The sequence below is a fragment of the Solanum lycopersicum genome, chromosome 1, assembly GCF_036512215.1.
Source record: "Solanum lycopersicum chromosome 1, SLM_r2.1".
Taxonomy (NCBI): domain Eukaryota; kingdom Viridiplantae; phylum Streptophyta; class Magnoliopsida; order Solanales; family Solanaceae; genus Solanum; species Solanum lycopersicum.
In genome coordinates, this window is record NC_090800.1 from 75,745,573 (window position 1) to 75,997,238 (window position 251,666).

Genomic DNA, 251,666 nt, shown 5'->3' on the forward strand with positions numbered 1-251,666 from the left:
CTTCAAGTAAATCTTCCACCTTCTAACAATCATATGTATTGTCATTAAAAAATATGTTTTTGTCATTAAAGTAAGGTCTCTTTTTGATAATCTTCAAAGTTCAAATCCTAAAAAATTGCATTTGGTTCCCTATTATTGTCTAGCATGGCATGCATGTTCATTTATTTAATTAAAAATTTTAACAAGACACACTACCTAATTAATGTATTTTTTTTAAAAAGTTTAAATAAAAAATCTATATATGACTAGGAATCTAGCTAGTGATATATATTCTAGTATTGCATCAAATTAGTTCATTTTTTATTTAATCTTCGTACGTATACTATCTTTCTATTTTTTCCAAAGTTGAATATTTTGGTAATAACTAACAACTAGGTGAAGTAAAATGTAATAACAATAACTAATATTATCAAATAGCCAAAATGTAACGCATGCAAAATTGTGAGTAATATATCTTACATAAGGTCAAAATTGATATAAAATGCTTTCTCCATCAGTGAAGTTTGCATATATACCGGAAAATTTATATATATATATATATAAATAGATAGATAGATAGATAGATAGATAGAGAGAGAAACGAGTTTCCTAATGCGTGGACTTTGGAAAATGATAATCTAAATCTATAAACCTCATAACTATACCGTCGGAGCTAGGAAGGGCTCATGTGAATTCATTCTAAACTCTGTTCAGTGAAAAATTACATTGTTTATATATAGTAATTAAAAAAAAAATTCGTGTATACATAGTAGATGTTCAATATAATCTCCTTTGACTTCTTCGAGCGTTTACTTTCTCATTTTTTAATCTCTTTAGTGAAAATTCTAATATAACATGTTCATATATTGTGCTCTTTCACAAAATTAATGTCCAAACTACATGTTTGAAGAGACTAATTAGATTCTTTGATCAAACATGCGAGAAGAGAAAAAAATTAAACATAAGTCCGGTAATCTTAAAAGTTATTATATTATGACCTTAATTTGTTGGTTGGTGTTAATTAAAAATTTTGAAGATTAATTAAGGGTTGGACTTTGAAGATTAAGATTGAAAGTGATCTATGAACTAATCTTCTTTGCTCATGCCTAATCCAAATTCCTACCCTCCAATTAAAATTAAAGAAGTGGTGGGCACCACTCATGCACAAAAATTATGCGCATGAAATAGTTGCACTCACAAAATGCTTCTCCCTAGTGCTCAAATAACTTTTGTTATGGGTAATGTTCCGGTCAACTTGTACGTGCTTCGATTTTATATTACTTTAATAGTCTCTTGCTATTGTATTATATTATATTGTTAGTTTAAATATAAATATTTATTTTAATCGTTATTTAATTTTTATTATATTGTATCATTTGGTAATCGTGTAAAGCCAGTGGTGGAGTCATGAATTTAACAAAGGATATCTAAAAATAGCAAGTTGTTATGTTAAGAATGTCTAAAATATGTTATTTAATAATTTCACATATGATTTTATTTATATATATGATATTTTTTCCGATGAAGGGTGTCCAATTGTACACCCTTACCACTATGTGACTACGCTACTGTGTAAGACTGATTTGATATGATCGCGTCGTACCTAAATATTTTTTTTCATTTTGTCTTTGCTTATTATTTAATAATCTTATTTTATCATTTATCCTACCTTTTAATGCACTAAAACAATACATTATGAAACAATATATAATAGCGGTGCGACCAGAGAGACAGAAGTGTATATATGTACAAATATACTTAGCTAGGCCGTCAGTGTACATTTTAAGATGGATATGGAAACTTTGCGCGTGCAAGCATGTCTGGCGGCTAAAGTCACTTGTAACCCTCTCCCAACTCATGTAATTGTCTCCCTATATATTAACCCTATGGTCCCTAGTGGGGACTCATGTTTCCCATTTTACACAAAGTTTGGAGAGTTTATATATACTTATACCTTTAAGTGGGGTCTTTTGGTGTCTTGTTTGTATGACAAGTGCTTAGATTATGTAAGTTCATGTGGGGTAATGCTATGTAACAACACAATCCCTTAGAGTAGGTCCTAATCGTGGCTTTGGTAGATATGATCATTTTTAGTGAAAAAGGGGGATATACAAACTCAAATATTTGGGTCCATTAAAAGAGAGGTTTTGGTGTCTTTCTATGCTTACCTCTCTTTTGAAAGCTTATTGGTTTTTGTACTACAAATTCAAACCCCCCCACCTTTGAAACTCAATCCCTCATTCCTCAAGGGGGTGGGGGTACTTTGGTTGACTTGTACTTTTCATGTAAAGAGTTATAATATATGGGGTTTCTTAAAACTTGGTTTTTGAGACTTTTCAAGAAAGATTGAGATTTGGTTCAGTATACGAAGTCTAACTTTCCCTTTCTTCATGATTTGAGTTGAAAGAACTTTAATTATATTTTTTATTGCTTCAAGCATTTGGTGTTCGAAACTCACTAATTCATTCAACTAGTCTCTATCTGCGTCAGAGTTTTAGTTCTTTCTATCAAAGAAAACTCTATTATATGTATGCTCAATAATTTATTAAACTATAAAGTTAGACAATAGTAATATCGTAACTATGCGATCGATTTTGCACATTAATTAGATAACACACACACACATATATATATCTTAAAATTTGAATAATTTGGTTAAGCTCAATATCAAATATAAAATGATAATACATGATATTTCAACTTTTTTTTTCTTTTTTAATATGGAAATGGAAAGAGGATTATAACGTGAGGAATTAAACCCTAGCCAACAGAAGTTCAGATAGTTGATATCAACTGCGCTACTAAGATTTCCTATGAAATTTCAACTTTCCTTATGTATAAAACAAAAAAAAAGATCTACTTATCAATTCAAAAGATTTACATACTATATGTGTATGGGTGATAGGCATACATCTATTAGAGGGAGCTAAGGGGGGTGGGTTGGTGGTTGGCGTGCAGCACATAGAGGAAGAGATATGTGGTCATAATTTGAGTGTGCCATCCACCATATAAGAATATTGTTGATGAAGCATACACAACTCAAAATCATTTCTATCTATCCTCTCTTAATACCTTTCTTGATTTATGTAAAACTCACCATTGACCATCATTATCTTTCTCTACTCCAATCCTTCCCCATAACTCTTCTTTCTTTTATATATATATATTTTTTCACTTTAGCTAGCTCATACACATACATTAATATTTAAATATATTACTACGTACTTACTCTATACTATGATTGAGGTATAAGTCTTGTAAGGTGAAATAAACATCTAAAGTAACTTAAAAGCAAAGGGGAGAACAAAATTCTTTTTTGCTATTTATGATGAGTAGATACTACATTACCTTCCTAAAGATGTGTAATAATCTTCACAATCTTACTAGAATTAGAACAAATTATTAACTAAGTTTCACCTTCTTTAGAAGCACAGACAACTTATACTTGATGTTATCATGCAAATGCATTGTCTATCTAACTAATTCTCACATTCTTGATAAGTTTTTTTTTTTTTGGTTAAAAAAGTACTTTGTTCTTCTTTTTATTCATTGTAATTTGTATGGTTAAAGTGAAACTGATCAAAACAGAACTTGAAACCTCTTGCTAATTGTTGTTTATTGAAAGACATTGAAGAGTAGACAAGGAATGATTTGACAGAGTTTAAGCAAAGCCAAACCTATTAGGGTGTGTTTGGTAGGAAAGGAAAACGTTTATCGAGAAAAAAATTTCTTGGAAAACAAATTGATTTCTAACTTATTTTCTCATGTTTGGTTGGTGAGTGGACGATATTTTCTAGTGTTTGGTTAGTGAATGAAAACATTTTCCAGAAAATATCTTTTATTCTTGGCTAGAGAGTAAAAAATACTTTTTTGAAAAATAATTTATAATCCAAAAACCAACCCCATCAGCTGATCCAAGACCCGACCCGAACCCGTCACCCGATTGGGACACGACCCCAATGACTGATCTAGAATCTGATTGAGGACTTAACCTAGACTCCCGACCCATAACTCGACAATCGAACTAGGACTAGACCCCGTCATTCGAATCGAGACACACCCAGACAATTGATCTAGTATCCAATCTCGAGACCCGACCTAAGACCTGATCCTGACTCTGAACCTAAGACACAATATTCAAACTAGGACCCGACTCTAGGGTTGGGCATAAAATACCGAAAATCGAATTACTGAACCGAATTGAACCAAATTTTTTGGTAATTTATTTGGTATTTGGTATGGGATATGCGAGTAAAATTTTAAAATTATGGTATTCGGGTTTGGGATGAGACATTAGCACCATTTGTTATTCGGTATTTCCCGAATACCATATTATTTACTTAATGAAGGTCATATATCAACATATCCATTACTCATTAATACAAGTTTCTTTATAGAATAAGCATGAACAATCCAAATTAATACATGTCTTTCGGTTGTATCTATTTGCTTTTCTTGATGTCTTCTTACTTATTGATCTTATATTATATTATGCCTCTACATACAAAAAATAGAAATAATTGGAGAAATAGTATTAATTTTGTGATACAATCGGCTATAACTTCAACATGGTATTAACGAATAACGTACCGAATTAAAGTTTAATTTACCGTTTCTTGACCAAACTAAATTTTAAAATTTTGGTATTTGGTACTTACTTTGAACTATCAATTACCGAATTACCAAACTCGAAATTTATGAAACCTGAATTGAATACCAAATACACATCCCTACCCGACCCCAACAACTAAACCTTGATACGATCTCAACGACCGATTTGGAATTCAACCCTAACACCTAGCTTGGGACCTGACTTCGACACCTAACTCGAAACTCGACATTTGACCTTAACCCCGACACAAACACCTAACCCAGATGAATGATTTAGAACGCGATACCCCAACCAAGACTCGACACCCAAAATAGGATCTACCACCTGAACTACAATTTGACTCTGAATAGAACTTGATTTCAACACCCGATGCAAGACCTGACTTCTAATTCGAGATCTGACCTTGAATCTCGATCTAGTGCTCGACTTCCAAATTGAGACCCAACTTGACTTTGGATCCAGTGCCCAACTTTCAAATTGAGATCCGTCCTCGACACTCGATCTTGACAACTAATTCAGGACCCAAACTCACACGTGATCTTAACGATCGATTTGGGACCCAAGCTCGACAGTTGATTTGGGACTAGACCTCGACTCTCAATTCAAACCTGACACCCATCTTAGAAACCCACCTTGACACTTGATTTGAGATTTGACCTCGAGAATCGACATGGAATTCAACCTCGAATTCTAACATGAGACTTGACATCCAAATTGAGATTCATCCCAATCTAACCTGAAAGTTGGGTCTCGATTGAGATCGAGAGTCGTGTCCCAAAAAAAATCAAAAGCTTGGTCCCGGATTAATATCGAAAATTGGTACCCAAGACTTGAGTTAGCGTGAAAGCTGAGGTGTGAGATTGAAACATAATTTTGGAAAATGTTTGAGGTAAGTCATTTTCCTTAAATTTGAAAAAAATAAATTGATTTAGAAATATTTTTAAAAATATTTAAGCTAACCAAACATGAAAAACTTGAAAACATTTTCTAGAAAAATATTTTCATTCGTGCCAAACACACTCGGGGCTACAATTTTCCTGATTGTTGTTCTTCAAAAATATTGAAAATGGTTCCTAGAGGTTAGTTAAGGGTCGAAACTAGAGTTTGTGAGGTCACGTGTTCAAGCCCTACTCCATGCAAATTACATTTGAAACTCAAACGGAAAGGGCGTAGATGGACAAATCCATTATCGGTAATTAAGTTTTAGAGGTTTGAGTTTCACCTAAAGGATTGTCCATATAGATACTTTTATCATCATTTTATAAAGGAAAAATTACGCGATCAAGCAAACTTATATTACTTAATTACTCATTATAGCTATAGTTTGTTGTAATTACCACTTGCTACTAACATTATACATTAATTACGTGGACTAACTTCAAGTTTGTATATGTAGAATTCTTCAGAAAATACAAATAAATATGTATAATATAAAATTATCTAACTGATATACATATACAATTCACCTCTCTCCCACTCTTTGCCCTCTCTCACTTGCCTCTCTCCTATCTGTCCTAATCTCGCTCGCCTCTCGCCTCCCTCTCCCAATCTCGCTTTCCATATATACAATTGTATATGTATGATATACAATAATATAGCCGATATACATATACAATTTATCTCTCTCCTACTCTTTGCCCTGTCTCGCTCGCCTCTCTCCTCCCTCTTCCAATCTCTTTTGCCATATATACGAAAACATATCTATGATATACAATTATCAAGCCAATATACATATACAATTCAGCTTTGTCCTACTCTTTTACCTTTCTCGCTCGCCTCTCTCCTCTCTCCCTCTCCCACTCTTTTCCCTCTCTCGCTCGCCTCTCTCCTCTCTCTCTCCCACTCTTTTCCATCTCTCGCTCGCCTCTCTCCTCTCTATCCCAATCTCGCTCGTCTCTCTCCTCTCTATTCCAATCTCGCTCGCCTCTCTCCTCTCTATAACATGTAGGTACAAATTGTAATCATCAAACTATAGCTATAGAGAGTAATTAATTTATTTTTGAGCGACTATATGTGAAAGATCCTCATTTATAAAATATTCGAATAGCCTGAAAGTTCATTCATATTCAATATTTATATTGCGCTGATAAATACATTATTTGTTTGGACATAAGTATTTAATATTTAATCATGGATAATTAATATACATCCTCACCATATTAAATTAGTTAGTTGTACTAATTTTTTATGCCTTTGATATAAATATGTGATGGTGGTAAACAATTACAGAGTGTATTCTCTGAGTTATATATATACTTAAATAAAAGAAAAAAGAAATGAGGTGATAATACACTGAATTGCCTTGTATTTTTATCTAAGGACCCCATCTTAATGCATTGAATATTATAATTATATTTAGTTGCCACGCTTGATACTTACTGTTTTAATATATGCATATTGGAAATACACAATTGATTATATTTTGGCACGTCTATTAAACTTTATTTTCAAAAGATAATGGTGTCCTTTTCAAAACCAGTTCAATTTAGTCTCATGCCCCTCCAATTTCCCATTTAAGCCATTTTTTGCTTTGCCAAAATAGACTAGTGCCTTATTAGGGCTTATACAAAAAACAATCTTTTTTCTTCAAACATATTATTCATTTTCTTAATAATATATTTTGTAAATTCATGTGTGTTTCAAAGTTTTTTAATTTAATAAGATCTTGCATTAGTTCTGCAAGAAAATGAATGCGCTAAAGCACAAATTCATCGATTTGGCGAAAAACATATAAAAAATAAATATAGCTAGGTGGTCTAATATATAAAAATTGATTTTTTATTTTTTTTTATGGCTTTGTGTGTGATGTGTCCACTTGAGAATTATGTATATAAGGGAAGAGATATATAAATATAAGAAGATTATTGGAGAAAGCTTGCATGCCTCCTCGTAGCAAACTCTAATAATTGATGTCATGCATTCAAGCATCTTGTTTATAATTGTGTCTCTATTTTCTTAAGCTGCCATGTGATTTACTAGGGTACCTTTGGTCTCTCATATTTTCAACCTATATATACATATACACTTATTACTAGCATATATATATATATATATATCCTAAAAAGTTTCGTAGTCGTGGAACTACGGATGGTAACAGAACAGTGTGAATGCAACGCGATCCTTTGTCAAGGAGAAATTTAGAATTAAGCGATAAAAAGGCTTTTAAGAAGAAAAAAATATATTATTAGGACGGTACCAATGCAGGGTGAGAAACTCAAAAAGTCACAAAAACTTTTTCAAGAAAAATAATAATATTATTTATAAATTCAAAGTACAAATTTCCTTACTCTAAGACTATTTAATCGCGATATGTTTGTCCCCCCCTTATAAAGTCAATTTGCTTTGATATACGTTAAATTATTTGATATTGGATAAACACTAGTATTTGATAATTGTCATAATGAATCAAAAGCTCTTTTATTTGAAAGTTAAATTAATACCTCAAATAAATCATCTCTATTGTTACATAATTTGACTCTTAAGGAGCACAAAATAAATTATTACCTCAAATAAAGCATCTCTATTGTTACATAATTTGACTCTTAAGGAGCACAAAATAAGATTTTTACAGAAATAAAGAAATCAGGGGCACACCAATTACAATGTTTTAATTCTTAACATAATAGTGGTTAATAAGAAAGAATGACATTAACTCATTAGCAGTGGTTAAAAGATTGAATTAGAATCTGTAATATAACATTTCTGATTGTGATCTCTTGCCTCTTGACCATTTAGCTAACTTAATCATCACATCAACAAATGCAAGATTATGTTTTATGACTATTATATTTTTGATTTATTTTTACTCTAATATCAAGTGCCAATAAGCATATACCCTGGATTGAGCTAGTGTAAAAAAAAATTAGACAAATTTGATGTATTCTTGCGTTAATATCAAGTGTCAATAAGCATTTACCCGGACAAAGCTAATGTAGAGCTTATAGATTCATCTAATCCAATATAACATTAGTCTAAACTCTAAACCTTATATTTCTTTTTGAAAAAACAACTACTAAACATGATCGATGAATAAATTATTTAGTTTATAACCCAATCATTAAAAGAACTAGAATCCTCAACACATAGTTACATTGACCTGAGGGTTCAGGGTGGTTAGTAGAACACGCTTAGTCAAAAAAATAAAATATATATATTGTGCATATCAAGTTCCAATAAGCATTTATCTCGGACTAAGCTAATTTAGAGCTTATAGATTCATCCAATCCAATATAACATTAGTCCAAACTCTAAACCTTATATTTTTTATTAACAATAAACATGATGTATAAACTATTTAGTTTAGACCCAATAATTAAAAGAACCATAATCCCCAACCCCAACAAAGCTACATTGACCGGAGGGTCCGAGGTGGTCAGTTGAACACCCCTAGTCGAAATATATAATATATTGCATAGATAAGTAAAAAACAAGAGATATATACAGAAAATTTTGAACAAGTTAATAACAAAATTCTAAGCTTCGTCACGGCTAAACCAATTGATTATTTTGAAGGTACGAGTGTAGAAATAGAGTGAATAGTACTCAAATAATATATAAAAAAACAAGAATTGCGCGTGGATTTATTTTGTTTGTCACAACAAAATCTTTGTATCATACAAACAAAAAAAACTTAATACATCATCTTGTATTCATTATGCTTACGAACTTATAATTATTACTATTTATTCTTTAATTTTCTTCTCTCACTCACTCACTCGCCTCGCATGCCCTCTTCCCTTTTTCTCACTATATATACTCACTTCCCTGTTCCTAACTCTTCCCACCTCCAATCTCTTCTATTTCTCATTTCATCGAATTGAACATATCCATGGCTGTTTCTGGTTTCGAAGGATTCGAAAAGAGACTTGAACTACACTTCTCCGGTGATGATCCAATCATCCGGATGGGTGGTCTTCGTCAATTGGATTTCGAATCAATCGAAGAAATACTAAATGCAGTGCAATGTACTGTAGTATCAGCTGTTGGAAATCAATACTTTGATTCTTATGTGTTATCGGAATCAAGCCTCTTTGTTTACTCAACTAAAATTATAATCAAAACATGTGGAACTACGCAGTTATTGAAATCAATTCTTCCGTTGATTCAGTTTACGTCCGAACTGGGATTCATGATGAGTGAATGTAGGTATACCAGAGGAAATTTCATTTTCCCCAAATCTCAACCTTACCCACACACTAATTTCAACGATGAGATATTCTATTTACAACAACAGTTACCCATTCATCTCTGTTATAGAAAAGCCTCTGTTATGCCTTCAAAATTCATTTCTCATTCATGGCATGTATTCACTGCTTGTAACGAAGAATCGAACAACGATCTCTTCACTGTGGAAGTTTGTATGACGGAGCTCGATCGGGTACTTGCTAGGAAGTTTTTTAAGCATCCAAATATGGCGTCAAATGAAATGACGGAAGTAACTGGAATTTCAGATATCAATCCAAATGCTTTGATTTGTGATTTTGTTTTCGATCCTTGTGGATATTCTATGAATGGCATTGACGGAGATCGTTATTCAACCATTCATGTTACCCCTGAAGATGGATTTAGTTATGCAAGTTATGAATGTGTTGGATCAATTTACGATGATCCCAATGACATTATTAATATATTGAAGAAAGTGGTGCAAGTTTTCCGGCCGGGGACTATGTCGATTTCGACTACCTCAACGACCAATGAGGTCTGGACGAGAATTGCTAAAGCTGTTGAACCATTAGGGATGAAATGCCGGAGCTGCACAATGGATGATTTTCCGTCAACCGGAAGTGTGGTGTTTCAGACTTTTACATCTTGCCGGAAGTAGGTGGCGGTGCTGCGGCGGCGGTGATGGTAGGAAGGTGGCAATATGGTGGTACTTGCACCTTCTGTGATGGTAGATATATGGTTTTGAGAAGTAAAGGGAGGAAGTAGGGGACTTTTTTTTTTCTTCTTGTTTTTTTTTTTTTTGTATTTTTCTTTTCTTTTTTTTTATCTTATCTTAATTTTGTTAGTTTTTTTAGTTGAAAATTTTTTAATTAAAAAGAAGTAGAAAAATATTGATGCATGAGTTGGAATGGATGGTAGATGATCTTGATGATCATCAATGTAAGCTTTGACTTGTGTAGAGTGATGCAAGTAAATTTTTCACCATAAGGTTATCGTAAGAGTTTTTTATTAAAAAAATATTTATTACTGATATATATTCAATCTAAAATTTCTAATTAAGACTTTTGACTCAAAAAAATTACGATATAAGTTTGTCTCTCAAATAAGAAGGAGGTCAATTTCGATATTTATGTAGCGAAAACTGTTCATCTCTCGACTTTTAAACTCATAAGGTTAATAATCGATTTGTATAAAGATTTGGAAGGGGAAGATAGTGGGCTTAGGTTAATATATCATGATAATGCACCCCACTTTATGTTTGTCACGCCTAGAGAAATTTGTTTGAGGTTACATGTTTATGTGTTGTTAGTAGTGGGGGATGTTAAAAAGTGGATGAATCTTTTTGTTGCTAAGTTTTCATTTTGTCTTCCTTCTCATCTATTTGTCTCCAATGAGAACTTGCATGGGCTTGTCATGGTTTTTTTTCTCCATGATTAAGCATGCATATTAATTAGTTGTATATGGTGATTATGAGTGGATTAAAATTATATGGTTATGTAAGCTATCAACACAACAAGGTGCAAAAAAAATTAAAATGAAAGCATAATTATAAGTAAATAGGACAATCTATCTATCTAGTTTTCTGCCTTCTATGTGTTTTCGATGTTGTTTTGCTAAATAATAGTAATATATCATTCGCTATTTAATATCAATCAGTACTTAGATGCTAGATTGTTTTTTGTTATATTAATAATAATAAACTCAGTATAATCCACGTGTGAGGTTCGGGAGGATATGGAGTTGGCAGACTTTATTTCTATTTAAAAAGATAGAGATTTTATTTTTAATAGACCATCGATAGTCGGGTCATGAATATGTTCTCTTTACATTGCTGACATGAAAAGTGCTACTTGATTAGACAACAATAACTAAGAGATGATTAAATAGAACTCGTGAAATTTGAACTAAATTATGTTATTTTGGTCATTAAACTGTCTAGCACAAACTTAAACACTTTTCAAAAAGTGTGTATTCACCCATAATGGTGCACCGATATGAACTTATGATCTTCTTTGAGGCCACTCTTTAAAATATGTTTCCTTTAGTTAATTGGATTAAATTTCACCTTTAAAATAGTAGGACAATTATTTACTTGTGTATTTATTTTGGAAACGATGTCCACCCCAACCCCAACCCCAACCCCACCCCCACCCCCAGACCATGATGATAAAATTTAAAGGGGAACTTTCACATATATCCACTAAAAAATAGCCTAAATACTCTCCATATTTATAGTTTAATAATTACAATTTGTAGTTACATGTTATAAGAAGGAGAGACGCGAGCAAGACTGGGAGAGAGAGGAGAGAGCGAGAGAGATGGCAAAAAGTGGGAGAGAGTTTAATTGCATATGTATATTGGTTAGATAATTGTATGTTGTACATATGTATTTGTATATATGGCAAGCAAAATTGGGAGACAGAGGAGAGAGGCGAGCGATATTGAGAGAGAGGCGAGCGAGAGAGGACAGAGAGGTGAATTGTATATGTATATTGGTTAGATAATTGTACATTATACATATGCATTTGTATAAAAAGCAAGCGAGATTAAGAGAGAGAGGAGAGAGGCGAGCGAGATCGGGAGAGAGAGGAGAGAGGCAAGGGAGAGAGGGTATAAAGTGGGAAAGAGGTGAATTCTATATATATATATATATTGATTAGATAATTGTATATTATACATATGTATTTGTATATTCTAGCAAATTATATATATACAAATGTGGCTAATTATACAAACTCAAAGTCAACCCACATATTTTAATGTATAATGTTAGTCGTGGGTGAAAATTATAGAAACTATAGTTCTGATAAGTAATTAAATAATATAAGTTTGTTTAACCGCGCAATTTTCCCAAATTTAAATAGTAGTCTCAAGAAAGAGAATTTGTACAAATTCCCAACAATGAAGGACTAAAATGTATAGACTACTATTTTTCAAGGCCCATAATAAATCAAAGCTGGAGTGGGCTCTAAATCTGCAAAAGAAATTGAAAAACCCAATATGCATTATGGGCCTTATATAGGAGCCAATTCATGTGTTTGGATACTACAATAAAAAGAGAAATTTAAGTAAATTTCACTAGTTTAGGAGTTAATTACTTAGATATACTTTGGGTTTTTACTTACCTACTATAGAGTTATAACCGATGTCATCACGGTTCAATTTGGAATCATGGGCTAAGAAAAGTCATCTAACACCAAAGTAACAAATGTACATCAAATTTTACCGATTATACATGAGCCTACGTTAGATTTAACACCTAGAATCTAAAAAATCATGAATTAAAAGGTACAAATTGTTGAAAAAGTTTTCTAAGCTTAAAAGAGGGCAAATTGAGAATTCATATACTGATTTAAGGTTTGATTTAAAATCTAGTTATTAATTTGGACTAGTATGATTATGGTAACCAAAACATAGTAATTTATCACGAACATATGGCTACATTTTGTGATTGCATTCATATTTTAAAAATTCTAGACTCTTGGTCTAAACGACAATAAAAATAAAAAAATACAAGGACTCCTCTTGCAAATTTTTAGTATTATATTCATTATTCCTCACACTTTCACTCTTGACATGTCTGTATGGATAATTACAATGTCACGAGTTTGAATATTAATGATTTCTTTCTTCTAGTTCCTTCTTTATTATTATGTAAAAAAAAAAAAATAGCACACCAACCTTACATCCAACACGAAAAAATTAACATAATATAAAGAAATCAACTCTAATCTAGCTATAACAATCATTCTTTATAATAACATTTCATTATAACAGTCATATTTTTTTTTAGTGAAATCAATCTTTCATTTTTATGTTATATGTTTTTTTTTCTATTAAATCATTGTACTATAGCAATTGAAAAATATCGAAACAAACTATATTATTATAAAGAATTGTGACCATACTATAAATGTAGCACGAAATAAAAAAGAAAAGTAGGAACAATAAACTTACATATAGAACAAAAATGAAGAGCTGGTTATTTACTCTGTATTCAAATCCTCAATTACCAAAACAAAGTACTTAAGCTTATGAAGTCACTTCATTAGCTTTAAAATTAAATATAACAATTGGCATATTAATCAAAGATTTTTTTTTACCGTGGATGAGGGAACATATAATTGGTCAAAATAAAAGTACTAATCTAAAATTAACGTGTGGCAATTGTTATAAATGATAAGTGGGAATGAAACTACCTTTTAGTAACATCAAATGATTAAACATGAATTTTTTATAGTTTAATTAAGTGATTAGTTATTGGCTAACACGTATTAATTTTCTATTGAAAGAGCTTTGGCATGCGTTTAAATACACAAGAAAGTTAGTAAATGTCACTTTTTATTTAATTATTTTTTATATTAAACAGAAAAGGATCAAAAAATAATCCTAATTTATTGAGAATGCCTTTAAAATATTCTCTTTCAACCTTTTAGTCTAAAAATAATTTATATATTTATTTATAGTTCAAAGATACCTCTTTTTTCACCTTTGATCTAAAAATATCTCCAATCCAAATTTAATTTAATTAAATTCCCTTGCTAATTTGTTAATTCTTTATTTGTTCTAAATGATAATTTTTTATTTATTTAAATTCTTAATATTAGCTCATATTCAAATATCCCAAACTCTTTTTCTTTTAGTAATAGAGAGTAAAGAAAAAGGACAAAAATTTGATTGATTAATAATTTAATCTATTTATAGACTTAAAGATTTATCCTGAACACTAAAATAAAAACTTATTTACTGGTCCAAATTTTAAGTAGAAAATTCTCTAATAAAATATCTATAATTTTTCTGGAAAAAAATTGCATTGGAGATCCTTTTCTACGATTACTTCATTGTAATAAGGATAACCAAACTTTCCAAAAATATAAAGGGAAAATGCATAAGTACCCTCAATCTATGTTCGAAATTCTAGAGACGCACTTATACTATACTAAGGTCTTATTACCCTCCTGAACTTATTTTATAAGTAATTTTCTATCCCTTTTTAGTTTACGTGACACTAGTTTGAAAAAAAAAGTCAACCATCGTTGGACCCACAAGATAGTGCCACGTAGGTCGAAAAGGGGTAAAAAATTCTTAATAAAATAAGTTCAGGGGGTAATAGGACCTTAGTATAGTATAAGTGTGTCTCTGAGATTTCAGCCATAGGTTGAGGGGGTACTTGGGCGTTATCCCAAATATAAATAATAGTACTAAATAAAAAGCGATAAACATAATTCGAGATTTTACTAACATAATGACATTTGATGCATCATATATTGATCTCAAAAAAATTTATCTGTATTGAATGTTTATATTAAATAAATGTAGTAATTTTTATTACTATGTAATTCATTTAAGGTTAAGTAAAATAAACAATAAATTTAAACACATGGCATACATATATTGAATTAATATAAATACCCGATGCGAGTAGGTTTTATGATCTCTTACTTATTTGTTGGCTTCTGATAACGTTAATGATATGTCCTTGTATTGATTATTTTTTAATTATAAATAAATTTTAAAAAAAATGACAAAATTTAATAAACTAATTAGAATGTGAGTTGTGTTAAAATATGTTATTAGAGCTAGGAAATATTAACTAAATTTAAGAGAACATTTGGCAATCCGACTACTAATATTTTTTACATGAGCATATTTAATAAAAGATTTCAACCACAAACAATTAAAAGAAAAAAGAATTAAAATTTTATTTAGTTAAATAACAAAATGTGAATTGTTATTGAATAAAAATTTAATCAATATTAAAATTCTAAATATAAAATAGATAGATATATAGATAGATAACAAAGATTAAAAATATTTCCAGATTAAAAATATTTTTTCAGACATAAAAAATGGATAGAGAGATATTTTTTGATCAAATACGAAATAAAAGATATATCTTAATCAAAAAATAAGAAAAAAAATATTTTTAAATTATTAACAATAAATTATGAATATTCTTGGTCCTTCACCGTATATTAAAAGATTGGTGGGGGTATTGCATTTGCGTTGGTCTTTTCAGACTTATATATGATCATGATGATTGTATTTCAATTTTTTTAAGTGTTTTGATTCCAAAAAAAGTTCCTAAAGTCATGTTGTAATGATTAACGACATTTTGCTTTCTTCTTTTTGTTATTTTTTAAAGATTATATAGTGTGGGAGAATGGTACATGTGTCAAGATGAATCAAAACACTTTTGATTAAAAAAAAAAAATAATTACGATTCTTATAATTTCTAAGTAGTTTGTAAGTCTTTTTTAATTTAGTTTTCTAGAGACTGATTATGACTCTTCCTGCTTTAGGCGGTAAGATATTGCTCTTATTGTTCTTTTTAATTTTGGTGAAGTGCTTATAAGCCTTAACTTTCCATTAAACTCTAGCTCCTCAATCTACTTGTAGCTTATATTTTCATGTCTTATTTCACTTTGGCAGAAGTCATCGGTGACCTCCTAAACATGGTACAATCTTTCACTTAGATACTTCAACTGGAGGGTTTTCATTTTAAATACCTAACGTAGGGTTCCTATGTGTTACTTAATTTTTTTTTCACAAACATCTGTAGACCATAGGCACGTGCAACACAATTCGTTATACGTGCATTAACTTGCAAATTATATTATGCCAACTGTTAAACCTATTTACACGTAATTTTTATTCAAATTATTAGACAAATTAAATCGGATAAAAGAAAAAGGAAAAATCGATTCATCTTTCCAATTTCTTCTTTCAACTTTCTTCGTATGTTTTCCCTTCTTCTCCGACCAAAATCTTAGATGTCTCTTCCTTCACATGTATTGCGTTGTTTTTCCTTCAATTCATTGTTAGTAATAACCATTGTTATATTTTGTTTCACCATTTGCATGCTTAAGGTTGTATCGGGCTGTGCAACGTGAAGTTGACGAGGTATTGGGTTGTCACCATTTTGTTTTCTACCTCTGTTTTTTCCTTTGTTTTCTTGCAGAAGGTGTATTTTATTGTTGATTCTGCTTTTTTTTTTTTTCATTTTTAATCTAGGTTTTGATCTCAGTGGTGCTGATAAAGTAAGGGGCTTTTTGGGTATTCCTTTTGTTGGGGGTGGGTCTCCTTGTTGGGATATGGACAACTATATTTTAACATGTTTTCATCATGGAGGGTGTGTTGTTTTTAAACCCTAAACCTACTTACCAAAGAGAAGTAGACGTATATGGTGTCGCCGTAGATAAAGATCATTTTAGTCTTGTCGAGTTTCTTTCCTACACTAAAGAACTTGGGTACACAAATGTTAAGGCATTTTGCTGTGAAGATGGTGATGAATTAGTTCAAGTTACTTCTGATACTCAACTGTTAGAATTTGCGAAAGACTTGGTAGATAGTGATGAGTTTCATGTGTATGTGGTCCATGAAGTTGATGAATTAGAAGAAGAATTACCTGCTCCATCTTCTCTTTTACCATGTTCTGACACTGTTGATGAATCTGTGGGTATTAATGCTGAGGGGACTGTGGATAATGATTTAAATTTGAATGGAGGTGATACAAATCATAATGAATCTAAATCAGATCTGCTTAGTACTGACTCAAATGTAGATGATATTCCAGTGAAGATGATTCAGATGCCGATGAAAAACTGAGATCCCTTAGGACTGAAAGGAGAAACAAAAGAAATCCTAATCTTAGGAAGAAAAAAATAGTAACTGAAGAAGTACCAATAGGTGAGGCAGGTGTGGACAGAGGCTTAGAAGATATTGGAGTAAATAAGAAGGATAGATATGTTGGCCAATTGGGAGGGGATGTGAAGTACATTGATAGCTCAGAATGTGATAGTGATGATAGCACTGATATCCTAGATGCAGAAGCTGTTGGAGGTGTTGATCTACCAGGAAGAAGAAAGAGCAAAAAGGTCAGGTATGATGATGAATATAGTGTTGCTATTTGGAACTTGGAATAATTTCTGAGAATGCTAAGGAATTTAGAAGTGTATGATGATGAATATAGTGTTGCTATTTTGAACTTGGAATAATTTCTGAGAATGCTAAGGAATTTAGAAATGCTTAAGCTAAATATACTGTTGAAAAAATTTATCAGATTAAGTTAAGGCCTAATGAAGCTCATAGAGTGAGCTAAATGTAAATTCCAAGAAAAATGCAAATGGTTGTGCTATGATGTTATTGATAGGGAATCTGGTAACTTAATCATTAAGAATTATCATCCTATACACAAATATTTACCATCTAATAAGAACAAAATGTGTACAACTAAGTTCTTATCAAGTAGATTCAAGGATGAAATAACTAAACAACCATCTTTGAGGATTTGGGAAATACAAAAATTGTGTATGGAGGAGTTATGACTGCATGTGGATAGAACAATTTGTTACAAGGCAAAGATGATGATTCTTAGAGAAAACATGGGTGACTGGAATATGGAATTTGCAAGGCTATGTGATTATGTTGAAGTTATACAACAAACCAATCCTGATAGTTCTGTTCGGGTAAAAATGGATAGAGGAACCGTAGCAGGAAAGAATTTGTTTGTATACTTCTATGTATGCTTGGACGCATTGAAGAAGGGGTGGAAATAAGGATGTAGAACAATAATAGGATTTGATGGATGTTTCTTAAAGGGTGATTGTAACGGTGAACTTCTTGTAGCAGCTGGCAGGAATGGAAACAATCAGATGTTTCCTATAGCTTGGACAGTTATGGACAAGGAGACTAAACTCAGCTAGAGCTTCTATATCAACTACTTGAAAGATGACTTGCAATTGGGTACTGGACATGGTCTTACTGAATGTCAGATATGCAGAAGGTAATTAATTGTCTATTACTTTGATAATTGTAGATTTGTAAAATGTGTTTTCTTTCTTGAATTGTATTTTATTGTAGGGTTTTCAAGGAGCTATTGTTGAACTGCTATCAAATGCTGAAGTTAGAATGTGTGCTAGACACATCTGGTCTAACTGGAGTAAAATATGGGAAGGAGAGGAAAGGAGAAAACAATTTTGGAGATGTTCCAAGGCAACTTTTGAAGTGAAGTACAATGAAGAGCTTTACAAAATGAGCAAACTTAGTAATGAAAATATTAATGAAGATTTATTACATTATCCAAAATTGTCATGGGTTAGATCATTCTTTCAAGAGCACTCTAAATGTGATGCAGTTGAAAATAACATGTCTGAAATTTTTAACTCATGGATATTATCTTGTAGACAAATCTATAATAACCATGTTTGATGAAATTAGGATAAAATTAATGACTAGAACTGTGGATATGGTTAAGTTTGCCGACACATGAATATGTGATATTGAACCTATGGCTAGACTTATGTTGGAGGCAAATAAGAAAAATTCTAGGGCATGCAAGGTGATTTGGAATATTGATGTTGGGTTTGAGATTGGAGAAAGGCAGTATAGGCATACAGTCAACTTGACTAATAGAGTTTGTAGCTGTAGAACTTGGCAGTTGAGAGGCATTCCATGCCAACATGCTATTTCTACTTTGTACTACATAGGACAGGAACCTGAACCACTTGTGGAGCATTGGTATAGGAAGGATACCTTCTTAAAGGCTTATAGTCATTTCATTCAACCAATTTCAAATATGAAGATGTGGCCTGAAACTAATAATTCAGGATTGAGCCTCCTGAGCCTAAACAAATGCCTTGTAGACCTCTAAGAAATAGAAGGTTGGTGTCCATACTTCACAACCAGCGAGCCATAATTCACAATTTACTGCTGGTCAAAGTTCACAAGGAAGTAGCCACCCTGAACAAACAAGCTCCTACCAACCTGGGGCAATAACAACAAACAATCGTGTTTCTTTAACAACAATTTGTGGTAATACCAGTAGAGTTAAAACGGTAAAGGAAACTGCAAAAACAAATCAACCACCTCCAGTTGGGGATACAAGTATTCCTGTTACAAGAGGAATAACCAGTCAACTACCTTCAAGGACAAGACAAACTGCTGGACAAAAAAAAGAAAATGTTAGAACTGGAGAAGATTATGCAAGAGGAGCAACAAAGAGGCAAACTAAAGGTGGAGCAAGTAATGTTGAATTTGGCATCTACACAAGTGCAAGTGGAACCGAAATATTAAACGTAAGTTTGTCTAATTGTCTCTTAAATGAATGAAAGTTTATATTTTAAATTTAATTTGTTCTTCAAAAAACAGCCTGGGACTTTAAGTCAAAAAATTCTACTAACAGGTTTAAGTTACAAGGATGCAAGTTTAACGGGTATAGACAGTGGCATTAAGCCTAGAGGCTTAAGATGGAAAAACAAGGCTGATGTCACCTCTTCCCAATTGCAGCAAATGGCAAACAAAAAGAAGAAGTAACACCAACAAGGATAGGTTGATTTTGGTCCCTTAATATGTTGTCGTATGTCATTGGAGTATGCTATTCTTGGATTGGTACTAGTAAACACTTTTGTAAAGGTTGTATGTAACTTTTGTTTATGCTAGCTTTATTTTGGGACCTTATTTTGGTACACTTTTTTGGGTTGTAGCCTTGAATATTATATAGCATAATGCTACCTTTGAGCTCATTATGGAGCATTCACTATAACTGTTTAAGTATTGTGTATTTGGAAGTTACATTTTGACGAATACGATAATTGTTTATAGCATGGGCATTTTCTTTTGATACTACTTTATATGGTAGCCAAAAGTAAATTTTACAGTAATAACAACATCAAAATACTACTAGAACTTAGAATTTCATTAAATTAGAAAGCACAATTACATCAAAAATTCACAGCAACAACAACATCTAAATACTACTATATCGAATGTTGTTTGGCTCATCAAAATAGTACTAGACCGAACACCTTAAGAACATCTCAAGAACACTAACAATTAGGCTTCAATTTCCATATTCCAAACATAAGCAATCCAATAGGAACAAAACCAACAATAAATATATTTCTTGCTCGCTTTAACTTTTCATCAAAAGCATTGACTTGCTTCAACAATCCCCACATTACCTTGTTTGCTTGTGGAAGATGTCGATCTTCATACCAAAGAAAATAGTCACAACCACCCATTTTCTATAAAACCAATCAAAAAGAATTTGACACAAACGAATTAATCATCTAATTGACCTGACAAAAGTAAGGGAAACAAGAATTTTACCTTTGAAATTCTAAAAGTAAAAAATCTACGCCCTGAATTTAATTGGGTTTCATGAAGTCTTTAATAATGTGTCATCACAACACCTACAATATCGACCTTCATCCATGGAAGAATTGGAGAAGCTTCACATGAAAGGCTGAAGAAGAGAGAAATCGAAAAAGAAGGAAGAAATTGGAAAAAAAGAGAGAAATTGGGATTTGAATTAGGGTATAATTGGAATAAAATCATGAATAGATGATGTGAGTAATATTACCGTTGGGGACTCCACATCAGACAAAATTTTCATGTTTACGCTCCTAGTATCAGTGAAACTCACGCGGCACTCCAGCTGTGCAAAAAGTGTTTTTAAGTGACACATAGGGACCCTACGTTAGGTGTTTAAAATGAAAACCCTCCACTTGAGGTGTCTAAGTGAAAGATTTGTGCCAAGTTTAGGAGGCCATCGATGGGTTACCCCTTTCACTTTCGAGGGTTCTTTACTACTTCACCTTATAATATTGTCCTTATAAACTTGTACGGGATTTCACATTCTCCACGTTATTCGGATCGATGATTACTAATGAAATGTCACCATAGCCCTCCAAAAATTGATTTTAATTTTTTTGTCTTTTTAAAGAAACTTTAACTTTTACGTGTAAGAGAATTGAAAAGATTATTTTCTTTCATTCAATGTTTCAGTGATCATAAAAGATTATTTTGTCATATGAAGTTGGTTCTCCCTAGAGAGTCCAAAACCTAAACGAGGAAAAACAAACGTTGTAATAGAATAAAAAATGTGAAAAGTAGATTGTATCGAATCAATCCATTACACATAAAATACACAAAATACCCTTGTCAAATCTACAAAATCCCACTATATGTTATAAATAATTACATAATCTCTCAACATCCCTTCCCCTTTCTCTAGTTGACTCTCTCCCTCTATCCTCTTTCTCTCTCTCTCTTTTTTCTGCTCGGTGATGATGTATATTGTTGTGAATTGTAATATCATATACATGTGACAAGCGTTTATTTGAGTAGTAGTTACATTTTCTAATTTTACATTTTGTTTTGTGTTTGTGTCTCTTTCAGGTAAGTTCACTTGTGTATGCCAAACACTGGAAGTAAAGGAGCCACATTGCTTCCTTATGATCCCGAATTTGAGAAAACTATCTATGAATACACTAATGAATGTATTAATGTATATTTTGATACTAGATACATGTGTATATATATATATGTGTGTGTGTGTGTGTGTGAGAGAGAGAGAGAGAGAGAGAGAGAAAGAGGAGTGAGAGATAGGCTAGTCATAGAGGAGAGAAACAAGATATAGAGTTAGTGTATTGTAAATACTTGTGAATCACGTCTGGATAAAATATATCTAGAACAAATTACATCTATTTTGACTTGTGTATACCTACCACACGTGTATCTATTCCATCATATACATACACATGTATCCATTTTGTCTCTTTACACAAAATGGATGGTGTAAACAAAGAATTCTATTATGGGATACAAACAAGTCACTAGAATACATTTGTTGGCTGGGATATATATATATATATATATATATATATATATATATATATATATATATATATATATATATTTGTCTCTTTACACAAAATGGAATGGTGTAAACAAAGAATTCTATCATGGGATACAAACAAGTCACTAGAATACATTTGTTGGCTGGGAATACCAAAATATTGGCCACACATCATAAACCTAAATTCTATTATTTCATATTACAGCTACTAGGTGTCGTTAGTCAAGTTTGGGACTTTCTTGTAACCATCAAATAATTATCTAATTTCTACAGCATTATTAATACTTCCTCCGTCTTATTTTATATGTTATCATTTTCTATAAATAGTTGGTTGATAATATTTGTCATATTGTAGAATCAATGTATAAATTATTATATTGTTTCTTTTTCACCCTTATGAATTATTAGCCTTGAAAATATGCATTTGACCACGTTAGAAAAGATAAGTAAATGATTCATGTTCATTGGTTAAATTAATTAGTCAAAATAAATTAATTCATATTCATTGATTGAAAACTAGAGTTCCAAAAAAAATTAAATAAGGGTAAAAGGATAAGGTTATATCATTTCTTAATACAAGTGCAAAGTAAAAATGGGACAGAGAGAGTAATTGCTAGGAAAAATCTTTTTGATCAGAATGATATATCATCTATGTTATTTTATATTTTAAAATATTTTTACTCTTTTAATTTTAATACAAAAATAAAAAATTAAAAAAATCAGTTTACTAAAATAAAAAAAATATTATAATTTTTTAACTAAATTTTCTGACCATTTAGCCTTATTACTTCTTCTAATTTTTTTGTAAATTTCCTTGTTCCAAATAACAACTCAATTATGAGCCTAGCCATGACAGTGAAGTAACAACACAGACTTTTTGAAGAAAAAAAGATAGCAGTGGATTTATGAAAAAACTATGATGAATATTGGTACACTAGGAATTTAATATTATTAACAAAATGGAACATTGCCTGCGTAAGAATCTTTGTTTTTTTATGATTAGATTATGTCGGAATTAATTATTTTAGAATTATTATTTTATTTTTGATACGAGATATAAATAACATTATAATTTAGAAAATTATAATTTAGAAATAACTATGAGCAAGATAAGTTATCATGTAATGCTATTCGATATATTTATTTTTAAATTGATTTCGAAATCAATGATTTTTTATCCTTCTATAACACTTTGTTTGGTTTTGCTTTTTTAATTTATGTATAACTAATATAAAATTAAATACTCTATTTGTTAGGATTTTATCCTGATTTTCTTATCATAATTTAAGATTTATTTTTCCTTAAAGAAAAGACAAATTATCATCATAAATATTTTTACTTTTTTTGAAAGGAAAATATAATATTTTCTCATATTTGATTTATTTTTTCTTTTTAGGAAAATATTTTGGAGTAGGGAAATGTTTTAGAATAAATATTTCTTTTCTAATAGGAAAGATTTTAGTACTTTATAAATATAAGCAATAGAACAATAGAATCCACAATATAGTCGCTTAAGAGTTATGAGAGATTTTTCTCTCTACAATTTCGATGTTTTTCTTTATATTAGTTTTGATATAATAATATTTTGATTTTTAGTATTAATTTTGTCGTTGTATTTATCAATCATATAATTTACAATTTATAAGCTTTTGATATTTACCCCTTTATATCTCCAACACTGTTTGGTATCATTATATGTATAACTAATACTTGAAAAATTATAGTATTAGGAAATCAAAGATTCTTAATGCATAGCTATTACAGAAACATAATGCCTTTTTTTTCACGTCCTTTTCAATATATTTATGAGAATATTTCTATAAACAAATAATTTTTTTAAAAAAAGATTATACAATACATATTATTTTTATTCTCCCAATTAAATAATGTATAAAAAATAATTTAAATATAATTGATATCAATATTATTAATATCGATATAATTTATTTACTCTGTTTAACTTTATTTTCATACACATTATCAAACGATCCGATCCCTGTTAGGTATTTAATAACTTTCTTAGCCATGAAGCACTTGGACCTAGCTAGCTGGTTTTGCTTGTTTATTTCAAGCAAAATTAATAGCAAAGGAAGAAGATGTGGACCAGTGTATTAATTTTTCTAACACATTATTATTTATTAGTGATCAAATATTAATTGCCTAAAGAGCTGATTTGACATGTAAAAATGACTAACATGCACAATGTCTCAATCTAATTAAAACACTACTAAATCGAAAATGAAGATCGTTATTATAATATATTTTTTATAATCTTATTGAATTTATTTTCGACGCTTTTATACTTACTGTAGTTGACTCCCACGTTTTTCATATTCAAATATAATTCTTATGTATTTAATGTATAAATTATGACACTACCTTATAGTGTTTTAGTATAGGGTGTAATTAAATGTACGTGGCATTTACTATCTCTGTTCCATTTTATGGAGTAATTTGTCATTGCACTGTTAATGTATGTGCTTTTTTTTTTTTTTTTTGTGATTTACACTTTTTTTTTGTGATTTACACTTTATTCATATGTAAATCACAAATTATTTGATAATATTATCTACTCATTTTTTTCAAATGTTTTTTAAGAAGTAGAAACAGTCAGTGCGTTAAGATTTTTAAAATTACAGAGATCTAATAGTATTAAAAGCTAATTACATTATATTTTTATTTTTTTTGAATTACAAATATCGTTAAATTTATAGTTCTCGAATGCATCAGTAAATGTGTGGATTCATAGCTCACGAATAGTGAGTGATAGATTACTTAATGAGAGGGAAGTATTCAAGAGGGGTGATGTATCTGAAAGGGGAGAGATGTATCCGATAAATAATAGAAATGTATTCGAGAGTGAAGGAATGTATCCGAGAGAAAATAAGAATGCATTAGAGAGAGATTTTTATAATTATTTTAAATGATAAAAATTTTTAGTCTTTTCGAAATTATGACAAAATAAAATATGTATTTATGAAATTTTTTGTTTTTTTCTTTACAAAATTTTTAGCGAGAAAAGTAAATTTGAAGTTGTACCCATCTATTTGTAAAATTTTTAAGAAGGTTTTTTAAAGGATGAATTAGTTAAAATATTTTTTTATTTATAATTTCTTAATAAGCGTATAAAGATAAAAAAACAATCAATTTTAAGAAATTCATTTATTTTAGATAAAAAAAAATGCTAAATTCACTTATTTGAATGGAAGAGAATAATATCTAACTTTTCTTATCCTCACGTGCAAGTTATTCCCATTAAGTAAAATTGCCTTTTGACAGAATAAGACAGTTTCCAAGCTTATATATTTAACAAATCAAGAATAGAGATTTTTTTTCCTTTCATATTTTATCTTTAATATTAATTACTTATACCCCTCAAATTATTTGCTAGGATATAAGATTTTATATATATATATATATATATATATATATATCAATTAATATAGATACTATAATAAAATATTTATTAATCGTACAAAATATTAAGTGCCGAATAAAAATAAGAATAAATGATAGAAATTCCATCTTGAAGTTTTCTTATTACCATTATCTCATATTAGTTTTATAAATTTTCAAATTTCTTATTTTCACGCATCAGATTAATATATCTCACGTATCAGATTAGTGTATCATATATAAAATGTACATCAGATTAGTGTATGATGTATAAAATTAATATATCTTACTTAACGATCAGATTAATATATCAACAATTATATTTTTATATCAATATAAAAGATTTATGTAATTATAAACTTATATGTGATTTTTATCGTTTGCCTAGAGAAAGGGGGACAAATGAGAGAAAAGAAATTATTATCACCAATAAAATCATCATTTATGGTGGTGGACAAAATCATCCTATGATAATGAGATAAAAGATATAAGAAAAATGTTGAACAATTATATTTGTTACCTAATTTTTCATTGGTTGGGGGATTAAATACAGACTAGATAAGGAAATTTGTTTTAAAGGCTAAATTTTATAAATTGAGTAATTCTGCTAAGAATGTGCAAATACTTTTGAAATGTTAACACAATTATATATACCCTAAAATATATCACTCAAATTTATTTTTACTTGAAGGTTCTATATCTAATCTAACGAGACTACTTAGAAATAAATGTATATTTTATTCAACTACAATTTTTTTTAGGCCAAATACAAAAGTAATATCATATAAAATCAAAAATTGACATACTAAAAGTTTTCAGTATAAAAGAACAGTTAAACGATTAAATAAACATTATTTAACTATAATGTTTTGAAATATTTAAATATCATAATAAATGCAAATTTTATTCATTTTATAGTGTTATTCACATATAAAGTTTAATGATATAAAGTTTGTATCGACACTTTAGATTTTGATTCAATTCTTATTATTCAAAAAATTTATTTTTATTATGAAGAAAAACAAAGAAAGAATACGAGAATGTATTTTAGAGTACGTAACAAGTCGAACTGTATTAAAGTTAATATTTTACATATATATTTACTAATTAAAAAGGCAATAAACAGAGAAGTTGCTTGTCCTATTTACTACACTTTCACCATATTTTTTTTTACTAAAAAGAAGGGTTCATTTTTTTTCTTTGAAAATAAATCACCAAATTGTATGTAAGTTCATATCCAGATTTTATTTTATAAATTATTCAAGAAAAAGAAATGAAATGTAAATCCTTATGATTACAAACAAAAAATTCAAATTTTATCGATCAGACAAAAAATAAACGAATATTATAGAGTCGTGTCTCGATAATATTTATAGGCATCAGATATAACCACATTAGCTTTGCCTATTTTGTTGCATCATAATTGAATCACTTTAGGACAGTTCAACTAACTTGGAGGAGCACAAGGCATTCTCACCAGCATCAGAGATTTGGTCGGTAGAAACTTGATAAGCTGCAATTCGAGATTTATGCCTTGTACTCCTCCAAGTTGAACTGTCCTAAAGTGATTCAATGACATATCTGAGAAATTTATGACAACTTCCTTAATTTTTTATGATAAATAATAATACCTCCATTTCAATATCTTGTATGTATGGGACTGGAAAAATCAGCTAATCCACATAGATTTATGTTAAAACGTTTAAGAGGAGAGGGACTTCAGCTGCACCTGTAACCATGAACTGGTCACTTCCATTTGCCAAGTAGAGGAAATCACATTTTTGTGATCCTCAAAGAGAACACTCCTTAAAAAAATATACTTTATGTAGCCTGTGAAGTCAAAGAAATATATATACCTTCGATAAGATGCTTGTCATCACAGCATGTTATGGCATTCTATCAATAGGTAACTTTTGACTACCACTCTTTCTTCTCTCATAAAATGCCAATGGGAATCTTCCATAAAATACTTCATGTATAAATCAAGGAACAAGATTACTGAAGGGTACCCTTGAATTTATTTATCTTTTATATAGAGAGAGAAAGAGGAGAAGAAGAAGAATTAAAGATATAAGATTACAAAAAAAAAAAAAAAAGTATTTATACACATATAATATTTTTTTTAATTTCAGGTCAATTCAAATATCCTCTAAATAAAAAATTTATCAAGTGTCATTTATTTTGAAAATACAGAGACTACATATAATATCAAAAGTTACGTTAAAAAAATATTATAAATTACAATAATTAACTACTTTAACTATCTAAAAATTATATTAAAAAATGATTGACTTTTCAAATTATGTGTATATGACATAAAAAATAACTATAAGTTACAATAATTAACAACTTTAAATATCTAAAAAATCATGCAAAATAATTGATTGTCTCTTTAAATTCTATCTATATCACATAAATTGATATTGAAAAATAACGTATGTTGGGTCCGTGCTAGCACAAAATCTTGTTACTAGTATTTCTATAAGAGTGAGTTATTAGTAATATTTATTTGGGAAAAATATATATAATAGCAAACAATTAATTTAAAGCAAATGCTATGATCATAGTTTTGATTTAATTGTACCCCATAACAAACTGTTGTTATTTCGTCTCTCTCCTGGTGAATCTCGCTCGCCACTCTCGTTCTCTCCCTCATCTCTCTCGCTTTTATAAAAATGCAAATGTATAAAATGTGTTTGTGTTTGTATAAAGCGAGAGAAAATGTATATATACATATATTTTCGTTTCCCTCTCTCCCATCTCCCAAATCTTGCTCTCTACTCTCACATATCTCGCTCGCTCACTCGTCTCTCTCACTTTATACAAAAATACAAATATATAAAATATGTTTGTGTTTGTATAAAGCGAGAGAAAATTATATATGTACATATTCTTTTGTTTCCCTCTCTCTCCTTTCCCAGATCTCGCTCGCCACTCTCCCATATCTCGCTTGCTCACTCGCCTGTCTCACTTTATACAAACCATATGTATACATTGTGTTTGTGTTTGTATAAAACGAGAGAGAAATGTATATACAATACAAATGCATATATTTTCTTCCAATATACTTATGATTATACAATCACGATCTTCCCCTATCCATTTTTCTCTTGTCTCTCTCTTTCTCGCTTTCTACAAACTCAACTTATACAATTGGTCTTTTGTATATGGATACCAAAGCAGATCATACAACTGCTTTATTTTATATATGTATAACAAAATTATATAATTATTTTCTTTTGTATATATATAGTGAAATATACATATTTTTTTATGGAGCGCAATTATGCAAACAATACCTGTAACATACAAATATGACTTTTATGTTTGATATATATGAAAGTTACTCTATTAATTTTGCGGTTAAATTTTGTTTGTTCTCTATATTTATATTACTAAAATTTTAATAATTTATTGCTGAATGATACATTATAATTGAAATATGTATTCATTAGTTATGATTTAATAACAACAATTATATATATATCATATAAATATCAGATTGATGTAAATAATAGATGTGATGTGAGATTCTGAGTTTTTTTCTTTCTTTTTTACCTTATTCCAACAAGATTATGAGTACTAAATCATTGCTCATAAAAGTTTAGGAACAAAATATTTTTTGGGTCAAGTTTATTCTAACTTATGTATTTTTCCTAAACAAGTATCTACACTATGGACCTTCAAATATTTACTATAAGATTAAGTATGGAAATTGATAATCAGAAATTTTTAATAGCTAAATTAATTGATTATATGATATTTTACTTTATTTATGAGGATCAATTCAATTCCTGACTTTGCTATATATGAGAATGTAAGTCTAGTTTGCTAGTAATTTTACATATAGGAAGTACTAATGCAATGTACTAAAGATTCTGGTAATAAAATATCTTTACTTACCAAAAAAAATATAAATGAAATCTATGAATTTATTTGAATTCCCTAATATTTGATTCAATTAGATTTGACTTGATTTGGTTCGATTGATTATAAGGAAAGTACTTTTGACAGCCTCAACCAAACAGGCTATTCAAGTACACTTTTTTATCAGAAATGAATAAGGTTGTGTACACACCATTCTTTTTAAATCTCATTCAGGATTGTTTAATAAAGTGTATAAAATTAATGCTAAATATGATATATTAATATTATTAGTATTTGTTATATTTATATTAATTATGCTGAAATTATTCCTTATGCAGTACTTGATTTGATATATTAAAAATAACATACATTACATGATTTCTAGAAAAAGGTAATTTATTTACAAATATGATGTAAATGATGTCAATAATGTTTTGAAGGACAATTGTATCTTTAATCATGTTAAAACATGCATTAAAATCCTTTGCATTACTAATACAATCAATTATATACACACATTAATATCAAAAGAAGGGATCGTTTGATAAACTGTATAAAAATAATGCTAAATATATTGTATTAGTTATTCTTGTATTAATTGCACATAGATTATTTTATGCTTTCTTTTATTTGGTGCATTCATAATAACATGTATTGTATAAAAAAATGTTTTACCTTAACCCTCCACAATTATAGTGTAAAAGATTAAAAAAGATATTTTGAGGGATAATCGAGTCTTTAATCATACTAATACATGCAGTAAACCTATTGCATTACATACTAATACGTAAAAATCAATGATATTAGTAACACACCCCTTAATACACGATACAATATATAAGCATTAGTTATACATAGATTGAAAAAGAGCACCAAACAATGTACTAGACTGCTAGTAATACATTCATTATTTTTTCTAATAAACTCTATCAAGCGATCCAGAAGTGCATAACTAATGCAAGGTTGAAAAACTGTATCATACAACGTATCTATAATTTAAAATTTTCAAATCATGATTTTTAAAAAATTTAAGATTTCATCTCATAATAACAGAGTGCGATTTCATGCTGATTTAATCCACTAATAATAATACATAAAATTAATATATAATCTATTTTTTTCAAAAATACTCAACCAAATTAGGAATATTAAAAAAAAAGATGAAAAAGGGACGTGGTATTATTATAATAATGGGATTTGGTGACATTTGTATCTTGGTTTGTCTCAATCTGTTGTCGCATGCTCGCATTTCAGTGTTTTGCATGTCATTTCTTGAAAGGTAAAAAGAGACACAATGCACAACCCCACATACTATAATCCCAAATGCCTATCTCTGTATTAATCAACCATTTTACTCTCTCATCTTTTTCTGGGTTATCTTCATTTTCAATTTGATTATATTCCCCCAAAAATTACATCTTTTTTTCTATCAACAAATCTTCTTTTTCTTGGAAATTATGTTTGATTTTTTCTTCTTCACAGACCCCACAAACAACACATCTTCTTAATCTTTCTTTTACATAAAAAGTCATTCTTTGATCACCCCTTAAAGTTTTCTTTTTTCTTTTGCTTCTTCTTTGGGGGTTCCCTTCTTGTATTGCAATCTTTCTTTATCGTTTCTTCTTCATTGGGTTTTGGGGTTGTTCCAATCTTGGTTTCTTTATAAGTTTTTTCTTTTCTTTTCTGACAACCCCCCAAATTCTATTCCTAGACCAAAATCCTTGTTTGGGTGTCTTGGTATTAGGGTTTGTTTTTTCTTGTTGGCTTTTATGTATCACAGGTTTGAATAAAAAAAAACCCATTTTTGGAAAAAACAATGCTGTAAATGGGTTATGCAGATTTGGTTTTATTAAGTTTTTAGACCTGGTTGAGTAATTTTTACAAATAATTGGTGTGCAGCTTTGTTTGGATTGAGATATGGGGTGTGTTCATGGGAAGTGTTGTTGTAGATATCCAAGATCTTCAGATGGTGATAATAGGGAAGATTTGGGTAGATATGCTCAGGTTCAAACACATATTCTTGCTGGAAGGTCTGTTGAAAGTGCTCAAGTTCCTTCCCATAACTTCAGGTTAGAGTATTCGGTGCTTACGCAGCGCGGGTTTTATCCTGAATCACCTGAGAAAGAAAATCAGGATAGTTATTGTATAAGAACACAGCTTCAGGGTAATCCAAATGTTCATTTCTTTGGGGTGTTTGATGGGCATGGACAGTTTGGTACTGAATGTTCTGTGTTTGTTAGGGATAGGCTTGTTGAGATTTTATCAAATGATTCTACATTGTTAGATGACCCTGTTAAGGCTTACAATTCTGCATTTTCAATAACAAATGAAGAACTTCATGATAGTGAGATTGATGATTCCATGAGTGGGACAACTGCTATAACTGCTCTTCTTGTTGGAGACATGTTGTATGTGGCTAATGTAGGTGATTCAAGAGCAGTGATGGCTGTTAAAGAAGGAAATAGAGTTGTTGCCAAAGATTTGTCTTCTGATCAGACACCATTTAGGAAAGATGAATGTGAAAGAGTGAAAAGCTGTGGGGCAAGAGTTCTTAGTGTTGATCAAGTGGAAGGTCTAAAGGATCCTGATATTCAATCATGGGGGGACGAGGAAACAGAAGGAGGTGATCCACCTAGATTGTGGGTTCAAAATGGGATGTATCCAGGGACTGCGTTTACACGGAGTGTTGGAGATAGTACAGCTGAAAGCATTGGTGTAGTTGCTGTTCCAGAGGTGACAACAGTACATCTTACAGCTCATCATCCTTTCTTCGTAGTTGCAAGCGATGGTGTCTTTGAGTTCCTCTCCAGCCAAACTGTGGTGGACATGGTAAGGGTTACTTTATTTGATGCTAAAATCTGTAGAAATTTATTTATTCTTGTTTTTGTTCATCTTCATTGTTTTTTGCTTGGCACATCTGCATTGTTAGGAATCGGCATAATACATAAATGTGCCCATTAACTTCGCTTCGCTTCATTTCACATTTGTCCTCCAACTTTGAATGTGCACAAGTAAACACACATCTTACGTGCATGCGCAATACAAATTGCCATGTTGGATGCCACATAGGATATGTATGTCTATTTGTTCAACTACACAAGTTTAAGTGTCTACTTGTGCTCACCAAAGTTGGAGAGCATAAATGTGAGCCGAGACCAAGTTAAAGGGCATATGTATGTATTATGCCAAATGTCACTGGTGGTGCGTCTCTCTGCAGTTTTGATATCAGAATTCATGTATAAAGGCTCTGTTACAGCAAGATATTCGACATTATTCATGTCAAACCATTATGCTATGTTGTCTATTTCTATTTATGTGTTACTGTGTCAGTATGTGTGTATTAAATATTGAAGTAAATCTTGATGATATTTTCGCTATTGGAGGTCTGCTACATTAAGCCAAGATTCTTCTAAATTCTTTGCCTTCGATAGGTCTCAAATAAGATGCTTGGCATAAAACTGCATTGAGTCTGGATAATGGATCCAATGGAAAAGAAATGTAATTAAAAAACAAGGAAGAAAATGTCGAAGAGATGAATGTCATACTTTAGGTAGCCATTAAAAGTCAAACTGGAAGGATAACACATTAAATTCTGAACTTTGTCTCTGATAAATCATTTTGGTGACACTATGAAGTAGTGATTCCTTAGTATTGAACATTATCTAAGAATAGTCATAGCTTATAAGCTAAAAGCCATAAGTTGGTCATACCCAACTTTTGGCTTTTAGCTTATTGTTGTACTTTTTGGCCTAAAAGTATGTGCTTAAAAGCACTTTTTTTGTCTTTTTCAAACACCTCCAAAATTTTAAAAAAAAAGAGCTTAAAAGCCAAAAGCTACTTGAAATAAGCAAATCCAAACACCCTCGTGTTCTGTAATTGGAATTAGTGTACTTTTTCTGGCATATCTTCTTTGTTTGGATCGACTGTCAAGGAATGGCCTTTGTATCATGGCCCTTTTTGTGCTCTCAACTCTGATGATACTAAAAGTGAATTCAGCATATGGGTTTACTGTTGGAATGTTAAGTAGCATTTTCTTGACTAGTTGAGGGCGAACTTGGCACATTGATAGAGTTGCTCCTTTGGTTACTTATAGGTCACACATTCATGATTAAAAATAATATTTTTTAGGTCAGGGTGTTGAAGCAGCCTCTTTGTGAAAATGTGAGGATAAGGCTACATACTGTATACACATTCTCTTTACCCCACTAGTTGGGGAGCATTTTGTTTAGGGTAACCCATTTTAATTTATTGAGTTGTTGGTAACTCCATTTAGTTAAGCTGAAGTCTTAAGACAAGTTAAAGTTAGTATCTAATGAGAAAACATAGAAACTACTATTACTGCACCTCATCCTTAAACTAGTTGACCCAAGTGATATGAATCCTCATCCATCCCATTATAATTTGGCCCAATTTTATGCAAATATTTGATAGTTTGTCCTTAAAGACATTAATTATGGTACTAAGAAGCAGGATATTATTTACATTTTGCACTTATCCCTACATTGAGAAAATCTGAAAACACTATATTCCTGGCAAAAGACAGGATCTGGACTAAGTTTTGATCTCAACCAGTTGGTATGGCCTCCATGGACTTTTTACCTACATTTGGTTTTTTTCTTTGTTAACTTCGGTTGAATTCAAGGGGTTATCAGTCTTCTGAAATAAAATTTCCATGTGATTTTAGGCCTACACCTTGAATCATCGCTATGTTGCACCTATAAACTGGGTGTAGTTGGAGGTCTATGTAGCATGGTCAAACAAATTTAGGCGGTGTCCTCGCATTTTATCCTCTATGGCTGCTATTTGTATCTTCTATCTGATTTTTAATTTTTAATTTTGTTGTACACCTACTTAATATCTGCATACGAACACTTTTTGTGGATATCTCTACTATAACATTAGTGGTCTCATTTATTCAATTGTTCTTTGACTTCAAAGTTCTCCATTTTTAGAGGTTGAACTCGAGACCTTTGGTTAAGAGTGGAGGCATCCCATATATTCCATTGTATCCCTTGGTGGTAGGAGGAAGTTCTTGAATAGATAACCACATATGAAAATTTGCCTTTCTTTTCCTTCCTCTTCTTTCTCTGTAGATATTCTGAAATGTTCTTTTCCGGTGATCATCTCGTCCTTGTCTAACTTATGTGGCATTTAGTGTTTTTAAAGGCTCGCTTGAGGTGCATTGCAAGCTGTTTTGTTTTTCTCTGGTTCATGCAATACTCTAATGCAAGCACAAAGGTGATATGATGTGTCCAACTTCCTCATAGGCATTGTTTCTAAAGAGAAGAACTAAATAATATTGAGTGAATATGTTAATAATTAAAGTTAGGTAATAAAAATACAGTAATAAGAAAACTAGCTAAATCTCTTGATTAAAAAACAGCAAAAGCTAAAATTAAAAACTAAAATTGTACTATTTACATCTGAATGTGAAATATAAAACAGTTCCTGTACTTGATCTACACGATTTTGACTTCATATATTTCAATTTATTGACAATTTTTCTGCTGTTTAGTTTGTCTGAATAGATACTTTTCGTACATAATGTGTGTCAGTGTGTTGCTGCATGTCTGTATATAATATGCGTTCATCATTTGTTCCTTCCTTAGCTAAAATTTCTCAAGTTCATGCATTAATTGTGCTATAGGCTTAAAGCCACTGCAGACCCTTGATCCTTTTATTCAACACACTCAATGCTTTGACAACACTGGTGGCACTTCGTATATTGACGATTAGTGGTAGTTATGCCAATAAATTATTCGAACAATGCCAAAAAAGAAGTTAAATAGAAAAGCCGGATCATGCTTTTGTGACATTAGTTAAGATCAATATGATCTATCTTCATGTAAATGAGCAAATTCCTTTTACTTGATCTCAGCCACCATTTGTTTCAGTCATTGTCGACATTTTCTGCCTTGTTTCTTATTCCCTTCTTGTGTAGGTAAATAGAGCTGCGGATCCTAGGGATGCAAGTTCAGCCATTGCTGGAGAGTCTTACAAACTGTGGCTAGATCATGAAAATCGGACAGATGATATAACAATCATCATTGTACATATTAAAGCCTTATCCAATGTATGAACCATTTGATTCTTATTTGTTGATTTTGTTGTTTCTTTTCTAATTCTCTGGATATATATAAATTCACATTATTTTTCCTATGGTTAGAAATAAGTAGTAACAATTTGATCGATGGACTCTAGGAGCATCTGTTGCTAATATTACTGGACTAAGTTCTTTCTTCATTGTGGATTTTGTCTATTAACTTATTTAAAATAGGATCAAAACAACATAGTCACCACATGCATGCCTGCAATTTCTTGCCTTTGGTATTCCACGATTCAAGATTACTTCATGTTTCTGTTTACTTTTGGATTAACTAATATACTCTGAAGTTGGGATAGTCAGGTGGTGGTGCCACAGCCAAGAGAAATGGAGGAAGAACAACGAACACAGAGAAAGAAACATCGGAGATATATTTCACTCCGTCTGCTTCGGAAGGTTATCGGTCAGTAAGGAGTGAGTTGTCTGAAGTGAGCTGTTGTCAAACTGTTCCGTCATCAGACCAGAGCTCCAGAGTAGTAGTTTCATCTAGCTTGTGAGTTTCACTCTTTCCCAACTTCTCTCTTTTTCTTTTTCTTTATCTGTATATTGTTCTACAAGTGACCGCTTGCACCTACTTCTCTTGTAGGGATTGAACAAAGAAAAGACTTCCAAGGGTTTCCACGCATTTCCACATATTTTAGATGTGCCTGAAACGGTAACATCCTTCATTCCTTAGTCATTGATAATTATAAACGTATATAACAATCGATGCATAAGTAGATGCACGAACTGATAGTGGTTTACTATACCTTTCTACACATTGAATATGACAGATAGCAGGACCTGAGCAGCATTCACTTAGCAGTTGAACCTATGTCCTTTCCTTGTAAAAGAATCTAGCAGTTTATGGATCTATTGCCCTCTGACTTCAACTGGTTACACTACTCACTTCAGTTTCTTCACACTTTACGTTCTTGTGCATAGCTCATCAATCAAGTTAACCTGAGTTGTTCTGGAGACTTCTTTGCTGGGGCGTTGCTTCTGTCAAAAAGCTTAACACTGATTCACATGTACATGGGTTAGTCAATAGTTGCAGCTTCTTGCAACAAGTAAGAGCAAACTTTGTACTGTATTCCATCTAAACTTGTCAGTTTTAGAATGACAATATTTCGTATCATATCATTTCGACTTGGCTGTGGAAGAACTTATTGTTGTATGAAGTAGTATCAAACAAGTATACCACGCATGAAAGTTGGTTAAATTTGTATATACAATGATCGTCGTACTAGAGATTAGGCAGCTCACTTGTGTGGGTGGACTTGCTACCTTTTTATGAGTCCTTGTGCTGTGTTGTAGGGAAAAATAAGTTTCCTTACTAACGTAATCCAAATAATTCACCTCCCTTGTCGACCAGACAAAGGAGATATGAATTCCATTTAGGTGAATTAGGTCATGAGCTTTGTTTTCTTGGGTCGAAGGCGAGAACTTGGAAGTAACTCATCATAGCCCCACACCCTATATTCATGAACTTGAAAGTGAGTCATTGGGGAGCTCGCTTAAGGAGTAGTAGATTTAATTATTTTTATTTAGGAGAACAATAGTGATTTTAGTATCACTAGTTAACTTGATCGCGCTTGGCATAGTAATGATACATACATGTCACTAACATTTTAAAATACTAAAATCTATGAAATATTTCATAAGAACAAAAATGAAACTTTGAATATTCTTATTTTTTCTAGGTGAAATGAATTGGGATTTTCTTTTTATATTTTTGTGTGCATGCGTTAATAAATTTGAGAACTGTTACTTACGTTGTACATTCGATATCTGTACATTTGTGATACGTATAAAATTTTTCCATTGTTAGAGAAATATTTTAAGGGTGAGTTCGGTACAAAGGAGAATACTATTACCCAAGTGGGTTTCTTACTTTTTTTTTTCTTAAGGTTAGATAAAAATGATGAAAGGTAGGGGTGGGGTGGTAGATTGCAGAGGCGGAAGTGAAAATGAGGTGTGGTAGAGGCAGGTAAGGATAAATATACAAAATTAAGTATAATAGAATGGAAGCATAACATTTTCTTTTAAGAGCAATGGACAAATCTGATCATCTTTTTAGGAGCCCTTTTATTTTTAATTTGAAAGAGCGTGCTTTTACTCATTTAGGGAGATAAATAAAGGAATCAGTGGACTTTATGATCGGAGAAAGATTGGTGGGGGGACTCGTAAGAAGGGAAGATGACCCACCAAATTTATATTAAAAATTGTCAATGTGAACACAAATAAAATCTTGAATTGCGTATAGATAGAAAACGAACTACTTTCTATTCTCGAAATTGAAATATATGAACTAGTCCCTTTCTTCATGACCCAAATGTTTGGTGACTCAATATTTATATCGGTTTATCATCCATTTGAAGAATTTTTATAACTTCAATACAAAATTGTGAAAAGAGGTTAAAGGCAAGATCTTTTCTAAAAAAAAAAAGAAAAGGAATTCATGCTCATGTTCAGAGTGCAGAGATTGTTTGTACAATATGAAATACTACTATTTACTAGATTTTTTAAAAATAAAATTACGTGCAAGTTTATAATCACGCACATTTATTTATAAAAGAAACATGATAATATTCAATTTATCAATGCGGCAATATTTTGCTCTAACAACTATAATTTATCCACACCGAGTGTTTACACCAAATTAGTACATGTGTTTAAATTTATAATTCACTTTACTTAACTATAATTAATTAACATATGATTTGATTTAAACCGCGATGCAGCTATATTTTCCTGTTAAGTAACATTGTAAAAAATTTATAACACATTTTTTTTACCACTACAATTTCATGTTTACAAATAAATAAATATTATATTTTTTTAAAATTAAATAAATTACGTATCTAAACAAAACTTTAGTTTCGAATAAATCTGTGATATTCCAAATCTCAATAGATTTCGAGCAAATCAATATTCCTTTTAAGTCTATTTTTCCGTCCAGATTCATTGTTTAAACAAATTATATAATAGGAGAAGTTGTTCACAGGAGTTAACAATGGCAGTTGAGAAATCTGAGGAAGAATGGCGTGCTATTCTATCTCCTGAGCAGTTTCGAATCCTCCGTCAGAAAGGAACTGAGTAATTTCTTTATTCTCTTTATCTTCTTTTTTTTTTTTTTTGGCGTAAGCAAAAAAATATTTGATTGATGTATGTATTATTCGATGAAACAACTTTGCTGAGAGAGATTAGTATTTTACAGGCTAAAGGGAAGTGGTGAATATGACAAGTTTTTTGATGAAGGAATTTATAACTGTGCTGGTTGTGGAACTCCATTGTATAAATCCTCAACCAAATTTGACTCTGGCTGTGGTTGGCCTGCTTTCTTTGAGGGTCTTCCGGGGACGATAAATCGCTCTGTGAGTATGCATGCTCTTTCGTCGTAAAATTGCACTGGTGAAAATTCTAACTCCGCTATTTGTTTCTACTTGCAGCCAGATCCAGATGGAAGGAGGACGGAGATTACATGTGCTGCTTGTGGTGGACATCTTGGTCATGTTTTCAAAGGAGAAGGTCACAACACACCCACAGATGAACGACACTGTGTCAACAGCGTTTCTGTCAAGTTTATCCCTGCAAATACCTCATCTGTTCTACTCTGAAAATGGTGTCGTTTTCACCTTACCTTAAGACTTGGCAAATGGTAGAGGGCTGAAGCAACTGTTTGTGAACATGTTTATGTTTAGTCTTGAATGAATAATAGAGATTCATAGAACCGATAGTAAACTATTTCAAGACTGAAGTATTTTTGATTTATTGATATATATGTTGGTGGCTATTCAAAGTCTATAAACACAACCTATATCAACCATTGTGGTTCGAGTTAGGAACCACTCAACAAATTGCTTCTTTGGGTACTTCTCCTTAGCTTTGTAAAACTTTTGGGTGCTAGATTTATTCACTGCATACCCGCGCATCAACTTTCTTTCCTTTCTGTCTTTGGGCTGTTTGGTTGGCACGACATAATAAATATATCTTCGAGGGAAAACCTTTCTTAGTAACATGTATGTCATGTTACTAAGAAACCAGTCTGCTAATTCTAACATTATGCTTATTATGGATAGTGGTTGTGATTCAGTTTCAGGCTTATTTACCGCAGGGGGTGTTTTTAGAAATAGTGTCAGAGATTGGATACTTGGATTTACAGGGACTTGTCCTACTTCTAAGCCTCTTGAGATGGAAATGTGAGCTATGTTGGTAGGACCTACTTTAGCTCTGCAATATGGGATGATGCATCTGGAAAGAAACATGGACTCACTACAGTTGTTGCACCTACTAAACTCACCGCTATTTCATGACTCTCACGTTTACAAGGAACAAAATGAACTAGCGGATGTTTTAGTTGTTGTCACCATAACTACTACTTTGATGGATGATAACACTCTGCTGTTTTGGAACTCTCCAGCATCCTTGACGAATATTTTGCAGGCTGACAAGAATGGGGAGTTGTATAGTAGAAGAGTGCAGTCTATATCCTACTCCAATAGGTCTTCTATGTTTAATACTAGTTCCACTAGGCAAGTTGTACATACATCATCTGCTAGTTTGGTTGTTTCTGTAGTGCCACAGCCACAACTTATGACCCTGTAAACTTTTTGCTATACAAAAAAAAAGAGATGATTATTGATGAGCTAAAGAAGGAAGCTTCACGGATAGCAAGAGAACAAGGGAAAAACACACCGAACGAAGTCAACGATTGATTTTGTCCAAAAAAAAAACAGCATAATAATCATAGAGATAGAATACACAAAGAAAATAGCATGTTTTTGTCATAACTCATCTCAGTTTATTAATTCCAACAACAGGTAATAGTTAGTCATCATTGTGTATCTTTTTAAGAAAAATCAGCAGAAAAAGTTAACTGTAAGCCTCCAAATTCGAAAAATTTCTCAACTCCTCTTGTCTTTCTGTCTTCTATCGTTACATGCCTTGAGAGCCTGAACTTCTGCAACCAGCACATAGTTTTTGGAATAAACTAAAAAGTAGTCAACAATCAAGCACTAGTGTGGTATGCATTCTTTTTTATTCTGTGGCCGCGTTAATACAATTGATATTATAAACAAGAGAATCTCAGTACGCACACATCTGAACATGAAAGTGTGCATTTCTACCCCTTTTTTGATGCTGCATCACATGCCAGCTGAAAACTAGCACATGTAGATCCCCCGGTATACTATGTTTCTACCCATCAGAGCTATATGTTATCTCAATCTCCGTTCTGCTTTGATTGGAATACTATACTAAAATATATAGGTTTCATACAACAACATACTTCATTATCAAGCTGGACCGGCTATATCACTAATTTTCATTGTTCAAACAAAAAATATCATAATGACTAACTTTCATATCGATTATGTTCTTGATATCTAGTCAGCTAATAGTGGTCAGTTGATCGCAAATAACTAATTTAGATTTCTAATTGGAATGATAACACTTATTTTCCCTCTTTCTAAATGAGGATACAAAATTCATATTCGCTAAAAGAAATAAAAATAACAAAATGTGAAGCAAACTAAGATAGAAGATACCTTTTTGACAAGATTTCCAATTCCGGTTAGAATTGATCAGACAATCCTGCATATGTAAACTTGTGATCAGTTCCAATTTGGGGTTTAGGGTTTAAGAATTGAATAAGATACCTGTAATGATAAGTAGACAGAAGAGCACTCGTTGAGCTGCTTTACAGTTTCGTCTTCTTCGTCGGCGTCATCCTGATGTACCGTTGGCCGCATCGGCGGCGGAAGCAGTGGCGCGTTCGGAGTTTGTTGATGGTCCATTATATGTTCGTCTTCTACTTTATTTGCAAATTGTTTTTACAGTAATTGAGTCATTCCCCCAAATAAATACAATAATATTCTTCCATTTTTGTCCTTGATATTTTAGAAAAAAGTGCTAGTACCAAATAAATCCAAATTAAAAATAATTTTCTCAACTTGTCTTGTTATATAAATTGAGATAAAAAGACGTGTTAAAATAAAACACTTCTTAGTTGATATTAGGGATTTCATTTAGTCTAAATCTTAATTATTTAAATTTAATATATTACTAGTTGATTTATTTCTTTTTCAGAAAAATCTATTTAGCAATAAATTTCAAAAATATACATGTTGTGATTCTTAATTTATTATTCTAAAGAGTCTATTAAATACTCCTCTCGTTTTATATTAGTTAAATTGTTGAAGTATTTTTTATTTTTAAAATTAAGCTGATTGAAGCATAAATAGTTATAGCGGCTTCATACTCATGAACTTCTCTTTATTTAGTAGTTAATTAAAAAGTAAATATGTTTAGTCAAATAATAGAAAAATTACAATTAATTTGGGTTCTAAAACTACTATTTCTCCTATTGTTTTATCTTAATATTTTTTGAATTTTTATTGCAATAATTTTTTGGGTGTGTTGATATTTATTAAGAACTCAAGAATTCTAAGTAGAAATATACTCATTACTCGTACAACAACAAGCATATACTTGAGGTCTCTTTAACAATTTATTTTAAGGCACCAACTTTATTAAATCTCTTTGATCATCAAATATGCTTATATGATCAAATTTACTTATAAGATTATGACAATAAAGGTCTCTATATCTGAATAATAATAAATGATTAAGATTATTTATTTTAATATTTAAATATGCATATGAAATTAAACATTATAAAGTTTTCATTTCAATTAAAAAAATATTAATTTTGGATTAAAATAATATTTTAATGTCTACAGTTGATTATAAAAATTAATTACATGCAGTTTAAATTACGTATCAATAAAAATTTTATTTTGATGTTGAACCATTTTTTTTTTATAAAAAGATGTATGTTGAATTCTTAAAAAAAATATGTATATTTATAGTTTTAACAACAATAATATATCTAGTGTTTACTTACCAGTGAATTTAATCATACAAATAAGTTGGATAATTAAGAAAATATCAATCAAATAGTAGTATAAAACAAAATTTTAATAAGAGACCTCAAGTATGTATAATACATAATTATTATTTTGATCATGGCGGAAACCTTTGAGAGTTCTTGATAAATATCATTAATGTACCCAAAAATATTATTACAATAAGAATTCTGACAAATATCAATACACACTAAAAAATTGTTCGTATTAAAAAAATACTAAACAAAAATATTTGAAAAGAATGGTACAAACTTATTAGTTTAAGATAAAAATTGATGTTTGATTGATATAACTGAGAAAAAAAGTTGGTAGCGAGAGAGGCAAAAATGTGCAAAGAGAAAAAAGGAGGTGGACAACGTGATTATTTTGTAATTTATTCAATAAGTCTGAATGTTGTTAAGACTCTCTTATATATAAGAGTTTGTTCAGATTTTTTCAGATTCATTGAAAAATTATTTAAAAAAGAAACAAATAAACATAATAATTTAAATTTGAATAATTAAGATTTAAACTTAAAAATCAAACACACATAATTTGCTAAATTTGAATAATTACAATTCAAACATTTATTAAATATTAAAAAAAATATTAGTAGGATTTTTTAATAAAATCATAAGCCGAACGACCCCATAAGACTAACAATAAAACAGAAGAAAGCTTTGAATGGTATTCAATGTATTGAGTACCAAAGGCAAAGTCAACATTTTGCTAAAAAAAAGATCTTTTCACATATCACAAGAGACATTTAATTCTATATATTTTTTGCCAACCACAGGCAAGTTCTTTTATTTTTCCTCTTTGATTGCTATTTTATTTACAAGTAAAAATACACGATTTGTGATAAAATAAGATTCCTCAATTACTTATTTAGCTATCCAGTATTAAGTAAACATCCGTGGCAAAATTTGCAATATTAGTAAGAAAATGGAAAAAAATTGATTTCGTTCGTAAGTTAGCTTCCTTTTTTTTTAAAAAAAAAAACCTATATAATATAGACATTCATGTTGGGTTCAAAAGAATTACGATATTATACGGAAGCTTATAATTGTAAATTATAATACTAAATTAGATGATAAAGAAATACTAAAAAAAACTACTTTATAAGATCGATTCAGTCAATTGGCCTACATATGATAATGAGAGAATAAATTTTCCTATAAACAAAATTCTTTTAATGGCTAATGATATAATGTTATGGTATGAGCAATAGTCTTCGATTTATAGAGTTCCAAACTTTTCTTTCAAGGAAGGAATAAATCAAATATTGAAAGAAAATTATATTTTTCCTTTCAGTAATAGTTAAAAATAGTTATGATAATAATTTGACTTTTTTAAAAGAGAAAAATAATGTCCAAATAAAGTAAGAAAATCATAAAAAAATTCCACTTTCGACTTGACTTTTCTGATAAAATACTCTTCATCCTTTTTCTTCACAAAAGTCATTATTGTTTACCATGATTTAAAAACTTATATGAGTTAAAAAGTGAATTTTTGTGCATTAAAGTAAACACGGGTTGATGAATTGAAGTCTTGTATTAAAAGTTATATGAACAAAATTGACAGTAGAGCTCATGTTTTAAAAGTAATACGTATGAGTTGAAATATGGAGTCCATGCCTTAAAAGTTAGCTCGGGTTGAAAGTTTGAGCTCATGCATGAAAATAAGCATGAGTTTGAAAATTGATTTTGGTTTTAAAAGGAGCAACATTGTTGAAAAGGCAAAATTAATGAAATACACGTCTTATATATATTTTCATTATTTCTAATATCCCATTATATTTCTAAAATCCCTTATTTCTTTAATGTATTCGACTTACATATTAATATATTCGAACTACATATCATGTATTCGGTTTATTTTATAATTTATTTGAATTAGTTTTTAATGTATCCAAGCTACATAATTATGCATTCGAGCTACATTATGTATTCAATTTATGTTATAATGTATCCGAGCTACATACTAATGTGTCCGCTTTGTGTTACTTTTTATTGGATTAATGTAATTACAAACTAAAGAGTGATAAATTGTTATTTCATATTAAAACTATGTGATTCCTAAAATTTATCCTATTGAAAATATGGTTCAAATTTCTTTTCCACGTGTAGTTGAACGAAAATCTTTATTATTATCAAATTTATTGCAAATTGCTTTGAAACTGCCTTGAACATGTTTTCAACTTCATTCATATACATTGAATCATTGAACCATTTGCATTGATATCACTTGTTGAGTTAAAAAAATCTAGATATCATGTTAAAGCTTACGATTGCAAATCATAATATCGATAAATCAGACAACATATAAAACTATACTAAAATAAATACAATATTATTATGTTATTTGACCAATTTGCTTACTTATTTTTAAAAAAATGCATAAAATTATAGAGAGAAATTATCTCCATCAGTAAAATTCTTAAGTGACTAAATTATGAATGTTATATTGTGTTCCAGTATGAGAATAGGAGTCTTCAATTGATAGATTTTTAAATTCTCTCAAAGGAAAAAATAATTCAACTATGAAAGAAAATTATATTTTTCCTTCTAGGAATAGTTAAAACATTAATAGACTATGGTAATAATTTGATTTCCCTTCAAAAGAAAATTAGAACTAAAATAAAGTAAGAAAGTCATGTTAAGTTTTAAACGATTTACTATAATACATAATGTTTATAATACTCCCCTTAATGTCTAAAAGATATTTTATGTGCCTCATTAAAATTTTATTAGAAAAAAAAAAGTAATAATTTTTTTAAAAAAAAATAAATATATCTAATAATAGGCATTTTGAAATTAATTATCTAGTAGGTAAGATTTATAAAAACTATATGTAATCTTGAACAACATCTGTTGTAAAACTAAAAGTATGCAAATTCAAATGCATCACTCTTTCTTCCAAGCAACTATTACCAATATTAAAGCAAAAATGGCACCCATAACTTCTAAAAGAAATTTCGAAAAAGGGCCTAAAATATCTTTAAAGTATTGAAAATGGTATAAAATTACCCTTCATCCACCTATTGGCTCCAAAATGCCCTTTTCATCCACCTATTGACTCCAAAATACTCTTGTCATCCACCTTTGGATTCAAAATTGACCACTTTTTTAATTGTTTTAAAATTAAACTCTTTAAATACTTTTTAAAATACTTGACGTTCAACTATTGGTTATAATTTAATTTATTAATATAATTTATAAATCAACTCACTACCCACTAATTACTAACTAAATCTCACCCAATTAATAATTCAATTATAATATCAGAATCATCATAAACACTACTAAAACATGATGAAATTATAGATTCCTGAAAATAACATTCAAAATTATTCGAGTCCGAATCGAAGATCCAATTAAATTTAGGTTGAGCCGCTTATTTAGGAGGACACTTTCTTTCAAGATTGAATGAGAAATTTATGATTAGAGGTAAAGAAGTAATACATCCCAAATTAATTCATGCATTTTTTTAAAATATAATTTTATAAATATTTATTATTTGTTGTAAAACCTTTAATATATTATTTTTTAAAAAAGTTACCTATGAAGTAACATCACATAATTGAGATGTAAGAATAATTAAGATAAACATAGTCAGACTTTTAAGTTTATCGGTAATTTTATTTAGACATTTGAATGTATGATAATTTACTTCTTTAGATATTTTTATCTCAAATTTTTAAAAACACTCAATTGGTAGTAGCTAATCTGTTGTTGCATTAATAATATGACGGATTTATTAATTTAGAGGGGTTTAATTAGTAATGGGTGGATAGTGGATTGATTTATAAATTATATTAATAAGTTAAATTATAACAAATAGTTGAGCACCAGGTATTTAAAAAAATATTTAAATAGTTTAAATATAAAACTGTTAAATAAGTGGTCAATTTTGAACAAAAAGGTGGATGACAAGAGTATTTTGGACCCAATTAGTGGATAATAAGGATATTTTGGAGTCAATAGGTGGATGAAGGATAATTTTATACCATTTTCAATATTTAAACGGTATTTTAGACCCTTTTACTGCATGATGTCATGTTTGTATCATTTAATTGTGGATTACGGGGCTCTTATTTTTTCTTAATTATTCTCAATTTTCTCGTAAATTTTAACTAATCTCCATCCTCAAGAGGTCGAACTTATATTTTAGTAGTACTTGTGTTTTTTTATTTAATTTGGTCTTAAAATTCGTATTAAAGCTTGCTTCAATTAAATTTAGATTGCACACTACAAGCTCAATTTAAGAATAACACTTCCAAATAAGATTTTTTTATATTCAAGGTTCAAACTTGAGATCTTCGATTAAGGGTGAAATAGTCTCCCTATTGCAGCACAACTCATGTACATAATAATTTGCATTTTTAACTAAAAGATTTTTTTTTTCCAGGTGGATATCATATTATACAGAATATCTTAGCAATAGTTACATACAATTTTATAAAACGTGTAAAGGCAGGATGCTTGTAACGTGTATGGTTATGAAAAAACCAACATTTTGATTAATAGTAAAAAATATGAAATTAGGTGAAAGACAAGTGAATTAAAATGGATCACATTTATTATCTTTCGATCAAATTTTTGAAGGAGAAAGCAAATACAATAGTATAAATTGCTCAAAGGAATAGATAAGGTACAAGAAAGGGGAAGGACAAGAGCCTTCTCCTATTGAAGCTCTACGAAAAAAGAAGATAAATGGACTCTAAAAATGCTTGTTAGCAGCACTTGTCTGTGCTTTATAGGTTGAACTCAAGATTAATCGGACATAAATATCATTGATCTATTCGAATGTCAGTTTAAGATATATACAAGTCACGCAAAGGAAGATCTATCCAAAATTTTTCATGCCAAAATGGAAGCAACATTCCTCCAGTCTTGACTCAATCACTTGTCATGATCTAATTCACTATTTTAGTAAATGTAAATGTTAGGTTATTGACATTTTAATATTAATATTTAACATATTAAATTGCTTTATTTTGGAGTTATAAGAACGACTATTGGTAGGCATTTGTATTTTAAACTATTAGTTTAATCATGTTATTCATCTTTGACTAGATAGTCATGTAATGCCATTACTTTTGGCTTTATTGGTTGAATTCATTGAGAGATAAAAACATTCCAATAAACATTGGAATGGTTAACTTCTACATCATCCATTAGCATTGATTGTCTATCACTTTATTTCATTCTTAATTCCTCCATTACTCTTTGTAAACTATGTAACTCCTATTGTAACCTATGAAACTCCTAAGACCATTATCTTCACTATTTAGAGCCTGTTTGGCTCAGCTTAAAAGCTGGTCAAACTGACTTAAAAGCTGGTTTTTGACTTATTTAGTTGTTTGGCTATACTCAAAACAACTTATTTTAAGTTAAAAAAACTTATTTTAAGCCAAAAGTTAAAAACTGGGGTAGGAGTGCTTTTTTTTCCAGCCTATAAACTGTTTTAAGTTGACCACATTTTTACCTTTTTGCTCTTACTATTTTTATACAATCTCCAAATTACCCACATAACTCTAACATCTCTTTCTTCTATTACTAATGAATTAAAATAAAATAAATCTTAAATCTTTCAAGTGATCTATTCAAATTATATATTATTAAAATGTAAAATAAGTTGCACATATAACTTAAATAAAAATTTATATTCCTCTTATAAATAATTTGTGATAATAAAGAAATATGTGAATGATAGACAATTATTATTACGTATAGATGAAACTAAAATAAAATCTTAAATCGTTCTTTAATCTATTCAAATTATATATCTTTAAAATCTATAATAAGTTTATATTCTTCTTATAAATAATTTATGATGAGAAAGAAATATGTGAATGATATCAAAATATAATTATTTATGGCTGTAAAATATAAATTAATTAATTTTTATTATGTTAACAACTTTTAAGGGTATTTCAGACATTTTGATTTAAAAAACTGTTTATCAGCACTTATTTGCCAAACACATCAACAACTTTTTTTTTTAACTTCAGCACTTTTATCCAAACGCATAACTGCTTATTTTAAAAATAAGTTTCAGCACTTTCAAAAGTACTTTTTTAAAGCTGCTTTTATTAAGCCCATCCAAACGGCCCTTACTACCTCCATTATCTTCCTATTCATTGCTAGGAAGACTTCTTGTAGTATAAATAGTGGTGGTCTTCATTTGGTTTGGGATACACAAAAATCACAAGAGAAAAACAAAAAGTGAAAGAGTTAGTCTAAAAGAGAGTTCTTATTAGTTGAAGGGAGGTTTTCTTTTTTGTTGAGCTTTGGACTCAACTCTTGTCCAGAGTTGTTGAGTTATACTTTGTGAATGTTGTTGTATCTTGGAGGGGACAAGTCAAAGAGGACTACTGCTGGACCGGTGAAAACATTTGCTGCAATGGACTTGAATCTTCTTAAAGAGAGCGAGATATCCGTGCATCAGCCTGAAGAGATTAATTTCTTCATTTTATTTTCAATTGTAATTTTGCAATTTTATTATCTTGTAAGTTTTTCACTAACAGTAAATATTCTTGCATGTGTATATATCGAATAACCCAATCTGTTATTGAGTTTTGTTTTGCAAACAAGACAAATATATTTTCCACGATACGAAGCTCACACATATTTTATAGTAACTGAGAAATCTCCTCTGATATGTAAAGTTCTTAAGTTAATAGGAGTCGAACCGTATTTCTCATCACACAATAAACTTGTGTAGATATATATATATATATATATATATATATTTTATTTACCACCAGTGGTATCAATGTTAAAGTCCAACTATTTCAAATTCACATCAGTAGAACCCTATTCATCAAAGATTTTTCCATCTCTAAAACTCAAACTCTAGATTTTGATTAGCGAAGGAGCAAGCTGCTTTTTCCTTTTTTTCTCTCCTTCTAAATCTCTTTATGTAATAACTATTTTTTTTATAAAAAAAATTAAAAAAAAACAAACTATCCACGTGGGGGTGGGGGTAGCTTGAGTCTTGTTTGTTTGGTTTGGTACAATATTAACCATAACTAAGCCAAAAAAAACCCTATGATGACTCCTCCTAACCATATCTAGTTTGATTACATGTGTACACCATTGGTTAAGTTAACCTAAATACAAAAATAGAAAATAGGAAACAGAAAAAATAGAAACAAAAAAAAAAATTAAAAAAAATGTAATTTCACCCCCCAAAATTTAGAGAAGAGACAGGGAAAGAGAAAGAGAGAGAGGCTTTCAATGTATTAAAGCTAGAAAATAAAAATTAAAAAAAAAAAAGAGAAACAAAAACTAAAAAAGGATCTTCTCTACTCTTTCTCTAATCTCCATGCTCTTAGATTTATCCTACCTTTGATTTGCTCAAAACTTTTTAGCTCTAAATCTGGTACGTAATTCATCGGATTAATCTTTAAAATATCAAAAATTCTCACTCTCTTGTATCGATCTTATCTAAAAATGGAATCTTTTTTATTTAATTTCTGGAATTTTCTGAATTTTTTTTGGCTGTTTTTGTGTTCTGGTCTGATTTTGATCGATGATTTGAATTGGGTTTGATCGGAACTTAAATGGGTGTGATTTAAATCCGTTCAGTATTGAGAGTTTGTATCTGGGTAATTGATGTTTCATCGTTTATCGGTGTTGTCTTGATGTAACTTTTACTTGTTTAATTCATATGGGTTCTGTTAATTTTGTGAAATTTGATTAGATTATGAGATTTTTGGACTTACCCAGAAATTGATGATCATGTTTTGATATAGTTTTTGTTAAATGCACTTTCATCTGGAACAGCTGATGTTATCTCTGATGTTATGTGACACTATAAGAACTTGGTTTGAGTGTTTTTATTATAGCTATATGCATTGATATGAGGTCAACAATTTTTTTTTTTTTTTTTGGTTTGTAAAATTTGTAAGTTTGTTATGTGGATTGAATGTTTCTAAAGGGGAATAAATGTGTTTGGCAGCTAAGTAATGGCATCAATGGTTGCAAAGGCATGTGCTACGCCATCGGCTCAATATACACCGGCTGTGACAGTCTTGGAAAAAGGAAGTAGGAATAAGAGGAAATTCAGAGCGGATCCACCTCTAGTTGATCCAAATAAAATGATCTCTTCACCTCAGTTTGAGTGCACGAGTTTTGAATTCTCAGCGGATAAATTTGGAATGATCCCTACTCATGAATTGTCGAATGGTTGTGATATGTGTAGCCTGAAGCAAGACAGCTCAGAGAGTTTGAAACTTGACCTCGGATTGTCTTGCAGTGTAGGATCGTCGGAAGTAGGTCCAAGTGAGCCAAGAGAGGTAGTTGAAACAACTGAACAGTTCCATGATGCTGATTGGAGTGATTTTACAGAAGCCCAGCTAGAAGAGCTTGTCTTGAACAACTTGGATACAATTTTCAGGAGTGCAATTAAGAGAATAATGGCATTTGGTTACAGTGAAGAGATTGCCACAAAGGCTGTTTTAAGGTCTGGTATTTGCTATGGTTGTAAGGACATTGTATCAAACATAGTGGAGAATACATTGGTTTTTCTTCGTAGCGGCCATGACATTGACTCATCCGGGGAGCATTATTTTGAGGATTTGCTGCAAATGGAAAAGTATGTGTTGGCGGAATTGGTCTGTGTTCTGCGGGAAGTTAGGCCTTTCTTTAGCACTGGTGATGCAATGTGGTGCTTGCTAATATGTGATATGAATGTATCTCATGCTTGTGCAATGGAAAGTGATCCTTTGAGTAGTTTGGTTGTTGACAGCAGTGAAAACTCCTCTGCTTCTCTGCAGCCTCATTTGCAATCCGAGGCCAAAAGTTCTGAATCCATCACTAGAATTCCCTGTAAGCCAAATCCTTCAGTTGCTTGTGCACATTGTTCGACTGATACTTCCAATGTCTCTTCTGCTATTTCTGGGCATAGCTTTCAGTTGGAGGCATCCAATATGCCAGGAGTCCATGAGATCAAACCTAAGCCTTCATTTGCTCTGACTGGAATTATCCCAGAGAAAGATTCTTCAAGTTCTCTGTTTGACACTGTTGATAAAACCTTTACGGCCACAGGAGCACCCAATCCTCCAATCGTTGAGGAGGAGTTTGTGGGTACTAGAAAGGTATCTGGCATCACCAAAAGGGAGTATATACTTAGGCAAAAGTCCCTACATCTGGAGAAACATTACCGCACTTATGGTTCAAAAGGGGTCAGTAGGAAATTCAATGGTTTTAGTGGTTTAGTATTAGATAATAAACTTAAGTCCATGGCAGACTCTGCTGGCATGAATATAAAGAACGCTTCATTGAAGGTCAACAAGATCTCTGTTGCCGGGAGAAATGATAATGTACACCATAGTATCTCAACAAATAATGGATTTTCTTCAACATCAGTTTTTGGGTCCAATAATGGCAATGGACCTGTTCCATTACCTAATACAAATATCCCTTCTTCATCACCGCAAGTCAGTACTTCACCTGCACTGCCTGCTGCTGATACTGAGCTATCACTCTCATTCCCTGCCAGCAACATGACCCCAATGCCTCTTAGTTATAACGCTGGGGCCGGTGTTTGTGCTTTTAATATGATTCCTAATGAAAAATCTATTGCTCAATGGGTTCCTCAAGACAAGAAAGATGAAATGATTCTAAAGTTAGTTCCAAGGGTTCACGAATTGCAAGGTCAGCTCCAAGAGTGGACAGAATGGGCCAATCAGAAGGTTATGCAAGCCGCTCGTAGACTGAGTAAAGACAAAGCTGAGCTTAAGACACTTCGGCAAGAAAAAGAAGAAGTGGAGAGGCTGAAGAAAGAGAAGCAGAGTTTGGAGGAAAATACCATGAAAAAGCTAGCCGAGATGGAGAATGCCTTGTTTAAGGCTAAGGGACAATTCGAACGAGCTAATGCTGCTGTTCGTAGGCTTGAGATCGAGAAGGATTTACTAAAGAGGGATATGGAAGCTGCCAAATTGCGTGCAGCAGAGTTAGCTGGAAGCTGTCAGGAAGTTTCAAAGAGGGAAAATAAGACACTCATGAAGTTCCAGTCATGGGAGAAGCAGAAAGCTATATTACAGGATGAACTGGCAGCTGAAAGACGGAAGCTGGTGGAACTGCAACAACAACTGGAGCAAGCTAAAGATGTTCTGAACCAGCTCGAGGTATGTTTACTGGGAGAATAAGATCATAACTTCTTCACAAGATGCTCCTTGTCAAAGAAAACTTAGGTTTCAACCAAGTTAAAAAGGCTTTATTATCTAGCTAGGTACTGTGACCTTCAGCCATTCATGCTAATAGAATAAAAAGGATAAAATTAACCAGAAGAACTGCAGAACTTAGGTAAGAAGATACTATATTTTACAAGCTTTATGCTAGTATATATGTTGAAAGGTTATATAAGAGACTTGATAAAAAATTGTGAATAACTGGTGTGGTGGTTCTCTGGCTCTCCACTGACGTACCTCCGCATCAGTCATTGACAAGCCGACATCTCTGTGATAAAAGCTTCATGCAATATGAACTTCTGTGATGGGAACTTGCGACCTTTTTACTATTTGTGAGATAAATCTAAGATAATGAATATGAATGAACCTTTTGTATGTGTTTGCTTTAAAAATGACTTGACGTGGTTTTTAAACGTCTCTCTCTCCCTCTCCAACTTGGTTCTCCCAAGAGAAGGTTGTGGTGACTGGTATATGCAATTATTTTATTTTATGTGTTCTTCCAGATACAATCACCTGATTTCTATAATATGCATATTAGGAATATATCTTCCAACTTATGTATTTGAGAATTTGAAAAATGAACATGAGAATTTTTGTGCTGGATTTCTTTATCTGAGAATGACTAGACTCTCGTCCGCAAAATTTCTCTGGGTATAAGCAAGTATGGATTAGCATCTAAATGATGCAAGGATATTCCCGTCTTCTTTTTGCATTGTTCTATTAGTACGGGTGCATAGCATATTTTTTCAGTGCTATTTTCCTCACTTTGTTATAGCGTTTTTGAAGTGGATAGCTTGTTGTTCAAAGTCAAATATCCTGAGAATGGGAATGAGGTATATCCACCTTCCATGGTGTCTTGTTGCGTTTTATTCTTCTTATAAGAGAATGTCTTGATGCATTTAATCTGTTGAATTCAATTTGCTTTGACATTGATGTCTGATATACATAATTTTGCAGAACACGTCTCTTGGTATATCTTGAAGGGGTCTTTGGTAGGGTGTATTAGAATAATGTTGAATAGGGTTTGTATTAGTAATGTTGGTAATAGTTATTCTGAGATTATTTCTTATGCACTGTTTGGTTTGGTGTATTAAAAATAACAAGCATTGCGTAATTGCTAAAATAGATTGTGTTGTTGCAAGGTCTGCTTACACTTTACCATCCTCAGACCACACTTAGTGTGATTTCACTGGGTTGTTATTGTTGTTTACAAAAATACCCTCCTAAAATACAGTGGGAAGGATGTGCAGAAGTTTTTGAGTGACTATTTTGAGTGACTATTGTGTCTTCCCGTCTTTTTAACTATGCTAATGCATGCATTAAAAATCCTTGGATTGCTATATACTTGTTTGCCATGTAATAGTTATATATAACATAATACCAAATAGAGTGTATTAGTTATACATAGATTGAAAAAGTGTACCAAACAAGGTATTAGAAATACACAAAGTTAATGCATGCATATATTTTTTCTAATGCATCCTATGAAACGACCCTGAAGTGTTTAACCTTAAAGAAGTTTCTCAAATGGATCTCAATATGTAGAATTATAAGAGTAGGTTGTTGGCACTGGCCTCTTAAATGCATCGCTGCGGTTGAGAGCTCTGAAAATGACTTCAGATTGCAGATCCAAAGAAGCTTGAACAGATTGATTTTTATTTCTTGCTTCACTTGAGACTACATCTTCCATCATCATAAACTCTTAACATGACATTCGAGTTTGTTTTACCCTTACCTAAGTATTGGTAATAACTGTACAACATCAGAAAGAATAGTTTCTCAATGAAGCATATTTGTCAAGTTTGACAAGGGAGGGATAGTCTAGTGGAAAGGACCCTCTTCCTTCAACCATGAGTCCAGTAGGAGAGAGAGTTGTTACCGTCATCAATGATTCTCATCGGACACTTCTCCTTTTTGCCTTTTAGTATTTGAAATTGCTAAATGCAAACATATCAAGGGGAGTGATTATTAGGTTGCAGGTCTCTTTCATAGTACAGAGACCTTTGTACTTTGAACCAATGTTCTTATGCTAATTTATGTTCTCCCAATGAGACAAGTGAATGATCTTACCGACAAAGCCAATGTCTTGCAGGGTAGATGGAAGCAGGAAAAGAATGCCACGGAAGATTTACTTAGGCAGGCTAGTTCATTAAGGAAAGAGAGAGAACAGATTGAAACTTCAGCCAAATCCAAGGAGGATATGACCAAATTAAAAGCTGAAAGTAGTTTACAAAAGTATAAAGATGATATTGAAAGGCTAGAAAAGGAAATATCCCAGCTCAGACTAAAGACTGATTCTTCAAAGATAGCTGCTCTTAAAAGAGGCATAGATGGAAGCTATGCAAGCAAACTGACCGACTTTAGAAATGCTCCATTACCAAAAGACACTCAAATACCTTATATCTCCACATTTGTGACAGATTTTGAGGAATATTCTCAGGATGGAGGGGTGAAACGAGAACGCGAGTGTGTCATGTGCTTGTCCGAGGAGATGTCTGTGGTTTTTCTGCCATGTGCTCATCAAGTGGTATGCACGACATGCAACGAACTTCATGAGAAGCAAGGGATGAAAGAATGTCCTTCTTGTAGGAGCCTGATCCAGCAGCGGATTTGTGCGCGCTATAATCATACTTAGAGTTGCTTCAGAGAATGAGTGAAGCTGTCAAAATACTGATTCATGAAACTTTATAATGAATAATGCATTTGTGTTTCCTTTTTCAAATGTATGGACAATTATGCTTGCAATATGTGACTCTTTTCAAGAACGAAAAGTAACAGAAAAAAAAAAGAAAAAAAGAAGAAGAGTGTTTAGTGTGGCCTTTGTAAATCATATGTCTCTTTTAAATAAAACTTTGAGTTTTCCTTTTTGTGTTGTTTTATGTATCTTATCGACTATATGTTTTGGTCATTATTTTGTTAGCTATTTATAAGAATAGATATCACGCTTAATCTTTAGCCAAAATGCTGCGTAAGACATCTAAATAATACTGACTATTCCTTTAATCTTCTCTGATTTCGTGCCTAAGGAGGTTACTTCATCTTGGTGTATCATATAACATTTGCACATACTTGACACTTCAGTTTCTAATGACATAAAATGCTTGGCTTTAGATAGCGTTATCGGATACATGTTAGTTGAAGTGCGAGAAATAAAGAAAGATCAATGGTAATGTAGGCAGAGTGGGAAGTGACAGGTAATCGGTGGAATAGTTGAGTTGCAGAAAGATCAAAGTTGTAATGAGTAACCTACCCTTGGCACACTATGTAGCAGCAATTGTAGAACCCTAATGATGTGTTTAACTTCAATACTAGTGTAGAACCTGTCAACTTTTTTTTTTTGGGGTGTGGGGGTTGGGGCATGTTAATTAGTCTTAACAAATATCATCCTTACGAAAGCACTTTTTATTTCTAGTTATCATTGTATTGCAGCTTGCACATTTGACTAAATAAGAATTAATAGGTCTCAAACTTTTGGCTTTTATATTATAGATGACGACTGACATAGACGGCACAAACATACTCTATATTCCGGCGAGTCACCTAGTGGTGTGGTACATAGTGTGTTTAGTATATCACGCCCAAACAAGAGGCTTCAAAACAAATAAAAGGTTTGTGTCACACTCATAATTAAGCAAGGAAAATCATAATTAGCAATAAAATGGCCCCTCGTACCATATCCGGCTTGGAAAAAAATTAAAAAGATTTTGGGCATACGTTCTTTACTTTATTACGTTATTCTTCAAAGCATACTTGATCGCGCTTCGTGCGGTTATGAAAAAATTAAAATAAAGTTTTATACTAAATCATAGAAGATAATGTATGAAAAATCAATTAAATATGTCTATATTTTGTAACAGTTGTTATTCCAAGTCATCTATAATGTACATACTCTTTAATTGAAATTATTAGTTTTTTAATATCAATATTTTTTTTAATTCGGACTTTTTCCTCCTCATTGTTATAACTTCATCACTACTTACTTTCTAATATTCGTTTGTTCACCAACCTAAAGAGTTATCATATCAAAATCACTAAAAAAAAATTAATTAAAATTGAAAAACAAAATAAGGTACGAAAGAAAATACATTTAAAATACAAAATTAAAAAAAAATGAATTAGCTATGCAGAAAAAATTTTAAAAAAAAATTGGCAGACACAAATTCCTAATTCTTTTAGTTTTGCTTCGCTTATATACAAAAATATTAAAGAGTATATTCCATATTTCAAATAAATACTACATTCAATATACAACTTCCTAAGAACGAAGAGTCATTATAATTATGTAACGACTTGTTTAGTCGTTTTGGGCAGCATACTTCAATTCTGAAAAAAAAAACTGGCAGAAGCGACGGACCCCACGACGGACCGTCATGGGCACGACGGACCGTCGCAGGATCTCGTTTCAAAACACTTAGAAAATCTGAAATTGGGTACTGAAAATCGACTCTCTGAACTTCGTAACGGAATGGCAGGACGGACCGTCACAGGTGTGACGGACCGTCACAGACTCTTCAGAGAAATTGAGTCTCTGAACTCTGTGACGGGGCAGCAGGACGGACCGTCGCAGGCGCGACGGGCCGTCACAGACTGCGTAATCCCAGTCTGGGTCGGATTTCTTTATACGTTTTAAGGGACGTTTTTGACTATTCCTGCTTTAATTATAAAGTTAGTGGGTTAATGTTAATAAGTCTAATTACTTGGGGGTTAAAAGAGGTAACCTTAAGTTAATTAGTGGGTTATTATTGCCATCTTTTATTCTCAATTATATATTAATTATGGTAAAAGAAAGAGGGTTTGAATAAAGAAAATAGAAAGAACAAAGAGAGAGAGAGGATCGAACAGGGAGAGAAGAAGAACAAAGCTTTGGGAATTTGCTTGCTTGATTTCTAATCTTCGGTGGAGGTAGGTTATGGTTTTCATGCTATTCGTAGTAAACTCTTAATAGCGAATGATATGTGTTAGTAGTATTGTAAACCCTTCTATATGCTTAATTGTATGCTTGCATGAATGATGTGATTATGTAATTATGAATAAATAAGCATGATGAAGCTATTGAATCTCAAATCTTGAACAGAAACCCTAATCTACTTTGTTAATGATGATGCCTTGGTATAAAAGAAGGCTTGATGAACGAAAGTAGTGAGATTAGGGGATCGGGTGCCACGTTCCGGTACCAGGATAGAATATGGATCGGGTGCCACGTTTCGGTACCAGGATAGTATATGAGGATCGGAGTGTCACGTTCCGACACCAGGATAGAATATGGATCGGCTGCCACGTTCCGGTACCAGGATAGTATATGAGGATCGGAGTGTCACGTTCCGACACCAGGATAGTATATGGATCGGGTGCCACGTTCCGGTACCAGGATAGAATATATGGATCGGGTGTCACGTTCCGACACCAGGATAGAATGAGGATCGGAGTGTCACGTTCCGACACCAGGATAGTATATTGAGGAGCGGAGTGTCACGTACCGACACGAGGGGAATAAAGATAATGAATCTTGAAAAATGTTAATATATTCAATCTAATGAACTGAATTCCCAAATGAGTATGATGAGGAGGCGTGAGTCCTCATTGATGTGCTTGGTGTTGTAACCAAGGGTTATGGTAACTGTAAATGCTGCATGCTAAGGATATTAGTTGATTTTATGATATTGCTTAATATATATTGTTTTCTATTTTGAGTTGGCCGATGATATCTACTCAGTACCCGTGTTTGTACTGACCCCCTACTTTTATGTTTTCTTCTTTGTTATTTGTGGAGTGCAGCAAACGTGCTGTCGTCTTCAACTCAACAGTAATTCAAGCCAGTCTTTACTACACCGGAAATTCAGGGTGAGCTAATGCTTCTAGCTTGGACTGGACCTTCTTCTTCAAGTCTTGATGCCTTGAACTTCCGGCATGGACTAGCTTCTTATGTATTTTTAGCTTCTTAGAATACTCTTAGTTTAGTAATTTGATCATAGATGTTCTTGTGGTGATGACTTCCAGATTTTGGGGATAATAATAGTTATTGAATTGGTTTTTATTAATGAGTTTAAGTCTTCCGCATTATTTTATGATGATATTACATTGAAATGTTAAGGTTTAGATTGGTTGGTTCGCTCACATAGGAGGGTAAATGTGGGTGCCAGTCGCGGCCCAATTTTGGGTCTTGACAAACTTGGTATCAGAGCATTAGGTTCGTTGGTCTCATCACACAAGAACGAGTCTAGTAGAGTCTTAAGGAACGGTAGGGGGACGCCTTTACTTTTCTTTGAGAGGCTATAAGACTTTAGGAAAATTCCATTCTTTCTTTCTTCTTTCGTGCTATTACTTGGGTCCAATTGGTATCTAGGTGATACAAATTGGTATCTGACCATCTTCACTCTATTTCGCAGATGGTTAGAACTAGAGCAACGACTACGCCAACACCAACACCAGCACCAGCAGGATAGGGTGCGTCTGAGCCAGCCACTGGGGCTGTAGCTCGAGGAAGAGCAGCGGCAAGAGGCCGTGGTAGAGGTCGTGGGAGGACGTCCTCTAGGGGAAGAGGACGAGCACCTGGTCCATCTGATACTAGGGCAGTGACTCCTCCACTGACTGAGGAAGTAGTAAGAGAGGGTGAGGAAGGGGAAAATGAACAAGTGCAGAATGAGGGATTGCCACCCCAACCTACCCCAGAGATGATCAATCAGGTTCTCGCCTATCTCAGTGGGTTGTCTAATCAAGGTCAGGCACCTCCAGTGTTTTCTGCACCAACACCTCCGATTTCAGAGGTACAACATGCAGCCACTATGGCTCATCGTATGGATGCCTCATTGGACATAGGCACGTTTCCACGTCTGACTACTGGGCCTATAATGACAAATGATCAGCATGAACTTTTCAGTAAGTTCTTGAAATTGAAACCTCCAGTCTTCAAGGGTGCGGAATCTGAGGATGCTTACGATTTTCTAGTTGACTGTCATGAGCTACTACACAAGATGGGTATAGTAGAACGGTTTGGTGTTGAGTTCGTGAGTTATCAGTTTCAAGGGAACGCCAAAATGTGGTGGCGGTCGCATGTTGAATGTCAACCAACAGAGGCACCACCTATGACTTGGGCCTCGTTCTCTAGCTTGTTTATGGAGAAGTATATCCCCCGAACTTTGAGGGATAGGAAAAGGGATGAGTTCTTGAGCCTAGAGCAAGGTAGGATGTCGGTCAATGCATATGAGGCTACGTTTCGTGCACTATCCCGGTATGCCACCCAACTATGTTTCAGTCCACAAGAGCGGATTCGCCGTTTTGTGAAGGGGTTGAGATCAGAGTTGCGGATTTCAGCTTTACAGGTAGCGGCTACAGCGAAATCTTTTCAAAAAGTGGTAGACGTCGTAATAGAGGTAGAGGGAGTGAAGCCAGATGACTTCACCATGGCAACTACATCAAAAAGGTTTCGAAAGGGAGGTGAGTTTAATGGTTCTTACTCTAGAGGACAAGGTTCTGGAGGTTACTCAGTCCGACCAATTCAGTCTTCACTACAGACTGTAGTTGGGGGTCCACCTCCGACCGGTCAACACTTCTCTGAGAGACCTATGCATGAACCCAGAGAGTGCTATGGATGTGGGGAGATTGGACATATTAAGAGATATTGTCCAAAACAGAGTACAGACCTCCAAATGTTAGAGGTAGAGGTAGTCATGGTAGAGGCCGTTATTCTAGAGGACGTGGTGGTCGAGGTAATGGTGGTGACCAGAACGGCCGAGGTGATGGGCAACCTGTAACCACTACATCACAACATGGTAGGGGCAACGGACAGACGGGTGAGAGGGCCCATTGCTACGCTTTCCCTAGGAGATCTGAAGCGGAGGCATCTGATGCTGTCATCACAGGTAATCTTCTGGTTTGTGATTGCATGGCTTCTGTATTGTTTGATCCTGGATCCACATTTTCTTATGTATCTTCCTCATTTGCTAGTGGTCTAAATTTACATTGTGAATTACTTGATATGCCTATTCGTGTTTCTACTCCGGTGGGTGAGTCTGTGGTAGTTGAAAAGGTATATAGGTCTTGTTTGGTGAACTTTGTGGGGAGCAACACTTATGTAGATTTGGTTATCTTAGAAATGGATGATTTTGATGTAATTCTGGGTATGACTTGGCTTTCTCTGCAATTTGCGATCTTGGATTGTAATGCTAAAACGGTGACGTTAGCCAAGCCTGGGACAGATCCGTTAGTGTGGGAGGGTGACTACACTTCCAATCCGGTGCATATCATCTCCTTTCTTCGTGCTAAGAAAATGGTTAGTAAAGGGTGTTTAGCTTTCTTGGCACATCTCAAGGATGACACTACCCAAGTACCTTCGATTGAGTCGGTTTCGGTGGTCCGTGAGTTTCTGGATGTGTTCCCTGCAGATCTTCCTGGTATGCCACCAGATAGGGATATTGACTTCTGTATTGACCTTGAACCGGGTACTCACCCCATTTCTATACCCCCTTATAGAATGGCTCCCGCGGAGTTACGAGAGTTAAAAGCCCAACTTCAAGAGTTGTTGAACAAAGGCTTCATTAGAACAAGTGTATCTCCTTGGGGTGCTCCGGTTTTGTTTGTAAAGAAGAAGGATGGGAGTTTTCGGATGTGCATAGACTACCGACAGTTGAACAAGGTAACCATAAAGAACAAGTATCCTCTTCCTCGCATTGATGACTTGTTCGATCAGTTACAAGGTGCTTGTGTCTTCTCTAAGATTGACTTGAGATCTGGTTATCATCAATTGAAAATACGGGCAACGGATGTGCCAAAGACTGCTTTTCGAACGAGGTATGGGCATTACGAATTTGTAGTGATGTCCTTTGGTCTTACGAATGCCCCTACCGCGTTCATGAGTTTGATGAACGGGATATTTAAGCCATATTTGGATCTCTTTGTGATCGTATTCATTGATGATATACTGATATACTCTAAAAGTAAGGAGGAACATGAGGAGCATTTGAGAATGGTATTGGAAATGTTGAGGGAGAAAAAGCTTTATGCCAAGTTCACTAAGTGTGAGTTTTGGCTAGATGCAGTGTCCTTCTTAGGGCACGTGGTTTCCAAGGATGGAGTGATGGTGGATCCTTCTAAGATTGAGACAGTGAAGAATTGGGTAAGACCTACTAATGTGTCAGAAATAAGGAGTTTTTTTGGTTTAGCTAGCTATTACCGCCGATTTGTCAAGGGATTCTCTTCCATTGCTTCCCAACTGACGAACTTGACTAAGCAAAATGTTCCATTTGTATGGTCGGATGAGTGTGAGGAAAGCTTTCAGAAGCTCAAGACTTTGTTGACTACCGCACCCATTCTCACCTTGCCCGTAGAGGGTAAGAACTTCATTGTTTATTGTGATGCATCCTATTCTGGTTTGGGTGCTGTGCTAATGCAAGAGAAGAATGTGATTGCTTATGCTTCGAGGCAATTAAAAGTGCATGAACGTAACTATCCAACTCATGATTTGGAATTGGCTGCGGTAGTGTTTGCATTAAAGCAATGGAGACACTATTTATATGGGGTTAAGTGTGAGGTCTACACCGATCATCGTAGCCTTCAGTATGTCTTTGCTCAGAAAGATTTGAACTTGAGACAGAGGAGATGGATGGAGCTACTAAAGGACTATGATATCACTATTTTGTATCATCCGGGGAAGGCGAATGTTGTAGCGTATGCTTTAAGTAGAAAGGCGGGAAGCATGGGAAGTCTAGCTCACTTGCAAGCTTCTAGACGCCCATTGTCTAGAGAAGTTCAAATTCTGGCTAACGACCTTATGAGACTAGAAGTAAATGAGAAGGGAGGATTTTTAGCTTGTGTGGAGGCAAGATCCTCCTTCCTTGACAAGATTAAGGGAAAGCAGTTTAATGATGAGAAATTGATTCGGATCCGAGATAAAGTGTTGCAAGGAGAGGCTAAAGAAGCGACAATCGATGAGGAAGGTGTTTTGAGGATTAAGGGAAGGGTATGTGTACCCCGCGTCGATGATTTGATCAACACTATTCTGATAGAGGCTCATAGTTCAAGGTATTCGATACATCCGGGTGCAACCAAGATGTACCGTGACCTAAAGCAACACTTTTAGTGGAGTAGAATGAAGCGTGATATTGTGGATTTTATTGCCAAATGTCCAAACTGTCAACAAGTAAAGTATGAACACCAATGGCCCGGAGGAACACTTCAGAGAATGCCCATTCCTGAATGGAAGTGGGAAAGGATTGCAATGGATTTCGTGGTTGGTCTTCCAAAGACATTGGGAAAATTTGATTCTATTTGGGTAATTGTTGATAGGTTAACTAAGTTTTCTCACTTCATTCCGGTTAAGGTGACTTACAATGCAGAGAAGTTAGCCAAACTTTACATCTCGGAAGTGGTGCGATTGCATGGGGTTCCACTCTCCATTATATTTGATAGAGGTACGCAGTTTACTTCTAAGTTTTGGAAAACATTGCATGCGGAATTAGGTAGTAGGTTGGACCTTAGTACTGCGTTCCATCCTCAGACCGATGGTCAGTCTGAGCGAACGATTCAAGTGTTGGAGGATATGCTTCGTGCATGTGTGATAGAATTTGGTGGCCATTGGGATAGCTTCTTACCCTTAGCAGAGTTCTCCTACAACAATAGCTATCACTCAAGTATTGATATGGCTCCATTTGAAGCATTGTATGGTAGGAGATGTAGGTCCCCCATTGGTTGGTTTGATGCGTTCGAGGTTAGACCTTGGGGTACTGATCTCTTGAGGGATTCGATGGAGAAGGTGAAATATATTCAAGAAAAGCTTCTAGCGGCGCAAAGTAGACAAAAAGAATATGCAGATCGAAAGGTTAGAGACTTAGAGTTCATAGAGGGAGAACAAGTCTTGCTGAAGGTTTCGCCCATGAAAGGGGTGATGCGGTTTGGTAAAAGAGGCAAGCTAAGCCCAAGGTACATTGGTCCCTTTGAAGTACTTAAGCGAGTAGGGGAGGTGGCTTATGAGTTAGCCTTGCCTCCAGGGCTGTCCGGAGTGCATCCGGTATTTCATGTGTCGATGTTGAAAAAAGATATCATGGGGATGGAAACTACATTATCCGTTGGGATTCAATTTTGCTTGATGAGAACTTGTCTTTTGAGGAGGAACCTGTTGCCATTCTAGATAGAGAAATTCACAAGTTGAGATCAAGGGAGATTGCATCCATCAAAGTTCAATGGAAGAATCGACCCATTGAAGAAGCCACTTGGAAGAAGGAGGCGGATATGCGAGAAAAATACCCACATCTGTTTACAGATTCAGGTACTCCTTTTTGCCCTTGTTTTTCCTTCTTGTGATCGTTCGGGGATGAACGATGGGTAAATTGGTATATATTGTAACGACCTGTTTAGTCGTTTTAGGCAGCAGACTTCAATTCTGGAAAAAAAAGCTGGCAGAAGCGACGGACCCCACGACGGACCGTCATGGGCACGACGGACCGTCGCAGGGTCTCATTTCAAAACACTTAGAAAATCTAAAATTGGGTACTGAAAATCGACTCTCTGAACTTCGTAACGGAATGGCAGGACGGACCGTCACAGGTGTGACGGACCGTTACAGACTCTTCAGAGAAATTGAGTCTCTGAACTCTGTGACGGGGCAGCAGGACGGACCGTCGCAGGCGCGACGGGCCGTCACAGACTGCGTAATCCCAGTCTGGGTCGGATTTCTTTATACGTTTTAAGGGACGTTTTTGACTATTCCTGCTTTAATTATAAAGTTAGTGGGTTAATGTTAATAATTCTAATTACTTGGGGGTTAAAAGAGGTAACCTTAAGTTAATTAGTGGGTTATTATTGCCATCTTTTATTCTCAATTATATACTAATTATGGTAAAAGAAAGAGGGTTTGAATAAAGAAAATAGAAAGAACAAAGAGAGAGAGAGGATCGAACAGGGAGAGAAGAAGAACAAAGCTTTGGGAATTTGCTTACTTGATTTCTAATCTTCGGTGGAGGTAGGTTATGGTTTTCATGCTATTCGTAGTAAACTCTTAATAGCGAATGATATGTGTTAGTAGTATTGTAAACCCTTCTATATGCTTAATTGTATGCTTGCATGAATGATGTGATTATGTAATTATGAATAAATAAGCATGATGAAGCTATTGAATCTCAAATCTTGAACAGAAACCCTAATCTACTTTGTTAATGATGATGCTTTGGTATAAAAGAAGGCTTGATGAACGAAAGTAGTGAGATTAGGGGATCGGGTGCCACATTTCGGTACCAGGATAGAATATGGATCGGGTGCCACGTTTCGGTACTAGGATAGTATATGAGAATCGGAGTGTCACGTTCCGACACCAGGATAGAATATGGATCGGCTGCCACGTTCCGGTACCAGGATAGTATATGAGGATCGGAGTGTCACGTTCCGACACCAGGATAGTATATGGATCGGGTGCCACGTTCCGGTACCAGGATAGAATAGATGGATCGGGTGTCACGTTCCGACACCAGGATAGAATGAGGATCGGAGTGTCACGTTCCGACACCAGGATAGTATATTGAGGATCGGAGTGTCACGTTTCGACACCAGGATAGTATATTGAGGAGCGGAGTGTCACGTACCGACACGAGGGGAATAAAGATAATGAATCTTGAAAAATGTTAATATATTCAATCTAATGAACTGAATTCCCAAATGAGTATGATGAGGAGGCGTGAGTCCTCATTGATGTGCTTGGTGTTGTAACCAAGGGTTATGGTAACTGTAAATGCTGCATGCTAAGGATATTAGTTGATTTTATGATATTGCTTAATATATATTGTTTTCTATTTTGAGTTGGCCGATGATATCTACTCAGTACCCGTGTTTGTACTGACCCCCTACTTTTATGTTTTCTTCTTTGTTATTTGTGGAGTGCAGCAAACGTGCTGTCGTCTTCAACTCAACAGTAATTCAAGCCAGTCTTTACTACACCGGAAATTCAGGGTGAGCTAATGCTTCTAGCTTGGACTGGACCTTCTTCTTCAAGTCTTGATGCCTTGAACTTTTGGCATGGACTAGCTTCTTATGTATTTTTAGCTTCTTAGAATACTCTTAGTTTAGTAATTTGATCATAGATGTTCTTGTGGTGATGACTTCCAGATTTTGGGGATAATAATAGTTATTGAATTGGTTTTTATTAATGAGTTTAAGTCTTCCGCATTATTTTATGATGATATTACATTGAAATGTTAAGGTTTAGATTGGTTGGTTCGCTCACATAGGAGGGTAAATGTGGGTGTCAGTCGCGGCCCGATTTTGGATCGTGACAAATTATGTATCGTGTTTGTTGGCTTCTTGTTAATACATTAGCAGCTTTTTTGAATATAGTAGTTAGTAGTTACCAAATTTGCTAGCTGAACTAATATTTGTCGCAGAAATGAATTTAAAGGATGTAAATGCACACGTGACGGCTATCATCTGAATAGTCTCTAGACGCAGAGGAAGATGGAAGTAAACGCACATTATATTTATTTCACTATAGCTTATTTTTCAGCTTGCTAGATCCACTTATTGATACACATTTTCTTATCTCTCTCATGATTATTAGATTGTATTTAGTTACTTTTGTTTTGATTGATTCTAACTTTGAATACTTAGATTAACTTAATTAAATGAAAAAAACTATATAGGTTTCAGGTGAAGCTTGACAAGAAAAAAACTAAAACCTCGTAGAGTTACACGAGGTGCAAAGAGAAGATCAAGATCTACTCTTGTTTGATTTTTTGAATACTTGTATATTATTCTTTTTAATAGAAGGACAAGAAGAAACATTAATAGAAACGTACCTTTTGTTTAATATTTTTATACTTGTATTTTATTTTTTTCTATAGGAGAAATAAGAATACACTATAGAACAAATATATTACTCTTGTTTGATTTTTTGAACACTTGTATTTTGTTCTTTAGATTTTGAATATTAGGTAAAACAGTTCATTAATTAGTTTATTTATATGAATATTTAGGGTGGGGTATAGGTGTATGGAGTTGTGTAGGGGGGAGGGGGTCCTCGGGGCATGACATCTTGGGGATGTGGGTAAGGTAGGGTAAGGGGTCCTCGAGGCATGGTGCCTCGGGGACTCGGTTGGTGGGTAGGGTAAAGGAGGGTGGTCCTCGAGGCACGACGCGTCAGGGACAGGGGGTAGGGTAGGGTAGTCTTCAAGGAACGGCACCTCAGGGACAGGGTGGTAGGGTAGGGGTCCTCTGGGCACGACGCCTCAGGGACGGGAGGGTAGGGTAAGGTAGGGGCTTCTCGGGGATGGAGGGTAGGGTAGGGTAAGGGAGTCCTTGAGGCACACCGCCTCAGGGACGGGAGGGTAGGGCAGGGCAGGGGAGTCCTCGAGGCACGGTGCCTTGGGGACGGAGGGGGGTAGGGAAGGGGGTTCTTGGGGCAAGGCGCCTCAGGTAAAGGGGGTAAGGTAGGGTAGGGCAGTCATCCGAGCTCAGCGCCTCTGGAAGGAGGGTTAGGGTAGATGGGTCCTCGGGGATGAAGGGATAGGGTAAGGGGGCATCCTCTGGGCACTTCACCTCAGGGACAGGGAGTAGGGTAGGGCGGGTCCTCGAGGCATGACACCTCGGGAACAAGGGGGCAGGGTAAGGGGGTCCTCAGGGCACGACACCTCGGGGACAGGGGGGTATGGTAAGGGGATCCTCGGGGTATGATACCTCGGGACAGGGGGTAAGGTAAGGGTCCTCGGGGCACGGCGCCTCGAGGACAAGGGGGTAGGGTAGGGGGTCCTCGGGGCACGGTGCTTCGGGGACAAAGGGTAGAGTAGAGTAGGGGGATCATCGGGGCACGATGCCTCCGGGATAGGGGGTAAGGTAGGTGAAGTCCTTAGGGACAGAGGGATACAGTAGGGGGGTACTTGGGGCACGACGCCTCGTGGATGGGGAGAGACAGGTAGAGGGGGTAGGGTAGGGAGGTCCTCGGAGCATGGTGCCTTAGGAATAGAGGGTAGGGTAGGGTAAGAGGGTTCTCGGGGACGAGGGGTAGGGTAGGGGGTCCTCGGGGCACGGCACCTTAGGGATAGGGGGTCCTCTGGGTACAACGCCTCGAGGACGGGGGCTAGGTTAAGGGGGGGATCCTCGGGGACGGGTGGGGGTTCTTCGGGGTAGGACGCCTCAAGGACGAGGGGTGAGGAAAGATAGGGGTTTCTCGGGGACGGGGGGTGGAGAGTGGGTCGTTGGGGCATCGTGCTTGCTAGGCTGCTTACTCTCTTCTTTATTCATTCAGCATTCAGGTATGGGAGAAAGCCTTTAGGCTTTAGCAACATGGCAGTCATCTATGCTAAGAAACAAAAACAAATCCTTTGACATCTTTGCTAAAAAATCATTTATGCCCTCTTTATTTTTATTAAATACATGATGAAACTCTTAACACTTTATCGTATTCCCTCTTTATTTTTATTCACACCGAAAAACTGTTTTGAAAAACACTGACTATACCGAATCGAAGTAGAAAAATCGAACCGAACCGATCTAGTTTGGTATAAACTATGGTGCACACTTTTCTAAAATCGAAGAACCGAATCGAAATTTGATTAAACCGAACGAAGAACCAAAAGCCCACACCTAGAAAAAAGTTGAGGAGTCTGGTGAGGAGCTGTCCTTTCTAAACAGGAAAGAAAAGAAGACGGCAAAAGAAAGCCCGTAGGGAATCGAAGAAAGAAGCCAGAGAAGAAAAAAACATTTGCGCAACAACAACGAGATGGGCAAAGTCTTTTTGTTTGGGGAGAGGATGGTGAACAACCTGCCATTTTAGCTATTAGAATAAATGGAGGTAGACTCTGTTTTTGTCTAAAATATTGTGAAATGTATGTTTGTGTTTCTGATGGAATTTTGAAGTGTGTGAAGAAGGTTGTGCAACAACTTTTTTTTTTTGTGTGTGTAAGAAATGAGGACCTCAATATGAAATTTGACAATTTATGATTAGAGAATGTATTCTCTAACCATCAATCTTATAAACAATAATAGGGCATTGTTGATTTATTTCTTTATATATTTTAGCAATGGAAATAAAGAACTTTTTTAATAGAGTATATATTCTGAATTATTCATTAACAATGTATTATTCTCGTTAAATAGATATTAAAGTTGATAAGTTCCATCATGTATCCTCATTTCAAATAAAAAGATAATGATATGCTCAAATAATATAATCATACAATTGATTCAAAAGAAAAAAAAAACCTGACACCTATCTATTAATCCTCGCGCGAAGCACGGATACAATCCTAAAGAAAAGAAATATGAATTTTTTTATACCACATTGTATCTTCTAAATCTCTCATTCAAATAAATTATATAAAACCAAAAAAAAAAATACTATTTAATAACAAATATACGGACCTTGCATGTTGATGAAATTTTTTAAAGAAAATAATCTAGAAATAGTGTTTCAGAGATAATCATCTTTATTAGATTATGTGCTTTGATTTTGTGTTTCATGAAAATTTTGCCCCCACAAAGAAACAAAATATGCAAAGGTAAACCAACAAAAACATATGAATCAGAAAATACAGTTTTCCTTGAAAATTATGTACTTCATGAAGATCAGTATAATAATAATTTGCTTTTCCAATAATTAATAATATACATAAACAAAATCTCATACTGAAAGAGGAATAAAGAAATGTAGGAAGATGACGATTTACAAATACGAATAAATACGAATGGAGGTTGATGAAAAACTATCAAAATGAAATGATCATTTTTGTCAAATTCAAACTTGAAATGAAATGATCTCTCAATAAAATGTAAGATATATGTGTCCCAATCTCTTGGATATACTAAAAGAAAAAGAACATTGAGGCATAAAGTTCTATCTAGTCCTACTAGAAAATACAGTTCTCTGTAAAAATAAAATCTTATAGGATACACAATATCCCTATGAGAATCAGCTTTGTTAGGCTGAATATGTGTCTTGAAGAAGTTTGAGCCATATTCTCCACTTCTCAATCACTACAATTTCTTCTAAATTTTACTAACCAGACTTGATTGCTTCTACATTGACTGTTACCCTGCTGTTTTCTGCAAAACTAAAGAGAACGTGAACCAGTCTCGTGGAGGAGTATTCCTTCCCCACCCAATCTCATACCAGAAACATATTCTTTTCCCATCTTCTAGCTTTAACTGTATTGGTTTTTCTTTCCTACTCCGACGAAATGCTTCTTATAGTATGACAGGACCAAGAAATAAGCATGCATCATAGTTGGAAACCTCCTGTATTGTATTCCAAGTACTTGCCAAATATGTGACTAATGATATGATTAATCACATGGGCATTATACTAGGAAGATTGGCCTAACAGGACACTATGTGTTTTGTATCTGGTACACTTCCAGATTGGATAAGCTACTAACCAGGTTTTGTGGGGGAGCAGCAATCATCTTCCACAGTGTATTGCTGCAAAGTTAAAGAACATGATACACGGTCCATCAGACAAATGCTGAATAAATAGAAATAATAATGATTAAGCACGTTTTAAATGGACTTGAATGACGGAATCATGTCGACCCACAAGGCATGACCAGTTCACGCTGACATTGCATAAGCCAAGACCACTTCGAGACAAGCACCAGTAAGTTTCTTTTTATTTGTCAAGCTGAATTATATCCCTTAGATAAAGAAGATCCCAATACTGCAGTACATAGTAGACATTATCTTACTTTTTGCATGTAACAGCTAAGTTTTGGAAAAGCCCCTAGTCTAACAATAAGGGTGGCTAAAACATTTAGAGTATGCTATAAAATAACCATAATATTCTATATTCATTAAGTCTGTCAAAGGTTTTCCGATGGAGAGATTTACTTCAGGCTCCAACTAGAAAGGCAACTTGGTATGTTCCACCTGCAATAATTCACAGAGACTGACCTCACAGACTGACAGTCCAAGCTTTACAAGAGTAACAGACAGACAAGAGCATTCAGTTAGGTGAATTCAGTACCTCCATCTTGGCTCATATCCTCCACTTGTTGGAGCAACAAGAACAGTCTGCCGAGCCCCAGGGTTCACAAGATCTTTTTCAACACCATTTCGCAAATAACACAAGCAAAGGATTATAGTATCACTCAGCTTTTAGCTAACCAATCTGCATGAGAGAATGAGTTAATCGAAATCTTTGAAATCAAGTTTTACCGAGGTAACATAATACATACCACATCTCATGAATTCCTTTTGCTGTATTATCACTTCAGGCACTCTTCCATGGTTCAATACCTCCTCCTACACAACATTAAAGGAAAGGTGTCATTCCTATACCACAGCCCCAAGAGCATCTAAGTTCAAAATATAGTCTATTCTTTAAGGCATTAACCAAGAGTCTATAAGAAAAATCAGCCTGGTAATATAAATCCAGCTTTACAGAAAATGTAAATACTTTACAAGAGATCTCCAAATTACTGGTGTGGCTATCAAAATCATGAGCATCAACATGCTTCCAGATTCCAAGTTACAGTATCAGGGCCTACAAATTTTATATCTCCAGTGCTTTCACCAGATATCTATCAGTTCAACTCATGTCACCGGTAAATTTTACAGTTGAGAATTACAGTAAACAGACAGTCAGATGGAGTAAATTCGAGAATCACTTCAGGATATCAGAAAATGCATGACACAATCACCAGACACTAACTTTTTTAACACCAATGCATAACAAGGAAGCATTACCAAAATGAAGTTTCAAATTTTTTATGTATTGACCTTTTTCAATGTAGTAATGACACTGCATACAGACCAAACAGCGACAAACTTCTAAGCTCATAAATGATGTCATTCTTAAACCAACACCTATGACTAAAAAATTTGCTCATACGTAATCTATAGAGAATAGAATCAACAGCATCAGTGAGACAACCTAGTTTAGTATTGTGTCTATTGGCAATTCTTTTAATCTTGGTTTCATAAGCTCCCTCTAAAGCACATTTGTTTACTTATACAGAACATGATCCCCCCAAACCCCCAAATTCTATAAACAGTGACCACTCATTTAGGACAAAATCAGCTGACCCCAAAGAGGGGAAAAAGTAAAAAACGTTGTAAAGAAAACAAATGGCTAAAACAAGTTGCATGATAGAAGAGCAGTATATTTGAAAACATTTGTTAGTTATTTGGAGTTTGGATGGTACCTTTAGGGAATCAATTCACTCTTAAGATCATATGATCATCTTACAGTTTCCGAGCGAGAGTAAGGTCAGATTCTTGATTGAACTCAACTACAGAACTTCGCCATAGACAGAATAAGCTGTCAAGTCAAATCATCTCAACCAACTGAAACAGCCACCTCCAGGATTTCATCTGAGCTGGATGAGCCAAAATCAACGCTAGTAGACCTGCCTGTGTGCACATTGCTGATGTTTACCTGATGAACTATCTCATCAATCAATTCTGCATATGCTTCCCTTGAAAGGATTCCAGAAGTTGAAACATCAGTCAATAGAGTAAAGAGTGAAGCAGAATGGCGGGATTTATACAGGAGATTCTTCATAAACCTCAGACTTAAATGGTCAACTTCAACGCTAGCATTAACCATTTCAAGTAAGATCTCTTCAACCATGCTAAAATCACTTCTTTTACAGAAATCCGAGAGAATCAGATTATAGGTCTGTTTACTTGGGGCTAGACCAACCTCCTTCATTTGGCGGAACAAAGCATAAGCTTCTCTAACTTCACCACCAGTAAGAAGTCCACTAATCGCAATAGTGTAAGAAACATCATCTAGTTGGGACTTCCCTGAAGCGGCTTTCCTGATTAAACTAATAGCTTTGTGAAACTTACCAGATTTTATCAGCCCATTTATTATCACAGTAATTATGTGAGAATCAAGCCCAACGTGACTTCTAACAAGTCCATGGTACACCTTGACTGCCTCGGCTATCCTACCTGACCTGCATAATCCAGTCAATAATCCGGCAAAGGTATACTTATCTGCTTCAAAACCTCTATCTATCATGTCATTGTAAAATTCAATGGCACCAGCAGGATAACCAGCTTTACAGAAATAGCTAAGGAAAGAGTTACAAGCAACTAAATCAGGTTGGATCTTGAAGCCAGTTATGAGCAAAGGTAGTTCAACGAATTGCTTAGAGAGGCAAACGGTTGTAATCAAAGAACAAAGAGTATAAGAATCAGGTGATAGTCTTTGCTCCCGCAAAAGAAAGAAAGCATTAATTGCATCTTCATACCTCCCCATTTTAGAGAGGCAGTGTATTAACACATTACAAAGAACCAAATCAGGGGAGCATCCTTTTGATTCCATGGTATTCAAGATCCCAAATGCCTTGCTTGGCATCTGGGACTCAAAAAATCCCTTGATCAATGATGTGCAAGTTACAACGTTTGGTGAATACCCACTCTCTACCATCTTCTTAAGTAAATGGCTCGCAGCATCCATGTTCCCAGCTTTACAGTGAACATCAATTAATATACTCCAAATTCTCTCACATATAGGAACACCCAAAACTATCATCAGACCCAATATCTGTATTGCCTCTGCTATGCAACCTCCTTTACAATAACAATGCAAAATCACAAAAAATGTTTCCTCATTAGGATAATACCTTTTCCTCAACATTACTGTAAGTACATCCTGAAGATTAACCAAATCATTGAGCTTACACAAGTTACACACAGCAATGCTATACGACAAAAAATTTGGAACCTCGGTTTCTTTCAAAACTCTAAGTGCCACTTCGACACGCTCAATCTTGAACAATACATCCATTACAATATTCCTAGAAAAAGTATTTGGTGTATAACCATATCTAAGTATTTCCTCAAATGCCTCGAAAACTCTATCATACATTCCACCAAACCAGTAAATTCTCAATAAAAACAACAAAGTTTGTGGCTTTATTACACAACCAACCTCCTCTAATCCCTTAATAATCCCTTTCACTGTTCTATACCTCTTCATCAACCGAGACACGATACTAACTATAAGGGTCAATGTGCCCCTATCATGAAAGTAATTGGGTTGCCTTGCACACCACAAGAAAAAAGAAAAAGCAAGAATGTCAGAATGGCAATTTGATATAGTTGTATGTACAATTGTAGGGGTTAATATGATTCTGGAATTTTCAGGAATTTTCTGGTAATGGCTACAAGAAAAAGAACCTTGTGGGGTATCAGCAAAACATTGAATCTGTGAGCATAGACTTCGAAATGAGGCCAAAGATTCCATTTTGAGCAATCGATGTGAAGCAATTCTTCCAATGGAGAACCATTTCCATAACATTTCCAGTATATAATACCAAGAAATCTAAAAAAGAACAGCATACAAAGAGAATAAGAGAGAGACTCAGCAGAAACTTTTTATACATTGATGAGTTTTTCTTTTGAAGATGGAGCTTGGAAGTTGGTCATGTGCTGGTAAAACCCTGCAGACCAACAAAACCCTAGAAGACGATTGACCCGACTGAATCCAAAACCCGGATCCGACTTGAAAATGTTGGTTTGGGGAAAATTTGTCTTATCAAGAGTAGTTAGATTCAATATATTATATATATTATGAGCATGTTTTAGTTTATATAGTGAATATATAATTGATATTTTTTTTAAATTTATTATAAGTATCATATGTGATTTCAAATATTTAAGTGTTATTTAAATTATTTGTGTTATATTTGTTTTGAAATGAAAACTATAGAATTTATCATTAATGTGTAATATTGAATTTTGAATTGTATTGCAATTAATTGTTTATATTTAATATGATTTTAATAACTTTTTAAAATATCACATCTTCTTATTCGATTAATCACAATTGTCATCGTCGAACTATCAAGAACTCCAATATACTTAAATATAAACCATCATGCAATCCACGAAATAGCGGGAATTCTTCAAATCTTCAATCACTGTCGACATCAACATAAATTTAAAGTTACCTCATGATAGAATCAAATCAGGACTGAGGTGCGGAAAAAAAAAAGAACACGAAGAAAGATTTTAAAAATAATTCCAGTCGCAGACTCATAGAATACATATAATCAACAGCTCTCTTTGAATTGTTATATGCAACATGCACAATTATATTCATATCCCAAATTTCATCATCCGTATCAAAGAAGTTGGCTATACTAGAAATGAGTCATTATAGAAAAGAGATTTTTCAGTCAGATGTAAACATAAACGAAGTTTTAACCTAGAACTAAAATAAAAATTAATCGTAAAAGAAAAAAATGAAGACTAGACATCCCCCACCTCCTACCTTCCACCAACCTATCCCTAAAAAATTTTTTGTCTTTCAAAGACAATAAAAAATCTATTTTTTCAAAAAAAAAAATTACCCCCTTCCCGGCCCTCCCCCCCCCCCCCCCCGCCCCATTAACCGACCCTTAAATTTTTTTGTTTTCCAAAAACAAAAAAGAAATTGTTTCATTTTTCACTTATATGGGTTGAATATAATTTTTTATTTTAACCTATTTTATTCATATTTTAATTTTAAGTATTAATACGAAAATCACACCACCAATATTTGTTTGTCTTATTGTTTTAATCAATTTATTAAAAAAAAATTTACATAGATAGATGTGCTCAAATTTGATAATTTTATAGCATTAAAGATTATTAAATTAATTATTTGTTGGAATTACTTGTTTTATAAGGAGACAATAATAGAATTTAGAGAGAATTTTTTAAGTTCTATTTTTAGTAAAGGAAACATAGTAACGTATGATCTTTAAATAGCTAACAATAATTTTGTCTATCTTAGCGTGTTAAATCACTTCACTATATTTTTCATTACTCTACAATTATGTAATTATCCTCCCATGTGCTAGCATAGGAATGATGTTTGCAATAACAAGTCTTGTAAATTCAATTGTGTCATTTACGCTCATAAGAAATTTGTTGACGTTATATAGCTTCTTATGTCATTATTACTATCTTAAAGTTATTATTATCATGCCTTCTATTATTAATCTGTATTTTAAATATAATAAATGATCATGATCATCAAAATAAAAATCTAAAAGAATAAAGAAACTAAGTGAGACAATATGTATATTGATGGGTGGCAGCCAAGACAAATGCTTAGCATGGGTCGATTCCAATTGATATAGAAGGGTGGGAGTTCAGGACCGAAATCTTAGCATTGGTCGATATCAATATGTGTAATTATGAGAACATCATTCCATGGAGTAAAATGGCTAGCATGGGTTATCCTCTTCTCCCGCTGATCAGCTGGTCATTTGTATCATATGTCTTATAAAAGATTATAACACACATAATTTTTTAAAAAAAAAGTGTAACATACACGATTCCACAAGTATAAGCAAATGTGATCTCTAATCCTTGTCTATTTGTATTTGGTTTCACTTGAGCTCTCATTTTACATATGGTTGTATTATGTCATACATTTTCAGTACATTCTTTCGTACTGACGTCCGTTATTGGGAACGCTGCATTTCATGCCGCAAGTATGGTTGCTCAACTAGTAGATCTCCGATAGAAACACATGATACTCATCGGTTGTTGGTGATCTCCAGATTAATTTATTGTTTTATCGAGTCTTTACTAAGCATATTTTGATAGCTGTACAATCATTGATTCTAGTAGAGACTATGTAGACATTGTAAAGCCATCATATACATTCATAGTTTTACTTGTTACATGTATCAATTCAACTAGTCAACATATGTTGTATATGTAGCTTCTAATTAAATCTATCTGCATAGTAGTTCATTTTCTCATCATATGTCACTTGTAAAGTATGTGCTCATATGTTACTTGTCCACCTCACCTAGGATTAAAGTGTGACAGTTTAACTTGAATTAAGTACGGAAAAAAACTTATTTGAATAATGATGATCAAGGGAATGACTTGAGGTTAAAATACATTTTTTCTTTTTTTTTTAAACACACTTTTAGAAAGATCTAGACTAGGATAGTAAAGTATATATTTATTTCTCTATCATATTCAGGTTCAATTTATAGTGGTTCTTGAAATTTTGTTTCATAAATTGAACTCAGCCTCATGCCCTTTTTTTTCCCCTTCATTATCTCATATTGAACTGTTATATCTGAAAATAAAAGCCCCCAAATTATGTTTTATAAATATCCAAACAAAAAAAAAAATCTTCCTCATTCAGGAGAACCCAATGGCATAAAGGAAAATACAAAGATTTAATTATGTGTTGGGAGACATGCCACGTGGCATAAGTTTTTTGGTGATTTTTTTTTTGGTGAAAAGTATATTCCAATATGTCTGGAACACTTTTTGATTTTGCTTGGTTGCTATTTTTCATTTCTTTAAAGTCACCATCATCATATTTTGGTTATATGTGTTCCTTATTTTAAACAGGGAAAAAATAAAAATATATTTACGAATTATTATAATGATATTAAATACCATTTATCATATTTTTGGGATATTATGTGTCTGTCATTCAAAAATTAAAATATATATACCTTTTATACTAACGGATATACACGTGTCATAATCTTAGCTATTGACCTGTTATTTATTAAATATCGAATTGACAAATAAAATTGTGTCACCTATACCTATTTAGTCTTCTGTTAAAGTGAATGGCATATATACTCTAGTTTTTTGACGTATATCTATTCTTTTTTCCTTTTAAAAATAGTTTTTCACTTCAAAAAAGCTTAATCTTAGTTATCTGTTTTATTCTTAATATTGATTACTCTATCACCTAACTCACTTTCTAAGATAAAAGAATATACATTAATTGATTCAAGAATTCTGATAAAGTACTTATATTAATCCTTTTTTTTTTCTAAATTTTTTTATAAAATTTAACGTGAACAAGTAAAAGGAAATGAAAGAAAAACTGTGTCATGAGAAAACTTCCAAGCAATAATATGGAATTGATATGTGTGCCATGCCATAAAGTGGCCCATACATAAACAACTCAACTTGCATATTAGAAGGGTAAATTTGGAATTTCCTTAAAATATCACCAATGTATTTTTCCCTCCTAATTAGTCAAAATCATAGTTAACCATCTTGCAAAAAGACTTGCACCATTATTGATCATACCACTCTAATATTGTCCACATATAATTCTTCTAATTATTTTTCTCTATTCATTCATATTTTCATATATACTAAAAATATTTTTCCTTTACATAACTCAACAGCCAATTTTCCATTTTGATGTCACAAATTCTTTGAACTTTTTCAGTTCTTCTAAAACATAGGTATGCAATTTTTTTTTGATCATATATTTAGTCTTTAATTAGTTGTATGTTTTTTCCCCCTTATTATTATATATATTCTATGAATCTTGATATTTAAGTTGCAGGTTATGTTGGATTATTATTCTGTTTGTTATGATACTCATTTGTTGTATATATAAATTCTTTTCATAGTATGCAAATTTTGCTATTCTTTTTTCTAAGTTTAATGTGTAGCTGTGTGTTCTCAGTTCATGTTTGATCTTGAAAATGTTAAAAGTTATAATTCATATTACAATTAAGTCTTTTCCGTAACGGTCATTCTCTATAACAATATTTTACGATAATAGTCAAAAGTTTCTTTTAACCCCTATGTTTTCATTTTTATTCTGTTTAAAAGAAAGTATATATTTTCTTTTTGACAAATCTTTGCACACATTTTTTTTTGAGACTGCAAAATTAAGTTATCTATCATTAATTTAAGACCACAAGACATGTCAAGTCAAAATTAGATGAACAAATTGAAATAGAAGGAGTATTTTATATTCTTTCAATATTTTTTTATAGCAATTTAACAAATTCAGACAAACGACATCGATACAGAGAGATTTGACTATAGTTATCCTTTTCTTTTCTTGTTATAACAGGGGACTTTTTAAGGACTTGAAGAAGAAAGATGAGTTCAACCATGAAGGGGTTGTTGCTAAAGCCCAATACAAATAATATGTACATGACAAAATTACTAAAACACAAGTATGCAGAAGAGCAATTTCTAGCAAAGTACTCTTCTTTTGGCATTCATATGAATTGTTCAAAATGGAGTAGTAAAGTCATTAGATGTCATCAACAAGAACCTAATGGCTTTTCAAATTCCCCAGTAACTCCAATAAGAAAGCAAACCCCTCCACCTCAGGCAATTTTGAGTCCTGTTTCAGAAACTACATCAACTGCAAAAAAGGTACTCTTTCTTGGCCTTATACATGAAGTTTTGGATTCAATCATATTTTAAGCGGTTAGCTTATCTAGTACTCTTTCGGTTTCCTAAAAAGTGATCTAGTTTAACTTGATACATAGTTTAAGAAAATAAAGAAGATTTCTGAATTTTGTGATTTTAAATTAAAATTTTGTCAAATGTACAAAATTGTTCTTTAATATTGTGATTTTAACCATGTCACGTGAAAAGTTAAAAGTCAAATTTTACTTTTTATGTCATCAATTACTTTCTTAATAGGTATGCCAATTTAAAAGTGGACTAGTAATTAGCGACCAAGGGAGTAATTGATAATGTCTAAAAAAATATTTTATTACTCCCTCCGTCCACTATTGTTTATCATGATTTTTATTTATATTATCAAACTATAATAACTTTAACTAACATTTGAAAATGTATTTTTTAATCATATTGATATACAAAAAATTGCAATTTATAGTACTTTTCATATAGTTTTTGAATATCTAATTTTTTTGTTTAAAATATCGAATTAATATAATCTAATTTAACTTTAAAAATTAGTCAAATTAACTTTTGAAAAGCGCGACATGACAAATAAAAGTGAACGAAAAAAATACATATACAAGTGGTTAATCGGATCATGTTTTAATCCAGCTTTCGCCCATTTATTTTATACAAAAGTAAATTCATTTGCCTATGATATTCTTACCACACCAGTATCGAAATAAAATTTATTGCAAAAATTTAGAGGTGTTAGTTAATGATTAGCAACCAAGTGCAGTCGAATGAAAAAATTTGACTTCCAACAGAATGATAGTCTACACGTGCTCTGCTGAATTTATTATTCAGTAAACTAAAACTTGACACCTATATATAATACTACTGACACGTTTTGCCTGTATTTATATAAATTTTGTTATATTTCAATCTTTTTTCTGCAATGGTTATCAAGATTTCTCTTTGAATTCTATCAGAAAAAACACTGTTTTTGGTTCATAAGTAATCATGCAGGTCACGATTTGATCAATTGGTCTTGTCTCTTTCATATCTTATTTTGTCTGGAGATCTATTAATCTGAATTTGCATCGTATAGGCCTTTTAATTTGTTACTCCTAATAATAGGAAAAATTTCAAAATATGTAACTTATAGGGGACTTTTATAATTGTGTTAGTTGAATTTCAATTAGTTTAAAATTTTCTGTTTTGTGTACAGAGAGTTTATACTTTTGGAAAAGGAAGAAGTGAAGGAAACAAGGGCATGAAGTCCTTGGTAAGTTTTTTTTTTTAAAAATCTTTTTTATATATACTATGAGTGTAGTTTAACCTGTAGTAGCCTTAATTTCACTTATTAAAAATCAGGGGAGCTAGTAAAACCACCTTTATTGTTTATACTTGATGTTAAACGTTTTTAGCGAAAATTCTAGCTCTGCCACTCATAACGTTTGGTGATGTTGTTTTTTTTAGGTGGCCTGAAAGTGTAAATCTTTTATATGAACTTGTATGTTTTGATAGTTTGAAGAATGAGCTCATTGTGCACATTTGTATATGTGTTGTAGTTGGGAGGTAAAGGAGCAAACCTTGCTGAAATGGCAAGCATTGGATTGTCCGTGCCGCCGGGGCTTACTATATCAACAGAAGCATGCCAGGAGTATCAGATTGCTAAAAAGCTTCCACAAGGATTGTGGGAGGAGATACTACAAGGATTGGAAGTTGTGGAGAAAGATATGGGGGCTTTCCTTGGGAACCCCTCCAAGCCCCTCCTTCTTTCGGTTCGATCTGGTGCTGCTGTAAGTCTGTACTACTAGCTAATATCTCAGTACTTTTTATAAGAAGTTATTTTCAGAATAGTCACCCAATTTATGCATTTTGTGATATATCGATAATTGTCGAGCTAGTTTGTTGAAAATCATATAAGTGATGCATATTTTGAGTTCTCAAGAGGCACCTCTTTAGTGAAGCTGTCTATAGTCTAAACATCTTTTGCACAAAATGCAGTAAGAAATCTCTTGATTGATTGTAAATAGTTTTAATCTTTCTAGTTGGCCAATTTGTGAATGATTGTAAGTTCAAGCTACGTTGTTAGATTACTATAACGGTAGTGGATCGAGTACATGGTCTCCTTATATGATATTCGACAGTCCTCATCTCTTGAATTAGCTTTTTGGGATTGAATTAGGTCTATTTGACGATGATTATGTAGTTCAGTTAATTTTTATATCATACTAATGCTGAGTTTTCTTGATCTATGTATAGATTTCTATGCCTGGGATGATGGATACTGTCTTGAACCTTGGACTCAATGATGAAGTGGTTACTGGTTTGGCTGCCAAAAGTGGAGAGAGGTTTGCTTATGACTCGTACAGACGATTTCTTGACATGTTTGGTGATGTGGTGAGTATATACTCATTAATGTTTTTTTTTTCTCTTTCTAATTTTTCAAATTTTCCTACATATCTTGAAAATGAAACAGAATGCTGGTTAAAGTCTTGTCGTAGATTTTATCTCCTGTGGTTCTAACAGTGGTCTGTTTGAAGGTAATGGGCATCTCACATTCATTATTTGCGGAGAAGTTAGAGAAGTTGAAGGATGCCAAAGGAGTGAAGCTTGACACCGAGCTCACAGCATCTGATCTTAAACAGCTGGTGGAGCAGTACAAAAATGTCTACGTTGAAGCTAAGGGTGAAAAGTTTCCTTCAGGTAATGTAATCTTTCACTGATGGCCTGCATCCGAAGAAGGTCACGAAACCTTGCTCTGTCAACTTTTTGGTTTTAACCACATTCCAAAGGTTATGAGTATTAAATTAACTTTGTGGATATATATGGCTCTGTATACAGATCCCAAAAGACAGTTGGAGTTGGCTATCAAAGCAGTTTTTGATTCTTGGGACAGTCCAAGAGCCAACAAATATCGGAGCATTAATCAGATAACAGGACTTAAAGGAACTGCAGTAAACATTCAATGCATGGTGTTCGGGAACATGGGTAACACTTCAGGAACAGGTGTTCTCTTTACTAGGAATCCGAGCACTGGCGAGAAGAAGCTCTATGGAGAGTTTCTAATCAATGCTCAGGTCTAGTATAAGCTACTTTGGTTCATTTTATGGTGCATTTGAGTTTTAAGATTTTCTCATTGTTTTTGTCAAGAAAAGCTGATAAAACTGCATTAGTCAGGGAGAGGATGTTGTCGCTGGAATTAGAACACCTCAGGACTTGGAAACAATGAAGGAGTGTATGCCTGAAGCATACAAGGAGCTTGTTGAGAACTGTGAGATTTTAGAGCGACATTATAAAGATATGATGGTAAACCTCTGGCATTATACTGGACTAAAGCTTGTTTGTTTGTTTCACCTTCCCGTTTTCAGATTGGTTTACAAATTTATACATCTCCAATAAATAGAAAAATCAGACCATTATTATGAATCTTTCTGTTTATGTCTTTGACGAATGGCAGGATATCGAATTCACTGTTCAAGAAAATAGACTGTGGATGCTACAATGCCGAACAGGGAAGCGTACGGGTAAAGGAGCTGTAAAGATAGCACTTGACATGGCGAATGAGGGACTTGTTGACAAGCATGCAGCTGTAAAGATGGTGGAGCCACAGCATTTAGACCAACTTCTTCACCCCCAGGTCCAGATATCTTTTTTGAATGTTGCATGATGTATGATGTAGCACTGAGGTAGTAATTATTGGAAATGTAAAGATAAATACTTATTTTGTTCTTTTTCTTGTGTCATAGTTTGAAAATCCATTGGCTTATAAAGACAAGGTGATTGCTAAGGGCCTTCCTGCTTCTCCAGGGGCAGCAGTGGGACAGGTCGTGTTCAGCGCTGAAGATGCTGAAGAATGGCATGCACAAGGGAAGAGTGTTATTTTGGTATTTTCCTCACCTCATCCTATATCTACTAATAATGGTGATAGGTATGCTACCGCACTATGGTATCTTTGTTTACGTGCATTATCCTTTCTTTATTTTCTGTTGTATTGTTCCCATGGATGGAGGGGAGTGTTTCTGAGTAAGACATTGCTTATTGAAATCTTTTTATCAACCATTTATGGATACAATGTCAGTGTTTCATCTTCTTAGAGTTTATTCAAAGTTCTTGGATGTTGGTTGGAAATCTTAGAAGCAGCACCACAACATTCTTGCCTTGTAATTAACAGTTTGTCTATTCTTAAAATTAATTTTTTCCATTATGGCATATAAAGGTGAGAACTGAAACAAGTCCAGAGGATGTTGGAGGCATGAATGCTGCTGCTGGGATCTTAACCGCAAGAGGTGGCATGACATCTCATGCAGCTGTTGTAGCCCGTGGATGGGGTAAATGTTGCGTGTCCGGATGTGCTGATATTCGTGTTAATGAGTCGGATAAGGTATGACTATACTCAAAATGAAACACAATTGTTGACATTAAGGAACTTGGAAGAATTCATTTGACCAGTTTAATGCAGGTTCTCATCATTGAAGACAAAGTGATTCATGAAGGAGAGTGGATTTCATTGAACGGATCAACAGGTGAAGTAATCTTGGGAAAGCAACCACTATCACCTCCAGCTATGACTGGTGATTTGGAGATCTTCATGGCTTTGGCTGATAAGATCAGGCGCATCAAGGTGCCGCAGGATATACAGTAGTATTATGTTGCATAAGTAAAGTTTTATACTTTAAACTGATCATGAATATTGCCGAATGCCGATGGATTAGGTTATGGCAAATGCCGACACACCAGAAGATGCACTAGCAGCAAGGAACAATGGTGCTGAAGGGATTGGTCTATGCAGGACAGAACACATGGTGCTTTTTTCTTTTTTTACTACGTACTGTCTTGTTGTAATACATCTTGCAACATATTACAACAGTACTGTCTCAAGAGAAGTGCCGCATCTTTTAATTATGAAATTCATTTTTATTCGATGTGAGCTGATGCACATTTCTCTTTCAGTTCTTTGCATCAGATGAAAGGATAAAAGCTGTGAGAAGGATGATAATGGCAGTTACTCTTGAGCAGAGGAAGGAAGCGCTCGACTCATTGTTGCCTTACCAGAGATCTGACTTTGAAGGCATTTTCCGTGCAATGGATGGTAACTTCAATAGCAACTAACATTATTACCTTTTCATACTGAGCGTCTATGTTGCACAGACTCTCAAAAAATGCAGCCACCCTCGTGTCAGATCCTCTAAATATGCACTAGTTTTGAAGGACGCGATGATAAAACTTCATTTCAATGTTCATAAGAACACAACCATAACTGCGATTTAGATTGTGCTAGTGGAAAGTTGACATAAACTCCCAAAGTCAATATGACAGATGTTCTAAGTTTCCTATTTTTTCAGGTCTTCCGGTGACAATTCGACTGTTAGACCCACCACTTCATGAATTTTTGCCAGAAGGGAACCTGGAAGAGATTGTGAGTGAACTAACAACACATACAGGCATGCGCGAGGAAGATGTCTATTCTAGGATTGAGAAATTGTCAGAAGTCAATCCCATGCTCGGATTTCGAGGCTGCAGGTTTGAATATTTCTTGTATCACAAACAATTGATCAACTTTTACTGCATTATGTTGTAAGGACTAAGGGATGCTGTATAAAAGAGAGAAATTTTTAGTAAGTTCCCAGTTTCTTGAGAGATAGATCCTTAAAATATATATATTTCAGAGGTGCATATGTTATATACAGGATCCACTATCAATGTATAACGTGGTCTTGGTAGTGCTTATCTGAATTCTGATTTGAGCAATGCAGTATTTCTTTTCGTCTCACAATCCGGAACCAGACTTTCTTATAATGGTCTGCTTATTCTCGGAGAGTAATCTCTGTGTTTTATCTTTTACAGGCTCGGTATATCCTACCCGGAACTGACAGAAATGCAGGCTCGTGCGATCTTTCAAGCTGCTATAACTATGAACAACCAGGGTATTTCAGTATTTCCAGAGATAATGGTTCCCCTTGTTGGAACACCTCAGGTATGTTTTCTTGTGGTTTGTATAAAATAAGTTCCCCTATTCTTACATCTTGAATATTATCAATGTATCAAGAATGAAGATATATAACCACCCTTTTCGTTTTATGAATTGTATACAAAGGGGTTTGATGAGTAACAGTGCATCTTTAATTTACAGGAATTAGGTCATCAAGTTGATTTAATCCGTGATGTTGCCAAAAAGGTTTTCGCGGAGATGGGTACCTCGTTGAATTATAAGGTGGGAACCATGATAGAGATTCCTAGAGCTGCTTTGATTGCAGATGAGGTATGTCTTTTGAAGCAACTTATTAACGATAGTTACAAAGAGTTAAGACTATGCATGATCTTACTTAACTAGTGAAACATTTTCAATCACGTAAGGCATACATTTTATTATATTGATTTGCTTATGCTCGATATTTGACTGGAAATCGGTGATAGATTGCTAAAGAAGCAGAGTTCTTTTCCTTCGGAACCAATGACCTCACACAAATGACATTTGGATATAGTAGAGACGATGTAGGCAAGTTCCTTCCTATATACCTCGCGAAAGGCATCCTCCAACACGATCCATTCGAGGTTAGCTTGACATATCTCAAACTACTATATATCCATGTGAAATGCTGGAAACTAGCATGTTGATGGTTAAAGATTTAATATCTCTCAGGTTCTTGATCAAAAGGGTGTTGGCCAGCTCATCAAGATGGCTACGGAAAAAGGTCGGGCTGCAAGGCCAAACTTGAAGGTCAGTTATGACTTTGAATAAGAGATTTAACTTATATACACAGACAGTGTAAATAACTTTTTATACTAGGAGTAACATTTTTCATTATTTAACTCGTATACAATGACGCTGACATATAAACAGGTTGGAATTTGTGGAGAACATGGTGGGGAGCCTTCTTCAGTTGCATTTTTTGCTGAGGCTGGATTGGACTATGTTTCTTGCTCTCCATTCAGGTCTTTGAACTTTCAAACAAAAAAAAAAACATTGTGTTTGGTGATTTAATTATATTAATCGACGATTGGCTAATGATTTTTGTATAATTTATAACAGGGTGCCTATTGCAAGGCTAGCTGCAGCACAAGTTGTAGTTTGAAGGCAAAGGTTCAAGGAATTGAAGAAGCAAAGATCAAGTTGATTTTTAGCAGATGTAAATAAATAAATACAATTAGTAAGAAGAAAAAGTTGTTTAGGAAAAGAAGATATATTACTCTCTTTTTCATAAACATGAAACAAGTGTTTATATGTTGATAAATAACCAAAAAAAAAGAAGGATTTGTTTCTTCTTATCACATCTTTATTCTTGTTTGTTTTACAGTTTGATACAATACAAAACACTGTAAAGCTTGTCACACCACACTGCTGGAAACAGCCTCTTTAGGGTCTATGAATTCTTACTGGAATAAGACATAAGTATCCTTAGACCGTAATTGAAAGCCAAGAGATTTACCTTAACTTTAAATTGAGCGAATAGAAATAGAATATAAATTACACTAACTCTTGTTGTGTTGTGCATAGTCTTCCTTTGGCAATAGAGTACTGGGGTGCACATGGTCGAGTTGGTTCAATTTTTTTTTTTTTTGGAATTAACTCAATTTACAATTTGTTTTGATTTTTGACCATTAAAAACTAGTACTGTTTTTGTTTTACATGTAGATGGTAAACTATCGGAAGAAAAGGGAACTATTAATACCCAACAAGCAAAGATAATAAATAAAAGTTTAATTAAGAAAATTTTTTTGTAAAATAAGATAAGAATTTTAACTTTTTTTTCTATGCTATTCTCAATATGAACTAACTATTAATACTAGTCAAACTTATAATTTCAAAAAATCATTAATAAAATTAGTTAAAATAATTATTATACAAATATAATGTACCGTTAATGTCTGTATAAAGAGAGAGCTTTGATATGCAAATATAATATTTTAACTTGATTTAATTGTATACAAATTCAAATTTTACGCAGATATACAAATACAATCATATATACATATACATAATAGTTACATATATACAATTATCTAACTTATATACATATAAATTCACCCAACTCCACTATCTGCTCTATCTTGCTCGGCTCTCGCCTCTCTCCTTTCCCTCCTAATCTCGCTTGCTACTCTAGCCTAACACAAAGAAATATACATATTAATTTTCATAGACATAGACGTCGAATTTATACAAATCGATATGATTTATACAAATCAAATGCTTTATTTGCTATGAAACACAAATAGCAAAATTGCAGATATAGAGCTATAATATGATTTATTTATATTTGCTATTCCTTAAATTTAGTCTATAGTTAATGAAAAAAAGAGACATCAGTTAATTAAAGTAGTGATAGGTAAAACTTACATAAATATACAACATCAAGAAAATATTTACTATTTATAACAATAACATTTTTTTTCATTTGATAACTTTTAATACATTTATAATACAATTTTAATACATATTACAAAGAACAATTTATTATTCACATATAATATAAGTTATATTGATGAATAATACATTTATCACATATTTTAATACACTTATAATATAATGTATGTGTCAATTTCTTACCATACAAGCATAATATATTTTAAAAAAACAAATATAATACATATATACATACTACATACAAAATTCACTTTTACTACATATTGCAGCTTTAACATAGTATTGATAAAAATGATAATAAATAAAAAAACATCGCTAAAATTAGTAATTATTTATTTAAAGGTATCATTCCAAGTAATTTTTTCATTTTCTTATTGTAATTTTAATTGAAGAAAAGAATAATACTATGATAGTATTTAAGATGCAAGTTGGCGTTATAATTAGTCTATACATCACTCGATAATTGCTGATTTGATATCATACCAATCGGTTCTTATTTGTTGGCTAATTGATTAATGCATTTAAAGATCGATATCCAGAATATTAAATCATCAAACATAATTATCCATCTAATCATATATTATTATAAGCATGAAGCTCAAAACTTAAAAGTTGAAATACCATTTTGCTCCTCTAATAAATTAAAACTAATATAATATATATATATAATCTTCTTATTCTCATTTCATAATCTTGACCTTTCAAATTTCAAAATATAAATGTAAAATAAAACAAAAATGAGTAATTATCAAGAAATTAAAGTAGATTCATGTATCTTTAAAATTAAATTTCATCTCTATCTTTTTTATATTTATTTTAACAATAATTCATGTGACTTTTCATGTTTCCATAATTTTGCTCTATAAATTTAATTTTTTCAAGAAGAACTTTTATTTACCACTCCTACAATTCTTGTATGTAGGAACTCTAAACATGTGCAATAATGTCACAATTTGAGGTGAAAGTTGTGAGATTCCCTTATGCAGTTACGAGAATAGATAAGAATTCTATTACTGAAGCATCGGAGCTTGATGTGTTAGTTTTATACTTATTTGTAGTAAGAATTATAATAAGACTTTTTTGTCTTTTCATATAGTTGAATTCTTGTTTTATTAGCAAGTTGCTCTAAATTCAAATTTGTATTTTGTATGCCCAAATGTTCAATTTCACTATAGAGACAAACAAAATGAAATGCCTAATTATCTTGCTCATGTGTACCTTTTTTTTTTCTCTTCTCCGTGCTTATAATTTTTTACATATACATTAATTTTCATCTTTAAGAATGAATGTGATAAAATAGGATGTTTACTCTTTTCTTTTCTTTTTATGAAAAAAAAAGGTGAAACATATAATATTAGATTAATGGTGGATAAGTTATACATGACAGAATTTATTTTATATAAAAATAGTAGTTATTCATAAAATATCCTGATTTTTAAAATATAAATGATAAAACTTTTTACATCTTAGTTTTAAATATTTATAGTTAACTAATTAGTTTAAAGTGTTTGTGGATAAAAATTTAATACAATACTTAAAACACATTCATTAATAAAGTTGAAAGGTTTTGTTTTCCTTCACTCAAAGTTAATCTTACACTATCTAGCATTATTCTACCAATAAAACGGAACTATCAAGAAATTTAATTTAGATAGTTGTTATTTTTCCTTTTAGCTTTGCAAACTTATTTTTTAATTACAAACAAAGTTTATTTTATTAATTTCTCATATTATTATCTCGATGCATTCACTTGGAGGTCAGAAAATGGGAGTGTCACAATTAGTAGTAAAACAAAGTAAGAAATCTCAATTAGATATATTTTATTATTTAGTAATATTATCTTTTAAGAAATAATACACTCATGGGTTACACGCGCAAAGCGCGTGCTCGGAAACTAGTCTATCTGATAAACAAACATGCTTTTAATAATCTCTATATTATCATGTGACTCCCACACACCTAAAAAAAATTTCAATAACAATTTTTCTAAGATATAAACATGGGAAAATTGTATATAATAGCAAACTAATAACCTAAATTAAATGAAATAGCTAGGTTTTGATTTAATTGTGCTCCATAGCAAACATTAGCTAAAATTTGCCAGCGTCTCTCTCCCAAAAATCTCGCTCGCCACTCTCCATTCTCGCTCGCCTCTCTCGCTTTATACATAGAAGTGTATAATTCTGTTTCTGTTTTGTATAAAGCGAGAAAAAATTGTATATACACATGCAAAAATGTATATCTTCGTGTTATACACTTAATTATACAATTTACAAACATTTTACTTCAAATATTGCAGAGAAAAAGGCCAACAAATTATACAATTGCAGCGGAATACAATTTTCTCTAGCTTTATACAACAGAAGTGTATATATTGTGTTTCTGTTTTTGTATAAAGCGAGAAAAACATATATCTTCTTGCTATACACTTATAATTATGCAATATACATACATTTTAATTCGATTCAACTGTATGCAAAACAAATTATACAATTGCAGCGAAATAGGCCAGCGAATTATACAATTTAGGTCAGCAAATTATACAATTTAGGTCAGCGAATTATACAATTTAGGCCAGCGAATTATACAATTGTATATGTATAACAAATTATACAGTTTTATGTTTGCTATGGAGTGCTATTATGCAAAGTTTGCTATAGCATACAAATATAAATTTTTTGTTAGCTATATGTGAAAGTTGCCCGAAGAACATAGCCCAAATTAAACTCAAGGAAATTTTACACTGGCTTTCTTTATCACTTCATTGAAGTTTTAGATTCAATTCAAATAAATATTGAAAATTATTAAATTTTTGACCTATTGCTATAATTATGGGACTATTTATGTCATTTTCTCTATAAAAATGCACTACTTAAAACTTTGGGGACACTAAGTGTAATTTAATGAAAGTTAGTGTCCACAGTCCATACATATACTGGGCCAGGAATCTCCGTCGGCCCAATTCACTTCCCGGTCAAACCCCGCCGTCAAAGACTTCTCATTCAGCCGAGCACGGCGGCAACGGGCAGCAGCCAGCTCAGTTGGTGGTGTTTTTCCAGCGGTAATATAGGGAAGAGATGGAAAATGAGAAGAAACTAGAGAGCTTCGTGCTGGTACATAATATAGCAAAGAGACACAACGTCGGAACCTTAGCTCGTAGCGCCACGGCGTTCGGCGTCTCGGAGATGATACTCGTCGGCCGTAGAGATTTCAACGCTTTCGGTAGCCACGGCTCCACTTCTCACGTCCGTTTCCGCCACTTCCACTCCCTTGCCGATGCTAAAACCTTCCTCAAGGTATGCAAAGTTCCAAAAACAAAATTCGCTTATGTACTTTTGTAAGTGTTGGATTTGTAATATACAGAGAACTTGAGGCTGATCATTTATGGTTGCTTATGAATTTTACTGAACAGGAAAGAGATTGTGATATATGTGGAGTTGAAATTACAGAAAATGCGGTTGCTGTAAATGAACATCCTTTTAAGAGAAGTACTGCTTTCCTGCTGGGCAATGAGGTTCGAACCATAATATGTTTTGGCTTCTTTTTGTTATAAATTTTGAGATGATCCATATTAGATACATACTAACTAACTGGAAATTAGGAGTGATCTGTTATTATAGCTACACTAAGTTTGATTAGAGACATTAATCTCAATTTTCTTTATAAGAAAAAATACTTTTTTAGTAGAAGTGAGGATTCATATAACCGTCCATCTAGTTTGGGACTGAGGGGTTCATTGTTGCTAAGTGTATTTTCATCACAACGATGCACTTTACTCAACCGAAATATCTTATGGTAGAACTCTATTAGCGATTTCTGGGAGTTTTGCTTAGAGGTGTTAGCAATTACTTGTTCTTTATTATGGATGGGAAATATGATTTCTTGATGGTTTGTGAATGTCATTTGTTCTGAAAAACAAATGCTAGGGTAGGATAACGATTGGCCTGTTGACCATAATATGAATAAATTGATGTTGTAGGGTACTGGACTTTCTGCAAAAGAGTGTGAGATATGTGATTTCTTTGTATATATTCCACAATATGGGTGTGGTACTGCTTCATTGAATGTGACTGTTGCTGCTTCCATTGTTCTACATCAATTTGGAGGTAATTTTATTGATAATCACTACTATTTCTATCTTATTCGTTCTATTCTGTTATTTGGTGACTTTTTCCATGCTACATACTGGACAGAAACATTTTGTGTCTTATACCTGATAATGTTAGCTATATTGCTCTATCGTTCTAGAAGTAGGACCACATCTTTTTATGTGACTTCTTCCTCCATCTAGTGTTTTACCTTTTGTTATTACTACTTGTAGCCCCCAAGGCCTAGCTCGAGTGGCAAAAAGATGGAGGATTTGTGGCTTGTGGAGAAGGGTAGAGGGGCAGGTCACAGGCAGATTTTTCGGTTATCAAAAAAAAAAAAATAATAATAATAATAAAATACTACTTGTGAAATAAGAAAAAGCTAAATTAGGTTCTAGTTCTCTCTTTATTTTGGATCAGTGGTGCTCGGGCCAGCTTGCAGTTCTCATTCTATTTCTTAATTATAAATATATGGTAAACCCCACCACGAAACTCTTCTATCTAGGAGCCAACAGTGTCATTTTTCAGTTTGCTCTCCGCCTCTGTGTTGGTTACTCGAACCCCCTTACCTCACAGTTGGAAGTGGAGAGTCCTTACCTCTAGACTATCCCTTCCTTGTTGTGTAGTTATGCTCAGCATACTTGTTCTGTTGTACATTGAATTTCCTTCATACGACTAGATATTGCTCTTACCTTCTCCATTCATACCTAAATTATCTGAATTTCTAGCCTTTGTTTTCATGTGGTCGAAGTGTTGCTCTTTGACATTTACATTTTCTTAGAGTTGCTTTTCTTTAGTATTAAAATGAATTAGTATGGTATTTGTACAACCGAGAATCGAAAATACCGAAACCGGAATCTTTCAAAACATACCAAACTGAATGGTGAACTCCCCTAGGTTATATGTGTAATTACTGATCGACAGAAGGGCAAGAAAGTTTCATTTTGTTTATTTGGTTTTCCAGCACCATAGTGTTGCCAACAAGCTGTTTTTGCTTCAAATAATCTCGAGGATTTCACGGCCAAAGGAAGGTAGAGAACTAGAGGCTGCTAGCGTGCTTAGCACTTTTTCTTGTACTTCAATTAGGAAAATTTTCTTCTGGTATGACACCTGAAAATGTGGAATAGCTAGCTGGATTGATAGCTCAGTATTTGAGAGGATTACCTTTTTAAAAAATATACCTAGCTTTTTCAATGCTAAAACTAATAGCTTCTTTTCTCTAGTTATCAAATGAAACATAGTTTAAGAAGACTGTGGCTCTTGTATGCTTCAGCACGCGTACTTTGATGCTTGAATTGTTGTGCAGCTATAACAAATGGAGGGCCTTTTTTACGCTAAAATGCCAAGAAATGGAGAAACAAATCTTCTTTCAAAAGAGTATAATTAAGTATAATCTTTTCCTCGATACAACACTGGAACTTAACTGTAAGCTTTAAACCCACAATCGAGTTTAAATCAACTCTGCCATTCTTTATGGTCTGTTAATGTCTTGCTGGTGATCATTTGTTGTTAGATCAGTGCAATCTCGCCAATCCAGTGGCTACTGAGATGACTGTACCATGTGTAGCTGTAATGAAATTGAAATCACTGACTGCTGCTGCTGAGAGCTAAATTTAAAACTATTTTAATGGCTCTGGTTTTAATATGATCATTTGGTATATCTAGTATAGTTCTCTATTTGTTGAATGCCACTTGTATATTTGATTCTTTTCCATTTGAATACACTTATTACCTTATATATGATCATGTGAGGGTTAAATTTTACTTCATTTTAATGGCTCTGGTTTTAATATTATCATTTGGTATATCTGGTCTAGTTCTTCTCTATTTGTTGTATGCCACTTGTATATGTGATTTTTTCCCAACATTTGAATACACTTATTACCTTATATGATCATGTAGTTTTAGCTATATTGTGGACTGAAATTTAAAATGTAAATCTTCTCAGTTTGGGCTGGATTCTCCGAGAGAACACGTGAAGGGAACAAGTTCATTGTGGCTGAAAGACATTTCAAACAGGCAAAGAAAAATTACTGCATGGAATCATCTGAATCTGTTGCTGAGGAGCGAAGACTGAAGAGGGAAAATCTTTCAAATGGGTTCTTTGAAGATGCTGGAAAAGAGGAATCTCCTTCAAATCTTTTAGATACCTTGTTCGATGACTAGTGCCAGGGAGAAGAGAAAACTACCGAAATTATGCTTCCTTCAGCCTCATCCTCAAAGTTGTGCTGATGATTTACTTCTATAGAAACAAAGCAAATCAAAGGGGGATTTAAGTTATTGATGGAATGAACTGTGGAAGAGTTGGAATTAGGAATCCTAAGCAGTTGCGCTAACCAGCCACCACCATGGAATAGCATATTCACAGGAACTTTGTATTTGCAAGTTCAGTAAGGGATTTCATGTTTAGAATGTTAAGTCTTCTTAAACTGCTAACACTACATAAAACTAGATCAGACATGTGCATGTGCCATTGTTAGTCAAGGATTAATCATGTTCTTTGTACACTTGAGCTGGCTCTTAAGATGGCCATTTCTTAAATATAATATAATTTCAGACTAGCCAAATGATTGCAGTTTGTGCTTTAATGTTACTCAGCAAATGATTGAAGTTGTACATAAGGTCCATCCTATCTTCTCTTTTTTTTTTTCCCCAATCAGTGTTCTACTTACACGTATTGCCAAAAGTGTTAGGTAACACCTAGAGATTGAGGCTTGATTGGCTCACCTCCACATTTCCACCCCCTATTTCACTTGAGTGTAGTAGGCCAGAATGTAAACATTTTGATTGTACCAAAGCACTGAAATGCCTAACATAAATGATGTCATGAGTTGTATTTGCATCTGCCAGAAGAGAATTGATCACTATGTCCTGTACAACAACAACAATATACCTAGTATAATTCCACAAGCAGACCTTAATTTTACCTTTGCAGGGTAGAGAGACTGTTTCCGAATTGATCACTCTATTCTGTGAAGACTGAAAATGACTTGTAAAAGTTATTTCAAAAAGCCTATTAATATCATAAGCCTATCCCACCTTTATCTTCTAAATATTGGACTAGCTGGTGCGTGTGTCATATGGCACCTTAACTGTTATCTCTTATTTTAAAAAACTTTATGTCACAAGACTAACAAACTGCTCCATAGTTAGATAATTTCTTGGTTTTAGACCTCTTTTCATTGACTAATATGGAAAAAGTTTAAGTAGATGAAGGTCATATATCTATTATAATATATCAATCAAGAATAGAAAAAACTGAGGATTTCTTTATCTTTACAGTTGTTTAAGTTTCTAAGAGAAAGAAAGTCTTTGTTCACAGGTATGAGTTAGGTATTGTTTGTTGTCACAAGACAAGAAGCTCAACCATTATATGTCACCAATGTCAAATATTCAAACCCCACCTCATTTCTTGGAGCAGTTGGGATGTGTTTTTGTCTCTTTATCTACTTTTAACTTGCCCTACTCAGACTTTCACCAGTAAGACACAATATCCTTTTCAATGATAAGTAGTATAAATGTGGTGTCAATCCTAGTACCATTTTCATACCTTCAATCAAGGCTTAGTTTAAGAAATTTGACTAACCTTAAATTCATTAATATTCCATCTAGTTTAGCTAAAACTAAGTTGCAGAAGAACTCCTATGCAGTCAACAGAGGTTCCAGTGCAGCTTTCATGCAGGAAACAGTTTTCCTGCATGTTTCATGTCTTCAGACGGAGAATTCACCGGCTTTGCTCGAGGATCCGATGGCTGATGTGGCATCGTCCGAGGACGAAGGTGGTGATCAAGAGGTTTGGGAAGCTGAGTTCAAGAGGAAGTCATGGTCAGCTCAAAGAAAAACTAAGTTTCAAATCATCATCAACTCATCCAAACGGACAGAGTGGGACTATTCGACTAGCTACTTTTAATGCTGCATTGTTTTCCCTTGCACCTGCTGTGCCTAAGGCTGAAAAACCATCCCTCTTTTCTCATGACGATGACAATGATGACGGTTTCAAATTTCAAAACCAGGTTAAGTCCGAGAATAATCGTCCAAAGAGCATATTGAAGCATTCCCCTCTTCATCCAATATTAGCAAATGGAGCAAAACCAAAGCAAAAAGTTTCAATCAACCTTCCTGAGAATGAGATTTCATTAGCTCAGAATAGGGTACTTGGAATCTTGGAAGATGATTCCACTAAGATTTTGAGTTTAAACAACAACAACCTAGGCCCTGTGAGGTCTCCAATATGCTTCCCCGCGATGGCTAATTGGATGATTAACGATTATGGAGGCTTCTGCTTGAGTGGAACAAGGACCATTCTTGATGTACTGAAAGAAGTGGATGCTGATATATTGGCTTTACAAGATGTGAAGGCTGAGGAAGAGAAAGATATGAGCCCTTTATCTGATTTGGCTCGTGCTCTTGGAATGAACTATGTGTTTGCTGAAAGCTGGGCTCCTGAATATGGTAATGCTATTTTATCCAAATGGCCTATTAAGAAATGGAGAATCCAGAAAATCTATGATGATAAAGATTTCAGGTGCCTCCTTATGTTGACTATATCTATGTTCATAGAATCGTATGCGCTATGTTATCTAAACGTTTAAATTATTAGAAACAGAAAACACTTCTATTTGGTAAAGCTTTTAACTTGAAACATGCTCCTTATATAACTGGTGTTTTGGTTTGATGCAGGAATGTGCTTAAGGCTACGGTTGATGTACCCCGGATGGGAGAGTTGAACTTCTGTTGTACTCAACTTGATCATTTAGATGAAAATTGGAGAATGAAGCAAATAAATGCAATAATACAATCGAATGACAGTCCTCATATTTTAGCAGGAGGGGTAAATTCTCTTCAAGCCTCAGATTACTCATTAGAGAGATGGAATGATATCGTTAAGGTAAGAAGAAAGCCGAGTCTTATAAGTACAACTTTTTCTTGGATTACTAGTATCCTTTTTTATCAATTTCTTGATCACACGATGTCATCGTGGCAGTATTATGAGGAGATAGGAAAGCCAACTCCAAGAGTTGAAGTAATGAACTTTTTGAAACAGAAAGAGTACAATGATGCAAAAGAGTTTGCAGGGGAATGCGAGTCAGTTGTTATCATTGCTAAAGGCCAAAGTATGATTCTTTATCTCAAAATTTCCTATGAAATATCTCCCAATATTACTTGTAACCATTGTATGTGTTTCTAACAACATTCTCAATCATGTTCTTTCTCATTATGGCATAGATGTGCAAGGAACATGTAAATATGGAACTCGAGTTGATTATATTTTGGGATCGCAAGGCCTGCCTTATGCATTTGTACCTGGATCATACTCGGTTGTTTCATCAAAAGGCACGTCCGATCACCATATAGTTAAGGTGGACATCATGAAAGCAGCAAGCAGAGGTAGGAAGAATAGTAGGAAACAGAAGAAAGTAAAACAGAAAGTTGAGAAGATGACAAGTTCTTGTTCTTCAAGAGGGATTTGGCAAGTGAGCACTTAGCAACTATATATGTTTATTAGTTCATTTTCTTCCTTGTGGTGGTGTATACATTATTTTGTTCCTTTCTTGTGACTAATTATAACACTTTTATTACATGTAGAGTTTAAAATTGTGAGGAAGAAACATGAGATATTGCAGATATATGTTATCTCTTTTTGTTAGAACTAGTTGTTAGGATCAAATGTTTACCATTGTGTCAAAAGCTAGTTGATAGCTGGCTCTGATACCGCTTGTTAGATCAAGTGCTTAGCATTATGGAGAAAACTATCAAAATGGTCCTTAATGTGTAAGGGTCGTTAAAATTACTTTGGTCCTCTCTCTATATATTATCTTATCTAAATAGTCTTTAATGTATAAAAAAAAATGTGTTCCTCCCTCCGTTTCAAAAAGGATAGCTAGTTTGACTTGGAACGGAGTTTAAAAAAAGAAAGAAGACTTTTTTATCTTTTGGTTCTAAATTAAAGTTATGTCAAATGTACCAAAACACCCTTAATCTTGTGGTTTTAGACAAGACACATGGAAAGTTAAAGTTAAAGTGTTGCCAAAAAAGAAAAGGGGACATTCTTTCTGAAACAAACTAAAAAGGAAATATGGATATTCTTTTTTAAACGGAGGGAGTATAAAATAACTAGCCAACAAACTAATATAAATAAATTAAATTAAAAATAAGAACAAACAAAGAGAGAGTTTAATAATATATTCCAAACTTTTCTTATATCTTTGTATCTATCTTTGTGAAGAAAACAATGACTATTTATAATCAATAGAAAATATAAACTAAACACTTGGCCATTGATAAGCTGTTCATTTGGCCAAGTGATTACACCTCAAACATGGGTGGCCCAAATGTCATCATATTAATATAGCAAATGATGACTCTTAAAAGATGACCCACATGACATCCATTTAGTTTTACAACACTCTCCCAGTGGGACAAAACCTAGACTAAGGAAAAAAAGAGTGCAACACGTATTTCACTCCTTCTGATAAGGACCATGATCAGATGCTTAAGTCTTCACATTCCAATCTTTTGCACCATTTTCTCAAGAGTTGAGGCTGGTGAAGATTTGTTGAATAAATCTGTTGGATTATCACTTGAATGGATTTCTTGTACATCAATATCATCATTATTTTGGAGATTATGTGCAAAGAATAATTTCGGTGAAATATGTTTCTTTCTATTTCCTTTTATGAAGTCTTCTCTTAATTGAGCTATGCATGCAAAATTGTCTTCAAAGAGCATCGTAGGTACCTTGACATCACACTTCAAACCATATCTTTCCTTGATGAAATGTATCATTGATCTCAATCATACACATTTTCTACTTGTTTCATGAATGACTATTATCTCAACGTGATTTGAAGAAGTAGCGACTATGGACTGCTTCGTAGATCGCCATGATATAACAGTACCTCTGTATGTGAACAGATAGTCTGTTTGAGATCAAGCTTTATGTGGGTCAAATAAATAACCTGCATCTGCATGACCAACAAGATCTGAACTATTTTTGTTAGTAAAAGACCGACTCATATCACTAGTCCCTTTTAGATATCACAATATATGTTTAACTCCATTCCAATGTCTTCATGTAGGAGAAGAACAAAATCTTACTAATTAAAATTATTAGAAAATGTTATGTCAGGTCTCGTAGAATTAGCAAGATACACAAGTGCGTCAATTGCGCTACGATAAGGTACTTCAGGACAAAGAGGTTCCTCATTCTCTTCTTAAGGTCGGAATGGATCTTTACTCACTTCAAGCGATCGTACAACCATTGGAGTACTTAATGGATGTGCTTTGTCCATGTAAAACAGATTGATGGATGAAGACCCCGTCTGCTAAATGTTCAATTTATAGACCAAGACAAAGTTTTGTCTTTCCAAGGTCTTTTATCTCAAATTTTTTCTTTAGATATTCAATTGCCTTTTGGACCTCTTCTGGAGTTACAATGAGATTAATGTCATCAACATAAACAACAAGAATAACAAACTCTGACGTTGTTTTCTTAATAAAAATGCAAGGACAGATGACATCATTTATAAAATCTTGTTTTATCAAGTACTCAATGAGGCGATTATACCACATGCGTCCTGATTGTTTTAAGCCATATAATGACTTTTGTAATATGATTGAACACATTTCTCGAAGTTTTGAACTATATTATTCAGGCATTTTAAGTCCTTCTGAAATTTTGATATAAATTATTATCAAGTGTACGTAAAGATAAGTCATAACCACATCCATCATATGTATTTTTAAGATTTTCATGAACAACTAAATTGATAAAGCATCCATAACTGGTGAATATGTTTATTCATAGTTGACACTAGGTCATTGAGAGAATCTTTGCACAACAAGGAGTGTCTTGTATCTTAGAGTTTCATTTCACTTTCGCACAAAACTCATTTATAGCCAATCGATTTTACACCATTTGGGGTTTGAACTACAGGTTCAAAAATTCATGTTTAGCAAGTGAATCTAATTCTGATTAAATTGCCTGTTGCCATTTTGGACAATCACATTCTCGTCAACATTCTTCGACAGATAAGGGTTCAAGATCCTCATTGTCTTGCATAACATTTTCTGCAACATTATATACGGAAACATTATCAATTATGATTTTCAATCGATCTAAACTTATCTTATAACCCATAGAACTTATTGAAAGTTCTTTATTCAGTTGAGTCTCTGATTCACTGATTTCTTCAGAAATATTAGGATTAATCAGATCTTGAATCTCTTTGTGAGATTCTTTTATAGTGTCATTTTTCTTACTTTTTTTTTAGGATTCTTATCTTTGAACTCAATGGTCTTCCACGCTTCAAGTGTGTTAGTGATTCAGAAGTCATAACACTTATACATGGTCCTTTTGAGATGTCAATTCGGATGGACACATTTACTGCAGGAGTATTTGACTTTGTTATTCTTTTCAAATCAGTAAATGCGTCTGACATTTGATTTGCTATGTTTTGCAATTGGATGATCTTCTGGACTTCATGTTCACACATGGGGGAACATGGATTAAAGTGAGATAATGATGAAACTTTCCATGCAATTTCACTTTTAAGTTTCTTTTTCTTTCCCCCTAATTGCAGAAAATTATTTCATTAAATCGACAATCTACAAATCTTACAGTAAATAAATCTCCGTCATTGGCTCAAGTTAGCGAATTATAAAGGGTGAATCAAACCCAACATATATGTCTAACCTTCTTTGGGGGCCCATCTTAGTGCACTGAGGTGGTGCTACTGGCACAACACATCCAAAAATTCGTAGATGAGCAATATTTGGTTCATAACCAAATACTAATTGTGACGGAGAATATTAATTATAATAAGTTGATCTGAGATGCACAAGTGATGTTGCATGTAAGAAAGCATGGCCCCAAACAGTAGTGGGTCACTTACTTTTCATAAGTAGCGGTTTTGCTATCAATTGTAAGCACTTAATAAATGACTCAACAAGGCCATTTTTAGTATGAATATGAGCGACATGATGTTCAACTTTTATCCCTATTGATAAGTAATAACCATTAAGCGCTTGCGATGTGAATTCTCCAGCATTATCAAGACGAATTGACTTAATGAGATACTTTAAAAATTGTGTTCTTAATCATATCATTTGTGCCAATAATTTTACAAATGTCATTAAAAATTGTGTTCTTAATCATATCATTTGTGCCAATAATTTTGCAAATGGCAGGTTGCGAGATGATAAAATGCACACATGAGAGCATCTTGAAGATGCATCTATTAGGACCGTAAAATATCTAAACAACCCACTAGATGAGTGAATAGGTCCACATGTATCCCCATGTATACGTTCTAAAAATTGAGGGATTCAATGTTAACCTTCATTGATAATGACCTAGTAATCAATTTTCCTTGATAACAAGCAGCACATGAAATTTCATCACCACATAAGAATCTTTAGATTCTTTAATGGATGTCCATTTGAATTTTCAATGATTCTTCTCATCATTATTGATCGAGGATGACTTATTCGGTCATGCCAAAGCAAAAAAAATTTTAAGTCAGTAAACTTCTGGTTTACGATAGAATGTGTTTTAACTGTACTTATTTTTGCATAATATAAGTCAGAAGATAAAGTTGACAATTTCTCCAACGCATATTTTTGATTTGAGACAACCTTGGTAATGCCAAGGTATATTCAACATTCATTTCATTTATTGTCTCAATATGATATTCATTTCGGCAAATATCTTTAAAACTTAACAAGTTTCTTGGGGATTTAGAAAAGAACAATGCGTCTTCTATAACAAGTTTTGTCCTCTTAGGTAAGAACATAGTAGCTCTTCCAGAGCCTTCTATTAAGTTCAAATTACTAGAAATTGTAGCAACATTTCCTTTTCTTCTAAGCGATTTCTCATATTTAAATATGGTGTGCATTGTTCCACTATCAATTACACAATATCTTCATGATTGATCATTGATCCAAACTAAATTTGGGGCATATCCATATTATTTATTCAAAATGGCTCAAGATGGCTGAGTCTCGTACTAATAACATGTTATAAAATAACTAGCCAACAAACTACTATTAATAAGCTAAATTAAAAATAAGAATAAACTAATATATAAAATCAAGTACTTCATATTAAAGAGAGGGGTAAATAGAAGGTGGGGTGGAGGAGTGAGAAGAAAGGAGAGGTCGAAAAGACATAAAACCTACAAATATATTTTTTTAAAATTCCTTATATAAATATTACATGACATACCTCACACAACATAAAAATTTTCCAAGGAGGAGAAGAAATGGTGGAAAAAGATGATGGAGGAAGAAGGTCCACCAAGTGTGAGACCCACAGTTAAGTTTAACAAATTTTTAATTTTTGCATTATTAGTTTTTAGGTTAAGAATAATTCAACACCTATACATGAGGGACTAATTTAATCATAAAGTTATAGCTATAGCAAAGACACAATTTTATTTTTTAACTAAATCTATCAAGCAAGCGTCATGTTCGATCATAACTTCAACCCAGACCATTTAGCTTCGACATTGTCATAGACATGATGTTGACATTAATTCTCTTAATAAGTTAGAATACCTAATTGGCTTTAAAAGACTTGTTATTTGGTACTTAACTAGAGTTTGCAATTGAACGAATATTAGTCCAAACATATGGTTTGACTAGAACTGACAATTTTGAGCCCATATTTATATTATATCAACCAATTTAATCCATATTTTATTAAGTTAGATAATTTATATTTTAATTGGGTAAATATAATTAAGCTTTCACCCAAATTTTAACCCATGAAAATATGGACAAAAATGGATAAATTTCATAAAGTATGCTAATCAATTGATAGTTTCAATAATTACATATCAGAAGCTAATTAGGTCAAATATCTGAGATTATGTTAAACATCATCTTCCATTTCTTTGCTTTACTCTTTAAAATTTCTGGGGCATGAGAAAGAAATATCCACAACATACAACATTATTTTACACGTAATGAAACAATTAATTTTGAGTCCATTAGAAACTCTAATTTAATTAGATGATACAATTTGAAGAATGATACATTCAAATATTAGTCTATAATTTAATTATTTTTTCTCTGGTGTCCAGTATCTATATTGGAGTCTTACTAAATTTAAATTCGTGCTAGAAAATCCTATATTAAAGAATAAAATACTCTCTAATAAAGCTAACTTCGTACCAAAAGAAAATCGAACATAAAACTTATAACATAAGAATGAACATATACCAACCTTATAGGTAAATATTAGTCTATAATTAATCATAGGTGCAACTACTAGAAAAAAAGTTATTGGTATCACGTACAAGTAATGTGGTGTGGTTCCTAAAATTGTGTCACGGTTGCACTAAATTAGATCATGCTGATGCTACAAAATGTTTACTAAAGTCAGAAAATTATTTCAACAACTAAAAAGTAGCTCTCGATGTTTACTTCCAATTATATCATAATATATTGTATTATATTGTTTCACATTACGTCATTCTAATAAATAATTTAGATAGATTGTATATTTCTGTGTTGTTATATAATGTCACGTATCATTATAATAAATCTATGAAAAAAAATAAGATATGGCCATATATGATAGAACTACTATAAAAAAGATAGAGAGTAATACGAATAAAATAGGCTCAAAAAAAAATATGATAAAAATGTGATCATACCAAATTGATCGTTATATTGAAATTTTTCGTTATCTATGATAATATATTGTTACTTTAATTACGGTGAAGGGAAGCAATAGCTTACTCTTGCTTCCAGGTATCTCTATTCCCATTTCCTTTTTTTTTTTCCTTCAAATAATTAATTATCCGTTTCAATAACATATACTAAAGTTCATTGTTATTCATACGTGACAAATTAATTGTGGAAATATGCATATACATATTCTATACAATACGTAATATTTAAATCTAAGTTTATATCAACAGTACTATAAGAACATGATATTGAAAAGTTATTATATGAAAGATGGAATCGCGATCATGTAGAAATTACGAACTTCTTTATATATATGTGCATAAGCTTATGGTTGATTTTTTTTTTTTTTAAAAAAAACAAATTCATTTGTATTTTCTAAGAGATACACAACTTAGTATTTTACTTTGTTAGTGTTCTTATAATAACCTGTATTTATAAGGTTAATCAATGAACAGAAACAGAAATAAGATGAAGCAGAAAATACACAAAATACAAGAATTAATCCGAGTCCACAGAAACTATTGTATGTCCTTAAGAAATTTAATCCCCTCACTGTACCCAACGTTATAGATTAATTTCTCCCAAGATAAAACGAATTAAACCTGTTAAAGAAATAGCAGTACAGACTCAGTCGATCGACACTTTGATTTTATTTGAGAGAAAAATAAATTCAGAGAAAGAAAAATTTTCAGTATTTGAAAAATTCAAAAATTGACTTCCTTTTATAGCCATTTTCAGCAAGGAACGTGTCTGTTCAGTGAAATCTGTTCAGACCCATTTTATCCAGAAAGTTGTGTCTTTTAAAAAATATAACAACTTTTCAAAAATTGTGACTGTTAGGAAAATAACGACTTTTTGGAAAGTAACGACAGGATTTATTTGATTTAACAAAAACCGATTAAATAAATTTTGTCCAAAAATTTATCAATCAAATCATTTGTCGAGGCCGAGCGAGCGACGACGATGGCGCGAGGGGCATCTTCTTCTAGCTCTTTAAGAAGTAATGGAAGTTTTTCCTTCTATAAAGACAACAATTTCCCTTTCTTTTGCCGATATGGGAGAAATGACTTTTGAAAGTAGTTCCCTCACTTTTCATAATCTCTCTTTTCTTTTCCCATTCACACTTGCTAAAACCCAATAGTTAGTCAGTTAGAGAGATAGTTAATTATTTCGTTAAAGTAAACTTAAGCTTTAAGCTACTTTCTCCGTTTTATATTACTCGATGAAATAGTCAAAAATGTGATGTATGATTTTTACTAGAATATAGCACTATTATACATTTTTAAAAAATAACTCAAAACACTTCCAAGATAAACAAGCTCATTGTATAACCAACAAAGTAATAAATTTAAAACCCCAAATGTTATAAAAATTCATTTCATGTGATTAACATCATATACACACACCATAGCATAAAATAAAATAAATCAACCAACACAAATGAACCTTTCTCAAAACACAAAACTCAATCAAATCATTAATTAGTGTAAAATATTTTAAAACTCAAGAATAACTCCATTTTTAGTTATCTTGGCTATTAATTAGTTGGAAGGGTACCCTATACCGTGACGTTTATTAGGAAACACCATAAACACAACACTAGAAATTGCACCAACAACCGGTGGCAACACCATAATCAACGTCTTTTCCGTCGACTCGAACGCCGGAAAGAAACAATCCACCGTATTCCTATCCAAAATAGTCACAACACCAAAAACAACCATAGTAAAAAATGCATGCACAAAGTCACCTACACCTATTTTGTATGAACTTGTGTCCATTGATTTAGATGTTGGCCAAAGCCCCTTCATTGTAGCTATGCCATAGTGGGTTGAGCCCTCGTTATCGGTGTAGCTATCGGTGAAACAAGAAAATCCACAAGATAAACCACAAAGGGCAATGAGGATGCCTGATAGGTACTTGTTGATGATAGTGCAATGACCATCGTTTGTGAGTATAGGGTTTAGTAATTGGTATATGAAGACTGTTCCTGTTGGGAGGAGTCTTATGAGATTGCCTAGGCCATTTAAGGTTTTGTCCTTCAAGGTATAATTAGGTTTTGCCATTTTCTAGGGGAGAGAGAGCGAGCGAGCGAGTTACAAGCACCTGAACCTGTCAAAATGAAAAGCAGCAAGCGCAACTTGAACTTGAAATAACTAAGTTGTTTATTGTTTTGTAATTGTAGGGATTATGATTTTGGGAAGTGCATGGATTTTGTAGAATTTATAGATGGAAAGAGTGTGTTGTTGCTTCTAAGTAACATATATTGATGAGCTTTGAATATAAGAAGTAGGGTTTGTTTATTTTGCTTTTACTCTTTGGGGAAATGGACATAACTTCAAGTAATGCAAATGATAGTGGAGTTATAAATATGCTTAGATTATTTTGTGAGTTCAAAATTTTATCACCCCACACGTAAAAAAGACTACAAGAAAGAGATCATTAAATAATTGGGATTAGTAAATTGAAAAAAAAAATAATAATCAATTAACGTTTTTTTAAGAAGATTTAGAAAAGAGTAAAATAAGGAGATTTGTTTGCTAAAATGACGATCAAGGAATGTTTTTGTAACTTATGAAGATTTAGAAAAGAAAAAAAAATATAGAAGTTTGTGTTATAAATAAAATTTAAAGGGATAGCGTACTCTATGAAGATTTAAAAAGGAGAAAAATAGGAAATTGTGTTCCCTACAATGACAATTAGAAAATGTAGTACCTTATAAAAATTTAGAAAGGATAAATATAAGATATTTCATGCCCTAAATAGAAATTAACTAAGGAATCCATTTGAAAATGAGAAAAATGGGGAGTTTTTGTTTGTTAGAAATAACAATATTAGGTGATGTCATACCCTTTGAAGATTTAAAAAAGAAAAAGAATTAAGAATATCATGCCCTAATTAAATCTAAGGGATGTGCCTTAATTAAATAAAAAAAGGTTGTGCCTTAATTAAATCTAAAGGATGTTACGAAGATTTAGAAAGGAGAAAAATAAAGAAATTTTGTTCCTTAGATAGTAATTAAAGGTTATAGTGCGATGTTAATTAATTAAGAATGGAAAGTACCAATCAAAATTAAGGCTCCAACGATATATGCCCATATTACTAAGGTTTAAAATGTAACATCTCATAATCCTAAATAGCTAGGATTAAACTAAGAATAGTTATTTTTGGAAAGAACAGAAAAAATTTAGAAAATTTTCTAAGTTTAGAAGTGAGTTTTGTCCATTTTCAAATGGCCGTAACTTCTAGCTCAGGAGGAGTTAGGAAAAGTTCTTTATATGGTTGGAAATCCCTTGAGAATATCTTTCCAACGGAGTCGAGTTTGCACATTTTCAATGTTGTGTGAGGGAGATACACCTTTCGAAAGTTGGATTGTTGAACTGAGAAAAGTCTAATCCGGATTTTAGTGAGGGTAAAGTAGTCTTTTCACCATAGTATTTCCTAATTCGTTTTAAGGGTTTATTAGGGGTAAAACCAAGTTCTAATTCAGTTTTAGAAAAGTTGAGAACACTTAGGGCTTGGGTAGAAGAAAGAGGAAGATGAAGAATTCTTCAAGAACGCTAAGGTTTCGCTAGTGGAATTCGTAGGAGGTGATCCTATCGAGGGTATGTGGGATCTTTCTGTGTGGGTTTGTTCATCCACACACCAATATGTTTATTTCAACAAGTTTTGTATTGATTGAATGATGAATCTTGAAGTTCTTGATGAACAATTGTTGAAACCTTGTTGGTAGAGTTGTAGTGTACCTTTATTGGTTTTGATTCGTGTTTCCGGGTTGTTTTACGAGCCTAAACTAGTGAGTATTGAGGATACTAGTGATCTTAAGTGTTTGGGGGGAGATCCATAAAAGTTAGAGGGGTTTATGGTTGAAAATAGAAGAAGAAAAGTTGAAAAATCCGTCTGACAAGCCTTGGGGCGCCGCGCCTACCAGAGCCCCTCAGGACAGACGTTGTCTGTCATGCTCTGGGGCGCCGCGCCATCCAGAGTGCCTGAGGACAGTGTCTGTCCGTCAGGCTCTTGCGCCCCGTGCCTCTCAAAGCGTCAGGGTCACCTGGAGTTTCCATTTCTACACCATATTTTCGTACTAGTTCCTAAGTGATGTACCTATCATTCCGAGTTGATTCCAACACTCTAAAGTACATCTAAACATCATGAAATCATCCATAGACATGAGATCATGATCCTTGAATCCATAATCCAATTCAAGGAAAGTCAAGATCAAAGTCAAAAAAGTTAAGGGTCAAGTCTAAAAGTTAAGAAGCAAGTCAAAGTGAGCTTTTAAAGTTTTTAAGAGTTTCTAACAAATCTTTTTCAACTTTGTTTGAAGACTCAAGTTACAAGTTACGAGTTAAGTAAGAGTAAAGAGTTGAGTTCATCCTCAAAGAAGAATAAGGGGACTAAGTAATCCCTAAGAGTTACAAATATTTTCACATTTAAACAAATAAAGAGCCTTCAGGCTAGTTTTCAGACAGAAGTAATAGCTTTATAAAACGAAGCAAGCAGGGAAACTATGATTTCGAAGAGAGCTTTTAAAGCTAAGTTTTGAGCACTAATCTCAAACCACAGAATCATTGTGTTTCTAAAACATAAGAGCCAGTATATTTTTGGGAGTAGTATTGAGCATCGATTTGGAGATGTGAGTTTCAGATTAACTCAAGTCTCCATGAAAATCATGTTATCATTATGGGTAGAAAAGGGTCATACTTTTTAGATGAATCTTTTTCACAGTTTACTAGTAATCCATTAGGCAGTTCAGGTCATATACTCTGGCAATGTTAGGATGGCCGGGTAGCATGGGTCGAGTACGTTGTATCATCACTATAGCTCTTAAGTGATGGTTGTCGGTTAGAGAAGCTCCCACAGAAGTATTGTATTTTCATATACATTAGTTATTTGTATTTTTATGTATACATAAAATATTATTTGTATACTTGTATACATTTAGAGTTCACAACATTTTTTACTCAGTTTTGCTTTATATTGCATTTACCTTTAAATTGCATATATTGAATATGAGTTAGTAAATCATGAGTTGAGTAGAGCCATGATAAGCGTTCTTTCTTACTCCTTTTCAAGCTTAAGTGTCGTTTAGCATTCCAACTCGCATACTCTTACATTCAATGTACTGATGCCAGTTGGCCTGCATCGTATCATGATGTAAACGGAGGTAACGATGATCGACATCCAACACACCGTTGATCCAGTTAAGCATCCCAGAGTCAGTTGGTGAGCCTCTTTGCATTCCGGAGGACATCTTTTATTGTTTTCTAGTTAGTTCAATAGAATGTTATGGGGTTTGTCTCAACAATTATCACAGTCAAGTTAGAGGCTTCATAGACAGTTAGTGCTTCAGTAGTCTTTACATTTTCATTCTTCAGTTAATTTCTTTTATCCTTATAAGTGTAATTGTTATCTTCCGCTGAACTAAGTAAGTCAGGCCAAGGGTTTGCTCGAGATCAGCAATGGTCACCGAGTGCCAGTCCCGCCAAAAGTGTAGGCTCGTGGTGACATAAAATCCCTAAAAAAATCTCTTCAATATAGAAAAGGGGAAAGTAGAATTGTATTTAACAAACATAATTCTTAAGTGACAGGGAGTTTGTGGGTGAAAACTCAACCAAAATCAAGTAAGAATTGAGTGTTAAATTTCAGTTTGTAGGGAAAATCACCACTTTTGAAATCTTTGATTTTGGAGAATTTAGAAAACAAATTTGGTAAGAAGTGATTTAAAATTGAATTAGGAACTTACCCACATGAATTCCCACAAGAAATCTCTTCCAAAATCTTTCTCCCAAGCTTTCGAAGTTTTGAAAATAGGAAAACTTCTGATGATAAACATAGCTATCAACGAAATAACACGTCAAGAAAAACATCAATGGTAAGAGAGCTTGATTTGATCCTTTAATTTGGAAATTTTTACGCATAATTCAATAGTCTAAATCGATTATAAAACATGTTTCGAGATCAATCGAATCATCGAATTTTTGAAAGAAGATATTTTACCCAAAATTACACCTTGAGGCTTCTTTTAAGAATATTCTACACAATATAATCTCAGGACCCGAGCTAATACACCATACTAGCTTGGACTCGGCCTTTTCGAACTAATAAAATTGGTAGAATAATCATTCAAGTCCAGATCTCAAATGTTGACCAAAGTCAAACTCTCTCGATATAAATCACCTCAAATAGTTTCCAAACCACTAAAATATATCCAAAGTATTTGAAAGTAAGGAAGTTTGAACTCTAATGTTTTTTTGCTTTTTAATAAAGAAATTCTAAGATTTTTTGAAACCGGGGACTTTAAAATTCTTTCTGAATTATATATTTTAATGAAATTTCTTTTTTTTAAAAAAAAAAATAGACCCAATTTCAATTTTTGGAGGATATACATGAAAATTTCTTCCTATGAAACTGAGCCCCATTGTGGGACTACGTACATATCCTATCATAACAAGAACTACGGAAAACCTAGTTCATGATGAACGATAAAAAAATATTATCTTGATTTATGTATTTTATGAAAGAAATTTATTTTATTTTGTTTTTATGAAACATTGAAAAATAATTGTAAATATTTATTCGTGGTGAAATATATATTGGGAACACGTACTGGTCAAATATCTTTTCAGAAGGTGAATTTGTGTGAATGACACTACTAAAAATCCGTCAAAGAACGATAGAAAAAGACGATGGTGTGTGTCCCTTTTTTTGGAAAAGCGACGTAGGCAATCTCGTCGCTTTTCAAAAAAGACGAACTCTGTCCTTTATATATATCTTTTAATTTATTTTTAATAATGCGACGTCATTCGTTGCTTTTTAATTTTTTTTTGTATTTTTAATTTATAAAAAAACAGACAAAGTCCATCGCTTTTCTTTTAAAAAAAAAATTAAATCCACACAATATAACAAATTAATAGTTGATATGAATCATAAAATCTTCGTGGTCAAAATATTTAATTTAAATCACAAAATCTTTTATGAATCCACAAAATCACATGATTTAAATCCAAAAGTAAACGACAGACAATATTACAAATTAAGTGATAATTGTATACAAATTTTAAATAAGAAAAAGATTTATTAACCAAAATTCTTAAACATTAGAATTTTCCATATAGTTAAGTAAAGAATAGTATTTAAGAAGAAAACTATAGTCAATTTCAATAGACTAAATATTAAGACTCTTATATCTTATAAATAAGTAGGGATTTAATAGGTATAGCCTTAATTAATTTCAAAATCCTAAAATTAGGATAGTAGTAAGATAATAACTATTTAAGAAAATTAGCAAATGACAATTTTATCTATGATAAACAAAGGGTTAAATCAATATATCTAAGGACATGTATACTTTATTTTGATATAATATGAATTTTAGATACGTGATATAAGGCCTAATTATTAAAATAAAAATAAAATTAAAAAATAAAAAATCATGGAAAAAATTATGCAGCATAGAAGTCTTATAAGGAAGCACACTCCAACATCCAAATTATTCGTGTGCACTAAAAGTCTCGCAGGAATGAAATATGATATCACCTATTTCTTCAGCCGAGTCAGGATTAAAATTTTCGGGGTTTATAATCGTTAATCAATTTTGTTAGGATTCAAAATCTAGGAAAAAACTAACCCCTACTTAAATTTGCCTCTCAAACACCACGATAATGGGGAATAAAAAGATTTATTAAAAATTACGAAATCAAAATCCATAACTAACTCAAATGGATGAATCAATGGTGAAAAAAATGATATCCCAAGAAATCGATTTGCCTTCAAACCCTTTCTCAATTGTGCTAGCATAAAAGCAAAAACTATGACGAAACTTAATTATGAAATACTTTGGTATTTTCTTTATGGGAATGATGCTGGAGAAATAGATTTAGTTTTTTTGTCACTTACATTTTGTTTGAATTATTGTTATTCATTCATAATGTATTGTATTGTACTCCGTTATATTATATTGTATGGTAGATTGTATTGTTTGTCGTTATTTAATAACATTTTAATTGTTTGGTTTAATTGTATCGTACTCTATTGTAATTTATAAATTTACTTAAGTATCCTTAATTATTCTAGGGTAGAAGATTTGACTAGATTTTAAAAAGGAAAAATTGTATATAATGGCAAACTAATAAATCAAATTAAATGTTATACACACTTTGATTTAATTGTGTCATGTAGCAAACTGTTTGTTAGTCACCTCTCTCCCTCAAACTCTCGCTCGCCACTCTCCCTCTCTCGCTCGCCACTCTCCCTCTCTCGCTCCCTCTCACTTTTATACAAACACAAGTGTATAAAATATGTTTCTGTTTGTATAAAGCTAAAAGAAATTGTATATATAGATATAAATTTGTTCCCCTCTCCCAGATCTCGCTTGCCACTCTCTCAGATCTCGCTCGCCACCTTCACCTCTATCGCTTATACAAACAGAAACGAAATGTATAAATTGTGTTTCTTTTTGTATAAATTGAGAGAAAATTGTATATACACATGCAAATACATATATTTTCGTCCTATACACTTATAGTTCTACAATACAAATATTCCACTGCCCAATTTTCTTGATCTTTCTCTCTTTCTCATTTTATACATATACAAATTATACAATTGATTTGCATACAACTGTTTGTTTTTTTTTTGCATATGTATAGCAAATTATACAATTGATTTCTTTGTATATGTATAACGAATTATACATATTTATGTTTGTTATGGAGCAAATTATGCAAACTTTGTTATAGCATACAAATATGAATTTTGTGTTTGTTACATGTGAAAAATGTTCTTTAAATAATTAAGGTAAAGGGCAAAATAGTACTTGAAAATTATGCAAAGATATAACTGGAAAAAAAATTAACAATGGAAACACACCAAATTGGTTGTTCCATAAAATAGGGTCTTTCATTGTTATGTAGCAAGGAAATTTAACAATGCAGTATCATAAATTTTTAAGTAATAATCAAAATAAACATTATAGATATAGTAACCATACAATACAATATAATGAATAACAATGATTCAAACCTAGTGTTAGTTAAAGACACTTACGTTCCAATTTATTAATTCTTCAATTTTATCTATTCATAAAGTTGGAAAAAGATAATTAAATTATGTTTAAATTAACAATTATTCTGAAACAAATTTTTTTAGTATATATGACAATTAAAAAGAAAAAAAAATTGAAGGAGTGCTTCTTTTTACGTAATTTCCAATTATATAAATTTTGTTTCAAAAAAAGTTACAAATTTCATACATGAATTTACTATCAAAATTATTATTTGACTCGGAATATGGTAGATAAGGGACCCAAGATGGAGTATATGAAAAGACAAGAAAGTTCATGATTTCGTACAAGTACGTTGAACTTAGCTTTAACAAAATTTGTCTAAAATAGGGGTGCTCTTTATCAAAGTTTATTCTAAATATATCAACTGCAGGGGTTGTGGCGAGTCGTATAATACTTTTTTATGTTTAATCAAATATTTTAGATTTGAGTTTTCTTAAATATGAAATTATTTTTGTTAAAAAGTGTTTTATTTCATGTGAAATTTTTTAACATGAATTTAAATTTAATTAGACTCTAATTAAATATCAGACTTCAATATGAAGAGCGAGAGAGAATCACAAAGTTAGAATGGTTGTGACTCTATATATAGTTATATACGTTGATTCTTCTGATTGTGGTTTGATAAGAGACAAACCACATGAGTTGTGATAATAGTTAAGTAAAACAAACAAAAGAATCACCTCAAAATATTGTGTTTTGTCGAATCTAAGAGACCGAATACTTTGCTACTTTTAATTTGAAGATAACATATCAAACTTAGTTGTGGTGCATTCGTAGAAGTGATTCATCCTTAATCAGAAGTCTTAAATTTGAGTTTAAATATTAAAAAAATTATATTAAAAATATCACTCTCAGATAGGTCTCAAAATTTGAATTTAATTGAAACTCTAATGTATGGAATGAAATTTTTTTATTTTATAATAACATCATGGGTCGGCCAAGATGTTGCCATGCAATTGCATTACAATCTCAAAAGATATCATCAATGTAACAAGTATGTGGACCAAAAATAATGGACATATCATCTTCATTATTGAACTATTCACTACCTACCAATGACCAAGCAACCCCCACCCCACTACCCCCAAAATCCCATTTTTCATCATTATTTATCAAAACAATTATATAGTTGATGTTTTTGGTCATGAAAATTTAATTTTTTTTTTGGAGTTGTAAGTATTTGATTGAACTTCTTGCAAAGTGTTTTAATATCCCCCAATTCCTAGATAAATAATGTTTTATCTTTATGGCTGGTTTTGTATTCTTAAAATGATTTGACTCGCTTCATCTATTTCAATTTTACAGCTCATACAACTTAGGATTAAAAACATTAACTAATATGAAATCTAACTTGTTAATCCTCCTTATATTGATTTAGATTAGACATAATCAGTAATTCATACAGTTATATAAGTATATAAATAAAAATCAGACCATCAATCCAGGTAGATCAGAAAGCAATAAAGTTTTGAGCAAAGAGAATAATACTTGTTCTGATTATAGTACTAACCATTAATCCAAAATAAAAAGCTTTACAAAAGCTATTCAATAATTCCATCATTAGAGTCTTTTTTTTCACAAACACAATATATTTAACATAAAACTAAACTTATTCATCGATCTCTTTCCCCTTAAATACAATAAACCCCTCCATCCATACTTAATCCCCAGACCTAAAATATAAAATAAGAAGAAGAAATTATTCGCATTTTTTTCTCAAATTTCAGACCTTTTCAATTCTCCATGTCTAAAAAAAATTCATGGAGAAAACTGAAAGTTCCAAAATTATAAGAATTTAGGAGCGAATAGGAAAGATTTAATAGTAATATAAGTCAACCTTAAACCTAATTAGAGACTGGGGAGAATCCAAACTAGTTATTATGAATTATAAGAGGTAATTCTCCAGAATACGGGTCGGATCCATTACTCCAGTCGGAGCAACCGCCGTAAATCTCTCGACGCTGAATCATCGAATGATGTCAATTCTACTTGCTTTTTGTTGTTCATGTTGTTGAAGAAAGAAGGTAGAGGAAGAGATCGAGGCGATGGAGAATTTGAGAAAGCAGATCCGGCATAAACGTCGGTCGGGGTATGCCCGACCCGGATATTTTTCGGGAACATTCCGGGTTGTTCCGGACCTAATCTTCCGGTACCGTAAACTGTCGTCAATTCATCACCGCTACCACTCGCCGGTTGTTTCTTCTTCTTACCCGACGACGTTGTTTTGTTCTCTTTCCTGATATTAGGGTTCAGAGAATCCAACGACTCTCCCCTTCTCAAAATCATTACCTGACCCATCACGATTCCGCCGTCTACCACCGGTGTAACTCTCCCAGGGATCTGAACCGGTTTCGACTCCTCAGATCTCCTAGAAATCGACGGCTCAGATTGGTTCTGGATCTTGCTGTTCAACTTCTTTTTCTCCGTTCTAACAACCGGTTTCCGGTAACCGTTGTTATTATAATACCCATTATTTTTCCGACGATGAAACGCCGCCGCCGGTTGTGGTTCCCTGAACCTGTCAATCAAACAATTTTGTGGCCGCAAAACTTCTGTTCCCATTTTAACGAAAAAGGAAATCAAAATTTGTGCAAATAAATACACCCAAGAAAGAAAAAGAAAATTCCAAAGACTATTTCAATCAACCTTCAAAGGGAAAGGGGTGATTTATAGGCAATTAATAAAGAAAACAAGTTTCTTCTTCCTGGGTTTTCCGATTCCTTAAGGGAAACAATAAGAGAAAATACTCCCTTAAAACTATATTTCTTCTCTGTAAATTGAGAGAGATTTTGTTTCGTTTCAATATGAAGATAACAAGGAAGATTGGGTAGAGCTTTATATATACACAAAAGAAGGAGAAGAAAAAAGGTATGCGCGTGACGCACGCGATTGGTTGTGCGAGTGGGGGTTTGTATTAGACATGTTTTGGTTAAGCCGTCTAATTTGATTTTCATATTTTATGAGCGGCTGACCTAAGACTGAGCCGTTCACGTGTGGGGCCCAGATTTTCTTTCCGTATTGACGGAGACTTGTAATCCGTTAGTCTACGCGCTTGTCGTTTTCTTATAGTGTCTAACGGCGTTAAGTTTTGGACGGTGAGTTGTTTTTTTTGTCGTCTTAAAAAGGGAAAATTATTTGAGGGGACCATGTGTTTGTTGTGTGGCTACTTCAAATCTCTTTCCTTTTCTATTATCTAATAATAAAAATAAAAAAAACTTTAATTATTTTTTAATTTAAAAATTAAAAAATATTTATCGTAAATTTCCATATATGAATTTTTATTACTGGACTTTGATTGGTTTTCATTGATAATATCTGCCACGTCATTTTGAGTAAATTGTGGACAATGATTTCTAAATTTGATCATTGATTTTATGAGATGTTGATCCTCTTGTCATGGATCTGATATTCAACAAAAAGAAATTTATTCTTAAATTCCGTTCATAACGATAATTTTGATAAAAATTTTATATTTATAATACGAAAACGATTTAAATGTTCTTAAGTTATGCAAAAATTGAACAAATATGTTATTATTAATACTTTATCATAAATATGTTCTTGTTGTTTAATATTTAATTTTAAGGTCAATTCAATAATATCGAGAGTCTAAAGCAAAATTTAAGAGAGAGATTTGATATTTTTTTATCACATATATATACATTTATTTGAAATACATTTTTCTAGTTATTTTAGATGAAAAGTCATTAAGCACTATTTTATAATTGATTCGTTTTGATATTGTCTTTTCAAATGATGATATAGCGAATTCATTGGATCTCTCTTGAGACATTAATAATCTTAAAGAAGATTTAATCAATTTTAATTTTGAAAAACTTCTTTAGGCTGAGGCAACAACTATAACTACAAAAGTTGGTAACATTATTCTATAAGCAATATGTGTATTTAGAAAATAATCAATTTTTTTCATTTGATTGAGTATTATCATTAGATCATTATCTTCTACTTGTATTACTTCTTTTAACAATTTTAATTTTGAATAAATCTAAACCATCAATATCTATTAATTATTATGTGTTAAAGAAAGTTCAAGGTTAAGACAATATTTTTTTAAAAATTCTCATCATTTAGTGATCTCAATATTTTACCACTAAGTGAGAAATTAAAAATATTTTCATATGCTTCAATTGGTTCAAACTTATTTCAAAGTGAAAAATAGTTTAATTTATTCTACATATATAAAGTAATCAATGATAAACGATTCTTTAAAGGACTTTGTGATTTTGTTATCTATATTTTCATCAAATTATTTCTTACGAAATTCAAATTTATATTCAATAATCAGTGGCGAACCCAAAATTTTCAAAAAGTGGGTTCAACATATAAAAAAAATAAAACTAAAATGTGGGAGTAGGGATTTGAACTCGAGCAAGCTGGAAAAATTAAGCCCACTTCATGTAACAACCCGTGTAGTCGGTTTGGGCACTAGAAATTTTTATGTTAGAAAATACTTTCTGATAGATTTAAGTGGGTGTTTTGGACTATTCATAATTATAATTATGGAATTAGTGGGGTAGTTTTACTAATTTATTTAGTTAATGGTTAAGAAATAATATTATAATTAATAGTGGGTCACTTTTATCACTATTATAATTATATGAGTATAATAATTAGGGTAACAAATAATCTGTAGATGAAAAGAAAAGAGGAAAAAAAAAAGAACAGTGAGAAAGACGGCTTACCTGTGCAGTTACATTAAAGATTAAGCGTGGATTCGTTTAGCGGTGGGTTTCTTTATAAATTTGTAACATGCAGATTGGTGGAAAGAATATATTAGTTCTTGTAAAACTATAAATGTTCAGGTGTATGCTAAATTGCTACGAGATAGGTTTAAGTACAAATTGTTGATTGAAAAAGTTAGGCAGCCATTAATCATTAATGTATAAACAAATTGGAAGATTAAGGTGTGGATGTGCATGTGGAAAAGCTTACTGCCACTGGATTGGCACCAGTAACTTAAAATTTTAGACATTAAAATATTTTATACCTTATTATATGTTATAATTTTATACATTGAAATATGAAATTAATTATGGTTGGATAAGAAGGTATTAGATGAGAAGATTTGCTAAGTTGTAAAATTGGGTTAGACGTTTTGCCACTAGGGTTCGAAACCAATGCTTAATCTTGAATTAAACTGCGTATCATCCTCTTATAAATTGAGTTTAGTATATTAAAATAGGTCATTAAATATTAGGTGTATGAAATTATTTATATTTCATTAACGTTATGTTAATTAAGGGAACTAAGACCTACCCTTAGTTTGGACTTTAGGAATTTGATTTTATAATTAGGTGAGTTTTTGGGTCTAGGCTAAATATAGAATAATTTGAGTGTTTATAGACTCGTTAACTTACAAATTGTGCATATATATACTTGATAGATTGGAAAGGTTCGGAGGCAATAAGGAAAGGAAAGTCATTGGAGAAGTAGTTACTTGACTTCAATTCTTCGGTGGAGGTAGGTTATGGTTTATGCTATTTGATAGTAAACTCTTAATAGTGATTGATATGCCTTGAATGATATTGTGAAGTTATCTATGTACTTGACTGTGTGATTGTGTGATTTGGTTGTGTGGTTTGTGATTGGTCTGAAATCCTGAGACCGTAGAATTTATATTCTCTAATCCTATCTATCGAAGTGATGCCTTGAATAAAGAAGGCTTAATGAAAATAATATAACAATGAATTGAAAGCGGTGATAATAAAGGATAAATTAATAGTATAATTGGATCGGAGTGTCACATTCCGACACGGTATTCTTGGATCGGAGTGTCACGTTCCGACACAGTATTTTTGGATCGGAGTGTCACGTTTCGACACAATATTCTTGGATCGGAGTGTCACGTTTCGACACGGTATTCTTGGATCGGAGTGTCACGTTCCGACACGGTATTCTTGGATCGGAGTGTCACGTTCCGACACGATAATATTAAAGGAGAAACATGTTGAATAAATGAAAGATACTCAATCTCAAAGAACTCAACTCCCAAAATGGTTTGGTTTGGAGGCATGAATCCTCATGTGTGATCTTGCTACCGTTGACTTAATACGTGCTTACTTTATTGTTATTGACACTTGTTCATGTTGTTTGTTGCTTATCACATGTTAAGTGCTATAGTTGAGTTCATACTATTATTCTTTGTATATTAGTTACTATTTTGGTTGACCGATGATACTTACTCGGTACATGTTGCCTCGTACTGAGTCCTACTTGTTTTCTTCTTTGTTTTCCTTTTATGAAATGCAACGAGTGTACCTATGACTTCTGATTTCCCTCATCTCTAGCCAGCCTCCCGCATATCAAGTTACAGGGTGAGCTATCCATTCAAGCTCGTGTTGGATTCTCTCGGTCACGACATGATGTCCTATACTTTCAGACACATACCATTTTATTCTTTATTTTAGTGTATTCAATATTCTTAGACTTAGTATTGGAGATTAGATGTCCTTGATGTGATGACTATCAGATTTTGGGATGATAAGTATTAAACTTTAGAAACTTATTTAAATTGGTTGCTTAGTATCTTTTGGAGCTTCCGCATTATTTATATTATTTATAGTTGAACTATTGGTATATGTTGGGGTTTAGATGTGTTGGTTCGCCCATCTAAGGAGGTAAGTGTGGGTGCCATTCACGACCCGTTTTGGATCGTGACACTTCACCATTGAGCCAAGAGTTACACTTGTGTTAGTAATGTCAAAAGTTAACATATACATATAAAATCTTAAGAACTAATCAAATATACATATATATACGATGTTATTTTTCAATGAAGTGGGTTCACATGAACCCACTTGATCTTCTATGGGTCAGCCCCTGATATTTATCTCACATGCAATTTCCTCTAGTAAACGCATAGTATATACCAAAAATTTTTTTTTTTTAAAAACATATATATAAGTAATTGGTTTTTAAATTTGGGGGCCTCTAAAAATATGTCTCCCAAGCGATGACGTTAGTGGCCTAGGGGTTACAGAAAGAAGAAAGCTCATCTCTTTCCAATACTATTTAACTTTACTTCCTTGTACTTCTACGAAGGGCTTAATTAGCACAATTAAGTGGCGCTTGTTGAATACCGACAACCCCAAGTTAGTCTAAATTTTCCCTTATTTTTGTGTCACCCAATTAATAAGTGAAAAGGACAAATATTTTCAGGAGTCACTTGGTAATTGGATAAGAAACAAGTTCATATATTAATTTGGCATAATACATATATTAGACCCTAAACTTTCATTGTACACAAATAGGCACTTTAACTATCCTATCTTTCAAAAAATAAAAACGCAATTTTTGGAGTCAAAGTGCGTGAAATGCAACACTCTAACGTGTATTAGTGAGCCAATCAGTGGCTACCAACTAACTAAATATTTTACATGTCTTTTTTTAAAAAAAAATTTATCTTACATGTCATTTTAGAACTAAAAAAATTAAAATAATTTTAATTAATATAAAAGAGATTCATTAAGATTATAATTGTCATTTCAACATTTTTTAACCTTCGTGGGCCTCGAAAATTACCCCTCACTTGCGCAGAATGCGTGCATTTCACGCATTTTGCCAGGAAGGAATCGCGTATTTATTTATTAAAAGATGGAATAGTTAAAGTGCCTATTTGTGCACTATAAAAATTTGAGATCAAAGTTAAAATTTGAAACCAAATTTGAGATCCAATATATGTATTATGTCTATTAATTTTGTATCATTAATAAGAAATTCAATATATAAATAGAAAATAAGATATTCATGTATAAAAGTAATACGACGTTTAATTACAATTTAAAAATTCGCATATTTAAACATGTATAGGTTAATGAGAAAATCTATATTTTGTTTTATGCAAATAGATTATGAGAAAATCTATCACTACAAAAAAAAATCAAATTGTGGAGCTTTTATTATGGAGGTTACTATAACCCTCCTTAAATTATACTTCCTCTGTTCTTATTTAGTTGTCCATTTTAGAAATAGCATATATATTAAGATATCAATAATTAGTATAGTGAAGTTACAATTTTATTCTTATTAATTATGGTTTTAAAAATGATGAATTAAAATTTAGAAATTTTTAAGAAGTTTAAATGAGAATATAATAGAAAAAAATTATTTTTTTTAATTTGTCAAATAAATAAAAATAACTAAAAGAGAAAATATGAACAAATAAATAGAAACAAAATGGAGTGAAAATATGAACAAATAAATAGAAACAAAATGGAGTTTCTAATAGCAAAGGTTTGAATAACCCCTTCAATTTCTGTGCAGTTTGTGGGGATCATTAACTCTGGTAACCCTCTAAATTAAAATTTCATTATTTAATTTATCAAGTTCTCTAGTTAAAATTGAACGTTATGGTTAATATTACTATGAATATAACTTTTGCACACAATTTTAGATCTATTCTCACTTGACCAGTAATTAGTGATTATCGGTACTGGGGTTAACCCAAAACAGAGTACAAAAAAAGTGACAAAATAGAGGAAATATTTCGTTATATCCGCTCATAACTAATTCATATATTAATAATAATTACGTAACTTTAAATTAAGTTGTAGACATTGAAATTTTGTGGACTTTATAAAATGTGTTTAATTTGAGTTGGAATTTTACAAATTAATTGTATTCAACCCAGATTAGAATTCTAGGAGGTTATTCAACTCTAAATTCTCTTTAAAACATCTCATAAATTATAAATTCATAAAGAGATCAAGATCTCGAATACTCCACAAATTGATGAATTATTCATGTAGAGAGGTCATATCTAAATCATCATAATTCGAAAAATTACTTACAAGCTTCATGAATAAAATCACGTTTTTTTATATTTTATTTGTTTAATTTATATATTTTCAATATATTTAAATTTGTTGCAAACACAGATATAAAGCGACCCTTAAAGTATACAAAGTTGACCGATATACCCTTACTTAAATGGCTTAGCATTTTTACTATCTACAAATTTAATATATATATTTTTCCTATTGGAGTTTATGCAATCAAGCACCAATTTCTCAGTACGGGTATCTGAAAAGTTTAGATTTGAGTTTTTTTTTCATCGTCGATTCATGCATTCTTTCTACTTTAGTCGTGTCCAAAATAAAGGATAGAACAACTTCCACCATGGTCTTATATATATATATATATATATATAAAAGTAATTGGATAAGGGTGAGGGGAGGGGGAATTAGCATTAAAATTTCCATACTAGGATTAAGAATAAGGATATTTAAGATAAAAAGTGAAAGTGATTTTTTTTAGTAAATAATGGTCAGGAATAGTTTGGATATGTGAAAAGGATATGTGCAAATGCTCCCAGTAAGAAGGTGTGATACATTGGATATAGAGGGTATGAGGAGTAGTAAAGGTTGGTCATAAAAGTATTGAGGAGATAAGGTGATTAAACATGTCATAACTTAAATTCAGCTTATCGACAAAACAAAACAACCTTTGATAGGAAGTTTGGGAGTCAATTCTCCAAATGGTCACCCAAGTTAAGAGAATTGCTTAAAATATCATTTATGTTTCATTTACGATCAAAATATCACCCAACTATTACTATTTTTCTCCAAATATACTTGACAATTCAAAAGCATGGCTCTCTCCTAGTTGGCATAACATGTCATTTAAGTTTTTTTTTTAGTAATAGATTAATTTTATTAATTAAACTCATTTAACTAAAATAATCATCATATTGTTTTTAATTTTTTAAAATTAATTTATTAAGAATAAATTTTCATACTTAAAATCTTTTATCATAATTAAACTTTTTATTTTTTTATGTTATGCAGAATGCATAACATAAAAGATTTTAAGTATGAAAATTTATTCTTAATAGATTAAAAATAAATTTATAATAATATGATCATTATATTAGTTGAATAGGTTTAATGAATTAAATTAGTTTATTATTAAAAAAAAGGACTTTAATGGCATGTCATGTCAATTAAGAGAGACTGATGATTTTAAAGTCTCAAATATATTTGGAGAAAATAGTAATAGTTGGATGATATTTTGATCATAAATGAAACATAAATCATATTTCAAGACAATTCTCTTAAATTGGATAACCATTTAGAAAATTGAGATCGCGAATTAGGATGAAAACTAGTAGGTAATCGAATGTTATTCATTTTTCGATGGTTTAGGCTGATTGTGACACTATGATTTTTTCTTGTATGAGGACACTTTACGCACTGAGATTTTCGTTAAAAAAAAGTGGAGACCTTGCTTCTACTTTTATAGTAGATGGCTAATATGAGTAGGAAATATTTTTGAATTTTTTTTCAATAGTAATAAGTTAATTGATTTAGTACGTTTAGATTGAAACTATTAAACTTTACTCAATGACATAAGAAAAAATCGTCTTATCTTTGAATTTATTCTTTGATATCTATCTTTTGCATTAACCATATCAAAGAGGAATTGAACTTTTTCTGATTTTTTGAAAACTCTAATCCATTTGATGTCCATCACTATTCACCTCCTCTTCAACAGTTAATTTAGCAAACATATTTATGTTTTTCAATATTAATTTTATACCCTACTAGAAAATTGTAAATTATCTATGAATTTTACATAGATATTATTTCTGTGGAAATTTTTCTACTAATTTTCATGAGGAAATATGAAATTCTTAAAAAAATAGTTTTCCAAAAAAATTGGGGGATATTTTTGGCGCCACTTTCCGCAAATTTATTACGTAGGAAATTTTTTGCGGCAAATAATTTGTAAGTATTATTTTCATAGAAAAATTCGCAAGTAATAAAAAAATGATTTTTTTATGTTGTAGAAAGAATTACATTTTTTTTCATACACACAAATAAAAATCTACCAATATTAACCCTACACATATAATTAACTAATAAATTAAGAAAAAATAATAAATAACAAGTTTGTCTATTTTAACGAAGAAGAAAAAATTCAATCAAAATTTTTAAGCCATGTATTAGCAGTGCATTATCTTAAATATTATTGTAAAAATGTTATTTATTAATATAAAAATTTGAATAATTTAATTGAAAGTCCTACAATATTTATGCTAAAAGTAGGTATTTTTCTTTCTTTCCTTTTCTATATAAGATTTGCAATTTTTTAAAACTATATTTAAGCAAAATCAAAATTTTAAAATTCACTATCTAAATATATTGGGTCTCCAATTTTGAGGATATAAAACAAATTGTTAAAGTGTTCTAAAATTGTTTAATGATTGAGAAACAACTCAATATATGCAAAAATAATTTCTTAGTCTCGATATAATAAAATATAGAGATCATAAAATAGTTGGTCGGTCTATCTTTCTATTATACGTGATTATTATTATTATAAAAAATAACCACTTGTAAACTTTCCACTTAATTATTTAATTCAAAGCCAATAATCTAAAGCCACCATCTATAAAGTCTAGTATAAGTAAATAACATGATTGATTATGACAAAAATCTAGTAGGCCAAAATTCTTATATTATTTTATTTGAGGCTAATATTCACTTTGATCTGATTAATAATGTCCATGGTGGGGATTTTTTCATTTGCACCTTTTTGTTTTCATCAATTAGTACAAAATAAATATTAATTATTAAATGAAATAAAGAATATGTGACATTTGGTGAAGTAGTATTTACGTGTCTAATTTGTGCGATTTTAGAATATCTATGTCCTCTTTTTATTAAAAAAAAATGGAACAAATATATTATTTAAGAAAACAACTAAATTATTTTCAAGAAAACATATTTAAAAGTTGAACAAGACTTGGTCTACCATTAAGAAAATCAAACATATAATAATATACATATAAAGTCATTCGAGTTTGGCTTGTGAGCTAATTCAAACTTTATAGTGGACTAAAAGTAAGCTTTTAAAACTCATTTTAATATTCGCAAAAAAAATTAAATACTAAAAAAATATAGATCTTCCAAATATCATGCCTACCATTATATGATTATAATATTATTACTTACTAAATTATAAAGTTTAGTGGGTGAAAAAATAAAAAAGTTCAATAATTTCTTCTGATTTGAGCAGATTTTGATGGGTCAGCACTCGGCATAACTCAATATTGCCATGTCGGGTCGAATTTGATTTTTTAAAAATACATATTTGATAGAAAATTTGAGGAGCATATAATTAGATAGATTGAATATCACAATTATATATATAGTAGTGTAATTAGCGGCGCTTCGTGCGGTTATGAAAATGATTAAAATAAAATTACATATTAATATCAATAATTACTTTAATAAAAAGAATTTTTTTTAATCACATAATTTTATAGAAGAGAAACTATGAAAAATATTTAGATTAAATATGAAATTTATTAAAAAATCAATATATGTGAACTTCGAAAAGTTAAATATTAAAAATAAATTTTATAGAGAAAAAGGGAAGGTAATAAGAATTGGGTGATATTAGAATTACTTAAATGTAAACTTGTGATCATTTTTTTCTTTTTTATTTGAGATTTTCTTAGTATAATTTATATATATTTATGTAAACTTTACATCTAATCGTTCTTTTATGCTTATTTGTAATTTTATAAATTGTATTCTTAGTATAATTTTTCGGCAATGTATAACTTGGATTACTATTAATAGTTAGTATTCATGACTATATAGTTAGCCAACACTATTATAAATCATTATCCACAATTATTATTATTTGTCCTCCTCATGACCCAATCATCACATGTTTTAATTATTTTTATTGTACAATATTAGATTAATTTAATATTTGTATTAATGACTTTTTAATAATTAAATTTTATATAAAGAAAAGTTTAAAAATATTAATTAGTTAAATTTCATACTTATTATTATTATTATTATTATTATTATTATTATTATTTGTCACGACCCAAATTGGGCCGCGACTGGCATCCACACTTACCCTCCTATGTGAGCGAACCAACCAATCTAAACCTTAACATTTCAATATAATATCAACAGAAAGTAATGCGGAAGACTTAAACTCATTAATAAAAACCAATTCAATAACTTCTAAAAACTCAACAACTATTATTATCCCCAAAATCTGGAAGTCATCATCACAAGAACATCTACTTCAAATTACTAAAGCTAAGAGTATCTAGAAGCTAAATTACATAAAAAGCTAGTCCATGCCGGAACTTCAAGGCATCAAGACATGAAGAGGAAGATCCAGTCCAAGCTAGAAGCATTAGCTCACCTTGAAATCCGGAGTAATGAAGACTGGCTAGAGTTGCGGTTGAGTTGAAGACGATGGTATGTTTGCTGCACTCCACAAATAATCAAAAAGAAAACATACAAGTAGGGGTCAGTACAAAACACAGGTACTGAGTAGATATCATCGGCCAACTCGAAATAGAAAACAATATATGTCAGATAATATCATAAAATCAACTACAATACTCAACATGCGGCATTTACAATTACCATAACCCTTGGTCATAACACCAAGCTCATCAACGAGGACTCACGCCTCCTCATTATACTCATTTGAGAATTAGGTTCATTAGATTGAGTATATTAACATCTTTCAAGATTCATTATCTTTATTCCTCTCGAATCGGTACGTGACACTCCGCTCCTCATATACTATCCTGGTGTCGGAACGTGACACTCCGATCCTCATATACTATCCTGGTACCGGAACGTGGCACCCGATCCATATACTATCCTGGTGTCGGAACGTGACACTCCGATCATCATTCTATCCTGGTGTCAGAACGTGACACCCGATCCATATTCTATCTTGGTACCGGAACGTGGCAACCGATCCATATTCTATCCTGGTGTCGGAACGTGACACTCCGATCCTCATATACTATCCTGGTACCAGAACGTGGCACCCGATCCATATTCTATCCTGGTGTCGGAACGTGACACTCCGATCCTCATATACTATCCTGGTATCGGAACGTGGCACCCGATCCCCCTAATCACACTACTTTCGTTCATCAAGCCTTCTTTTATACCAAGGCATCATCATTAACAAAGTAGATTAGGGTTTCTTTTTGGGATAATGCCCAAGTACCCCCTCAACCTATGCCTGAAATCTCAGAGACACACTTATACTATACTAAGGTCCTATTACCCCCCTGAACTTATTTTATTAATAATTTATTACCCCTTTTCGACCTACGTGGCACTATCTTGTGGGCTCAACGATGGTTGACTTTTTATTCAAACTAGTGCCACGTAGGCTAAAAAGGGGTAAAAAATTACTTATAAAATAAGTTCAGGGGGGTAATAGGACCTTAGTATAGTGTAAGTGTGTCTTTGGGATTTCGGGCATAGGTTGAGGGGGTACTTGTGCATTATCCCTTTCTTTTTCAAGATTTAGGATTCAATAGATTCATCATGCTTATTTTATCACCATTATATAATCACAACATGCAAACACATAATTAAGCATATAGAAGGGTTTACAACATTACCCAATACATATCATTCGCTATTAAGAGTTTACTACAAATAGCATAAAAACCATAACCTACCTCCACCGAAGATTCGTGATCAAGCAAGCAATTTTTCTCAAGGCTTTGTTTTCTCTTCGCTTTCCTCTTATCTCGATCGATCCTCTCTCTCTCTTCTTGTTCTTTCTATTTTTCTTTATTCAAACCCTCTTTCTTTTACCCTAATTAGCATATAATTAAGAATAAAAGATGGCAATAATAACCCACTAATTTACTCAAGGTTACCTCTTTTAGCCCCCAAGTAATTGAGTTATTAATATTAAACCACTAACTTTATAATTATAAGCCGGAATAGTCCAAAACGTCCCTTAAAACATTAAAGAAATCCGACTCCGCCTGGGATTACGCAGCCTGTGACGGGCCGTCGTGCCTGCGACGGTCCGTCCTGCTGCTCCGTCACAGAGTTCAGAGACTCAATTCTCTGAAGAGTCTGTGACGGTCCGTCACGCCATTCCGTTACGAAATTCAGAGAGTCGATTTCAGTACCCATTTTTCAGAATTTCTAAGTGTTTTGAAACGAGACCCCCTCGACGGTCCGTCGTGGGTTCCGTCATCTCAGCCTGTTTTTCCAGAAATAAAATCTGCTGCTCAAAACGACTAAACAGGTCGTTACATTATTATTATTATTATTATCATCATCATCATTATACTTAGGTTTAGATATCCAATTATTTTTGGGACAACTTATATTGGAAAAAAATATAAAATTTAAAAATAACATAAAAGAGAGAATTAACTACGAAAAAAAGATTCAAAAAATGACACATACACAATTCCTATTTCTTTTAATTTTATTTGGCCTAAACACAAAATATTAAAAAATATTTTTCACATTTTAAATAAATATTACATTTAACATAATAAATTCCTAAAAATAAAAAGTCACATTAATTAAGAGGTAATATGACTTTGAACTTTTGTAACATAAAAAGAGTAATATTTGTACATTATTACACTAATAAAGTACATTAATTATAGAAAATGAAAAACAAACAAATTAGAGTTATTGAGACAAATATTTTATTATAAGTAAATAGATAGGTAGAAAAGCAACTAAATTTTTTTAAAATTATAAATTAATCATAATTTTGAAATAACTTTAGAACTCCGGAAAAATAACAAACATGAAAAAAAATAAAGACTTATTAATAAACAACTTGAAATATTCTAAGAAAAACAACAAAAATGAAAAATTTAAGAATTGTAATTTTACATATTAATAAATAATTTATTTTTGATAAAACCATGTGTATTTTAAAAATAATAAATTAACTTTTCATTTTTATGATTTGTCATTTTTGTTAATAAAAATTGTTTCACCGGATTATGAAAGTATATGTCCACATATTTTTTTAAGTAGCATATCGATTTCTACTTCTATATTTTAAAATATTATAAGTCACAAACACAATAAACTAATATCATCAATAAAAAAAGTGAGAGATGAATTTACCTAAACAAATAATTATTTTGAAGAGTGTATCATTATATATAGTTAAATTATCTATAAATCATATAGAGGTAAGGAGAATAAATTAGATGTTTTTTTAAAAAAAACTCAGATTTCTATCTTCATGAACACAAACAAATAATATTAATATATGATTCAACAAAGAAAGAGTTGTAATTATATTAGACATATCAAATTATTTTTCCTTGTAAACTCAAATTATGCAAGAATGTCTAACCATTTTCATTATAGATATATCTTCTATAATCGGCAAATCTGATTAAATAAGTTAAAAAATTATCTACCAAAATAAAAAAAAGATAAAAAATAAGGAGAAAATTACATTTAAACACATATAATCATTTTTAACAAAACATAAATAATTCAAAAAGAAATAATATAATAGATACATTACTTCTTAAGGACCTAAAAAATAAAGAATAATCACTATATAGCTCAAAATCCATTAATCTCCATCTCTTAATGTTTTCATTTCATCCTATATATAAGAGTCAAAAAAAATAATAACAAATAAATTATTAGTCGTAAAATGAATCTCACAGTTAACAAATTAAAATATTACATCTCATAAAGGATAAGAAAAAATTTCATTTAATCATAAATTCTGCTACATAATCATTTTGGACAAATAATCAATATATATAACTCAAAATCCATTAATCTTCATTGCTTGATGTTATCATTTCATCCTATATACAAGAGTCAAGAAAAATAATAACAAATACATTATTAGTCATAAAATAAATCTCAAAGATAACAAAACAAAATAATTTATCTAGAAGAAATAAAAATATGATGACATATTAGCCTTACTTGCTAATTAAAAGTAATATATGAAATAATATTTAAAAAAACAATGCACCTCAAAGCTTACAAATATTGTGACATTCCTTCCACTAATTCTCTACCCAAAGATGACTACCAATAACACACAATTTTAGTGTAATTTTATAGTGTTAATGTAACCTTTCACATTAAATAATTAGAAGTTATGAATATGAAAGGTTTAAGAGGTTATGAATATGAAAGGTTTGAGGGTTATGAATATTATTAATACTAATTTAAGAATAGAATTTATATAATTAAAGAGGTATAAATTTATTAAAAAAATAATTAAAAAAACAAAGAAAAAATATCAAGTAAAAGAAGAAAAATAAAAAAAAATGAATGGAGGTCATAGAGAGGTGCCACATCACCTCCTCTATGATCCTCATTTATATTTATATATAGATATGACACATGTTTTTTACGATCTAGACATGATAATTTTTATGATGATAGAGAGAAAATTATATATTTCTTGCGAGTGAAATATGTTGGGTTTTAAAAGGTGTGAATGGAAAAAAAGAGTTGTGATTTTTATGATGAGTTGTGATTTTTATGATTAGTTGCGATTTTTATGAAAATTTATGAATTTTATGAAATGTGACGACATTTCCAAAAGATTATGACTTTTCCAAATATTTGTGATCTTTCCGGTGAGGCACAATAAGAACCTTTTTGTACTACCATTTATTTTCTATAAATTGAGGGATTTTCTTTCATTTTAAAAAGAGAAATTTTGTGATTTCTTCTTCTACTACTAAATCTAGTATTTTAAGTACTGCCGTTGAGTGGCTCGCTGACACCAGCATTTTGAGTATCAATACACTGGTGATTGAGATCATTCTATTCAGGGAGGACATATTTCAAATCAAACCTCGGATACTAGATACTAGAAGGGAATAATTTTCTTAAGAGTATTAATACACTGGTGATTGAGATCATTCTATCGTGAGAGGACATATTCCAAATCAAACCTTGGATACTAGAAGGGAATAATTTTCTTAAGGGACACTGTTCATTCAGTGGGCTTGATCTTCTCTCTGTTTGTCCAGATTTTGGTATGTGATACAGATTTTAGATTTGTGAATTAATTTTGTTCTTCTGTTCTTTATTGGTTCATTAAACTTTAGTAACTTCGTATTTTTGAAAGTTTGTTGAAATCAGTAAAATTCTTTAAACAGAGATTGACAACAATTCTTCTATTAAAAAAATATTTTATTTATTTTTCTAATATGATTCTGATTCTAATTTCTCTACTAATTTTAATTTTCTAATTATGAAAATACCATGTTCTTTAAAGTTTTATTCTAAGTATCTTAAGAACATAAGACAAAGAACAAAATTTATATAACAAAATGCTCTCATAATATGTCGATCACGCTAATAAAGAGAATTTAAACAAAAATGTATTTTACTTAGCTTCGTAACGCTTGAGCGCTTCCTAATGTGTGAGACAAAGATGTTGGAAATAGGGATCAAACCCAACCATTAGGGGTTGCAGTTAACTCATTTGTCTGTCCTCCTCATAAACCCTATTTTTTGTAATGTATTTATACATTATTATGGGTATTGAAAATAAAATACCTTATTATATATACATCCGTATATCATATATATTAATTTTGTCTATACTTCAAATTCTTAACATTGATTAAGAGTATCTTACTTCCTACCATATATTAATAAAGATATGTCTAGATATATGTGTTTTTGTAACCAGATACACTAAAATAGGGAGATAAACAAGCAAGTATAACAGAGGCAAGAGAGACAGTCATGTATATTATCTTACATATACACAGGAGAGTGGTGAACGAGAGGAGAGGGAGGTGAGACAGGTGAGTCAAATGAGAGAAACGAGCGAGATGTGTTATGTATCTCATATACATATGAATCTACTTGGATAAAATGTATTTAGAACAAATTATTACACCTAATTTTGACTTCATGTATCCCGAGAAATATGTTTCTGAATGCATCAAAATCTGATAAAATTTGTAATATTGCAAAGTAGTATGTATCTAAATAATTAGCTCCTAAATTAACATATTTTTTTATAATTTATCAACCAAAAAAAAAGTAAAGAACAAATCTTTTAATTAGTATTTTCGATTATATGCTACATCAAGTTTATGTATCATTATACTACATAATTCCAAATCACTTTCTCTTGATCAATAAAGATATAAATAACATTGCTGGACCACAAACTTTAGACCCCATGAACAACTCACTCATTAATAATTTTCCACTTAAAGAGATAAGAAATAAAAATAAAAGAGGGAACAAATTTATGAAATCTCTCAAAAGGCATATGGGGTCCATGAAATTCCTATTATTTTTATTTATAAGAAGTAAAATGCAAGGTACCAAACAAATTTGTCCAATGTGCTATGGTTCATAATTTTGTTATGATAGAGTCAAATATATTATAATTAGTCAATTGTTTTAATTCATTCAATTTAATTCAGGATAATTCGTTGCTGCTATAACCTCTATCACATTTTATATCTTTTGGGTGAGCACTTTATGCGCACTGAGTAAACTCCTTAATGTGTAATAGGCTGTAAATCATACAGGGGATGTAAATCGCATCAAACAATGCGATATACTCGACTCAGAAGACATTGAAGGGGATTTGATCTCGGATCATCCGTGTGAATAACCACCTTTCAATATTAAATACATACGCAATATAAACTAATTCGGAATTTTCTCGACGGACAACTTTAACTCGGGCATCAATCACATCCTACCCCATTCGAAGGTGTTTTAGTTGACTAACTCAACTTCTAGCTTTTAACTGTGTTTCACCAAACAACTAGTAATAGTTTTCTAAAATAAGTAATTTAAGGTTCTTTTTTCGCTTTTTTTTTTTTTTGAATTTTATCAAACTTAATTATATATAAATAAAAAATTATTATTTGTATAGATGCATTAAAAATGAATGATTTTAGTTATTCAATGTCCAAATTTATAGTGAGCATCTTAATAATATTAATGTATATTTAATTCAAATATTCCTACATTTAAAATTGAAAAAAAAAAACGAACGAGGTTAAACTATCTTAAGGGAAATCACTTGATTATACTAGTAATCAAAAGAAACAAAGATAGGAATATAAAAAAATCTGGAGTAATTGTAAAATGCTTTAAAAGTGTTGTCAATGAGGTGTGTTTGGTACGAGCGAGAATATTTTAAAGTTATATATATATATATATATATATATATATATATATACTTTGAGATAAATATATATTTTATTATTAGGTTTAAATTCCCTTCTGCTCATTTCTTATTATTCTTTTTCGTTTTTAGCTACGAAATTCAAAATATCAAATAAATATAGGGATTAGGTTCAAATCCCCATCTGCTCATTTTTTTAAAATATTCTTTTAGCTATGAAGTTTAAAAATATCGAACAAAATAGAAGGATGGCTAGTTTCAAACTTGCGACCTCATAAGTGTAAAGTGAAATTTAAAACCACCACTTCACCTAAGACACTTTATCCATTAGAATCATCTAATTTGTTTATACATGAATATCGTAATTTTATATTTCATATAAATCAATATTGGGTACATACTTTAACTAAGCACATTATTGTTAGTGGTGGACCCGCCGTCTCCAAATCCTGAATTTACCCCTGTACCCAAGGTTCGAATTTGAGATCTGTGGTTAAAGATGAAGTAATGTCACTGATTGAACTTTTTTCTTTATTGTCATTTTTCTTATTTTTAAGAAACTTGTTATTCTAGAAAAATATATTTTTCTTAAAAAAGAAATAAGAAAAAATATTTCTCTTTACCAAAAATACCCTTATGTCAATTCTATGGTACCAAAAGAAAAACAAAATGAAATGTCAATTTCTGACTAGGTGAGGGAATTACATAGATGATAGAATAATGTCATTGTCCAAAATAGTTCATGTCTATCTTTCTTGACCATAAATAATGTTACACTTCTTTATCACATATAACTCTTGCCTTTTTCACACCACTAGTAATACAACAGCTGTCTTTAATTATTTTTTTAGAAAAACTTTTATTGGGAACTTTTAATATACGTTGATGAAAGTTGATGTGAAAATTAAATTCTTTCATTTAAGAACTCCAATAATAGGGCTTGAGGTTGATCAATCTATTATTTTCTCTATAATTTGACCTCTAAATTAGGAGCGTTTAAAATTAAATCGTAATTGATAAAGCATCATAAAATTACTTTATTGAGATATTGATACAGGATGATCGAATAAATGGTTGGAGAACATATTAAATTTTAAATTAACGGCTTCTTAGTGTGAGAGTCGAGAGCGGATTATAGTAATATACTAGTGTCCTTATTTCAATGATAAAAAAATGTTCTAGATTTGAGAAGAAGAATATAATACTTGTGCATGTCATTTTTGTACTTTCTTTTTTTTTTTTTGCACCATATTCTTTTACTTTTTAAGGGACAAAAGCAGGTTAAAGCAAATCAATTTTCATAAAAGAATCTGGCCACAAATTAAATAGCTGAATTGCCAATAATAATAATAATTAAGTAATAACTTTGATGAGATCATTTATAATATATTTGTGTTTTTTAATGGAGTACTATTTATTAAGTAATCATATGAAGTCATATTTAATTTTAATTTTCTTCTTAAAAGAAGGAAAAATAAGGACTGTGTGAATTATGATAGGGAGCTCATAGTGATATGTGGTTGGTACTCTCGACAGGTATTGAAATAAATTGGGCTAAAACAAAGCCCATGTTGCTTTTGGGCTTTCTTAAGGTGTGGGCATTATCAGTAAGCCCACTTAAAAGGATCTTTGCCGAGTTAAATTTTAGGTTTAGCAAATATAAAAGTTATAATTGTATGTTATAGCTATAGTTTGTATAATTGTGATTCATACCAAATTTTATGTTTTCTATGACTATTAATTTTTATATTCCGATATACCTATGCATAAAAAATATGTATTTGGGTCTATCTATATATTTCGGTATACAAATGGGTCCTACATTTGTATATTTCGGTATGCAAATGGGTCATATATATGTATATTTCGGTATACAAATGGGTCATGTATTTTTATATTTCGGTATACAAATGGGTCATGTATTTGTATATTTTGGTATACAAATAGGTCCTACATTTGTATATTTTGGTATGCAAATGGGTCATGTATTTGTATAATTCGGTATACAAATGGGTCCCAAATTTATATATTTTGGTATGCAAATGGGTCCTGCATTTGTATATTTCAATATATAAATGGTCCTGCATTTACATATTTCGGTATACAAATGGAATGACAAAAAAAAGGAATGTTTGCTGCAAATTACAAATAAAAAATCTATGACTATAACATTTAATTTGAATTAATAGTTTGCTATTTCATACAATTTTCTCTTTTTTAGGAAACTTACCTAAATCTGACTAGTTTAGTAGTTAATTACTTAGATATATACTCTCTTCTCTCCAATCTGACTCGTCATTCCTTTATTTATCTTATATTCCAAATACAAGCGAATCAAATTACATGTATATAGATACACGTATCTAGTATTTGATTCACATATATTTGAGATAGAAAACAATGTTCACTCGCTGTCCTCTCTATTCATCTAGGTGTATCTTTCTCAATATATATACAAAACTCTTAAGTAGCGATAAGATAAGTAATATTTTGAAAGTATAGTTAATAATAATATATTTGATAGTGAAATATGTGTAATCACATAGCTTTTCCTAGTTCCCCACCCACCCACCACCCTTCATCTTTTTACTCCATTGGTGATATGAACTTTCGATCCATAAAAATTTCTTGGTGACTCAAACACTAAACTTTCGAATTGAAATTGAGAGGTATTTTTTAAAAAAACAACAATATCAATAACCCGTATAGAGCTAGCCATCAAAACAAGAATTGAGTGTGACATAAAGAAAGTAAATTTAAGAACGGAAGGAGATATATAGTGAAATCAAATAAGCACATTTAAGTAAATTTGATGAAACAACATAAAATGATCTAATCTAGCTGTGTATTTCTGAGTTTCATCATGTATGTTGTAGTAGAGAAGTCGCAACCACAATCATGCAAAAAATATAAATGAATTGTATAACAATATGTATGTTGTAGTAGAGAAGCCACAACCACAATCATGCAAAAAATTTAAATGAATTGTATAACAATATTTTAAATAGATTAATATATTCGATTTTTGCAACTTCTTTCAATTTTAAATTAAATAAAAAAGACTTTTCACTTTAATTAATAACCCTTTGATTTCTTTGATGTAGATTTTTATCTCCATTGTTGCACCTTGCAGCGCCACTAATTTTTGTTAGACTTGGGGTGTGTTTGGTACGAAGGAAAATGTTATCTTAGAAAATATTTTTTTGAAAACAAGTAGATTTTGAACTTATTTTCTCATGTTTGGTTAGCGAGTGAAAAATATTTTCCGAAAATGATCTTTAGTGTTTGATTTATGAATGAAAAATATTTTTTTGAGAAACATCTTTTTTTTTTTACTAGAGTTAAAAATAATTTATAAAATTGAAAATATTTTTTAGAAACAATTTTTTTAGAGGGTGTGAAGTGTGGGAGAGTGTTTATATGGGGGAGGGCTGCAGGGGTAGGTGAAAAAATAAAAATTTGAAGTTGAAAATATTTTTTAAAAATAAAATTAATTTTTTGGAGAGTTGGGTTGGGGGGTGGGGGCTGGTAGGGGGTGGGTAGGGGGTTGGCAGGGGGGCAGGGGCAGGTGAAAAAATAATTTCTAAAAATAAAATTTAATTTTTTTTGGAGTTGGGGGGGGGGGGGGGGAGGGGCTGGTATGGGTTGGGGGTTCGGGAGGGAGGGTTGTAGGAGTTTTAAAATAAAAATATTTTTAAAAACGAACTCAATTTTTTGGGTGGGGTGGGGGGTGGGGGTGGGACTGGCCGTTGATGGGTGGGTGGGGGTGGGGGTGGGGGCAGGAATCGGGTGAAAAATAAAATTTTGAAAATGAAAATATTTTTAATGATAATAGTTGAAGGAGAGTTTTGGAAAATGTTTTCCTTAATTTTTGAAGGAAAGTCATTTTCTTTAATTTTGAGGAGAATGAGTTGATTTGAAAATATTTTTCAAGACTTTTTTCCCAATCAAACATGAGAAAATTAAAAAAACATTTTCCAAAAAATATTTTCCTTCATATCAAACACACCCTTAGTATATAATTATGTTCAAATTATTAGTATTATTATTATTATAATTACTGATAAAAAATTAATTCAACACTATTTAAATGAAATTGTGTTGTGACTATGATGCGTAGTTATTTAAAAAATTAAAAAGATAACCATAGTTAAAAGTAGTAACCAAAATTAAAAGTCAAATGACACATCAAAATACGTCACAAATACTTCCAACCAGAATCCATCTCAAAGGTTCGTTTTCTTTTCTTCATAGTTGTACAGACCAAGTTCGATAAATTTAGCGGTAGTTTTTACTTTTTGTCATCCGAAAAAGTATATATTTTTTGAGAAAGGATATTATCCGATTAAATATAATATCAATTAGGATTTTTTCTAACTACAACAAAAGAAAAATCATAAAAGTAATGTTTTTTGTAGTTATTTTTATAGTTATGAACACATTACGTTTACATTTTTTTTCATTAAACGTATAATTTACTTTTTCCTTTATGAATTAATGTGTTTTTTTCCCCATAAATTTTAATGTTAACTAAAAAATAAAAGAGGACAAAAATGATCTATCACTTATTAATAGTATATAAGCACTAATTCAAATCAATAAGATAATCATTTGTTTTCAATAATTGTATCTTTGATATTATTGTAAAAATATTATCTATTACTTAAAAAATTTGAAAAGTTCAATTGAAAGTTTTAAAATATTTATAATTGAAAAGTAGATAGTTATTTGTGCTCTTTTTTAAAACTATATTATCAAAGAGAAAATAAAATCATAAAATTCACAATTGAAAATATTTGATGCCTCAATATTTGGGAGCCTAAAACAAAGAGGTTGAAATTAGTTGCAGTATTTCAACATCTTAAAGTTTGTTCACTTTGATTCTTTCAGTCTTCTTTGATATCTTAATTTATTTGATTTGGTGCTCCCTTTATTTTATATGAGTGAACTTTTGATTTTTTTTTATTGTTTTAAAATAATTAAATTGTTCAGAGGTTAAGATAAATGTTTGAAATATTTCAATGTTTGACTTTTTTAGTGAAATTTAATATTTTTAGGAGATAAATTGCAATACTTACGTATAAAGTTATATTTCTGATTTCACAAAAGACAATAGTGAAAAATATTATTTAAAGTTTTTTCTTAATAGATGTGAACTATCTCACAAATTCACTTAATATAAAATCGAAGGAATATTATTTTATGCTACCAATAATAAAAATGCGTTATAAATTAGGATATTAATTAGTGAAAAAAATGTTATTTAGTGAGCAGTGAATAATTACAATAAGAAGATTGTTAGTACATAAATTACTTATATTAAAAGTGTATTTTACTATAAATTTGTTTAATTCCGAATTTGGATATATATAAAATTGTATTTAAAGGTATTCGAGGTTCATAGAGGTGTACAAAATCGAATCGCAAATTGAGTTAATTCGAAAAAAATCTGACTAACGGTTGGTTTGGTGTTGAAAATTTTTTTTTGACTATATTTGAGTTGGTTTAATTTTAACTAAAAAAACAACAACCCGTGATTAAACCAACCTGACATTATATATATAATTTTAAAATTTTATTTTACACAAAAAATATTAAATTTGATATAATTTTTAAATATTTCTTTTACTTTTTCATAATTTTATCTTTTAATATATTATTTCAAGTTTGAACCTTAGAATTTTGGATAGTTCCATAAAGATTATAGTCCACGGGTGTTGGTAATTACAATAAAACTTAAATCAAAATCAAATTAATACTAATGCAAAACAAAAATTAATTTAACACTAAGAATGACAATAATATTGAATATTTATTCTTTGATTTTATATTGGTTTAGACATTGAAATATATAATCTAATTTTAATTTCCTTTTATACTTAATCATGTAACTAATACTTATTAAACTTATTTTAGCATAATTTAGTATTTTTAAATTATGATCATTTTTATTATGACTTGGTAATTTGCAATATTTGTTTTACAAAAGTCATTATACACACACACACACACACATATATATATATATAGATATTTTAGTATCATTAATCATATCATTATTTGTGTTATATTCTTAAAAAGCACCTTACATAGTTGTATTTTTGATAGTACCGAAGAAATATTTGATTACAAGTAAATTATATGTTTGTATAAATACTTTAGCGGAAAAATTCAAAAAACCCCAGTTCAATTGATTTGATTTATGGTTTTAAAAATTCGACACAAATGATTTGGTTTTGATATCATAAAAATCTGAACCAACCCGACCATGTATACCCTAGACTGATTTAGTTTAAATCAATTATTAGTTAAAATCAAAATCAAACCAATTTAGTCGATTTTTAAATTTTTTAAAATCGAATCATACCAATTGAAAAAATAATTGTTAGTTTGGTTCCGTCTTTCTGGTTGTTCCGTGAGAAAGTAATAATTTATTTGAGGACATACGTATCGATAGACATAAATTAAACACCTAGTACATGAACAAGCCACATGAAAACTATTGTCGGCTAAATTACGCAATTCTAGAGTTATTATCACACGAACAAAGTGATTCAATTAAGAAAAAGTACGACTATTTTATGTGAGGTAGGATAGCTAAAGACTAAAGTAATGAATTTTGATGGGAACTTAGGATTTATAGTTGGGCTACAATTTAGAAAAAATTACGTATCTACACACCTTTATTTATCATAATTTTGGTTATGGAAAATGGCCTAAATACCCTCGAATTATTACAAATGATACAAAAATACCCTCCATCCACTTATTGGCTCCAAAATATCCTTGTCATGCACCTTTGGATTCAAAATTGACAACTTATTTAACGATTCTAAATTTTAACTATTTAGATACATTTTTTAAATACGTGACACTCAATTATTGATTATAATTTAAACTAAGGTCCTATTACCCCCTAACTTTTTCTTTTTTGTAATTTTGTACATCTTACGTAGCACACTCCGTGACTCCACACAATTGAGCCGCGTGTGAGATATATGAATGTCACATAAGTAAAAAAGGTGCACAAAATTATCAAAAAATGGAAGATATAATAGGACCTTAGTTTAGTTAAAAAGTGTCTCTGAGATTTCAATCATAGTCTAGTGAGGTACTTACATATTTTCCCATTTTTAAATACAAAACATTAAGTTGGTATTATTTTATTTAGATTATAAAATAGTTTTATTGATTTTCACAATGCAAAATAGACAATTAATTTTGAATGGATGAATGAAGCATACAATTTCTCTTTTCTCTTTTTTTAAAAATATAAAAAAATATAAAAATAGTGAATTCAAATTTTATGAAAATTCAGATAGTTAATCAACTACGAACAATAACCAACCAAAGGAAAGTTGGTATAAACAATAACCAAACAAAGGAAACTTGGTACAAAGGAGAAAACCAACCACACATAGAAGTGACCAAATAACTCCAAAAAGCAATCTTATCTTACTCACATCTCCCTTCCTTACCTTCACAAAAAAGATTCACATAACAAAACAAATTATAACAATAATTAATTCCAAAAAAGAAAAAACAAATAATAAAGTAGTAGTAGTACAACACTAGAATAGGTAAGTTAGTTAATTGAAAGTAAAATAAAATGGCTACAGAATTCCGTCTTCCCGAGGAAATTGTGCAAGTACTGCCGTCAGATCCATTTGAACAGCTTGATTTAGCGCGTAAGATCACTTCCATTGCCTTATCCACGCGCATCTCCGCCTTGGAATCGGAAGCCGACGCCCTACGCCGCCACTTATCGGAGAGAGATGACATCATCAACGACCTTAACTCTCAGCTTGACTCACTTGACTCCTCCCTCGCCGACGCCGCCGATAGACTTTCCCGCGCTGAGCAAGAAAAGGTCCGACCCGGTTAAGCTTCGGCGATTTTTCTTGTTCGGACTAGGGGTTGACTTGTTTGTAGTGGTTGAATTTTGCAGGAGAGTTTGGTGAAGGAGAATTCAATGCTGTCTAATACTGTGAGGAAACTTAATCGTGATGTTGCTAAGGTATTATTCCAATAATCCCAAATCATGCTGCTGTTGCTCTACTTAGTCAATACTTGCATTTGAGATTTGAATGTTGCTGTACTTAGTCCGATTTGATTTAAGTTTGAAGCTTTAAGCAGGTTACCATGTTTGTTTTTGCTTTAAACATCCGATATCAGAAGTCTACTGGCAGGGCTTAATCTGGATTCATGTCAGTCATCGGGAAAGCTCACTATGGGGTAAATTAAAGAGCCCATTGGCGAAGCGGACTCCATTACCAGAATTTATAACTGAGACCTCTATTAATAGAAGCTAGTTGAAAAAAAATGTAGTTAAGAGATTTTAGAGTGTAATGTTAAATTGGACGGGGAAAAAGGGTGGGAGAACAAGATTATTAGGGGTATTTTTATCTAACGCACTTTAGCTTCATTTATCGCGAGCAACTTGTGGCTTGTTATGGACCTTATGGAGTGAAGACTGAAGAGAGCTCCTACATGTTATAGAGTATGTAATTGTCAGTTTAGCAGTTACCCGATTAAGTACTTCTATGGTTTCCAACAATGTCCGTTGGTTAGATAGACATGTACATTACATCTTGCTATAGTATCAGTCATCCTTTCGACAAGCTCTGAAGCATTAATGTGGTTTATTCACATAAGCTATTCGCTGGAATGAACATACAAATGGAGCTTTATTCATACACATCGCCCTAATTCTGTAGTAGTAGCTATTTGTTCCTTATTAACCAACTATCTGAGTGTTTAATGGCTTAATATTTACTGAACCAGAACTAATGTTTTCTCATGTTACAATGCCATTGGATTAGTTTTGTAGCACAGACGACTGCATAACTAGTTGGAGCTAACGATATCCTTCTCTTTCCTCTATGTAAACTGTGTATAATGTGCACACGTGTACTTTATACATATATATCCATAAGGTGTTATTCCACTTGATCCGAAATCCTGACATCATGTATCTGCAATGGTAGTAGGGTATTTTTTTGGATTTATTTGTTCTAAAAGACTGATCTCTTGAAACTTACAGTTGGAAGCCTTCAGAAAGACGCTTATGAGATCGCTTAATGAGGAAGAAGACAGCTCGGTAAGTCCTTGTATGAAATTCGAAGGATTTCTCCATCTTCCTGTTGTTATTTTATTCCTCTAACTAAAATAATACCTTTGAGGGTACTATACAATTACATGGAAATGGGCTAAATTTCTCAGTGCTGAAAATTTACGGGAACTGGCAACACTATTACCTGCTAATCTTGTCAGTAGCAAATGTTGTCCTCATTAATAATCTGTCGCTTTTGGTGTTTGACAGGCTGGAGCTCCAGGTTTTGCTAAAAATGGACAAAACCAATCAGGTTTATCTTTTTGGTCATTGCTCAATGTCTATATTCTTTATCTGCAGTTTACTCATATTCAGTAAATATCTTTGTGTGAAGGTGTTCTATTGCTCCAACTTTACCATGTGTAATATGTTCCAAAGTTTGCTATGTGAAATATGTCTATTAGAGTAAAGTTTCTCCACAACTTCAGATATAGAAACTTTATTCTTCTCGTGAGGATATCATGTGGTTTTCTATTATTGGTTCTAAAGATTGAAAGGTTTTATTGATTTGACTTATTTTGTACATCTTTTGTCATATGCAGTCGACAGTTTAATATACTTGGGTCATTTTCGCTCCCCTTTTCATTTTCTCTTAGCATATGTTTTGGGTGCTTCTTTTTCTAGTGGGTAAATAGGGTATGAGGAAACAAGCAGCTCTGCAAATTATTTAAAATGAAAGGTGTTATATCTCTTAGCACTTTAAAACAACAATTTCAACTTATGTGTATCACTTAACCAAGCTAGTTTAAATTATTCAGATCAAGATTCTTCCTCGCCAGCTTCAATACCTCCTCAACGGACCCAGTCAACAGAGGTTGGATATTCACATTCAGAGGATGCCGAATCAGAAAGTATGCTCCATAACCCAAATTGTCTGTATTGTGATATTATTGGTGACCTCTGGCTAAGCAACTTCTAATCTATGAAATACTTTTGCATTGTGTAACTTAACCAGAAACTTTATCTTTATTCGATGGTTGCAGCTTCAAGGCCTCGAATATCACCAGGTTTGTTGTTAGCATCGCAGACTAGCACCCCACGTCTTACTCCTCCTGGCTCCCCTCCAAGTCTTTCAGCATCCGTGTCTCCTTCAAGGTCACCAAGACCGCTATCTCCAAGGAGGCATTCTATTTCATTCTCAACAGTAAGAGGCATGTATGATGACAGATCTTCAGCATTTTCTACATCCTACAACCAGCATGGCTCGATGTCAAGCCTTGAAGCAGGATCGCAAACTGGTTTGTTCTTTTTCTGTAAACTCATATTGGGCTCCTTTCTTGCTCATTTTGGCATGCATTATTAAGTATCTGCAGATTTTGTTCAGTCTATAAATAGAACTGTTCTTTCTTCATCTCAAAGGTTGCTGGGATGAATAAATTTTACTTGATGAATTGAGTTCATCCTAGCCGAGAACCTATTTTGAGTAAGGTGAGAAGGAACAGTTGTATTATCGGCTATCATTACCTTCTATTGAATAACATGTGGTCTAAGTGCCACCATTCACCTACTTTGCACCTATATAGTGCATGAATGCCTTGCTGTGTCTCAACTTCCTCCCTAATTTAACAAAATTAAAGCCTCATATTCTGAGGTCTGACATGAATGTCACCACTTTTGCATGTACCCTACCAGCACGAGCTCGAGTGGATGGAAAAGAGTTCTTCCGACAAGTTAGGTAAAGCTATTGCTTCTGAAGACAAAGTTAGTCTATTTCGTACTGACTGTCCACTGCACTTTGTTAGAGAAAGTTCAATTGCATATGCAGGATTAACAAAAAATATTTATTTTGATGTCACGACGCACCCTGAGGATCTAAAGGAAAGTCTCATTAGTAACATTCACTACAACCTCCTCCACTAAGGGTCATAATCTTCTTTCCTTCTTTATATGAGACAGTTACTGTAATTGATGTTTAACTCAGAATCAAAACATCCAACTGTAAGGTTTGGATTTAAAAAAAAAATCATCCAACTGTATTTACTCAGGGGAAGAAAATTATTGCATAAGTCGGAGATCTCTTGTACCAAAAATTAAAGAAGGCTCTCGTAAGCACCTCCTGACATAATACATGATTATATTGCTGCCCGAATATTCAAAGAAATGGACCAAGATACGAAAGTCTGTTTTTAAATTGGTTTTATCTTTTCATTTCTTCTAGTATGTCGAAAACATTTTTGGTGTTCACTTTGGAAATCCTCCTTTATTTTTTCTGGGAAGGACTAATAGATTACTCTTCAATTTGACCTTCAACTAATGCAAAAATGGGATAAAACTTCATGTTCCATAATTTTGGCGATTTTCAGTCTTCTCGAACCAGATTTGTGTGTGCTTTGTGATATGCTCTGTGTTTCATGTTTGTATATTGTTAAGAGTCTTTGAACTTCTATTTCATAAGCACCGGATGGTTTGTGCTTTATCAGGAGTCGGCTATCGTATGAGCAGTTTGGTGGTTTTCTAGCAAATGTTAAGGAACTGAACTCGCACAAGCAAACGAAAGAGGTATGCTTTGCCTCACACGATGATCTTATGACACTAACTACCAATACATTGCTCTGTACAAATATAACAAGCTTATTTTTGGACATTTTAGGAAACTTTGCGGAAAGCAGCTGAAATTTTTGGTGAAGAAAACAAAGACCTTTATACCATCTTTGAAGGACTGATCTCTCGTAATGCCTAATAAAATGTCCAAAGCCTGAATATTGCATGTATTTTTTTTACTGTAAATTGACTCAATAAACTAAATGTGCCAAAATTATTTCACTATATTGTAACTTCTTCATGTACATTTTGTTGTCGATGTATTTTATTTTGATTTATAGCTTCAACAACAATAGCAGGTTCATGTACATTTTATTGAACTCAAATGTTTTGAGCTTCGAAAATAGAGTACTGCCTCAATCAAGGCTTCAATATGTTATATGTATATCTGCTTGCAAAAAACACATGGAGATAAAATTGAATAGATATGCTTTATTCTATCATCTTGGAATACCATAATGATTAATCCTGAATTGGTCACTGATTTCATTGAAAAAAAGAGTTAAGAGTAATTGGAACGGAGGAGGAAAAAAGAAAATGACATGTAAGTTAGAAGAAAATAATGTACTAATTGTAATGTAAATTAGCTTTTCTAAGCATCGAGAATGCAGTATACGCCACCCATCTCGAAATTTGTGTCCTGGGTCAGGTCTCGATTTGGAAGTCGAGTTTTAGTTTTAGTGTTGGGGTTGCGTGTTAGGTCCCCGTTCGGGTTTTGGTGTTGGTTTTGATTCGAGTGTCGGGATCGGGTGTCATTAGGGTTTGAAAGTCTGGTATGGTGTCAGGGTTGGTTCCCTTTTTGAAAGTTGAGTCAACAATCGAGAGTTGGGATCAGGTCTCAATTTGGATGTCATGACTAAGGTTGGGAGTTAGGGTTGGATCTCGGGTGAGGGTCAGGTTCCCATTTAGAAGTCAGGTCTTAGGTCAGGGTTGGATCTCGATATGAAAGTTAAATCTCTATTGTGGTGTTGGGTTTCGGTTCATGTATCGAGTTTGGGTGTTGGGTCTTGATTTAGGTGTTGGTGTTGGGATCAGATCAGGGTTCGAAAGTCGGGTTCCTGTCTGGGTGTCAGGATCAGGCTTTGGGCATAAAAGTCGGGTATCAGATCGGGTCTCGGGTTTTGAATGTCGAGTCTAGTCGGATCCATGTCGGGATCAGGCCCTGAATCATTCATCGGGGTTGGGTGTTAGTGTCAGGTCTAGTTCAAGTATTGGGTCTCAGGTTGGGGGCGAGAGTAGGTCCTAATTTGGGTGTCGAGATTGGATCCTAGAACAATCGTTAGAGTCGTATGCAAGTTCGAGTGTGGAGGTCGAGGTCGGATCCTAGTTCGAATGCCAGGTCTCAAGTCTCAAAGAAAGTTGAGGTCAGGTCTTGGGTAGGGTCTGGGTCATCTCCGGGTTTGGATGTTAGGGCTTGGGTTCAGGTGGGATCCTAGATCGATAATCGGGGTTGGTTTTCAGATTAGAAACTATATCCCTAAAAGTTATTTTCTACTCTCTAGCCAAAAATAAAATATATTTTTAAAAAAATATTTTTCATTCACCAACCATACACTAATAAATGTTTTCCACTCAATATAACATTTGTAGAAAAATATTTCCGTTCATACCAAATATATACTTATTGGTATGAAATCAGATTATATTTATTTAGATTGCATTTTGGTTCCTAGTAAATATATTTTTGAGGTTCCACAATTTTGGGTTATAGGTACATTGACATGCATGCAGGTTGATAACATAACCACTATTTTCCCTCTTTCCTTTTCCTCATTTTCTCCTATCCTCTAAACTTCTCTCTCTCTCTTTCTCATTCATTCTGCAATTCTCCCATTCTTTGGTGTCTGTGGAGGAAGCCTAAATTCACCCCTGTTAAGCTTTTGGGTTCTTTTTGTGTAGATCAATGGAAACTATCCTCGAACATTCGGTTTCTCCATGGTATATATCATGATTTTTTTTGTTTATTCTTTCATAATGGACAGCCCCATTTATTTGGTGTCTGGGGAAATGTTGTTTTCTAAATTTTTTTCATTTATAGATGCTTAATGTATGTGTTTGCAATGTCACGCGCGCCCATAAGGCTCTATGTGTGTGCTTTTGTATATGTTGTGCGAATTCATCTCTACATCGTCATACATCTTATCAGATCTGTTAGATGAGATGTTTGACTGTTGTAACGTTGATCACCGTCAACCAATTGCAACGCTCCTTCCTTAACAATAACAAAGGTAGAAAGACATTAACAATATTGTTATATTGATGATGGCTCTACTCTTTTTGACAACATTGAATTTCTAGATTTTTTTTTTTTGATAATATATAGTGTAGTTTTCGAAATGATATAGAGGAGTCAGATTTGAATGAAACAGGACAAAGAAATGGTGGAAAAAGCCTTTTCCTTGCTTGTAAAATGTTTTAAGGAATATTTGCTTGATTTTCTAAAAACTAAATATAGTACTAACATCTATGCTTTATATCTCTGGCTTCTCAAATTATGTTAACAGTGAGAATACCTGCAATAATGTTGATGAAGAAGAGTCCGATGAGGAGCTTTTCAAGGTTGGACCCAAGCTACTACTTTGTGCTTCCTCCATTTCACTCACCGCGGAAGGTGATAACATGCTAGTTTCTTTCATCGTATTATCTTAAATAGCATGTGTTTAATTATATTCTAACCTTTTTTTTTAAAACATATTTATGCTAGAGTTTCGAAGTCTAAGTATGGGGGAAGATCATGATATGGATGAGGATTCTACTAGAGAAGTTATCAAAGAGGATAAAGTGTGTGAGGAGTCGATAAGAGAAGCTTCGGAGAATCAGACAGATCAGTCTGAAACAACTACTTCCAAGCCTAGCACTTCAGATTCAGATGGTTGGCAAGGATTCATTAAAAGACTAAAGAAAGGACCGTCTATACAGTTGCATACGTTCCATCCTACCATTCCTTCGCTACCTTCATTACCTTCCATAAAGATGTTATCAAAAAGAAAAAGTAGGAGTGCACGACGTAGCATGCCAATGCTTCCCGCTCCTATTCTAGATGCTGATTTGCAACAGTGCTTTGAAGCTAACTGGAAGAATTTTTCCCACACAGAACTTAAGCAAGCTACCAACAACTTTAGCTCTGGTATGCAAGTTTCTTCTTTTAAAAGATTTTCAAATTTCAGTTGGCTCGGAGGTAGCTAACTTCAAACCGATATATGATTTTGATCTTCATAGTACGAGCTAGTTTGTTTATGATCTCTCTCGGTTTGAATTGCATATGTTTAGTATTATGTTGTAGAACTGTATTGTGATTCCTAAGCTTTTGTTGTCATTTTGGAAGATAACTTGATTGGTGAGGGAGGTTATTCTGAAGTATACAAGGGACTTCTCAAAGATGGCCAACCTGTGGCAGTGAAAAGGTTGACCAGAGGATCCCAAGAGGAAATGACGTCGGACTACTTATCTGAGCTAGGAATTTTAGTACATGTCAAACATGCAAATGTTGCCAATGTAATTGGCTACGGAGTCGAAGGGGGGATGCACCTTGTTCTTCCTTTGTCTCCTCATGGAAGCTTAGCCAATATGCTCAGTGGTATGTTCATTAGTATTCTTTTTATGAAACGATGCTTTCTCTGGACTCCTAACAACTAATTACTTTATTCTAATATGTTTGCAACATTTTCAGATGACAGGGGTAAATTGACTTGGCAAGTAAGGTATAATATTGCTGTTGGCACTGCAGCAGGTCTTGCATATCTTCACGAGGGCTGCCAGAGGCGTATTATCCACAGAGATATCAAGGCTGCTAATGTATTATTGACAGAAGATTTTGAGGCTCAGGTATTAATATATTCAAACCACTCATCATGACATGAAACTGACTTCATTTCTATGATTTCGGAATATCTCCTTCTGTAATACTTAGTTCTATAAGCAAACTGTAGAGGTTCTGTTTTGTCCGCATTGAATTGCACTATTTGTTGCTCATCTTTTGGTTTTGTGTAGATAACTGATTTTGGACTTGCAAAATGGCTCCCTGATAAGTGGACTCACCTCAATGTATCGCAGGTTGAAGGCACCTTTGGGTGGGTTTGTGGGAACCTAAGCTTTACCTATTGTAAATATGCGAAAAAAGATCCTTTTGTAGTAACTTTCATCTTGCATGTTCATGGCAGATACCTCCCTCCTGAGTTTTTTATGCATGGCATTGTGGATGAAAAAACTGATGTGTATGCTTTTGGTGTGTTACTGTTGGAGATCGTTTCTGGACGTCCAGCTTTGGATGAAGCTCGTAATAGTGTTGTGATGTGGGTATGTAATCATCTCAACCCCTTCCCTAGTTAAATGCAAATGCAAAACTATATAATTGCCTATTGCTTCAACTGAAACCAATCAACTTTTCAGGCAAAACCATTGCTTCTCAACAAGAAAAATAGTGAGATAGTTGATCCATCACTCGGAGATGCATACGATTTAGAACAGCTTAATCAGATTCTTATGGTTGCCTCATTGTGCATACAGCAATTTTCAACAGATAGGCCTTCAATGAACCAGGCAAGAAACTTGAATTTTAGTCGAAAAATTAGCAAATATTGATCATATCATAGTAACATAAATATTGATAATATGGACTTCTGCTACAAATTTTTCCATGTTCATTTTAGTAGCTAATGCGCAATGGAACAATCAGAATGTTCAAAACTTGTTATAATAATCATTCAAAATGAAAATCTAATGACAAACGATTACAATCACAGAACAATACATAAAGCTTGTTTTTTGTTGTAATGCAGGTTGAACAAATGTTAGTGGCTGTTGATGGCATTCTACAGAGCAAGAAAAAGTTTCAAAGGTGGCCTCCCCTCAAGCGAAGATGCGCTGTAGAGTTGGATGCACTACTTGAGTCACCCTAACAAAACCTTACACAGATAAATCCAAAAACCAGTAAGATCAGGTAGAACTAGAGATATTTTCCTTGTTAGCAGCAGTGAGGATTGATCTTCAATGCGATTGATCATACTGTAGTTAATGTATGCAACCACACACGGAGCTTGTTCTATACCAGTTAAGACGGAATTTGAGAAACACAGAATACATTAATCCAACCGGGGCAAGTAATCAAGATAACAAGTGTAATGCTTCAAGAGTACTTTCAAGTTTTGACAGGCGAACGTATGTAGCAGCTTTCTTCAGTGAATATATTCAGCTACTATATGTTTGAGGAAGAAAAGAGATGCCAACATTTCTAGGGTGATTCGTCTCCGGTTAACGTCATTATTGTTTAGATACATCTACAAACTTCTGAACTAGGTAGATACTGAAACTGAAACTGACAATGCATAGAACTGTGAACTGTAGATATATATATATAATGTTAGGTGAATTTGTGATATACTAGATTGCATGTATGTAAACCAGCAAATAAATATGCATAGTACATTCTTTCTTTGAGAAAGTGTATAATGAGCTGTTTATTTTGCACTATTGAAAGAATTTCAGATACACATCTTCCAATTTTTATATTACATCCTTGTTTTAATTTAGCACTTGGATCTTGGTCCAGATGAAATGGATGACCCAAGATTTATAGGCATCATTTGCATCCATCATATATAGACTGATTAAGCCGAGCTAGACATGGTTGATTTTGATGTTATTATAGCTATGAACAGACTAGCTCATGCAATGTCAATGTTGATTATCGTACTAAAGTTGTCAGATTTCATTTTTCGAGTGAGCCAGTCCTGGAATGGAAGGGCAGTATGTAATGTTAAGTTATAAATGTTTTTAAAAGTTAGAAGTTGTGTTTAGATATAGTTTCACCAGCTAACCCATCCGACTGTGTAACCACCTACTCTATCCTTAAATATGAGAATTCTTGCCACCCATTAGATTGAACTTAACAACATTGTAGAATGATTTTGAAATCATTATATAACTTCATGGCCTTTAGACTAAAATCTTGTCTCCAATTTTTATCCTGTATATTTAGAGCGCGTGAACTATAAATGATAAGAGGAGTTTAAAAATCTTCTTTTGATTGAGTCTAATGGTTCAATGGATAAATACTTAAGTAGAAGGGTCCATAATACAAATGCGTACAAGTACGAAGGTCCATTAGACAATTTCGCTCTATAAACGTAACATTCTCTAAGTTGGGAAAAAATAACATAGTTTATATCAAAAACACGATTCCGATCTAGAGGAACAATATTATAATTAATTTAATTTTTTATTTTCCACTCGATGTTTAGTATCTGTATTTTAGTTTGACTAAATTTAAATGGGATATTTTTACATGTAGCCACTTAAAAATAATTAATTACTCTCTATAGATATAGTTTGTTAATTACAATGTATAGCTACATGTTATATGGAGGAGGCGAGCAAGACTTGGAGAGAGGGAAGAGAGGAGAGAGGGAGGGGGAAAAGAGTGGGAGAAAGGTGAATTCTATATGTATATTGGTTAGATAATTGTATATTATACATATATATTTTGTATATATGTCAAGAGAGATTGGAAGAGGGAGGAGAGCGGCGAGTTAGAGAGGGCAGAGAGCGGAGAGAGGTGAATTATATATGTATTTAATTGTTTATTATACATATACATTTGTATATAGGGCAAGCAAGATTGGGAGAGAGAGGCGAGAGGCGAGAGAGATTGGAAGAGGGAGGAGAGAGACGATCGAGAGAGGGCAGAGAGTGGGAGAGAAGTGAATTGTATATGTATATAGATTATATAGTTGTGTATCATAAATATGTATTTGTATATTCCGGCGAATTATTCATATACAAACATGAATAATCATATAAATTCGAAGTCAGCTCACGTAATTAATGTATAATATTAATCGCGAGTAATAATTATAATAAATTATAGCTATAATTAGTAATTAAATAATATAAATTTATTTTATTGCGTAATTTTCCCAATTTTAATTTACATCAAGAAATCCAACTTTGAAAAAGCTTCCTAAGGAAGTTGGTACAATTTATTTTCAAAGAAGGGATGAAAAGAGAAATAAAATAATAGCGACGATCTGTTTAATTTGCTGAATATTCAACTGACAGTTCACGCGAATTGGTTTCAACATTTTCCCGAGAAAATTTCAATTATGAATATCTTCTCGCAGATCTTCACTTTCTTCTTCTTCTTGATCGTTGTGTTCGTTACAAAATCATCATGCTCAGCAATCATCAATCCCTCTAAAGTCAAGCAAATTTCATGGAAACCTAGGTATTTCACTCTTTTCCCACTTCAAAAACCTCAGAAAATTGCAATGTTATCGGATAGGAATTCAACATTTTGAGTTTTTTCCCCTGTAATTTTATGTCTATTTTCCGATTTTGGAGCTAAGAAAAAGTTCAGTATTGCAGGACGAAAAGGTCAATTTTATTTTATTTTCTCAGTGATGTTGTAATGGTCCACCGATTGACGATCTTTTGCTTTTGAAGCTAAGAAAATGCAATATTGGTGCAAAAAATGGATAAAGAACAAGGTTTAAGATTTTCCTGCAACATTGTAGTATTTCACTGATTTAGCTTTATGTTTTTTCATGGAAATGTATGTATGTCACTATCTTCTGGTTTCAAAGCTAAGGGAAGTGCAATATTTTGTCCTTTTGCCTGTAATATTGTATTATCTCGCCCATTTAGCTATATGTTTTTCACGGTAACAGATATTTCACTATTTTTTTGGTTTCAAGGCTAGAAAGTGCAACATTTTAGTTGAAAAAATATTCAATTTTGAATTTATTTTCCAATTTTCCTTGATTTAGCTATACATATTTCATGAAAAGCTAGGTATTCCTTCATTTTCCGCTTTCTAAGTTTTCAAAGTTGCAATATTTTTGGGCAAAAAGCCAAGTTTTTGAAGAGTTTCGTAATGCTGTAGTGTTTTACAGAGTTTGCTATTTGTGACTGTTTGCAGAGCTTTTGTGTATGAAGGTTTTCTTACGGACGAAGAATGTAATCATTTGATATCTCTTGTGAGTGTTTATTTAGATTTATACTTTTGGAGAATGTTATTTTATGTTTGGTTGGATAAAGTTGTTAGATCTGTTTGTGTTGGAGCTTATTTGTCAATTGTGGTGTAGGCGAAAAAAGAGTTGAAGAGATCAGCTGTTGCAGATAATGAATCTGGGGAAAGTAAGCTTAGTGAGGTCAGGACTAGCTCCGGAATGTTCATTAGCAAAGCAAAGGTTTGTTTTTTAACTCTTCTCATTGTCGTATTGCTAAATCGTATTTACTTCATAAATACTACAGTGTTATTGTTTATCTAAGTTGCAAAAATGAGTTAGCAACTAAGCATAAATATTTAAAATCTGAATGTGACGTTTATTTCTAGTTTTATGAATTTCTATCATTTAAATGTGGTAGAGGATCATTCCTGGGTCAGAAGATCCTTTTGTTGATGGATCCATAACTCCACCGGGTGCACAAGTATGGTGGTTCTTTTAAGAAGTTTATACCAAAAAAAGACATGCTTTATAATGAAGAGCATTGGGCTCTTCCAGGAGCATTGGAATGAAAGAAAGGCAAGTTGCTCCCTAGGGGCATCTGTTTGCATTCTTCTGTTTACCTTTGAGATGCAAAGAATAAATTATTAATAGCAGCAACTCTGCCTCAGTTCCAAACAAGTTGGGTTGAGCTATATGGGGTTATGTTTCCCAATTGAATTCATCTAAGGCCAACATTACAGAAAATAAGAATACAAATGAAAAGTACTAGAAGTTCTCTATATTTCCTGCTGGTTATATGTTCTTCTTCTGTTTAACTTTGAGATCCGAAGAATAAATTGTTAATAGCAGCAACTCTGTTTCAGTTCCAAACAAGTTGGGTTCAGCTATATGAGGTTATGTTCCCCAATTGAATTCATCTAAGGCCAACATTACAGTAAATAAGAATACAAAGGAAAAGTACTAGAAGTTCTCTGTATTTCCTGCTGGTTATATGATTAAAAAGATCAGTTAATGGCTTGTTTCTTATGTGAAATTCTTGCAATAACTTATCAGGACCCAAATGTTATGTTGATTCTGGTGTATGGTAATATTAGAACTTAAACATTAGCCCTTTTGTATATAGACCCCATTTTCTATAGTTCAAACATTCTTACTATGCCTCCACATTTCCTGTGCTGAGTTTTCATGCATTTGGTTTTATTTTTTAAGTGGTGATATTGTTTGTGAGATTGCTGATTAGGAGGATGTCACTGATGTGATGTTCTCCAAAATGAGAAGATATTTAAGTGTTGAAACAGTATGAAGCATGGAAAAGGTTTGAAATTCTTGTTATGTGGTAAATGATTTTTGTTAATTTTTTCTACTTCCACCATGCTTTTTTTCAGTTTTTGAGTGTGTTTCTAAGCTGGAGGACCTGTAGGCTGAAACTATCAGCAGCTAGGCCAATACTAACTGGTTGGTGGAATGTTTCTTAGTGCACTTAGTTGGAAAGATCTACAGTTCTATTACATGTATATGTCATAGTTCGTTTAGAATCCTTTCCTAACCTAGTAGGATACTTTGACATAGTAAGAATAAGTTGAACCTATCTCTACAATCATAAATAATTGATTGTAACTGTTGAAATCTTGCCTGTATGTTTGTCCGAATAAAAGCACTAGTCTAAGTCAAACTTATCAATTTATGAGAACCAATTGGGGATTTGACATCCATTTTTGATTCTTCCTAGAAAGTATGAGATATGCATCAAATTAAGGGTCCATTTCTGTCAAAATAATAAAGCAAAAATTTCTACTTTTTCCTTAATACTGTTTGCTGTTTTGAGTGGGAGAATACATTTGATGCTAATGATACCTGCTTTAAATAATTTAGCATGCTTAGGGGAGAAGAAAGACACAGAGACATTAATAGTCGACTAGCACACAGAAAAACAAATTCTCTGAGAAACAAGATTGTTGAGACCTGTTCGGTTTGGAATTACTACTTGATTCAATGACCTTTTTTTCCAATTAAATTGTTTTTGTGAATGAGAATAAGACAATAAGTAACTAAAACCCACATATAGCTCCTATAGAAATGATTAATGTAACAACGATTATTTGGTGATCATCTAATAAAATAGTAACTGTTATTATTTCCAATATTCAGTGGTTTCAGATGAGTTGTAGAGATCCAGAATATGTAGGAAATTTATTTTTTAAACTTTTAATGGGTCACTGCTTCCTTAAGCAATTAGCACGAATAGTGATGGAAACATATGGCGCTGATCTAAGTTGCGCTGACTCTTCACTTTCAATGTCACACTTGTGTCTGATTCTCCAAAAATACACTACTTCTGGAGAATCCTACACACCCACAGATATTTTTGAAGAGTCTGAGTAACATAGGCACTGATCTTTTTTTTGAAAAACCATTTGCTGTCTACTCGATACACAATTTTACAATCCTGTATCTTTGATTGTGTCAGCTCTTTATTTTTTTATTTTTTTTTGCTGCAGGATCCTATTGTCACAGGGATAGAGGAGAAGATAGCGACTTGGACTTTTCTACCTAAAGGTCTGACTTATTCCGAAGGATATCCCAATCTAGGATAACCAAACCATCCATAATTAGTGCAAATTTGAAGACTCTTCTTAATTCCCACGTAAAGTATGTCTGGCACAAATAAAATATACTTGATTGCTATTCTTTACTGACTTCAAGAAAATATTTTGCGGTGATTGATTCAACATCAGTAATTGATCAATCCATATATACTCCGTCATAAATCCTTAAATAGATCGGAGCGTTGGAATTTTGTTAAGTTTTATAAACGTTTTGGATAATCTTTAGAAGAAAAATTTGCATGGTGTGATGCTAAAAGAATAATCAGGTAGAAGAAACAAAGAAAGTATGAAATCATAATTTTCCAAGCTATCCCTTCTGTTTCACTGTTCATTTAGTCATATAATTTAATATTCTGTTTTATCTGTCTCTCTCACACCTATTGGTCATTGCAAGATTTTATATGCTTCTTATCCGTGTGCTCTATTGAGAGATGGTATTAATTTTATTAACTTATGTACTGTCTAATACTTGTACAATACTGCTAAACTATTCATCTTTTGTTAAGTTCTGAACTTTCAGTCCTACCATATTAGAGTGAGTGCAAAGATATATATGATATAAGGTGATTCTCTGGTTGAAAAAGGAGATAAACTAAAGATTGAACAATGCACGGTGTCAGTGAGAAGTAACATGTTAGAAGGAAAGTGCTGTTTGAAGGACTTAGTATCTTTGGCTGTGGTTTTATGAAATCAAATTTATTCCAAAATCTGTTGTTGTAGACTTAGATGCTTTCACTCTCTTTATGGTCCATACTATGTCTAGGGGTTTCAGTTTGATGCTTATTTCTTTTTTCTCTCCCCCAGAGAATGGAGAAGACATACAAGTTCTAAGATATGAGGAAGGACAGAGATATGAGCCACACTATGATTACTTCACCGACAAGGTTAATATTGTTCGTGGTGGACACCGTTTAGCCACTGTACTCATGTATCTCAGTGATGTAGAGAAAGGTGGTGAAACTGTTTTCCCCGAAGCAGAGGTTAGTTTGTGTTTCTACCTTTTTTTATTCCTTTGCACTGATACAATACACCATATTTTTGCTTATTAGGTGCCATGTATGAGTTTGTTTTATGCTACTTTGTCTCCTTGAATATCATCATTTGAGATAGGCTTTCAAACCAAAGATTAGTCTAGAAATTCATGATGATGACATTTTAGAAAAAAAATGAAAAGATATTTTTCAGCATATCTGGTTCTACCAGGGGGAGCAGTGGCGGACCCAGGATTTCCGTTTAGGGGCTTTGAAAAATGAAAGTAAAAACGTGTAAATAAGACTTTAGAAATGGGAACCTTGAATTTTTTTGGGTTTAAACCACACTTTTAACACGTTTTTAGAGTAAAAAAAAAAACTAAAAAATGAAAACCTGAAACTGAAAAAGTAAAAAATAAACTAAAAAAAAACTGAAACTGAAAAAGTAAAACGCTTTCACTAGGATTTGAACCAGTGACGTACAACTTAATTCAAGGAGACTTGCCACTGCGCCATTAGCTTCTCTTTGTTATTGAAGAAAATTTACTGTGTATGTACGGAGTAATTTTTTGCCGGTGAACCCCCTGGAGACCACTTGGGTCTGCCTCTGAGGGGGAGTGGAAGGTCAAAGGATAAGAAGCTCCTTGGTTTGTTTCCCTTCAGTTAGGTGTTCATCACTTGCTTCTTATTGTTTGGGAGGATTTGAGGGGAAGCAAAAGATAAGTATTTCCTCCTTGTGAACCAGTTCCAGAGTGACTGGAAAAACTAAAAGACCTTTCTACTTCTGCGTCCCATCCTCTTCTACTTCCTTATCAATAAAGAAAATAATTTTTAGCTACCTCTTTTGCTTTTCTCCACCCTTCCTTTTCACCTAAATCGTAATCAAAGATAAATGTCGTGCTTTACTTTATCATTGTCAAGAAATGGCTTGAGCCTGACTTAACTCTAAAGCTAGCTCATGATGTGAGGATTGTCCAAGACATACTAAGAAGAAATTTATCCCATCTTACATTAATGTGGGACGCTAACACTCCTGCAACCCAAGTTCATTTCTTAACATGGTAGCAAAGCAGTAAATATCTTGGGTTCAAGTCTCACCGCCACCTTATATAAAAACAATTTTCATGTTTTTGACACCCTAAAATAAGTCAGGTCAGTTCATGTGGGGGGACTGTTGAAGACATAATTTAAGTAAATAAAATGTGCTCTTTATGACAACTTAAACTTTTAGATGAGATGGTCACACACTTCAATATAGTATGAGATCAAGCGGTAGAAGTTGTGAGTTTGAGTCTTACTGCCCACCCATTAACAAAAATATTTCCATGTGCTTGGCCTATGAAAAAAAGAGAGGCAAGACTGTATGTGAGGGGGCGTGTTGAAACTTAATTAAGAAAATAAAAGTGTACTCCTCGAACAGTTTAAGCTTTTAGGTTAAAGGATCACACATTTCAACATGGTATTGCATTTGGCAGAGGTCGTGAGTTTGAGTATCACAACCATCCATCTATAAAAAGAATTCCCACGTGTTCGGCCTATGAAAAGAGAATCATGCCTATACGTTAGGGGGTGTGTTGATACTTGATTAAGAAAAATAAAAATGTACTCCCCCTAACAACTTAAGCATTTTGATGAGATGGTCACACACTTCAACAATCATAAAAAAATTAAAGGCTTAAGTTATAGACGGCCCCTTAAAGTTGTCCACATATTTCACTTAAACACTTTAACTAGAACTTATACCTATTGAACACTTGGACTGTTCTGAATTTGAACCATTTAAACACGTTGTGTACATGTGGCAAAAAAGTGAGATTCACGCCTTAATAAGCGCGTGAATCATTTAATCAGAAATTTTCAAACTTTTTTTCTCATTATTTTTTTTAAAAAAATAACAATCTTTTCAAATCCTCCTTTTCATAATTGCATCACCCCTGCTCCTATTTCTTCATAACAATCCAACATTAACATAAGAATTCCAAGGCAATAATAAATCCAAACATCACTAATTCCTTACATTTCAAGCCTTAATATGTTTGTTTTATCATATTTCTTCTTGTCATTGTTTTAATTTTTCAGATTTAAAATTATATCTTGACATCTTTTTGGCCGGAAAAAATGGATACCACCATCCATATTTTTTTGCTGGGAAAAACGAAGGCTATCATCCACATCTCCTTACTAGAAAAAATGGAGACGCATACAAAACCCCTTCTTCTTCCACAACAAAGTAGAAACAAAATTCGAAAACAAAATTAATTATAATGTATTTTTTGTAAAAAAATAACAATATCAATTCCAAATAGGAACAAAAAGACGGGATAAAGAGAAACAAAAATAAAAAATTCTTAGTTAGTATATGTTAAAATCTCCACTTTTTTTTTTGATGAACAACAACAATGGTGGAAAGGGTTATCTTTAAGGGAAAGAGAAGAAGGGGAGGTTTGGGGTGGGTGGGGTGAGGTGGATTTTTCTTTTCTTTTTTTTCTGGTTGAAACTCTTTTTTTTTTAGATTTAGATTTTTTGGTATTTTAATTTCATTTATTTAAGATAATTAAACTAAAATGCCACATGTCGTAATTTAATTTGTTATTTTGCCACATCAACTGCGTGTGTGTTGCACGCACTTTATTTTTTAATTAGGTGTCAGAAAAATGTTTGATAGGTATTTATTTTGTAAGGTTGAAGTGTCTAATAGGAAAATGGACATGTTGAGGTGTTTAAGTGAAATATGTGGACAACTTTAAGTGGCCGTAGATGACTTAAGCCAAAATTAAATATACCATCATGGTAATAGGTACCTTTGCATTCTACTAGCATTTAGCAGCAGTAGGAGTAGAAATAGGGCAGAAGTGTTGTGCGCATGTTGATGTGGTGGCATATAGTTGTCTTAATTAGGGTATCTTTAGAATAGTAAAGCTGCATTTTTGCTTCTGTTACGTATTACACTCAGGAAGACATGCTATCAAGTGGGCAACTTCATGAACTGTGGGGTGATTAATGTCACTTTTATCTTTCATTTTATTCATCTCTTTTCTCTTTGCTCTTTATTGGATTAGATCTTCCTCGTGACATGACTTTTGATTCATATTAGCAAGGGTAACTTTGCTTTGCTATCTGCTTCTTCGTCTCAGTTCCAGATTCAATTTCCTAAATCATTGTTTTCCGTTCATTTTGTAAATAGAAAAATGTCATTGTTTATCAGTTATATGTTTCTCTATAAAAACTGATTATCCTTACAGGTATCAACTCGGCGTAGGTCAATGGCAGCTGACGACAGTTTGTCCGAGTGTGCAAAGAGGGGTATTGCTGGTGAGCCTACAATACAAACTGCTCAATAATGTTGCATTGTTCCCAGTTGCTACAAAACCTAATCTGCATTTGCTTCTGTTTCTGTTTTAGTTAAACCACGAAAAGGAGATGCACTTCTTTTTTTCAGTCTCCATCCAAATGCTGTACCTGATCCTATGAGCCTCCACGGTGGATGCCCTGTTATGGAGGGTGAGAAGTGGTCAGCAACCAAGTGGATTCATGTGGATTCATTTGACAAAACAGTGGATTCTGAAGGAGGACATTGTGCTGATCATAACGAGAATTGTGAGAGATGGGCTGCACTTGGGGAATGCACCAAGAACCCAGAATATATGGTTGGAAGTACAGACCTCCCAGGAAGCTGTAGAAAGAGCTGCAAATCTTGTTAACTTGTTTCTTCCACTTGAATCAGTTCAAAAACACACTAGTTCTTTCTCTTTTTCGTTTGTTTGTCTCGTGTTTTTTCAGATGATATCATCTGTCGGGTCGTGTTCTTGCTATTTTACTCAATTTTGCAAGTAATCTTGTACTATTTTCTTTCTTCTTTGTGGGTGTATATGTAAAACATTACGAGACTCTAATTAGGTTTTGCAGTTACCATCTAATACAAATTTAAAGAGTGTTTATTTAGGGAATGATATGTAAATTATGGTGCATCCATTAGCTCAGAAAGTTTAGACTTGACACAAGAATGTTAGCAGATTCTCGTTGGCAAAGTAAAATTGGGGATAGCTTTTCATTTACACGCTTTGTATTTGATTCATCCAACAATTAATTAATCATCTTTTTAATGCTTGGTGTTAAGTGTGAACAATTTATTAGATTTAAGTAATCAAATCGTGTAAATATTTTAATACGTGGATAAATAATACATAAGCTTAGCATGCTTGTGAGAAGTCATGATATGAGCAAGCGTAATACCATATGTATAGGCGAGCAAGAACAAGATAGAATAGGGTGAGATTTGTCTATGTATAAAAGATATAGAGCAAATTAGACCTAATTTTGACTCATATATCACCAAATCTATGTATCCAAATGGTGATGCTCCGCATCAATTATATATTAAATCTTTGTTTTACTTTTGTCTGGAGTCTCCATATATATATATTTATATCACAATTTATATATAAATGTACTTATTAAGCAGATATTATATTACCAAAATGTTGGCTGGAGCAGAATGAGATTCCCATCACATCACATATATATGGAAAACAACAACTTTATCAAGTCACAAAAGAAGAGAAAATCTCACCAACCTAGTGCATCTCACTTTTTTCTTAATCAGATGTCTCAAATTTAAATTTTAAATATGAAAAATTTCGTATTTTCTTTTGAATAGAGAGCTCTACACAATATAAATTTTAACTAGTTAAACTTTAATATGAATATCAAATATCAAGCGGAAAAAAAGAAAAAGAAATACTACCTCATGTCATTCATGATAAAATTGTAACAATAATTATAATTATCTGTTTAAAGTGAAACATTTTAAGACAAAAAAAATCTTGGACCGGTAGGTTGTCACGTTGTAATAAAGAATATAGTATTATTTAATAAATATAGAATATTAGTAGAGAAGATCAAACAGATCTTTAATTAGGCCACCAGCCTCCTTAAAAACGACTTCTTGGAATTATATTATATTAAATTTAGTCGCTCTTTGCGCACAGTTATAAAAATTAGAAAAAAATTACTAAATACATGATTGGGATAGAAAATTTTAAATAGTTTATATATATTTTTATTTATTTATTTATTTTTTAAAAAATAGATAAATTTCTCTAATATGCTTTGTCAATATTTAAGTGGAATTTTGAAAATAGTTTTGATAGATTGTCATTATAGTTATCACTTTGAAAAAAATTTATATTCAAGTAGTTAAATATACCAAATTCCTCAAAAGTCGACATTATATTAAATCGAATAACATTTCCAACTCTTATTTGTTTCACTTTTGTGAAAAAAAAAAGAGAATAATTTTAATCATTTCAACACCCATTACTTTATATAAATGGAGAGCAAGTTCTCATTTAAAAGAAATATATATTTTTTTAAACGTCTTTCAGTTAAATAAAAATGACAACGAACTAATAATAAGTTGTTGGAACAACTTCTTTATCTGTCCAAATATTTCTTCCAACAACTATAAAAGTTGTTTCGAGATTGCATTCATTAGTTATTTTAAACAACTAAGAATAGTTGTCAAACAACTTAAGTAGTTGTTAGGGCAACTTTATTTTTGTTGGTCAACTTTTTCTTAAAATAACACTTGTAGATCTCAGTTGTTGATACAAACAAATCAAATTTTGGACATGTTTTGATATTAATTAATCACTTTTAGCTAATTTTTAAAATTTGAAGGACTCGAATGTAGCAGACAATCTCATTTATCCCACATGCCTCTTTTGTTGATTTCTATTAGCTCTCCGTGTTTTGTTTTAAATTGGATGTTTTCACAAATCTTTAAAATTTAAGAAAGTTTAAGAGTCAATACTAAAAAGAACTGTATCTAGCAACGACGTTCGTCGTTAGCCTGTCACTATTTTGCTTGTTATTAACAAAAATTAGTTGTTAATTGAATTTAGTAACAAAAATTGTTATTTACCTATAAAAAATTTATGTCGCTAGATTTAGTTTTTTTAGTAGCTAGTGACATTTGAGATTTACCAAACCAATGTTCACTTCATTGTGACTTCAAAACAAGCCCAATATCACATCTGTATTACCTTTTTTGTCCCTAATTACTTGTTTATTATTTTTTTGTTAAACCTAATTACTTATCTGCTTTGACAAATTAAAAAAAAAACAAAATATTTTTTACATATTATACCCTCACTTTCTTACTTTAAAAAAGGTAAAACTTCTTGAAAATTTTAAGTTTTTAATCATCTACTAATTAATAGGGGTAAAATGATAACTCACTGTATCAATAATTATTTTCTTAATAAGTGTGTCAATTCAAAAGTAGACAGTAACTAGAGACAGAGGGAGTGTTATCATAATGGAACCACAATCTAGCTCCATCTCATACTCTCTTCATTCCGATTTATATGTCACCATTTTAAATTCACGTTTTTAAGAAATTAGATAAATTTATTATTGTATTTTTATTTAGTGTTCTCCTGAAGTCAAAATTTTAATATATGAAAATATATTAGTTTATTTTGTTTGATTAAATTAATCAGTGGACATGAACTAATCATTCAGTTTTCCTAGGTTGATCAAATTCAATAGTATTACTTATGTATTGGTTTTGTGAAATGACAAATATTAAGAACCATTTATATTTAATAACGACAAATATAAATAAAAACAGATGGTATTCTACTTGAATTCGAAACACATGATAAATGACTAGAAACGAGCTTAATGAGTACCAAAACTCACATAAATAACATCACAATTCACATGTATTGTATTTTCACATAACATCACTCAATAAGCCATTGATTTTGGAAGGAGAAACACTCACATTTATTCAAATTCTTTCTCAAAGAGAGATGGAGGAATACAATTCATCTTTACTTACTCTACTTGATTTCATAATCAATGATTCTCTTTAAAGATAAGTACACTTCTACTAACTTCACTTACATTATGACTATAGTACTTGCTACTAAGGTATTTATAAGACTATTCTATAAAAGGCCTAGTTTAGTACATATGTCTTTTAGGTATTTGTAAGAATATCTAGAAAAGTCCTAGTTTAGTACATATATCTTTTAGGTGTTTATAAGATTATATATCTAGAAAATGTCTAATGTTTTATGTCTTAAATTTAAATTACATTGTTAAAATATTATTCTTTAGCAGAAAATATCCTTCAAATATTTAAACGTAACAATTTTCATCATTCTACTTGAATTTATCAGAAAACTAACAGATTTCATAAAAATTAAGTCATTCCTTCGTAATTACTATTCTTAGATACGTCAAAAATATTATTGTGAACTTTTTTGATAATTGAGTTTAGCATTGTCAAAAATCTTTTATTAGTTGAAATATCTTTCTTCTCAATTGAATATGTTAGAAGCAACGTTTGTTCGTGACTTTCAGTTCTAATAATGTAGAATGAAACTCAAATATGAGATATAATAAATATTTTGATCACTTCAATATCAAATTGATTCAAAAACTTATTGATCTAAATACAACTTGGCTTTAAAAATAGTAAAGATTATTAAGCTCCAGCTTTTTTTCATTATTAAATGAGAAAAAAGTGCAGACCACGTATCGTCACACCTTCCAAATATTTTTTGTTTTAGTAAGCAATGACGTCTAATATTTCTAATATTTTTTTCAGGAACTTCTTAGAACAAGTAATTAAAATTCTTTTTCCATTAGTAAATGAGAAAAAGAGTAGTTCATGTATCCTCACACCTTTTCAAATATTTTTTGTTTCAGTAAGCAACGGTTTTTAATATTTTTTTCAGAAACTTCTAAGAGCAGGTAATTAAATTATGCAGGAAAACTTTTGTTGATAGTCAGATCAACTGCTCATGTTTTTGTAGGATCCTTCAGTTTTTTGACGACAACTAACAAAAGAATGAAAATTGTTCACTTTTAAAAATACTTAAAGGATCTTTTCTGCTAAAAATAATACTTTAAAGATGTAGATTAATTTTGAGATATATATAGTTTAAGGATGTTTTGATTTCACACCCAATATCTGATACCCGCATCAGAATCTGACTAGTCTAGGTAGGGCTTTATTGGGGGGAGGGGAGCGCTCCCTACCAAAATTGTTTATCAAGAATTCAAATTCAAAACTTCTAATCAAGATAGAAACAATCTCATTCACTGCACCATATTCTAATTTAATACATATATTATCATTAATCATCTATTCATTTTTTCTATTCTCAAATACATGTTATTCCGCCATACTTATTCCTTACATCAATATCACATGAACTAACTAAATTCATGTGTCACAAAAATAATTTTTTTTTCCTTTTCCAAAATAAAGTTCACATTTCCACATGGTGCAAAATTTTGGCATATAAAAGTATCCAACATTAAAAAACGTGCTTGTATAGAAAAATACAATCAACGAACTGAAGTTTTTACCCTGAAAAATTGAAGCAGCATAGCTTATAGTAAAAATTTTCTTTAATTTTTTTTCCAGTTGTTATAAAGAAAAAATAGAGTCTCAAAGTCCAATTTTCGTTCATAGGAAGAAGATGAATTACTCCTCCGTCCACTTTTAAACTTATATTATATTTTTGAAATTTGATTTGATTAATTTTTAAAATGAAATTAGATTAATTCGATATCTTAAAATAACAAATTTAAATATTCAAAAATTATACGAAAAATATAATAAATTACAATTTTTTTTTGCATATCAATACAATAAGAAATATATCGTAAAATATTAAATAAAATTTTTATCATTTAATTTTTAAAAAAATGACAATACAGTAAAATCTCTATAAATTAATATAGGTGGGACCCTGAAATTTTATTTTTTTATAGAGATATTGTTTAATCGGTAAATTAATATTTATTAATTTAAATAATAGTTTGAGATTCGATGAGTTAATTTTTATTATCTCAAAATCTATATATATCTTACTAATTTATGTATCATATTTATCGATTTTTTCACATAAAAAAAAAGTATCATACATAAAGTACAACGAATGCATCAAAATTATTGTGTCTTATTAATTTCAACGTTGTGATGTTGTGATAATAAGAACTTTCAAGATGTATTATCAAACATAATTTATCGTAGGATATTAGAACGTTATGGAGTGGGACAAAATGTTTTGGATGCTATCAATTATGCAATTCCTTTTTGAACAACAAATGTTCAGCAAGAGACAATAGCAAATTATTTTCGATATTGTAAAAGTCGTTCGGAAGATGAAATCTTTGAGAATCCAAATGAACCTACTTGTGAAAACGTCATTCGTGAACTTGAGGTCATGATTAATGATCTCGGTTACCATACTAAAATGAATTTCAATAACATGTTTGATTATCCGAGTGAAAGTGATACTTATTCAGATAGACCTGTACAAAAATCGAATCAAACCATTAACCTGAACCAATTTTTGGTTTATTGGGCTAACGGGTCGGGATATGGGTAATTGGTTCGGGGCTCGATTCAGAGGTCTAGAGTTCAAAAGAAATTGTGAATATCATCGAAAAAATAATGTTGATGATGAAGTTGAAGATGATATTGTACCTTTGGAACTATAAGCGTAAGGAAACACTTATCATATCTAGAATTCTTCATAATTTTATGGTACAATTCGAAAAGACAACTCCAGAGCTTTTGAATGTTATAAGAAAATTTAGAGATGAGCTTCAACTATACCTAAATTTTAAGAAAAATCATATCACAATATAATCATATTTCACTAAATTGTCTTAGATATATTTGTATTTTAGAGAATTATTAATTTATGATATTAATGGGACCATATATTTATATAGAGTTCTTCTGAAAATATATTATCTTATTATATTATCGAAATTGGTAATTTTTCCATTGGTCCAACTTGACCGATAAAAAATATTATTTTAAAAAGATTATTAATTTATCGAGAATTAATTTATAGAAGTTTTAACAAAAAAAGTATTTATTATTTCATCTTTGTCAAAATATTCCATTTTGATAGTGGACAGAGTTTCTTGTCGAATTGGAATTCATCACCCACAATAGAATATGAAATAATATTAGAATGTAGTTATCTTTTAAAAAAAGAAAAGATAATCACAAATATTATATATATGCATTTTACCAAAAGAAGAAAAATTCTAATTAATTCCATTCAGCCTTTGCAAACTATAAATATATTCTTTAGGAAAAGATATGCTGTACAGATTCATTGCATTTGATATTTCATAATGGAAACAGATAGCAAAAGATTAGATAACAAGATTCTCTAATTTTTTCTTATATTATTTGACTCTCAAATTTATCATCTCTATAGATCATAAAAAAAATATAATCGATTAGTAAAATTTCACTAAATAAAATTTGAAAATAATAAAGTGTATGTTATAAAATCAAGCTCATAAAGAGAAGAAGACAAGAGAGATAGATAGAAGAAGGGAAATTTTCTTCTTATTCAAGTGTATGTAAGTCTCATCTGTATCTATTACAATAGTGAATGAACAACCCTATTTATAGAGTGAGAAATCACTCCAAAGGTCACCATATTAAGTATCATAATAAATAGATATATTCTTATCCAAAAAGGTTCATGTAACCTAGTGAATATGAATGGTTGTTCATGTACCAACCTTATGGACTATCCACTTAATTCAATGTATTTATAACACTCCCCCTTGGATGTCCATAGATAATGTGCCTCGTTAAAACCTTACTAGGAAAAACCCTGTGGGAAAAAATTCTAGTGAAGGAAAAAGAGTACACATATCTTTTGATACGCACCATTTGTTGCCTCATTAAAAACCTTGCTAGGAAAATCCAGTGGGAAAAAACCTCGATCAAGGGAAAAAGAGTGCAACGCGTATTGTACTCCCCCTGATTAAAACATCACTTGATTTCTTGTGATGATGTCTCCAATCTTTGTACATTGTGGTTGGTATATTCTTTTTTTAAAAGAAAAACCACACATTTCTTGAATATGGTGTGTCATTTATCTCAACCAGACGCGCTTTTGACTTGCTTCATAAAGGACTTTTATTTCTGCATAGCAACATTTGCTTCATTGATCCCCAGGATATTATTGTGCCTCCACATGCAAACACATAGCGTGATTGAGATAGAACTTTATGCGGATCAGATAAATATTCTGCATCTGCGTAACCAATCAATTTTGTTTTGGATTCCTCGGAATAGAATAAGCCCATAACTATGGTCCTTTGAGGATATTCAATCATGTGTTCAACACCATTTCAATTTCCTTTATCGGGGAGAAACTGAATCTTGCCAGTAAATTTACTGCAAAACAAATATCTAGTCAAATATTGTTAGTAAGATGCACTAGTGCCCTGATTGCACCAAGATAGAGTTTCATCACCAAGAAACTCTTATCCTTCTTTTGAGATCAAACTGAATCATCATTTATGTCAAGTGATCTCATAATCATTGGGGTACTCAATGAATGCGATATATCCACACAAAATTGCATCAAAATTTTTCAGTGTATGTGCATTGTTGTCTGTTAGACAAATATTTTATTTGTCAAATTAACAATCTGTAGGTCAAGACAAAATTTTGTCTTACCAAGACCTTTTCATAAAAATACAAGGACAATTAGGGTCATTCTTTTGTATCCTTTTTCTTCCTTGACTATTTCAATCCATATAAGGATTCTTGAAGCTTTATTGGATAAGTTTCTTTCAAACCTTTATATGCTTCAGACACCTGGATTGTTTCAAGGATTTTCATATAACCTTCATTACAATTTTTCATTACATGCATTCAAGTTTTTCATATGTTGCCAGATCAAAACAAACCTCATTGCATCCACCAAAGGAGAAAACATCTCCAATAATGTCAGGATTTTTGCAATAAACCTTTATGCCCCAAGGCACAAACCGTATTTGATATCTTACGGTTATACTATTGCATAATAACTTATTTGTACCCCACTGACATTATACCTTAATTTATGGACTACCAGTCCAAAATGTCACTTTTCTAAGTGAAACAAAATATACTTGAATTGTGCATTTTACTTGGCCAACCATTTATCTGTTCACACTATATGACAGATTTGAATTCAAGATCCTCATCACAATTTATATCATTGAGCGCTACCTCATATCAAAGATACCGTCGACGGTTATTTGATATCGATTCCAACAAGACATAACTTATCGAGATCTCTTCATTTTTTATTATTTCAGGTACCTGAACCTTTTTCAAGATTTTATGAAGTTTTATGTCAATGTGCTCTTTTATAGCACTTGCCTCATTATCATGACCATATTGATCATTTGCTCCTTTCTTCTTTAAGGAATTTTATATTTGGAATCAATTGGTCTATTACGTTTTCGGCGTATCATAGACTCTGTCCTTCAAGGACTTCACATTGAAGCATTCGCAGCTGAATTATATCATAGGGTCAGTGCATTCCTCTGGCAACTGATTTGCAACATTATGCAACTGAATTATCCCTTGAACTTTAAGTTCACATATTTATTTAAATTGCCTTCACATTTTGAAGGACTATTTGAAGAACTTATAGTGTTCTTCCTTTTATCATTACCACAATGATGACTATTATAATTATGTCCCTCCACGCCCTTATTCATATCATTAATCATTTGTCATCTTTCAGACTAACATTCACTGCTACCACATTCATATGATTGAATGGAGCAAGTTAACAGGTGGATTTCAGAGTTATTACATGTTGCTACCACATTCTTTTCAAGGAATGAAGCAAATTCAATAGAACGAATTTCAAGACTTTTCATCAAAGCCTAGTCATCATTATATCATCATTATGGTGCATTGACTCAAACTCAATGTCTTATCCATATAAGGCGTTTTACGCCATAATTCTATGGGACTTGAACCCAATCACGGTGCATCAAATCTCAAATTGATGTCTTACCCTTTTGGTGCGATAGAACTTGAATCTATCGTCTTATCCTCAAATATTTTTATTATGATGCATCCGGACTTTTACCTGATGTCTTACCCTTAACCAACGGTATAATAAATCGAAGTACAACATGACTCATCCTTTGAGTCTTTCAAAACAATCAAAATAACATTCAAATTCATGCTATTAAAATTTTATACCTTCTTCTATTTAAGAAATTTTGTATAGCATGTCATATTCAACCAATAGTAGTATATGTCTTCGGTTCCTGATAATTGTTAGTGACTGAATATTATTTTAATTCTAAATCATAAAAATATTCTAGAAAATACATACCTAATTTTATGCATATAATACCTTGATTCTCATAACGAGATCAACCAAAACATGAGTTAAAGAAAAAGTAAAACTCAATTTTAATTGGCTAGAGACTCGTGCTGATAACGTGTTATAAAATTAAGCTCATAAAGAGAAGAAGACAAGAGATATAGATAGAAGAAGGGAAATATTCTTCTTATTCAAGTGTATATAAGTCTATACTTAATATGATGACCTTTGGAGTGATTTCTCACTCTATAAATAGGGTTGTTCATTCACTATTGTAATAGATACAGATGAGACTTACATACACTTGAATAAGAAGAAAATTTCCCTTCTTCTATCTATCTCTCTTGTCTTCTTCTCTTTATGAGCTTGATTTTATAACAGTGTACTATTATTTAGTTTTTCAAAATTATTTATGCTACATGGCCTCTTATTAAAGGTTACATTACATCACTAAAATAAAATCGGCTCAATATTTAATAAAAATTAAAATAAAAAGATGACACATTAAATAAGCACCTTTTAAGAAACGTATATATAAAGTTGTTTTTTCACAAGTTAGAAAAATTATTGTTTTCACAAAAGTAATTTTAAAAAAACGCTTTTAAGAAATATATATTTAAAAATAATTATAAAAAAATTTGACCAAATAGTTGTTTAGAATTATTTTTTTAAAATTTATTGGTCAACATAAATTGCTTCTCATTAAAATTATTTTTTAAAAAAGTAAATTAATTTTAAAAATTTAACCAAGCAAATTATTAATCAGATATAACATAATTGATTTTAGAATCGTTTAGATTGAGTTTTGCCCTTTTGACTTTTTTGATAAGCTTATAAAAATGGATATTCTACTTTGACTTATTTTATAACTTTTTAACCTAAAAGTGAGTTAAACACATTTTAATTTTTTCAAACACCTTAAAAAAATTTAAAATGTTTAACAGCAAAAAGCATCTAAAGATAAGCTAATTCAAAACACCCCATATTATTTTGACTAATTTTTATCATTTTAATTAACTTGAAGTCAAATTTGAAGAAATCTTATCCGTACTAGGTGTTTTTACACTAAGCTAATGCAATTTTTACTATTATGTGATTTAATTAAGTAAAAATAACTATAAATTTAAACACATAACATGAACGTATTGACTTGATATAAAAACCTAATGCGGATAAATTTTACCCATCAAATTTCTATAAACACTCTTTTAATTGCTTCAATTACAAAAATAAAATAATGACTTAATATATAAATTTCTTCAAAATCATGGCCCATTATCAATCACTCATACATATTGACTTATTCATAACAAAAGTAGTTAATTACCATCACCATTGTTGCAATAACCACTTTCATCAGAAAAAAATAATGCCTATTATCTTGGATCAATTGTGTTTACAAACAATCATTTTTTTAAATTTTTTTTATCAAACTATCAAAATAATAATTTAACTCAAAGACATTTAAAATAAGCTAATTCAAACAAATTAGAAATGATAATTATGCTTCATATATCAAATTTTAAGTATACGAATATGTTAATCAACCAATAAGCTATCAATTGATTTTATATCAAATTAGTGATTAATGGTTGATAATTGGATAATGTATTGTCTCAATAATTTCACGCATCCTTCATTGACTTTCATTCACAAATCGATTGATTTTTAATCAAACAAACTATTTTTCTTTTAGCTCTATTGAAATTGGTAATTAAGTGATTGTAAATCATATTAAGAAATATATGAAAGTCTAAATTTTGTAGATACATGCATATAACATTTATTTCACAAACCTACTTATAGTAAAAAAAAGTTAGTACGATAATTTATAATGAGCTAACGATTTATCCAATAAATAAATTAAACAGTCCATCCCTATATCTATAAAATTTTAATTTATTTATCAATTATTTATTCGATAATCTAATACAATAAATCAATTTTGCAATTGACTTATGCTCTCAAATCTCCTTTTACTTGTTCACTTTTGAATTGAAACACTTATCAAGAAAATAATTAATGATGTAGTGAGTTTACTATTTTATCCTTATTAATTATTTAATGAATGAAAAATTTCTACATTTTTAATTGAGGATATAACAGATACAAAGAAATTATTCTTTATTAAATTTATCAAGTGAATAAATAATTAAAAATAACTATAATAAAAAAATGAACAAATAATTAGGAACTGCGTTTGGGTCAATAGTTCCCCGAAATAGTAAAGTAAAAAATGACTCTTTCAAGGCATAAAAAAGGGAATAGTAATAATTGGTGGAGATATGAATGAAAACTATAGTGGTGGGGGACAAGTGGAAATGGTGGGGAATAAAATTGGTAATCCAAGCAACAAAGCTCAGCTAAAAAGGTAACAATTTTAGACATCCATTTCTGTACCTTTGACTGTTGCCCCCACAACCCCTTCTCTCCAATACAGGTTTTTTTTTTTAGATTCTTCTTCTCTGCAGCACTCTGTTTGTGGGGTGTTAATTTCCCCATTTATATCCACTTCAGATCTGTCCAAGAAACTCTAAAATCTTTTTAACAAGTTCTCTATTTCTTGCAGTTTAGAGTGAGGATATAATCAAGATTCAAGGAAATGGAAGTGGGTCAGTTGCAGAGGAGCTTTGTTGAATACATGGCCTCTTTGTTTCGTGAGGTTAGTGAAAAGGGAGAATTCTTTTTGTTGGGGTTTTACAAGTTTGCTTTTTTTTTTTTAATGATCTTTTGATTCTTGGGTGGTTGTGTTTTGCTGATTTTTGTTATATTGATTTGTTGTTTTGACTCAATGAATTGTTGGAGCCCCTTCTGCTTTTGAATTGTATTTTGCTGAAGTTTTTTGGGCCTGGGGTTCTTGGTGTTTTGTTTTTGTTGTTCTTGATCTTTCTGCTTTAGAGTTGATGTATTTTGCTGTTTTGGTTCAAAAGGGATTCTTGGATGGTCAGTTTAGTCAGCTTCAGCAACTGCAGGATGATAGTAACCCTGAATTTGTAGTTGAAGTTGTGTCTCTTTTCTTTGAAGATTCAGAAAGACTTCTCAATGATCTCACCATGGCTTTGTGAGTATTGACCCCCTTTTTGCTTTCTTGATCATCCATGGTAACATATTCTCTCTTTTCATTTTGTTTAGTTTGATTTTGTTGTGTATTTTCTCAGAGATCAGCCCAATGTGGACTTTAAGCAGGTTGATGCTCATGTTCATCAGCTCAAAGGTAGCAGTTCCAGGTACAGTAAGACCTTCGAGTTTTTGCAAATTTTATAATTTTTAAAGGTTGATTCTGCTGATATGATCTTTAGTTATTTACTCTTCTGAGGTGAAATTTTTTGTGTTATGACTGAGTGAACAGTGTTGGTGCTCAGAGAGTGAAGAATTGCTGTGTACTTTTCCGTAACTGCTGCGAAGAACAGAACACTGAAGCGTAAGTTCCATTGATTTCCGGTTCTTTTCCTATGCACAGTTTATATCGGTAGAAGTCTCTTGAGAAGTTGAAAGTTTAAGATCATGTAGTAAAATTGGTTAGTAACCTTGCTTAAAATATAATATTGAATTTCTCTAGTGGTTGTTGAGTAGGTATTTCTGATAAGATGAGCCAATCCAGTATGTACAGTCATATCGGTTATTCATACAATGGTGTCCTACTAATTAATTTTGACCAAGCTATGTTAATGTCTTGCTTTGCCTGGTGTATAATGTGTCCACCGAAATCGAGTATGCCTGTGTTTCCAGTTTAAGGCTATATCGAGTAGTGTATACCGGTGTGTCAATCGAATGTTATGACATGTTTAAGTTCACAAGTTTCAAAAGTCCTAAGCCACAAATGTTATGACATGTTTAAGACTACAAGTTCCAAAAAAATTCCTTTCCTTCTGAAACTTGGTGCACATAAATTGAAACGGAAGGAGTAGTCAATAAGATCAAATACTGTAGGTTTTCATAGTGTACCTTAAATCATGAGCTGTCTTGTGTCATTGAGGATGCAAGTTATTTACATGATTTGCTTCTTATCTTCTGGTTGATCGGATCTTTTAGGTGCTTGAGATGCTTGCAACAAATAAAACAGGAGTACTTGCTTGTGAAGAACAAACTCCAAACTTTATTCGAGGTAAGGATGATTCTTATATCCCATTACTGGTTGGCTTCTTCCATTAGCAAATAGGAAGCCCTCCTCTTGATTACAATACGGAAAATTTGCAGTTAAGCTACTAAAAATCTCATAGATACCTACGTAACTCACCTTCTTCTCGACAACAGTTGGAGCAGCAGATTGTAGCAGCTGGAGGAGCAATTCCCATGGTGCAATAACTCAATGCTTACGGGATTAGCCCTAGCTTACTGAATTCCGTTTGCAGAGAAGAGTTTTCTTTTAGTGATTTCCTTGTGGATTCACATTATCAACTTTAGCCATCAGATTCTCTAGGTGGTCTATGCTTGCTGTAAATTATTGATGAAACAGTGCTACGTTTTATCAACTGATACCTATCTCGCTGTTTTTAAATGAAGAAAAAAAGAAACCTTGCTATCTGTTCTATGACCTTGAGTTCTACTGATATTTGGCTTCTTTTTTAGCATTCATTATACGATGGAACACTGTTTAGAACAGATGTTGAGAAGTCATTCTTTTCTGATTTTCGAAAATGAAAAGTTTCATTTGCAAATCCCCATTGTTACTTGTGGACTATGATGAGTGTATTGCCAAATTGCATAAGCATACTGATTTCTTTCTATATCTATAATAGAAAGAAAAATCTAAGAATTATGTTGCAGACAGAATCTATGTGAGAAATCTAAAGAATATATGTAGCAGTAGAGGGAATAAATTTGCTGTTCATCCAGCTCAATAGGACTTTTTGTCAACTTATTTCAAATAGTTTTGAGTTTTTCTTATTTTCTTAAACAAAATGTGTTTTTACGCATTATTATCTATTTAACATCTTGTAGAATTTATCTATCCATTATTTACTTTTCTAACAAAAAATTTTTGAGCGGAAATTCAAATTGTGATTATAAAAGTTAAATATTAATATGTTAAATTATTGAGATTAATCGGGTCAAATTGGACGGGTCAAGACCAATCCACTTTTTAGCCCATTTGAACCCAACCCATTTGAGCCCAAACTAAACTTGAGCGGGTCAAAACCCAACCCGATTTCTATTCAATCCATTATAATATTTTCAATTTCAACTCAACCCGCTCATTTGACACCCCTACAATGTGTATATATGTACTTATAATTTTGTTTCAAAGCTAATATATGCATCTTATGAAAGAGGTGAGCGATATTTGGGAAAGAAGGAATGTATATATGTGTATATGTATCACAGTTTCAATTATAGTACAAGTTGTATTTAAGATACAGCATGCTTTTACGTCTCTCTTCTATCTCTCTCACTTCTCTCCTCTTTTACCTCTTGAATTGATCTCGCTTGCCTCTCTCTTCTATAAAACTATTGCTATGAATTCTTATTAAGCAAATTATAACACTATTATTCATAATTATAATTCAAACAATTGCTATTTATGAAAATTATTCTTTTAAAGAAAGCACTTCGCGTTGCAACTAGAATCAATTGTACAAGAAACAAATACTATAATTAACATACGAAAATAAATAGTTTCCCATTTCCTCTTCTGCTCATAATGTTTGTTTATGGTAAACTGACTACTCCATATCACTTAGTCTATTTGCAAAAATATTGTAATAACCTAAATGATCCACATTCTCTAATACTTTCACTGATTTGCCTTGTTTTTCGTCGATAATTATCTGTCCATCTACAGATTCATTTCCAGTCGCAGTGACTTCAATTTTCTTGACATCACAGGTTGATTTCAGTACAGAATCACCAGCCAAAATTACTGCTCCGAGTATTTCTCCAACAAATATATCCTGAAATGTTGCACGTTAGATGCTATACGAAGAAAGGCTTCAGGACAAATTTAGAGGGGATTATATACCATATGCTTGTATCTAGGATGTGTCTTTTGCAGATGCTGTAACTTTGACAGTAAACGCTTCACAAAAATTACTCCAGGTGTCTTCTTAGTTAGCTGAAGTACTGTTTTAAGAATCTTAGGAAATGCACTGAATTTCCGTTGTATGCCAAGTGGAATGAGAGTGATGTTGAGCTCTGAACTCAACACTGTCTTTGCTGCTAGAGGGTCAAGAAACATATTCAGTTCCGCGAATTTATTTGAGGGAACATTGAATACATTTCCCTTATCAGTGTTGTCATGATTGATGTGCCCTCCGACAACTAGTATATCCTGCATCATAATTCAACAGAAAAGAGTTTTTTTCACTTACGAATGTTGAGTATCACTCATAAGATCATATATAAGGATTGAAGGAACACTTGCCTGGATGGCGTTGGTCATATTTTTGCCTGCGAGAACAATCTTTGCTATGTTGGTCAATGGGCCGTTGGTTAAAATGGTAACCTTGGATCCTGGATCAAGCGATTTCACCACCGACTCCCATACTTCTAATGCCAGAGGTTGTCCGAGTTTAGGATGATCAGTGTCCCAAGGAGCTCCAAATTTTACAAAATTTTCCATTGTAGATCTGAAATTATTAACATCAAGCTGGGTATATATATCAGCAGAGAAGTATATTACAAACATGAACCTGAGGGAACTAAATGTTTTAGACACATAACATGGAAGGCCAATGCTTCCACTGTAGGCATATTAAGAGTAGACAATGTACCTGCGAGGACTACGAGGCAAAGAACGAGATAAACCATAGAGAGTATCTGAGTCGATAAATCCACCGCTGCCTTGTGGGATAACCTTGTTGTACTTGCAGTCACCAACTGCAGAGAAAACAGGATCGGACTGGTTCATTGCAAACATATCTCCAAGGCCCACGGGGATGTCATCACGACCCATTATATGAAGCAAATCATAGACTGAATCAATTGTTGCAGCATTTGCCCATCCAGTTGGACTCACAATTATAGCCTGAACAGAAGAAGAGATTGCATAAAGATAAGCATTGCTTCCTCAACTTAGTCCTAAACAGACCAAGACTTCATAATAAAGAGTTAAAAGACAACATTCCCGTTCACTCAACCAATGAGGAACACTTAATATCCCCACATGCTTAAAACTTCTGGTGTGTGGACAATATAATATGAGGTCCAACATAGAGTGAAAAAAGAGTCTGAGTATGACTTCAATACCGTATTAAGAATATGGATTGGTTCTAACTCAAATCGAAGGTGTTAAACATGGATCAAGCTATTATAGTGAAGACAAGGGAAGGGAATCATACCTTGAGATTGATTTCTTCAACTGGTAACTTAAGGAGATGTACGAGAGCTATAAAATCTCCAGCACTCATATCCATATCAAACACGACATTCTTCCCGAGATGCTTGCCCCTGAAATCTGGTTTGCGGAGTTCTCCTTTGTAATGGGGAAATTGTGTAGAAAAATTGAACAATGCTGAATTTTCTCTTTGGTTTAAAACCTGAAACCATGAAGAAACGTAGAAAAAAGTTGTTTCCTAATTTAGAATCTGTAAATACAACTGTTAAGATCTTCAACAAGAAGCATGGGCAGCCATTGATGAAGCTGCAAACTTCCCCAGACGAGACTGAGGATAAAAGCTACAATGCAAGGCTTTGAGATTGAATTGTGAAAAGTTTTATTACCTTCATTCATCACTCATGAGGTGTATATATACATGTGATTAGATGGATCAAACTAGTGGAAAGAAAATAACTAACTAACTAACTAGTTTGTTATGTAACTAACTATTACAATACTAACTATAAAATGGAAATACAACTAACTAACCAACTTGGAAGGAATAAGTAATGTACATGAATTAATTATGAGTGTTAATACCCCCCCCCCCCCTCAAGTTGGAGGTGAAGATTTCACAGCCAACTTGTGTAAGATGGCTGAATGTTTGATGCCAGTGAGGGCCTTGGTAAGGATGTCTGCAAGTTGATTGGAAGTAGACACATGATGCAAAGAAATCAACCCCTCCTGAAGTTTATCACGCACGAAGTGACAATCCACCTCAATGTGTTTAGTTCTCTCATGAAACACAGGATTACGAGCAATATGGATGGCAGATTGACTATCACAATGAACACTAATAGGAGAGGAAATAGAGACAGTTAACTCAGTAAGTAATCTATGAATCCAAGTTAGTTCTCCTACAACTTTTCTGAGTGATCTATACTCTGCTTCTGCTGATGACAAGGAGACTGTCTCTTGTTTCTTAGACTTCCAGCTGATAGGGCTGTTCCCAAGTAGCACTAAATAGCCACTGACTGATCTCCTTGAATCTGGACATGATGCCCAATCTGAATCACAAAAGGCTTGGACTGTGCAGTCAGGATCCTTAGACAACTGAACTCCTAGGGTAGTGTCCTGTTTGAGATATCTAAGCAGATGATAAGCTGCTTGTAAATGTGGAGCTCGTGGATCCTGCATGAATTGGCTTAAGTGTTGAACACTAAAAGCTATGTCCAATCTTGTATTAGTTAAGAAGTTCAGCTTGCCTATCAACTTTCTATAGAAAGTAGGATCAGACAAAGGGGTTCCTTCCTTGGCTTTCAATTTAACAGTAGGGTCTAAAGGAGAGGACAAAGGTGTATAATTGAAACAATCATACTCTTTGAGCAAGTCTAAAGTAAACTTCCTTTGAGAAATAAGTACCCCATCTGCTGTATCAAAAATCTCCAAGCCTAGAAAATAGTGAAGTCTTCCAAGATCTTTGATTTTAAAGGTGTTATCCAGATATGCCTTCAGATGTGCAATCTCAGTTGTGTCTGTGCCTGTTAAAATAACAGCATCCACATACACTGCAACAAACACAGCCAATAGACCTTCCTTTCTGTAGAATAAGGAGTGATCAAATTGTGAATGTGAGTAACCTCTGGATGACAATGCTTCAGTTAGCTTAGAGTACCACTGCCTACTTGCTTGTTTAAGACCATAAAGAGACTTCTTCAATTTACAAACCAACCCTGAATTAAGTATTTCAAGTCCTGGAGGTAATTGCATATAAACTTCTTCATGAAGATCTCCATGAAGGAATGCATTGTTTACATCAAGTTGAAACATGCTCCAACCTTTCTTCACTACACATGCTATCAAAGTTCTCACTGTGGTCATCTTAACCACAGGTGAGTAAGTCCCAGTGTAGTCAATTCCAGCCTGCTGTGTATACCCTTTCACAACTAGTCGTGCCTTGAATCTTTCTATGCTTCCATATGCTTTGTGTTTTACCTTATTCACCCATCTACATCCAACTGCTTGTTTGTTTGGAGGTAATGCAACAAGGTCCCAAGTATCATTAGCATACAATGCTTCAAATTCTTGTGTCATGGCCTTTTGCCATGCAGGATTTAGTGATGCCTCCTCATATGATGATGGCTCACTATCATGACAAATATTTTCAACAAGTGACTGACTATTAGATGCAATGACTTTAGGAGATATATGATGGTGTTTGGTAAATAATGCAGTAAGTGATAAGTTGTTATTGATAGTTGTGTTGGATGTATTAGAACTGAGTGATTTCAATTTTGGGATATTAACAACATAGTCTTTCAAATGTGATGGTATTTTGTTTTCCCTGTGTGATCTTCTCTGTACTATTGTGGAAGTATTGTATTGAGAAGATGTTGAAGAAGTAATAGGAGTAGTGGAAGGTATATCAGGATGTTGAGTAATGTGAGTAGGTAAATGAGAAGGAGTTGTATCAGTCACATTGTCATAATCACTTACACAATTCTTATATGAATCTGAAACAGTATAATCAGAAGATGGAAAAGACCTCAAAACAGAAGGAAAAGAAGAACTTACATGTTCATGGAAAATTACATCCCTGGAGATATGTAACTTCTTTGTAGCTAGATTCATCACCTTATAGCCTTTAGTTCCAAAAATATATCCTAAGAAAACATGTGGAGTAGTCCTTGGCTCAAACTTATCTCTAAGTACCTTTGGCACAGTGGGGTAACAAAGACAACCAAAAGATCTAAGCTGGTTGTAGTTTGGTTTCTTATTGTATAATACCTCATATGGACACTTATTTCTCAAATAACTCGATGGTAGTCTGTTAATGATATGTGTAGCTGTTAGAACACACTCTCCCCAGTATCTTATAGGTAGTTTAGATTGAAACAAAAGAGCTCTAGCTGTTTCCAACAAATACTATGTTTTCTTTCCACTATACTATTTTGTTGAGGTGTATATGGACAAGTTTTCTGATGAACTATTCCTTTGGATAAAAGAAAACGATGTGTTTCATTATTATTAAATTCTAGCCCATTATCTGTTCTAATGTTTTTGAGAGTGGTATTAAACTGATTCTCTATCATGACTATAAAATTTTTCAAAACTTGTAGAGCATTGCTTTTAGTACTTAAGAGGTGTGTCCAAGTTGATCTGCTATAATCATCTACCAAAGTAATGAAATACTTGTAGTTGTCATAAGTGGATACATGATAAGGTCCCCATAAATCAATATGTAGCAGTTCAAAAATGGATTTGGTTTGGCTTGTGCTATGACTGAAAGGTAGCCTTTGTTGTCTTGACATTGGACAAATATTGCAGCAGAAAGGTTGTTTGGAAGAAAAACTGACTGGTAATCCAATGATACTTTTCATCTTAACAAAAGGTACATGGCCAAGTCAATTGTGCCACAACAAGTCTACATTATCTCCAGAGTTGTGATCAGCCATAACATGACTAAAAGAAGATTTACACTTAAAAGGAACAGAATTAGAAGCTAACACTTTGTATTGATCATGAGAAAATGAATTAGCAGGAAAAGAATTACATGTTTCACCTCTAATGGAACTAGAAAAAAGACTGTTATTTGGAAAACAACAACATATTTGACATGTATTGACTCTTTCAAAGGTTTTCAAGCATTTTGTGCATAAGAAGTAAAGCCCATCTCTACAACTACCAAGAACCTGTGGCCTCTTCACTAAAGGGGCCTGCAATAGACACAATGCATTAGTGAACATGACTATGCATTTCATTGTATTAGTTAGTGAATGGACTGAAACTAGATTATACTTAAAAGAAGGTACATATAAGACTTGATGTAAAGTAATATTGGATGTGACTGGTACATCTCCAAACTCTGTTACTTTGACTTTGTATCCATTTGGAAGAGAAACTAGTATAGGAATAGGCAAAGTTTTGATATTGATTAGACAATTCTTACTAAAGGTTATGTGGTTTGATGCTCCTGAGTCAATGATCCACAAATTAGCACTTGACTCAAAACATTTGCATGATAGATTGTCAAAAACAGTAGAGGAAGAGCAAACTACAATACCTGCAAAGTTCATTGATCCATCAGCCACACCATTATTGACAGCAGTATCTTCTCCCACATTCTCATTTTTGAAATGTTGCAGTAGATTCATGATCTGTCCATATTGTTCCTTCGTAAAGTTAACATTCTTTAACACATCACCTTGAGATTGTGATTGTTCTTCTCCATTTGCAGATGCCACATCACCTACAGAACCATGTACATTTGCTACCACTCTCCTTCCTTTGTAACTTGAGCCTTGTTGTCTAAAATTCTGGCCACCATTGTAATTTCCTGATCTATTATTTTGGTTGTTATTGTTTTGGGGATACCCATGCAACTTGTAACACTTATCCTTGATGTGTCCAGCACTTTTACAATAGTCACACACTATGACATTCCTGTTGGTGTTGTTACTTTGATAGTGATTTCCTCCTGAACTACTGTTAGTATCACCATAATTTCCATAGCTATTTCCATAGTTGTTTCCTTGAAAATTTGTTCTAAAAGATCTTCCTCCATGCCCTTTGTTATCAACAGCTTTAACATTCAAAGACACAGAATCTGTAGACATTCTACCAACAGGCTTGAATTCTCTTTGTTTTTCCTCTTGGATTAGCAGTGAGAAAGCCTGTCCCATAGAAGGAAGAGGATTCATCATGAGAATGTTTCCTCTTATCACTGTGTACACTTCATTTAACCCCATAAGAAAATGAATCAGGCGTCTATCTTGTTCAGCCTTGAATATACTATCCTTTGCACCACACACACAGACACAACTGCAGTGATTCTTCACATTCAAAGTATTCAATTCTTCCCATAACTTCTTCATTCTTGTGTAATATACAGTAATGTCCAAAACTCATTGTGTGAGATCATTGATCTCCTTTTGAATTTGATACAATTTTGCTCCATTGGTTTGATCATACCTGTCTTCCAACTCCTTCCACAACTCAGCAGAATTGTTTACATACTCTACACTGTCTGAAACTTCTTTGATTAAGGAGTTCAGGATCCAAGATGTCACCATATCATCACACCTCTGCCATTGACGTAACAAGGGTGAATTGGTGCTTGGTTTCTCACAACTTCCATCAATGAAACCTAACTTGTTTTTCACTGACAATGCCCTCATAACACCTCTTCTCCAAGTCCTATATCCTGTTCCATCAAACTGAACAGGAACAAGTATCATTCCTGGATTATCTGAAGGATGCACATACAGAACACCATTGGCATCACTTCCAGATATTACAGATCCCTCAGATGCAGATGTGGATGTAGTTTCGATGGCCATTACAACTATGACTATTATGAACTTTCAGAAGAGAAAAAGAAACAGAAGATGTATGAAAACCAGTAACTTCCAACTTTGTTATCGATTGATAATCAATCAAAACGAGTAATCAAAAGAAGAGAAAAGAGCAGTTAACCGTGTGCTCTGATACCATGTTAAGATCTTCAACAAGAAGCATGGGCATCCATTGATGAAGCTGCAAACTTCCCCAGACGAGACTGAGGATAAAAGCTACAATGCAAGGCTTTGAGATTGAATTGTGAAAAGTTTTATTACCTTCATTCATCACTCATGAGGTGTATATATACATGCGATTAGATGGATCAAACTAGTGGAAAGAAAATAACTAACTAACTAACTAACTAGTTTGTTATGTAACTAACTATTACAATACTAACTATAAAATGGAAATACAACTAACTAACCAACTTGGAAGGAATAAGTAATGTACATGAATTAATTATGAGTGTTAATAACAACCAATTTAAACTGAGTAATTAACTTACATCTAGGAAGCTAACGAAAAACTCTCTGTCTAGTGCACTTTTAGGATTTTGATTAGGCTTTGCTCTTACAGCAACACGAACAGGCACTCCACTTGGCCCAACAACTTCTTTTGTATAACCATCCTGATAAATAGCATCAGCTCAGAACACATACAGAAATACAATAATCGAACAAATAATGCATCACGAATCATAGCTCATGTTTTGGCAAGTTACCAATGAAATGACACCGTTTTACTAAAAACATAAACTACAATCTTCACCTGGCATTTGCCCTTCCCATTCTTGACTACACAAAATGGATCACGAAGTCTCGTCTGAACATGACCACTGTGAACTCCATTTCTTTCCAAGTTAAACTTGGGAATTTTACGTCCATCAAAAAATGGATTTGATCCATCGGATATCCCGTATGGCATATTTGAAGTAACAACAGTAATATTGATATACTCCATTTCTGCAAATTCATTTTCTCCTTGGTAGTTTTGTTGTTTCCTCATGATTGAAGCAGCTATTCCAGACATAAATGAGTCCCACATAAAGAAACTCTGCATCCAGCAACATTATCATCGCTTAATTACCTTCAAGCTGATGTTTTATATCAATCAGAATAGTCCAATATGTACCTTATAGAATTGGTCAGCGAACCAAGTATCACGAACAATCTTCAGGGACTTGAAACAGTACTGTGCCTCGTAGGTATGCTGATTCTTTTCAAAGGTCTCGAAAAACTCTTTGGTAATGGGAATGGTGTTTGTGGCATCCAATGGGACAAGAGTAACTGGAATACCAGAATGAATCACCTACATTATAAGGAAAATGATCATTAAGATTAGCTACAAGCCTTCAACGCATGACTAAAAGTCACGTCTCGAGAAGAGAGTGTGCAGAAAAAATGCCTATTGATTTTTGTAATACCTGATAAGCAGCAAAAGGATCCATAAACATATTGAATTCTGCATAAGGGTTGCTTGTGTAATCTGTGAATAAATTGCCACACTGTCCAGGTTGGCATGAAGAAGTCGAGTTTTTTGTGCAGCACCCTATACCACCTCCCATAATGTAAATATGCTCAACATTTTTCTTTAAATGTGGATTGCTTAGCAGAAATAGTGCAAAGTTTGTATGTGATCCTGTGAGAAAAACTACTGTTGGCCCTGAAGAAATTGTGTTAATCATTACTTGCTGAGCAGTTGGCTGTCGAAGAGGAGAATATTGTCTCTTGCCCTGTATACACAAGTTATACACACTACACTGTATGGGGCGAAATCGGATCTAGTGAATAGATATGATTAGGACAAGAAGAATGGTTACCTGTGGAAGGAAGATCTTTCGGAATCCATAATTTGAGTCGATATTCAAGCGTCCTCCAAGACCAACAGGTACAGTTTGTCTATATCTACAATATCCATCAGTACCATCTCCCTAACAAAAGGGCAAGCGTGGAGATGTATAACTAAACGACATTTTGACATTAAAAATAAATGCTTGATTTCAACATGCAGAATAGTGTCAAAAGGTAGTTTAAATGCGAAAATTCAGTTCACCTGATCAATGATGGGGAGATATCCACCAACATCAGGCATAATGGTACCATTGGGAAGTATTCCCCCTTCACCTCCCACGCCAACAGCAATATCGTCACGCCCCATCATGTAAAGCATATCATACACATGATTTACAGCATGCCCTGCATTAGCCCATCCATTTGCGCTAATAGTTATTGCCTGCACCAAAAGGTTTTATCATAACATGTCAAAAGGATCTTTGCGCTGGCTCAACTCAACTAGTATCAAAGCCAGATGATTCAGCAGGACGAGTAAGGATATGAGGATAGTGTGTGGAGCAAGACGAGGCATGCGAGATTTGCCATAAATATTCGGATGATGTGGGTGACTGACACACCAGGTAAACCAATAAATCTTGGTGATAGGCCATGCGCTACAGAGTTTTGAGTGAGCGAACAAAAGTCTCATGTTAGAATTAGTTGATGAGAAAAAGAAGCTAAAGTATAATAAAAGGGTGTAACCATACTCTAAAATGTGAGTTTTGGAAAGTATGTTATCTGAAATGGATAATATCACACCATATTAAGAATCAAGCTGATTTGGTGATATGTTTCTACTTTGGGGAGGTGTGTAATTTTTGCATTCAAATTTGTGATGTTTGATTTTTGTCATTCAACTTCACTAACAAAAAAGTGGCCAAAATACCCCTCATGTGAAATTATAAAGTTGATTTTTTGAAGCTACAAAAAATCGTAGATTTTAAAGAAAGTTTCTAGAATAATTTAGTGTAGTCATTTGGATAAGTATCCTGTAGAAATATCAAGATATTCAAGAATAGAAGATAATGTTACTAGTTTTCCTATAGATGTTCTAGAGGAATTAGATATTTGTAGAGAATCATAGAGTGTAGATTTTGTAGTATGTAGAACCATCCATATGTTATAAATAGAGGATGGTATTGAACATTTGTATTAATTAATCCAAGAACGTTTTTGCTTTCTTTCAAATTCTATCAATCATATATTATTATAAGTGGGAAGCTCAAATATTCAAAGTTAGATTACCATTTTGCCCTTTCACTAAATAAAAATAAAATTAATTAATTTATTAAATACTAATATTTTAATTACATAATGATGGAATATGAAGTTCAACAACTTCACTTTAATAATAAATGACTCTTCCAATTTAGTGACTCTTTGAATTTTGAAACCAAAATAAATTTTATGTATTATGATTCAATGTGCTTTATTAGTTTGATATGTGAAAAGACAACTAAATATCAGTAAATTATTTCTGATATCATCAATATTCATGTATTTTTCATCATCTACTGGTCTCTTTTCTTCTTTCCTAGATAATGATACAGATACATATCGTCAAAAACTAACAAAAAAAAATAACAGATAGCTTCATTATGAAATTAAAGGGAGAAGTTTTCTTACAATATAGATAAGATACGACATATATATTTCTTCAGATCTTTTTTATGTTAGCTTATGATTTAAGTTTTTCTTTTTCATTTTGGAGTTGAGGTATGATTGTCCAAAATAAACTTAGTATGCAACTCATCTTTTATATAATTATGTATCGTTTGACATTGTTCTGAAATTTAGTTCATCGATTTTTTGGAGTTAAGGTATGGTTATACAAAATAAATTTGATAGGCAAAGATTATTGTATGTTGTCTTTTCCTTCTATGTTTATTTTTTATATTTTCTCTCTATCATTCTTCTTTAATTTAATTTTCTATGAAAAGATTATATTATCGTAACATTTTTTTGAGATTGTTGCATTTTTGTACTAATCATTACACACGTCTTCATAAACTTTCAATCATCCTAACGAATTTATTAAAAAAAGATGGAATACACATCCAAGGCACGTGTCCAGAATCTAGTATTACAATAAAAACCAAAGTCTTCTTCCATTACAAAGTTCTTCTTTTCAAATTCTTTAAGTTTTTAGCTTCCTCTTCTTTTTTAGTTGAATCTTTCGATCTTAGCTACGATCTTGGGCTAGCACAAGATTATCCAATTATACTTTTCTTTAACTATTCTCTACAACATAAACAAAACAAAACACAAAAATATCACAAGACAAGAGTTATATCTTACGAGGCATTACTTAGTGTGAAAAATAATAAAGTTGATTTTGAGAATGATCGATTGTTCTAGTAGTGTTTCTATAATAGTGTAGGATAATATCTAGGATAAAAAATATCTAGATATCTAGAAGATAAAGTTTCAGTAGAATTTTTCTTTGTAGAAGTCTCTAGAAGAATTTCTAGAATCATCCATGAACAAGTATAAATATGGTTGCTCTTATACATTTGTAAGCAACCCAAAACCCAAAATCCAAATCAACTAGTCTTCTTCTATATCAAAGTTTTCTTATTCAAAATATTCCTTCTCCTTTCTAGATTCCTCTTCCTTAGTTGAATCTTCCAACCTTAGTTAACGATCTTCGACTAGCAAAAGACTTCTCGAATTATACTTTTCTTCTGCTATTCTCTACACTTAGTTCCTAGTATAAAACTTATGTGATAGAAGTATAAGTTTATATTAAGAACCCATAAAGTTATGTCTAATGATACGTAACTTATTCTACGGAAGAATTCCTGAACAAGACAAAATTTCTCTAAATTTATGTATCGCAAATTTGATACTATAAAGTTCATGTTGGAACTAAAATTTTGCCTTGCGAAATCAGGTCATAGTTAAACCAACAAATTTTCATTGAATGAGAAGCACAGAAGAGATTAAAAACCATCAATTTGTCGGGCAAAAATTAAAGATCATCCCCAAATAGGATGTGCAAAAACTTGATAATTAAGTGAGTTTGCGAGAGTCAATGAATATGATATTTGTGTTGACTTTTCAATGAAACTAAGCTCTTTTCTTCTTTTTTTATTCGAAAGCAAAACAAGAAAAAATAAAAATAAGTATATTGCAAAACAAAAAATTCGGTTTTTTATACAATGTAGCTACTCAACTTCTTTCCCTGGAGAATCAATTGCAAGAAGCTAAAACTAAGTAAAGAATTTAAGATGTACTTCGTTATCTATTTCTTTTCGAATTCATTTTTTTGACTTATAAATAGAGTTTTTTCTATTAACGTTACATATCATTATTCCTGTACGTTCACTTGGAGGTTAAAAAATTTGTGTTACAATAATAGTGAACACAAATTTTTTAGATGATTAGAGGTGAACTTTAATCGAGTAGTAAAAAAACATTAGAGGTGAACTTTAATCAAGTAGTAAAAAGAAAAGACATGATAGATAATTTTTAGATGATTATATTCGATATTCATTTTAGATTAGTAATAGCGTCTTAAAAGTTTTAGGTTCAAGTCTTATTATCACTTTCTACACACAAAAAATAATTATTTAACACATAAAGAAATCAATCATTCACCCATAGGAGTCATGGCATAATATAATTAAGTAAATAAAAATGTGATATTATCGTAATCGAATAATTCCAACATTTGAGGATAAAAAAATAGGACATTGAGGGGGAAAAGAGTACCTTCAAATCAATTTCTGATCTATTAAGCTTTAAAATATAGAGAAGAGCAAAGAAATCATCAGTATCCACATCTGTATCCAGAAGAATTCTATTAAGACTCTCTACTCCATTGAAGAAAATTGGCATAAATAGCAAAATCATGAAAATAATTCTTTGAAAAAATCCCAAAAACAACATTTTTTCTTTCTCCTTCATCACAACAAAATCTTTTTATTTTTTCTACACAAGTGAACTTCTCTTCACTATATATTTATAAATTTTTTGGATGAGTTCTAAAGTCATGTTAGGTAAACATATATACTCCCTATAATTTAATTTCCTAATTAAGATATTATGGAGAAAAAATATATTTATTTAGAGCAACTTATAAAAATGACTATATTTGTAGGGTTATTGAAGTTCAATAGCTATAAATATCTTATTTACTAAAAATGACTACACTTTATGTCAATTTCTAGCTGCATGTTTGTATTAATTTTTTTTAATTATTATTATTATGATTATTATTTACGGAGGGATCTTACAATGCACTAAATAAAGTATGATGTGTTACCATAACTGTCAAGTGCCGACCTTTTATTATGTTCCTAAATCATTCAAATTTTCATTATTAAATTACCAACTAATAATTACATATTGTATGCATATCTAACTCATCTTATAATACGATAAGTTGTATTTATATTCCTAAATACAATATATTCACTAAATACTAATTATAAAAGTATTAATAAAATTTTGAATATAAAAGAGTATTCATGTCTTTTCTCATTGTATTTTTGCATCTGTTTTTTATTTTTTATTTATTTATACACTAATACAGTTGTAATTACAATAACTAAATATTAAGGAAAATGTATTACTTGTACAATTAGCATATGAATACTTTGAATTCAAATTGGTGTTTCTATATATATAAAACTTAAAGCATTAATATATCAAGGATACAAGTATTTATAAAAATTTAATTTATTAATACATCAATCAAGGTAAAGTAGTACAATTTTAGCATATGAATACAACAATTCGGAAAATGAATGCACTATTGTTAAACCAAAAAAATGAATACACCAATATATTATACATATGATTATACAGTTATTAGATAAGAAAATGAAAAGGCAATAGTGTATATGTATCAAAGTATGTAAGTATTCGACTGTATAAAAATTGAAAAAATCAACAAAATATCGATCTATTTTTCATAAAGTTTTTTCTATGATACTTGATGTTGATGTTAACTTATGTATTTATTTATAAAAATATAGTATTGATGTATCCAACTATACTTGTATTGCCTAATGAAATTTGATAAATTACCTATGTATCCAGATATACTTGTATTTACATATCACCATTTGTATTAGTATTACAATGCAATTGTCTATGTATATAAGTATTATACTATATAGAAATTTGACAAACAACAAAATTATCTTTCTACACTCTCTGCTAACAATGATAACCTAACAGCTCCGCTAAACTACGGGTATTTTCTACGCTCCATCTCATAGACCCCTGGGGATCTCTCATCGGTGCGCCGGGACAAGAAAATAAATCCAGCATTAAGGTGACGCTCTTCGCAAGGATATATGCAATTTCGTCGTGGAAACAAAAGTATAAAAGCAATATAAGTTTCATAAAAATCACTTTCAATCAAAACCCTATTAAAATAGATGTACATAAATAAAAAATTTTAAAAAAAATGAGGCAAAAAATCTGTTAGAAAATACCTTATAATGAATTCAAATCACAAAAAATGCTCCTAGAATCATACAAAAAGACTTGAATTGGAAGGAATTTGGAGAAAAAATACAAAAAAATATGTAATATAGAGATATTGATGAAAGAGAAGATATTGAGGACATAAATAATTATGAATATAATAATAATTTTCCTATTTAATATTTATTTATATTAGATATATATAAAAACTGATTATTGGTATATAATTAACTTTGTTATTTCCTATATAGTTATATCTATATAACATAAAAAAATTAAATTATAGCTATTTTATTCAAATATATATATTGATATATGTCATCTTCTATAGTTTTTTCATTTATTAATTCTTGGATTAGTTTTAAAGTCATGTTAGGTAAATATATACTCCCCTATCAGATCATTAAATTTCCTAATTAAGATATTATGGAGGAAAATCAAGATTGAAAATTATACAATTTAACGTGCATGTACAAGTCAAAGAACAATAACCAATTAAAAAGAACGAGCTATTACATTTGTATTATAATACATGATAACAAAGAGTAGTATATATGAGATTAAGATGTTGAAACTACTCCTAATCATTAATCCAATGCGTCGAGTTTTAAAAATAAAGACAATATATACTTTTTAACTGTATCTGGCGCGAATTCAAATTAACTCAACTAATGATTTAAAATCACAATTTTAAAGAAAACGTATGAAGAGATTTTATAGACTTCAGAAAAATTTATAACACTTTATGATACGGATATATGACACCCCTTTGACCATTTTAAAATGGGAAAATTATATATAATGATAAACTAATAAATTAAATTAAATGTCATAATCATACTTTGATTTAATTGTGCCATGTAGCAAACTGTTTGTCAGTCACCTCTCTCCCTCAAATTCTCGCTCGCCACTCTCCCTCGCTCACTCCATATCTCGCTAGCTCCCTCTCACTTTTATACAAACACAAATGTATATAATGTATTTGTGTTTGTATAAAGAGAAAAAAAAATTGTATATATACATCTATTTTCGTTCTCCTCTGCCAAATCTCGCACTCCACCCTCGTTTCTATCGCTTATACAAACATAAAAGAAATGTATAAATTGCGCTTATGTTTGTATAAAGCGAGAGAAAATTGTATATGCACCTGCAAATACACATATCTTCGTCCTATACACTTATAATTATACAATACAAATATTTCCCCACCCAATTTTCTTTTGTCTTTCTCTGTTTCTCGTTTTATACATACTCAAATTATACAATTGATTTTGTATGCAATTACTTTCTTTTGTATTTGTATAGCGAATTACATAATTGGTTTCTTTGTATATGTATAGAGAATTATACATATTTATGTTTGTTATGGAGCGCAATTATACAAAATCTACTATAACATACAAATTATAAATTTTGTGTTTGTTATATGTGAAAGTTGCTCATCTAAAATACAGGCTTAAAAAAGACAAATTTTGGGCCTCTTTTATCTGATTACAAATGAATTGGCAGTTTAATTTCAAAGTCTTGTCTGCTTATTAAAGCTTCCAACTACAGCTGACTGCTTCTCATCACTTAGTCTATTTGCAAAAACTTTGTAATAACCTGAATGATCCAAATTCTGCAATACTTTCACTGATTTCCCTTGCTTTTCGTCGAGAATTATCTGTCCATCTACAGATTCATACCCCGTGGCGGAGACTTTAATTTTCTTGACATCAAAGGTTGATTTCAGTACAGAATAATCACTAGCCAAAATTACTGCTCCAAGGATTTCTCCGACAAATATATCCTGAAATGTCACAATTGATAAGTTCATATAGGGTCTAGCAAAAAACTGAATTTGTACATTGCACGTTAGATGGTATACGAAGAAAGACTTTGATACAAATTAAGAGAGGATTATATACCATATGCTTGTATCTAGGATGTGTCTTTTGCAGCTGATGTAACGTTGACAGTAAACGCTTCACAAAAATTACTTCAGGTGTCTTCTTAGTTAGGTGAAGTCTTTTAAGAATCGTTGGAAATGCACTGAATTTCCGTTGTATGCCAAGTGGAATGAGAGTGATGTTGAGCTCTGAACTCAAAACTGTCTTTGCTGCTAGAGGGTCAAGAAACATGTTCAGTTCCGCGAATTTATTTGAGGGAACATTGAATACATTTCCCTTATCAGTATTGTCATGATTGATGTGCCCTCCGACAACTACTATATCCTGCATCATAATTCAAAAGAAAAGAGTTTTCTCACTTACGAATGTCTATTATAGATATCTCAAACAACATTTGTTGTAGTTGATTATCTCTCGTAAGATGATAAGGATAGAAGGAACACTTGCCTGGATGGCGTTGGTCATATTTTTTCCTGCGAGAACAATCTTTGCTATGTTGGTCAATGGGCCGTTGGTTAAAATGGTAACCTTGGATCCTGGATCAAGTGATTTCACCACTGACTCCCATACTTCTAGTGCCAGAGGTTGTCTGAGTTCAGGATGATCAGTGTCTCTAGGAGCTCCAAATTTCACTGAATTTTCCGCTGTATATCTGAAAAATATTTACACCAAGATGGTATATCAGTAAAATAGCATACTACAAAGTTTACACTCTACTACACTAGACAATGTACCTGCGAGGACTTCGAGGCAAAGAACGAGATAATCCGTAAAGAGTATCTGAGTCGAGAAATCCACCACTTCCTTGTGGTATAACCTTGTTGTACTTGCAGTCACCAACTGCAGAGAAAACAGGATCAGACTGGTTCATTGCAAACACATCTCCAAGGCCCACGGGGATGTCATCACGACCCATCATATGAAGCAAATCATAGACTGAATCAATTGTTGCAGCATTTGCCCAGCCAGTTGGACTCACAATTATAGCCTGAACAGAAGAAGAGATTGCACAATGATAAGCATTGCTTCCTCGACTTAGTCCTAAACTAACCAAGACTTCATAATAAAGAGTTAAACAGACTAACATTCCCATTCACCCAACCAATGTGGGGCACTTAACATCTCTTGCATGTCCGTGACTGGACATCTGGTGTGCAGACAATACAATATAGAAACCAAACATTGGATAAAGCAAAAATTGGATCCTGGGCGTAACTTAACTCATGAGGTGAGGATTGTCTAAGACCGCACCAGGAGACAGTAACTCATTCCCTCCACCAATGTTTTAAGTATTGATCAAGCTATTATTATACTGAACATAAGGAAGGACATCATACCTTGAGATTAATTTCTTCAACTGGTATTTTAAGGAGATAAATGAGAGCTATAAAATCTCCAGCACTCATATCCATATCAAACACAACATTTTTCCGAGGATGCTTCCCGCTGAAATCTGGTTTGCGGAGTTCTCCTCTGTAATGAGGAAATTGTGTAGAAAAATTGAATAATCCTGAATTTTCTCTTTGGTTTAAGACCTGAAAACATGAAAAAACATAAAAATAAGTTGTCCGAATTTAGAATCTGTAAGAAAAAAGTGGTTCGGAGTAAATAAGAAGCTGATATTCTATGAAATATTCTCTGAGTGATTAACTTACATCCAGGAAGCTAACAAAAAATTCTCTGTCTAGTGCACTTTTAGGATTTTGATTAGGCTTTGCTCTTACAGCAACACGAACAGGCACTCCACTTGGCCCAACAACTTCTTTTGTATAACCATCCTGATAAACGACATCAGCTCAGAACACATACACAAATATAATAATCAAACAAATAATGGATCGCAAATCATAGCTCGTGTTTTGGCAAGTTAACTACGAAATGACAACATTTTACTAGATACATAAACGACAATCCATATAACAGATAGTGACATGGGTCAATTCTTCACCTGGCATCTGCCCATCCCATTCTTGACTACACAAAATGGATCACGGAGTCTAGTCTGAACATGACCACTGTGAACTCCATTTCTTTCCAAGTTGAACTTGGGAGTTCTACGTCCATCAAAAAATGGATTTGATCCATCAGATATCCCATACGGCATATTTGAAGTAACAACAGTAATATTGATATACTCCATTTCTGCAAATTCATTTTCTCCTTGGTAGTTTTGTTGTTTCCTCATGATTGAAGCAGCTATTCCAGACATAAATGAGTCCCACATAAAGTAACTCTGCATCCAGCAATGTTATCATCACTCAGTTATATTCAAGTTGATGTTTTTATATCAAAAAGTTGTGTATATTGTTGATATTTTCATATCAATGTTACCGTATAGAATTGGTCATCAAACCAAGTATCACGAGCAATTTTCAGGGACTTGAAACAGTACTGTGCCTCATAGGTATGCTGATTCTTCTCAAAGGTCTCAAAAAACTCTTCGGTTATACGAATGGTGTTTGTGGCATCCAATGGGACAAGAGTAACTGGAATACCAGAATGAATCACCTACATTGTAAGGAAAACGATCATTCAGATTAGCTACAAGCATACAACAAATGACTGGAAGTCACGTCTCGAGAAAAGAATGTGCAGAAAAAATGCCTATTGAGTTTTGTAATACCTGATAAGCAGCAAAAGGATCCATAAACAAATTGAATTCTGCGTAAGGGTTGCTTGTGTAATCTGTGAATAAATTACCACGATCACCACACTGTCGAGGTTGGCAAGAAGAGGTTGAATTCTTTGGACAACACCCTGTAGGATTCTTTGACCTTACACCACCTCCCATTATGTAAATATGCTCAATATTTTTCTTTAAATGTGGATTACTCAGCAAAAATAGTGCAAAGTTTGTATGTGATCCAATGAGGAAAACAACGGTTGGCCCTGAAGAAATTGTGTCAATCATTACTTGCTGAGCAGTTGGCTGTCTAAGAGGAGAATACTGTCTCTTGCCCTGGTTACAAGTTCCATATTAGGTTAGATGTCGTATTAGGCTAAAATTTTGATTGATATGATATTAAGACAAGAAGAATGGTTACCTGTGGAAGGAAGCTCTTTCGGAATCCATAATTTGAGTCGATATCCAAGCGTCCTCCAAGACCAACAGGTACAGCTTGTCTATATCTACAATATCCAGCTGTAGTATCTCCCTAACAAAAGCGCAAACATGGAGATGTATAAGTAAGAGGCATTTCGAATTGTGCCAAAGGTAGAGTAAATGGAGAATTTTGGTCACCTGATCAATTATAGGGAGATATCCACCAACGTCAGGAAGAATGGTACCATTGGGAAGTATTCCTCCTTCACCTCCCATACCAACAGCAATATCGTCACGTCCCATCATGTAAAGCATATCATACACTTGATTTACAGCATGTCCTGAATCAGTCCATCCATTTGTGCCAATAGTTACAGCCTAAACAAAAAGGTTTTATCAATATGATTTTGTCTAGTGGACAGAGTAACCTCAATGATGTGAGGCCTTTTGTGAATAAACCATGAAGCAATATCACAACATGTATTTGATGTTAGAAAGGCTTGTCAAGAATTAGTATATTTTAGCACTTGTGTTTCAAACTTTTCTTCTATGGTATGAAGCTTCTTTACCTATCCTCGTTATTTATCTATTATGTTGTGTTGTATGTATGTCGAGTGGCTTGTGCAGGGCCTCTTAGGATGTTATACACCATGCCACACCTAGGATGTACTTTGAATCGTGAAAAACTTGATATTCAGAGCACAAGGTTTTAGAAAAGGTCTTAGATGTTTGACAAATCACATTGAGTAGAGTCTTGTTCATAAGTGCAAAGCGCGCCACATTTCTGAATGAGAGGCAACAAACACACTCTAATGACTCCAAGTTATTTGCATTTCTTCGTCCTTTTTTTACTTGATAAATTTTAACTTGACATATATATTAAGAAAATAATGGTTTGTATAGTTATCACCTTTTACTTTTCATTTTTAAGAAATCAAGAGAATACAAATTTTTATACCTAATATTAGGGGCGTAGCTACCCTTTGGATAGGATGTCCAATTGGACACCCTTCGTAAGAAAATTACATTGTATTTATAAATAAATAAAAAAATTTAAATGATTAAATAGCGCATTGAGTACACCAGGTTAGTGGTTACTAAGTTCTTTGCAACTTGCCGGGTTGGATTCCTTAAAAGACTTATTTAATTTAAAGTTAATAAGAAAATTTTATTTATTTATTCCATTAATTTATTAAAAGTGAAAATACTTTATATAAATTCTCTTTTAATATAATTCGTTTGATTATATTATTTATTTTTCATTTCTCGTTGTTAGTCATCAGATGTTTTGTGAAATGTTGAAGGATTTCACTCTAAACAGAAACATCACTCTTTTTCTTTTTTTGTCCACTTCCTATCAGATTAACGTGAACACTAAAGCTAAATATTATGTTGTTTGATTTTAAAAAATTTTGGTACAGTTTAATTAAAAAAATTAATCATTAATATTATATAGTTTGATTTACAAATTTAAGTACATTCATTCTTCAAATTATTTCTACGAGCTATGAGATTTATGAACACCCTTCGTACAATTTCTGACTATATCATTGCCTAGTATATTCTCAATTTATTAACATTAAATTAATGTCTTTGAAAAATTTAGTGAATAAAAATATTTGTAATTCTATCAATTAAATAAAGGTAAAATGATAAAGTCAATATAACAATTAATATATATTATTAATAAGTATGGCAAGTTAAAGACACAGATGGTTAAATATATTTACTCACTACATTTTTAAAATGACATTAACTCAATATTAATAAATTGAGAATAAAAAATTATTCTTTCTTAATTAATTAAAAATAACAGATAAAAAGAAAAATCAAAGTAAAAATATTTGATAAATAACAAGGACGGAGGGAGCAGTCCATTCTCTCTTTTTTTTTCCATCTCTTTATCTTTTTTCTTCAAATCAAAAGCTTGACTTGAAATTAAATGTTCTGATTTAATTTCAATAACTTTGATTTTTTTTTTTTTGTATTTTATTAACACAAACATCAAATTAATTATTTCATCTGTTCAACCGTAATTATTGACTATTTACTTTGGCACAAAAATTATAAAAAAAAAATAATTTTACTATATCACTATTTATAATAAATACAACATCATGAAAATGTAATAAGAGAATGACTATAATTAATAAAAAAAAATTAGAAACTAAATATAAAATTATTCATTGATTATAAAGTTAACAAGCATTGTTGAATATCTATTTTTAATATAATAAACAAAAAATGTTTTACGGAGGAAGTAATTTCAATGGACTAATTAATTGATTCCACTTGTGCTAAGATTTTCAAAAAAATTGAGAATTCTCTAAAACCCCTATATGCTGTCATACATACATATATATATATATATATATATATATATATCTTATATTAAATGTCAAAATGTCAATTAGACTTCAACCTTAATCTTGTTTTGTCAATAATGATATTCCACTTTACTCTACTTTATGATAATTGAACCTTGTTATTTTAGGTAGGCTTATACTCTTTTTTAACCTATACATAAATTCATACATACATATAAGTGTGATTTCAGAAACCTATACTTTTTATTTTGAACCTATACATACATATGTATAAGTGTAATTTTATGAACCTATACATATATACATATATACAAGTGTGATTTTAGGAATCTATATTACAAGCTAAATACAAAAGAATTGTTCATTTTGCATTATTTTAATGTCTTTTCCCTCCTTTCTCCTCATGGACAATTCAAGGAAAATTTTTTTTTTGTTACTATTTTGCAAGAAAAATGAAGAGATTAGAGTGCACATTATTAAGAATAATAGAAAAAGGATGAATTTTTTTAAAAAAGAACACACATTAGAGGTGCAAAATGCAGAAAAAATTTATTTTAATAGTAAATAAGAAATATATTAGAAATAATTTTGAAATGATTACATTCAACATGATTATAGATTAATAGAGTCATAAAATTCTTGGATTCAAAGTTTCAAACCTTTTGCAAGACAAAAATTCACATACATATTTGGGCCCAAAGAAAACAACCATGCACCCATATAACATGTTGAATACACGATTAAATAAAAAATGTGATCTCAATCATGATTGTACGATCAAACTTAGAAATAAAAAAAAAAGAAAATAGACAAGGAGAAAAAAGAAATACCTTCAAATCAATTTCTGATCTATTAAGCTTCAAAATGTAGAAAAGAGCAAAGAAATCATCAGTATCCACGTCTGTATCCAAAAGAATTCTATGAAGACTCTCTACTCCATTGAAAAAAGTTGGCACAAATAGCAAAATCATGAAAATAATTCTATGTAAAAATCCCATAAACAACATTTTTTCTTTCTCCTTCATCACAACAAAATCTTTTTTTTTTTCTACACAAGTGAACTTCTCTTCACTAAATATATATATAGAGAGAGAGAGAGATTCTTAGATGAGTTATAAATTCATGTTAGGTAAGTCATATACACCCTTGCATTTAATTTTTTAATGGGATATTGTGGAGAAAAATCAAGATTATGGATTATATAAATTACGTGCATGGAAAAGTCAAAGAAGAATATACAATTAAAAGTTAATGAGGTCAAGGATGGTGTTCGATTGTGAGAGGAATTTTCGTTTGTATATTTACTGTTACTTTTTAGTGGTAATGTTTTTTAAAAATTAATTTGATTAATTTTTAAAATTATATTAATTTGATATGATAATAAAATTCAGATATACAAAAATTATATAGAAAGTATAAATTATAATTTTTATATATTAATAAAAAAATATAATAAAATATTAATAAAACTTTTTATTGTTTGACTATAAAAAATAAATTATGATAATTAAAAACAAACGGAGTGCTAATACTAATTGATGAGACACATGTTGAAATTGGAATTGTTAAAATACTTCATAATTAATGGAAATCGAGAAAGTGTGTACACTTCCCTAAATGTATCCCGTGGGATTTCAATTAATTTTAATTAATGAATTTCATGATTAAAAAGTAAAAAAAAAAAAAACACGTGCTAAGAGATTTTTTGGACTTAGAAAAATTTTCTTACACACTATGGTAGGGACACAAAGATATCCATTTTACAAAATATAATGATTTTTTTTTAATTTAGTTTGAAAATTTTTCAAAATAATGCACTATTTATGAATCTATATTTATTAGCTGATTTTGATTTGCATCCTATAGAGATTCACTAAAAATGAAATAACTTTCTAACAAGAGATTTTAATTTTCATGATCTGAATTTGAAAGCTCTACAATCTACATTATTACAATATAGTCCATTATATATTTCTTGAGAAATTTAATCATATATGTATACAATAAATTATCTCTGTTCAATACATTGTTATCAATATAAATATATGTTAAAAAAATTGAGAACAATAAAAAAGATATTTCTTTTTTAAAAAAAATTGTATTAGACGGGCATACCAAATTAAACCAAATAAGATATATACAAAAAAGTATAGATGAGATGATAATTATTAAACAATACGTGAAAAATATATCTACAATTTACTTAAATTTATTGAATCCATACTGGATTCAATCAAATTAATTAATATAAACAAATTTTCATTTCTTTTAAATTTTAGTTGAGTTTCAATTTTCTTTTTATATAAAAAAATACTCTATATACATATATAATTAAGTGAAGAAAGATCCAATAGGTGTGTCAATATCATAGATCATAGCATTGGAGATATTTTGTATAATTGGATATCTTTTATTAAAAAATGGTCAAATTCTTTGTACCAAATTACTTTGAATAAAAAAATAACATGTTATTCATGACCTTCAACAATCAACACACACCAAATAAATTTCAAAAAAGATTGAAAAATAACTCTTTCACATCTTACCTACGTAAAAGTGCGAATAAATTTTAGTGATAGTCATTCAACTTTAAATTGATTATATAAAAAATTACTTTTAAAAAAGTTTAAAGTTCAATATATAAATTCAATTAAAAATGTTACAACATATTCACAACCATAAATTAATATATAGTGAATCACTTTATATGTGCAAACTCAATCAGATATGTTATAACGTTTGAATGATATGGACAAATATACATCATATATAAAACAGATCTTTAGAACAACTACAGATATTTTCGCATATAAATAAATAATTTTTGTCTTCATATTGTTGATTCTTCTAGGTACACCTAATTGCCTAAATAATTAATAAAAAAACACCCATTCTTTACAACCTTATCACACATTTTAGGATAATGAACATTAAAAAAAAACATACAAGACAACCTATTTATTTGATTCCTCCCTCTTCAACTACCATCAATTTTTTTTAGCATCATGGGAAAATGGACCACCATACCACTTAGTACAACCATAGTTAATTATCTTAAGCAAAAAAATAAATAATTAGAAGTTTTTAAATTAAACCAACATGGAATATAGATGTATAAACCAACAATTAAATACTCACTTTTCCAACTATACAAACGTGGGAATGTTGACCTCAAGACTCTTTATTTTACAATAATATAAAAATATTTGTTTTTTAGGAAGAAATAATTTGTGAACTTTTGAGCATGGTTTATTTAGTTAGTCACGTTGTTTCTAACTGATTTTTAACGTTTTTTTTGTGTGTTAAATTTCAAAGATTAAATTGATAATCGAACCGATTATCAATAATCGATAAGTCAATATCTCAATGGTTTTATAACTATTTGTTGGAAAAAAATACTACAATATTGATATTGGGTTAGAATTATAAAATAGTAAATAATTTATCACAAACACTGTATCGTGGCAAGCCACGACCTTGAAAGCGATTTTGCCTCAATTGCGGTACAAATCATTGTAGCCGGATGCTCCCTAATGTTCCACAGTTACTCTCGAACACGTATACTTCTGGCTGAATGTCTGGAGTTGCACAAAAATAATTGCAATGATTATTTAAGCCAATAAAAAAATTAGTGAAGGAGATATTAAATGAAAGAATCAATTTTTTGTTTTTCCCTCTCCGTTTTATCTCGCGAATGGCACTCCTTTATGATACTCCTTAAATTAAAAAATCATTTCATCCATAATGTACGAAACTAACATATCATAAATATACTCCTACTTTAATGACAAATTTGTCATAATATAAAAGTAACTTCAAGTCTTCTGAATACTTTCTATATTTTCTTACAAAATAAAGAAACTGACACTTGAGATAAATGTGAACCATTAATATAGAAGTAACTCTCCTATTTCACATATACTAAGGACTTAAGCAATGCTCACATAAATTAATTACGGAGAGTTGAAAGATATAACTTATTTTTTGCATTAAAAATAAAGAAATATTATTCACGTGATTTAGCATTGCTATAAATTCAAAACTGATAAGCTCAATCAATAAACTTTAAATCGAACCAATTGATACATCGTCCTTGCTATATGAGCTAGAGAGCTATGAGTTATTCTAATAATAGGAAGTTTTGATTATTAAAATATGAACAAACATAACGAATATGACAGAAGAATCAGATATTATACATGTCTCGAATAAGCACGGGGTAGTGTTTATGACAGAATTATTGAAAAATATATTATTTTTTTTGAGACATAAATACTTCAAGTGATGTGTCAAAAATTTCTAATAATTCATTTCTGTTAAATGAAAGTTAATTACATTAAATAGCACTCATAATTACTCAAAAGCCCTCAAATTTGGGAGTCTAATTTGACATCAGAATAATTTGATATGCTAAGTGATAATCAAAAAGTATAACACATGATGTTCGTTAGCCTCAGGCAGAGGTAGGGGGTGTTTACGGGTTGGTTTAGGTCGGTTATTAGTCAAAATTAACTTCAAATCAACTTAATCAGTTTTTGAAATTATCACAACCAAATAAAATTTAATACAATATATATTTACCAATTTCGGTTTGATTTGGTTTGTTATTTGATTATTAACCATATGCATATTAATTCATTCAAAACGTGAAAAAAATGACAATAATCCATTTAAAACAAAAATTAGTTAGATGACTAACATTACGAAACTTTCAATTATTAAATATATTATGAATAAAACTTCAAAATTCACTACTTTTGTCTTAGAAGGAAGAGACATTTTCAGTCCCACAAATAATTATCATAGATACTCATATACATGAAACCGATAAGATAAATATTCTTATCTTGGGCATTTTTACTTTCATAAGTAAATTCTAAATAAATTTTGCCGGATACTTATATAAGATTTTTGAAATTGTTTACAAAATAGTATATCATGCTATGTATATTATTTATCGGTTTGATTCGGTTATTTCTTTGAATTTTTTCGAACAAAATCATAATCAAATCAAATACTATCAATTTTTTTAAAATCTAAAACCAAATCAAATCAAATCCTAAATAAAATTGATTTATTTAATTGTTGGTTTAATTTTTTAGTTTGGATCAATTTTTATCCAAATCGTGAATACTTTTAACCTCAAACCTTTTTCTGAAAGTAAGTTTGATAGAAAAGTAAATAAATGAAGAATTACTCGAGGAATAATTAATAGAACAAAAGGAAAATATAAAGTCGGGATTCTTATTTGTACAAATGGTACTTCGCGCTTGGAACGAGCAAGAGGATATTAATTAACATATAAAAATAGTCCTACTCTTAGAAAAAATCTTCATCAAGTTGTTTAAAAACACAAAGGCATTTGGTAAGGATAGAAAGGGAGATTTCCTATGAGATATCTGTGACACTTTTCGTTTTACGAATGAGTTATGAGTAAAATAATCTTCTTTTATTTCCTCCCCATTAATTATAACAACTTTAACTGTATAATGTACAATTTTGTTACTATTTCTTAAGCAACAATAATGAGTTAAATGGCAATATTTTTGATGAATTAGTGGTTGAAAAAATCACCTAAAGAAACTTTTTTCTGGAAGAGCAATTAAGGGGTAGTTTTCTTTCTATTGAATGGTGTATTCCAAATTCTTCTCTGCTTATCAAAGCTTCCAACTATAGCAGACTGTTTTACATCACCTAGTCGATTTGCAAACGCGTTATAATAGGCTAATGGATCAACATTCTCCAATACTCTCACTGATTTGCCTTGCTTTTCGTCGATAAGTATCTGTCCATCTTCAGATTCACACCCTGAGGCAGAGACTTTTATGTTCTTGACACCAAATGTTGATTCTAGGACAGAATGATCACCAGCCAAAACTACTGCTCCAAGGATTTCTCCGAGAAATGTATCCTGTTATGATACAAAAACATTTGAACGCGTTCAGTGTTAAGAGGACAAAAGTTAGGATAAACTGAATTGAGATTATGTACCATATGTTTGTATTTAGGATGTCTCTTTTTCAAGTGGTGTAGCCTTGAGAGTAAACGCCTTGCAAAGATAGCTTCAGGTGTCCTTTTAGTCAGGTTAAGCATTTCGAGAATTTCAGGAAATGCACTGACTTTCTGCTGAATGCCAAGTGGAATGAGAGTGATATTAAGATCTGAACTCAAAACGGTTTGTGCAGCTAGAGGGTCAAGAAACATATTCAGTTCCGCGAATCTATTAGAAGGAACGTTGATCACGTTTCCATTCTCAATGTTGTCATGATTCATGTGTCCTCCAACAATTATTATATCCTGCATCAGAATATAAAAGGGATTGCTGCCTATATTAGTACAGTTATTGAACGAGTAATCCCGCCCTGGCTCTTTCTCAAAGGGTAGAGGAAATGCTTACCTGGATAGCTTTGGTCGTATTCTCGCCTGTAAGAACGATCTTTGCTATATTAGTCAATGGACCATTTGTTAAAATGGTAATCTTAGATCCTGGTCTGAGTGATTTCACTGTTGACTCCCATACTTCTAGTGCTAGAGGTTGTCTGAGTTCGGGATGATCAGTGTCTCGGAGAGCTCCATATTTCATAGAATTTTCAGCTGTATATCTGAAATCGTTTAGATGAAGCAGATAGATCAGCATAACTGCACACTAAACAAATGGACATGTGAAAGACATGAAATGTTAATGCTTTACTGTTTTTCCTTTAGGCAAATGATTGACACTAGCTAGACCATGTACCTGCGAGGACTTCGTGGCAAAGAACGAGATAGACCATAAAGAGTGTCGGAGTCGAGGAATCCACCACAACCTTGTGGGATAACCTTGTTGTACTTGCAGTCACCAACTGCATAGAAAATAGGATCAGACTGGTTCATTGCAAAAACATCTCCAAGGCCCACGGGAATGTCATCACGACCCATCATATGAAGCAAATCATACACAGAATCAATGGTTGCAGCATTCGCCCAGCCAGTTGGACTCACAATTATAGCCTGAATGGAAGAAGATATTGCACATTGACAAGCATTGCTACCTCAACTTAGTTATTTTACAAAATTTAGTCCTTTATCTTAGACTCAGCCTGTTTCTACAACGTCACTCGGGATAGAGGATCTAAATCAAAATAGAAGTCCATTTACCTTCAGATTAATTTCTTCTATTGGTAACTTAAGGAGGTAAAAGAGAGCTAGAAAATCTCCAGCACTCATATCCATATCAAACACAACATTCTTTCCAAGATGTTTGCCTCTGAAATCTGGTTTGTAAAGTACTTTTCTGTAATAAGGAAATTGCGTAGAAAAGTTAAATCGTCCAGCGTTTTCTCTTCTGTTTATAACCTGTAACCATGATAAATATAGTATTAGTTCTAAATTGGTCTGTGCTTTTATCTTACATATGAAAATGCAACCAATTTAGACCAGAAATTAGTAACTTACATCCAGAAAGCTAACGAAAAACTCTCTGTCCAGTTCACTATTAGCATTTCGATTGGGTTTTGCTCTTATAGCAACAAGAATAGGCACTCCTCCTGGACCAAAAACTTCTTTTGTATAACCATCCTGATAAACACCACCAACTCAGAATACATAACAGTACAAATTTAAGTATAGAGAAGTGAACGAAAAAACAGAAAGAAACGAAGAAAATCATACCATGAATAAGGAGTTAAATTATGTTTTTGCAAGTTACAACTAAATGTCAACTTTACTAGAGACAATAACTAAAAACCATAATCCAGATAATGACCTGAAACAATTCATCACCTGACATCTGCCTCTCCTGTTCTTTTCTATGCAGAATGGATCGCGAAGCTTAGTCTGAACATGACCACTGTGAACTTCATTTCGTGCTACGCTGAATTTTGGAGTTATATGACCATCAAAAATCGGATTTGATCCATCAGATATCCCATATGGCTTGTTTGAAGTAACTATAGTGATATTGATATACTCCATTTCTGCAAATTCATTTTCTCCGTGCTGGTTGTGCTGTTTCTGCATGATTGAAGCAGCTACACCAGACATAAAGGAGTCCCACATAAAATAACTCTGCGTTTAGCAACACAAAATAAATCTGCATTTAGCAACATTGTCATCAGTAAATCACATTTTCACTGATGTTTTCATATAACTATGCATTTACTAAGCTCAACATTTCTAAAATATTACCGTGTTGAATTGGTCATCAAACCAAGTATCACGGGCCATTTTCAATGACTTGAAACAGTATTGTGCCTCGTAAGTATGCTGATTCTTCTGAAAAGTTTCAATAAACTTTTCAGTCACAGGAATGGTGTTTGTGGCATCCAATGGGACAAGAGTTACTGGAATGCCAGAATGAATTACCTACAGCATAAGGGAACGATGACAGTTGTTTACTAATAGGATTAGCTACCGCATATATGCAGTGAAAGGCCTATTGATTTCTGTAATACCTGATATGCAGCAAAAGGATCCATAAAGAAATTGAATTCTGCATAAGGGTTGCTTGTGTAATCTGTGAATAAATTGCCAACGTCACCACATTGCTGCGGTTGGCAAGAGGAGCTGACCTTCTGAGGACAGCAACCTGTAGGATTCCTTGACCTTACTCCACCTCCCATTATGTAGATGTGCTCAACATTTTTCTTTAAATGTGGATTACTAAGGAGAAATAGCGCAAAATTTGTATGTGACGCGATGAGAAAAACCACTGTAGGCCCAGATGAAATTGTGTTGATCATTACTTGCTGCACCGTTGGCTGTCGAAGAGGTGAATAATGTCTCTTCCCCTGTTGATAAGTGGAAGATGAACATGTTATGAAAACATTTTAAACATAGGGGAACTAAGCAATAGACCTAAGCTCCTTCATCTAGTAATTTCACAAGGGATAAAACTGATCTTCTCCTCAAAAATAGTTGCATTAGTGCCAAGTCTAGGTATACACATTCAGCACTTTCCGAAGTAAGACTCTTCATTACTCATATACAAGAAAAAGTTATATAATTTGCGCAACATAGTCTACGTACATTCTACCCGCCTTAGACCCCAATTTATGGGATTTCATTCGGAATATTGTTGCTATTGCCATAACATTGTGACTGACAGACAGCAAACAAAGACAGATTTAAGTAGGTATTGCTCTTTGGTTGATTAAACGATATTCTGCCTTTACATTCAACCATACTGCAGACTGAAGTTAAAGTGTCTAATTCTGTTTCTTGTGTAAAACCAGAAAAATTGTGATTAAGGAAGCTAGACAAAGTAATCCTCCATTCAGTTTTAATGCAAAATGATACCTGTGGGAGGAAGCTCTTTCTGAATCCAAAATTAGAGTTGATATCCAAACGTCCTCCAGGACCTACAGGAATAGCCTGTCTGTATCTACAATAACCAGCTGTAGCATTTCCCTGACAAATCATTGAAAAGTTAGCACACTCAAGATTTCAAGTAAACGAAAATTATGAAGACGTTTAACTAACCTGCAAATGATTCTTGACTTGCAGAATAGAGCCAATAGTAGAGGAAATGAAAAATTTATGTTCACCTGATCAATTATAGGGAGATATCCACCAACATCAGGCAGAATGGTACCATTAGGAAGTATTCCACCTTCACCTCCCACGCCAACAGCAATATCGTCACGTCCCATCATGTAAAGCATATCATACACTTGATTTACAGCATGTCCTGCATCAGTCCATCCATTTGTGCTAATAGTTATTGCCTGCACCAAAAAAATAACTCTTAATATACGAAAATATATCCCTTCCAAATTATATTACATTCCCATGACATGCTTTCAACAAAAAAAAGGCAAACCTTTAAGTCCATTTGTGATGTGTTAAGTTTCAAAAGGTAGAAAAGAGCAAAGAAATCATCAGTATCCATATCTGTATCGACAAGAATTCGATGACCCTTTACTCCATTTACCAACAATATTAACACCATTGTTAGCATTACAATAAGTTCATTTAGCAGCAACATCTTCTCTTTCTCCTTCATCACAACTTTGCTTCTGATTTTCTTCAAACTATTAGTTATTAATAGGAATAAACAGAAAGGGCTGTAAATTAACAGAAGGAATGTTTAAGGGATTTTATAGACACAATAAATTCTTTTATATAATATTAGTATCAATTTAAATGATCAATGGGGTACAAAGTAACACTTTGCTTAACAAAGTACAAATTTTGTTCGGAATATATAAATTTGAATTCGCGCCGAAAAGTTAAAAAGTGATCCCTACTTTATTTTGGGGCTCTTCAAATTATTTTCTTTATTTTTGCTAAAAGAAATTGGGTAGGCCAAAGTATTCTTATTCATGATGATCTAATTTTGTGTGATATCTAAGTTTAAAGATTTTTTACTGTATAGGTTTGGTAAGAATTTTTTACTGAATTTATGTATCTATTGACATAAGTTCTTAGGAATTAAGTTGTCTTTTACGGTATAACTTGTGAATTATGAATCAAACATATGCCTCTATTAGCAAAGTTTTTTAAGAACTAAATGACATAACTTGTAATTACATTATGATACAAAATATAAATTTATGCCGCAATTTTTTTCAATGGTAGAGATATTTTTGACCACTTTAGCTCTTAGTATATATTTTCTTGTGTTTTTTGTATCCTCGAGACATCCTATATGTATTATGTCATGTAGGATATGTGTGTCTACTTGTTCAATTTTATAATATTTTAAGTGCTTACTTGTGCACATTCAAAGTTGGAGGACATAGTTGTTCGTCAGCGCCAAGTTAATGGTCATATTATGCCTATCTTTTTATCTTAAGATGTACCAGAGATAAATGGTGACTAATCTTTAGAATTTTCGATCACAAATACTAAAAAGATTCTAGCAATTCATCAAAAATTGTGGTCAAAATTGTAATGATCACCATGACAAGTCTTGTGAGTGAAGTTTACTAATGATTTGAATGTTGTATTGTTAAGAGAAAGTGTTTGCCCAATATGAAATACAACATTCAGGTGGTCCACTAAAAATTTTGCTCCAACTTTTGGCTAAATGGTTAAATCTTAAATAGTGCCACCAAAAGATTCTATATGTGTAAATCGCCTTTCTAAAAACAATTTTTTTTCTCTCTCTTTTACTTATCCATTTTATTAAAATCCAAGTATGAGCTTCTTGTTGAAAAATATCATTAATTAGTAAAAGTGTATTATCTCTAATAATTAAGTCTTTAGATGAGAGCTCATACACTTCAACATGATATCAGAGCATATAAAGATCCTGAGATCGAATTTCATCGCTATTAAAAAAAATTCCACGTGTCTGCATGTGTGGTGGGGGGAGGTTATAATGAGTTCTTGTAAAGCACTCCAAGTGTGTGTTGAAATATGGCTCCAAGAGGTGAGGTCAATTCATCATGTTTTGTCATTAAAATGGAAAGAGGATGAGGCTGCAAATTGGAGAGTAGCAAGTGACTGCTGACAAGTATGATCTCTACTTTTGCCTTGTTTTTTTTCCAAAAGGAATGGGGCCTCACCATAATATTGACAAAACAAAATCTTCAATAAGATCTTTAAGTACTCACTCACTATACTTACGATCAATATTTTACGATTAGTGTTCATCTCAACTTACGTGTATTTCAATTATTTCAATCATCCTATGTTTTAATAGGAAAAGTATGACGAATAGTCTCACCAATATGACAAATTACTGTAGAAATAATATCAGCTAGCTACTTTTAGGACGACCTGCATTTAGACTTTAGCCAATTATTTAATGAAGTTAAACCCAAATTGCGGATCGTTCCTTCTCATTTTCCTTCTTCAAACCAGTGAGTCTGAAATTTTAAATTGTTAAGACTTTAAATCTACAATTTGAATGTGAACTATTAGAATCGAATATAACTCATGTCGTCTTCATATTCTAATTTGAAATTTTAAACTCTAAAGTTTTCGTTCAACTTTAAAATTGTCTAAATTTCAACTACTCCTTAATTAAATGTCATAAAACGACGGTTTGTGCCCATCTCCCTAAATCACATATATTTAATTTATAAGATTCCAATTTTAGAATGATTAACCAAATGGATATGATAACAAATGAAATAATCCATTCAACTTAACAAAACTCTGTACCATATTGTGTATGTGTCCGTGTAGTGTTACTTTTAAGTCCAATCAACTTTTGTCATGCCTCTAAACGGATTATTCTCTCCGTCTCTAATTATTTTTTTTTAAAATTGATATATATTTATTAAAAAATAATAAATGACATAGTAAATTTATAATTTTACATATTAATTTTAAAGTTGATTAATTAAAAATTTAAAATTTTCAAGAATATCTATTTTTTTCCAAAGTAATTAATTAAGAGTATAACATGTAAAGAAAATTATTTTTTCTTGATTTGTTAAAATGAACAAGTAAAAATAGAAAATTGAACAAGTAATTAGGGACAGGAAGAGTATTAAATTTACTCTCTTTTTTCTCGTATTTAATATCTATATTGAAACTTGATTAATTTAAATTTACATATATACTAAAATACGATTAATCAAATTTCACGTAGCATATTCAGGAGAAAACATTTCATATGAAAGATTTTTCTTCATATTCAGAATACGATAATCAATGTCTTTATTAGTTTTATGAAAAGCGCAATTTATTAGTGGAAAAAAAAAAAAGATTCCAACGGATTTACAATGTGTCGATGTCGGTAAGATTCTTTGTCGTGTAATTAGAGCACAACTAACATTACCTTGTCGACAAAAAATAAAAATAAAAATCCAACTTAATTCATTTGTTTGACCTAAATTAAAGTGAATATCAACATTGAGAACCTCAAAAAATTGTTAAAAGAACACCAGAAAATGGACTTATTTTCTTTAAGTTACTTCCCTTGAATTTTCTTCACTTTATACTATTTATGATCTTGTTGGTGTATAGGCCTAATATTTATTTATAAATTTTTTAAAATAGTTTAAAATTTTAATATTTTAGAAAAAGTTATATATATTTGTGTCATTGTAATTTATTAACTGTAAAGTGAATACTTGATAAATAAAATTAATATTGATTAATTTGAAATTGTGTTAGGATAATTTTTGTTCTACAATAAATTATATATATTTGTGTGGTTGTAATAATCTCACTTCGAAAATTCAAGACGTGTCTTAAAGCCTAACATAAGTTTCATGAGGTCTAGACACTGTTGTAAGAGTCATTTAATGAAAATAGGTCATTTAAGAAGTTTAGAAACCAAAACGTTCATAACGTTTGGAAAACTAGCTCATGGAGGTACTAACGTGCCTTGGCCTTTTGACTAGCTTTTAGGGTCGAAAATAATGAAGACAAATCCATTTCACCCCTTATATAAAATAAACAAAGATTTTTTTTTCATAAAGAGAGTTAATGTTGAAACAGATGTATCAACGTATCTGCTACGCCTCAACCCCCTCTTATTATATAAGAGAGAGTGAAGGCCGAAACAGACACATCAATTGAGACGTGCCTACTTCACCTCAACTTCCTCTAATATAAAAAGTAATTTTCAAAATAGAGTATTGAGGCTAAAGTAAATATGTTGACGTGTCTGCTTCACCTAAACTCTCTTTTATATAATAAAAGGATAAAGTAAATACGTCGATGTGTCTGCTTCACCTCAACTCTCTCTTATATAATAAGACAAAAAAAAAAGATTAATTAATGCTGTAGCAGACACGTCGACATGAATTACCTCGATTCCCCCTTATCGTATATAAGAGAAAATGCAATTGGGGAAGGCACTAGATTCCAACTTTTTCAGAAAGTTTGACAAAGAAAAATGGAAGATGCAATCCATGGAAATAATGTTCAATCCACCCACCCAAAAAAATCCATGCCTTAAAGAGGAAATAAATTAGAACTATAAAATATTTAGAAGGGCGGTGGTGAGTTATATTGACAGAATATTTACGATGACTTTGTACAAAGAGAGTTTGATTTGTCAATTTTAACACCTTAGATCCATATTCTCCACCACAATATGATATAAGGCACTAACTTTTCTTTACTACAAGTCTCAGAATTAATGAGTCCACTTCATTTTCTTTTCCACATTGTGGTGGAGCATGAAATCATGTAAACAACGACAATAATAAACTATGCTCAGATTCCAAATAAATTAAACACTATTACAAATTTTATTTAAAATGTTTGAGATATAGTATTTTAATTAAATCAATAAGAAAAAATAAATAATAATATTTTAACAAAAAAAAAAGTCAAGAAGCTTTCTAATATTTTCATGAGAATTTATTTTTTATCATGCTTTTTCTTAGTGAATTGATTCGATGAAAATGAGTGAAAAAATTGTATTTTATAATATAAAATTTTCACCGATTTGTGATAGAAAAAACCTTTGTTTCTGATAATGTAAGATCAACTAAATGAATCATCCTTTCTTTCATTTAAACTCATGATATCATATCATTTTATATATATATATATATATATAAATATAATATATATATATATATATATATATTTATTTATTTAGTTATTTTTAAGTGGTAGTGATCACCTATGTAATTTAACTAAGTCTTGATTAAATCAGATATTCGAAAATCTTTTTGAAATCACTTTCTTTCATGGAATAGTTTTAAATTTATACTATATCCCCTTTTAACTTCTTCCTTCTTTTTTTTTTAAATAAAAAATGAAAATAAGGAAAGAAAAAATAAAGATAATGAAAATTGAACGATCACCAATAAGATGCTATAGAAATTCCTCATCCTCTTTTAACTTCAAATTATGTAAACGAATTCTTACTTATAAAAAGAAGAAGAAGAAGAAGATACAAATTAAAAGTGTGGATAAGAATAAAAATTAATCAAAAAGGAAAGGAATTAGCTAGTCTATACAAGCACAAAGTTATTTAGAGAACTTGTTTTCTAAAAAAATAATTCCATGACAGTCTTGGTCAAAACTCAATAAAGCAACCTCCTAGAAAAAGAAACAATAAAGCAAACCCAAACTAAATCTAAAAGATTTTTGTTACTATGCCAAAAGCTTAGGCTCGTTACTATTAGCACAAATAAACAAGTAATATTTTTGGATTTTTCCTCTTGCAAACTAAACGCACACCTATAACATGGTACACCTATATTGGAGTGAATGTTGAGTATGTTTTTAATGGTGATAAATAAACTATGCTTGTTTTAAGATGCGTTTTAATTATGCATGATCGGTAAAATAACAAGGAAGATAGTAAAAAGAATTAGCAATAATATAAGTTATTGCTAAATTACCATGAAGTAATTCATGTGACTGATGTGGAAGTAAGGATTGAGACGCAAACCAGGAACGTTTTAAGTTTCTGGGATCAATAGTTCAAGGAAATGGGGTGATTGATAATGATGATACATAGCGATAATATATATGGGGATCTCGAGATGGATGCATAGAGATAAGATCATGAAGGCAACTATCTGAGATAAGGTGGATGTGACCTCCGTGGTGGACAAGATGTGGGAGGCGCAACAAAGATGGTTCAGACACGGAAGAAAAGACACCCAAATGCCCTAATGGAGAGGTGTGAGAAATTATCTATAGTGGTAAAAGAAGAGATTGGCTGAAGAAGTTTCCGCAAGTGGTGATTAGACAGGACATGGATGGAAAATATGGAAAGTCGAGAACTATGATAGAAAGTTAATAGGTCAAGCTTTAGCTAGTTCCTTTTCCAAAATTGCTATTATTACTCCCCTACTATCCTATTTTTCAATTTTAGTATCATGTTTTGTTTCCTTTGCATTAGTTATCATATTATTTTGTGTTTCTATTGTTCTCTTCTTCATTGTTTTCACATGACTTTTTTTTGTTATTACATTTACTTTCCATACTTATTTTTTTTATATATGTTATACTTGAGTCTAGGAGTCTATCAAAAGTAATTTCTCTATGTCTGAGGTAGGGGTAAAATTTACTTGTTCTCTATTCTCCGCATATCCTACTTTGTGGGACTACACTGCGTATGTTATGAGGTTGTTTTATTTGAGCCAAGGATCTATTGAAAATATTCATTGTATCTTTACGATAAAATGCATACTTATGAGATTAGTGTATATGTGAATCCTTTATGTCCATTCTACTCCGTCATCAATATATAAATGAATCATTGCAATTTGGCTATGCAACATCCTGCTTTCTAAAAACAAAAAAAGATTTAAAAAAACCCTACATGGCTACACGATGTCAATGATCCTTGGTTTAGAGACAATGATAACAAGTATCCATCATAACTCGTGGCACATAAAAACATTAGAAAAATAAAGAGAGATGAGTTTGAATACTAGTAGAAGTAGTGGTGTTCTTTAATTATAAGATTTACAAGAGTACTAAGTGCACAATGAATTGGTCAAAGCACTTTAGGCAACCACTAATACATTTTTTTTATGGCTAAGCTAAGTGTGATTGTAATCATGATGATAATGAAACCATAATATAGGAGCCTGGGTAATTATGTATTTCAAAGAATACCACACTTTTTGAGTTCATTTGCAATTTTTAAAACCAAAAATGAGGAGAGGTATATGTTTTGAAACACTTAAAAATTGGATAAAAGTTTGATATCATCTACTTTATGGTATGACCACGAGTCCTTTTTACTTTTTGGTGACCACCAAACCAGCATGACCTAAGTCCTAACCTTTGCTACGTGGAACTCTATTATATTTTACTTTTTATTAAAGTAATGATCATGTTGATTGTGAAACATAGGTAAGTTCAAAAATATGGTTTCTCAATCACTAAGTAGATTAAAATTATTGGAGACTAATAGGATTAAATCTCATCAGATGATTATGATAAAATTATCTGATACATGTGCTTGTGGAAGATAACAGATATAATAAAATAGTCAACATGCATACAAGTTGATCCGAACACTGAAACAAGCCATAGGCATGACTAAGTGGATGGGGGACCGTGAGGCAAATCAGTGTTGAGCACCCCACCATAGGTGCAAATAATAGTAAGTGGATGGTGATGCAATGGAAAACGTAGTGCTCAAAAAATGCAAGATTAAGGAAACTCGTTGACATTGCTACGAAGTTTTATTAGTTTTCAAATGGGAAAATAAAAAGGAGGGGAAAACATTATCAATAAATTGGTGACAATGATAGTGCTATTCCCACCCAAGAAAGCACAAGTCAGAGCTTTTAAAACATTTTTTACCCCACAAAAAGAAAAAAAAAAGTGAGGGTGACTTATCCCAATACTTTCTTTTTAATAAAAGGATGTTGGTCGAATATATTTTCCCAAATGCATGAACCACAATGTCAAAATTCTTAGCAACACAATCCATTCAAAGTTGAAAAATTCTATTGAACAAAATTAAACTATTAGAGGATATTGGAACCAGTGTAACATTTTCAACTAAGAAAAGTTTAAATATGTAAAAGTAGATTTGTTTCAGATTTTTTATTAGACCAAAATAGCAATGGTGAAGTTCATCGATTATCATCATTACCGAGTTTCACACCCTAACTATCAGTTTTTCCCTTTTTTTTTTACATGAACAATGGTGATTTCCTATTGGTCTTTTCCCTAGAACTGTTCTGAATTAGCACATTATCATCTCAGGGCTGAATCTTGGGCCAACACAAATAGGGACACTTCTATAAGGGGATTTCCCTTATTTGAGCTGACAACTCTTTTCTAATTTTGTCCAAGCCCAGTCCTACAAAAAAATTAGGGTCCAATTAGCTGGCAGAAATGCCAAAATTGAGCCACTAAAAATCGGGTAGGAATATCATTTCCTTTTTTAATGTGATAACTAATAACTAAATGACATTAACATACAACATGCATGATGGGAAAGAGAAAGGCTTTATAGCCGAGGGTCGATTAGAAACCTCTCCACCTCTCTACCTCACACAAGGTAGGGATAAGATCTGTATATAGCTCACGTTCCCCAAACATCACTCATAAGATCACACTTAAGTATGTTGTTGAAGTTGAGTTGTATCTGAACCAACTTGCGCACACCTCGACATCAGGGAAAAGCACGACATAATTAATTAGTTATGCGAATACTGAAATGCCACAAGCTTTGTCCGTTTCTCTTTGACCTTAGATAGACAGACGCATGGCCAGCAAATTTTGGTGTTTTGGTGTTAGTTATATACTAGAATAGGCCCAATACCACTTCCCAAGTTGGTGCACCTGTATTACCTTCAAAATCTCTATTCCTAATACTTACTCAACACTTCGAAGTAATAGATGTAAGTTCTTCAAAATCTCTTACATAATTAAGTCTGGCTTCATAAACTTTTGAAGAACCTTTCAGGTAAAGTAGGAAGTTTGTAATGGATCAGAAGTATCATGATTATGAGGTGATGAATTTATGATAGAGTTCACAGAATTCATCAAGATGGTCCATACATACAGGCTACAGCCTACCAAGAGCTCGAAGAAACACAACTAAATCAATGATTCAATATCAATATTGAAAAACTGCAATTTCTTCAATGTTGCAGCTAAGATTGTGGAATGATCTCTTTGTATAATGCATTGCTCCCTCCCCTTATATGGAAGTCTTTTCCATTGGCAATGTCCCAAAAGGTTTGGCACCTAATATCATTTTACAAATAATTTCAAGAGTTCTAAAACTCAGAGCTATTAAACCAATCGGCTTAGTGTTTTATCTGAAATTTTGCTTTTTCAAACGAAATTCCATTATCATTTAAACATTTTATTCAACTACTACTTGTATAATTATACAAACCAAACTATTTATAATCCTTCCCTAGTCAAATATAGTGTAATAAAAAAATGGGAAAGAGGGAGTACAAGTCATTTTGGAAGTTCAATTATTCAATTCTCCCCAGGCAACTAAGTGGAAAAGCACATTTTGTTTACAATCCCTTTGGGAAAGCACAAATATTATTATCAGTTTTACAAGTCATGCAGACAAGAAGTTCTCTGGTAAGAGAATAGAAATATTTAGAGCACACACTATCTCAGAACAGTGAAAGAGAGCCAACTTTTACATGTAAGAAAATTATACTAAACATAAATTCTACTTGCTGGGGGAAAGTTTCTCAGATAAACCTACTTCTCTTGAAAGAAGCATAATCACTTTCAGACTACAAGACAAACACTTCTGCTTCACAACAGTAAACGAGTATTTGTAGGGCAAATTCACAGAGACACAAAGGATTCTTTTAACTAAAAAGCATGCTATTCTCTCAATCTTTCTTTTCTATTTTGATGTGTTATCCACTTCGGGAACCCGGATTCGTACTGGGAAGTCTCGTTTGGGTTGGGGAAGGGGGGGAGGGGAGGGGGGTAGTGCTCCTTACCAAACACACCCTAATCCTACACCTCAAACTCGAGATCGTTGGTTAAGGATAGCGGAGTACTTACCACTTCACAACAACCTTTGGTAATAATCATGCTATTTACATAGAGTAGCGAGAGAATCTAGCAATTTAAACATGCAAATAAAAACTAACTGGTGTATGTTCTTTCAATGAATTTCTTCCTTAAACATACCTTCAAAACAAAAATCCAATTGTTGCATCTAAAAGATATCCTTTAGGCTAGTAAACTGCTGGAAATAAATTCGACATTTACTCTCAAAAGTGAAGATCCTTGAATAAGAACAACTTGAGCTTGGATATCTTCTATTACTAATCACCAACTAAAACTTTGTAATCCCTTCTTAAATTTAAGAGCACAATAAATTCTCAACGTCAATGCTAAAATGTAACATTCCTCCCAAACAAGTCATTTTTTCCCTAGAGTTAAGTTAGATCTTGTTGAGCTTCTTTCATGTGTGACCCTTGGAAGAACAAATCAAATTAGCATGAGATATACTTCGTGTCAAAAGGATGATGATCTGTAACTAGAAGGTTACCTTTATGTACAAGCTTGTTCAATTAACACAAAGACAGGAATTAACAAACTAGAGATTTTTCCTTTTTTCTCTATTTTTTACGGAAAAGGAAAAGAACAAACGAGAGATCTAGTAAGTGGGATCAAAGTATTTAAGTAGGATCAAGAGAAATATACAGACAATTGATTGTTTGATATTCTGATATGGACTGAAATTAGTACAAGGTGTAGCAACAATTGCAGAAACTTCAAAAGTTTGAAAGTCTTCACAACTACAACACGTTTATTCAAGGATCTACATTAACCACTAGAGACAGTCTTAACACATGAAAGTAACATTTTAAAATGCTTTACAAAACCTTACGAAGAACAATCCTCCTTGCTGCCGCGATTCCAACGTCAAGCACTCCTGAATCGGACTCATCGTGGAACCAGCTGACTGAATTCTGAGCTGCCTGAACAATTTGTGAAAATCCTACACCAAAACAATATTATATAACAATATATTAGACCTCAAAATTACAATGTTGTGATCGCTCATTTAATCATGCTTAGCTAAAAGCATGAATTTTAACACTTAAAACAGAAAATTAAAAGAAAAACAAGGCATGCATTGCATCAACAGAGACACAACTGATGGGAAGAACATTCAGAAAGTCCTACAAAGAAAACAGAATCGACAGATACAATGTAGAAACTCTAATTCAAAGAAGAGGCAAATGCACATCAGTGTACAATGCAGCTACAAGGAAAACAAAATCAAAAGATACAACGTAAAACTCCAATTTGAAGCAGAGGAAAATGAGCATCAGTATACGAGCAACTACAAGGAAAAGAAAATTGAGAGATCAAACGGAAAAACTAGAATTCATTGGAAGCAAATTATATGTGGCCTACACACACAATTATATGATACAAGGTAGAAACTCCAATTTGAAGCAGAGGCACATGAGCATCAGTGTACGAGCAGCTAAAAGGAAAAGAAAACCGAGAGATCAAACTTAAAAACTAGACTTCATAGGAAGCAATTATATAAGGTCTACACACACAATTATACTATACAACGTAGAAACACCAATTTGAAGCAGAGGACAATGAGCATCAGTGTACGAGCAGCTACAAGGAAAACAAAACCGAGTGATCAAACTAAAAAACTAGAATTCATAGGAAGCACTTATATGTGGCCTACACACACAATTATATGATATCACGTAGAAACTCCAATTTGAAGCAGTGGAAAATGAGCATCAGTGTACGAGCAGCTACAAGGAAAACAAGACCTAGTGATCATACTAAAAAACTAAACTCATAGGAAGCAATTATACGTGGCCTACACACACAATTATATGATACAACATAGAAACTCCAATTTGAAGCAGAGACAAATGAGCATCCGTGTCGGAGCAGCTACAAGGAAAACAAAACCGAGAGATCAAACTAAAAAAGTTGAACTCATAGGAAACAATTATACATGACCTACACACAATTATATGATATTCGAAATAGAGGCAAGTGAGCATCAGCGGCTGCATCTCCAATTCATGAATATAGAAAGTACTCTTACAAGAACTAACAAGCCTTTATAAATCCTAGATCCATCTGTGATTCCAAGACAGAAATGTGAACAAATATCCAAACGAATTCTGTTTTCTATAAGTGGATTGAGTAACTAATGTTAACATAATAGAATCAGATTTTTCTTCTTTTTTTCAACGATTAGAGTATCAGATTGAACAAGTGATTGTAGTGAAAGAGAAAGTTGAGATGAGATACCTCCGGAGACTGTTTGTTTGTTGTGGCGGATATCGTGAACGGTGGCGGAGATTTTCCAGTAGAGAGGCCGGCCGACGTAGTAAAGTAAGAGTACTACTAAAATCGCTATAACTACTCTGAATGTCATCTTCCCCATTTTTTGGTTTCTCTCACACACAGAAATCACCTGTTTTTGGTATCAAAATTGTAGTCATGCCCATGACACAACACACTGGAACCACCTATATGATTTACGAACGTCGTCGTTTTCTCACGCTGGCGTTTTGGCCATAGATTTTGTCAAAGTAATATTTTTGTCACAAAATTTCATAATTTGATGCTAAATATTTTTAAACTAGTTAACATATCAGCGTTTCTGGCAGACTCATTAGATTTATGAATATTTTTTTTATTTAAATATTTTGAGTCAAATATTATTATTATTAAACCCACTAACTTATATTTTTCAACTTGTTGTTCACTATCTATGCTTTTAGTATTTTAAATATAGTTGATTTCGTATAATCTACTTGTTATGTTATCTTTAGAAACACGTAAAGAAAGAAAAATAATTTCGTGAAATCTTTTTTTTTGTTTAGCGGTTGTAGTAAATTCTCTAGAGTGGAAATATACAACTACTTGCAAGTCATGCTTATCATATTATTTTATCTAAAATAATTACATCTTTTAGAATCTATTGCTTGTAAAATAATAAAAGGTTGACTTTTATTTTGGTGAAAATCATATTCGGTATATTGAGAAATCATGTCAACACTACATAAGCAATTCAATAGGAGTATCAAATTTGCATTATTCAACTAACAATATACTCAACTTAATTTTTTTTTAATTTAACATGAATCTAATATGAAAAACAAACATTCAATATTTAAAAAAATAGCAACACAAAGGGAAAGTAACTTAAAATATTTTTTTAAAATTGTTATTCTGAAATTATAATCAGAAGAAGGTATTAAAAAAAAGGAAAAGAAAGTGAAAAATTAATTTATTAGGATTGAAAATTAGAAAGATGTGAGTTATGAATGATTATTATTTACTCCTAATAAAGTAGTATGTGAAAAGTTTTTATTGTAAATGTTCCTGTATTAATAAAAAATATTTTTAATTAATTGAGTAAATTACTTTTACAAAAAATCAATTAATTTAAATAAGAAAAAAAGTCAAAAAAGAGAAGATAAATGTCACCTCACTTTTTTTTTATGTATCTCATTTTCAATAATTAAGTGAAGTTAAATAAATTACACTTTTTAGTTTTAATATAATTAATGTGACTAAGGGGAAATCTTTTCTTCATTCTTTTCATTAAATAATTTGTTTATTCATTAAATTTTTTAAAAGTACTAAAAATGTTTAATTCATTTTTTGTTTAGTCTATGACTATTTTTTAATATGATAAACTACATCATGTGTTTTTTAGGGCATCAATATGCAATAGCTATAAGAAATGTATCATGTGCAATATTATATTTTTCACATGAGAGGTTTTGAAGTCATGAATATTATTAATTTACAATTAAAAATAAAAGCTACATATATAAAGAAAATGTCAATTATGTAGAATTATACTATTAAGTAATTATTTGAAGAGAAAATTTTGAAAATATATTTTACAATATCACACTGGTGAAGAAAAATAAAAAACATGCTAAATAATTTAAAGAAAAGATAAATGTGATCGGAGATGATAGAAATGTACCACATCATCTTATTTATTTCTAACATTCTATCTTTATATGTAAATAGATATATTAGTTGTAAGTAAATAATAAATAGAAAATAACTTAATTTTTTTTTTCAAATTGTTATTCTAAAATTATAATCAGAAGAAGGTCAAAAAAAAGGAAAAGAAAGTGGAAAATTAATCTATTAGGATTGGAAATTAGAAAGATGTGAGTTATGGATGATTATTATTTATTTCTATTAAAGAAGTATGTAAAAAGTTTTTGTCGTAGATGTTCCTGTATTAATAAAAATTATTTTTAACTAACTCAGTAAACTACTTTTACAAAAAATCAATTAATTTAAACAAGAAAAAAAGGTCAAAAAAGAAAAGATAAATATCACATCACTTTTTTTTTTATGTATCTCATTTTCAATAATTAAGAGAAATTAAATAAATTACATTTTTTAGTTTAAATATAATTAATGTGACTAAGGAAAATTTTTTTCTTCATTCTTTTCATTAAATAATTTATTTATTCATTAAAAAATTTTAAAGTACTAAAAAATAATTAATTTATTTTTTATTTAGTCTATGACTATTTTTTAATATGATAAACTATATCATATATATTTAATGGCATCAATATGCAGTAGCTATAAGAAATGTATCATGTGCAATATTATATTTTTCAACTGTGACAAAAATTAAAATATTAATTAGAACATGACGAAAAATTACATAAAAATAAAACTATATAACTTTTCATCTTCATTCATTCACATAATAATAATAATAATAATAATAATAATAATAATAATAATAATAAAAGAAAAAGAAAAAGAGCAAAGAGTTTCTAATGTGTTGATTAGTAGAGTTTCATAATTTAATTTTGGTTGAATAACATGAAATTATATATCTAATAAAAAAAATATAATCAAAACAATACATGAATGAATTAATCTTCAAAATATTTGGAAATCATTCAAACTTTTTTACTAATATGACCATCTTCTTGATGAAATCTTGAAATAGTTATGATTCCTTCTTCATTTTCATAAACTTGTACCAAACTAATGCAAACATCAATTTGATGAATCTTGAAGAATATATCTATGATCTTTATCAATATGAAGATCATATGGTGAACTTATTAAGTACATGATTGATGAAAAAGATGAAGAAGAAAAAAATATAAGAGAGGAAAAAACTATACTAATAAAAAGAAAGAATGAGAAAATGAAAATGATCATTGGACATAGATAGTTGTTATTTATAGTTTGTGTAAACCATAAGAATAATTAAAAATAAGTTGAAGAGACATATTATTTAAGTAACAAATGTAAATAGATGGAGGTTTTGTTATAACTTATTAGGTATATTTAGAATAATAAATATGAATGAATTTTTTAATTAATAAACAAATTATTTAATAAAGAGAAATGAAAAAAAAGGAGGAAAAAAAGAAATTGAATGATCCTCCTTTATATATATATATATATATATATTTTTTATTTTTTTATTTTTTACTAACAAGGTGTTTGATCAGAAATTCTAAATATAGAATTTTTTTTGTGAAATTTCTAAGTGTGTTTGACGTTATATATTTTGCAATTAATATACATAATTGAATGTATTTAAATAAGTTAGAGAAAAATAAAAGTAAAAGAAAATAACGATGGAATAAACTTTTCACTGAATCCACGTGGCAAACAAACATTTGCTACTATGGTAGTACTTGGATCGCTATTAAAGCAATCAGCTCTTCTCCAATCTCCACCGTTAAAATCAACGGCGCCAAAAGGATTTCAAACACTTCTCCAAAATTTCCAATTTCCCGCCCTCTATCTCTCAGTATAAATATCTCTATTACTCATTTTACATATCCATCATTAGAGAACTCTACTTTCTGTCTGTGTTTTTATCAATTTCAAATGGCCCGTACTAAGCAAACAGCTCGCAAATCCACAGGTGGAAAGGCACCAAGGAAGCAGCTAGCTACCAAGGCTGCAAGAAAGTCAGCTCCGGCAACGGGAGGAGTGAAGAAGCCTCACCGTTTCCGTCCAGGAACTGTGGCTTTGAGGGAAATCAGGAAGTATCAGAAGTCCACGGAGTTGTTGATTAGGAAGCTTCCATTTCAAAGATTGGTGAGGGAAATTGCTCAGGATTTCAAGACAGATCTGAGGTTTCAGAGTAGTGCTGTTGCTGCTCTACAAGAGGCTGCTGAGGCTTACCTTGTTGGTCTCTTTGAAGATACTAATCTTTGTGCAATTCATGCCAAGAGGGTTACAATTATGCCTAAGGATATTCAGCTTGCTAGGAGGATTCGTGGAGAAAGGGCTTAAGATCTTTTTATTTTTTTTTAGGGTTTAAAGCCATTTTTATTCAATAGTTTTGCTTAGATCTCTTGTTGGAAGTTGGAATGCTAGGCTGATTATTGTACATCTAGTAGATGTTTTCAGTTCTAGTATGTGTAAACTGGTGGTTTACTAGAATTTAGGAATCTGAGTAATGAAATTTGTACTTGTTTTGTTCTATCAAAGATCTTATTATTACATCTGTTTGTTATTTGCGATTTATTGAAGATTGAATCATAGCTTGTTGAATTTGTTGGTGTAGCTATGGTGCTGAAATTTGTTTTGCTTTTTGTTTATTGAGAAACTATCATTTGCTCTCAGCCCATCCGTAGTAGTTTTAATGCTGTGTTGACATCCTCTAGTCGCCTTAATACTCCAGTGACCACTTCTACTCGGATTTTCATCACATTTGGATAAAGCAATCTCTATAGAAGGTGCCCAAGGATCACTCTGCAAGATCTTGCAAACGGAATCCACTGTTTGCCTTACACCGTCCAATTTGTTTGAAAAGGCCTCACTCCACCCATGTGTGTTATCTACTCCATTCTGCACATTCTCTAATTGGCTCGAAAATTCCGGGTTTCTCTCTGGAATGAAGGTGCTGACAGGTCTATCAAAGTTGGAATATCCATTATTTGAAACTGAGAACCTCTTGCAATTAGCAAATACAGCGGTGCGTTTCAAGTCATACTGAGATCGCAATCCTAAAGCAGAACATAAAAAGAGTAAGCAACTAAGATACACCTGATTCAAAAAAGAGCTTAAGCAACTAAGATACAGTGCTGCAATGAGACTGCAAGGAATAAAATACTCCTGGCTGCCAGAAAGATAAGTACCTCTATTGGAACAGCATTTAGACCGATTGCCCACCCCTCACCCCCTTCCTTCACTATATAGGTTGTTTCTTCTTTTCCCAAGTTCTTTGAGTAAATTTGAACGGAAGTATCTTTAAAGCCTAATTAATAACCATTTTGTAGGTACTTAAACAGTAACAACAACAATAACAATTACACTCAATCCTTAACTAGTTGAGGTTGGCTATATAAATCACCAATAACCATTCTGCTCAATTGGACCTGCTTCATTCTAATATTCAGTAGTTCGTCTTTGCTAGGTTTTTCAGGATGGAAGTTTTAGAAAGATCAGCAGGACCACAGGAATAAGCGCTGCTCCTACTGCTATGTACTAAAAACTGCGTAAGATAGATCAATCCCAACTATTGCATCATGTAGGTGTTTGAAGTCTTGACCTACAGTAGAAAGGAAAAAATCATCTCAACCTGAAACAAAGAAACAAAATAGGAGACAGAATACTAGGTACCAGACAATAAATACAGCTGCAACACGCCCAGTGTAATTCCACTTAGTGGGGTCTAGGGATGCTAGGATGTTTACCGATAGATCCTCAGCTTCAAACAAATAGGCTGCAGAATATATTTTCTCAACATAATTATTCTACAACAGTCCTTCAGAAATATTTCAAAACAGACAACAACTGAAGTTCTAGCTTTGACACAAAAAAACCAAATTTTTATGTTCTTGCTTTCAAAGATATGAAACTTTCCTAGCTCAAATGGAGAATACAACTCAAAACAAGGAAACACAAGAACTGGGTGGCAACTAAATTTGAAATTATTTATTAAATAAGTTAAGGGTAATAAGACGTTAGTATAGTATAAATGTGGCTTTGGAATTTCGGGCATAGATTGAGGATAATACTATTGTCTTCCCATAGTTCATATAAAGAAATAGGCGCTTAGCACATAAATCCTGTTTGAGCCGTCGAGGTCACCAATAAGTTAAAACAATCATTAAACTTCAACAACACCAACAAACAGGGCCAACATGACGAATAATATAACTATTCAATCAAATACACTAATTATGTTTAGAATTCAGAACTATTTTTGCAGTAAAAAAAGGATAAAGAAATATATTCAGTTCTGCAAATTTGTTACAAAAAACATTGACAACTCAAAGGAAAGTTTACTGAGGAGAGTTTTAAAGCTACTATTTTATATATATGTCTGTTAAATCTAAAAACCAGCACTACATGGAGCTGCCTACAATCCAAAAAAAAGTATTTTGTGTATTGACTGAAACAATCGCGACTGATGTAGTTCAACATCACCCTTTATTCTCAGAGCATTGATCACTCAAATCTAGCTAAGCTTGTCAAAATCTAATTGTATAATCGAAGATCCAGAAGAAGTCTCATGTAGACATGTAGACATGAGGCTTTTGGAAACAACATGTTAATATTATAATGTCAACTACTGTAACGACAACAAGAACAACGACATCAACCAACTATTACGAAGTAACTTAAACTTTGACCAATGCAAAACATAAATTTTCATCCTTTCGGAATGCCCACAATTGCATCTTCATACCGCTTTTCAAACCGTTCCTTTTTCTCACATCATTCCAGTATTTTACTAAAACATAACTTGAACTTGTCTTTCCATTATTTTTGTTCATAGTCCATTTTCTCAGATTGATTTGACTTACTTGACGCGAAGGCTCAATCAACGACACATTCATCTCAGACATTTTAGCTCCATTGCGCGTATTCAAAAGTTGTTCTTCTCCAGTATTTAGAAACTTATTACTCATCTGGTTTTGTGGGATTGAAAGCCTTCCTTCTGCTGAATTAACATCCGTATCGAATAGTATTTTTTCAATAACCAATTTAGCTGATTCAACTGTACCCCCTATGAATGTAATCTGATTCTTGAATTCAATATTCAATTGAACAGCTTCAGTTCTATCATTAATTTTCCTCCTCTTTCTCACTCTGTTTTTTCCTTCATCATCAACCGTTATTATTCTCTCTTCTTTGGAATCATTTTCCATAGCTTTGTTGATCATCGGTTCACACGTAAACTTTCTTGGCTGCCTGTTTGGCTTTGATAGTTTCCTCTTTGGGACGAAGCAATCAAGAACTGGATGTTTTTGTTCACGAACTTGTTGGTATGATGATAAGATGGACTGTATATTCCGAACATTCCTTTCTTCTTTCTTATAACGAAATTCTTTATCTTGCTCCGCGATTAAGTTATCTTCTTCACTATATTTAGATTTCAAGCAAGAAACTTCAGATACAAAAAGAATATAATCAATAGGATGCATATTGCTTTTGAATGTTATACCCGAAAAATCGTCTAAACTCAGCTGCGTGAAAATCATATTGTGTGTTTGAGAGTGAGAAAGAAAGAAAATATTTATGTATAAATAATATAATTTTCCGATACCTCCGCCTCGAGTGGAAAATATTTTTAGTGTCCTACTAAAGAAAGAAAAGAGGACGAGAGTTTTATTTATACAATAATAACCCCAATAGAGTTTAGAATAAGGAAGAAACCAATTTGCTTTAGGATTATAGGAATCATTATATACTAACACTTTTAATTTCTTTAGTGTACAAATTTACCATAACTTGAACTCTTTTTAGAATAGGTGTCCTTATTATTTTTAATTAACATGTGATTTGAGTGTCTTTGTGATTGATTAAAGAAAAAAGAGGGCATGTGTTAATACATGTAATAAAAATCGTTCCAACTCGTCGTTTCCTTTTATATATATATGTAACCACATCAGTTTTAAGAATTTAAGTTTATTGAACGTGAGATATCTCTCTTTTAATGTCATCCAAATCCGAGACTTCCTTCTTAATTTGAGTAGTTCTGCAATGAGGGAAATCGTGTTTTGTGTAGGATTTTCAGATAGCACCATCTTCTTTAAAAAATTTGAAGGTTGGGTAAGGCCTCACTTAATAGAGGTCTAAATTTTAATCATTCAGATTCAGTTCATTAAGTATGTTTGGTTTTTAGGTCTGAATCAATTCATTAAATTTATTTGTTTATTTTTTAAAAAAAACTCAAGGTCTGAATCTAGATTCAGTTCATTTGTTTTATCATCATATATTATTATAAGAGAGGGAACCAAAAAAGTTAAAAGTTGAATTACCATTTAACTCTTATTATAAATTTAAATGTTATAAAGATATTTAACTATTTAATATAAATATTAAATCATAACATTTTCATCAAAATGTTAATGACTTTTGCACTTCTTTAGAATAATTCTTAATTAAAATATCTAATTTAATTTATTTTTTTGAAATTACTTAAAATATACTTTTTTTATTTAATATTTATTTCAAAATTCAATGAATTTTGATTATCAAAGTTGAATTATTTCTTTGCCTTTTACTTAGTAAAAATATTTAATAAATAAAAATACTTGATCTAATTAGTAGTACTACTTAATTGTTACACAATCTAATTAAATAGGAGTAAAATTTTAATTATCAAACAAATTACAACAGCCTATATTCACTGTCTTGGAATTGCTAGCTTTTTCATCTTCCTAAAATTGTTCTCTCTTCAATATTTTGATTTCGTTTCAACTTCCTGAAATTATGAAATAATAATGTGAAGTCCATGAATTCGTCAAGCCCTTAGTGTAGTTTATCTTTTACTATATAATTATATATGCACTTATCCCATTAAATTTAAATTTGTTACTTCTTTTAATTTTCATCCGTTAGAAAATTTTTCGTGTACTCTATTAAGTTTTATATAGACACACAACATTTTTAGAAAAAATATAGGATGCATTTCCAATTGATTTGCACAATAATTTAGATAAGTGTATTACTATTCAAATTATATCATACAATTGAAAGCTTGAGATTCTTATAGCAGATTGCAGATTTGAGGCAACAATGTCAAAGAACCATTACGAGATAGTTTACCTCTCAGATGATGTTGATTAATTAGTTAAAATTGTTGTGTCTTTATGTTGTTAATCTTTTGTTTATTTTTACACTTTAATATATTTAAGTGCATGTATTGCTAGAGAAAAAAAATGTTATATATGAGATTATATACTTTAGAGGTTTAATCAAAAAATTGAAGTTATTAGTTTAATGCGGTGTTGCAATGCATGAAACACATTGATTTTAATAGCTATATATATATATATATATATATATATAGCTAGATATATATACTCTTTTACTAACTATTTACATAAAATTCAAAAATGAAATGACTCTGAAGTTAAAATCAGACAAAAAGTAATCTTTCCTTTCAAATTCATATAACTCGTATTATTTTTATAAAAAAAAAATTAGTTAATGTGAAATACACGTGCGTTGCACGTATTCGAAAACTAGATTTTTAAAAAACCTCAAGAGGTCTTAACGAATCAGATCTGTAAGAGATTCTTAATAACATTCAAATTTATTTGATAAGTTATTAAATAATAAATTATAGCTTCTCTATTTTGGGCGTGTCTTTTTATCTCATCACTAAAAACTTTATTTCTCTATTTTATCAATCAAACACCATTTTTTCCCAATAGGTAAGTTTTCAAAATACTTTCAAGTATTTCTTTATATTAATAATTTTCTTGAATTGACGCTTGTCAAAAATGCTGATTACAATAATATTTTTGGTGTATTGTTATTTATCAAGATTTTGAACGAAAAAATAATACTCCAAATCATAATTATTAAAACTTTTAAAACTTTTTTTTTTAATCAAAAGTCATGTATTTTGTTAAAATGAAAATTTTGTAATATCCCTTTTATTAATATACTGTAACAAATAACATTAATTATTTAGTGTTCAGATTTAGAGACTATAAATTACCTCATAACTAATATATGCATAACTGTAATTAGCTAATCAATGATTAGAAAGGTCTTACTAATGGAAGCTAAGCTAAAGAATTTGATGTGCAATTGGCTATCTTAATGGCCACATAAATAGAAGATGGAAAAATAACCATTAGGTCAAAAGTTGGAGATTAGTTTCATTTTTGTATATATAAGAGAAGTGATATTTATTAATTATAAATAAGTTGGAAAAGACTAAGGGATTTTTTCTTTAAAAAATAGAAAATATAATTAATTTTATATATGATTACTCATCTTTTATTACAGTAAAGTTACTAAACCATTTTTTTAATATAAAAGTCTTTCAATTTTGTTAAAATAAAACAAAATTAAACTATTTTTTTTTCTAACAATGGACCATTCAATTTTGCCAAATGATCTTAACAAGTCACTAAACAAGAGTTTTTATAATTAAAAAAATTATTTGGCCTTGATTAAATATATATAAATGAAATCAACATAACAAAAGATACATTCATATTAAACTTCAAAATTACTTTTTATAATTAAAAAATCATTCGGCCTTGATTAAATATATACAAATGAAATCAACATAATAGAAGATACATAGCTATCGAACTTCAAAATTACTAAGAGCAATGAGGAGGTGAAGATGATGAGAATCTTTAACATTTAGTCCAATATCCTTTGACATAATGGTTGAGCAAGAAAATTTTTATATCATTGGAAATTAAATTAATTATATTTATGTATTATCCTATCCCCAAATATAGAATAACATTAAAATTTAATATAACTTATTAATCAAACGCCTTAACACTTGATAAGTCGTTAAATTTATAAAATTTTACAATCAAATAAATCAAAAGCACATATATCCATTAGCAAAAATTAACATATTAGACAAAAATTAGGAGAACCATAAAGATACGGATAAATTAAAACTAATAAGATAAACGAGAGCAATTATCTTAAATAACATTTATCAACTTATTTCTCCATAATAATACATAGTTAATTGAGTACATGAATCATATCCTAATCTTTTCAAAATTAGTAATATTAATTTAAAGAAAAACATTACTATATAATCACATATTAGCATATGATTATTCTAGAGTTTAATTTGTTCCCATAAAATTTCATGTTGTACGACTATATAAAGACTAATACTTCACTCATATTAAACCACATAAAAATGAAGTCTTCACAATACAATTTGCAAATTCTTTCTCTTCTTTTGACTTTATATTATTCATGCTCTTTAGTTCATTGTATACAATTTAATGTATTAATCTACAATGAATTAGGAGCTAATATAGGAGCTCATTGTATAATTATGGGATTTGATGATGGAACTTTGCCAATACCAAAAGGAACAAAAAGCTCATTTCCAGTAAATTTTGGTGATCCAAATCAAAAGGCAACTGCTTCTTGTTCTTTGAGTGCTCAAACATCAAAAAGAGTACATGGTACATTTGTTTTATTTGATAATAAAAGAGATTCTAAAAGATGTGCAAATAATGTATGTGAATGGCATGCAAAAATGGATGGATTATATCTCAAAATTCAAGGCAAACAAGTTTTGCAATTCAAATGGTCTTCTTAGAAATAATTACTGTAATGGGGAGGGGAATAATCAGTGAAGTTTATATGTTGTGAGTGGTTTTTGTTACTTAATACCTTATTAAGTGTTATGTGATAAAGAATATGATTTTAAGTATGGATGTTTTTAATCATAGACATATGAGCTATGTGATAAAGGTTTGAATTCGTGATATGCATCGTATTTTTTTTCTTTCTTTTCATTGACTTTATCCGATTTGTTTAAGATTGATTATTTTTATGAAATTTTGAAGGATTATATCTCGAATTTCCTTTTATTAAAGTAAATAATTGGGAAAATGCACAAGTATTTCCCAATTTATGTTTGAAATCTCAGAGACGTCTTATTATTTCTGAACTTATTTTATAAATAACAATCTACGCTTTTTCGGCCTGTGATACTATCTTTTGGGCTCAGCGCGTGTTGACATTTTCTTAAGCTAATATCACGTAGGCTGAAAAGAGGTAAAAAATTATTTATTAAATAAGTTAAAATTAATAAGACGTTAGTATAATATAAATATGGCTTTGAAATTTCAAGCATAGATTGAGGATAATATTATATAAAGAAATAGGCGTCCTGTTTGAGCAGTCGAGGTCACCAATAAGCTAAAACAATCATCAAACTTCAACTAACCAACAAACAGGGCCAACATGACGAATAATGTAACTATTCAATCGAATACACTAATTATGTTTAGAATTCAGAACTATTTTTGCAGTAAAAAAAGGATAAAGAAATATATTCAGTTGTGCAAATTTGTTACAAAAAAAACATTGACAACTCAAAGGAAAGTTTACCCCTGCATTGGGTAGGGGTCTTCTTTTCTGTCAGTCTCCATCTTCATGAAATCTTTTTGATTCTGTTTCTTGAGTTGTTTGTGTCCATATTTGGAAATAAACCTTACACGTAACTTTTCCGTCGATTTTCATGGAATTTTAATTTAAATCTATATATTTTTTAATTTAAAATTGATCGATAAAGCATCCCGGAGTCGCTTCCCATTGAAACTAATCAAATGAAGTTCGAATTATATTTTATATTCATTATTATATATATTATCAATGTTAGACAAACTTATGATGTTTCTGATATTATTGTTTTGTTTTATTACTTGTGTATATCTCTTTTTCAATTTGAAAAAAAAATGAATTCAATCGAGATCCACAGTTGTGGGTTTCGAAGGATGTCTAGCGTCTTTTCTTCGGAATCATTTGAACTCTTTCTGGATAGTGCAACTTTGGCGGAAGAGTGCTCTATATATATCTATATGGTTAAAGGTCAAATATTTTACATCGAATAACATAAGGATCAAAAACACAATAAAATATAATTCAGGGTCAAAAATGTCATTTTTCCTAATTATCTATCTTATTAACATGTATTTGAACGTGTAAAAATACATATATTCAAAGTGTGAGTTATTGTAAAATTGGTGATATTGTAAGCTCACACGACAAAAGGTAATTTACTCCTAATTAGTGGAATTTGTATTACTTAGTGTTTACATTCTTTTAAAATTTTCTATATTTAACTACTTCTCCTAAATTGAGTTAAATTGTCAAGTAAACTCAAATTAAAGAATCAAGTCAAACAAATAAAAAAAATTGACTTGTGATTTAATTTGATTAATTTGACGTGAAAAAGATAATCCAACCATTGTTTGTTTGGTTTAGTAATAACAAGAAAAAAGTTAAATCAATTTCAATTCAATCTCTTATTCAATTATATTATAATTATAGTTAAAAATCATAAAAACCCAACCCAAAAGTATATGGAAATAAAAAACTTTAAACCAAAAAATAAACTTGTTATTAGGGGTGTACAAAAATCGAATCGAGAAAAGTGTTACTCTCTCCATTTTAAAAGAATGATCTGGTTTGATTCGGCACAGAATTTAAGAAAATAAAGAAATTTTTGAATCTTGTGGTCCTAAATTAAAGTTATGTTAAAAAATAAAATTATCATTAATTTTGTGGCCTTAAATATGCCACGTGAAAAGTTGAAAGCAAAATGTTACAAAAAAAAAAGGTTATTATTTTTTAAACAAACTAAAAAGAAAAGGATGTCATTCTTTTTGAAACGGGGGGAGTATTAGTTTATTGCTATTAGGTTATTAGGTTAACGATTTTAATAGTTTTATTAAAAATGTTATCGGATCATTGGTTCGATAATGATATTTAATATTGAATTATTGTATAAAACGATAATTCGTTAAGACTATAGTAATTTACTATTTTTATCTTTACATAAATATAAAATATTAATCTTAATATCTTACTAGTTATGTCTTTGTCATTTAGCATTCAATTCATACTTTAGCGTGACTTTGAGTTCACAACTCAACATTATGCAAACCATCAAAACTCAAAATCTAAAGTAAGAACTCTATTCCTCTTACTCTTTGTGTTATACATGTATAGTTTTTTTCATGTTTATCGAGACTTGAGTATTATTGTTTCTATTTTATGATCATTCGTAAGTTACATCATTGTCTTATCACGAAAAATTTATTAGATAAATCATATATTTATTTGTTGTTAAATGGAAAATCAAATCATTAAAGATCAAAATCAATTAAAAATATTTTATCATTTTAATGTATTTAAAAACTAAAATATTGATAAACCAAATAAAAAATACTTAAAATTGACCCGACCCGACCCGACCGAATGGATCCATACCCGTGCTTGTTTGTATCAAAAGCTAATAGGATATTTAATTTTGGAAAATTTTCCCTTTTTGTTTCCCAAAATTACAGCCCACCGTTTTCTGTTTCTAAATTCCAAAATTTTCCGGTAGGATCCGCTTGCCTTTTGGGCTACATAAAATGGAACCACAGTACCCTAACCGGCAGCAGCATCAGAGAACCTACGGCGGCGGCGGCACCGGCACCGGCGGAGGAGGAGGATCTTTACCGATGGAAACAACAAGACAACCCTCAACTCAATTGCAGTCACAACACTCCGATAACGACCGGACTAGCAATGAACTTCGAGCATTGGATTGTAACCTTACATCCCTTTGTGATCATATTCAATTGGAAGGTTTTAACAACGGCTCATTTTCCGATGTCATTGTTCAAGCCATGGGTTCTACTTATCACCTTCATCGCTTAATCCTTTCCCGTAGTTCTTATTTCAGGTTCGCTTTTGGTCTCCAATTATACCGTTTAATTCCGTTATTGGTATTACTTTATTTGCATTTGTAGCTATCAGTTAGAGAAGTACAAGACTTTCTCTGTAATTTTGCTTCACTAATTCAGGCTAATTTGCACAAGGTTTGATGTTTTTGGTGGAGTTTTTTGTTCTGATATGATTTGGTTTCGTTCTCTTCAATAATTATTTGTCACAGAGTACAAAAGTTTTATTCTTGGTGGGGAGTGCTTTTTTTCTCTTGATATAATTTGGTTAGGATCTCATTTGACCATGAGTAGTATTAAATTCCTCAACTCTTACTTCATGACCTCCTATTACACCCATCAACTTCATTCATTGGGGCTCTCTTTTCATTCTTTGATATAATTTAGTTGGCTTGCGTTGATAATTCCGTTGAAAATGTACAGAGCTTTCTGTTGTTTGGTTCATTACTGTATATTCTGCTGAAATTTTTTTGATGTTTTATGGCTACTTTCGTGGTCATTTTTCCTTAGTATCTATTACTCCATGTATAGCGAAGAAAAATAACACTATTTCTATAATTCTATTTGAATGATCGCAATAGATTTTCTAGTTATAGGAAGATTTTTATAGAAATTGTAATCCACAGTGCATTTAATGTAGTTTCTAAATGTACATTTTATTTCAAGAAGATTTATAAAATTTAAACCTGAATCATACTGAAATTAAATATGTTAACCCTCAACCTTCAACTGTCATTCTTTTTGGGAAGGAAGAAGTAATGACTTCAGAATTATCGCTTTACCACTGACAAAACACCCTGTCGGATACTAGCGTCATGTATCCATAACTGCTCTTGCAACCCTTGCACTTGTTCCAGTTTAATTGTACTCAGAGTCCTCAGCGTACATTTCCTGTAATCTTTTAATTAGCAACATCCACTTGGTTAAAATTTGTAATTCAAGACTGCATGCTGTCTGGTCTCATTTATTGCATGTTTGATAACAGTCTACATGCTTTACTTTCATTATAAAACTTACCATCCTGACAAATTAGGGTCATGTAAATGAGCCTTCACCATTGTATCCCTTATCACAGAACTCTATCAGTATTTACATGCATGTAGAAGTGCGAAGGCTATTTATTGTATGTTCTTCTAATAAGATGCATTACAAGTGCCTAATGGAAAGGGTCATCTACCTCCAAACACAATGTTAGAAGGCCAGATGCCAAGGGAGAAAGAGGTTGGAGGACCATTCACCGAAATCATGTTTATTTATGTTCTCTGCCTTCATATTTTGCTGCATTGATACACAAAAATTATTGGTTTTTGCATACAAGTAAGGAATCTTCTTGAACTCTAGTTTATGTACTTGTTTAATGAACAGGAATATGCTTCAGGGACCATGGAAAGAAGCCAAAGCTCCAGTTTTGACCTTGACAGTGGATGATAGCAATGTCAATGGGGAGGCTATTGAAATAGCTTTAGCATATCTGTATGGACACCATCCCAAGCTTAATGATAATAATGCATTTCGCGTTCTTGCTGCTGCATCATTTCTTGATCTTCAGGTATGGAATGTGAAACATATAATGGTTTACTAATTAGTCTTGTGTTCTGATAGACACCATTAGTTTGGTCTTGAAAATGGGATGGAAACATGATTACTTTTGCCAAGACGTACTGTAAAAATTTCTGCATATCGTTATGGTGGCATTGCTTTTCTGTACTTCAAATATCTGCAGTTCCTGCATGATCATTTTCAGCAACTCTTATAAGGGTATGTTGAAATAAAAAAAGTGTTTTATTAAAAAAAATATATTCTTATTCTACTATCTTTTAGATACCAGTTGGTATATTTCTTCATTATTCTGGTTAGCTTTAAGTTTTCAGTTCTTCCGGATGTTTTATTTTAAAGTTCCTCATGAGGAAAAAGGATTTGTAAACTTAGCCAGTTTTCCTTCTGAAAGGGAAGTAACTGGAGTCTGCTATCATTTGGTGTTTAAATTGCCATTCCTTAATCACAATTGATAATGAATTTCGTAGTCATTTCTTAATCCAAATCAAAATTTGACACAGAGTCTTAAGAATCATAGATTATAGGCATGGCCCAAGTTGGTGTTTAAATTGTTATTCCTTGATCACAATTGTCAAGACCCATATCAGTGTTGTCAAATGCGCTCTTAAACCCTAAAGCGAGGCTCAAAACATGTTGAGCACTTCGCCTCGCTTAATGTGCACTTCAATGTTGTCATTTTCATTGCCAATGAGTGTCTTCTATAGAGGCGACACTAAATAATCAATGTTTCACTTTATCATATATGTTTTTCAATTTTCTTGCTCATATATTTTTCATTATGCTTATAATTATAGTTTTGAACAAAACATTTAGATTTGTATTATTTTCTCCCTTCGTGCCTTTTTCACTGAAGTCCATGCTTTATATGCGCTTAAAACCCAATAGACCTTAAAATATTTTAGGGCCTTTTGCTTTTGATAACACTACCCCAAATTTACGTGACCGACACCCTAAACTCTACCTGGCTGAAGCTTACCGACTCAAGTAATAATTCCTACTTATGCACCTAAAGTATGTGTGCAAAAGCTTTTAGAAATCTCAACTTTTGAAGTATTGAAAATCATGCATGAATATAACCATTAAATCAATCACTTCTTTTTCAAAAAGGGAAATATTCATAAAAATAATAAAGTCTCATGTACACATGTCATGAATAACCATAAATATAACTCGAAAGAACCTCTACTATTAAGGGAACCTCTATGAAAATGATTAGGTTAGTCAACAACGACAAGCCCCGGTGACTCAAAAAGACATATAACAATCTAAGCTCCACGAGAAGTAAGTGGAGTCTCACTAAAAGTATCCAACAAGAAGAGGTGGAGCTGTCCTAACAGCATGGCTCAGGATGGTCAACCGTAATCCTGAAATCAAAAGTTGAATGGCAAAAAGGCCTAACATGCCTAGTACGTATCATACAAGCTATTCCCCAAGAAGTGAGACAAGATTTAAAGAAATCAAGTGCTATGCATAGACATTGATATAAGAATGAAACATTTATATTAATTCTCAATTTAGATAGTAATGAAATGTCAAAGTAAAAACATTTCGAAGTCCTCATTTTTAGAATTAAAGCTTGATCAAAATCATGTGAGATTTCATCATTCATTGGGAGTACTATACCATCACCGACACGAGAGGTAGAGGCAACTAGGTTATGTACCTAGTGGCAAAGTTGGAGTGAGGGGATTATCTCTTTGTCAAACCCTAGAATTTTCAAGACTTGAGTTCTTGAGATACTATTGTGATTGAAAATCTATTATTGTCATAATGTTGGAGTGTTAAGAAATGTATTTAATGAACCAAATCTACCAAGCAATGTATTTAATACTCACCTCAAGGCAGCAGTTACGTTGTAGGAGCTCTTCCTTCTCTCTAACCGCCAAGAACCAAACAAATAAAACATTGATTTCACCCTTAAGGCATTTAAAAGACTTCAGCAGCGGCATTGTGGGGATAGGTGTGAGGTGTGACACGACTGTCCCAGGTACTTGGTGCAATTGTAAAGAGTCACTGTTCTGTTTCGTTATTTGCTGCCAACTTACGGATTTTAGATCCTTGGCATCTATCTGTTATGCACCTTTATACCATTGACCAGCTAAAATCCTTGCCTCCAATTGCTTTTACCCCCTACCACCCTTGTTCACTTCACACGTAGCATCCCTTTGTTCCATTTCGTAACATCTGGTAATTAATACTTTTTTCCGCATAATATATCAATGGCTAATCTGTGGAAAATGATTACTCCCATAAATTATTTCTCAATCATAGGTAATTAATTATTCCTAGACAGTGTGATAACACTGATTCATCCAATTAATTCATTCACTTATACCATCGAATTGTAATTTATTCCAAGCTATATCAATGTTAATTACAAGTGTTTCCATGACTTAATTACACTCATAACTCCGCGTGACTCGAATTGGATTAAATCACATCCTTAAGCTCGAAATTAGTCTCTATCATTTTAGAAAAATACGGAGCTTTACAACAATTGATTGAACAAATCCCATAGTATTTTCTTAATCTGAATTAAAATTCGACATACAGTCTTAAGAATTCATAGGTTAAAGATGCCCTCTCAGAATATTAAGAACACTTGAAAATATGTGACTGAATTTCAAGGATGTAGAGAGCTCTGTTTCAAGAGTCAAGAGTTCTCGTTTTTTTCCCTAGTTATATTTTGGTGCAAAGTGGAGATGTGATGTACAGTGCCATTGCACTTTTTGTAAAGCTGACATTATCTTGGTGTGTTATCATTTATCAATAATTACTTTGATTTCTCAACCAACAAAAATCCTCCTGAATTTGCTGATTGATGTGTCTAATCTTTTGCTCCATAACTAATTTTCTTCATTGGTATAACAGTACAGATTTAACATTCATCATGCAGGATTTATGTGCAATTTGCACAGACTTCATCATATCCGAATTGTGGACATCAAATTTCTTAACATACCAGGTTCCAGATTGCTGCTCAATTTACTTCATCATCCATGCGTTCATGCATTTTGCTAACCACATTGTTTTGGAACTTAGGTGTTCGCAGAAAGCCAAGATTATGGTTTACATGGTGAACGAGTTAGAAATGCTTGTTGGGGATACTTATGTCAAAGTGGTGCTATAGAGTTGAAAGAGGTAACTATTTGGAAACTATGCTAAGGTTTTAAGCAGTGAATGTTGGATGTTACCTCTCTACTTTCTCCTTTTATTTAAATTAACAGCTTTTTTTTTCCGGATGCGCATGTTGCAAAGCCTAGCAGAAACTCTGTTGTACCATATTTCTAATTCCCTATTACCTTATCAAAAGAAAACACTCTGCTGCACCACGTGTATTTGAGTATCAGTCGGTTATCTTCCTTCTAATTTCAGGCTGCTATTTTGTTAATTTAGTGTGATACTAGGAGAAACTAATTTTCTCCAGAAAGACAATTCTGTTCCTAATTTATTGCAACGATAAGTAAATACCTCTCTCAATGTGTATGTCAGCACTTTCAGTTATTCCCAACTCTTTATGAAACCCTGAAGTATGTCTTTAACAAACTGCACTTTCACATCAAGGTGCGAAATGATGTTTGCATGCAAGTGCTAAGTGGTGCAAGTTTTTTGTTGTTGAACATGTGATGCAACTGGGGTTAAGAGTTTTATCTTAAGTTGCGATTCATTAGACTATGCAAAATATCTACAGCAGCTTCTTTTCGAGTAATCTAAGTTGTGCGGACTCTTCACTTTCAATGTTGCACCTGTGTTGGATTTTCCAAGAATACACTACTTTTGGTGAATCCGACATGTACCCCTTGACATTTTTTGAAAAGTCCGAGCAACATAGCGAATAATCACATATGTAGAGATTCCTGCCTATCTTCTGACATGGGCTTATTTCCATTTTAGCGGCTTTGTTAAAGCAACTTACCTAGCTTCCAGTCACAAATAAGCATGTGGAGAGTGGAGACCTTGTTTTGTTCTTGAGATAGTACCTGATTCTGCAGTTCAATTTCTCGAATGCATGTTCTACACCTTTATCAGTAAAACAAAATTACATATGCATGATTCTCTTTTCTTATTTGAGTTATAATGAAATCCATGAGATGATAAATAGTTGGCTTGTAAACTGTCTTGTGACCAGGTCCTTCCAAAACTTTCTGCTCCTACACTAAATGCTCTACTGATCTCAGACGAGTTATGGGTCCCTACCGAAAAGAAACGGTGAGAACTGTGGCTAATTTTGTAGGAATTGCTAAAATCATATTTGAAATTTTAGTTTAACATGATGACTCTTTCTCTATCTTGATTTTCTACTTGCAAATCTGAGCAGGTTTGAACTAGCTTTATGTACACTTATTGCAAAAAGTGCTCTTTGCAAGGCAGAAAATCATGAAGAAAAATGTTCTGGTTCTGGAGTTGGAACAAGTACAATTTCTGATGTTTCCAGAGTAGTGCCAACGAATTTAACTGATGACAGAAGGGTGGAATCTGGACTAGGACATCTAAGCTTAAAAGATGGAATTGATAGTTGTAACAACGGTCAAAATATCTTGGTTGAGCTTGCAGATAGTATTGTTGATTCCCTCACTGAAGTGCCCAACTCTAAACAAAAGATGCAAGAATCAGCTGGTCTTCAGTCAGACTCGGATTCAAGATACCCATGCAACAGTGGACGTCCTTCATCAAATAACTCATTCTTATATGCTGATGAAGTCAGATCTTCATGTTCTTATTTTGAAATGCCAAGTAGTACTGGAGCTAGTGGATTAGGGGGCAATAATATGGGTGTGGAAGGGCCATCTGAAGAAGATTCATGCTATCAATTGAATAACAACAGTTGGCTTTGTGGGGATCAGAGGAACTTCTCATCAATGGGTTCGTCCTGTAATTTGATGACTCCAAATGAATGGGAAAGATGCAATTTCACTCCTCTATCTTGGGGTGGTAGAACCGTGGGCCGGAGAGAAGTCAAAAGTTGCCTAAATGCTCATTCAGGTGTAAGTAGAGAAGATTATGATGCCTTTGCCAACATTTTTGAGGGTGGCTCACTTTTATATTGTAACATGTCATTTGATGCACTTCTTAGTGTGAGAAAGCAACTTGAAGAAATGGGGTTCCCTTGCAAAGCTGTGAATGACGGGTTGTGGCTACAGGTCTGTAACTATATGTATTCCCCATTTTGCTCTTTTTTTAAAAAAAAATGATAGCTGACAGAATAGTCTGCCTGTCTATGTACCTCCTAATCATAGTAGATATCTTATTTCCTAATTTTATTTTTGCTCTTAAATTATTTGTGTTTTTTTGCAGATTCTCATAAGCCAGCGGGTACAGGAAATTGGTGCTGACACTTGCAAAAGTTGCTGCCTTGTGAGCATGGCATGTGCTTGTCGGCAGCCATTTGGAAATTCGCGTGGAGTCGCAGCTACTGGATATTACATGTCAGATCATGATCAGAGCAATCCATCCAACAATATAGGAAATATGTATGCCACTGACTCGCCTCACAGGGAAGGAAGTGGCATGTTTAGGCCTGTTCGGGTTCATGTTAGGGGCCCCAATGATGGTCTAGCTGGTATTGGACGTGGATCTACATTTGTGCCTGCAGTTGCTTGGCCTCCAACTCGTTTTGTTTTCTCTCGTGTACCACTTGGTATGGGCAACCGGAACTGTCAGCAATCTCCTGCCAATGATGACCCAGAAAATAGAGCAGAACAGAGCGGGGATCTTGCTGGAGATGGACTAACTGCTCTGGTTGGGCTCAGCCAAGAAGGAAGCAATAGTGCTAATATTCATGTTGATAGGGGATTTGAGACAGAACTGCAAAGCAGACCGGAAATACCATCAACTGTTGGCCCAAGTTCAAGCAGTATTTCTCCCCAGATGCCAGGCTCGTCTGAACATGCAATGGGAATAGAGTGGGAGAATGGAAGTACTGCTATATCACTGGATATGAAAACTCCTTTAAGTCACTTTCCCCCCTTTCGGTTCGGGTAAGTTATTTTTTCTGCTATGTTTGGTTGGCTTCTGCATTATGGCAATCCATTGCATGTGAAATGAGTTCCATAGATTAGGTTCTGTATACTTCCTTTCTTGGATTAATTTTTCAAAGTATCAGTTAATGTAGCTCCTAAGCATGCAACTTGTAACCATTGAGAAGAACTTGTATTTTCTCTTTACATTGAAGAGACAAATACAGCGAACATGCTTGGATGTTCTTTTGATTATAGTTCTCATTTCGTAATAAGGTGAACCTTTCCATATCATTAAGATATTGCCCATTTGATCTGTTAGCTTCAGAAACTGCAAATAAAGCTTTCGCTCTGTCCATATTTCTGTGTTTACCCTTTCAACTCTCAGATATCCTACGTCAATGACTTATTGGGAAAAAAATATTCTAAAACAATTTTGTCATAAAATCAGGGACATAATTTTTTTTCTTGAAATCTTTATGAAGATTCTCATGGTTCTTCCATGTTATACTTTCTAGGATTTGAACAGAAAGATGTAACTTTTTTCCCTTAAGAGATGCAATCATTTGGTAGAAAACATGCATCTTTTGCCCTTCAAAGATGCAATCATTCAAATCACCTGAAAATGTTTGATTACCTTTTTGTAACCTAGAAATGAACAGTTGCGACAGGGAGATTCTTATGGGCTTCTCCATGTTTCCTTCTTTGGATAATGAAATACATCCATAAACAATCTCTCTAATTGCAGGAGTCTCAATTTTCCAGTAGACAGACTTCTTTGTGTTGTGTAAATTTCCTTCTGTTCTGTATTCTGAATTCAGTACCCTCTTTATGAAAATAGATTCCTTTCATTCTCTTTATGCTAACAGAAGTGTTTACTTACACCTGACTTGCTTCACAGGGTTGAGTTTCATGATGTTCTCAGGCTTAATGATGGCCAAGTTAAACACTCTCAAGAATTTTTTTATGCTGGTTCGTTATGGAAGGTTTGTGAATCTTTCAACTCTTCTTTGCATTTCATTTACTCGCGTATTTGTTCGGGAGAAAATGCAAATGATTGAGTTTGCTCTTCAGAAGATTTTTGCTATTGCAACCAATAAAGGAGTTAATCAATCTACTATATTGCATTCCTTAGGTTAGTGTTCAGGCTTTCAGTGATGAAGACCCTCAGGGACGTCGAACACTTGGTAATATTGTATTCCTCTGAAATTATCTGCATGATGAGAATAGATTTATTACCTGTTTTGTAACTTTGTTGATATGTTGTTATATCAGGGCTATTTCTTCATCGTAGGAAGGCAGAAATAGCTGATCCAGTTAGAAAGGTGAACTTTTCCTTTTCAATTTCGTGAATAAATAGAAGTTTTTTGAAGTGTGGATCAGCATTTTAGTTTCTTATTCTTAATCCTTACTAAAACCATTCGTGAACATGTATGTATATCTGATAGATCCTCCTCCTTTCCCATCTCTCGTGTTTATGTAAAATTATAAGTGAACATTGATTCTCTCTTCTTGTCCTTGCTGATCTTTTCTGTATTGTGTATTCAGGTGCATATGTATGTCGATTCCCGTGAAAAAGTTACTGCTAGATATCAGGTGAACTTACAAAGGCTAAGTTTCAAAGCCCTTACTTTGTTATCTTCAGCAAATGTCATGCTAAAATTGCTTCTTTTTTTTTCCTGTCAATAATTTGGTAAACCAGTTGATCTTTCCTTCAAAGAGAGAAGTGATGGTGTTTGGTAGCTTCAAACAAACTGGAACTCTTCTGCCAAAAGCTCCCAAAGGATGGGGCTGGCGCTCGGCCCTGTTGTTTGATGAAGTATCTGACCTTCTCCAAAATGGAGCACTTCGCGTAGCAGCTGTTGTACAACTCATTTGATGGTTCTAAGAAGTAAATGATATACTCCCTGCTACCTTTTTAAACAACTTTTAATCTTTTTTGCAACTAAATTAATATGTCAAAGTTATGCCAGACATTATTCTGAAACTGAAATCTTACGGGTTCATATTTTTGTTCCAAAGTGCTGGCAATTGCATTTGGCTAATGAATGTACATATAAATTTTGCCTTACCCTAGTCTTGATATTTTTTTTCTTTATAAATGGTGTTGTTGGAACCCAAATGCTTTATGCAAGTGACTTACCAACAGCACCCTCCCTATCATAAAAATACTGTATTTTCCTTCAATCCGCAGTCTGATGTATTAAAGCTTTCGTTATGTGTGGAGTTTGGAGAAGGTTGGTATTTTATATTTTATTTGGCACAACACAATCATATCAAGGTAACAATCAAACTAGTAGTCAATCGAATTTTGATTAATGATTGGGATCCAATATAAGAATATTCAACCTATTGCTTTTCTAGGAGTATTTTTGACTTTATAATAGATAAATGTTGCATTTCGAAAAGAAAAAAAAAGAAGATTATTTTCATTTGGTATGATAGTGATTGATTCATATTACTGTATATTTCAATTTGTTTGTGATTGATATATAACTACTATAAAAATATACTTCTAAGGAAAATAAAATATTGGACTTTTTAAAAAATTAAAAAAATGAAGTGGCGTGCTAACTAGTTGGTAGGCTGGGGTGTGCAAATTTCAGTTTAATCAATAAATTAAATTGAATAAAAAAAAAGTTGTTGATATTATTTTAACAATAGAGTCTAATAAATTTCATTTCATAATACAAAAATATTTGTAATTCTTTTTTTGTGTGAAGATTTTCTTCTTTTCAATTATCAACACCACTTTTTTTTTTTTTTTGATAAATGCGTTTAGTAGATATTATCAAGTAGAAATATCACAAGAAGTTCTTAGAAGAAAAAAATTATGATGGATGGCTTTTTTTTTGTTTTCATTCAGTGTTCGGAGCTTATATTATAGCTCCGACTAAGGACCCGTTTGGATGGGCTTAATAAAAGCAGCTTTAAAAAAGTACTTTTGAAAGTGCTGAAACTTATTTTTAAAATAAGCAGTTATGTGTTTGGATAAAAGTGCTGAAGTTGCTATGTCAAACGGGAAAAGGGAAAAATGGAAGAAAGAGATGTTAGGGTTATGTTGTAATTTGGAGATTGTATAAAAATATTAAGGGCAAAAAGATAAAAATGTGGTCAACTTAAAATAACTTATAATCTAAAAAAAAAAGCACATCTACCCCAGCTTTTAACTTTTGGCTTAAAATAAGTTATTTTGAGTATTGCCAAACAGCTAAATAAATCAAAAATCAGCTTTTAAGTCAATTTGACCAGCTTTTAAGCTTAGCCAAACAGGCTCTAAATTTGGATCGCGTACTGTAGGGTCCATTCGAGGAGTGGTGCTCCCAACAAAATTTTCTCCATACACAAGATATTTGTGGTCTCTTGAGATAACGACAAAAGTATATTTTTTATCCCAAAAAAATATAATACTATAATTTATAAGTGATCTATTTTACATAGTTTAAAAGCAATTTTAACCTTTTTTATCTAATCAATTAATATCTTTTATTTAATACTTTCTCAAAATAGAATACAATATATATCGAACAAGTAAAAAGAAGGAAAAAATTACAAAGTATAAGCTTCTTACCAAAGAAATTTATTAGTCATTAATATGGTGGATGAAAAATGGTACAAAGTACACGTTTATAATGTTGTGTAGATATAGCACTCCAAAGTGTGCGTTGAAATATAAGAATGGTTGTCCAAAGAAATAGGTCAATTGTCAAGTACCATATCTACCTTTATCTTCTTCTTGTTGTTTTTTCTCAAAAAGAATACTACCAATTGGATCATTGTTCTCAAGTTATAAACCAATTTTTTAAGTATTTTTACTTATCGAAGATAATAATAAAATGTATCATAAAATTTATCGATAAAATCAAATACAAATGTAGAACGTTTAATATTCAAATTCTAATGAATATTAAAATTTAAACTAAATAAAATGAGCAATTAAAAAACTAAAAGAGAACAACAAAAGAAAATGTCAACAGAAAAAAAACTTTGTTTCGAAATATAGAAGAAGAAATTAATTAAATGAATTAGGAAATAAACGACCTAAAAAAAAATATTGGTTATTTTTTGGAGGTAAGCTTTAGAGTTTTCTTTACGGCATGATATTAAGTGTAGTATCAAAAAAATTAATTATGTAATTTAAAATATAACATTACGATAATTGTTATTGTATATAGAAATAAAGTTTCTTTTATGATTGTTCATATTGTTGTGGAGTCAAAAATTATTTTTGAATAAATACTTTTAATATTTAGAATATCACATTACGATAATTGTTATTGTATATAGTGATAAAGTGGATTTCTCAATTGTTTTTGCTGTTGTGAAGTTAGAAATCATTATTTTTTAAGTATTTCTACTTATATAAGACAATAATAAAATGTATCACAAAATTCATCGACAAAGTCAAATACAAACACAGTATACTTAAGTTGAAGCAATAGAGATTTGAAAGACTTTAAATCTATTTTTATGAATTGATTGATCAATTATTAGTATTTTATCAGATGTAAAGCTTATGGTGCAAATATCTCAAAACAAAGATAATAACATTGTGAAAAATAGATACCACTTGTGAATATATATGAAGATCGATGAACTTTTTCAAAGATATCAACATTTTATATATTCCTTGATCACGAAATATTAACTCATAAAATAACGCAATTCTCTATTTCCTTGCTGCATAGAATTTTTTAGAATTCAACTTTCTCAATTTAGATTGTAGATGACACAGTTATGTTGTATGATCATTTGAAATAGATTATAAAGTAATATATTGAAGTTGTTTACTGAAAAAAAGTAGTATAAAGTACAGAAATCTCATATCTTTGGAGGCTAATTAAATAATATCTCAGAAGTTTTCTCTTTGATTTTTTCATTTCTTTCTAATCCATTTTTTGGTTGTCCAATACATTGCAAATAACATATTACTTCGGGGAAGGAATGTATTAGAGAGAAAATAGATATATTCGAGTGGAAATAGAGATGCATCTGAGAGAAGTATAATATCTTAAATTGTGAATTTATGTAACTTTTTAAACAAAAATATGAAATTCTATTGGCCTCGTAACATGGGCCTTTAAAAATCTCATATATATATATATATATATATATATATTAAAAGGCATTTATATAACTGACAATTTTGTTAGTTTTCTGACAATTTATTTTTGTTAGTCTCCATGATACTGATATTTATGTTTTTTTAAAATTAAATAGAACATTTAAAATTGGGGAAAAAACAAATTGACACTTAAAATGTGGCAGTGTGGGGGCAGAATATGGCAGAGGATAAAATATTTATTTTCTTAAAATAAAATAGAATAAAATAAATTAAAATCAACTGAATAAAATTATTTAAAAATCTCAGCGGATCAAGATTTGCATCGTCCAATTGACATACCTATCTTAATCCATAATCTTCGAAAAACAAAATCTTCAATAAGATCTCTGTGTCTATAGTATATTACATTGTTCTAATCATCTAATTTTCTTAAAAGATTGATGTTTATTTTTGTATTTAAATTAACTTACGTATATTGCAATATTTCATAATGTTATGTTATCTTTCATTCAGACAAATATAACGACATCCATCAAAAAATTAAATAAGGAACAACAAATAATTGGTTTTTAGGATCTATATTAAGACTTTAATCTATTATTTAAAATTTAATTAAATTTGACAATTACAAATCGCTCAATCTTGAGCAAACTGTCTTTTGATTTAACGATGACAGATGACTGTTCCAGATTAAGTGAATTGTCTTTTTCGATAATTACTTAAGCAAATAACTTATTTGAGCTCCGAACTTGTAAATGAACTATATGCTAAATGGATGTATAAGTTCAATTAGATTTCTCTATATTTGACCTTATAAAATATTTCATAATCAATGCCTTTATTTTTCATTTTATTTTACATATATAAGGCAATTTATTAGAAAAAGATTCCAACGTATTTACACTATATTATATATTGATGTAGCCATGTGGGGTAAGATTTTTTGTCGTCTAATTAAACAACAATAACAAACAACACTACCTTGTCGATCGACATAAAATATGACCTAAATTGAAGTGCACATCGACATTGATAACCTGCAAAGATTAATTAAATCCATTTTATCAGTATCATAATTTTTCGATAAAAAATAAAAAAAATAGATCACGATAAAAATTTATTTTATACTCAATAATAAAATATTTATTTTTGACTTAATATGGAAATCGAGAAAACGCAAATAAAATAAGTAATGAATGTGAGCTGAGGGGCGTCTATGACGCACGTGCCGATGCTTAATTTTGTTTGTCAGCCATTGTTTTTCTTGGAAATATAAAATAAAATAAACCAAGAAATAAAAAAAAACTTTTAAGGACAATTATTTGATATTAAGTGGTGCTAAAATAGCATAAAATATGGTCACTAGAAAAATCAGTTAAATTTATTTGGAATAGTGTATAGCAATGTAATTAATCCAAATTATTTTGTAAGTTTGAAACAATATGTAAGCGTTTGAAGATGTAATTTCATATCGTGATATAAATTATGAAGTGAAATTAGCGTTCGCAATTTAATGTTAATTTCATTTCATGAATTAAAACTAACCTTATATTTATATCGGCTAATTATTTATTTCATATATAAATATATTCTATAAGTCATCAAACGTAAAATTAATTAAAACATCGTAAACTCATACTTTGCCTTTTCAATATCAGCACATCGTGCGCCACAAAGCCTCTTCCTATTTATCAAAAGATAAAACAAAAATGTTCGTTACAAATAATCTTATAATATAATCAATAAAAATTAACAATACGAACATGCAAAAGTAATACGTCAATCGCAAAGTTATACGCCTCAAATATTTTTAAGAATACCTATATTGTGTAAATGGTTCTTATTTTAATTTTAAGTAATTAAAAAGATAATGAACTAGATTTTAGATTTTATCATTTCCAATATGCAACAAAAAACTTAATGATTACTCTTTTTTATTTTTATATTGGAAGGTAGAAAAGAGTTCAATAATAGAAAAAGTATCAGAGATAAATATATGCATTATTGTACGTTTATGTAGGCCTCCAATTATTGCAGGGGATGCATTATTGCAGATTTGGTAGAATAAGTCTTTATTTTTAGCAATTTTAAAATTTTGATTTTAATATATTTAAGGTTAATTAAAAAAATATTTTAGTATATTTCACATATTTTAACTAAATAAAGAAAGAATACCCCAAGTAAAAGAATCAAAATCCAAAATGTTCTTATAAAATTGAATGACACTATTACCTTTTCTTTTCTATTTAAAAAAAATATAAAAAAGAACTTTTTTCCACTAATTATTTTTATTTGACTTGTATTAAAACTGCAAGAAAAGTTATGTCCCAAAAAGTTAAGTCAAAAGATGGTGAATGTATTTTTTTTTTTTATTTCCTATTCCAGATGAATAATTCAATGATAAAATTTGCAGATTCAAAAGTGCTACTAATATTTTAGAATATGCAACATGTAAATTATATTTTATTTAGAGCTAACGTATAACGTATAAAATAAGAGTAGCTGAGTCAATAATTTTGTTAAAAATAAATAAACTTTTAAGTGGTGAATAAAGATTTGGATGCAATATCATTCATTTATTTATTTTTATTGATGAGTGAAAGTCAACAAAAAAACAATTTAGCTAGTACGTAATTGAATTTTTTTTAATGACTTATTGAATTATACTTTCTGGTACTTTATATTAAGTGAATTGTTAAGACTTTTTTTAATATGTATTGAGTTTCTTAATTATTTTGCATTTTCTAGAAGAACAGTTTAAGAATAATAGTGAAAAGTATAATTTAATTTTTGTTCTTAAATATAATTGGTTATATAGAAAATTGTAATAAATAATAGAAGTGAACGAGCAGTGATGGAGCCACGTTATAGTTAGTGGTTCATTCGAATCTCTTTAATGAAAAATTATATTATTTTATATATAATTAAAATAATTATTTTGATATATTAAACAGATATCAAACCTTCTTCGACTACTTTATGTGTTTATTTCTTCAAATTTATATTTCTTTATTAAAAATCTTAATTCCGTCACTAAATCTAACCGCAAATCTCCGAAACTTAAATGAGCACACTTACCACTGAACTGTCAAACCCCTATTAGGACTAATTGCGTTCATTTATCTAAAATAGTTGAAATTCAATTAACTATATCATTTATTTCAATGACAAAATCAATTTTATTTTATTTTTTTATCAAATTTTTGCGCCAAGGGCCATTTTAGTATTTTAGTTTTATTAGAAAAAATAAAAGGGAAAATTAGTGAAACCCATATCTTGTGTTTCTCTTTATGTCAATATCTTCTTTTATCAAAAAAAAAAAAAAAAAACCCTAAAATCCCCATTACCTGACAACATGAAAAATAATTTTAAAAAATTATGCATTATAATAAATTATTAATATAAAATAGTACTATAATTTTAATTTAATTTTAATTTACAATAAATTTCTTATCATTAGTCTCTCCCTCTCTATGAAGTCTCCGCTCTTTTCAGCGAACATAATTTATTTTTCTAAAATATCATATCAAATAAAATAATATCAAATAAAATAATGACAAGTAAGATCGAAAAAGTACAAGTTAGAATAAAAGATCACATAATTATATGTAAATGAAGTGAAACAAGGATAAAAGTTATTATTCTTTTAGATATATCAAAGAATTTATTATTTGTAAAGTTGTCAGAAAAATAAAGAGAGTTGAGTTCTCTGTTCACTGTTCTTTGTTCAGAAAGCACTAAACTTTTAAAGGAACTAAAAGTACGTTCATTCTTTTGCACAAAATAAAAAAACTAACTGATATCAAATTAGACGTAAATTATTAATTTTATTTATGAATTGTTTATAGTTTTTTGCTTCATTAAGTACATTTTCAATCTTATTGCGTAATAAATGATGTCAAACACTCGTAAAAACGTTAGGCTAGCTCTTAATAAAAAGTTAACAGAAATACTAAAAATACTTTTAATTTTGATAAAACTTTAGAGATACATAATTCATTTACGTTATAAAATTAAGAGTCTTTCAAGTTTAATTAATCAAATAGAAATCTGTTTTAAGCTCGAATAAATTTAAAAATAAAATTAATAATTTACGTAACACAACACGTTGAACCAGCTGTGCTATACTTGTTTGGCACAGACACAGTACGTAACAAACAAAAAATGCATGTGCCTATCAACCTCTTAATTCTTATATTGGAGGGGGGAAAAGTTAATATCGACATAGCTAATAAGATTTCGATAAGGGATAATAGATAATTTTAAATACATGAGATGTTACAATTATATTTTACATTACTTAATTGATTCAAATATAAGACTGGTTTCGATTTCGCTTTATGATATTTTCTTTGATAATTATTGATTCAATTTTGATTTCATTGTATATGACTATTAATTATCTTAATAAGCTAGTTCAATCTTCACAAAGATTTTCTTAGTGAAATAATTCATCTTCTATTTACGTTGTACTCGATGATTTTTTCAAATAAAAGCTTTTTAAATAATTTCTAAAAATGTTTTTCTTAATTTTAAAAAATAAAATTGCCAAAGACATGAAAATATTTTTGGTATTTAAATTTCAAAATTAATCATAACAATCATTTCAAAAATAAATTTTACTTTTACTTACTTAGGATTTAAGCAAAGTATATTATATAATATAGACAAAAGTATTTCTAATAACGGAATGTTTTTTCTTCTTTTTTTTTGTCAAATAGTGAAAATGCATACAAAAATATAAATGAAGTCAACATCGATTCATTATTCGTAAGACTTCGACACGAAGAAAATAAATTGTCTTCATTATATTTCATTATTTGATTCATTGAATATTTCTAATAATTGTCTTAATTAAGTTAGTGAAAATTTAAAATACGAGACATTATAATTATGTTTTCCGTTATTTGATTGATTGAATACTAGTACTAATAATTTACTATTATGAAATAATAGTAAAATATTGATATATAGATATACATAATACAATACAATGTGCCTTTTTTTTGTTCTTGTAAAGTTGTGATTGTTTCGAGTTTGTCCTCTTTGGGGTCCCAATATTGATAAGGACATTTATAGCCTCCCACTGCATACACGTTTTGGTAAAATGTTATTTCAATCTTTTGATTGATTGCAAATATGTAATCTTATTGATCAAATATATATATATATATATATTATGTGATATTCTTTTCAAAAAAATTATCCTAACAACAATGTTGTGTTATCATAGTTGAAAACAAATATAATTTTAAATTGTCATATTATCCTTAATAATATGATTTCATCAGTTACGCAAAAATTTTAAAAACATATAAAATCGCAAATTTTTAAAATATCATGTCAAATTAAAATGTGAAACATAGAAAATATGCCATAAAAAAGAGGTGTCGTAGGTTAATAGAGTAATTCAACATGCTTGATATAACAGGGGTACTTTTGAAATTACCTTTTTTCTGTTAAATTGTGTTGCACTTCTGCTCTGATAATTAATTGAGTTGAGAGGTTACACTTTCTAACCTATTCTGTACTTCCAACGTCTCATTTATCGTGACTTTACTCCTTTCTTTTCTTAGTTCGTTTCAAAAAGCATATCAACGTATGTCAAATTTCAAATATATATTCTCGATGTGATTGATATTCAAGAACCATTATTTATCCCCAAACACAATCTTGGCCTGATTGACTACTTACCAAAAGACTTTGGAGCGTTAATAAACGTAAAAGATCACATAACACTGTCTAAATCCTTAACTAAGTGTATAAAGATCAATTGCGATCTACGGTCTACGAGCCGTCTTGACCAACCATAGAACCAAGTACTGGGAAAACTTGATCCACTTCCTACAAGCCATCTTTACAGATCGTAGAACTTTCTACGCTCTACAGGACCCTCTTGTTGAACCTAAACTTAAAGCTCAAACTTTCTATTAGTCTTGAACTCTTCTATGAGCACCTCCTACGGCTCGTAGAAGTTCATACGACTCATCTTGACAATTCGTAGGACACATTACAGGACTTGAATTTTTCAGATCTCGTCTTGATTTCTACGGCCCGTTGGACTTTTCTACCTTTCATTAAATCAATTCTCAACAATATTTTCTTCAATTTTTTGGGTGTTACACCTTACTATATTAGAAATCATCTAACTTTAATATATTCATTTTATTTTTAACTACGCAAAATTCTAAAAGTTATTTTAGACCACAAATTAAAAAAAAAAATGTCGTGTTAAGTTAAATAATACCACAAAAAATAAAACTAAGGGAGTACTACCATAAAATAGTATATTTGTATATTTTTTTTCTTTTTGTAAATTTAGGGGTCATTTGGTAGGGAGTATTAGGATAATAGTCCAAGTATTATGTGTGGTATTATTTAATACTATGTTTGGTAGAATTTTTTAGTCTATGTATTATCAATCCAGGTATTCGTCATGCACCCTACATGGTATTAGAGGGTGTATAACTAATACCTTTCAGTTGGTGGTATTAGCTCTAATACCATGGGACTAATCTAGGTAAAGACAAAAATATCGCCTCAAATTCTTTTAATCATTTTATTTATTTATTTGATTTTTTATTTTATATTTATACTAATAAATTTATTTAAATAAATTAGCTTACAAATTTTATTATTTAGATATAATTTTTGTTTCTAAAATATGAGTTATTTAATCTATTTATCATTAATATAAAATATTATAATCCGACTAATATGCTAATGTTGATGTATGAATTTAAGAACAGTTCATAAATAAAATATTGTCTCTTAACGAAAGTCCATTAAGCATTACATAAGTAGTCTAAAACAAGAGAGAGAGAGTGTGTCTATATCTATATATATATATATATATATATATATATATGCGCGCACAAACACACATATCGAGTATAAAAATAGTTTAACTTATTTTGCTATATTTATTTATTTGTTAATTTTATTTTGTGATAAAGAGTTTTCCTAAAAATTTATTGATACAAAACAAAGTTCAAAAAAATTTCTCTATGAATCATTATAGTTGTGTGACCTTTTGAGCTATTAACTCCAGTTTATAAAGATGACAATTATTTACTCTCAAATAATTTAAGTGAAAAAATAGTGAATATGACAATAAAACTTTTATTCTCCTAGCTAGTTAAAAATGTTATAAAAAATAATATTCTCCGTTAATTGTTTACCTTGACTGAATTACATGAAATAGAAAATCTCATAATAACTGTAGGGTATAATTTGAAAGAATTTTTTTTTATAAACTTTTAAATCATACACAAAATAAGGTAAGAAACAATGAATCAGACACTTTATAAAAATAATCTCTGCATTATTAATCTTTGTACCAAACAACCCTTTAGTGTCAGGTCATACACTCTCTATTTATTCGTGGTATTAATAAGTGAATGTAAATAGCCATAATTTTTTTCCCAAATATGACCATACATAAAAAAAAATGTCCATAATATCCTTAGATGGAATTTTGCATTTGTTTACCTAATACTGCTGCTC

The 251,666-nt window shown here is 31.8% G+C and overlaps 21 protein-coding genes across 44 annotated transcripts; 13 read left to right on the forward strand and 8 right to left on the reverse strand.

Moving 5' to 3' along the window:
* The first annotated feature begins 9,211 nt into the window (after positions 1 to 9,211).
* LOC101265860 (S-adenosylmethionine decarboxylase proenzyme 4) lies at positions 9,212 to 10,786 on the forward strand. Its single transcript, XM_004229422.5, has one exon. The coding sequence runs from the start codon at positions 9,420 to 9,422 to the stop codon at positions 10,410 to 10,412; it is 993 nt and encodes a 330-aa protein (XP_004229470.1). The 5' UTR covers positions 9,212 to 9,419; the 3' UTR covers positions 10,413 to 10,786.
* Positions 10,787 to 30,871: 20,085 nt separating this feature from the next.
* On the forward strand, positions 30,872 to 36,974 carry LOC101266158 (probable protein phosphatase 2C 35). Of its 4 annotated transcripts, none has more exons than XM_010324580.4 (5): positions 30,872 to 32,486; positions 35,599 to 35,730; positions 36,064 to 36,253; positions 36,347 to 36,415; positions 36,534 to 36,974. In XM_010324580.4, the coding sequence occupies exons 1-3, from the start codon at positions 31,575 to 31,577 to the stop codon at positions 36,169 to 36,171; spliced, it is 1,152 nt and encodes a 383-aa protein (XP_010322882.1). In that variant the 5' UTR covers positions 30,872 to 31,574; the 3' UTR covers positions 36,172 to 36,253; positions 36,347 to 36,415; positions 36,534 to 36,974. The 4 variants fall into 4 exon arrangements, with proteins under 4 accessions (XP_010322882.1, XP_004229471.1, XP_019070754.1 ...); XM_004229423.5 differs by having other exon boundaries at positions 30,874 to 32,486; positions 36,060 to 36,253; XM_019215209.3 differs by having other exon boundaries at positions 30,890 to 32,486; positions 36,051 to 36,253.
* A 1,684-nt stretch (positions 36,975 to 38,658) lies between these two features.
* LOC101266452 (peptide methionine sulfoxide reductase B5) lies at positions 38,659 to 39,599 on the forward strand. Its single transcript, XM_004229424.5, has 3 exons — positions 38,659 to 38,838; positions 38,960 to 39,116; positions 39,192 to 39,599. Exons 1-3 carry the CDS (start codon positions 38,756 to 38,758, stop codon positions 39,357 to 39,359), a joined length of 408 nt encoding a protein of 135 aa, XP_004229472.1. The 5' UTR covers positions 38,659 to 38,755; the 3' UTR covers positions 39,360 to 39,599.
* LOC101266756 (uncharacterized) lies at positions 38,824 to 41,675 on the reverse strand. 3 transcript variants are annotated; one of them, XM_010324595.4, is made up of 3 exons: positions 41,400 to 41,675; positions 41,289 to 41,334; positions 38,824 to 40,355 (listed from the first exon to the last, which is right to left on the reverse strand). In XM_010324595.4, the coding sequence occupies exons 1-3, from the start codon at positions 41,535 to 41,537 to the stop codon at positions 40,291 to 40,293; spliced, it is 249 nt and encodes an 82-aa protein (XP_010322897.1). In that variant the 5' UTR covers positions 41,538 to 41,675; the 3' UTR covers positions 38,824 to 40,290. The 3 variants fall into 3 exon arrangements, with proteins under 3 accessions (XP_010322897.1, XP_004229473.1, XP_069147523.1); XM_004229425.5 differs by lacking the exon at positions 38,824 to 40,355 and adding an exon at positions 40,503 to 40,702; XM_069291422.1 differs by lacking the exon at positions 38,824 to 40,355 and adding an exon at positions 40,503 to 40,732.
* Positions 41,676 to 49,766: 8,091 nt separating this feature from the next.
* On the forward strand, positions 49,767 to 55,715 carry LOC101267057 (putative E3 ubiquitin-protein ligase RF298). The gene is made up of 3 exons (XM_004229426.5): positions 49,767 to 50,036; positions 50,616 to 52,785; positions 54,941 to 55,715. Exons 2-3 carry the CDS (start codon positions 50,623 to 50,625, stop codon positions 55,481 to 55,483), a joined length of 2,706 nt encoding a protein of 901 aa, XP_004229474.1. The 5' UTR covers positions 49,767 to 50,036; positions 50,616 to 50,622; the 3' UTR covers positions 55,484 to 55,715.
* A 13,847-nt stretch (positions 55,716 to 69,562) lies between these two features.
* Positions 69,563 to 75,062, reverse strand: LOC101247460 (putative pentatricopeptide repeat-containing protein At1g16830). Of its 9 annotated transcripts, none has more exons than XM_069299396.1 (5): positions 71,961 to 74,758; positions 70,992 to 71,058; positions 70,781 to 70,924; positions 70,355 to 70,474; positions 69,563 to 70,239 (listed from the first exon to the last, which is right to left on the reverse strand). In XM_069299396.1, exon 1 carries the CDS (start codon positions 74,066 to 74,068, stop codon positions 72,095 to 72,097), a length of 1,974 nt encoding a protein of 657 aa, XP_069155497.1. In that variant the 5' UTR covers positions 74,069 to 74,758; the 3' UTR covers positions 69,563 to 70,239; positions 70,355 to 70,474; positions 70,781 to 70,924; positions 70,992 to 71,058; positions 71,961 to 72,094. The 9 variants fall into 9 exon arrangements, with proteins under 9 accessions (XP_069155497.1, XP_010322940.1, XP_069155505.1 ...); XM_010324638.4 differs by lacking the exon at positions 70,355 to 70,474 and adding an exon at positions 70,645 to 70,683; XM_069299404.1 differs by lacking the exon at positions 70,355 to 70,474 and having other exon boundaries at positions 71,961 to 73,811; positions 73,948 to 74,304.
* Positions 75,063 to 77,789: 2,727 nt separating this feature from the next.
* On the forward strand, positions 77,790 to 86,187 carry LOC101267346 (pyruvate, phosphate dikinase, chloroplastic). Its single transcript, XM_010324648.4, has 21 exons — positions 77,790 to 77,996; positions 78,620 to 78,930; positions 80,138 to 80,194; positions 80,481 to 80,711; positions 81,178 to 81,315; positions 81,459 to 81,621; positions 81,760 to 81,995; positions 82,096 to 82,224; positions 82,376 to 82,555; positions 82,665 to 82,802; positions 83,135 to 83,299; positions 83,378 to 83,539; positions 83,631 to 83,720; positions 83,869 to 84,007; positions 84,261 to 84,438; positions 84,763 to 84,892; positions 85,049 to 85,177; positions 85,333 to 85,470; positions 85,559 to 85,636; positions 85,760 to 85,851; positions 85,949 to 86,187. The coding sequence occupies exons 2-21, from the start codon at positions 78,649 to 78,651 to the stop codon at positions 85,989 to 85,991; spliced, it is 2,898 nt and encodes a 965-aa protein (XP_010322950.1). The 5' UTR covers positions 77,790 to 77,996; positions 78,620 to 78,648; the 3' UTR covers positions 85,992 to 86,187.
* Positions 86,188 to 90,140: 3,953 nt separating this feature from the next.
* Positions 90,141 to 93,935, forward strand: LOC101267645 (uncharacterized). The gene is made up of 4 exons (XM_004229428.4): positions 90,141 to 90,576; positions 90,693 to 90,794; positions 91,260 to 91,386; positions 93,317 to 93,935. The coding sequence occupies exons 1-4, from the start codon at positions 90,358 to 90,360 to the stop codon at positions 93,532 to 93,534; spliced, it is 666 nt and encodes a 221-aa protein (XP_004229476.1). The 5' UTR covers positions 90,141 to 90,357; the 3' UTR covers positions 93,535 to 93,935.
* A 614-nt stretch (positions 93,936 to 94,549) lies between these two features.
* Positions 94,550 to 97,159, forward strand: LOC101267932 (uncharacterized). The gene is made up of 4 exons (XM_004229429.5): positions 94,550 to 95,893; positions 96,049 to 96,256; positions 96,353 to 96,482; positions 96,595 to 97,159. The coding sequence occupies exons 1-4, from the start codon at positions 95,013 to 95,015 to the stop codon at positions 96,852 to 96,854; spliced, it is 1,479 nt and encodes a 492-aa protein (XP_004229477.1). The 5' UTR covers positions 94,550 to 95,012; the 3' UTR covers positions 96,855 to 97,159.
* A 7,249-nt stretch (positions 97,160 to 104,408) lies between these two features.
* Positions 104,409 to 105,284, reverse strand: LOC101268223 (protein DMP2-like). Its single transcript, XM_004229430.5, has one exon. It carries the CDS (start codon positions 105,129 to 105,131, stop codon positions 104,607 to 104,609), a length of 525 nt encoding a protein of 174 aa, XP_004229478.1. The 5' UTR covers positions 105,132 to 105,284; the 3' UTR covers positions 104,409 to 104,606.
* Positions 105,285 to 113,598: 8,314 nt separating this feature from the next.
* On the reverse strand, positions 113,599 to 115,342 carry LOC101268511 (uncharacterized). Its single transcript, XM_004229431.5, has one exon. The coding sequence runs from the start codon at positions 114,692 to 114,694 to the stop codon at positions 114,056 to 114,058; it is 639 nt and encodes a 212-aa protein (XP_004229479.1). The 5' UTR covers positions 114,695 to 115,342; the 3' UTR covers positions 113,599 to 114,055.
* Positions 115,343 to 139,476: 24,134 nt separating this feature from the next.
* Positions 139,477 to 144,114, forward strand: LOC101268798 (uncharacterized protein At4g15545). Of its 2 annotated transcripts, none has more exons than XR_011212474.1 (9): positions 139,477 to 139,952; positions 140,031 to 140,099; positions 141,126 to 141,182; positions 141,405 to 141,447; positions 141,953 to 142,045; positions 142,178 to 142,432; positions 142,827 to 142,869; positions 142,960 to 143,693; positions 143,785 to 144,114. XR_011212474.1 is itself a non-coding variant. In XM_004229432.5 (9 exons), exons 1-9 carry the CDS (start codon positions 139,692 to 139,694, stop codon positions 143,872 to 143,874), a joined length of 990 nt encoding a protein of 329 aa, XP_004229480.1. In that variant the 5' UTR covers positions 139,477 to 139,691; the 3' UTR covers positions 143,875 to 144,114. The 2 variants fall into 2 exon arrangements, 1 of the variants encoding a protein (XP_004229480.1); XM_004229432.5 differs by having other exon boundaries at positions 143,615 to 143,693.
* A 1,359-nt stretch (positions 144,115 to 145,473) lies between these two features.
* Positions 145,474 to 149,240, forward strand: LOC101243824 (receptor-like cytosolic serine/threonine-protein kinase RBK2). Its single transcript, XM_010325232.4, has 9 exons — positions 145,474 to 145,673; positions 146,240 to 146,346; positions 146,440 to 146,862; positions 147,061 to 147,312; positions 147,406 to 147,560; positions 147,726 to 147,805; positions 147,896 to 148,031; positions 148,125 to 148,274; positions 148,514 to 149,240. The coding sequence occupies exons 1-9, from the start codon at positions 145,639 to 145,641 to the stop codon at positions 148,631 to 148,633; spliced, it is 1,458 nt and encodes a 485-aa protein (XP_010323534.2). The 5' UTR covers positions 145,474 to 145,638; the 3' UTR covers positions 148,634 to 149,240.
* A 1,422-nt stretch (positions 149,241 to 150,662) lies between these two features.
* LOC101244118 (probable prolyl 4-hydroxylase 4) lies at positions 150,663 to 159,205 on the forward strand. The gene is made up of 7 exons (XM_004229434.5): positions 150,663 to 150,957; positions 151,651 to 151,708; positions 151,817 to 151,921; positions 154,180 to 154,237; positions 155,092 to 155,267; positions 158,501 to 158,570; positions 158,661 to 159,205. Exons 1-7 carry the CDS (start codon positions 150,836 to 150,838, stop codon positions 158,957 to 158,959), a joined length of 888 nt encoding a protein of 295 aa, XP_004229482.1. The 5' UTR covers positions 150,663 to 150,835; the 3' UTR covers positions 158,960 to 159,205.
* Positions 159,206 to 170,754: 11,549 nt separating this feature from the next.
* Positions 170,755 to 172,972, forward strand: LOC101244413 (histidine-containing phosphotransfer protein 1). Of its 2 annotated transcripts, none has more exons than NM_001310151.1 (7): positions 170,755 to 170,813; positions 171,012 to 171,104; positions 171,373 to 171,503; positions 171,601 to 171,669; positions 171,792 to 171,863; positions 172,475 to 172,547; positions 172,697 to 172,972. In NM_001310151.1, the coding sequence occupies exons 2-7, from the start codon at positions 171,045 to 171,047 to the stop codon at positions 172,745 to 172,747; spliced, it is 456 nt and encodes a 151-aa protein (NP_001297080.1). In that variant the 5' UTR covers positions 170,755 to 170,813; positions 171,012 to 171,044; the 3' UTR covers positions 172,748 to 172,972. The 2 variants fall into 2 exon arrangements, with proteins under 2 accessions (NP_001297080.1, NP_001297079.1); NM_001310150.1 differs by having other exon boundaries at positions 170,805 to 170,882; positions 172,697 to 172,971.
* A 7,629-nt stretch (positions 172,973 to 180,601) lies between these two features.
* Positions 180,602 to 186,760, reverse strand: LOC101247751 (nucleoside hydrolase 3-like). The gene is made up of 8 exons (XM_069294857.1): positions 186,584 to 186,760; positions 183,090 to 183,269; positions 182,857 to 182,967; positions 182,461 to 182,769; positions 182,169 to 182,345; positions 181,806 to 182,090; positions 181,543 to 181,665; positions 180,602 to 181,057 (listed from the first exon to the last, which is right to left on the reverse strand). Exons 1-8 carry the CDS (start codon positions 186,758 to 186,760, stop codon positions 180,602 to 180,604), a joined length of 1,818 nt encoding a protein of 605 aa, XP_069150958.1.
* A 2,924-nt stretch (positions 186,761 to 189,684) lies between these two features.
* Positions 189,685 to 196,737, reverse strand: LOC101244900 (nucleoside hydrolase 3-like). The gene is made up of 12 exons (XM_004229437.5): positions 196,398 to 196,737; positions 193,439 to 193,618; positions 193,242 to 193,352; positions 192,821 to 193,156; positions 192,529 to 192,705; positions 192,146 to 192,430; positions 191,853 to 191,975; positions 191,535 to 191,732; positions 190,932 to 191,185; positions 190,645 to 190,849; positions 190,216 to 190,521; positions 189,685 to 190,097 (listed from the first exon to the last, which is right to left on the reverse strand). Exons 1-12 carry the CDS (start codon positions 196,590 to 196,592, stop codon positions 189,825 to 189,827), a joined length of 2,643 nt encoding a protein of 880 aa, XP_004229485.1. The 5' UTR covers positions 196,593 to 196,737; the 3' UTR covers positions 189,685 to 189,824.
* A 4,257-nt stretch (positions 196,738 to 200,994) lies between these two features.
* Positions 200,995 to 205,766, reverse strand: LOC101245199 (nucleoside hydrolase 3-like). Of its 9 annotated transcripts, none has more exons than XR_011221822.1 (12): positions 205,367 to 205,722; positions 205,092 to 205,271; positions 204,844 to 204,954; positions 204,000 to 204,335; positions 203,734 to 203,820; positions 203,329 to 203,638; positions 203,002 to 203,124; positions 202,705 to 202,902; positions 202,304 to 202,557; positions 201,965 to 202,169; positions 201,559 to 201,864; positions 200,995 to 201,478 (listed from the first exon to the last, which is right to left on the reverse strand). XR_011221822.1 is itself a non-coding variant. In XM_004229438.5 (12 exons), exons 1-12 carry the CDS (start codon positions 205,547 to 205,549, stop codon positions 201,170 to 201,172), a joined length of 2,667 nt encoding a protein of 888 aa, XP_004229486.1. In that variant the 5' UTR covers positions 205,550 to 205,766; the 3' UTR covers positions 200,995 to 201,169. The 9 variants fall into 9 exon arrangements, 5 of the variants coding, with proteins under 5 accessions (XP_004229486.1, XP_010322993.1, XP_025886809.2 ...); XR_011221820.1 differs by having other exon boundaries at positions 202,304 to 202,409; positions 203,329 to 203,613; positions 203,734 to 203,910; XR_011221821.1 differs by having other exon boundaries at positions 203,312 to 203,638; positions 203,734 to 203,910.
* A 9,769-nt stretch (positions 205,767 to 215,535) lies between these two features.
* On the reverse strand, positions 215,536 to 217,525 carry LOC101245492 (uncharacterized). Its single transcript, XM_010324695.4, has 2 exons — positions 217,171 to 217,525; positions 215,536 to 215,872 (listed from the first exon to the last, which is right to left on the reverse strand). Exons 1-2 carry the CDS (start codon positions 217,304 to 217,306, stop codon positions 215,748 to 215,750), a joined length of 261 nt encoding a protein of 86 aa, XP_010322997.1. The 5' UTR covers positions 217,307 to 217,525; the 3' UTR covers positions 215,536 to 215,747.
* A 3,178-nt stretch (positions 217,526 to 220,703) lies between these two features.
* LOC101245793 (histone H3.2) lies at positions 220,704 to 221,385 on the forward strand. Its single transcript, XM_004229440.5, has one exon. The coding sequence runs from the start codon at positions 220,765 to 220,767 to the stop codon at positions 221,173 to 221,175; it is 411 nt and encodes a 136-aa protein (XP_004229488.1). The 5' UTR covers positions 220,704 to 220,764; the 3' UTR covers positions 221,176 to 221,385.
* A 9,778-nt stretch (positions 221,386 to 231,163) lies between these two features.
* On the forward strand, positions 231,164 to 241,166 carry LOC101246086 (uncharacterized). The gene is made up of 12 exons (XM_004229441.5): positions 231,164 to 231,583; positions 232,947 to 233,130; positions 236,035 to 236,103; positions 236,181 to 236,279; positions 237,268 to 237,347; positions 237,457 to 238,279; positions 238,434 to 239,116; positions 239,997 to 240,081; positions 240,231 to 240,282; positions 240,371 to 240,420; positions 240,644 to 240,691; positions 240,798 to 241,166. Exons 1-12 carry the CDS (start codon positions 231,270 to 231,272, stop codon positions 240,972 to 240,974), a joined length of 2,664 nt encoding a protein of 887 aa, XP_004229489.1. The 5' UTR covers positions 231,164 to 231,269; the 3' UTR covers positions 240,975 to 241,166.
* Positions 241,167 to 251,666: the final 10,500 nt, after the last annotated feature.

Bases quoted from the DNA above. Each gene is read 5' to 3' on its own strand.
- LOC101265860 (XM_004229422.5), top strand. From the start codon at position 9,420: ATGGCTGTTTCTGGTTTCGAAGGATTCGAAAAGAGACTTGAACTACAC.
- LOC101266158 (XM_004229423.5), top strand. From the start codon at position 31,575: ATGGGGTGTGTTCATGGGAAGTGTTGTTGTAGATATCCAAGATCTTCA. The intron at 32,487-35,598 runs GTAAGGGTTACT...CTTCTTGTGTAG, and splicing joins GCCAAACTGTGGTGGACATG to GTAAATAGAGCTGCGGATCC. The intron at 35,731-36,059 runs GTATGAACCATT...AAGTTGGGATAG, and splicing joins ATATTAAAGCCTTATCCAAT to TCAGGTGGTGGTGCCACAGC.
- LOC101266452 (XM_004229424.5), top strand. From the start codon at position 38,756: ATGGCAGTTGAGAAATCTGAGGAAGAATGGCGTGCTATTCTATCTCCT. The intron at 38,839-38,959 runs GTAATTTCTTTA...AGTATTTTACAG, and splicing joins CTCCGTCAGAAAGGAACTGA to GCTAAAGGGAAGTGGTGAAT. The intron at 39,117-39,191 runs GTGAGTATGCAT...TTCTACTTGCAG, and splicing joins CGGGGACGATAAATCGCTCT to CCAGATCCAGATGGAAGGAG.
- LOC101266756 (XM_069291422.1), bottom strand. From the start codon at position 41,537: ATGGACCATCAACAAACTCCGAACGCGCCACTGCTTCCGCCGCCGATG. The intron at 41,335-41,399 runs GTATCTTATTCA...TTACATATGCAG, and splicing joins CTGTCTACTTATCATTACAG to GATTGTCTGATCAATTCTAA. The intron at 40,733-41,288 runs GTATCTTCTATC...ACTACTTTTTAG, and splicing joins TTGGAAATCTTGTCAAAAAG to TTTATTCCAAAAACTATGTG.
- LOC101267057 (XM_004229426.5), top strand. From the start codon at position 50,623: ATGGCATCAATGGTTGCAAAGGCATGTGCTACGCCATCGGCTCAATAT. The intron at 52,786-54,940 runs GTATGTTTACTG...AATGTCTTGCAG, and splicing joins ATGTTCTGAACCAGCTCGAG to GGTAGATGGAAGCAGGAAAA.
- LOC101247460 (XM_010324605.4), bottom strand. From the start codon at position 74,068: ATGTTATGGAAATGGTTCTCCATTGGAAGAATTGCTTCACATCGATTG.
- LOC101267346 (XM_010324648.4), top strand. From the start codon at position 78,649: ATGAGTTCAACCATGAAGGGGTTGTTGCTAAAGCCCAATACAAATAAT. The intron at 83,300-83,377 runs GTATGACTATAC...AGTTTAATGCAG, and splicing joins GTGTTAATGAGTCGGATAAG to GTTCTCATCATTGAAGACAA. The intron at 83,540-83,630 runs GTGCCGCAGGAT...CCGATGGATTAG, and splicing joins ATAAGATCAGGCGCATCAAG to GTTATGGCAAATGCCGACAC.
- LOC101267645 (XM_004229428.4), top strand. From the start codon at position 90,358: ATGGAAAATGAGAAGAAACTAGAGAGCTTCGTGCTGGTACATAATATA. The intron at 90,577-90,692 runs GTATGCAAAGTT...TTTACTGAACAG, and splicing joins ATGCTAAAACCTTCCTCAAG to GAAAGAGATTGTGATATATG. The intron at 90,795-91,259 runs GTTCGAACCATA...TTGATGTTGTAG, and splicing joins CTTTCCTGCTGGGCAATGAG to GGTACTGGACTTTCTGCAAA.
- LOC101267932 (XM_004229429.5), top strand. From the start codon at position 95,013: ATGCAGTCAACAGAGGTTCCAGTGCAGCTTTCATGCAGGAAACAGTTT. The intron at 95,894-96,048 runs GTGCCTCCTTAT...GGTTTGATGCAG, and splicing joins TATGATGATAAAGATTTCAG to GAATGTGCTTAAGGCTACGG. The intron at 96,483-96,594 runs GTATGATTCTTT...ATTATGGCATAG, and splicing joins TATCATTGCTAAAGGCCAAA to ATGTGCAAGGAACATGTAAA.
- LOC101268223 (XM_004229430.5), bottom strand. From the start codon at position 105,131: ATGGCAAAACCTAATTATACCTTGAAGGACAAAACCTTAAATGGCCTA.
- LOC101268511 (XM_004229431.5), bottom strand. From the start codon at position 114,694: ATGGGAACAGAAGTTTTGCGGCCACAAAATTGTTTGATTGACAGGTTC.
- LOC101268798 (XM_004229432.5), top strand. From the start codon at position 139,692: ATGGCTACAGAATTCCGTCTTCCCGAGGAAATTGTGCAAGTACTGCCG. The intron at 141,448-141,952 runs GTTTATCTTTTT...TAAATTATTCAG, and splicing joins AAATGGACAAAACCAATCAG to ATCAAGATTCTTCCTCGCCA. The intron at 142,046-142,177 runs GTATGCTCCATA...CGATGGTTGCAG, and splicing joins AGAGGATGCCGAATCAGAAA to CTTCAAGGCCTCGAATATCA.
- LOC101243824 (XM_010325232.4), top strand. From the start codon at position 145,639: ATGGAAACTATCCTCGAACATTCGGTTTCTCCATG. The intron at 146,347-146,439 runs GTGATAACATGC...TATTTATGCTAG, and splicing joins CATTTCACTCACCGCGGAAG to AGTTTCGAAGTCTAAGTATG. The intron at 148,275-148,513 runs GCAAGAAACTTG...GTTGTAATGCAG, and splicing joins ATAGGCCTTCAATGAACCAG to GTTGAACAAATGTTAGTGGC.
- LOC101244118 (XM_004229434.5), top strand. From the start codon at position 150,836: ATGAATATCTTCTCGCAGATCTTCACTTTCTTCTTCTTCTTGATCGTT. The intron at 155,268-158,500 runs GTTAGTTTGTGT...TTATCCTTACAG, and splicing joins CTGTTTTCCCCGAAGCAGAG to GTATCAACTCGGCGTAGGTC. The intron at 158,571-158,660 runs GTGAGCCTACAA...TTTCTGTTTTAG, and splicing joins TGCAAAGAGGGGTATTGCTG to TTAAACCACGAAAAGGAGAT.
- LOC101244413 (NM_001310151.1), top strand. From the start codon at position 171,045: ATGGAAGTGGGTCAGTTGCAGAGGAGCTTTGTTGAATACATGGCCTCT. The intron at 171,864-172,474 runs GTAAGTTCCATT...CGGATCTTTTAG, and splicing joins GAAGAACAGAACACTGAAGC to GTGCTTGAGATGCTTGCAAC. The intron at 172,548-172,696 runs GTAAGGATGATT...TCTCGACAACAG, and splicing joins AACTCCAAACTTTATTCGAG to TTGGAGCAGCAGATTGTAGC.
- LOC101247751 (XM_069294857.1), bottom strand. From the start codon at position 186,760: ATGTTGTTTTTGGGATTTTTTCAAAGAATTATTTTCATGATTTTGCTA. The intron at 183,270-186,583 runs GTACTCTTTTCC...CTTTTGGTGCAG, and splicing joins GATCAGAAATTGATTTGAAG to GCAATAACTATTAGCGCAAA. The intron at 182,968-183,089 runs GTGAACTGAATT...CCCTTTTGTTAG, and splicing joins ATCTCCCCATCATTGATCAG to GGAGATGGTACTGATGGATA.
- LOC101244900 (XM_004229437.5), bottom strand. From the start codon at position 196,592: ATGAAGGAGAAAGAAAAAATGTTGTTTATGGGATTTTTACATAGAATT. The intron at 192,706-192,820 runs GTATTACAAAAC...CTTACAATGTAG, and splicing joins ATCCTTTTGCTGCTTATCAG to GTGATTCATTCTGGTATTCC. The intron at 190,522-190,644 runs GCAAGTGTTCCT...ATTATGATGCAG, and splicing joins ATATGACCAACGCCATCCAG to GATATAGTAGTTGTCGGAGG.
- LOC101245199 (XM_004229438.5), bottom strand. From the start codon at position 205,549: ATGAAGGAGAAAGAGAAGATGTTGCTGCTAAATGAACTTATTGTAATG. The intron at 203,125-203,328 runs GTGATGAATTGT...GGTGTTTATCAG, and splicing joins ACAGGAGAGGCAGATGTCAG to GATGGTTATACAAAAGAAGT. The intron at 202,903-203,001 runs GTAAGTTACTAA...TCATGGTTACAG, and splicing joins TTTTCGTTAGCTTTCTGGAT to GTTATAAACAGAAGAGAAAA.
- LOC101245492 (XM_010324695.4), bottom strand. From the start codon at position 217,306: ATGGGGAAGATGACATTCAGAGTAGTTATAGCGATTTTAGTAGTACTC. The intron at 215,873-217,170 runs GTATCTCATCTC...GTTTTGGTGTAG, and splicing joins CAAACAAACAGTCTCCGGAG to GATTTTCACAAATTGTTCAG.
- LOC101245793 (XM_004229440.5), top strand. From the start codon at position 220,765: ATGGCCCGTACTAAGCAAACAGCTCGCAAATCCACAGGTGGAAAGGCA.
- LOC101246086 (XM_004229441.5), top strand. From the start codon at position 231,270: ATGGAACCACAGTACCCTAACCGGCAGCAGCATCAGAGAACCTACGGC. The intron at 236,104-236,180 runs GTTCCAGATTGC...TTTGGAACTTAG, and splicing joins CAAATTTCTTAACATACCAG to GTGTTCGCAGAAAGCCAAGA. The intron at 238,280-238,433 runs GTCTGTAACTAT...GTTTTTTTGCAG, and splicing joins ATGACGGGTTGTGGCTACAG to ATTCTCATAAGCCAGCGGGT.